The sequence below is a fragment of the Aptenodytes patagonicus genome, chromosome 3, assembly GCF_965638725.1.
Source record: "Aptenodytes patagonicus chromosome 3, bAptPat1.pri.cur, whole genome shotgun sequence".
Lineage (NCBI taxonomy): Eukaryota > Metazoa > Chordata > Aves > Sphenisciformes > Spheniscidae > Aptenodytes > Aptenodytes patagonicus.
Genome location: NC_134951.1, coordinates 75,814,151 through 76,102,508, shown reverse-complemented (window position 1 = coordinate 76,102,508; position 288,358 = coordinate 75,814,151). Strand labels below are relative to the sequence as shown.

General features: G+C 42.3%; 1 protein-coding gene across 6 annotated transcripts; it reads left to right on the top strand.

Moving 5' to 3' along the window:
* Positions 1-72,016: 72,016 nt before the first annotated feature.
* Positions 72,017-266,925, top strand: SASH1 (SAM and SH3 domain containing 1). 6 transcript variants are annotated; one of them, XM_076333888.1, is made up of 20 exons: positions 72,017-72,139; positions 169,666-169,794; positions 203,145-203,195; positions 203,317-203,366; positions 214,373-214,413; positions 215,970-216,056; positions 217,411-217,523; positions 219,217-219,318; positions 234,033-234,165; positions 238,229-239,064; positions 242,996-243,067; positions 245,497-245,640; positions 247,807-247,942; positions 248,972-249,141; positions 250,263-250,472; positions 251,206-251,356; positions 253,569-253,682; positions 260,079-261,217; positions 261,785-261,916; positions 263,090-266,925. In XM_076333888.1, exons 1-20 carry the CDS (start codon positions 72,095-72,097, stop codon positions 263,360-263,362), a joined length of 4,128 nt encoding a protein of 1,375 aa, XP_076190003.1. In that variant the 5' UTR covers positions 72,017-72,094; the 3' UTR covers positions 263,363-266,925. The 6 variants fall into 6 exon arrangements, with proteins under 6 accessions (XP_076190003.1, XP_076190002.1, XP_076190004.1 ...); XM_076333887.1 differs by lacking the exon at positions 72,017-72,139 and adding an exon at positions 144,673-144,771 and having other exon boundaries at positions 215,979-216,056; XM_076333889.1 differs by lacking the exon at positions 72,017-72,139 and adding an exon at positions 144,673-144,771 and having other exon boundaries at positions 238,229-238,575.
* The last annotated feature ends 21,433 nt before the right edge of the window (positions 266,926-288,358 follow it).

Genomic DNA, 288,358 nt, shown 5'->3' with positions numbered 1-288,358 from the left:
CCATCATGTACCATCCACCTTGCTTAAGCGCAAGAATGTACCATTCATCCCCTATCCAGGTACAGAAACAATGCTTTTTTTGTGTCCCTCTCTGCTTGACTATATGCTTGAAATCTGATCATCAGCTAAGCAAGTGATGGGACTTTGAAAGACACTTGCTTTTTGAGTAAAACAGATTGCATTGCCAGAATGAAGTATCAGAGGAACTGCTTATTGCATGATCGCAGATCTGGTATTAACAGAATGCTTTGTCAATGGTTGGAAAAATCCTAAGTAGGCATTGACTTCTCCTGCCAATATCAAGATTTATTGGCATGAGAGGTATTGACTTCAGCAAATCCATGACATTATTATATCTCAAAGATTAATAAATCTTGTTACCAGCCGAAACCATAAGTCAATATAATTATGCTTGATGATGCATGTTTTCCCTAAAGATTTCAGCTTCATATTATACTTCCAAGAATTATCACAATATTGAGAAAAAACAACTAAGGAAGAAGTCAGTGTAAATAGCCACATTAACATTGTCATAGGTCTTGTAGTCTCTGGGTCTTCGTGAAAGGCACTTGCCTGTTTCTGTGCTATTTCATATGCTTTTTGCAATGGGTTGTTTTCTCTTGAAACATTGGACTCCTTTTCAGCAATAAGACTCAATTTTTATTATTGAAAAATAACCAGATGACACATACATGTGTCCATAGGAACTTCTGAATTCACAGATAGTCGTTTGCAAATTACATTGTAAACTACATAGGCCTAATGGGCTGCATAGGATTGTGGTCTGTTGAAGAGACCGTGTTTTATAACGCTCGAAGGAAAACAGTGGTCCAGTGTGCAACGTAGGTAAAAAATCAAAAACATGCTCCTTAATAACCTGATTTATTTTGAGCCCATTTATTGTTTTGTGGAAAAAGTAATTTTTATTTCAAAAAGACCCTCTGCCATTGATTATACCTAGGGTTTCTTTTCGTCGGGTTTTTGTCTTGGATTGTGTTCTTCAAAGCAGAAGGAAGGTGGGGGAAGCCCAGGAAGGCTCCTGTGGCCGAGCACAGGGTCGCTCACTTGCTGTGTCCCTCTGCCTGCGGTGGGAGAGAGCCCACCTTGCCATCCCCCCTGGGGATGGCATGGGGCCCAGCTGAGATCTGGCACGTGGATGCTTCCTGTGTTGGGGGGTGGACAGCAGAACTACTCAAGATTCGCAGTTTCTGCAGTGAATAGTTCAACATAGAAACAGCATCACTTTGGGACTGCGTTTGTGGTTGTACAGTAATTTCTGGTTCTCTGTGAAGCGTACAGTGTGTAACTAATGGTGCAGAAGCAGGGAACAGTCATGAAAATGCCTTTGCACTGGATTAGTTTTGACTTCTTTCTGGATTTATAAATTATTTTACACATCTGAAGAAGATTCTGTCTGAAAATTTATAAGCACTTTTTTTTTATTTTCCAAACTATTGCATGATTTCAGATAGTTCTTTTAAATGATCCTCTTGCAGAGCTCATCTTTGTTTTCCTCTCTCGACCATGGCATTTTCTTTACCTGTTGACATTATCAGCATTAATAGCTTTTCTTTCTGATTTACAAAGTAAGCAGCAATCTTCTTATTGTGGAAGTTTTGGTTTAATCTGTTGACTTGGAAAAATATATAACATTAAATTTATAAGCTAGTAAATTTCTGAAGAAAAATAGGAAGGTTCAAAATATGTAGCCATACATTAAATTACATATTTGTATTTTTTCGAAGAGGATATTAAAAAAAAGAAAGATGTGAAGACCTACAATCACACAGCAGTGGAGGTAACAGCTCTGCACGAGAGCTGAATTCAAGTTTGTGACAAACCAGTTACTGAAAATGCATTTTAACAAAATGGAGATACTGATGGGGTTAAGGAAGAAGATAAGTTTTAAGTTTGTCCTTTCTTCTCAACTGCTTTAATTTCAAATTTGTCACTAATTTGAGGTGAGAGGGCTTTAATAAAATAACAGAAGGTCACCTTTTTTCTGAGAAGTCTAAGCCATTTATCAAAGGAGGAGGACAGCGTTAAGAACAGGTGCTTTGTCATATCTGATATAGTTGGGGTTGCAAAACAGTTTCCATGTGATGTGAGGGGATGTAAAGTATTAATGGCTCCATAAAATCAGGCAGCAAAATCCCTTCCCATAATCTTCCTTTTGCTTCCACAAATTAGTTGGAAGATTGCTTTACTTCAGAACAAATAAGAATTGTCAAGCGCTTCTCAAAAGCACAGATTAGATCAGGGAGGTTTATCATGTTACCGGATCATATCAGTTGGTATTTTAATTTATTTTTTCTATACATGATGTGGTTTATATGTTATTCAAAAGTTGAGATAGTTGGTCTTACAGGATTTGAAGCAATTATAGAGATTAGGTTTGCAGCATAAAAGAATAACAAGAAGCTAAAAGTAAAAAAAGCTGCATACAAATGCTTATAGAATTACAACAGCTTTTTAAACCCTGTTTGTCCTGTGCTACTCGTGAGGTTTCAAGGTGGCACCCCTCCTAGAACTCAGGTCTTCTGCTAGCAGAGACAGTACGAGCGCTGCAGGAAGAAAACAGTTGCCACTTCATCTGTAGACTCAAACAACATGTTTTTTCATGTGAATTAGTATATGTTCTCCAAACCAAATTTTGTTGGATATACCCTTTTTTAAGTATTCAAAATATTGTACTTCATATTTTAAAGGCAGTTTCACAAATGTAGTTTCCCCCTTAATGTGGTATATTCATCACAGCACAGAGCATAGCACAGGCGGTGGTATCAAAAAAGAAGAGGTAACAGAACCCATGGTAAATGAGTGTAAAGTCTAACTTGACCACTTTCTGTTTTGATAGTCTTCCTCCCTTTCCCTTTTGACTTGACGCACACTCATCTTTTTTTTAGCTGGTGATTCTCTGTGGCCTCTACAGTCCTTTGGTAGAGATTGCATCTACAAGTCTGCACACTGATTTGGGGGGAATTTGTGGCAGTATCACACAATCACATTGTGGTTGAGTGGACCGTCGCGTATTGGGGACATGTGAACACATGGTTAGATTAACTGTTGTCTTCTCAGAAGGTCCTAGGAGTGCAAAGGAACGTGAAACTTAGGAGGAGAGGGGGAAGCAACATCTATGGGAAAGGCATTGAGGGGACCTGTGCCAGAAAAAGGGAAAAAGCACTATAATAAGTACAGATACAGTCAAAAAGTCATTCCTTTTTTGTGAAGGTACTGGGGATTAAAAAAACCAAAACCGTACAATGAGTGGGTTCCATGAAAATTAAAGACAAATGTTTATCCATCTGGGGTGATAACAGGGAATTGTTTTCTCTGAGACTGCTTTGGCTTCTTTGCACGGCTCTGGAGTGTGTCTCTCTGATGTAACCAAGGTGGAACTGTGACTCACTGAGGTACACGTGACACGTAAGAGTTTCAGCCTTTTACAAAGCAGGGAGTTCAACCCTCTGACCTAGTAAAACTTTAATGCAAAGTCTCTAAACTGCTGAAATCTGGAGCTAGGCAGCATGTCTACAAGGAAATAATTTTTCATATTTCTAGTAGTGGTTTATAGCAAACTTCACCAAGTCTTTTTAATTTTCCATTTCAAGTTGGTTATAATAAGGATAGCATGGGATGGCTGAGACACTGTTATAATATTACATTATCTTAATTTTACTGACATATATTCCCTTTTCCAAGGTGAAACACAAGATTTCTCAGTAGATTATAAAGGCGAAAGCAAATATGGCACCTGCCGTTCTTTAAAGGCCTTAGAGTAGCACGGCTGGAGCCAGTTTATACTGCAAATACCAAACCATGTGCTATGAATTTCCTGATGAATTAGTGACTTGTCATCTTGCTTATGCCGTATGGATAGACCCGAAATACAAAATTCTGTACAATTTCCCTAATCTACTGATCAAATCATTTTGTTTATGAGCAATATAAGATAATGGTATGTTGTACTGTGTGCGTAACTGAGCCATAAACCTTTGCTGTCTGCTCTGGTAGGGGTTCAATTTGTAATCTTTGATTCAAACCATTTCTCATTCTTTTTATGTTCTTCCCCCTCGGTTGGCTGAGTCCCAACACAGTTTGTTCTTTAAGCAAGCACTGGGAGCAATAACCATTAACCTTTTTAAAGTGGCTTTTTAGCATGTCATGAGTTTAGATGTCTTGCTTCTTTTCACCATTAACCTTTCTGATGGGACAGTGCGCTGTGTTTTGCTTACTTCAGCATGTCATGCACATTTTCACCCCTTGCCCATTTGCAGGCGCTGTATTTCATTACAAGAAGGATGGGGGAACATGGTGGGGAAAGGACAAAGGCAGTGCATGCCATACCTTTTCCCTAGGCACATGAGCAGCTAGCGTGACCCTAGTTAAGAAAAATAGCCCATTAAAGAAGTATCCTTGTTCAGGTGCAGAAGCAGTTCCTCTAACACTATCACTGGCGCTTGCTACAAGCCCTTAATTGTCAACCACGATAAGGCATTGCAGCCAAAGCCCTCAAAACAAAAGCTGTTCATCTAAGGCCACCATCAGTGAAAGGTTCAGTTATTCTTGCTTTACTGAGCATGAAATGGAATTGAAAGGCAATATTAAATGGGTTATTAAACTTAAGACATGGTGTCTTGTGATCTTCTCTTAAAATTGCCCTTACCACATGCATATATAATGTGTGGAATATTCTCTATAGGGCTAGTCATTTGTCTGGCCTTTAAGTTTCAAGAAATGTTAGCATTGCAATTATTCAGTCATTTTATGATAAAGTAAAAATATGGTTCCTTTGGAAACTAAATGTCTGTTCTCTGGTTATTTTCATCCTCTCTATATACAGGCAGGTATCTACCACAAAGAATGATTAAGAAGTGGAAAGAATATACTTATTTCTAGCACAATTTCCCTCCCTCTCAAAAATTCTTAAAGTGAGAAAGATGTGCTTTTGTTTCTCTTCAACATAAACACTAGTCTCTCAAGTTTTTGGTTTATTTTACATAGCATTATGACTTCCCTCATGTCCCATTGAAATGGTTCTAGGACAATTGATGTATGTTTCCTGAAAACAAACCAGGCGTTTACAAATGAATGCCATTGTCTACTAGGGTTTTGATCAGAACCTTTTCTCAGGTGAGCACTGAACAGTTGTTTCCACGGACTTTAGCTGGCTTGAGGGCAGGCCCAAGGGAATTGCATGAAAGCACATTTCTAGTGCTGGATTCAGTGTTTGTTCAGCTTGCCTAGAAACCAGAAAGGGCTGGAACATTAAACAAAAGGAATTGATGTAAAGGGCATTTGCCAATTAAACCCAACAGCTAGTTAAGGTGCCTGGTAACATAGCGTTTCCACTGTTTGCTCAAAAACTACAACCAAACTGAACTAGGAAGCTCCATTGTAACTCTTTGTCATTTGCCTGGCAACAGAAGTATTTTCTGGATATCAGCTATCTCCGTAACTAATTGAAAGGCTTATCCAGATTGGTTAATTATCGTCAGTCAGGACCATTCAGTATCGCATCGGTAGCATGAAGTAGAAGTTGGAGGAACCGACACTGCGCCTAACTGGCAATTAAGCAGAAGACAGAGCATCAGTTCATTTTGCTAACTGAAGTTTAGCTGATATCCAATTTGTGTTTAACCTTATACCTGGGAGTTCTTGCTAAAGAATTGCAAAATTTAGAAGAAGGGGAAAAATAATTACTCCTTGTGAAATGAAAGAAATGTTAGAAGATAATTCCCAAAAGCTATTGCCGGAAATGTAATCACTTCCACTACGATTTGTCTGTCTTATTTTGACAGTTTGTATTGAAAACAGCAACTTGACTTAGGAGGGGCTGAGAATCATGGTATAAATGGGTAATCTGTGTTAGAATTTCTTAGTGCCTATAGCTGCAAGGTATGAATCTGTTTCTAAAACAGTAGTAAAGAAATTCACCTTTTTCTTTAATGATTCTGAAAATATTTTTAATTATTATTTCTTTAATAATTCACCTAACTCTGGAAGATCTGTCAAACAGCAAAAGAAAAAGAAGTGGTGATACAGTCAAAACACTCACAAATAACCTTAGAGCAAGAAAAAAATTGAATGGAATTAAAGATGCCACTGGGGAGGATTTTGGTTTAATCTAATGACTTGGTTTGGTTTGTGTCTGCTGACAGACAGGTCAACTGCCACAGCTTCATTTTAACCCTTTACAAAATCATCTTCCAAATTGCTAGAAGCACGAAGAACATTTAAAGGCAACTTTCACCTGAAGATAAATTTCTGTATCAGAAGAATACAGAAGAAAAGTAAGGCTAAAATTAAATGCTTCAGCAGATTAGGTTTGAGTTGCTTGGACCAATACAGATGCTGTAGTGTTATTCTAAAGATGCTCTGAAATTAGGGTTCCATCTTACTCAGAACTAAAACTATTTAGTTTCAGGTATTCAAGGTGCTACCAAATTTTGGTGCGTTTTATGCCTGGGATTTTGGCTTATCCTAATGGTCTTTCACAAGAACTATAGAATATGACTTCTGATTGTGGGGCCACCTCAGCCTGTTTCTAAATCCTAGATGCGCTATTCATAAATCACTTTTTGGTCATAGTATTTTATGGCTACACATGGGAAAAACAAGGATTTGTGCCAATGATTTTATGTATTTTCTTCTTTTTGTTTACAGTTATGAAATTCAAAGTTGTATTTTTTCCACACCCGGCATTTCCTACCCCTGCCATTAAATCTTCCATTGTTCTTTGGCACAACCCCTGGAGTCCAGGGAAATGTACAGAAGTGTGTTTTATTTCAAACACTAACATTACTGATCCTATTTTCTGTGTTAAGGAAATGAGTAAATCCGTCCTTCCTGCATGGCTCAATCAATTTCCTTTTGAAAGGGAAAACCTGTGCTTCTTTTACCTTCACAGAATATGTCAGTATTTCTACAATGATATATAGGCAATGGATTTAGAGGGATTTTCTTCCCATAAACCAACTAGACCCACACAGACTGTTTGCTCTGAAGTTCATGTTTGAGGTATGCATACCTCAATTAATCCTTCAAGGACTGGTTTTAGCATTGCAGTTTGTGCTTCTGCCTATGTGAGGTTGGTTGTTCTTGCTACTTCTGCTCTCTTATTTCATAGTGATTCAAGGACCTGCCATATAGTTTCACACCAGTTGTGCAGTGCTCTATGCAACCGATGATACTTGGTGTGTTCTGTCTTCTAGTGACTGTGCTGATGCAGTAAAGAGCAGGTTTTGAGTGCTCTCCATAGTAATGCCAGTGGTCTCTGTGTCTGAGCTGCATGTCATTCACGTTTAGCTTGCTGAGGTCCAGTGAAAAAGCAGTGGTGCAATACACAAAGATGTTGAAGTGCATTGTGATTTTGTACAACAATCTTTTGCAGTCTTATTAAGACATGAGATCTTAGAGGTTCTCTCTAAAACTGTCAGAAAAACCAAGTTTCTAGTTTGTGGGAAACTTCAGTTTGGATCTAAAATTTGCATTAATTTTAGGTCAGGCTTCAAATCCACTCTTTAGCTTCTCTGTAAAACATCAAATTACTATAGCAGGTGCAGGAAGCTCCAGCATCTTTCTCCCCACCCAGCCCAGGGAAACCTATAAGGAAGCAAGGCACACTTTCCTTAAACAGCCTTGTGTTCAAGAAACCCAAAACAAACAAACAAACAAAAATCTAAACAGACAAACAAAACCAAAACCCTACAAAAAACCCAATAAATGGACTATAAAGATTGATTTTTTTTAAATTTCATTTTTAAAAGATAAGTTGTGCTTCCCTGAAAAATCTTCAGGCCAGTGCTGCTTGATGTGAATTGCAGCTCTCTGACACTGGCAAGGGCAGGGCCACAAAGAGGTGGAAGTGTTGTCTTCATTATATGCAGAAACTTTAGGGTGACATCTAAGAAGTGAACACAGGCTTTTATTTTATTTTTTTAGCTCCTACATATTATACTTTATTTATCTGGTTTTCCTTTTATATTTTACAAAACATATCTATCAATCACACCAATAAAAGATGAATAATTTGTTCTTAGTCTAAATACACACTGTTTTAAGAGAACCTCAGTCTGGCGTTTGAAAACCTCCACTGAAGTAAAAGTACAAGTTCATGTTGGTTTTCAGGTCTAGGACAGTATTCCAAAGAATATGGGAGAGTATGGAAGAGAATATAAACCAGAGTATGGCTGTCAATCCATCCTACCCCTCTCTGGGTTCCCTTGGTAGAACAGTGGCTTCTGTAGCATGTTAACGTATTCGGAGGCAGCTTAAGCTCAGCAGCTTTAAAAAGATTAGAAATGGGTTTGTGGTTTTGGGGGGGTGGTGTCCATTTTTTTGAGGTACTTCTAAATCGCACTGATGTCTGCTCTTACGTGCAACAGGGATTCTTTTTAACTCTGAGGCAATGCCTGAGGCTCTAACCCATGTCTCCAGGTGACCTGCAGTTAAGGCTTGTCAGAATAATTACATCTTGCTGTGGATGGGCATAAGCATTCTTTGTCTTTTTTAAGATTCTTCCCTGTAAACTACCTGACCTGAGCTGACTACCCTTCACAATGGGGGAGAGGAGCGTAAAGTAAAATTAGCTATGCATGTCCTGCTGTCAGCCTCAGATCTCCATCATTGACTTCTGTCAACCTCCTTGGCAGGAAAACAACCTATTCTGCCTGTGCTTTGCTTTATGAAAACAATGCATGCTCATTAAAATAAGAAAAAAGAAACAAAGCAAAACAAAACCCTCCATCATATATTCGTTTACATGAAATTGTCCCAGAAACCAAACCCCACGTGTTTATTAAGATGTGTGTCCCTGTTGCCGTGACCACCTAGCATTGCCTTGAACTGCAAAGAACAGACAAGGAGTGACTGAGCGTGGATTTTTCCTCTTTATGTATTATACTTGTGTTTAGTCTCAGTCTGGCTCCTAAATAGAATAATCAATGCCATTATCTCTTCCTCCCTTATCTAAATCACATCAGGAGATCAATAGCTACAACAAAGACCGCCAGTGCTTTCTTTCCACTGGGACTCATTACTTTGCTGCCCAAGATGGGGGTATAGATATTCTCAGGAAGGTTATCTGGTGTTCCCTGGTAGTTAACAACAACTGTCAGTTATTAATGGTGCTCTGTAGCCTCACCTTTACAGTGCTGTGACTGATAACAGGACATGTTTATAACAAAATGAATCTCTTCCGCCTTTTCTCCTTGCCCTCCCGATTCTTGTTCGTTCTGTAGTTTCCTTTCTCCCCTCCTGTCTGCTGTTGCAATCTGAGCCAGCATGTCTGAGAATATCAAATGTTGGGGGACTTCTCATTGAGATTCCTCACAAGTGCAGGTTTGCTTTTATACAGGCTAACATCTGCTGCAGTATTACAAAGACTAATTAAAATAAATTCAGATCCTAAATTAGTCTTTTCAGTAACATTTATTACACAAGGCACTGGGTAATAAAGTGTATAATACGGTTAAGCTGAAGCAAAAGTCGTATTTTGATTGGGTTTCCTGGCCAGTCAGGAGCAATCTCCCCAAAGAAGTTTGCATTTGCAATACAGTACTTTCCACTAGACTAATAATGAAGTCTACCACAATCTTCTCCTCATGTTTATTTATACACATCAACTAAATGTAAAAAATGATGCTTAAAAAAAAAAGAAAAATACACTTCTCCTGTCAGTTTGGACTACACTCCCAGTTTTTCTTGTCAAAAACAGACAGCCAGTTTGCAAATCCTAGGTGAACGGTATGACAGACAATTCACACATCAAGTCATCAAATCCTCAAAGGGGTAGTTAGCCACTAATTTAATGGCTTCACTTTCTGCAGTGGCACGGCCTCAGTCTAAGTGCGGATCCCACCCTACACCGTAATCCTGCCTTGGGGGGGCTGGGCATGGAGCTTGAGTAACCCCAAATTGATGAGCAAAGAGAAGCAAAGCAATGGTACCTGAAGTACATTTTGTATATATCAAAAGTGTTTACAGCAGTTAGAAATGCATGGATGACCAGGATTGTATTTATTCCTTATTACGTGCTTCCGAGAAGCAGAACAGGGTGCCCAAACAACATTGTCACTTTTCTGGCCTGCAAGGCTGTACATGAATGAAAATGAGGGGAGAGCAGTTGTGAAGCTGTGCCCTCCAGACACACTAAGCTAAAGAGCCAAAATGTAAAGCAGTTGCGCTGCATCTTTTTTCTAATACAACATCAGGATTTGCTTGTCAAATCTTATGGGCCTTGCCTTATGCCAAGTGAAAATAAGGGGAGTTTAGTGGTTGGATTCGGGTAGGAACAAGAGTCACTTTTCTCTGCAGGAAAACGAAGGGTTTTCTGATGCATGGAGGAGAAGAGAATGTGTGATGTTTCAGGCCTTCAGACCATCAATGAACACCACCATGATGTGAAATATGTAGCCATAAAAAGGCTCATCTTAATAAAGAACTGAATTACTCATATTTCCAGTCATTTCTGCCACTTACTAAGAGACGTTATTATGGTGGGGTTTTTTTGTGGCTCTATGTTAATAATTCCTTTTGGACTCCTTGTTGACTACTTTTATTGGTAGTCACTCCTCATTTTACATGAAATAGACTAAGAAAGAGCAGAAAACATTTTTACTTCTGTTTCGATTGTCTCTTAATGTACCTAAGAAAATATTCAGGAATGTGGAGTGTGGGAGTATTGCTTTCCTTTGCCTGTACAGCGTTTCAAGTGCAAGACACCTTGGCCTGGACCATTCCCGCTTTTATTTCTTTATGCATTTTCAGTACTTTTTTTGGTCATCTTTTTCTTTAAAGATTTTGAGGCCTTTTTTAATTAATAACTTGTTACCTGTCCTGCTACTCAAAGACTTCGTGCGCCTTCCAGTGGATGGGAAATAAGTTAGTTGGAAAGAGCCTGCATTTCTTTGTGTATGAGAGAGAGAGCACGCCCTTCCATATACTGTTTGCTTTGATAGTTTTTATTCAGGGCTAAAACATAACTTGAAGATTTATTTTCCAGTAGCTCTCCCTTAGCTACTTCATTTTTCTTACACGAAACAGCAAAGTAGTGCAGGACTTAATAAAAGACAGGTCTGTAAAAAGGGCATGATACATTACAGACAACTCAGCACCGATATTTATGTTTTCTTTTACTCTGTCAGTCCCTAGATTAGAATATACAGATTGAGTATTTCCAAGGACACCACAGGGAAACTTGCAGAGAAATCAAAATGGGCTCTGGTAGGGCATAATCAAAACAAACAAAAACTCTCCAAAAAATACCCTTGAAAATAACCAAGCTTCAGAGCAAGATAATCTCAGCAAAACACTTAAAAGGAACATAATGAATTGAAGAGATGAGCAGCAGAAGTGACGAAGCTGTCTTAAATTAGAAAAACACAAAGGAAATTGAGTTGTCTGTGTCTGGATTTCTGGATGTAAAGTTCCTTTTTCTCTGATAGTCTCTTTTTGTGGTGTAAATAAAATAACGTGTATCTAGTTTACTGCCTAAAATCAGTCTAGGAGAAAACGTGAACTGCTAGTTAAATTCTGGATTGGCTGATACCAACTTCTTACCTCTTTGTTACCTGGGTGACGTTGTATCTTCATCTCACATGATGGTGAAAGGTTTATATCTGTTAGAGTACACTGTTCCTTTCTTCATCTGGCAAAGTTTTTGAGCTTTTCTCCACTGGTTTGGGGGCTTTCTATGCGCTAGTAGCCATCCACCATTGTCTCTGCATTACTATTGCTGTCATTATTGTTCAAGACTAAGAAGAGATTAAAGCAAACGACTTATGTCTTTAAATCAAAGTGTGATCGTTAACTAACATGAACACATATCTCTGCTGTGTAAAACTGGGAAGCTACGTTAATGCACACCTTCATCTTCTCCATGCTGAAAAGCGAGTGGTGCTGGAATTCGGATTCAGTCTCGCAGGAGTTCCTAAAATAGTGAAAGTTTAGTCATACAGTTCACAGCATAATGTTTGGCTACAGTTCAGCAAAAAGATGAGAAGGGAGGAGCGAGGCAGCAAGGCAGGCACACCACGCGGGAGTGCTGATGCTGATGAGATGTTTCACTAAGATGATTAATGCCCATTTACAAAATTGGGCTATTTACAAAATTGAGCATGTAACTTAAAGACTGCCTGGGTTAAAAGGAAGTGTCCCTGCCCGCTGACACCGCTTTTATCCTGCACTGTTCTCTCTGTCCCATTGTGCCGTAATTACAGCTGAGCCTTGTGCAGTGGCCTGTCTCAGGTGGCATTAGTCCAGGTCCTGCTCGCTGCAACTGCTCCTGTCTCTCCCGGTGTGTTGTGCCAGGCTGAGGGAGCAAGGGGACAAGGGAGCACTTAATGGAAGGCGAGAGGTTTCCATTTATGGCTGTTATTCCACTCTGATTCTGGGGTAAGAGCCATTATAAGGGTGTTTCAGAGCACAACAGGAAAAAACTACCATAACTAGGAGTAATGGGATAAGATTGAGCCAAGGCAAATGGAGGCCATTTCCTGACAGTGAGATCTATTAGACTGTGGAAAGATAAGTCTCCCAAGGGAAGTGGTAGAAGTCCAAGCACTTGAGTCATTTAAAACTACAGGGACAAAGAGCTCAGGAGTATGTAATAGGGAATAATCTACCAGTGGCCACAGAATGAAAGACTGACATAATATGTCCTTCCATCCTTGAATATGTACAGACCGATTGAAGCTTTCCAGCTTGTAGTTTCCTGCTAAACGCTTTTTAGAAAGTCCAGTTTCTAAAGGAAGAGTAGTAGCTGCAGATGTCTCTTAAAGAAACTACTGCTTGTTTTATAATGCTGTTCCACAACCCTTTCTGTAGATGTCTCCTGCAGGTGACAAGTTTCAGGCTTTTGCAGTTGAGTGAAGTCCAGCTCAGGGGACAGCTTCCCTTTCAGAAACACCATTTTCCCTCCACCCTTGTTGTTCATCACACCCTGTACCCAAATATGCATAGCGTTATTAACATTAGTTTCAGGCTCTTGGATGCCTTGTACCTCTTTTAACCATTTATATAAGTAACCTAAAACATAGAAATAAGGTTTCATCTTAGTGCTAGTCATCTCCTTCACCTTACAGCCATACATTGGCATGATGGAGTGGGCCTCGCAGGAAGAGAAGTCTGTGGTCCTACAGTTAAACTCAGGAAAGGCACCTCATACATGAGGGACAGTAAAGATGTGAAGCACAAAGTACATATGAGAAGCACAGCAAAGTCTAGAATTACTAAAAGAAGAAGAGATGGGGAATGATGTGGTGCCAGAGGAGAGCAGTCAAGGTAGGAACAGCAGAGTTTTTAAGTGTACTTGAGCATGAACATGATGCAGAGGGATAGTGATGTGAGCAATGCAGTGCGCTAGAGCAATAGACCTGAGATGCCAAGTTTTGATAACTTGAAGGCAAAATTAAAGGTGTTGAACAGGAGTCACTGGGGAGGGCAGAGAAACATGTTAAATACTTCTGGTTTTGTAAATTACACTGCCTCTGGTAGACAACATTGATCTTATGATGTGTTGAGTTAAAAGCTGCATCTAACGTAGCTTTGTCCTTCTTTCACTGTTGCATGTATAACGTAACCTTAGATTAAACCACAGATAGCAGAATTCACGAGCAGGTTGTGCAACGTACCCGTGACTCACTCCTCCTCTCAAGCTATACCTCTTAGTAGATATTGGCAGAACAATACTACTAGAATAAGAGTTGGCTTGATCTAATCTGTAGTGGTGTTTGTGGTAGAAAATGGAGAAGAGAATAGTTATTAAAATGGATTATGTTCAAGAAGCCCTAAGGGTGGGCTAATATACTAAGAAATCTTTAGCACCCTGTAATGATTTGCTGTCTTCAAGAGGTTGGTTTCTTTTTTTCTGTGACACGTATTTCTTTTAATGTTGCAAGATTCATTTTTAAGAAATCTGATCTGAACATTGTATTGTTCGCTCTGTATTTTTTACCTCCTTTCCCTGTTTTCTTTTTAACATTTATAGGTATCATGTTTGCCATTTACATCTAAGCACACATGCTTTGCTAACTCAAGATTCTCTAGTTAAAAGCCTTAGCTGAGAACTGAAACACACACATTAACCCACTCTGAACTACGTACATATCACATTAAGCCTTTTTTCTGTTGGGCTGTGTAAATGCATGGATCTTTGCCTTGTGCCTGGATGGTGATCAGATTTTTTTTTTTTTTTTTTTTAATTTTAACTAGCTATGATGGCTGATTCCAAAAGTTTGACCTCTCACTAAGATGTTCATTTGGTCAGCACTTCCATATTTCCATTTCACTGATGTGGATGGTCAAGATATTGAAGACAACGTATTGTGGTGCAACTTGGCGTGTCAAAAGAAATGACAAAATTGTTTATTGGTCTTTTTCTAATTCAAAAACTCTATTTTGCGCGATGTGACATCTCCAAATAACAATAGCAGCATAAGACAATTTTATGTGTTTTCAGTTTTCTATACTAAGCAGACAGATCTTCTGTTTCTTGCTATTCTGTTTTTTGCAGAGCAAATCCATAAACGTTCTGTCTCAGAATTGATTTGTATAGGATAATAATAAAACTTAGGTATCAAAGTTGTACCAGAATAGCTGCTACTTTACATATATTTTATATTTATAATACTCTTCTATATTTAAAATAATAAAGAAACGCTAAAGGAGGAGCAAAATTCCAGTGACTATACCAGTATTTATCTACTAAATGAACACCTTTATTGTATCATTTAGGTAAAAGATAGGTATATTAAAAAACGTGTTATGGTAGGATACAGAGCGTGTATGCATACTAGATACTGCAGTCCAGTAGAAAGCTTTGCTGAAACATGTAAATGGATGAACACAGCATATGTAACCATAGTCTCGCTATATATATTTCCATATTATTTCTTGTAAAGCATTTTCCAAGAGGAAAAAATTAAGAGCATGTGAATGGAATACTGATTCCACTGGTGGTAATGGCATCTGATCTACAGAGACGGCTAGTAGATTCAAATCATTGTCAGCTCCTGCCTTCTAGGCAGCAATCTTTCAATGCAGGATTTACCATAAAGATCAGAAAAACAGCTGGCAACTAGCAACTTGTTACATAAAAGACCTTTAAATGTCTTCTGCTATCTAGCTGTGATGTAGTGTGATTTACTTAAAAATGTAGCTATTGAATGCACAAAATTATTCAAGACCCAGAACTCCAATTAGCTGGTAAAATCCAGTTATGGCTTTAATTGTTTTAAGGTTTCTGTGGGGATATGAGTCTGTGAAGAGCTGAAAGGGGGCAGGGATGGACTGTGTTCTGGAAATTCAGTTTCCTAACTGTGGCAGGAATGTTTCACTAGACACATTTGCACTGTCGTTAGTGAGCGGAAAGCCACATGGCAAATATTAAAGAAAGATAAGATACAGCAAACTGCAGAAAAATATAGTTGAAAGGAAAAAAAATAAATTTTGGGGCTGAAGGACATGTTGGACATTTAAAGCAGGGGAATAACTGAGATAATGATTTTCCCTGTCACTGAATTAGAGCACCAGTGCAGGTGTACAGTCCATACAAACCCATGCTCACTCTACACTGATGGTGGGAATGACGTGTCTGCACCGCAGTCACTACTGAGAGAATTGGATTGGGATGATTTTGAAGGTGGATTTTCAAGGCATTTTCTTTCCAAAGCAGAAAGCTATGAGAAAATGTAGTTGCCATCAGTAGGATTTTTATTTCTATTTCTTTTGTAAGGTGCGAACTTGTTCTTCAGTCATCCATACTCCCCCCCCCCCCCCTTTTTTTTTTTCTTCTTCTCCCCCTCCATGATTCCTGGAGCTCTCTCTCTATTACCAAGTATCTAATTCAGCTTTCATATCTGTTTTAGCTATCTATCTCTCTGTTACAGCTACTATAGCTATATTTCAACAAGCTATCCTGCTAAAATATCCTGTCTGAAAACTCAGACCGACAGCTTAGAGAGTGAGTTTGGATGGATGGATAGATAAACGGTTATCCAGAATAGCTCTTAGAGCTGTCTATTTTAGCGAACTATTTAAGCTGTCAGCCTTTGTGTATTTATAGCCTACTTATCACACTAGTATCTGAACACCTATCAATTTAGCATTAGAAATCCAGTCCAAGTCTCAATCCAATTGTGGAGACTCACTGGCTGTTCCCTACTTGCCCTAGATGAGCAGAATAAAAGATGTGATATCCAGCCATGCTTTACTTTTTCCTTCCTAGTCTATTATCTGAAAGCTTGATCTAGGGCTTCCTAAACTGTCAAGAGAGGCTCTTTTTGGTGTTTCCTTATAAAAGGTAGTTTGTATCTGTTCAGAGCTCTTCCCTAAAAAATGTTTACCTCTTTCTGAAAAGGAATTTTCATTAAAAAGTCTTGCAAAATTTCCAAACTAAAATTTTAATTTCCATTTTTCCCAAACTTTTCCTCCTTTTTTAGTATTTTACCCTTTTCCATGTCTTTTCTTCTATCCATGAAGTTGTTTTTGTTTTTCACATAGTTGCGCAATATGCTAAAGAGAGAAAGTGAAGATTTTTTTTTTCACATTAAAAACAATGGATAACACTTTGTTGAATGTATCACCAAGTGGTAGAGATATTCACTTGGCAGTTGGAAATCCTAAGCTTTGAAAGTGAAGCAGTTCTCCCGTATGCTGAGCTGAGAGTCATCTAGAGAGAGGAAAAAGGAAACGTGAAACAAAATTGAAAGTTTCACACCTGATAACTTGGCTTCTTTTTTTCTTTTTTCTTTTTTTTTTTTTTTAAGAGAGAGAAAATATTTATGAAAAAGAAGCTAACAGTTTTCAGAGCTATGTTCCCAAGCATGAGAAGGACATCATGAACACGTGGTGGGCTGCTCTTGGGGTTTATGCTGATCACAAAACTGCGTCCCACACGTATCAAAGCAGGCATCTACATCTTGTCTTTAGAAATGGTCAACATTATAGACGGCGTAAAAGAAAAAATGATTTTCATTACTCCCTAGGTTAAAAGGCAGAATAGAGTCAGGGTATGATGAAATACAGTATGATAGCACAATACAGCTCTTTGTGCAACCTGTGATACTGACTGTTAATGCAGCCATATGTCATTAGTAGAGCTCAGTCCATTTGTACTCATGGTAAGAGCCTCGCAAAGGCCCTTCTGCACCACTGGGAGGTTCTCGTGTTACCCCAGATGCTCTGAGGAAGCACTGACAAAAGGAACCAGGTCGGCATGGCCACAAGTTACCCACGTGCATACAGATGTAAGTTCATACCTCCATTATTGCTCAGGTCAGACAATTTTCTGGTCATACCTCTTACGAATAAGCAAAGAGGAAGACCAGATGTGTGCAGCCAGAGGGATGCCTGCTTTTGTTCAAGAAAGCGCTTGTTTCTCTTCAGGGGGAAAAAGCTTCCTCATATGGTGGTCTCAAGGAGCAGGGGATTTCTTTTTTTTTGCCCTTGCTCAGACATAGCTCTGAGGCATTTGAGACAGCAATCAGTCTGTGGTATATCAGAATCCATCCCATGGCCAAAGGGAAGTGGCATTTGTGGCCGAGTTCAGAGTTTGCAGTTTCTTAGCCTTTGTTGCCAAATCACACATGGCCCATTTCTTCGTGTCAATGTTTCCATCCTGTTTCCACCAGGGAAGGTCAAAAAGGAAAAAGCTTGGATTACACTGTTTCCCTTTCACTGAATTTGAAGTTCTGGTGCAGATAGGTGATTAATTCCCTGATTAATTCAGTATGGAACTGAACTGGAAGAGTATTGATGTATTTGGCTCTTCAGTTAAATGGGAGAGATCACGGGGCAATGTACTAGATGTTTTTGTAGACTCACTCAGCAGGCTGCTTTTTGATGCAGTCAGGAGCATGCATATTCTTCTCCTTTCTTTTTTGTTAATTTTTTTTTTTTTTTTCATATTAAACTAAAATGAGATGGGTTTGAAACACTAAAGCACACTGGTTTTCAGGAAAACAAAACAACCCAAAACATTAAACTGGTTGGAAAAATCCAAGTTAGAATTGGGAAAACATAGCAGAGAGTTGTCTGGATATCTGTTCTCCTGAAAAAGCTGAGGATGCTGCAGGATGGGTACTGGTACTTTGTACTGGGTCTGGTTGGGATGGAGTTAATTTTCTTCAGAGCAGCCTGTATGGTGCTGTGCTTTAGATTTGTGGCCAAAACAATGTGGATAACACACCAATGTTTTAGCTATTGCTGAGCAGAGCTCGCACAGCTTCAAGGCCTTCTCTGTTTCTCGCTCTGCTGCCCCAGTGAGTAGGCTGGGGGTGGGCAAGAGACTCAGGGGGGAGGCAGCCGGGACAGCTGACCTGAACTGAGCAAAGAGATATTGCAGCCTATATAACATCATGCACAGCAATAATATGGGGGGGGGGGGTAGTTTTTCCAAAGTAGACGTTGCTCGGAGGCTGGCCGGGCATCAGTCTGCTGGTGGGAGGTGGTGAGTGATTGCCTTCGTATCCCATGGGGTTTTTTGCTTTCTTCTTTTTTTCTTCAATTATTAGACTGTCTTTATCTCAACCCACAAGAGTGAGAGCAAGTTTTTCTAGCTCTTGCCCTTCCGATTCTCTCCCCCATCTCACTGCGGGGGAGTGAGTGAGCGGACTGGGTGGGGACTTAGCTGCCAGACAGCGTGAACCCACCCCAGTCTGTGATGACCTAACTTTGGAAACAGTGAAAAAAACCAAGTCTCTCCTTTTGGAGATAAGAACTTGGTTATCAGCGCGTCCCTGCTATGCAGCTATATTTACTACTAACATACTTGTTGTATTCATAGGTTGTTTGCAACAAAAATATAACGGGGAGAAAAGGACATGCATATAAATATAAATCTCTAGAGGTGTTAGTGACAAGTTGCTCTCAAAGGAAACAGCTGATCAATGTATAGGAAAGATGAAAGGGTGTGATCATGATCAGACAACAAGGTTAGCAATATCAGCCAGGTCTCCTAAAATAGATGGAAGAGTTGCAATTTCATGTCTTCAGCTACAACCTGGCCTTGTTTGCTGGTTTCAAATATAAAATAGCAATAAAGCATCCATCTACCTGACATCCTTTTATGTTCCCTTTCAATCATGGGCCACAAAATGTTTCTTTTCAGGTTTACTCTGGTTTGGCAGCCCTGTTATTGCCTATCACTTTAAGGAGTTGAAAGGCTGAGGATTGATTTCATTTTCTTTTAGCTTCCAAGCTTTTTTATGTGGAATCTGTTTCTGACTTGGTTTGCATTTCATCTAGGATAATGCTAGCTATCATTGCTTGACTAATAATTGAACTGAAGCAAGCCGTTCAGCCTAAGGTCTCAGGGAATCATAGAATAGAATCATAGAATAGTTTGGGTTGGAAGGGACCTCTAAAGGTCATCTAGTCCAACCCCCCTGCCCTGGGCAGGGACATCTTCAACTAGATCAGGTTGCTCAGAGCCCCGGCCAACCTGACCTTGAATGTTTCCAGGCATGGGGCATCCACCACCTCTCCGGGAAACCTGTGCCAGTGCTTCACCACCCTCAGCGCAAAAAATTTCTCCCTTATATCTAGTCTCAATCTACCCCCCTTTAGTTTAAAGTCATTCCCCCTTGTCCTGTCACAACAGGCCCTGCTAAGAAGTTTGCCCCCATCTTTTTTAGAAGCCCCCTTTAAGTACTGAGAGGCTGCAATAGGGTCTCCCCGAAGCCTTCTCTTCTCTAGGCTGAACAACCCCAACTCTCTCAGCCATTCTTTGTAGGAGAGGTGTTCCATCCCCCTGATCATTTTCGTGGCCCTCCTCTGGACCTGCTCCAACAGGTCTGTGTCTTTCTTATGCTGAGGGCTCCAGAGCTGGACGCAGCACTCCAGGTGGGGTCTCACCAGAGCACAGTAGAGGGGCAGAATCACCTCCCTCGACCTGCTGGCCACGCTGCTTTGGATGCAGCCCAGGATACGATTGGCCTTCTGGGCTGCGAGCGCACATTGCTGGCTCATGGCCAGCTTTTCACCCACCAGCACCCCCAAGTCCTTCTCGGCAGGGCTGCTCTCAATCCCTTCATCCCCCAGCCTGTATTGATGCTGGGGGTTGCCCTGACCCAGGTGCAGGACCTTGCACTTGGCCTTGTTAAACCTCATGAGGTTCACACAGGCCCACTTCTCCAGCTTGTCCAGGTCCCTCTGGATGGCATCCCATCCCTCTGGCGTGTCGACTGCACCACTCAGCTTGGTGTCATCTGCAAACTTGCTGAGGGTGCACTCGATCCCACTGTCTATGTCATTGATGAAGATATTAAACAGTACTGGTCCCAATACGGACCCCTGTGGGACGCCACTCATCACCAATCTCCATCTGGACATTTAACCGTTGACCACTACCCTCTGGATGCGACCATCCAACCAATTCCTCACCCACCGGACAGTCCACCCATCAAATCCATACCTCTCCAGTTTAGAGAGAAGGATGTTGTGGGGGACCGTGTCAAAGGCCTTACAGAGGTCCAGAGAGGCGACATCTGTAGCCCTTCCCATGTCCACCGGTGTAGTCACTCCATCATAGAAGGCCACTAGGTTAGTCAGGCAGGACTTGCCCTTGGTGAAGCCATGCTGGCTGTCTCGAATCACCTCCCTGTCCTCCATGTGCCTTAGCATAGCTTCCAGGAGGATCTGTTCCATGATCTTCCCAGGCACAGAGGTGAGACTGACTGGCCTGTGGTTCCCCGGGTCTTCCTTTTTCCCTCTTTAAAAATGGGGGTTATGGTTCCCCTTTTCTAGTCAGTGGGAACTTCACCGGACTGCCACGACTTCTCAAATACGATGGATAGTGGCTTAGCAACTTCATCCGCCAGTTCCTTCAGGGCCTGCGGACGGATCTCATCAGGTCCCATGGACTTGTGCACCCTCAGGTGCCTTAGATGGTCTCAAACCTGATCTTCTCCCACAGTGGGCAGCTCTTTGTTCTCCCAGTCCCCGCCTTTGCCTTCTGCGGCTTGGGCAGTGAGGCTCGAGCACTTGCCGGTGAAGACCAAGGCAAAAAAGTCATTGAGTACCTCTGCCTTCTCCGTGTCCCGGGTAACCAGGTCTCACGTTTCATTCCGGAGAGGGCCCACATTTTCCCTTGTCTTCCTTTTATCCCTGACGTACCTATAGAATCTTTTCTTGTTGCCCTTGACGTCCCTGGCCAGATTTAATTCTATCAGGGCTTTAGCTTTCCTAACCTGATCCCTGGCTGCTCGGACAATTTCTCTGTATTCCTCCCAGGCTACCTGTCCTTGCTTCCACCCTCTGTAGGCTTCCTTTGCATGTTTGAGTTTGTCCAGGAGCTCCTTGTTCATCCATGCAGGCCTCCTGGTGTTTTTGCCTGACTTCCTCTTTTCTTGGGATGCATCGCTCCTGAGCTTCAAGGAGGTGATCCTTGAGTATTACCCAGCTTTCTTGGGCCCCTCTTCCCTCCAGGGCTTTGTCCCATGGCACGCTACCAAGCAGATCCCTGAAGAGGCCAAAGTCTGCTCTCCTGCCGTCCAGGGTAGTGAGCTTGCTGTGCGCCCTCCTCGGTGCCCTCAGGATCTTGAACTCCACCATTTAGTGGTTGCTGCAGCCCAGGCTGCCCCTTGAGCTTCACATTCCCCACCAGCCCCTTGTTGTTGGTGAGAACAAGGTCCAGCGTGGCACCTCTCCGCGTTGGCTCCTCTACCACTTGGAGAAGGAAGTTATCATCGACGCACTCCCGGATTGCTTATGCCCTGCCGTAAGGGTATAAGCTGGGAAAGCTGTGTATGTTGTGTGTGGGTACTTCAAAAGAATTTAACAATCAAAAATTAAATTGGACGTAAACACAAAGGTAGGGAAAATTTGTGCAGCTCTGGCTACGCAGCTACGCCACTGCCTTCAGTAGTTCCTCACTGTACCTGAGAGCTAGCCCTTCATCTCCTTTAACCATTTTCATCAGTGGTATGTAGTAAAGTGTTAACAGCACTGAGAGTGGAAAATAACATACTGGCAATTTTGAAACATGGATGAGCCGTGTGGAATTGTTTCTCCCGACCCTTCATATGTTTAGCTTCTGTTGAATGGGCCTTTAATGGTTACCCTACTTGAAATTGCACTTTTATTTAGATACAATTAGTGCTGCTAAAACATAGGTGCTGGTTGTAGCTTTTGTAATTATGTTGCTACACCTTTAGTTTACAGTAATGCTATACCATTATTGCTCTACCACCTGTAATCTCTGCTAATAAGAATTTGAAATTGTGACTCAACTGGCAGGAAAAGCAAGCTTATTTTACAGTATCAGTCGCTTATTTTACAGTATCAGTCTGTAAATGGATTGGTGATTATGCTGTTTGTAGATTCCTTATATTGAATGCCATTGTTTGACACATCCTACTTGGATTTGGCAGATGTTGGTAGTTGGAGATAAATGGTCTGGGGTTGCAGTCTGGGCTCACCTGTAGTGAGTGATGGTAAGCACCACGTACTCGGCAAGCTCCTTCTGTCTGCAACAGGCTTGGGCGGTGACTTGGGGGCAGGGTTTTAGTTGGGGGTTGAGGAGCAGAAAATTGTTCACTTCATGAAACTTAACAGACATCTACAAAACTACAGAACGTTTTATCTTTCTTTCATTAGATTGCTGTTTGAATCATTCTAATCCTCTTTATAGTCTCCTATATAAACCATTTTTTCTTCAAGTTGGGGGAGAAATTCCATTAATGGTCCAAATAGTAACTGCATCTTGTAAGTCACAATCTGATGGCTTGGAAACATGGGTTAATTAAAACTTTACAGACTGTTTTAATCTTTGAAAAGCTTTAACCTTCTCCTGCCCTACTTAATCTAGACATGGCACTGAAACTTCACCAATATATAAGCACTTTTACATGTTTTACTAACTATTCATATGCATAGTTACTGTGCTGCCAGTTAGACAATGTGATTTCTCTGCTCTGGAGATGAGAGACAAGGAAGGATGTGTTAAATATTAAGAAAAGGTCTTTCTAAAGAAATTCTGCCATTTGCATAAAAGATGCTACAAGACACAAAAGTGTGAGTTAATCACAGAGGTTAAACTATAAAAGAAGAAGTCATGCTTAGAGAGAGAGACGTTCCTGTTGTAGCTATCTATGAATTTATGATACTGCTGATGGATATCTTTTAAACTTCAGAATTAACGAGCGCCCTGAGGACAATGAATGATAGTTGGTTAAAAAGGAATAGAAGAGTGAAGGGGCAGTATTGACTATAGGGTTTTTGCTCTGCGGGGGTAGGGCATGCTAAAATCCTTTCGCTGATAAATATAAAATCATATATGTTGGAAAAAAATGATGCTTCAGCCAAATAAGAAATTGCACAAACAAGTTACAGTATAACCCCTGCAGCTTAGTTCCCTTATAATGTAAAACAAGAGACAGCTAAATAGCATAACTTAAAACAAAAACCCAGCTTTTTCTTTACCTTTGAAACTTCAAGGAGAAATGCCAAGCTTTCAAATGTCAGATCACATCCAAACTGTTAGTGACTTCCCTGCCTTAGGACTGTATTTTGCTGTGTATGTAAAGTTAGGAGAGGAGTGTACACGTTTGAAACATCCCCTCCTGAGCAGGTGCCTGCACAATCCCATAGCATGTAGATTTGCAGTCTTTCTGAACTGTTAATACGTTGCAATTCAGTGTGAAGTACTTGGTTAGTATTTTCTTTCTTAGGTTTAAAGTGCTTCTCATCAGTTTTGAGCACTCCAAATCAGAGATGAGGTTTGCTACTTCTATTGCACTGCTCAGGCTGGTCAACATGATTTTGATGGATTGATTGAGAGTCAGATGGGCCTCAGACTGGCATCTCTTTTTTTTTGAGTGTCCTGGTACAAAGTAAGATTGGTCACACGTACAGCAAACCTCAAGAGGTATTCAGCGTTTCAAAAGGCTGCAAGCATTTGCATCTAGTGGCAGTGGATGGTCAGTGTCATGGTGGGTGTGTGGATTCAGCTTACCTCTCTTGTGGGTACACGCTTTATTACCAACCTTGTGCGGGTCTTTGGGTTGCACCTGGTCTCTCGCCTGGCTGTGCCAAACCAGTGGCCATAAATTTGTCAACAGCCCAGCAGTAAGTAATTCTTTAGGTTGTGAATCTGCCACCTGCATTATGGAGGGAAGGGAGCAGTGTATTTTACAGGTTTGTCTTAGTCTGATAGCATTGTGGTTTTTCTCCACACCGGATGCCTTCGTCTTTGCTCCGTTTGTAAAACATTTGGGCAATTCTCTGCAACTTGCAAGTTACATGGCATTTAATTGTGAAATTTCATGAGTTTTTCCTTGCCTCTAGAAAAAATTTTCCTTTATTCTTTAAACATCAGTTCAGGCATTTGTTGAAAAGCTCTGCATGGCTGACAAATTGCTTTTAATCCTACTTATCCCTCCATTTCTCTGTCTTGTCAGCCCTTTTCATGAGGAGCCCTCTTTCATGTGAGTGTTTTGTCCTTATCAGGGCAGAGAGAGTGCCTTGCTGTTTAATATAAAGCCCTGAGACTTCCCTGTATGACGGGGTTAGACAAGGTTAGACAAGTCATTTCACCCATCCTCATACTTTGTGTGTCTCAGACTGATCAGGCTTTTCGTTACCAAAACAAACTTTTTGATAGGTGACCAAACCGAGGAATATGTAACTGCAGTTAAGTAGGACAAAATCTTCCCTCCCCTTGCACAGGTGGAGTTCAAATGGTGAAAAGAAGGAACGTAAGCAGTCCTCCTCCATTTGGGGGATGTTATCTGGGGAAACAGCAGTTCTGCATCTGTTAATCACAGCAGATACTGGTTGAACTTTATTCCCCAAGGCAACAGTGAGGCTAATATGATCTACAATCTGTAGATACTTACCAACTTTAGATTTTGAACTTGGTGTGACTGCTGCTGGAGTACTGTGTCTAGTTCTGATGTCCCTGGTACAAGAAGGAAACCGGCAGGTTGGAGAGGTCTCAGGTGAGAGCCTTGCAGTGGCTGACTAAAGGATCTTAACTGGTTCAATTGGTCAAGAAAATGATTGAGAAAGAACTAAATTATTAGTTTAGTAGTACTTATACAGAGAACAGAAGTGTGATGTTAGAGGGCTTTGCAATCCAGCTGACAAATGTATCTAACAACTGGAAGCTAGACAAAATTGAGAGAAATATAGTGCCTGCTTTTAATAGTGATAAATAAACACTGGCAAAATATACCACAATCAAGGATGGATTTTCTAAACCACATCAGTGATGGAACATGACTCAGTGTTTTCAAGAGATGTTCTAACTCAAATAGACATTAGTTCCAGGAATATCAGAGGCATATCCAGGAATATTCTAACCTCACATGGAAGTCTTTTAAAAATTGTACATAATACACCCTCCACCTTTCTCTTTAATTCTGTTACGTGTATTCTTTATACTATGAAATAATGTCTTTCGCTGTATTTCCAGACTCTCCAGCAGCTTCTCCTTCTGCTAGACACAGTGTCTGTACTGTATATCAGGGACAGTGATGTGAAGATCCTGACTGGGTTTGGTCTGAGTGCAGAAATAGCAATATAAAATGTGAGAGCAATTATTTTATTTTCCTGGGCTTTGAAACTGCTGTCTTAGAGGACAAAGCAGAATAGAGGAACATGAGAGCATTTCTAATCTCTGGCCATCCTCATCCCTTTTTCAGAACTGTCACAGTTCCAACTTGATAAACAGGTCTATGCTAGTGTTAGGTTTGTAGTGTTAGCATTAGACTATCCTAGTAGTAACGTAAAGGTAGATACCTATGCATGGCCAGCGGGTCGAGGGAGGTGATTCTGCCCCTCTACTCTGCTCTGGTGAGACCCCACCTGCAGTGCTGCGTCCAGCTCTGGAGCCCTCAGCATAAGAAAGACACAGGCCTGTTGGAGCGGGTCCAGAGGAGGGCCACGAAAATGATCAGGGGGATGGAACACCTCTCCTCTGAAGAAAGGCTGAGAGAGTTGGGGTTGTTCAGCCTGGAGAAGAGAAGGCTTCGGGGAGACCTTATTGCAGCCTCTCAGTACTTAAAGGGGGCTTATAAGAAAGATGGGGGCAAACTTCTTAGCAGGGCCTGTTGTGACAGGACAAGGGGGAATGGCTTTAAACTAAAGGAGGGTAGATTGAGACTAGATATAAGGGAGAAAATTTTTACGCTGAGGGTGGTGAAATACTGGCACAGGTTTCCCAGAGAGGTGGTGGATGCCCCATCCCTGGAAACATTCAAGGTCAGGTTGGCCGGGGCTCTGAGCAAGCTGATCTAGTTGAAGATGTCCCTGCCCAGGGCAGGGGGGTTGGACTAGATGACCTTTAGAGGTCCCTTCCAACCCAAACTATTCTATGATTCTATAAATCCTTATGTTAAGCTTGCTACCTTAATTAAACATGGGTTTTTTTAGTAAACATTCCTGAAGCCTATTCGTTCACTCTACATTTCACTCAGATTCCTTGCATGGATCTCTTGAAAATGAGCCCTGGTTCTGCAGTCTCCTGAGCCTTCGCCAGGGCTGTGGATGGCAGCTATGCTGTGTGATTTTTTTTTTAATAAAGGTGGTTCAGTGCCTGCAGTACTTCATGCTCAGAATTGAGAAAATGGCAATGTGCTCCCAGCAAGCATCAGAATATTTAATCCCCAGGGCCACGAGGTGCAGTGTTTATATCTGTATTTTTTTCTCAAGTGGTTTTAATGTCTTGGGTTCCTTTTACAAAATAGGAATGCTTTCGCTTTTTTTTTTTTTTTTTGATGACAAGGGGAGTACAGACAAGACAATAATAACTTCCATTTTCATTAGCTACATCTCTGCCTGTCCTGACATTTTCTGATTAATACCCCCTAGAATTCCAGCAGCAGCAACAACAGCAAAAAATACTGACTGCACTTGAGGTTTATCAGCAGGTTGAGAGGGAAGAAAAAAGAATATTCCAAAAGTATATTGACTGTGGCAGAATTTGGGTCTGTTTCCAAGTGATTAATATAACCAAAAAAACACCTGAGAAATAAAAGAGTAGAAAATTATTTATATTCTCAGAGATACTCTCTCTTAAGCATATACTATATTTTTTCTCTCTCTCATTTTTTAAAAATACTTTTCTATGTAGTTAGTTTGTGTGTTCTCCCCATGAAACGTGACACTTCTGCGAATGAGAGCCACTGTATTTTTAAAGCGTCATCTGCTCCATGTGTAAATGGTATAGACCAGCTACAACTGGTACCATTTGTTTTAAACACCCCATTGAATGGAACTGTTTTATGGAGAGTTGGCTGACACAGTGGCTTCAAATAATGGCCATGGCCAGGAGGGCAGCTATGCCTACAACCTTCTCAGCAGTGCTGTCGCTATTTGGTCTGAGTCCTCAAAATAAGTATGAGCAATTCTTGCGGAAACTTAGTGGATAGACAAGCCTTTACCATTTAAAAAAAAGTATTTCCAAATTTGATCCACACAATTATATATCTGTCCCAGTGGTTCTGTCTCCAGCAGTGGAGAGTATTAGATCTCGGAGAAAAGTGCTAAAACTCCCACAGTGGACAATTATGGAATAAACTGCTCTAAGGGAAAGTTCCTTCCTAACCCCAGGATGCCTGGAAGTATTTCTGTTCCATCTAATGTAATTGTAGATCTTCATATTAGTCCTATAAATGCCAAATCCCTTTATTAATCCTTCTGCAAGATTAGTTCTTTTAAAAGTCAATTCTGCGCAGTGGCTGTTCAAAAGAAGTAGAAATTAATCTTAAAATAAAAAGAGATTCTTTCTGTTTTCAAAGCAGGACAAGATCTAACTGATAATTTATAAACATATTTCTCTTCATGACTAGCCTAATACATTCCGGTTGAAAGACAAGAATCCACCCTGGTTGTAAGCAACCGAATAAATGATGTTGCTGCTGGAATATTCTTGAGACTTCTTTTTAATGTTGTTATTTTTTATTTACCTGTTCCAGTTATTCCTATAATTCTTCATATAACACTCATTCCATAATCCTTTGAAACATACCTCAGATGGTCTTCAGAGCATCCTACACCTTTTTTTTTTTCTTCATGCAGGTTCATGATCTAAGTTTTAAACACATAATTCACTACTAATCTTTGTAAGAAATAGGATCATAAATTCAGGCATTAACGATAAATATTAGGTAAATTATAAGGCTAATGTGTTCCCAACTAAGCCATTTTCTGATAAGCATTGACATTTCTGGAAGACATTTAATTATTGATGTACAATATATCAGGAATGATTAATCAAAAGGGTATCATAAGTTCAAATGGATATAAATTATATGTTTTATAATGCTGACATTATTTAATTTACTAGGATTTTAGTTTAGTATAGTCATCTCGGATTAGACAATGTAGGGGCATGCTCCGGGAATGTTAATTTTTGTCTGACTTCCCACAGATTCTGAACCGGCAAGAAGTGGGCGCAGTTTCCAAGGCTAAATCCTATGTAGAATTTCAATATGAATGCATGCCTGAAAGACTGTTTAACTTGTATAATGGTGTCAAACACAAGCAATCTTTTAAAATAAAATTACATTGGCTTCACTTTTCTAGGACTGGGGTCGGGGGTGGTGTTTAACCTTTCAATGATCTTACGAGCGAGACCTATGTTGTACCATAAGGTGGTGAAAAATAGTCATCCGTTTTTATCTAAGATTTAATGTTCTAAGGTTACGCTGAGTAGTTTAGATGCTGTAGATTTGATTTTTCTTTCTAACACAAATTTTACTCTGATATGGTAGTGCAGGTATTGCTTTCCATGAATATGTAACAGCATAAGGAAAGAACTGGACAGTATATGTTCTATATTAAGAAATCTATTTTCTCTTTGTTATAAAACACAAATATGTTCCTAACAGAACTATCCATACTGTAAGTATGTTTAAATCAGCTGTTACACACTGGTCTTATGCAAAAATGCAGTTCTTTTATGTTCAGCTTCTGAACATGCTGTCTATTGTTCCGGCTGCGTGCTATCTGACAGATTCATTGCTAGTAAGATTGGGGTCTGTGGTGATAATTTCTCAGCCCTCCTGAAGGCTGTATAAAGTTTCTGGCCTTTCAACTTTGAAATGTGTTTCCTTTTCAAAGTCAAACTCATCTCTAAAATGCCTTTTCCAGCTGAACAATCAGCTTACCAAAAATCTCCTATGGTAACGCAGTATCAAAGTAATTGGAAATCTAAAGCTTTTTTAAATAAATAAATAAATAAATAAATTTAAAAAACCAAATGGAAACATTCTGGTGGCCTTCAGGCAAAATCATGTTTTCAGTGAAAATCTGGAAGCAGTTTTAACTAGAGAAATCTGTGTTGGGAAATGCGGGCAGATAAGAATGTTTGGTCAGTTTGCTCTTTTGTCTCAATCTGACTTGCTCAATCATTCAAAGCAGATAGAAAGTCCATTATTAGGGCCTTTGGTTATCAGGTCCCTTAAGTGTATTGGGGTGATACTGCTCTTCCCACAGCTTCTATGACAACTAAGGAATATTTAGAGGTTCAGTTCAGCAGCACGCGTCAGTGATAAATAGGAAAAAGACAATAGCTGTCTGACAGTAACCTCTCCGCTCTCAGTTACCCTGGAGAGCAAGCTCACGGAAGAAGAAAAAGAAATACCCTATCTCTGTTACAGGTAACAGCAGTCCCGGGTTTGCCTGTATCTTGCGCATGGAATTATAGGTGACTTCTTAGGCCTTTTGCTTTCCCAACATACTATCCAGCCATTACTGGAATTCATGCAGACACATAGCAATGTATTACTTTTTTGCTTTTTTCTTGAGAGAGGTGACAATATCAACTGTACAGCCAATACTTTATTAAAAAAGGAAAAATAAGATCATCTGCTCAGTATGGCAGACTTCAGCCCTTATGATGATGCCATTGCTGAAAATCCATGCAACTTCTTTTTTATTACTATAATATCTGCACAAGGACTGCGATAGTGTTTTTTGTTCAGTTTGGAAGAATTAAAGATCAAAGCATCTTAGGTAGAATTTGCTGAAAGGCTTTTAATGAGTTTTGCCTATGTGCTGATAGTTTTCAGTAAATTGTTTATAGTGGAGGGGTGAACACTGCAGTAAGTCAGCTGTTAATTACTGAAATAAAGGGATCTTGCTAGTTCTTTTTCTTTTTCTCATATATCTCCATTGAAGGGAGGAATATGTTTCAGGCATGGAGATCAGTGCAATTTTAAACAGTCGCATTAAATCACATTTTTAGAAGAGACAGAGTTCTGTGTCAAAAGAGAAATCGTCCAACAGCCTGAGTATTGAATCTGGCTATAAGTTATTTAATCAGCTGTAAGGTCATGACTGTGTAGGAAAACTTTCTGTTCTATAGCTATAGGCATGGTTTTTAAAAAAGATGTTTGGTTTCCACTACACTTTCTTCAGGCTCGTTGTGCCTTTGAAAACACCATGGTACAGTAATATCATTTTGAGCTGGCGAGTTCTGTACAAGTGCATGTACTTTAGAGACGTGTGAGGAAGATCACCCTTGTGATCTTCCTCACGCGTCTGCAGATGCCTTTACAGAGGTTCCCCATTGTCTGCTCTGACTCCTCCATGCTCAGCGAGTCTGCTCCTGATGTCTGAAGTTGAATGATTACCTTCACGAGTGGCCTTTTACTGTAGGCGTTACTTGATTTTTCTGGTCTGTGCGCTGTTTTCCAAATTGTGTGTTTGAGCTACTTTGGTGCAGGTCGGCATGACTGAGATTTTGTTCAGGATCTTAGCTTGATTTTAGATAAACAATGATTTTGTTGATAGCAAAGCAATAATGTAAGCAAATGCAATGGAGCTTTAAGTAAATGAACAAAGAATAGAGAAACATGATTCCCTCATGTGCATCATGTGGTTCACCTGGCTATTAAAGGGACGAATCCCAAGGAATCACTGAAGATCCAGGGTGAGGTGGTGCGTGTTGGGGGCATTTTGTGCTTAGTGTCACCCCAAAACAAGTTCTGATCCCTAGGGTTAAAGAATTCAACTGTCATGATTAACTTACGGCAAGGAAAGATTGGAAACAGCAAACAATAGTCGTTGGAATAAATCTTGAGGGCTGCATATATATAGAGTATATATGTGTATATATATACATATACATGTATATATATACATGTATAGAGTAATTTTAAAATTGCATATTTTAATGCATGAAATGCTAAGATCAGTTTGTAACTTCAGAAGACACTGCAGAAATTGTCACAAGTTTCTGTATTTTATAGAGTACATCTTCTCTTCTTTCCTCTTTATTAATTATAAGAACTTAGAAGCTTAAAAAAAAATACTTTCTTGGCTAATGAAATTGTTGTTCTGTGGGGAGTGAACCTTGGATGCCTAGAGCAAAAACCACAAGCTACACGTTGCATTTGGTCAAAGAGTTAACTAGGTTTTTGTTTAAGCTTCTCTCTGCAGGGGTCAGACAGCCACAGTATTCTGGAGTGGGTTGCATTTATCAAAAGGGGGTTTTGCTGTTTTCTTGTAAAAAGGCTTATGAGCGCTGAGTCTACAGCATGAATTTGGAATGGGGGAAAAAACAGAAAAGGAGGAGAAAAGTACGCATTTTGCATTTGAGAGATATTCATGTATTCAAGGATGGTCTTATTTACCAGTAGAGATTTTCTGCTTCCTTTCCTTTCCTCTTACACACCATGAATACGTAGCTTAATACTGTTGATCTATTGCGTCAGTTGTATGGTGGCTGGCTGCATGGTTAGGTGTAGGGGGCAGTGTGCCTATCTGAAGGCAATCCAGTAAAGACTCATTCTGCTGCTGCTGAGTTAAAATCAATCTGTTTAGGGAGAGAATTCATCTTGCCACTGTTCTTTAAACGGATGAGAAAAGGCCTCTTCTGCAAGGGTTAGAGGCTTTTCAATAGTCAGAGTTGTCAGCCGAGTGAGTGCTCTGTTGGCTTTCGCTCTGCGGGGGCCTGTGTGCAACGTGGAAATTCAAGGTTGAAATGGGATCTCTGCAATCATTTATGTGAAAGTTGTACAATGATGCCCCTAGATGAAAGAATACATAAAAATTCATAAGATACATGAGGAGCAAATTTCATTAATATTTATTGGCCTTTTCCTTTGTGGAATATACAGATGTTAGCTCATTGTTGCATTTAAATGCGGTATACTCAAGACAGGAAAGAAATAATGGGCAGTAAATTTCAGCAGCCTAATACTTCTGAGTATATCTGTACATGGCTACACAGCCAGAATGATAGTATCCCTGCTTTTAAAACAGCATTTTCAGCTACTCTTTTCCTCATGTGAGTTTGTGAAAATTAATCAACTTTATTAATATCTGAAATTAAGGACTGCATTAAGGCAATTTGGTTTTTAAAGGTCGGCCTTCAGACTATTGCCTACCATCACAACCCCAGCAATACTGGAAAATTAACTTCTGATGGTAAAACACCATTTCTCTTAACACAGATGGTTTTCAATCTCTTGCGCTCTTTCTGAGAGAGGACAAAAGTTCAACCTGTAGCTTATCGTTTAATGCTGCCCCAGAAGTGTAGCTGAGGTGGAGAGGGTTATTTGGAGTTACAAATGTGCTAAAGCATATCAAATTCTGCTGTGGCTACTCCTGTTCTTATGCTAGGGGATAATTACTTGGAACCAAGGTGCTTGGCAGATGTACTTTGCACCATACCAGAAAATCAGGCTGAGCAGTGCAGTGTAATAAGAAGCATTGAGTAACATGTTGTTCCAATTAGCTCATGCCAGGACCTATTAACAGCACTTTCTCCCATTTTTATATCCCAGCCAAACACAGCAGTAATACCACTGGAAAACACAAGAAAACAATTACAGTCAATCCATCAGTTCTAACTAAATGGCAATATATAATCAGTTACTGAGGGGTCCTGCACTGTTTTGTGTTGCCTGACGGGCCTACCCTGAAGTAAAACCAGAGTGTGAGTAGTTTTAACTGTGGTAATTCTGCTTGTGCCTCAAACTCAGCGGTTTCACCTGCTGTGGTTCTCACCTGAGACTTTCTCAAGCAAAACAGCATCCCGCTCTTCTGGGATGTGGGAAAGATACCACCACCTACTTCTGTATAAAAAGTGCCTATCTAGGTTGACAACTTCGTGTGATGCCACCTACTTCTTGTGATGTCCTGCTATCTGCGGTCATAGTTTCCCATCGTAGACGCTTGTTGTTTTCATGGCAGCCTCCAGGACCCACATAGTATTGGCTTTTGCCTTCTTTCTCTCCTTAGCTACTGCAAGTCCTGGCTGGGTCTGATGTTGGTTTCCAGCAGTGCATGCCTTCTCCTTGCAGTTTTTGGTTGAGCAAAATGCAATAGCTATTGAGAGAATTTCTCCTCAGCCCATGTTTTATATCAGATATTTGTGCAGATCCAAGATATACTGAAGTGCCAGAAACATCTGTGTGAATTTCTGCTAAGTGGGCCCTCCAGTTTCACACTGCATTACTGCGAGAGTCACCTGTCAGCTATAAGATAGCAGCTAGACCCATGCACATTCTCCAGGCTATTCAACAGACTTCAGAGAATTACAGCATTAGTCTCTGTGTCAAAAGTGGAAAAAAAAATTAAATAAAACAATCAAAATTGATGCAGTTCTCTCTGTGGTGGAGGCTGGCTCTAATGGACTGTCAGAGGCACACTCTGATGTGGAACTGCGTGTGTTGGACCTGGGCGATGCTCACCACACAACGGGCTATTACACAAATTCTACCAGAGGAGCAGTTTCAAACGGCCCTGAAAAAAAATCAATGATCTAGAAAAACAGAGTTGAAGAAATGATGATAGGACTGTAAGAGTCCTGAAGGAATTGAGGGCTCTGACCCTGAGAGGATTTTAACTAAATGGCTACTTAGTTGATTGGATTTACTTGGGGACAGAGGGGTGGAGGGGCAGGGAGGAAAAAGCTTAAATGAAGCTGGATGGAGAAAAGATTCTCTAATAGATCAGACTAAACAATAGTAAGAGCTTTATTACAGTCTTGTTAAAATTCCCCCAGCTGCACAGTTACTCAGTTATCGTGTTAAGATCCCACTATAACATGTTCCTAAGGGGTTTTTTCAGTCTCAAAGGCTGTATCCATGCCATAGTAGAAACAGGTCAGTAGTTCTCCAGCTTTTGTGCCAAGGGGAGACTGTGAACTCCCTCCTTGTGAGACATCAGCAAAGCTCCACAGAGCTCATCAGCCCAGCGTGAGCCAGGTACAGACCATTAAATCAGACTTCTGCATCTGCCTTTTCATCCAGGCCATAGAGTGTGTCTTTAATTTCTTGCTCTTGCCTACGTACAGCCAATTTGCTTCTTTTTTCTGCTATTGAAATGTCGCTCCTTGGTTTTCCTTCACTGAATGGCATGTGTCTGTGAGTCCTCTCAGCAACTCTTGGATCTTGTTTTTTAAATCTACTACTAAGAACTACTGTTTTAGAATCATAGAATATGATTCAATTAATGCTGTTTTGTATTATTCTGCATATATTCCACTGCTCCAAACATCAGTCTCCCTCCTCCCCCCTCGTCTTCTAAACACTTCACTTCGGCTGTAGCTCAAGATAATTCTGATCTTACAGTAGGGCACTTCAGCTCAAGTGATGGCTCTCCAGCTTCAATGACCTTTTGCTTTCTCCAGCCAGGAAAATATGTGGTAGAATCCCAAGAGTATGTGATTGACTTCACATGCACCAAGGCATGTGTACTAAAGGAGTACTTATTGCCGTTCTTCATTGCATACAGGCAGATTCGTGAAATTGTCATACTGGGGCTAGCAGGGGGATGGTTAGATGTTTCTAACCATCTTTGCAAATGCAAAGATGAAATGTAGTGCAAAGGACAGTGTCAGATGAAAATGTGTCAGCAGATGGCAAGCTGCTGCTACTAGTACTACTGGTTTATTTGTTTCCATAGCAAAAAGTGTGTAGGAAAAAATATCCTCGGTCAACTAACTGAGCACGCAGCAAACCTTGGGGGGAAAAAAAAAGCCTTCATCACTGATTTGCAGGAAAGATCATTTCTATCATGCAATTTCTGATATCACAGATTTGATCAAACTGTTCTTCATGGAAGAGGCTGCTAGGTCGGACCAAGTCCTTAGCTTGGTGTTGCAGGAATGGTGTTAGAGGACACATCTGTTTGGGACTTTCTCCTCCTGAGAACTGATTCCAGTGGCCCAGCTGTCTGAGAATTAGTAGTGACCCCTCAGACCAATAAAATGAGTCTTCCTCCAGAATGCAATATGGATTCTTTGGGGCAACTTTTTACCTCTTTAGAAGTGTCGTAATGGCTGAACTTGTCATGCGATATCAGCAGAGGGTTTCTGTTCATCCCCACCTTTTTGTGAAGAAGGAAGACTCAGGTAAGCATAGATTATTTAGAAAGCAAAGAATCATGATCAAAGTTCATGAACATAATGCTTTTCTTTGTAGTGTACTTTTCCTTGGGAGTCTAGCTTGTTCAGAAAGACAGGTCCCTGTTTTTGCTTCAAGCTCAGATAGTAACTTTTATTTTAAGCGAGTAAAACAGGATCCAAATGTAAAACATCTCTGATCCATGTATTATCCTGCTGTCATAGAGTGTCATGCTCAGCACTGCAGAGCGATTCCCAGCAGATCCTGCTCACGGTTCTGTTCTGAGTGACCTCTACCCATGGACACCAGTTGTCAAGGGCAATGCCAGCCTGCTGCTTAGCAGGAACCCATTTAAATTGCTTTGTAAATACGGAAATTAATTATGACTTCATATAGAATTTTCACTTAAAAAAAAAAATTAGTCCCTAATCTTGTTGGGATTGTTTTTAGTCCTTGGGGTTTTTCAAAAGCTGGATTCATGATGTATTTTCATACAGAGTTTGACTGACAGAGGTGCAACCCGAGCGTGCCTGCTTATGAGCAGTATTTGCACCTTGCCTCAGTACTCCTGCTTGTTACTGACCCACTGCATCTTACATTATTTAAAAGCCTTGATTTTGCAGACATTTATGTATGCTCTTAATTTACTCACATAAGTAGTCTGTCCTTAGAAAGGTGTTGTCTTATGCTTAAAAAAAAAGCTTTTAAAGGCTAATCTTAGATAGGTTCCTAAATAAGTAGCAGGATCCTTTTTCAGTGTAGGAGTATGCCATGCATTTAGTAAAAGCTGCTGAATATTTCACGTTTGAAAGGAACGCCTTTATTTTATTAGCATAAAAAGGTTGTCTTGTATGAGTTGATAGTTTTCTTCAAAATTTTGGACACATTTGCTAGATGAGGACATAACACTGGAAGCTTGGGGGGGGGTGGTGTTTTGGACGGGGTAGAATGAGTAAACCTGCAAGGACATCTTTGTGTCCCACAGACATGGAGGAATGAAAATTCTGGGGTCAGAAAGAGACCATATGGCAGAAAACATGAAAAATGTTTCTACATTAAGGATGCATTGAAACAGGCTGATGTTAACCCATGATGAATTACAGCAGTATTAAATGTTGCAACCAACTGAGTGCTGAAAGAGAGTGATGGCATAAACGTTCAATCAGCAAATAATAGGAAACAGAAATCAGTTACAGATTGTTATGACAGGTGTTATCTCAACTCTGTCTCAATAACACAACTACATTTTATTTATTAATCAGGAGGAATACAGAAGTTTTACAAAGAGGATGAAAGTTGAGGATTTTGTACAAACTTCCGTTGTGTTGCATTTTGATTTCTATCTCAACCTGCAGTTTGCGTGGGACTTGGGTGAACGGTATGAACCGGTGCTCCGGGCGGGATTACATGCACGGAAAGGGTTTCGGTCTCCACAGAAGCCCTGCCTGTATCTCACCCAGGGCTAAGGCATCTTGAATCAGATCATCAGCAGGCTCTAATGTGATTTTTGCTGTGTTTCTTAGGTGTGACCTGCAGGGTGTATTGGCCTCCCGTCTCTCACAAAGGCAGGGTAGGCTTAATGTTAGCTTGGGGAAGAGAGAGGTATCCATCATCATGAGAGAGGTATCACGCAGAAGGGAGCGGGGGGGCAATAATGCAAAAGAATGGACGGTTGCAAAGGCAAGGACCAGCAGGAGGAAGAGACTTCCGCTGAAGCCTGAGGTGCCCTTGCAGAACTGCTTCACTGCTCTGCAGGCCCATGAGGAAAGTCCTGTCACACCAGCAGAAGCGCTGGAGCTGAGTAATACAGCCCGGCCTGCCCCCTGTATAACAACCAGCGCAACTAAGAAAAGGCGACGGGTGATAGTAGTAGGCGACTCTCTTCTGAGAGGTACAGAGGCACCCATTTGCTGACCTGACGCACTCTCTAGAGAGGTGTGCTGCTTACCGGGGGCTCACATCAGGGATGTCACCGAGAGGCTACCAAGCCTCGTACAGTCCACTGACTATTATCCGCTGCTGCTGTTTTATGTGGGCACCAGTGACACAGCCAGGAGCAGTCTGAGGACTATCGAGAAGGACTACAGAGCCCTGGGAGCGGCAGTAAGGGACTTGGGAGCGCAGGTAGTTTTTTCATCAATCCTGCTGGTAAAAGGGAAGGTGTTTGAAAGGGTCAGTCAAATCTGGTGAGTCAACAAATGGTTACGGGATTGGTGCCACAGCCAGGGGTTCGGCTTAGACCATGGGGCTCGCTTTGAGAAACCTGGTCTACTGGGGGCTGACGGGGTCCATCTGTCAGAGAAGGGGAAGAGCATCTTCAGTCATAGGCTTGCCAAGCTGGTGAAGAGGGCTTTAAACTAGAGATGCCGGGCAAGGGGAACCTCAATCCATCCCACTCCTACCAGTTTGATGCCAGGGCCAGCAATAGATGCCCAGAGCCTGGAGAAGGAACGCAGGTCAGCAGGAGAGCGCCTGAAGAGCAGCACAAAGGAACTCCAGCCAGTAAGACAGCTTCATCGGGGGCACAACTTAAATTCCTCTATGCAAACGCACGTAGCATGGGGAATAAACAAGAGGAGTTAGAGACGTGCGCACACCTGCAGGGCTACAACCTTATTGGCATCACAGAGACGTGGTGGGATGGCTCCTATGATTGGAGTGTTGGGATGGAGGGATACAGGCTCTTTAGGAGGGACAGGCAGGGGAGACGAGGAGGGGGTGTCGCCCTCTATGTCAATGACCAGCTGGAGTGCATGGAGCTCTGCCTGGGGATGGATGAGGAGCCAACTGAGAGCTTATGGGTCAGAATTAAAGGGAAGGCAGGGACAGGTGACATTACAGTGGGGGTCTACTACAGGCCACCTGACCAGGAAGACCGAGCGGATGAGGCCCTCTATAGACAGATAGGAGCAGCCTCACGCTCACAAGCCCTGGTCCTCATGGGGGACTTCAACCACCCCAACATTTGTTGGAGGGACAACAGAGCAGGGCATAAGCAGTCTGGGAGGTTCCTGGAATGCGTCGATGATAACTTCCTTCTCCAAGTGGTAGAGGAGCCAACGCGGAGAGGTGCCACGCTGGACCTTGTTCTCACCAACAACAAGGGGCTGGTGGGGAATGTGAAGCTCAAGGGCAGCCTGGGCTGCAGCAACCACTAAATGGTGGAGTTCAAGATCCTGAGGGCACCGAGGAGGGCGCACAGCAAGCTCACTACCCTGGACTTCAGGAGAGCAGACTTTGGCCTCTTCAGGGATCTGCTTGGTAGCGTGCCATGGGACAAAGCCCTGGAGGGAAGAGGGGCCCAAGAAAGCTGGGTAATACTCAAGGATCACCTCCTTGAAGCTCAGGAGCGATGCATCCCAAGAAAAGAGGAAGTCAGGCAAAAACACCAGGAGGCCTGCATGGATGAACAAGGAGCTCCTGGACAAACTCAAACATGCAAAGGAAGCCTACAGAGGGTGGAAGCAAGGACAGGTAGCCTGGGAGGAATACAGAGAAATTGTCCGAGCAGCCAGGGATCAGGTTAGGAAAGCTAAAGCCCTGATAGAATTAAATCTGGCCAGGGACGTCAAGGGCAACAAGAAAAGATTCTATAGGTACATTGGGGATAAAAGGAAGACAAGGGAAAATGTGGGCCCTCTCCGGAATGAAACGGGAGACCTGGTTACCCGGGACACGGAGAAGGCGGAGGTACTCAATGACTTTTTTGCCTGGGTCTTCACCGGCAAGTGCTCGAGCCTCACCGCCCAAGCCGCAGAAGGCAAAGGCGGGGACTGGGAGAATGAAGAGCTGCCCACTGTGGGAGAAGATCAGGTTTGAGACCATCTAAAGCACCTGAGGGTGCACAAGTCCATGGGACCTGATGAGATCCATCCGCAGGCCCTGAAGGAACTGGCGGATGAAGTTGCTAAGCCACTATCCATCGTATTTGAGAAGTCGTGGCAGTCCGGTGAAGTTCCCGCTGACTGGAAAAGGGGAACCATAACCCCCATTTTTAAAGAGGGAAAAAAGGAAGACCCGGGGAACCACAGGCCAGTCAGTCTCACCTCTGTGCCTGGGAAGATCATGGAACAGATCCTCCTGGAAGCTATGCTAAGGCACATGGAGGACAGGGAGGTGATTCGAGACAGCCAGCATGGCTTCACCAAGGGCAAGTCCTGCCTGACTAACCTAGTGGCTTTCTATGATGGAGTGACTACACTGGTGGACATGGGAAGGGCTACAGATGTCGCCTCTCTGGACCTCTGTAAGGCCTTTGACACGGTCCCCCACAACATCCTTCTCTCTAAACTGGAGAGGTATGGATTTGATGGGTGGACTGTCCGGTGGGTGAGGAATTGGTTGGATGGTCGCATCCAGAGGGTAGTGGTCAACAGCTCAATGTCCAGATGGAGATTGGTGATGAGTGGCGTCCCACAGGGGTCCGTATTGGGACCAGTACTGTTTAATATCTTCATCAATGACATAGACAGTGGGATCGAGTGCACCCTCAGCAAGTTTGCAGATGACACCAAGCTGAGTGGTGCAGTCGACACGCCAGAGGGATGGGATGCCATCCAGAGGGACCTGGACAAGCTGGAGAAGTGGGCCTGTGTGAACCTCATGAGGTTTAACAAGGCCAAGTGCAAGGTCCTGCACCTGGGTCAGGGCAACCCCCGGTATCAATACAGGCTGGAGGATGAAGGGATTGAGAGCAGCCCTGCCGAGAAGGACTTGGGGGTGCTGGTGGGTGAAAAGCTGGGCATGAGCCAGCAATGTGCGCTCGCAGCCCAGAAGGTCTGTGGCTGCATCCAAAGCAGTGTGGCCAGCAGGTCGAGGGAGGTGATTCTGCCCCTCTACTCTGCTCTGGTGAGACCCCACCTGGAGTGCTGCGTCCAGCTCTGGAGCCCTCAGCATAAGAAAGACATGGACCTGTTGGAGCAGGTCCAGAGGAGGGCCACGAAAATGATCAGGGGGATGGAACACCTCTCCTCTGAAGAAAGGCTGAGAGAGTTGGGGTTGTTCAGCCTAGAGAAGAGAAGGCTTCAGGGAGACCTTATTGCAGCCTCTCAGTACTTAAAGGGGGCTTATAAGAAAGATGGGGGCAAACTTCTTAGCAGGGCCTGTTGTGACAGGACAAGGGGGAATGGCTTTAAACTAAAGGGGGGTAGTTATAGACTAGATATAGGAAGAAATTTTTTGCGCTGAGGGTGGTGAAGCACTGGCACAGGTTTCCCAGAGAGGTGGTGGATGCCCCATGCCTGGAAACATTCAAGGTCAGGTTGGCCAGGGCTCTGAGCAAGCTGACCTCGTTGAAGATGTCCCTGCTTATTGCAGGGGGGTTGGACTAGATGACCTTTAGAGGTCCCTTCCAACCCAAACTATTCTATGGTTCTATGATCTTCCACTGAGTTCCTGCTGATGTTACAAATGCCTACGACTTTGGGGAAAAAAATAATCATCTTTAAAACAAAAGGGGAGGGACATAAAAAGACAGGAGGACGAATACCTCAGCATTATGAACAGCTATGATAGCGTTAGAGAGCTCATGGAATGATTTGCCATTTACATAGATGGAAACAATTAAAAAATTATGTGGTTTTAATAATAAAATCCTCCATTTTAGAGGATCCACTGGAGGTATAGCTAAGTGTGCTTAGTGACTTGGAACTTTTCTCAATTACATATTTATCTACTGTAGATTAGTTATTTAAATAATTACACATCGAGTAATGTTTGTGAGTTCAGAGAGGTAGCAGAATATGCTGCCTGCAAGTAAATCGCCTTTGTGTGTTTGGAAAGTGAAGGATTGAAAGACGAGCCTTTTCTCAATGAAAATACGATTGGAATTTCTGACTGTACTGCTGCTCAGCCTACACCTTGATAAAGGGTGGGTTTGCTGTGCTGCTGTTGGTGTGTAAAATCCCTAGAAGATGTTCTGGGTTTAGACAGCTTGCTTTGAATATTCATTCACTGACTATTCATTCACTGAATATAAATTCAGATGATGGTTGTCACACTAGAAAACAGACTGGAAAATTATTTCCATAGTTCTAGTAATGGTTGACCTTCAGCAGAAGAACAGTAGAGGGACCAATGGAATTATAGTGCATTTTTTAGATTTTCCATATTTTTACTGTGCCTTGTAGTTTATTAAATATAGGTACTTCTTACCTTGTAATATATAGGGAGTGTTATACTTAATAGTTGGTCTTTTACCCAGTTTGAAGTTACTGAGCAATTTTTAGAGCTTATTCTGCTCAATAAAGGACACCGGCACAAATGATATCCTCCTTTTCATGACTTTTAAAAAAATAAAATCAGCATGACTAAAGTGCTGGTTATAAACTGAAATGCAGAATTTTGAGAAGAATCCAGAAGTTCTTGAATTGTTGGTATGAAAAGAAGTATCAATCTGCCTTCCTAGGGGCAAAAAAGAAGTTTCTTTCTATTGGCTATTTTTCAGTGTTTAAAATATTTGTGAGGATTGTGTGTTTAAATATTGTGGAAAAGTTTGGAAAAATATTTGAGTTATCCTTTTATCACAGACAAGTTGAATTTTGGCGCATTTAATTTTGATCCTGGCTATAATCACTTTGACTAAAGACTCTTAGTAAAGCTTCTTCTGCAACATTATCTATTTCAAGTAATTTCTGGTTATTTTTTCTTTTAATATAGATTTATCAAAATGTATCTCAACAATTATCAGTGACATTTATACAAATTATTTTCTTGTATAATGTTAGCAGCAGCAGCAGTGCTATGAAATTTTTAATTTCTTTTTAAAATATATCACATTTATAAACTTCTTATTCTTAAAATCACTAGTAGAAAGTTTTCTGTGTTTGCTTTAGTGTTTTGTTGAATGCATATGGACCATTATATTGAGAATTAGTTTACAAGACTTGTAAATATAGGGGTGAAGTCTGTGAATTTAAATACTGATATAGGAATTAAGCTTTCCTTCAACAAAGACAATTTATGAGAGTTCTTTTGGAAATGCTGCAGTCTGTTAAAGCTGAAATGACATATAAAATATACATATTAAATATGTATTAGATAAATCTTAAGCCTGAAATATGCAAATGTTGGCGCCTGTATTTGCATTTTTTGTTTTTACTGATGTGTCTATTGATTTTTTTTTGATGACACCAAATTTTCCTCTTCTGATCTTTTAACAAAAAAAAAAAACAACCAACCCAGCCGTACCAGGGTTAGTTGCATTATTGTCAAATCCGCAGTGGATTGCTCTGTTGAACTAGTGACTCACCTCACCTTCAGTGTTTATAAAGTACATTTGGTACGTCTTAGATATTAGGAGAAGTAAATAGCTATATAAAACCAATTTCCAGTCAAATGCCATTTGAGAATTTGGAGTAAATATTGCATTATTGTATGCACTATCATTTATTATTTACATGGAATAAAAATAAGACTTTGACCTTCAGTGATTCAGTTGTTTTCTAGGATACAATGAAGGTTTTACTAAATGTAATTTAATGTTCTGGAACGTGGGTAAAAAGATGTGCAGATACAGACTGTAAGGAAAATGTTAATTATCTTAAATTTAATTACAGAAAAAGATCATGATGAGAATACATAAAAACACTTGAAATGCAGCCAAAACATTTTCCAAAGGACATTAAAAATGGTTGCTGTTTACTAATCACGGATGATGTAGACACAAAGTGGCGGTGAGAAAGATGTTTAAATTCCACCTATGTGGGTAGCAGTAGAGAATTGGGGCCAGATGTAAAGTAAACTGGAACCTTAGTCTTATAAAAGAGTAATTTGTCTAAGGCTGAAGCAGAGCCTTCCCCGTTACCTCCGAACCGTGCCAGCCGGACAGGTCAGCAGCCTCCATAAATGACAAATGTCTCCACACGGACTTCCTCATCCCTAAGTACCGATGCACACCAATTGCATCATCTTTGTGAGGACTCTTGCAGCTTTCAATGGTCTGCTTTTGTGTTTAATGTAAAGTCTGAAGATTACAGGTAGGAAAGAAGTAAATGGTACCTGACAGCAGCATTACCTACTTGATAATTGCGGGTGTTTAAGGATTGCTGTCTCTTACATGCAGCTGGGAGCTTCCTTCATTGTGGCAAAGATGGAAAGTTTCACAATCCTGCACTTTCAGACAAGAAATGTGTGTTAGCCAGTGATGAAGCAGAAAAATCTGCTTATTGGAAGAATTGCTTGTGAATATTGATTTTCATCTGAGCACTCTGACTCGCAGTTCCTTTGGAAGTACTGCTGATTTCTGTAAAGACTCATTTTTATGTTGTTTTATGCCAAGCTGAATGCTGCCTGTTCAGCCAAGCTGAATCCCAGAAAGCTAATATTTGTTCCTATTAAATGTAATACTTGAGATTTAGATAAGTCACTAAATTCAAATGAGCATTAGAACATGCAAAACTGTTGTTTCCTTTCAGAATTGTTTGAGCTTTTTCCAGTTTTGCTTAGACTGCTCCCTTCCCCCCCCTTCCTCCAAGAAAACAGCGTGTAGGCAATTGGGCTGGCCATTTGCCTGGCTGGCTTCCAATTCTCCTCCTTAGTTTGAGGTGAATAAGCAGAAAAGACAACAACTAAAAATATCCAGAGAGACATGCATGCACAGAAAATGGATCGGACTTCTCACTCCTCCTTAATATCCAGGTGGTTTGTGTGAACCTTTATATTCCACAGAATACTACCGTTTCTCAGACTGCTAGGAAATCTGAACTTAAACCTCCCAAATCTGAAGGTAAGACAAGTGCAAATTTTGAGGTAGGGCAAAGGATAAATCTTCAGGTAATACAAGGACAATCCTGAGATAAGGGTTCATCTTCCTGATGGTCTGTAGCATAGTACTTGAAAGTATCAACTCCCTCATCCTGCCCCCATCCTTTTTTATCGCCTTGATAAATGAATTAATTACTCCAGTGCCAATTAGTCTTAAAGTGAGAAGAGGAAAGAGGCCTGAGATACCGCAGGAGAGAAGGGAAGGACTGAAAGGAAACAGAAGGGACCAGGAGTGGTGCAGAGCGCGGGGTGAATGAGAACGCAGAGCGGTGCAGGTGAGCCTTGGCCCCGACTCCTGCACGTGCTTTCTGCTAAGAGCGAGATCTGGCCTGTCGCTAACCTACCCCCTGAAATCTGTTGAAAAAACAAATTGGAGAGTAACGAGTGGTCTGAAACATCACTCTCTGTCCCACAGACCACACTTAGAAACCTCATGCAGCCTTGGCTGTGGATTTGGCACGCGTTTGCAAGCCGTTTTCGGGGAGGTTTTGTTGTGACCTCTCAGGCAGCGAGCGCCATGAGCTGGCGTGGGGCTGGCCCCCGTGCCTGGGTGGGAACAAAGGGAGCTAGGGGAGCAAAACAAGCACCCGGCAGAACCCCGGGAAGGCTGCTGGGGCCTGGTGTGCCTGGGGAGAAAGGATTCATTATATTTTAGGCAAATCAGAAAACACTGTGGCTCATAGACCTTACAGGCTGTGCAACAGATGGTGTTGTTTTGGCTGGCGCAGGAGGCAGGTGTTAAAGCAACTTCCAGAGATAATGGAGCTGCAACCGGCAGAGTTGAAAAGAGTACAGAGAGTTATAGGGCATAACATATTTACATGGAGAATAGGAGAAGAGGGGCTTTGAAACTGAACTCGGATTTTGCAGGCAGCTACCTGACTTGTTCGCTGCTCCTAGAAGGAAAGGAGATACGATGGCATGAGCTGCTTTGGGCTCCCACGGGAACGGTGTGAATTGCTGAAAATACGTAACCTTGTCAGGGCTGAGACATTGTGGTTATCATCTTTTATTGCTGATGTTTTCCATCCCCATATATCACTGAAAGAAGAGATGTGCTGTCTGGGAGAAGTAAAAGTTGTGAAAAATGAGTATAGATGGTCCCTGAGCATGGTAGTGTTTATCCTCCAGAGAAGTCTGAGAGGAGAAAAAGCGTTGAGCCAGGGAAAGGATCTTCAGGCTGCAGAGGGTCTCGTCTTCAGCAATGAATCCCAACCTGTTGATTTCTGGGTTTTGTTTCTGTAGCTGAATTTCAGATTCAGAAGATAAGCCCTTGCTGGGCACACCTCTGCCAAGCCACAGGTCCTGCTCTGATGGTGGGCCTGGCCCGACCTCTCTGGTGTCTGCACTGCAGCCTCATCCCTCCGCTGGGGTGGGTCGCAGACCTGCTAGGCTGTGAGCCCTGAGGGCAGGTGCCCGCACGGGGGCCAGGCAGCGCCTGGGGAGTCTGCTCAGGGACACGTGCCGGTTAGACCGTGCTCAGGCATTTGCTGCTGTGGCCACGTAGTGCTGGCTAGTGAATCCTACTGGCTTCCTGATTTAGTTAATGCTCGCTTGACTACAACTACTTGTACTGCCACCTGGGTGGACATACCTCGTATTCAAGTGAAATTCCAGAGGCTTGTGGTACTGGCTTAATAACAGGGCAATATTAAACCTTATTAACTCTCTGTTGCCCCTTGGCAAAGACCTGCTACCAGTCTGCACAGTTTATTTTGTGACTCAGGCATAATTTCCCATAAAGGGACGCTTGAAATTAAAAAGAAAGGCTATCACACTGGCTGTGCCAGAGCAAAGAAATGCAGGATGCACCCGCACAGTTTTCTTGCAGGTCAAGTACAGATATTGCTGCAACCTCATCAGGTCAAGCAAATCTTAAAAGTGCAGAGACCAGCAAGTGTGATGCACATACTGCCGTTGGTGTGCATCCAGCTTCAGAGCCCCTGACTGGGAGAATGACTTTTTAGGTATTGACTTTTTAGGTATTTCTTTCAAGCTGTAATTGCAAGGGTTATTTCCTGTTTTTCTTCTCTATCTTATTTTAGCTAATTTTATTTCCATTTTATTGTGACATATTTCATCATTGTTACCATGAAAGTAAATAGTAGCACAGTTGCTATAATAGTTACTGTATACAGATGATTAAAATAGAAAAATACTATTCTACTCGTTTCCTTTCAGTAACTTAATGAAGAGTCATTGAATGTCTCAAATGCCACTTACTGTTTAAGATATACTTCCTGATGGTGTTAGCTGCTCACTTGGCAGATAGTATAAAGAAATACAAGCTGTGTGTCCCAGTTAGAAAACTGTATTAATACCTGGGTTATTGTGTCATGGGGATCCTTTTCAACTAAGGATTGGTGTAAATAGGTTTTGCAAAATATTTTAGATTTCTAAATCCATAGAACTTTTTTTAAGGATTTGTCAATCACTTGATCTGTTCTTGAAAGTATGTATGGATTATAACTGGTGTATACAGATGAATAGAATATAAAATAGTCTTCTTGGAAATAAAATCTCTCGGTTTTCTAATTTAGACTGCCGAGGTTAGTACTGAGTGTTAGTTATGAACTGCCAGGAAGATTGATGCTCAAATTGTCTGAATAGGCAGCTGGAAGTCTCCCTTTACAAAGGGAGCCACAAAGCTGCTCATTTTCCAGTGACTGAATGCTACAAATATGTATTATTCTTGAAGTACAGTTCTAGATTTTAAGTGATTTAGGGACTTAGCTTGCAATAGGACATTATGTCTAAATAGAGCAGTGTTGTGTTATCATCCATGTTAAAATAGGGGCAGTAAAAATTACCTCTTAGGCATGTCTGTGGGACAGTGAGCGATATAATACTTGAACTATCTCTGATCTGTGCATATTGTTCTTGGCTGTATGCTGCCTGGTAGTCTCAAACCCATAACTTTCAACATTTGAGGTTGACTTACGAAATGACAAAACAAACTCAACACCCACCCCGCAAAAAAAAAAAAATATCTTGCATAGAAACATAAGGTGAAGAATATTTTAAATCTTTTGTGGGGCAAAATGCTTACAGATTTTTTGATTTTTTTAAAAAGTGTCAGGCTGTATAAAAGCATAGGCTTTTATACTTTATCACTGTCTAGTCAAGCAGATTTTCCCCTCTTTCAATTTGCATTTAATATAATGGGTGTTTTGAGAAACCTACTGTAATTTAATTTGACATGTGGTTTGTATGTGCTGCACAAATTTATAATATGTGGCACTTAAAACACACGAAAGGTCTCAATCTTACTCAGTTTTGCTAGGCAAAGAAAGATGAATAAAATAATCTCATCATGAGTCTTTGGAAAAGTCAATATGCATTCGTCCTTGCAAGTAGTGCATTTGTCTCGCCTGTTGGCCTAAGTTATCCATGTTCTCAATAAAACGTGAGATTTCTCATGGCAGTTGGTGTGAAGTTAGCAAGGTGCCTAATTTCTTGGCGAGTATCATCAACAAGAGATTTGAATATAAAATTATACAGTTATTTTCAATAGTTTAGAAAATTTGGATTTTTTTTTAATATTCAGGAATAGATTGGTCTCATTTTCCTTTATTGCAGTTTGAACATATCACAGCATAGTTCAGGTTTGAAGAAAGATCGGGAGGCATCTGCTCCAACCTCCTGCTCAAAGTAGGGTGAGCTATGAGATCAGATGAGGTGGCTCAGGGTTTTGTCCAGTTGGTCTTGAAAACCTCCAAGGACAGAGACTGCGCAGCCTCTCTGGGCAATCTATTCCACTGCTTCACTGTCCAAACAGTGAAAAAAACCTTTGTCCGATATCCAATCTGGACTTCTCATTTCAACTTATGCCCATTGTCTCCCATTCTCCTGCCACGCACCACTGTGAAGAGCCTGGCTCCATCTTCTCAGTAACTTTGTTGTAGGTACCAGGAGCTGCTGTCAGGTCTCACCAAAGCTGTCTCTTCTCCAGGCTGAACAATCCCCAGCTCCCTTAATCTCTCTTCATGAGGCAAGTGCTCCAGGCCCTGACCTGGGGGTCTCTTCTGAAATTGCTTCATTTTTTCATTGTCTTTTGTATATTGGAGGGCCTAAAACTGTGGTCTAGGAAGTGCTGAGTAGAGGGGAGCTGTGGCCGTGGGGCTCCTGTTCACGCAGCCCTGGGTGCTGCTGGCTGTCTTTGATGCCAGGACCACTGCTGGCTTCTGCTCAGCTTGTGCCTGCTCACACCCACAGGGCAATGTCCTCAGAGCTGATCCCCAGCCAGTATTGTTGTAGGGGTTATTCCTCCCCAAGTGCAGGATTTTGCATTTGTCCTTGTTGAGTTTCATAAGGCTTCTCCTTCAGCTTGTCTAGGTCCCCCTTAAGGGCAGCTCTGCTCCCAAGCGTACTGATGGCTCCCACCGTTTCAGAGTGAGGTGCAAACCTGATGACAGTGAGCTCCACCGCCTCCTCTGGGTCACTGACAAAGATGTTAACCAGTACAGCTCCCAGGACAGACCCCTGCAGTGCTCCGCTTGTAACCAGCCTCCGGGCAGAGCACGACCCATTGACCATCACGCTCTGAGCCCAACTAGCCAGTCAATTTTGTACCCACATAGACTGTAACATCCTAACACGGATTCAAGAATATTGTGGGAGATGTGTTGAAAGCCTCCCTGAAGTCAAATGTGTCCACTTTTTCCTTGTTTGGCCTTTTACTTCTGAGGTATCCATATTATTTCCCTCATTTTAAGTGCTTTTTGCTGACACTCTTTATCCCTGTTCTTTGGAAATTTTTGAAGCAGCTCTTTTGACTGACTGGACCATAATCTCTTCTTTTAACAAGTGGCTTTTCGCTTTTGTTTTATTGAGTAAAAATCAGAATGAGTGATATTTGCCATTTAATAAAAGAGGTAGCAGAGACCATTAAGGAAGGGAATACTAAAACTTCATAGTTTGTTCAATAAGTAATAATTTGCTGTGCCAGACTCTCTTTTAGGCTTTTTAAAAATGTGTATCTGTAGTGGAAATGATTTCTATTAATTATAAAGGCAACTTATAATACAGTCTAGTCAAAAGCTTTGTTTTCATAGCAGTATCTTTCAAAAAGGTCATCCTTCAGCCTCAGAAATGGCCTTCAGGCAGACTCTGTTTAGGTTGATTTTTAAATGCGTTCGTAGAGATATCCTGCCCAGGCAAGTCCTATTAGAATGCAAAAGTTCATTTCTAAGTAGTTGTAGTCCCTAAACTATCACAGTTTAGGGATCCGAATGTAATTTTTGCAGTTAAGAAACTCCGCTGTGTCTGTATGTGCATGCACAAAACCTTGCGTCTTTGACACCAAAATACTGGAGAACCTGAATTCCATTTCCCAATATGGCAGGTGGTGTTTCTAAAGCCACCTAGGTACCAAAGGATTTACGCAAGCAGTGGGACTGTTAAAAGCATCTGGGTATCTATCTTCATCATACTTTACCTGTCTCAACTTTAGTGATCTTAAGCATGTGGCCAAAGAGAGTATCCTAGATTCCCCCAACCATCAGTAGAGAGAGGCAGATCCACCACACAGGGAATTCTTCAATGCGATCCACAAACGGCCTGGACTGCTTGCGCCCTGTACAATCTTAGATTGTATAGTGCTGCCGTGATTAAATACATGTTTATATTTGGGCCTAAATAGCATGATTGTATCTACTTAACAATTTCATATGTAGGGCCTGAAGAATCCAATTCTTGAAAGGATTTATAAAATGGCATTTAAGAATTTTTCAGCCCTGATTTTTATTGTCCATATTTAGTACAAAGCCTACAAGGCTGGTCTTTAAGTCTGAAAGACTTCTCAGACTCCTTTTTGCATGTAAAAGCAAAATGGAAAAATGAAAAGCATTCAGAAATTATGTTAAAACATACTTCTGTGTATTCTGGGGGGGGGGGGTGTCTTCCTTCTGTAGTACTTACACGGCGGTCTTCATGAAGATAGCTGTCTAGCTGTCCTCTGCTGTGTACACAAGGAAACAGAGGCTTGGGGACTTTTCACTTCAGTGGTGGAAATGAAAACAGAATATATGCACAAACTGCAGAACAGTTGCCCTGGCCAAAGCCCACTCTGTTTCATCAGTTCAGTTTCATTTTTCTTCATACGTTCAGATAATAAGAAAACAATGTATTCTAATTTCTTCAGCCTGTTAAAAAATAAATATGTACGAAGCAAAGACTAAGACTTTATTAATATTAAGGAAAAAAGTGTGCTTAGACAGTTCGGAGGTAGTAAATTGGAAATACTCTGGAGAAATAGTTCGTATTATATGGAAATCTTTATGCATATAGTAAAAGACTGCATAAACAGTCTCCGCTTTATTCCAGGTGGTAAATGGTAGTGAGTTTCTTGTGGAAAGGTGTCTACCAGAAGCTGTGGGACAGAATTAATTCAAGTCCCTTGTTTGGGATTTGAGCTCATCAAAATAACCAGACTGTGGGCTCTCGGTCTGCAGCCATTTTTCAGGGCACAGCACCGAAGGCTAGAAGGTAAACGGGAACCGCCTGTGTCAGCGTGCAGGCTGACAGGGAGGCAGGCGAGTACCCGGGTACCTTCGCTGTGAGCCGAGTTTGAAGCAGCAGCCCTGGCCAGGAGGGTAAGAGAGAAGGGGAGCGAGGTGGGGCCGCGCTAATGGGTACCTGGAGGCGTGCTGCCATTGGGGTGATCAGCCACTTCTCGGGCTCCTCGGCTCTGCCACCCTTCAGCTCAAGAAGCTCTGGGAAAGAGGTAAGTCAGTCAGTCAAACACAATAATTATATTCCTTCAAAAGCAAGTGAAAGTGGCGCATGTTCAACACGGATCTCCTCCCCCCGCTTCCTGATCATGACAGAAGATTTGGGCGGATTTCCTATTCGGAGGCAATCAGTGAGTGTGGAGAGCGAGGGATGCAGGATGCCCTGGCTGACCTTCAGAAGAGTTATTGTTTCCTTCGCTCGTGGTTTCTCCCCCCATCGTCCCTTGTACAAGGCTTGGGAGCTACAGAAGCTTTCTATTTAAAAACAGGTGCATAAGTGGAGCTGTCTGCTGCGGGGGTGTAATTGATTCAGGACAACAGTGCCCCTAATCAGACAGCTGCTTTTGTCGTCTTGCCCTTTTGTGTGAGGGAATAGGAAAATAGCTATCACTATGCATTTTAGTCAGGAAATATTCAGCAAATATTTGTCAAGTAACGTGTGTTTAGAATATTGCTTGAAATTATACATATATTTAACACTTTCCCCTCCTTTACTGCTTAAAACTGTCAGGCTTTAAAGGATACAATTTAATTAGCAATGGCATTTTAATACAGTTACTGGCACTGGCTGTGCTGTATGCAAATAATTTATTTCAGGGAAATTGTGTTGGGATTGAAAATGTTTTTTCTTTCCCAAGAAGTATTATAATTCCTAATTGACTGAAGCTTTGCTGATTTAGAAATGCGTTCAAAGAAACCAAGACGCAAGTCAAGGGTATAGGGGGATTAAAGTTACTGTCACTCTTATGCAAATGTCTGTCACCCCGCACAAAGCTCACAAATTAAAATTGAAGTGCCGGTTTGCTGCCGCAGTCATGCTTTCAGAATAATCAGTGATGAATTCAACAGACATACCACAACTGTTTCCTAAAACCAGAGCATCATTCTTGTATAACACAGCACATTTATATTCTTAGAGAAGATTTATACCAATTTCATTCTGCATTCAGATTTTTGAAAGTTGCTAGATATGAAGCAAGTGCACTTGCTTGCCCTGAGGATGAGTTTTCCACGTGCAGCACCATGCTTGTCATTACAAATTAGTGCATCATTTAGAGGGAAAAGGGGTAGATAGAATAGATAAAATATTTTGCATATGCATAATCAACACAATTGCAAATAAAGGCAAAAGTCTTGGGAGGCAAAACACAGCTGTAATGATAATGCTGAGTGAATAATTTGCTTGATGAATTTAGCCTCTGTGTCTGCTCACCAAATGTCCTCAAACATATTGTAATTTCTGAAAATTTGGTTATTCTTTAGAATTGCAGCACTGTTTGGGGGTTTTTTGTTTTATTTTTTACTCTTCGGATTGCATGCAATTTGTGGTTATAGAATATTTGATATTCAGCCCGCAGGCTTTATTAGCTAGTAGTCATCGATCATATGAACATATACCTTATTTCTATCTACTGGTTGGATTGGTGTAATTCCCTTAGGAATACCATCTGCAAACGGTTGGCCCATAGCAAAGTGTTAGAACTTTATTTGTGGTTTATTATGGTATGTCCTAGAATTAGTTGCTTTCTGTATGTAAGGGAAAATTTTCAAATGTACGTAGTTGAAGTCTTTGAAGGAAGGGCAAAAGATAAAATGATGGTATGTTTCCCATGGGACATACATTCTTTTCTCACTACGTTTTCATCTATTTGTCTGGTTGGACTTTTTCTTGCTATTTTTTTGTGGAAGGGAACGTTGATTTGCTTTTTTGTCTAATGTTTATTATTTCATTTATAATTTCATTTATAAGCAAATTAATAATGATTACAAGCGTTTTGAGAGAGGATCTGTAAGAATTTTCTATCTGAAAAGAAATAGAACCTCTTTCTGGTACACTATAAACAACTTACTAGCAAGGAATAAGGGAACAAGCGTTGTTTCAGAACAGTTATTGTCCTTCCTAGAGCGATTAGACGATTGCTTTACATTTTGTGGAAGGAAATATTTACTTTAGTGGAAGTAAGTTTTATTTCACTTTCTTATTCTAGTTATTGGAAACTGCTGCAGTGAATCCAATTAGGCAGTTCAGTCTTGTCATATACTATATACACAGGCTGCCCAGTGTTTCGGGAATATTCTCTGTGGTCATGTTCTAATGGGTAGCAGACAAGTTATATCAAGAGCCATTACAGAAAGTATAAAGCTATAAACCTTCTGAAGTATTTTCATACAGAAATAAAATCTTGTGTTTTCAAAAACAGTAAATCAAGAATATAAATGTCTTTACAACCTGGAGGGGGGGACACGTTAAACGGACTTATTTTAGTTCATGCAATTTAAAACTACTTAGACGTACAAGCACCAAACAACAGGCTGCTGCTTCCAGTAGCGTCTGTATTCTTGCATTTGCTTTTCCATAAATTCATTAGTCAGGCACCACTCTTCAACAGCCTCTCTATTGGGTTTTTCAAAGCATTACATTCAGTTATTCTAAAATCAGCAAGTTATATATACCAGAAAAAAATCACAAAGACTGCATTTGTCAGTGGCTCTGTACCAGTGGTAGGGTTGCAATCAAACTCCTATACATACGATATTGTTAATGGTTCTGAGTGCGTAATTGTCACTCTCATAATACAGGAGAATGAGTGATTGACCACAGCAAAACAGTGTTTGCAAAGAGCTCACTGTATGCCATTTTCTTTCATGATATGTTTGATGACCAAGTACAAAACCTTGCTAACTCCATAGCTATTATTCAGGAACATGATTTATTTCGATGTGGGGAAGGAAGGTCAAATTCATTTAACAACACTGCATTTCCCCGGCCTGTGTTTTTACTATGTTTAGTGTCTAGATGTTAACTATCAAATTATGTTTCTCAAGGTCTTATTTGAGAAAATTACCTGGATGCAGTTTTTATGTCTGTGACGGGCACTGCGTTTTCAGGAATTATTAGATCAACCGGATGGATCCCTTTAGCACCTGTAATTTTTATTCTCCATTTTGCGGCTTGCTGTCACCCCTACCCACAAGCATTCATCCCCAGTGAGGCACGCACTATTGCTGTTGGTCCAGTGGCTGTCTGAGGGCTTTGCTCGGTGTTAAAGCTGTTCCCTTATAGGTCCTAACTTTGCAATCTGTTAAAGCAGTACACCTCAGTGAGCCATATTGGCTATTGCTGTCCTTCCACATCATGAAGCAACAATTTACAAACTGGAACTACCTTTTCTGTGTCCCTCTGAAAGTAATTATTACCTACAAAATGGTAATAAATCAGAGCACTTAAAGATGGCCCAAGGGAGCTTTTATGTTCGTAAAACCTGGTCGGTCAGGGTTTGGTTTTGCAAAAACTCCAAGGAAAGTTCCTTGTTTTGTTTTTATTTGAACTTTCAGAGCAATGAAGTTGAGAAGGTTTGGATTAAAGGTTCTCATTGGGCTTTTTTTTTTGTTGTTTTTATACTGTTATTAATATTAATTCAGATATTAGATATAGTAAATCAGTTGTCTCCCAGACTGCAAAACATTTAAGCTGGGATGAAGAAAAGATATAAATTTTTATATTTTTCACAGATCTACCTATGTCGAGCCAGACCATTTAATTGCTTACATTACTCTGTATTTGAGCATGGTTTGCCTTGAGCGGTGAGATAGCTTGCAGAAAAGGACACATCGTGCTCCCGGCAGTGCTGGAGAGCTAATGCCAGGCTAAGCCAGAGCACTGGCGCCGGTGGTGTTAGAAGGAGCTGGGAGCTGCGGACATTTTATGTGCTTGCAGAGGTTACGGCAAATGCAGGCACCTCAAGTCCTTGCTTTACAGTGACAACTTTATTTTACATACTGCAGATGTATTTTGCCTTGTGCACAATGTTATTGAAAGTGCCTTGATGTACTTCTGGTAGAGGATACAAAATATCTCATAAGATGGGGGGTTGGCCTAGATGATCTTTAATAGTCGCTTCCAAACCAAACCATTCTATGATGATATGATGAGCTGGAAGAAATCTCTTGAAAGAGAAGTTAGTTCCAATATTGCCAAAGACGGTGCTGTTACAGTGATTTGGGCAAAGAAATATGGCAACTCTGCTCCTGCAAACACTGAAAACTAAAATGATTTCTAAAACTATTCTAAGTACTGAGCCTTTAGCTTTATCTCAGTAAAATGGATTTCTTCTCTTAATAGAAAAGTCGTTCCTTTTTTACAGTGAATTAAGTCAGAGTTTCCAGAGCTGATATATATGCTCTTTTAACACACTGAATGGGACTAACTTAATGGCAGTTTTTGGTAGGGCAGACAAGGTTAAAAGCATTAGTGGAGAGAGCAGAGACATAGGCTGTCTAGAGAATATCTGTTGGAATAGTTGAGGTGGTTTTAGCAAGGAGAGTGTAGTTACAAACCATTTTCTGTTTACTGTCTTTCTTTCAGACGGTAAATCTACTAACCAGTTAGTACTTCTAATGCAAAGAAATTGGGGGGGTGGGGGGAGAAGTGCTGATGCACTCATGAAGCTATATTGGGAATATCAGAGGTGTAAAGATGAAATGGCGCAACTGTGGAAGAAAGAGCACGGCCCTACAGCGTGGTTCAGGTGGGCACGGGCTGGAGCTGTTGATTTCTCATGTTTTAAGTCTTTCCTGTCTGTTGTCCCTCTGCTCCACTGCAGCAAAGATAAAGAGGTCACAGGAAAAAAAGTTACCTTCCAATGATGTATATTGTAAGCAACTTTTTGTAGATTCCCTAATCTAGGAATGAAGCTGTTACTGTAATTCTTACTGTATTTGTGGAGTAGCTGCAGGCCTGATTAAAAACCAAACAAACAAATGGAAAAAAAAAAACCCAAACCCCAAAAAAGTGTCTTAAACGGGTGGGGACTGTTAAACTGCTGGACGGGTGGTTAGATGTATTTGAGAAATGCAAATGTTACTTTAGGTAACAGTCTAGACCAGGGCATGGTGACAATGCATCGATATGCAGGGCCAGCTATCTAAAAGCACTAGACCCCCATTAAAACAGACACTTTTTTATTATTATTAAAAAGTCATTGAAGTATGAAATGCAATCTTAGAAGAACAATGAAAAAGGAAAATTAAAGAACTGCAAATAATTCTTCCATTTCAAACACTCTCCAATTAAATGCCTGTCTAATCTCTGCTAGTCGTTAACTGAGATCAGCTAATGAAGAATGCGCAAAACAGTTGGGCTGTAGCACTGCTGTACAATCAGTCCTATGAATGAAATTGTTACCCAATAGTAATGAAGTGTTATTGAAGCTGATTGATAGTCCAGCTGACTTTGATGGGGAAAGAGAGGAGCCAGGATCTCACTCTCCATCTTTAGCTAATGGAGAGACTTTTAACATCATTGAAAAGGGAAAGGAATTCTGCTTCAACTTTTCACTGAAACACCTCCCATAAATAGGATTATACATTTGTAAGCTCTTCTGATCTAAAATAAACTCGGCAGACTAACAAGTGCCTGCTCAAACAACTGAGTGGTCTAATTGCAGAGGGTGAACCGTAACTCTGAAATGAAGGCAAATGACAGGAATCTTCTCTGCTTCTAACATGTTAAAATCTATGCATGAAATAAGACTGTGGGTGAAAAGGAGCAAACATAAAAGTGACACTGGATGAAAAGGTGAAACACTGAAGAACTAAACCAAGATGTTACTTTGGTCTTACAGTCCCTATGAGCAGCGAGAAGCACGAGCTCCTTTTTGATACTCCACAAAACTTCAGTACCTTGAGGAGTTTTTCTGGGTTTTTGTTGGGGTTCCCCCCCCCCCCCCCCCCCCCCCGCTTAAAGCTTCAAGCTCTCTTGGAGATGTCACTCCTTCCCCCCAATAAAGATTTACGAGTCATGCACATATTAACTGCAGGCTCGGCAATCCTAATTTATAGGCTTTGTAGCTGCATGTAAAAATGCAGCAGAGCTCCCAGCTGGCAGGCTGTCCAGCTGCCCTCTGGGACAGCCCCTTGGACTGCGCTCATGCTGGGCTCTTTCCAGCAGCTTTAGTCACCCTTGCTAAACCTGCTAACAAGGATCTGTTGCCCATCTTTGTGTGGTGGGTGTAGTGGCAGCAGCAACAGCTTGTTGCCTTTTTGGCAACTCCTTCCCCAATTCAAAGCGGCATCTGAGAGGTCGTAGTTGCAGCCCTTCTGCTTCCCTTCCCCGCTGCAGGCATGTGCATTCTCTGTTCACCTTGCTGTAAGAAGGTGAATCTTTTAATCTTCCAATTCAAAGCCAAAACCAGCGGAAGGGTGTTCAAAAGCAATAATTACCTTGCATTCCTCTATGATGTCATCATCTTGAAAATTATATTCATCGGTGAACCTCTGTGAGAAAGTCAAGAACATCTGGTCCTGGAAAGACAAATATTAGGTGAATGTCTAGTTTGACCATTGTTCAGCATGAAAAATTACTTTCCATCATAAGATGATGATATTTACTTGGCATTGCTTTATATCCATAAATCTCAGCTCCTTTTACTCTTGCCAAAATAATTTTTATTCTGAAGAGAAAATGTCAGAGAGTTGAGAACTTTAAGACTTTTCTCTGAAGTTGTTGCTGTTATATGGAAGATGCATGAAAGTTATAATGATGGGGAGAAATGTAAAAACCTTAAAATAAACTTTTTTTGGAACTGGAATGATCCAATGAAATGAGTAGAATTACTGTAGTATAAATCATGGTTTGGCCCAAAGTCTGAGTATTTCTGCAGTTTTTGGTAATTCCATGTAAGGCCCTTGTAATTTTGTCAGCGTACAGCGTGTGCCATCGGTGTTGCCATTTCTTTCAGGTTAGCCCTAGTCACGCTTGTTTCCGTTATTTTCTAAATGTGCTTTTAGGGCTGAGTGGTGGCAGGTTTTTTCTTCACCTGTGAAGAAACACAGACACAGGGAAAAGGATCCCATAATGCTTCCTTAAACCGGACTGTCAACAAACCCTAACTAGTTTCCAGAGAAAGCAAATATTCACTTATGTTTCCATAGCACAGAAACCATCATCTCAAACCAGGAATACTGCCAGCAAACTCTGATCCCTGAATAAGCAGTTTACTTGCTTGAACTCTTAGGCTGTATGGGAATCGGCGCTTTTCTCCCCCACAAATACCTCTGTTACTTGAGATAAGTAGTCCAAGTGTTGCACATACTCATGATCAAGGGTTCATACTTTGAATTTCAGTTGAGAGAGTTACTGCATGTAAAACCTGATACCTTCCCTTCACTCAGCCTTTACTAGCTATTTAGAGTTGGTTAATAACAAGCTGCAACTATAGGAGCAAGTGATTTTTTCACGTTTGTATGGGATTAGATGGGATCTAATCTGATGGGATTGGATCAAATTTGCTCTTTGATACATTCGATGTGCCTAATTTGGGAAGTTGAAGTTTTTGGGCAGGCCCAGCACTGCTTGAAAGCTGCTGACTGGGGAGCTGTCAAAACCTAGGTCATAACCTAAACGCTAGTGTTGGTACGACATCCAGCGTTAAGTTTCTTCAGGTCTAGCTTGGGCTGCTTCTAAAATCGTGAAGTAAGATGCTGAACAGCCTCAGGCACAAGGTCTGGGGGTATGTTGTTTGGGCTCTTGCCTCCAAAGCAGCAGGAACAAGTGGAAGCGTCAGGAGGTCACCTGGCTGAGACCTTGTAATGAGCTTGTGGCACAGCTTGGCACATGCTGTTGCAGTTGAGTCTGCTTTGGACCAGTGCCAGGCTGGAAGAGAAGAAGACGGGGGTGCGTTTCATCAAGTGTGCTGTTAATAAGCTGCGTGCACGCTCCTCGTTGGTACTGTGAGGTTTCTTTTTTTTTTTCTTTTGTCCAAGCCTTTATTGGCTTCCTGAAATTCTCCAAGGAGAACTGAAAAGCTTTAATAGGTAATAAAATTAAGCCTTTTACAACAACAATAGTGAAAAAATGGCATTAATTTCTCAAACTGTGGTGCTGGGGGTTTTATGTAGTATTTGGGGGTGTGTGTCTTTTTATTTCTCTTAATATTTTTTATTATTATTTCTTAAGCAATATCAGCATTCTGAGAGATACAGAATACTTATCGCAGAAGTGGGAGCACAGGCAACTCGGGTATTCTGAACCAAAATCACAGGAACTGGAAAGTCCAGGGTTGCAGGTTATTACTGCTGCAGGTGAAGGCACTGTAAGCAGTCACAGAGTTCGCAAAGGTGCAGAGACATCCAGGGTTATTTTCTCCTGGAAAAGAGTCAGAATTAGCTCTCTTAGTGCTTGTCTGCAGGGAAAATTTGCCAGTGTAATTAAACTGCTGTAGTTACACAGGTATAACTCCTTCTTCGGTCACTCTTGTTTCAGGAGGAGTGCCGGGGCAGGGAGTTTATACCAGAGTAACCACAGCGATGTGCTGCCATACAAGTACAGCGAGGCCATTTGCCAGCTGGTGCGTGCCAGGTGGTTGCCATCTGAGATGCTCAGGACAGCATTGCTGATGGTGAAAAAAAATGCTGAGCTGTGCCAGGGCCTTAGGCAGGACACACATTCTCATCAACGCCCTGAAAATAAACATTTTAAGTCGTAAGTCCAATCATTTCCCTATGTATGTAAGCTCCAGCTGCCTTTGAAAGCCTCCTATCACAGCTTTCTTTCACAGTTCCATTTGACAAAAAGATGAGTTTAACTGTTAATATTCAGCAGGCTTCTGATGTTTGATCCTTAACTCAGTTTCTCGCCACCCCACTTTCCTACCGCCCCTCTTTTTCTCCACCCTGCCTGTGGCTGCAGAGTGATTCCTGACTGAGGGAAAGGCTGGGAAAGGGATGAGGTGACCAGCTGGAAGCGTGGGTGACCTGGCTCCAAGTCCTTGCTCTGCTGCAGACTTTGTATGGTCTTGGGTAAGACAATCCCTCTGCAGTTTGATTTGTGCCCTGTGAAGGTGAGGAGCAGCACGTCTGCGACTCTGGGAAGAGTTGCGAGTTGTGATAACCACGTCAGAGAAGATGAGTTGCGCAGGTTGTGCAGGCTGAGAGGTCGGGTCAGTATCTCAGCTGCGTTGCATTTCCTGGGAGATAGGGACTGAAAAGTTGTTCGTTCCCCAGCCAGGCTGCTTTTCTGGAGCAAATCCACTTTGCCCTCCCTCCTTTTCCCTTACTGAGCAGTCTTCCAGAGCCTTAACTGCCCAAAGCAGGTTTCTGTTTGTATTAGTGCACTAAAAAGTATCTTTCTGAAAAGGGATAAATCCCCTTGAAAACCCTTGTGACCTCTGATGATTACAACCTGAAGAAATAATTGATTTTAAAGCGGGAAGGTTCACGACACTTCTCAGGTCATTTGTCTTATGAAGATTTGGCTGGAGAAGGACAAACCTCATTCAGAGAGAGATGTTCTAAAGAAGTTGACTTTTCAATATACAAGATATAACAGTTCATTATGGGACAGGCTCTGCTGTTACTGTCAGTGCTTGCTAACAACAGGTTCAGAAAAATTGGCAGCACTGGATGTTAATGCTGGATACTGAAAAAGAAAAAAAGGGGGGGGCGAGGGGAGGAACCGTTAAATCTGAGCTAAAGCTAGATTGCTCTTCAGCTCTTCATCATCCACGTGTAGCCTCCCATGTTTGGCCTTGTCTGGACTGGAGTTACTTGATTAGTGGTTTTTGCTGGGTGTTCCTGAACTGCTGAATATTTTGTGTGTGTTCATCAGCTTGCGTAATTTGCTCTTACTTCTCTCACACCAATCTCGGTCTGAGGGGGGAAAAAAGCGCATATCTTATGTGGGAACTCTATTATTAGTTGCCGACTGGGGTTAAACCACGACAACAGGTGTTAAAAGCAGCTGTTTGAATCCTACTATTCAATCTTTTCTTTACTTCATTTCAAATGGGACAATTCAGATTGCAAGTTTAGCTCAAGGATATACAATGAGGGTAATCAAATGGCTTTATATAGCCTCAAATTTGTGTCATAAAGAACTGCAAAAAAGGCATCCAAACGCAACATTGAAAGTTAGATGGCAATTTATTTCTACAGTGTAATCTGGCAGTCATTTCCCTGGCCTACAACAGGCTTGGAAGTGCTCTGCTGTGGTTGTACACTCTAGAAAGAAAGAGACCCACACGAATGTAAATACACGCTGATGTTAAACGTACCTTCTGTGTTTCAGAATTTGCGTTTACTCGTGTCACTGTAGGCATACAATATCCCTGACATAAAAACGAAGGGATAGGCTAATATTTTATCTACAGTCATCTGTGTCCCCTCTTCCAGCCATACTACTTTTTCAGCGTTAGATGTCTGGCGACGGGAGAGACAAGCCGTAGCTTTTTAACAGTAAATGGATTGTGCTACCTGTCTGGTCTGGTCCTTGGTCAGAGTACTGGACGGGGTGATGGAGATGCACTCAGTGGGTAGGAACTGCTGGGTCCAGTCCCTTTCCTTATCCAGGCTGTGGCCAACTTTCCCTCGCTCCCCAGGTTAGCGAGCAACTCGGGGGGGGGCACTCGGCTGAAATTCACCCACTTGGGTTTTCTCTTAAAAGCTGTCTCTGGTTGAGCATCCCTTTCATTTTTCTTATTCTTACTCTGCAGAGAATTATTTTCAGCAGGAATGGTTCATTCTTGTTTCTTTTGACATGCAAAGCAAAACAGTGCTGTGTCCTTTCAGATCACTGACGGATCTTTGTTGCTTTTTTGTGAGGAGGCAACCAGGGTGGCAAAGTCACACCGGGCCTCCAATCCAATAGGCACTATTCAACTGTGCATAAAATCCGAGATGCTTTTGCAGTCGTAGCTATTTAGGGGAAAGCGCACAATACGTTCAATGCTTCATAGGATTTGTCTCTCTGCAATTTCATCGGTGATGGAGCTCGCTTGCTTGGTCTCTGTGTTGGCCTAAACAGCGACGGTGGGGACGTTTTGTTCCAAACTCGCTTTGCTAAATTAAATTACAACCCAAACCACACGCGGTATTTCTACAGCCATATCGGGTATCAGTAATTGTCTTTGAGACCACTGGTAAGTTTTGTAGCAAGTTTTATCCGAACGTGTCCTCTGCCGAAATGACCACGTCTACTCAATCTACCGTACCGGTGAGTTTGGGGCGGAGTGTATCCCGTAGCGACCGCCCGAAAACGTCCTTCCTGGCCAGCGCCCCGGGCAGCGCCCGGCAGCCCGGCCGCGCTCGGCAGCGGGGCGGCCGCCCGCCCCCCTCACCGCCGTGCGCCGGGCGGCTTAACGAGCGCGGGCTGCCACCTAGCGGCCGCCGGGCCGGGGCCGGGGCCGGGGCCGGGGCCGGGTCGGGAGCGGGGGGCGACCCGGCGCTGGGCGAGGTGCCCGCCACGGGGTCGGGCGCCCGCTGGGTTTTGCTCTGCCGGGGCCGGGGTGTCCGTACCTCTGGCGGTTGTAGCACGCCTCGTCAGTTCGATAAATAAAAATAAAAAAAAATAAAAACCACCCAAAAAACCCCCCAAACCTCCCCCCCCCCAAAAAAAAAAAAAAAAAAAAGAAAAGAGAAGAAAACCTACGCAGTGTCCCTTGGGTTTATACGGTAGGGCTTTGGGGCTGTGATTGGGTTGGGGGTCTTTGTTATTAATTGCCTGGGGAGGGGAAAGCCCTCCACCTGCACGTGTGGGTGCTTGCCTGGGCTCGGCACAGCCCGCCTTGCAGCTCTCGGCTGTGGGTGCGGTGGGGAGAGGTGTGGGGCTGTGCCCTCTGGGCCGCCCAGAGCAGCCGGCTGCCCGCTGTGGGGAGGGATCAGGGGCTTTTGGGGGCCCCCGCAACACCAGTAACAGGGGAGGAATCGGCATTATCATTTGCTTTTGTATTTCAAAAGAAGGAAATGTTTGCTGAAGCAATACCTCGTGTCTGCTGAAAAAGTCCGTGCCAAATAGCCCCCCCCCCCCCAACCCCCAACAAAATGAATGAAAAAGGAAGAAAACCATAGGACAACTTAACTTAAACAGGCCAAAGAAGAAGGGAAAGCATGATTTCCTTATCTACAAGATCGCAATTTAAACACTGTATAGAGGAAAGAGCTGATATTTTGTCCTGACTTAATAATCATAATTTTACTTGCTTTTTTTTTTCCAAAAATGAAATACTTCTGATAAGGATGATGATGTGGCTTAAACACTTTAGCCATCCAAACTGTTCTTTTGAATTATCTGGCATCTATTCATTGAAATGAATTTATGCCTTTGGCTTTTTTTCAAGGCCCGGATTTGAAACTACAGATTTATTTACTATTTACAGCCACTTCATATCCAAAATCTCTACTGTAAGGTTGCTAGCATTTACACTGTATTTTGGTATTAACCATTGCAAGATCAGTAGTCTGTTTATAGCAGAGAAAAGTTGTTTCATTGTGTGCTTTCCTGCTATGCCACACTACCTTTCTGAAATCACTAGAACCGAGCATGTTGGAAGAGAGAGGAAATTTGGGATTGTTCATGATATTCTGGATGGGAATAGATGAGGCAACTGAGTCCATTGTGTTTTATGATAGAGAACTGTGGATATAAGCAAAATGCTAAAGGATTCGATTGGTGCTAAGAGATTTTGTTTCCCCCATTGATAATGCCAGACATTTTAAAAAACAGTTTTCTTTACCTTATTATGTTTATATCTTTTAGGCATCAGACTTTATGTCCCTTCTCAGTGACCCTGAGTACTTAAAACATCATGATATTCTTCATGAAATCTGAGCTTCTCATAAATAACATGATTCCATAAGCTGAAGCTTTAAAAAGAAAGCTATGGTTATATACCTTTGAGAAAGCTCCAAGTTATGAAGATTATGTTAATTAATTGACAGTAATTGGGGGGTTTGGGGTTTTATGTGCCGTTTTTAGTTATCAAAGCATCTGTGGATATTACATGTAGATAATCAGGAATGAGGCTGACCAAAAATACTGCTAAATATTGTTCTATTAAAGCTATAGGCTGGGGAGGGATGGGGAGGCAACCACCTCTTTTGCTAAGAGCCAGGTTGGGACTATACTGACTTCTAGCCTTGGGCATTTTTTTTCCCATCAACTCTCAAAGCCTGACTTATCCTCCATATAGTGCTGTCAAGGAGTTTGATAAATATCTTGCTGATTATTTATATACTTTATATAATTCTGGCTTATTTTTGACAGGTAATCGTATCAGTCTTTGCTGCAATCTAGCTTGTGCTGTAAATGTTTTTCCCATGCTGTTGGGTTGCTACGTTAAGTTGAACATAGGGACTGTCTGCCACAGATGGAGAGAAAATGGTGCTGCGTGAGAAAATGATGCTTAAAAATCTCTGTTTGCAAGTCTAAACAGGAGAGAGGAAGAGTGTTGTTTACTGTTGTTTACTGGGGGACTTTTATGCTGGTTTTGGCTGGGGTAGAGTTAATTTTCCTCATAGTAGCTAGTATGGGGCTGTGTTTTGGATTTGTGCTGGAAACAGTGTTGATAACACGGAGATGTTGTCGTTACTGCTGAGCAGTGCTTACACAGAGCCAAGGCCTTTTCTGCTTCTCACCCCACCCCACCAGCGAGGAGGCTGGGGGTGCACAAGAAGTTGGGAGGGGACACAGCCGGGACAGCTGACCCCAACTGACCAAAGGGATATTCCACACCATATGACGTCATGCTCAGCATATAACGCTGGGGGAAGAAGAAGGAAGGGGGGGACGTTCAGAGTGATGGCGTTTGTCTTCCCAAGTAACCGTTAGGTGTGATGGAGCCCTGCTTTGCTGGAGATGGCTGAACACCTGCCTGCCGGTGGGAAGTAGTGAATGAATTCCTTGTTTTGCTTTGCTTGCGTGCGCAGCTTTTGCTTTCCCTATTAAACTGTCTTTATCTCAACCCAGGAGTTTTCTCACTTTTACCCTTCCGATTCTCTCCCCCATCCCAGCGGGGGGGGAGTGAGGGAGCGGCTGTGTGGTGCTTAGTTTCCGGCTGGGGTTAAACCACAACAACTTTATACAAGAACAAATCAGCTTCTTGTTTCCAGTCAAGACCTGTTGACTGAAAACTACTTTAGTTTCTAGGATTTAGGATAGTAACTCTAATAATCGGTAGCAGCCTCCTATTAATGGGTAAGAAAGTTGTGTGGGAAGCCAGCAACATGAACAATAGTGTCATTTACAGAGCCACTGGAAAGTTGAGAGTAAGATGACTTTTTCCTGTCTCTTTCTGTCTTTTTTGGTAAATGAGATGGTAACTTTTTAAAAATCAGTGTCAACTTTCACTGTGTTGTTTCCAAAAAACACATAATGTTCATGTCTGGATAGGCCTGACTGAACAAAGAGCATCAGTGCCTTTGTGTCCTACCTTCCAGCATGGGCAAATTGTAGGATAATGTGCCATGTAAGAAATTCATGTAAGCACAAACCCACTTTTCACAGAGATTGCTGGCATCGTTCCTGCAGAGGTAGCAGAGCTGCCTAATGGTTTTCTCTTCCCCCCTCCGGAGTGGCAGTGCTCTGTGTACATTGTCTGCAACATACAGCACAGCGTATATGGTCAACAACCTAAGTACACAAACCCTAGGTCAGATGAAAGTAAGGCAGTGAGCAGACATCAAATATTTTCAAGAGGAGATGGGGTTGTTTTGTTTTGATTTGGTTTGGTCTTTAACTAAGCTTAAATTTCCTGTTGTCAGTTTGTCCAAGCTGGTGAACGCTGCTAAGGAAGAAATACTGAGCCACTTCCTTGGAAAGTAGCTAAAAATGCATTTTTAAAACAGTGAATATTTTATTGTGCACTCCTTCATTGCATGCAAACCCTTGCTTTGCTTGTGTTAGTGTCCAAGTGTCATGATCTGTGCACAGATAAACAGGGATGTGTGTGCACAGATAAATGTCTTGAGTTAGACTGGCTCCAGATGGAGAGCAACACCATCTGCTACCTCTAACTCGCAGCCCCAAAGACCGTAGATCTGATCCAGGGGAATGCCTTTGTGCTCCTCTGCTTGCAATATTTCTTAAAAGTTTCTCACACCTCCCATAGGAGTTGATCTTGATGTCCCAGCTTCGTTTCAGCAGTGGAAGGACACCTGCTACTGCAAACTTTTATTCATACCAGGGTTTTCTGCTACAGGATCTATAAAGAGGAAGAGAGCAATGGGAACTCTTCCTGTCAGCACCCTGATTTCAAAAGGCAGCATTGTTCCTGCAAGGAGGAGGAAGGAGAGGGAAAAAAAAGCATAAATAGTTAGAAAACTAAAAGCAGCATTTCCTTGTTCCTCCATTTTGGCAAAAGTATCTGGGAACGTGACAAACTTTTGGTACTTGCTGATGCTGAAGACCTGTGTAGGGGTTCCCAGAGGGTGAAGATGCTAACCTCTGCTTTGAATTCCCAAACCTGCCGTGAACTTTACTGTCCTCACTTAGTGTCCCAACCCCTCTGAAGTCTCCATGCTCTTCCAGTGTTTTAAATGGATGAAAATGAGGACTGAAGAAAATACAGTAAAGGGGTGATAAAGTTTTTCCTAGCCAAATTTTGTCCTGATCCTTACAAATTGATCCTTACAAATCTTTGTAGCATGACAAGCCACTAGGTCTAACAAGCCATTAGGGTCTAGAGCACAAGTCTTACAAGGAGCGGCTGAGGGAACTGGGACTGTTTAGCCTGGAGAAAAGGAGGCTGAGGGGAGACCTCATCGCTCTCTACAACTACCTGAAAGGAGGTTGTAGCGAGGTGGGTGTCGGTCTCTTCTCCCAAGTAACAAGCGATAGGACAAGCGGAATCGGCCTCAAGTTGCACCAGGGGAGGTTTAGCTTGGATGTGAGGAAAAATTTCTTTACTGAAAGAGTAGTGAAACATTGGAAGAGGCTGCCCAGGGAAGTGGTTGAGTCCCCATCCCTGGAAGTATTTAAAAGACGAGTAGATGAGGCACTTAGGGACATGGTTTAGTGGGTGGTGGTGTTGGGTTAACGGTTGGACTTGATGATCTTAGAGGTCTTTCCCAACCTAAACGATTCTATGATTCTAAGCAAAGTCAAATGGTAAAATTTAAGGTTCCCTTAGCACAGCTGTGTCCAGATTTACTAATTTACTACATAGTTTGCATTTGGAGTCACTGTTAGAGATGTTAGAGACCTTTCTGCCCCATTTCCTCTTTATCAGTTATCAGAGTCCTTTCTGTTGTATCCTCATGTACTGCTCTGTAATAAACAGGAAAAAGAATTCCTCTCACTCCTCAGACTTTGTAGTTAGAACTGTTACCATTTCATGTAATGAGAATCTCCACTGTAAAATTGAGTCCAGTATGGAGAGTTTACTTAGAGTCCAGAACTGCAGGATTTTATGATCAAAACTCTCTTGGTATTTCATGACCCAAAGGGTATTTTGGAGTGTCAAAAGGAGATCATGTGCACAGATAACAGTGCAGGTAGTTGTGTAAGTTGCATAGTAAGGTTGTGTTTGACCACTTACCTTTGTCACAGACAATCCAAAACAACTATTTTCAAGGGTCTTCTACCATGGTACATAGTGAGCATACAGTAATATTTAATATCCAAGGTCTAGAACCACCATTGCTGCTTATGCCTCTACCACACTTCTAGCTCCTCTCTTATATTTTAACTTGATGAATCTGATCCAAATTCCATTGGCATTAATGAAGAACACTCATTGACTTCAATGATCTTTGAATTGCATCTAGTATCAACTACATTAGCATAATCAAGTGAGAGGCAATTGTTATGGATGCATTATTTAGCACTGATTGAGGAGGTACCGTCAGCTCCCAGTGTCAGCTGGTGTTAGATGTTATTTTATAAGGGCTTGTTTATTAAATTACTATTGCAGGTTATGAATCTTTCCATTGTGCTTTCACTTCTTACCGTGCAATATTCTGTATTTATGTTATATTTCCCCTAAAGTGTACGTTGGAAGGGTTCAGCCACTTTATATAGTTTCCAAATCTGTAATCTCTTCTTCTACAAAGTGGCATTTCTTATAAACCTGAGTGAAGTGACGGCCACAATGTGCCTCATGTTCCTCTCTGCATCACGTAGTGAGATGCATCCTGCATTGCTGCAGATAAGGCTTTGACCTGACAGCACCCATTTGTGCATGAAGTGGGAGGAGGAGTGTGCCAGTTTTCTGATGCTGCTAATTTGAGGCAGCTGAAGTTGCTGAAGGCCATTAAGACAAGGAATATCAAACTCCCAATGCCACATCCTGGAATATAACTTCACCAAGCGCTGCTCAAGGGGTATGGTCAGCAGTCATAAAATAGACAGTTGCAAGTAGGAAGCAAGATGCTGGCAGGTCGCACGCGTATGGCAAAGCTCTCGTCCAGCTGTTTTTAGTGACAGTGTTAGGTGTTGCCCTGTCCACTTTGCCTGTGCCCAGGATGTGAGTGTGGTTGGGTTGGTACGTGCAATAACATGTGATTTTAAGTGTTTTTAAATCGGTATTCAGCTTGACTGAATCTAGAAATATTCGTGGTGCCAGTTGCCACCAGTTTAAAAGCCATACTTGGTCATAGCTTGAGTGAGCAAGTTCAGGGGCCACAGTGGTGTAGGAAAAGGAGACAGGATATTTTCTACAGTAGTAATCTCAGTTTTGTTAATAGTTGCGGAGCAGTTAAAAATAGTTTTGTTGGTGATCAGGGTTTTTTTTCCAAAGAGCTGCAGGGGACATAGACCTCTGCTGCAAGTTAGCTGCTTGCCTTCCAAGAGCATGTAATTTGCTTTTAAGTGAAGTCCAAAATGATTGACTGTCGTATTAGCCAATGCATATACTTGTGTCAGCGGTTAGAAGAATTTCACTTTAGATCCTAACATTCAGGCTGATGGACTTCTGTGCCAGTGTAAGACTTCATTAGTCAGTAAAAGTTGATCTGCAACCTTATTTCATGCTGCAAAAGCCAGACCTCACCCAGTAAACCTGAAGTGAAATCTTTCTCTGCCTTGTCAGATTGGAGTGAAGATGCTGGAGAATAGTGTGCTTTAAATTTGGCGACAAAGGCACATGTGCATGTCGTGTTTGGCACAGTAATGACACAGGCCTTACCCACAGGATAAGGGAAATCTGCAGTGTTACATCAGGACATAAAGACGACCCCTCGCTGGGGTGAATTGCTGCACTTCCACAGCTGAGAGAGAAGAGGTGGCCCATTAGAATGTGACTGTGGTACCGAGGTCTGCTTCAGAAATAGGTCATAAAAAGCAGAATCTACTTGCGATTGCTACGGAAACCAAACCTTGGAAATCTTTCTCACAAATCAAATCAGGTAAAGTGTGCTGAAGCGCTAAGGAATACTATTTATAAGTCATTAGTACAAGTGCATGATTTTAACATGGAGCTATTTCCATAGGTATTGAAATTAAAATACAGAGTTGGGTGGAGGTCTGCCTGGTACAGGCAGAAGCATGGAGCTAGATGACGGGCATGTTCAGAACATGTTTTCTGGGGGGATCAATATAAAAGAATTTCAGGAAGGGTACATAAAGGTGATTTACTTTTCACCTTTTTCTGGCTTACTGCAGAAAAATGTAATTGAACTTCAACTGGTCTCTGAATTATTTGGCCTTCTGTTAAAGTAGCAGAGAAAGATCTTTGATAGATGTTTATTATGATCCTGATGGAAGAGTTTATGCTGTGTAGCACAAGAATCAAGGGAGAAAAAAGAAAAAAATAGGCTTTTAAAGTTGGTTTCTACTGTGTGCCATTTCACCTCTGTGGTTTCCCTTGCCATCTCTATCCTGAGTTCCTGCCTATCGGATCCAGTAATGCACAAGCTGCCATCACTCGCCCTTTGCTCTTCTTTTTCACCCTCCCCCTCCGAATATTAGTTTGAAACCAAGAAGTTAGTCACTTAGAGTTTTCACTGCAGTTTTTCACCACAATATTTCTGTCAAAATTGTTTTCTAGTTTTCAAAATAACTAATCTAAGATGAGGTAATTTTCCGTGTAAATTAAATTTCGTAACACAAATTCAAATGCTCCTCAAAATAAAATGCCTAAGTAAAATAAAGTAACATTATCATGGTAAAGTAATGGATCTACAAAAATTCCGTAGAGCTTACAGTGGAGCTCAGCAACAGGACGTATTTCCAACCCACTGGGTTCAACGTACGTGGTTCAAAACAACAGATGAAGTATTGGAGACATCCTGGTTGTAACTGGAAAGCCCACAGGGTTAAGGATCCTTTGCAATAGGACAAAGATATCTGTGTTCCACAAAATGCCAGAAGAATTATATTCCTTTGCCAAGTTGCAGGATTCACAGAATAAAGCAGGAAAAACATACATGCCGATAAGGAACAGTTTGCTAGTTTGCTAGCTCTCAATCAAAGAGCTTGAAAAGCACTATTAATAGATTTATTGCCAAACAACATCCTTTGTAATTATTTATTTCTGGACAGATACAGGATGACCGGCATCCTGTTCTATTTCATTTTGTTTGTATAAGTAGAACACTGAAGTGATTGACTGGGGAAAAGCGCTAATTAAAGGTGCATCTAAATTTATGCCACGTTGTTTAGGGATGGCATAGACTCGGGAAATCTGAAATCAGATCATTGGATTGTAAGTGTTGATCGGCGTGTTAAATAGCGCAAGTACATCGCAGGCCAAAGCGTGCAGTCAGAGCCCGGTAGGGATGTTTTACTAGCCTGGGCGACTCTGTTGGGTGAAGACGTGGCATTTTTATTCCCCTTTTCATTTTGTCCCACTGGTCTAATTAAATGCTGTCTGAAAGCGCGTAAGTGGTTCAGGCTAGAACAGCGTGGATATTACGCTGCTGTATGTATATTGTATTATTAGATATTACATATACAGGTAGAATTTCCTAAGCTGTAAGAAGGTGGAAGGCTTTCCCTACGTTCTAAATGATTTCACGGGGTGGTGGCGTTCCTACTGCCTTACCCAGCGGAAAACCACCGGGTAGGTGTTTCGCCGGGTCCCACCCGGCTGTTGAGGGGTCACTCCGGCCGTGAGCGCGAACCGCCCCCCCGACGGGCTGGCCCGGCCGCCTCCCGCCGCTCCGGCGGCCCGGCCCCGGCAGAGGGTGCTCGGGCTCCCCCGGGAGCCGCTCCCGCTTCCATCCACGTTCTCGCTCGGCTCGGCCTGTCCGCTTCTCGCAGTTACAAGAAGAGCCGGCCAGCACGGCAAGGGCGTCAGAGGGAGATGTTAAAGATAGGAGCTTGGCAGAAAACGTAAGCTTTTAAATGTTGAAACTTGGAGCTGCGGGCAACGCTTGTCTAGCTTGCCTCAGCCATTTCCAAGCCGCAGCACCTGCAGTGGTCCCAGCTCATTAGGAAACGTCAAGAGGTGTAGAGTGAATACTACCTCAGACTTCAGCGTGTCGGAAAAGGCAAAAGCTTGCAAAGAAAGAAAAGTTATCTGGCGGATCTGGTGAGGGCTTTGATGGTCAATGTAAAGGTCTGCGACAGCATTTATTTGCTTGGAGTGGTATTTTTAGTCCGGGAGTTGAAAGATTTTGAACCTTCACAAGGTTTACCTGTGAAGGTAGCTGACCGAAAGCTTTAAAGATAGGCAGATGAAATAAATGGCAAACCTCTCACTGGAGTCTCCCAACTAGCAGGCGGTCATTAGGTTGTTACGTATTTCCTCCCTTTTCAATTTACTGCAGAGAGTTGTTACTAAACTCCTCAGCCTCTCTTCTCGGGGCACAAACAGGTCTGTGTGTCTGTGGAAAAGGAGACGCAGCATTTAAATTGTCCCTGGATCTTGTTATCCCCATTTCTCAAGAAATGCACTGCAAATTCTTCTGTTTTTTTCTTTGAGTCTGGGGGGTGTGGTGTGTAGCTGTTAAAAGTGGCAATTATAAGCACATTTAAATAAGGTTTTGTAACTTCTTCCTATCGCAGTGGTTTTGTGCATTAATCCAGTAATGCCTTGTGGCAGACTAGATGTTTTTAACGTGTGGTTTATGATGAACTTTATGATATTTATATACAGAGCAAGCAGGAATCCACAGTTACGTTCCATACACAGAATGTAACTTCATACACCTTAGGGACTTAACTTCAGAGACTTTTAAATACAAGCCTCTGGCTTGAAGCTATCTTTCTCTTGGCTGCACATAGCACCCAGTAAAAGTTTGTATCTGGCACGTCATTTTTGAGGTGTGGCAGAGTTATAGATGGTAATACGAGTTGAAGTTTTACAAACTATTATGTTGGAGACATGTATGAATCCTTGAGTTCCTTTATTATACGTTGTGCAAGCATTCAGTTAGCTGAGGCATACTTCACTTTTGAATCATAAGGAAAATGCCACTACCCAGCTTGCTTGCAAACTCGTTTGCTTAGAAGTCTCATTGCATCAGCAAAAACAACAGTGCACGTTTAGAGTGCTCTGTGGAGCACAATGTTTCCTTTCCTTCGTTCAGTAATTTAAATGATTGGAGTGATACTTTTGACAAGGAAGAAATCATTTCATTGTTATGGATCATTTTTCAAGTGAAACTGAGTTTTGGAATAAAGTGATGGTGAGTAAACCATGTGAGTGGGGAAGGAGGGATTATTTTTGTTCTGCGTTTTATTCAGCAGTTTCTGAAAACTAAGATGGAAGTGATTTTGGTATTCTGACTGCAGGGTTATATGTTTTTTTATTAAGTGGAAAACGTAACATAACAATTAAAGAAGGGGTGAGACAGTAACAGGCACGCTTGCTGTCGTGTTCCATGGGAAAGTGGATGTGATTTCTCTTTTAATATCGAGATACAAATCTGATTCACAGTTAGTTCATCTGACTTCTGAAAGGGAAACATGTCAGCTCATTAAATAGATGCATTTTGTCTAAGCAGCTGCTTTTAACATAAAAGTAACCTAGATTTTCAAAATCATTTGTGGTATTGCTATCTAGATATTTAAAGAGGGTTGGGTTTTTTTTACTTTAAAAAAAGGAAAAATAAAATCAAAACCTAACTTTATTTCAGATGGGGGAAAACTTTTTAAATGAATAACTATGATTTTTCTCTTTCTGGGAACTGTATTCTCTGTATTAACTGTATTCTGCATGTTCTGTAAGTAGCCATTTTCTTTTGTTTCTTTTTTCTTTTTTTTTTTGCCATCAAAATACAAATAATACTTCAGTCATTGAATTATCGATTTCATCCAAAGAGAGAGGGTGGGGTTTTTTAAGTCCAAGTTTTGCCCGTAAGAGTAAAAAGGCCAGACAGAACAATGCTGCTTAAGTATAGGGAGGTAACCATATGCATAGCTGCAGGTTAGGACAAGTAAACGTTATTGTGCCTTCTCTTGTTGCTGATGGCAATCAGGACATTCATATTAGCCTGATGAAAAGAAAAAATCAACCGGAGGTATTCTAAAGTAACTTCAGGAACACTTTTTTTTCTGAGGGAGAGAGGCAGCGTGATCTAGCTGGTAAAGCGTATAATCAGTGTGTCTGCCTTATCGTCTCAGGCACTGCCACAGGCAGCCTTAGATGAGTTTGAGGAAGCCACCGTACAACCAATTTTACTACGCTTGCTTACAAAGTGAATTGTATACCTTACTACTTTATTCACGTAGTAAGGTACCCCCACAAAATCTTTCGGTTTCCATATTTTTAAAATATCAGTAATTTTGGTCTCCTTCACAGGGCTGCTATGATTCTTACTCCATTGGTGTATTTAGTCTTTGATGACACCGTGTCAGCCATCTCTAGGTCTCTCCTCCATAGGCAGCACTGCAGTTGGGAGAGAGTGATTAATATAAAACTTGTTCAAATTTGCAAGGACTGATTTGTATTTCCTGTAGAAGGCAACTAAAGTAACCGTTTGGCTGTCCAACTGCTGAAAATACAGGAGTACATAAACAACCTGCATTTTAGAGATGTATGGGTTAAGCTAATCTTTAGTTAGTTGTATGAGTTAAGCTAATAATTTAGTTCAAGTTTGCAAGCTATGAAGCTCTTCATTTTGCGATCTTGTGTATATGATTTGTACAAACATCATTAGCTCATGACAGCAGGTTTGCAAGTGGAAACGATCGTCCTGCTGAACCTTTAGGCCATGATCATGCAATCTGGTTGTAAACCAAGAGTTTTGTGGGCAAAGACAGCCCCTGTGGTTGTTTGAACGTATATATTGAGTGGGTTCCTATGCGTGGAAGTTATCGTTGCAATTTAGTTATTTCAGGTGAACTTGTGTCCAGTGACAGCTTTGGGAATGCGTCTCCTTCATGATTTGCTAACTGGTTTAAATATTTCTTAAAAAATAAAACTGAGAGCGCCGCTCAGTTTGTTCTTTTTTTGCAGTGACTGGGTTTTTTTACTGCCTTTCTCCCAGAATAGTAGCACTTCCATCTTCACCTGACTGTACTCTCTTCTCGGGTGAGCTCTCTCTGCCAAGAGCAGAGCCCTGCGCTCAGAGCGGAGCTTTATAAACACTACATGAAGAAGATGCAATGAAAACTTCTGTCTATGGGATTTCCTATCTCTTGAAATCAAATTTTCAAATAAGCGTCCATGTGTCCTAATGTTTTGCTGTCACAGAGCGTTGCTTGTAAGACTATGCAATTTTCTTCATTGTTATTTGCACTTGAACACAGCTTAATAATTTAAAACGTCCAAAGGAGCAAAAATTATTTTTGAAAAGTTGGGCTATGGTTGTGTGAACATTGTAATTTTCAGGAAGTATTTTAAAAGCAAGGTGCCTGGAAATATTGGTTGTAATTTCAATATAAACCAGCAAATGCATTGCATTCCTGTGGAAGAAGCCAGCCGATTGTCACAAAGAACATATGCCAGTGTCCGCATTGTTAGTGAGGTTTGCGGTAACACTGCTGTGCCGAGCTGAGATCGGGAGGGGGTTCTCAAGTTGCTCTGCAGAGTATCTCAACGCAGGAAGCTGGCGAGCTGGTTCCCCATGTGTCCTGAGGATGGGGTTATCCAGCCAGCTTGGTGAGAGTGAGTCAGGATAGCTGGTGCGTATTAGGTCATTGGACTGAGCCACGTCCCCTGTCAAAGGTAAAAAGAAGAAAACACTTTGAGGCATGCTAATGCTTCAACGACAGTAGTGGACTCGTTCTCCTGATCGCAGGCATTTTGCTGACCTCAGTTCCAGTTTTGAGTTTTGGTAAAGAAATACATGTTAACCGGAATGTGGCTAATGATGTCAGAATAGAAAGTGTAACAGTGGTAGAAAAGTGTTTAATCCTATAGTCATCTTACATTGAAAACGGTGGAGTGGGAGGGAGGTCGTTAGAGCAAAATGGCTGTTTGATGAAGGGCAACCAAATCCTGTGGAAAGATTGGGTTTTTTTTCCTCAGTTCCTGTTAGACGCTGATTTGCTGCCTCTTTTTGTATCTATGGGTCAGGTTTGAACTGTGACTCTCAACAAGGGCTGATGAATGTGGAAGGTCTCTTGACTTCCCTTCGTGGCTGCTGGCATCCTGAGCCCAGGCATCACTCTTGCAGGCTCAGGAGTGCCCTGCCGTCCTTATCGTCTGCTGGATCATTTCATTTGGGGTACAGCTAGTCACCAACAAAATCTCTTAGTGAAGGGGGGTTTCTTCGTGTAAATTCAGAACTGCTGTGGTGTGCCAGTTGGTGTCAATGCAGTGTTTGAAACAGGCTGAGAAAAGGAGAGTATAACAGAAGAACTGTTAATTGCCAGGTCACGGGCTCATGGGGTCTGTCTAACCATAGGAACAGGATGTGCCAGTGTTTGCTATTGGCAAGTGCAGTGTCACTCTGCTAAGATTTTTGGGATGTAGTTCAGAAACTTGGCTCTGCAAAACTGTAAGTTAACTCTGTGTGTTGCCAGCTTCACCATACAATGGAAAGAGTGATCACACTTCCCTTTAATTAAAGTGCTTAAAATAAAAAGATAAGATAAAAAGTGCTTTAGTGATAACATGAATAAAAGCACTAGTAGTTTTTAAACCTAAACACTGAAGAAATCATGGTTTAAAAAGAAATCAACCCTTCTTCTGAACTCAACAGGTCTTCTGCAGTCTCAGGTGTAGAGGGGCGAAAGCCTGATTTGTAAGCTTGGGTGCAGCAAGGGAGTGGGCTGCATCTTCTCCTTGTTCCAAGCTCTGGAAGCGCTGACTGTAGCCAGCTTCCCTTGCCTAGCAAAGGTCCCACCATTTTTGAGAGGCCTGCTCTTGTCTGCATACAATCCACCAACATCTGAAATGCTTTACCCATCACTGACCAGGTGGAGAGTTCAAATTCACATGCATGAAGAAACTGCTGATCCATTTGCATGATATGCCACAGTCCTGCTGTTTTTTATGTAGTTAGGTAGTAGATAGAAAAAGATGCTGAAATATATTTTTCTGTAGTAGTTGCATACAGAATGTCTTTTTTCTCCCTTCCTCCTAATTTTCACTCCCATTTTATTACCTCGATTTATATTTTGCATTTCTTTTTCATCCCATCTATGGAACTGAAAGCACTGTATCTACTGCACACCTGCATTTGTTTTCTGTCAAGTCATCCAAATTCTAAAAATCCAAACCCAATATTTACTGGTAATCTGCTCATCTGGAAGCCGGTAAATTTTTTAGAATCAGGTTGAAGGCTATATGCTTCCCCAGAGAAAAGACACATATATTGATGTGTTTATGCTTTGCAATAATAATATTTGTCCATGTGAGAAAGTGTGAAGTTTTTTTCTTCTGCCACACCATATGGCTTATGACTATTTACAATCCAAACAATAACAGCTGTTGCTGCGTAAGAGAATCCATTCCTCTGAGCCGGAGATGCGCTGAGTAGCGAATGACAAAGTATATGTCCACAGATGTATTCCAAATATCCTCATTTACCACTCAACATCCTGTCTATCATTCTTCTCTTGGAAACTGTTGGAGCTTTTTTCTTTTATGCTTAGCTAATGGGGAGAGCTTTGACAGCTTCGTTTGGGAGTTTGGGAGGAGATAGAGAAGCTGTGTCCGATGACGGCTATCCAAATGGGAGAAGGGAAGGACATTCTGGTTGGGTACTCAGCAGAATGAAAATGTAAATCATGCTCTTAACCCCTTTCAAAGAAAAATCAGTCAACTCTCTTAATCAATAAATTAGAAGTTTCTAGTTGGAAGAATAAACCATGTAGGTTTTAGACCTTTAAAATGTGGGTCACTTCATGCCCTTCATTGATGGAATGCGTAAAGTTTGGAATTCCATATTACAAAGATACATTTTGCATTTCTCAGCTAGTATCAGTCATTTTGAGCTCCTATCAGTTGCCTGTTTGAGCCTCTTTTTTTCTGCAGTTTTCTGCTGGCCGTTTTGATAATTCCTGAATTTTTGTATCAGGCGTTGTAAGAGGTGACTTACCATTGTCAGTCATTCCTGTTAACAGCAAGAGGACAATTTCCAGATATTATACAGTTGGGCTACATGCCTAGCCTTTACCTATAGTGCTCTGATTGGAAATGGCATTTAAACCATGTCCATGCCTGTCAGCAGGTTCTCTCATATTTGCACTGAGTTGTTCGTGTACCTGCTCTTTCCCAATAGGTTAGACAATTGGCACATTATATTTATTATGACTTATCTCACAAAAGCATATTCCAGGGAGGATGAAATGTTCAGGGGGGGTATTCCTCGGGCATATTCTTCCTGTCACACAATAATCTAACAATGCTCATTAGCAAAAAAGAATTGCAGGTTTCTTGCAGTTGATGCTTTATCTGCCATGAAGCTTTGCTGGTAAATAAAACCCACTGGATTTCATCTGACTTCGGAGTGCATTGAAAGGTGGCTATGAATAGAAGTGATCACACTTTCTAACAGCATTTACTGTTACAGTGGAGCCTTCTCATTGAAAAGCCTTAAAATTAAGCTAGATTAATTCTTTGACAGCATATAATGTTTTCTATCGTTTACATTTTATTTTTTTAAATATATCTATAGTACTCCTGTGCCTGGGAATTTTTCATGTCAGGGCTACAGCTACCGTAGAAACAAAAGGACTGAGAGGAACCTTCTGAGCCTTACTGGTAGTTAGGCTGGCAGCCCCGAACCTCACTGCTTCAACAACCCTTTAATTTAAATGCCCTTGCGGTCATCTTACAGAGAGATGCTTTTAACTTAAATAGTTTTCTTCCCTCTGCTTGGAGTGAGCAGGTCTCCATCTCAGACTGCGCTTTACTAAGGTCAACAGCGTCTGCTCCTCTTCTCACGTACGATAGATGCTCTGTTGCCATGATTACCCTGGCTGCTTACAATTTCTCTTTCATGACTGTGCAGTGACCAGAAGGGTTTTGAAGAAGGGACCCCACAGAAATGAATAGGCACTTGTGACCACTGAGAATGACCTGCAGGGCACATCCCATGTGCCAGATCAGCAAATAAAGTGGGGCTCCAGGTAGATAGAGGTCAAATCCCTTTATTGCAGAGCCCAAGCAATGCTGCTTATAGTTAATGAAAAATCTCCTTTATAAATCTAAGGGCTGTGATATGGCACTGCATAGTTGTGATTCCATAATTCATGTGCTGAGTCAGCTCATTCCCATGTGAAGGAAGGAGTTACTTGAGAACATGCTCCTCGGTGTGAATTTCATCTCGCTTGCCAGAGATAAAATGGAATTACCAGAAATATTTGTATGAAAAGCCATAAGTGTAGGCTTAATCTACATCACTGTTATGGGAAAGAGCTTCTAACATATTCCTACCAGAAAAACGGTGATAGGTACCGTCTCCTGCCCCATTTCTGCTTCGCTAGAAGAGACAAATTACCTCAGCTCTCCTGGATCAATGCAGCTGTGCCCGGGTTAAACTTGGAACTGCATGGAGAGAAATCAATATAAAACAACTGACAACAAAAATGGCAGATGGGAAAAATTGCTCTGTATAAACTAAGGCTACATTTTGTCATGGCCTTTGCCTGCCAAAGCTGTTCTGTGAGCAGTAACAATGGGTTGCGTAAACAAATTTAGGGGATTGATGGAATTTGATTTCATGCTTTGTTCTTGCTAGCTGTCTGCTATGTTAAGCAGAGAATCCATTTCAATACCCGCTATGCAAAATTCTAGAAACAGCTGTGAGTATTTACTTCTAGGGTGCTGCCTTGGGATAGCTGGGCTTCTTGGCATCTCTGTGTTACAGCAATCAGTGTCAAGAAATCACCTAGAGAATAAAATTGTTTTGCTGACCTGTGACACGATTTGATGCCATTAATACCAGATGTGGAAGCCTCTGCTCCTCCTCCAGTCCTGCTCTTAGTTCATACAACACTGAGATGAGAATTTGCTATTGAAAAGCTGTCTCTGCTTCCTAAGCAGGGAACCCATGAGCTTCGTCTGTAGAGGAAAGCCGCTGTATTGGCTTAACTAAGGGAACATCCATGCGGACTGTTGACTTCATAAAAACAAAAAGCATATTGTCACACTGTCCAAATGCGGAGACTAAATTTACACCCATTCCTTTCTGCTGCCCCATGGCTTTGGAAGCACTGTAGAAATAAATCGCAGAGGCTCTGTGCTTTGCTATCAGCTTTGCAAGCTGGTGAAATTGAGCCTCTCCTGCACAGAGGCAGCCTTGCGTACTAAAATTGCTTAGCTTTGGGACTTCATAGGTGTTGTCTGCATTTTGGCTTCAGACCAACAAGCTAGAATCTAAGAGAGTAATCTCTCACATCCCATACACTTGCTTTAGCGTAGCAAGTTAGAGCAAGAAGCTGTGTTTGGACAGCATCCCAGTGAGACAGCACGGAAAGTATGGAACCAATTAATGTCAGAAACCTGTACCTTGATGTGAATCCTAGTGTCCTGGTGTTGCTGAAGCACACCTCTCAGAAGTTTCCTCCTGGAAGTTAGACTCGTTGATTTGCCCAGAGACCTTTGCCAGGATCCAAGTGAGCGATCTGAATGCGCTTACGCAATAACCTTGCGAAAGTGCGCCCATTAGCATCAGGCAAGCACCTCCAACAGCGATTGTTGTATGGTTTTTACCTGGCGTGCCAGAAAAGGTTGAGCAAGGGATGAGGTAAGAGGGAATTTGGGGAGGTCTTCTCTCCATCCTACTCAAAAGTAAAGAAGAAAGTCCTGTTCCTTCTATCTCCTGTCTGTAAGGGATCTTCTTTCCCATGTTTCCACAGGCTGATGATATGAGGGCTTGTTTTGTTGGAAAATACAAGGTAGGGATAACAAGACAATGCAACAGCAGAATCTTACAAGAGAAGAATTAAAGTGCAAATTCTGTGTCTTCCTCCTTTCCCCTCCAGAAATGCCCCATTTCTTAGCTTTGCCAAAGAGCAGGGATGCCGGCAGCAGAGAAAGCTCAGCAACACTGGGACTCCAAGATCCTCAGGGGAGCTTCAGGCCACACTGTACCGTAGGAAAAGCATTTTGGGCCATTCCCCCCAGCATGGCTGTCACTCCATATCTCAAGAGTGCGGAACAGTTGTCAGTGCCCCAAGCGAGGCTCTGACAGTCTGGGAGCTGTGCATGGGCAGAAGGGTTCACAAGGCTTCAAGCATCTGCATGATCTGCTTTAACGTGGGCTATTTTAGATTTAAAATGTGCTTGATCTATCATCCTAGACTAATTTCTGCAACATGAACTGCACTTTATAGTGCCAATGATCTCATTATTTCTGCAATTTCATTCCTTTTATTGTGAGTTTTATCTGGAAAAAAAAAAAAACCCAAACCCAAACAACTTACTGTTCACTACTTTCTGCTGTCAGAGGATGAACTTACTTTCCCCAATACCTTTACTAAACTGGTGGTGCAGATCCCCTGTGAAAAACCTGCAGCTGTTACAAGAATTTCTAACATATATCTTCAAAATCCATTTTTTGCCTCTTGATTTAATAGTCTTCTAAGCCAATATTTCAAAAGAGGATGTTGCCTATTTTTTATTTCTTGGGTTCAGTAGTTAGTGATAAATGAATCTCAAGAGAGAAAATAACTGAAGATGATGAATAGAAGAAAAATGTCCATTATTAGCTCAGGCAGAAAATGAATCCCTTTTCAGAAATTCAGGAAGTTCAGATAATAGTGGATTTTTTTTATATAGATGATTACCCTCATGACAAATCTATCACTTTGCCTTCTCAAACAAGTATGATATGTTTTGTCTTTTTTTCCTCTTGACAAGGGAATTTATGACATAATGTCACTCTGTTGGAAAATGTGTATGTTTCTGGTAATTACTGGAAAATGATGCTGTTCTTAATTTCCATATTATGCAGGGTGGTTGTGATTAAAAAGTTAGACATTGACATGCAAGAAAGTGCTGGGATAAATCAGTTAATTTCTCGTAGCTGCAGCAGACATTTCTCTGTAAGAAGACATATTACCACTTGTGTGTGCTTTTTTTAACTGTTTAACAGCAACCCCTGTACAAAACAGAGCTGTGATCCCACACAGATGCTGAATTTCTGTGCTATCTTCAGTGAAGGTACCCCATACCTCATGTAAATTTTTACCTCGTTAGGAACTCTGCGATACCTTTTATCATTGCAGCACAAAGTAAAAAAGAACAAACTGTCTTCTTATCCATTTCCAGGTCTATATGTCTTATTTTCAGAGATGCAGGGGTGAAACTACATATAGGCACCCATTCCCCTACAGCGATGTGCTGCATTTGAAACTCAAGCAGAGAAAAAGATGTCATGCTGTCCTTCTTATCTGTAAATCAAAATAGTATCTCTGCCTTCTTAGACATACCCTGCCTTTGGACTTCATTTAGTATTTCTCTCCAAATTGTACTGTTACACAGTCAAAGCCAAGGGTGACAGAACCACTCTGTTACCACACGTACTGGTCACTCCTCGCTGTCGGCTTAATGAGTGAAGTCACTGCTTGTATTAAATCTTGCCCAGCCTTTTATAACTCCTCAGCCGCATTTAACGTGTCACATCTGGCCACCCTTAGGTGTGGTTGGCATCTTTGTTCGAAAGATGTGACTGCACGCTTACCTAAAACGTTTGCCAAAGCAAAGGACCAAAGCAAAGCCAAGGCTTAGGCTTCCCTTGGGAAATAGAAAGAGAAGCTGGCAGTGTGGTCCCCGAGGGGTCCTTCCAAAAACCACTGGGAGAGAAGTACTCAGTGAAGAGGGGGAATCAGAAGAAGGGTTGATCCTCTTTCCTGTACCCCAAAATAAGGCAAGGTTTGCATTAATGGGTTGCTGCAACACAGGCAAACCCTTAGATCTTTCTGAACTTAGAAAAGGTTTTTTCTGACTGGTCACAGTAGAGAAGTAATCCTTTAATGCAGTGAGAATTTATAATAGGATGGAAAGCCTAAATCCTGGGAAGCATCATAAATTCACAAACTAAAAATAATTAAATAAAAAATGAATCGCAACATCTCTTTTTGTTTTCTGTCCCTTTTCCTCCCATTTTGCACCTTGTTTTCCCATTTTTTTGGGTCTAAAATTACTAATCCTTCAGAACAACAACAAAAAAATACAAAACAAATGCCACAGAAAATACCAACTTTTGCAATCAGTTTTGTTGTTGGCAAATTAAAATCTTGTATAAAGCTAGGATGTCTTTTTTTGAAAAAATTTGCAGTTGACTTGACTCTAGTCTTGAAAGTAGGCCCTTCAAATCCATGCAAAATGCAGATAAAATCCCGCTTAGTAGTCCCTTCCCCTGGACTATGGTTAAGGAGTCTGGGTCCCATGGGCTCAGGACACAAGGTGAAAACCTGTTACATTGGCTAGACTACAGTATAATCTGGGTTGAGCAATTGCATTGATTTATATAGCATGTGGCCCAAAGTCTTCTAAATTCCCTGTCTGAAGGGAAAGGCAGAGGGAAGAAACCTTGTGTTAAGTGCCTAGATTAAATTCCAATAATCTCACTGTGTTATAATTGAATGATTGATAAAGGAATAGCACACTACAAAATGAAGTGAAAAAGATGAATACCGTTCAACAAGATTAATATGCTAATAAAGGGGATTTTTTTCTCTGAACTAATTATAAAATCCGTCTCCTGCAAACAGCTGAATAGGCTCAAGTTGCTTCTTCCTAGCATTTCTTTGCTGTTGGTTATCTTTTAGCAATAAAGTTCATTATTTGCAATGTAATGGCATAATGAAAAATAAGAGAAGGAATTGTCATCAGTTCAAGAGGGTTTGGGGTTTTTTCATCTTTACAGGCTTTCTGGCAGTTTCATTTAGCTTTCAAACATCCAGAAAACTGTATTTAAATTTTAGACCTTGGATGCAGCGTACAAAAATTTCAAGCAGATGTTTTTAGCCTGAGCACCGGTCAAGCAGAGTGGAGCCCTGTACGTATGCTCTGGAAGCTGATGTGTGGTGTTCCCTGCCTGTGCTCCAGCGAGATGTGTGCTGGATCGCTTTGGCTTATTGGAAAGGTTTTGTCACGTGCGACTGACAAAAAAAGGGCCTTTCTGATATGATTCCTGTGAAGCTGTGGAGCACAGGGAGCTGTCAGGGTGGAGATGACGGAAACACAGGGTAGTTAAGCCAGAGGAAGACAAAGACCCTCCATCTACTCCTTTGCTATCAGTGCTAGGAGGTGATAGTAGGAAGCAGGTGGTTCTCCATAAACTGGACAGATGTGTGGCAACTCTCTCAAAAGATTTCTCTTTCTGCAAGGCCCTCATTTTCAAAGGCGCCTTGCTTTCGCACAGCTTTTGTCTCATCTCATCTCTCTCATCTAGCATCAGAGGCCGTTTGGTCCTACCAAAGGCTGCCTAAAACTTGTGCTGCCTGAAAGGAGCCCTCCTTTATCTTTCTGAAGCATCTGTTCACCATCTAATTTCAAAGCATAGCTAAAAATATGGTGGTTTTTTTTTTTCTTTTTCCCCCATGCCAGTGCTTTTAAATTTCTTAAGCACTTTGTTGTTGTTGTTTAATTTGTAAATTTTTAGATGTGGTCTGTTGGGGTTTTTTGAGAGCAAAAATACTGCCTCAGACTGCTGTATCACAACATATATCAGAAGTTTATTAGTTAATAATACTTTAAAAAAAAAAACCCACAACATTCTCATTCTGTTTAAATCAGTGTAATGATTTGGACCTGTTTTGTCTCACCAAACAAAAAAGTACAAGGGAGAAATCAGCTCTTTGACTGAGAAGATGAAATAGTTAACCTTGGTGGATTTTCACACATCAGTTTTGGTCAAGTTTTTATGTTTTTTTCCCCTAATACTATAAGTCCTCTGTCTGATGCTGGGATGCTTGCCATGGCAGTGTAATTCCTGACTTACAGAGATTGTATGTGCTCCTTGATGCATGCAAGAATAACTTCAGTTTTTCTTTCCCATCCCTTACTCCCCTCTCCCTCCCAGCTTTTTTTCTTCATCCATATTTATACCAGTAGCGATGAAAAAAAGGAGGGAGAGCTGCCTCCTACCATTTCCTTCAAGGCCTAAGAAATTGGGGTACATATCCAGCTGGGTTACGGTTTTCAGTTTATGTGGATTTTTTTATTCTCTCAATTTATAGACTGAAGTCAGGAAATGCCTTCCTCTTACAGCCAGCCACAATCTGAGGCTCTTGGAGAAGAAAGAGGAGGGAACCTGAGAACTTTTTCTTTCCCTTCCCTCTCCCCCCACCTCTTCCCCCTTGAAATCACTGGTCCAGACAGTCTCATCTCAGCCAAACACATCTTTTAAACTGCATGGATACATTGCTTTCAGATCTTTTAAAACTCATTTTCCAAAGAAAAGGAGTGGAAAATTCACAGTCCTTAGTGTGTGTGGGAAAAGCCTTGAGAAAGACGTATCCAAACACCCCATGCTGAGCTTATGACAGAGGCTCCTTCCCCTGAGCACCTTCTGAGCTGTGTTACTTGAGTATGCTTGATGAGAAAACATCACACTGGGCATTTTCACCACTGCAGCTTTGCTAAACATTTTGCCCTGTGGTTGGCCTGCATGCTGCACCGCTATGTATGTTTGAAATCTGAGACTTAGACAAGACAAAATCTTTTTTCACCAGAAAACTGAAAGTTGCATCTTACTGCTCCTTAAATAATATTTTGGTACGAAATATTTTTCTTCTCTTGCTAGGTATTTGGGGATAAAAACTCTTCTTAAGAAATGGTAGAAATTATGAAAATAACATTTAGGTTTTCATAGTTCTCTAAAATGTTTGAACTTTGGAAAATTCATCCTCCAAGAACAAGAAACACAGATGATGTGAGTCTAGAAAGTAATAGCAATTGTAGCTGTAAAGGTGTGAAAATCAAGAGGATCCACTAGAGGTATTAATTCAACATGATAGTTGCTATTCTTCCCTCTGTAATAGATGCCTATGGCTGAATACACAGGTTTGTATATATACACTCAGTTACTGTAAAACTGGTCCTACTGAATCCAGAAATCCCGAGAACTCAGTTGAGAGGTTTTGAAAAAATCCGTGAACGTTGAGTTACAGCTGTAGCAAATAAGAATTCTGCATCTATCATCAGTGCAATAGTTTGGCGGGGGGGAAATCTCATCTAAAAGCAGGTACAACGAGTATGATTTGCCTGAGTTTCTTCTTTGAACTTAGAGAAAAATGTTCTCCACCTAGGTGAGCAAGAGCCAGCAGCTGTCTTGCTTATACACGTACATGTCTGGTCCTGTAGAGTGGGCAGAAACTGAGCTGGTGCACTGAGCAAGTGTAATTTAAATAACAGGTTTAATTACAGTCCTAGAACTGGAGTGTCAAGTTTGTGACAAGCGTGTAGTAATTTCCACTGCACTTCATAGAGTCAGCAAATGTTGATCAAAAGGTACTGCTTACTCTGTCTTTCTGAAGTTTTGATTTAAAATAAGCGAGATCAAATCAGTTCTAAGAACAAGATATGCATGCATTGGATTCTTAAAGTTTATTCATCTTACCAGTTCAGGTTTTTTCGTGGTACATATTCTCAGTAGCAACAGACATTGCAGAACAACTGCTATGACAAGATAATATGGTTTTAAAAGCCAATACTGTTGAGTGCAGGAAAAAGAATTAGAGAAATTAGTAGCTTTTGTACAGACTTAGAATTTGTGTGCGGTGACAGTTGTTTTCCTGGATATCAGTGGTATATCAATAATCACATCCTATTCAGGGGATATGTCATCAAACCATTCTAAAGGCCACTAGACATTTTTCATTAAATCAGTCAGAGCTGTATTCCCACAGCGTTTGGAAAATCTTCCCTTACATCATCTTTTTAGTTTTAGAGTATCAGTGAAGCCCCTTTTATTAAAATTATTTTGCCTCTGGTTAACAGAGAATAGTGTTGTTAATGCAAAAAAAAAGTAGAAAATGGTGCACGAGCACTTTATTTTTAGAAGCCATTTTCTAAACATTTGTTTTATGTCCATTACCTGCACTAAAAATGAATGCCAAAGTGGGAATTATATTTTAGAAAGAAACCTTTTTTCCTCTTTAAAACATATTTTGTGCCTGTTTATGAGGCTCTCTGGAGAATGACAGCAAATAGTTGATTCTCAGGAGGACTTTCATTTGCTTAAAAGTGAGGATTTTTCATTTTTATTTTTTTACAGCAGGTGTTAGTTTAAAAGATGTTATTCAAGTTAAATGGGTTATTGGTTTCCTCTTTCTTTGTTTTTCCCAGTATTTTTTGCTTTTCCAGAAGACTCCCAATCACCACCTCCATATATTTGAATGTTTATCTGTTACTGTTAAATCAGTGTTAGGAATAAATAAATTACTCCAGAAGATATCTTTAAATTCAAAATCTATCTTTTTTTTTTTTTTTTGTCCCTTTTAATTCAGGCACGTCTATCCTGTTCCTATCAGGAATCTGGGCCCCTTCAATTTTTCTTCCCTCTCCTCCTCCCCTAAATCTTTTCAGCATTTTAGTCAAATACGTTGATGACTTAAGGATTTTTGTCTTGATTCTATGCTCCAATATTTGAATTCAAGAAATAGGTTCCATCTAATCTGTTCAATTTTGATGCTTCTGATGTCAAAACCCAAATGGGATGCACTGAACACCACCTTGGTCTCTCCATGATGAGAAGCCAATTTTATGTTGTCTTATATCTGCCCCTGTGTTTTCCATAATGCATAATTAATAGAAAACAAAAGGGCTAGTCCCCTGTAATTTTAAATTGATCAGTTCTGTTTTCAAAAAGCATTTGCTGAACAAAAATTTTTACAATTTGTTAACTCTCTGCTCTTTTTCTTTGGCAAATTTTAGACCACCTTGCCAATTTCAGCCATTCTTGAAAAATAGTATTTTGGTTTTATTTTTCCAGTTATAGAATCATAGAATCATTTAGGTTGGAAAAGGCCCTTAAGATCATCGAGTCCAACCGTTAACCTAACGCTACCAAGTCCCCCACTAAACCATGTCCTTAAGCGCCACATTTACACATCTTTTAAATACCTCCAGGGAGGTATTGTCAAGACCTATGAAATAACTGAATAGAAAACATGTGCCATTTATATGTGAGCAGATTTTTGCTTTCCTATTTACAACATGAGAATAAGCAATTCCATTAATCAGCTGTTAAATACAGGGCCAGATAGTGAGACAGATAATGGGAGCTCCATGAACCCTTCTGGATGTGAGCCATTCTAGGTGATGGCGGTGAAAGAGCTGTGGGTCCTATTATGCAATCCCCCAGCCGGTCCCCTTATCTTTATACCTTTCCACCTGAAAATTCCCATCCTCAGAAAGTGTCTTGGCATCCCTAACTGACAAAATTGTGCACTATCTTGCAGTGCATTGGTTCCAACCATCCCCTACTCCAGCCTCCTGAAGGGACCACCCTAAGAAGATTTATGTAAATTCTGCCCTAGAGTATCCTGTGTGAAAATGATACTTGAACTTTTCCCCATGCATAAAATGTTGTGAACATGTCCAAGACTTGACTTGACCATTGCTGTTCCTTAGTGTGATATGACACCTTGACTCCATGAACAAGGGCCCCCTCAAGTCCTCCTCAGGTTGCCTCCAGAAAGAGAAGTTGCAGTTCATGTCACTCCACCACAGGGAGAAGGGAACGATGCACATTCCCTCCAGGCTTTCTGCTTCTCCTTAAGGCATTAATCAAAAAGCTGCCTTGGAACCAGAAGATTTGGGGGATGATGCTGTAGAGGTGTTCATGACTTCTTGTTGCAAAGTGGAGGAAAGATCTTCAAGAAGGAGTCACAGCAGAACTATCCGTGCTGGTTTTGCACTCTAATAATATTCATGTTCCTCCTCAAGTGCTGATGAAAGCAGTAACTCCATTAGATACCAGTGGTCTCTTTCTGTTGTTTCTATCAATCCTATTAGGTGCTATTGTTCATCCAGAAGCAATCCAAAGAAAGGCAGGCTGGTTGAGAAAGAGACAGTTGTCTGGTGTTATAAATACTGGCCCGTGGCTTTGCCCTTAGTGGCCTAAAAGGTACCGTAGATTGAATTTTTATTAGCAGTGCTTCCCTAATAAAGCTATTTTCCCTCAAACATCACATATTAAATTGATTATGAACCATGTCATTTTAAAAATATGCAGTTGCTGTTTGATTTATATGGTCAGACTGCCTGCCAACTCAGCAATTTCTATCCCAAAATAACAGATCCAAAAAAACCCCAAGCCCTGCAGTCGGCTGCTTTATGTTGTAATGAGTCAGCTGCAGATCTGTGCAACCACTAATTTCAGCCCATTTGTCCAAAGGGACGAGGAAAAACATGCAATTTTCTGGCAATTACAATCAGTAAAGAACTCTACGTGGAAATGGTCAGCAGAAATATCAAGAGAAGAATTTTGACCAGGAAGCATTTTCTGCTGTTTTCTGCACTCGCTCGCTCTTTCTCTATACATATATATGTTTCCAGTAAACAATTAAATGGCGATCACAGACCTTGTTGGCCAGTTCTAGGAAAAGAAAAAGAAGGGGGGAAAAACAATCGAAAACCAAACAAAAACCCCAAAACTTGTTGAAGTCAATGAAGTTGCTAGATGTTTGCAACTAAGCGTGTACTTAAGTGAATGGATGCTGGCAAGGCGGTGCAAGCTTTAATTATGTCTCTTAATGCCATAATTAAATGAATGAAAAATTTTATTGGCAGCTCTTCTATGTGTGGTTATTTCAAATGTAAACCAGACAGGCCCGCGTGTGTCATGTATGTGCTACGCTGTCATTGCACAGCACAGAGACCAACAGAGAGCAGTAGTAGGTATGGAGAGTACAAATGTACGGTCATATCTAAAAGCAAGAAAAAATAGGGAGGCAGCCCACAAAGCTAAATAATGCTGGTACACTCTTCATGTGTATAATATGCATCTTGGTATTAATTAGGAAGGAGTAAGAGAAGAAATGAGTCTATTCTTACTTCTAGCCGTTCAAAATATAGAGCTTGCTGATCTCTTCAGGATATTGTGATAGAGATGCCTTGTGTTGACCACTTAAACCCCACTGCACCACAGTGCTACAGTCCTTTTGTGACTAGAACATAAAAAGCTGTAGGGTAAATTCAGGGTAAGAAATGGCATTCTCCGAGTTCTCTGGTGGTAGCAGGAAACAAACAAAAAAATTCAACCCATGCAGTACGGCATCTGGGAAACAGGGAGCCCATCTCTGTTATCTTCCCTTTTGGCACTACAAAGGCCACCAGGAATTCAGACATCCTTTCTGATATGAAAGAGCCAACGAGCATCTGACAATCACTGCAGATGCCAGCTTTTATCAGTCCAATCACTTATGACCGTAATCATGTGTGACTTCGTTGTTTTAAGGTGATCTATAGAGCCTCGTACTTAACTTGTATACTGTTTCTGTTAATGATGCATAGCTAAGCCCAGAGCAATAATGTAATGAGACGAATCCAATAGAGTTCATTTGTGGGGCCTGTGAAAGGAACATCTTTAACAGACCTTGCATTTAATGAGAATATGGTATTGATTAAATTAGATCCACAATGGCATAAACAATAACACTGAATTTCCAAAGTGTGCTCTGATTGAGCTACTATTTCAGATTTAGGCTCTAGGGTTAGAAATGGGGTGAATGCATACCCATAAATAGTGTTTGCACGGCATCGGTACTAATTAGTATAATTATATCCCAATGTCATTTGCTTAATTTATGAGTTGGCAGCATGGCTGAAAGTAGGGGGGGGTTCTTGCCTTTTCTGTTTAGAATTTGGTTATTAGGATGAGGTCGTTAGTTTACAATTAAGTCACTGTATTTCCTCTAGCGCTAATATTAACGGAACACTTCATCACTGGAGCCCATATCTTGCCTTTCTGGTAAATAGAGGGAGGAACTCCTGTGGGGTTTAGCTTCCCACTCCATCATTAAAGCTGCAGGAGGAATTTCTTACATGTGTTATATGAGACAATGAGGCAATTTCTTATGAAGTCATTTTTGTACACACATTCCCATCTTCGTGCCTCCAGTGGGCTCTTTGGATCCTCCCCCCATCCCTCTGCCAGCACAATCCATCAGTTCAGATGTGGAAGAGGGCTTTGCTTTGCAGGGGGAAAAAAATGTGAAACCTAGCTTTAGTTACAGAGTTTTACCAACCCAAATCAGCCCTAAACATTCAATTCTAGGATTTGTGTCTGGCAGCAGTTGACATCAGATTCCTCTGATGAAGGCTTTTTCTCCTTGGTGTGGAAGGGGGATAAGGGAGGAGACCTGTTCCTTGGTCCACTCTAGGCTATCAGTGTGCCACATAAATAAAACCCCATTGTTATCACCATGCGATGCTTAAAAACAAAAAAAAGAACATCAAAAGGAACAAAAAGGTAGAAGATATTCCTTTTTTCCCACCTGTATTAAAAAAAAAAAAAAAAGAAAAGAAAAACTGGCTCGGGGCTTTTTATTATTTGTCACAGCATGATCTGTTTTAACAATCCGTCTCTCTCTCTTTATACCGTTCCCCTCTAGCGGTGGATCAGAGGAGGAGTGCTGCTGCGTACCCGCAGAAGCTGCTGCAGAGCAGAGCGAGCTCCTTGCTTGTGGAACTGGGCAGCAAATGTTTGAGTTACATTTTAGGATGCAAGTTTATAAACAGTTGTTCCTGTTTGTTTAAATACTGTATTTGCCAGTCATGTAGTCATATCCTTTCATAGGTTTTCTTTTTTTCCCCTGAAACTAAATGACCTACAGCTACATACCATTGCCATAAAGCACATACTTCCCTTTTACGGCCCTCTTTGCCAACAGTATCCGCTCAGAGCGGGAGGCATGCTGTTATAATAAAACACTGTATTTTAATCCCAATTCACGAGTTGTGTCTTTTAACCTTCTAAGTCGTTCTAGATACATTTTAAAATAATCCCAAATCTAAATGCATCTGAGAATGTGTGCTGTGGCCTTTTAACAGTGTAGCTGTGTTTCACATACACACAGGGATACATGTCCCTGCATATAAACTATAGGTCTGAACCTTCTGAATTGGGTATCTTGAGTTCATTGAAAAAATCCCCTCTGCGTTTTCTAATGGAAGCCTTGGGTGGTTGCTTTGCAGTGGGTGACCGTGTGAGGATGTGTCAGAGCAGGGCTCTTGCCAAGGCTGGCCGCCTCCTACCCTCTGTGTTTGCCCATCGGCCTCTGGAGGAAGGTGCGCACTGAAGAGCTCTGCCCCTTGACAGGAGGATTAACTGTATTCCCAATTTGCTGTGCCGGGGGTGGGGGGGTGCAGAAGGGCCGAGGCTGAGCAGCTGGCAGGGCTGTGAAAGCTGTTAAAAGGAGAGCTGGGGGTATTGCCTGAGAGTGGAAGTCTTGTCCTGGCGCCCTTTCATCCATCCTACATTCCAGCCTCCTGCATTCATCTCAGATGTCTTCCAGAAACCTTCCCAGGAGAAACAGCTGCCTCATGCTTAAGAGAGGAAATGCTGAAAGCTCCTGAGGTTTTAAATCTGGGGGATTGATGCAATTTCTCCCCTTTGGCAACACAAACGGCATTTAACTCATCTCTTGCCACAGTCGGGACTGAAGAACTACCCTAGAATTTTTTGTTTGCTTGAGTAAAGGATGCTACCTTGTGCAGGCTCTCAGTGGTCTTAAGAGTGGACGGCTCTTTGGTATTAAATCATATAGCTTAACAGGATTTGAAAAGCTATACTGAGAAAAGGATGGAAGTGATGTGATATTGGCACATGGGCTCAGATTTTCAAATCTAAGATAGAATCATAGAATCATAGAATCATTGAGGTTGGAAAAGACCTCTAAGATCATCGAGTCCAACCGTCAACCCAACACCCCAGGCCCACTAAACCATGTCCCTAAGCACCGCATCTACACATCTTTTAAATACCTCCAGGGATGGGGACTCGACCACTTCCCTGGGCAGACTGTTCCAATGTTTAGAATCATAGAATAGAATCATAGAATCATTGAGGTTGGAAAAGACCTCTAAGAGGTACCTTAAGCTTGTTCACCTAAACGTGGCTATTTAGTGGGGTTTTTGGAAGTGTCCACCAATAGTTGGGAGAATAGATAGATCATTTAGCAAATCTCATTTGTTTGCCCCTTTGAGACCCTAAATAGCGATAAAAATAGGAAGTATGGGGTTTTCTCTACTACAATGGCTGACGTTCTTGCTATAATGCCTTTGGAAGGGACAGTCAAAAATTAGCCTGGTATAGGGCTGACTCCTAGTGATTACTCACAGACAGAGGCAGCAGCCTTGTAGGAGTCTGACAGAATGGCTGAAGTCTGAATGTCCACACGCATGGATATGTTCATGCATGTATTGATGTAAACAGGCAACTTCTGAGTTGGACTTGCATTAGATTAATGTTAATTGTTCAATAAACTGTTGGGTAGGTATTTTGAGTCATAGACATATTCTCCTATTCCTGTAAGAGTATGGTTCAGCTTGTGTTAATACTTGCAGTGCTGTAAATCCAGAGTAACTCCCTTGAGACAGTGGCTTTAGCGTAGATTTCACCAGAGTGTAAAGGGGAACAGGTACCTGAAGAAGGGCGGTTAAGACATGGAAGAGAAATTAATTGCTGTGATACATGCAGTAAATTTGCTAGATAAACAGAGGAGGTAGAGATGACATTCAGAAAAAGAAACAGCAATTCTTCATAAAAATAGAAGCCAAAGTTCCTGTAACTAAATGCATATGAAGTACTTTTTCTTCTATTCATTTCTTCCAACTTGCTTGCTTCACACATTTGGCAGCATTTTGAGGAAAGCTGTGTTTGCTGTATCCCCTAGCGTATCATTTAATCAGTTTTCAGCGTTGTGCCCAGGTCGCTGCTGTTAAGTGTTTGCAGGAGTGCCAGCTGTATGCTTGGCACTGTCTAAGCACTTGAGGATGGCAGCTTGGACAACTGGCAAGGCAAAAAGAAATAATGTTACTCGGTGCAGCTTAAAAATCAATGTATTTTCATAAGCAGCATGTCGCAAGTGGATCTGCCAGGTTCAGGTAAAGCAGGGCTTTTGGGGAAATTTGAACAGAAGAGGTGATATGGGGCAAAAGACAAGGAAACTCTGAAAACCTAGCAGCAAGGAGGGCTGGGAGGAAAGGGGCAGGAGGTAAGAAATTAAGATAAAACTTAACAAGGGGAAGATAAATTAAAAGGACCCAGAATTACATTGAGCTTGGAAGGTGCTGACATCTGTTATGATTTTGGAGGGAAGCCAACAGTGAAGCTGAGAAAGGGATAGGGGAGAGGAAGGAAAAGAGGTGATCAAACTTCCAGGCAAGAAACACATGTTTATTTGGCAGCACTTTGATTTGTATGCCTTTGTGCACACGGGAAGCCAGAAAGGAGGGATGGAGGCTGCAGTAATCAAAATGGGATACGTGTGAGAGATGCAGCAAGGGATTGCACTCTAAGGATGGAGATGAAAGGGTGGATTTTGAAGATGCTGAAGAGATAAGTGTTGTGACTTGGAGATGGTTTGGATGTGGCTAAGGGGGAAGGAATCAAACACAACCCCCAAATGTGGGCCGGAGTAATAGAAAGAGGAGTGGTATTGTCAACAGCACTAGAAAAGTTTTGTGAGGAAAGGTAATTTTTTTTGGCCATAATCCATCAAAAATGGCAAATAATTATGGATTTTCTTGGATAGCTAATTCATACTTAATGATTTTTTTCATGGAATTAATATGGTGTTAATTCCTAGCAACTGAAACAGTTGCCAGCTAATTTAAACCACTCTTCCATAGATCTGTAAAAGGCCTCACGTTTCATGACATAGATCTCTTGAAATGGTTGTTAGTTCTTGAATTATATAGGTCTTTCAGATAACAGTGGGGTAGGAGAAATACATGCGTTTTTAAGGGAAAGTGAAATTGGAAGATCCCAGAAGTTGGCAAGGAAATGTAAGGCAAAATGTTAGTACCTTAAGTAGGTAGTCTGTATGTGGATATGCCTGTGCTCCCTTTTTGGGTGGCTACATTTCATGACAGCCGTATCTCTTGAATTTCCACGGATGTCAGTCTTTCTCTCTGTCTTGCTCTTTTTTATTTCACTAGCACAAACAAATGTAGATCAGCTTGTAACTAATCAAATATGATGGCTAGTATTACTCTTGATGCCTTCCTGGACCACAGTTCAGGAAAAAGCTGTTTCTCAGCCACTATTGATACAGCTACACAGAGCTGTTCCAAGAATCTTTACAGTAACGTGAAAGTTACCGGTTTTAGTCTACACAGCTGAAAGTCATGGCTGTTTCTTTCAGGACTGACAACAAAGTTTGTTTCTCTGGCAGCTGTCAGGTCCAGGGCACCCATGAGAAGTCGTCTCCTAATGAACCATTATGGACTACCGAAGTGGGAGAGCCTGACAGTTGTTTGACAGACACGCATCAATATTGTGGCAGCATCAAGACTCAGCTGGTAGATAGCATCGAAACTAGGAGTTGCCGATATTATTGTGGCGTTCACAAAACTAAAAAATCAGCGAATTACGCATTTCTCCACCTCTCTGTGCCACCTCTTCTTTTGCTGTCCTCTGCTCCCAAAGTGGGATGGCACTACCAATGCCAACCTGGCTGTTCCTTGTGGGAAGGTGAGGGCAGCCCCTTCTCCTGGGGGAGGCTTGAGGGCAGCCACACTTACCTTCCATGCCCTCCGTCCAGGGGCACCCCTTTCTGTGCCTAGTAAAATGCCGGAGCACACCCGCATCAGTGAGGTTAAGCGGCACAGAAGCTGCAGAGGGGTGAAAGAGGAGGCTCCAGCATCATTTTGCATTTCAGGCCCCATGCGGAGTGAAGTCCTCCAGGAACACACCTGGGCTCCCAGCAAAAGCACATCGTTTAAGAAGCAGAGGAGTTAGCACAGGAAAGAGATTCCTGATGCCAGTGGGATACTCTTAGGAACCAGTCTACTGTGTGACAGTATAGATCTAAATTCTTGAGCAATGTGGTGTCTTTTGTCTTTTTTAACATACAGATGAACATACTGCTTCTTTTCAATGTCATGGTGCAAAAGAGAGGCTGTAGTGCAGTTGAGTTTAAAATGCTAAAATGTATTTATAAACCTAATGCTTCCTCCAGCTGGGAGCTGGAGCAATTCCTGTAGTTTCTTGTTAGCTACCCAAGGACAGGTGTGGCTGGTCTGTGATAAGAGAAAATGATATTCATGTCATCTGTCTGGAATACAGACTGCATCCTTTATTTTTAAACTGTTAGAGGAAGATGTGCACATGAAAGATGGAAGGAAATAAAAATGTAGAAGTTTCAGCAAAGTCAGCCCACCTCCTGCCCCTCCCCTCAGCAAATGTTTCCTCGTGCAACATCGGGAGTTTTGCTTTCCTTGACGTTACTATGTGCTATCATCATCTTACAGCGTTCATTATTATTACTGAAGAAAATTGAGCCAGAAAGGCCCCATTTTTAACCTGAGCGTTGTTTGCTGATCAAGCTATTATATTTCATTTAAGGCAATCACAGTCTAATTTCCTGCTAAGCAATCTATTATATTGGGGGGGAGGGAGCTGTAACTGCTGCTACTGTTGTTTTAAAGTGCTTGTCTGCCTTTGCTATACATAAAGTTTGGTGTTGCCTGTTTCATATATATGTAATAATTAGGGGAAAGGAGCTTCAGCAAGTTTTGACGACTTTCCTCCTGAACCAGACTGTGGTGTCGCACCCCTCGCTGGCCACCTCCTGGGACACTGCGCAGGATTTGTGGCAGTCAAAAGACCGGAGAGCAAAGAAAAGTGGCAGCTGTGGAGAAGCGCCAGCAGTGAAGGTCTGCCCTTGTCACTTCAGCCCCAGGTTGAAAGTTACTCAGACCACGATAGCTGAACATTTCCTTTATAGCAATTACTCCCAACATAAGCTTCCTCTAGGACATAATTGGGTCACTTGCAGTGGGTTTTGCTATCTGTCTGCTATGAAGTCTTGCTTGAAATGTATAAATGGGTCAAGAACGTTAAAGTCTTGTGGGGAACTGTTTTCAGGGTTAGATCAGGATTTGTGTGTACATACTCGCAGAGGCAGGGCTTAAGGAATGTAGCCCTGCATACATAGACTGCCTGCTGGCAGAGGGGAGGTCTGTGCATACTAAGACAAATTGACTTCTTTCCACTTGGATGCTAACAAGAATACAGGAGCATGCTAGGGTAGCCAGAATAAATTGAAACTAGATTACTCTATACTTGCTGCTGAGAAATGCAGAACAAGAGCATCTCCATTCATATAACATTTCTCCACTTACGCATTTGACTAAGGAGACATGAGGGAGTGCAGCTTTACTCTTGCTAGACATCAAACAGCCCTAGCCCGCATCTCCTGATTTAAAAACAGTGCTCTGTGGCAGTATTGCTTCTGCTTGGCTGGAGCAATAGCTCCCGTTTTCTTTCCTTCCAGTTGTAGTATTGCTCGCCTAAATATAGCTTTGCTTATCACAGTCATCTAATCCTTTACAAGAGCAAGACTGGTATTTTTTAAGGAAAATAATTATCTAAAGCTGTTCTATTTCAAAGCTCAAACCATCAAACTCATCGATTTCTTCTCTTGCTGCGTTTCAAGGTTGACTTGTCGGATCACTTCCAAACACTGTGTTGGGGGATATTTGGGAACCAGAGCTTACTTTGCACCTGCAGTGTCCAGGCCCAGAGCTGAATGATCCAGTCATGTCTTAACCGCTACCTCTGTCTCTAGGGTACCTATCTCTACCTTTAGCTGTCACACCGCAGCCTGTGCTCTGCTTTGATTGCCTCCACTGTTCAGCTCTGTGTTGTCCGCTCATTGCAGTGACTCAGCTTCCAGCATGGTTCTAGAGCACAGATTTTAACGCCAGAGAATCACTGGTATCCGCTGCACAATTCAGTGCCAGGGGTTTCAGCAGGGAGACCATTCAACCTGTCATTTATGTTGGATCAATGCTAGAGATCCCAGATGCAGTCTGGTGGAGAGGGTTCATCTTTGTCTGTCCCTTAAGTTATGGAGGGATGGTTGTGAAACCATAAATAGCTTGACTTCAGCACTTTGATTGCATTGGTTAATAAAGTCTGAAGTGGACAAAGATGAAGAGGAAGGCTAGGGGTAAGGCAGCACATTCATCATCCTCCAGGCATGATCCATCAAGAATTACATTTAGGATGCCCAAGCAGTAGTGGCTGCCTTGGCCAGCTCTGTCTCTTTCCTGTGTGCGTGCACACGTATGTATATGTGTGCACATACACGAATGCATACACACAGCCTTTGATACAACAGAATTTGTAATGCTTGCTTGGCTCCTTTACCTACGTGTCAGTCCTTCCAGGTATAACATATGCTTCTGGGGAGCACGGTAACATCACTGTGCCAGCTGAGATCTGTGAGCAGTTGCCCTCCTCTGCTAAAGCAAACATGCTCTTTCTTCCGATGAGATGCCTTTTCTCATTTACATCAGCACTGTTGCAGTACTGCATCCCTCAGGCTGGGGTCCTGGGAAGGCAAAGGAAGAAGGATGGCTTCAGCAGAGGTTATGGCGCATTTCAGATTGGCTTCTGAATGCCCAGGTGTTATCTCAGTAGAAATGTAACCCATTCTAGTATCCACGTCTGGCAGTATAGATCCCATTACTCAGGATGTGCCTGAAAATTTTGTGTATACTTACTATAAAAGCAAGAGATGCTTTAAAAAAACAGAAAAGAAATGTGACTTGCTTGTGTGATTTGTATAGTGAAGTAAGTCAACATGAGCACTAATGAGCAAAGTGTGAAGCATGGCTTGGAAAGCGTGCAAATCCAGTGAAAAGTATGTCAGATTTCAGATGAGACAAGGAAGAGGGAGTGCAGATGTGAGAGAGAGTTTTCCCACAAGCCAATATTGTTACTGTGCTTGGTGAAAAGGAGGAACTGCTGTGAAATGCTGAAGCCATCCAGACCCAAAAGCGTTAATTCTAAGTTCAAAGACTATCACAAACCAATCCAGGGTTGGTGTTGTTTGGTTTTATTTTTTGTGATCCACCTGCACATCAGGGGTAAATCCTTCCTGCATTCTTAAAAGTTGCTCCTCCTCTCACTGGCGATGCCATGGAGAAGCAGAAGGCTGTGCTTGGGTTCACTGGGCTGGAACAGCATATTGATATAAACAGACCTGGGACCTGCTGAAAGGGATGCCCGCTTGGCAGTAACACCGCCCTGAGTTCAGACGGGATGTACATCTGTGCCTCATTGATAATGTAATAACCTTCATTACATTTTTGGCTGAGAGCACCTGTGCACAGCCCGAGATGTCAGCCCAGGGCAACCATTTTGATTGAGGTGATCTTAACAGCTCTCATTAAAACCGGTGACTATAGCAGTGCCCAATAGCACTGCTGTACTAAAGTGTCTGTCAGCATTTCTATTAGAGCGCTCTGTTTTCAGGAGTTAATAACTTGGCCCTAAATGTTTGCCTACCTCTGAGCTGAAACTTGAATAAAAAATATCATACTGGGGTGTCTTCAAAGCAACATAACTATTACAGGTCTAACTTTCACTTTTTTCTGAAGCTATCTTGGGCTTTGTTAACAGTGCAACGGCATTTTTCTGGCAATCGTAAGATGCCAAAGAAGTCATGTGTCTTCCTAGGCCGGAATGGGAGAGCTGGAAATGCCTGAAAAGTCTTGGGAATCCATTGGAGGAGGTGTCCTCCATCTGCCCTGAGAAGAACCGAAGCAGGCTATTAACCTTTAAAATTTGGCATCATTCTAAAATATAGTAATATGATTATCTTACTCATAATTGAACTTTGGCTTTTTTGCTTGAATTTCATGTATAGGCTGCACAGTCTGGATAATAATAATGTCTCAGTAATAATTAAGGAATAATTATTTCAGATAAAATATTCCTGGTTAACTTTCTACAGGTAGACATGCTTATTTCAAAGTAAGAATATCATCTTCATACTAATTTTTCATACTTTGGAGAGTGTGTTTAAGTAATTTCCAAAACTTAGGCATTCCAATTTTGGAATATAAATTTTTCTACTGAGTTATTCCTGAATAATGTTCAATTTCAATATACTTGCCAGTGGGGACAGGCCCTAAAAGATGCTTAGATTCATTTAAACATGTAAAGCTAATGCATAAATACAGACCCTGAAAATGTCATCTTTCCCATGCTTAACTTTACTGGCAAGTAACTTTAATGTGCTTGAAGGGTTTAAATCACAATATTTAATTATACAATTCCTTACAGACACAAAATGACCAGCTAAATCAGTGGGACCGCAAGACTGCAAATACATGTCAGCAAAGAAGAATGTGGATAAACAGCAATTATGACACAGATCTGACAAGTAAAAAATCCAGCTGAGCTCTAGAAGTTTATATTTTGGCATCTGGCTCTTTGCCAACACCAGTGTTTCATACTTGACACCTTACATGGACAGTGTGTACTTTTGAGAATGTTCTTAGACAATTATGTGCATCTTGGCGAGCTGATGTCCCACTTAGGGAAAGGAGGGTGTGGGAGGGAGAGAGAAAGGAGAGAACAAATAATGGGAACATTAATGATGCCTCTTATTAGTCATAAATTATAGAATCACATAATAATTTAAGTTGAAAGAGGTTTATGGAGACCATCCAGTCCCAACCACTTGCTTGAAGCAGGGCTAACTTCAAAGGTAGATCAGGTCCTGTCAACTCTTGACTGTCTTCAGGGATGCTGATTCTGCTAACTCCTCGGGCGCCCCTTCCAATGCTGAACTGTTCTCGCTGTGAAGAATTTTGTCCTTGTTTCTAATTAGAATTTCTCTTGTTGCAATTTGTGACTGTTGGCTCTTTTCCTGTTGTCATGCATCTCTGAGAAGAGTTTGGCTCTATCGTCTCTACAACCCTGCTTTTGGTAGGTGAAGGCTATGGTTAGTTGCCCTTCTGCCTTCTCTTTGCCAGGGTAAGCAAATGTGGCAGTGTTTGGGTTGGGTCCAGCCTCACAACTCTTTGGCCTCTGCTGCATTTCTCTCTGATTTATCAGTATTTCTCTTGTGCTGGGGGGCAAATTGACCGCAGTGCTTTGGATATGGTTTCAGGTGCTGGAGAAAAGAGCAGAAACTTTTCCCTGTCTTGCTCATGCAACCTGGTATACAGCTAGTCTCCATCACTGCAAGGGTGCATCACTGGCCCACATTCAACTTGATGTCCAACAGGAGCTCCCAGTGCTTTTCTGCAAGGCTGCTACCTAGCCGGGCAGGTCAGGCTGTGTCAGTGCCTTCTTTGGTCTCTCAGTATATTGATGGGTGATTTTTTAGTTTTGGTTTTGGTTTTGTTTTTTTTTTTAATGAAAAATTCTGAGATTTCCGTGTACTTTTATTTAAGAAGCAATGGAGAACGTAAGGATAGACAGGAAAATTAGTTCCTGTAGTCTATGGAATTAGTGCAATCAATGGAAGAAGGTAACCTCACCTTGTAAGTCGTATTCATTGTCTGTATAACTGTTTAACACATATGTATAAAGTTTCATCATCCATAAAACTTGTCTTTTATACAGATGAGTAAAACATGCTAAGCATCCTTTCCATGTATGTTATCTAAAGCACAGCACAGGGGTATGCTAATTAAACATTCCACCAAATATTTCAGCAGAGTAGGGGGCTAAACATTACGACCACCATATAGGCGATAGGAAAACTGAGACACAATAGTTCAGCTTTTTCCAGAGGTCCATGCAGTAAGTCATTAAGTGAGCCAAAAGAAAACCTTTCCAATCCTTCTTCTTAGAGGTGTAGCCATCTCAGTTACCTAACATATGCTATATGTGTATTTTAAGTCTAATGTCTTTATACTTTTACTAAAAATTATTGGAAGACGGTTTGAGGAATGCATGAGTGGTTTGCATATTTAAGTTATGAGTTAACCAAATGGTTCCTATTTCTGCCTGAAAAAAACGTTCAGGACAGGATATACCTATAAATTGCCAGAAAATCAGAAAACGTTTTCCATTTCCACAAATGAAAGTAGGATTTGGCTCTCAGTGTTAGAATGACTACAATTTACAGGAACAAAAAAAAAATCAAAAGTATATTAAAAAAAACCAAACAGCAGTAGAATGAGCAGTAAAGCTAAAGTTAAAAGACAGAGAAAGCGGCTGTGATTTGAGGAATGTGGTCCTCAGAATGCAAAGACACATCCTTAAATCTTCACTTTCTGGAGGAATAGATCTAAATAATGCCTTTGTGATCAGTCCTTCCCAGAGCAAGGCTATGCTCAGTGTATTGAGTGTTTTAGATTAATTCACATGGGGTCTACCAGCCAAACCGGAGAGGTGGGAAAGCAGATCAGTTGTTTGGCACTCCTCTGCGGCTGAACTCGGCCAACAAGCTGTTCGTGATGGCAGCAGATGTTCCAGCCTTTGCCTTATGCCAAAGTTCACCATATGGACTTAGTTCGTTGGCCATTCTTCCCAGCTGCAAATTCCAGTGCAGGCAAAAGCCTTTCAAAGTAGAAAAATTGGATGCTGGGGCATCAAGACCTGGCACTAGTCAGTGTTTTCATAAAGGTGAATGATAGAATTACAGTAATCTGCAATGTAACAATGTGGATATCGGAACTGCTTTCTTTTCCAGTCTTTGGCCCAGTGCCATTCTCTTTTGTTTCAGTGCACAAACACTGGGGTTTTCGTGGCCGGACCACATTAAAATTGGCACTTCGCAAAGTCTATGTTTCCTTTGATGTAGGCCATGAATGTCTGGGGACAAGGTTCCTCAAGGCCATGATCCAGCCCTGTGGAACAAATGCTAGCATGGATTTGCACAAGCAAATAATAATATAAGAAGATTTTTTTAGTTATACTTCTTTATCCAGAGAAATCCTGGTTTCGCTAATGAAGGGCTTCATGAATAGCAAATTTAAGACTAAGGCCAGCTCTGGCGCAGAGGAGACTACCTCAAGAAGGAAACAAACTTTGTCACGTGCATCAGTGAGGTGTAAGATACAAGTGCAAACTCTTTCCTTCTGGAAGCTCTGCATCCCCTCTGAACCTCTGAAAAACGAGCACGTATTGAAGCCATCTGGCGAGTGCGCGTGGAGCCTGCTCCTGCCCTCGATGGGGAGCGAGGCTGCGCTGGCTGCAGCAGGGCTCCACCCAGAGAGACGTGACTCAGGCTGCGGGGCCGAAGCCTGCGCTCCAGAGGGAACGGGGCTTCAGGAATCACAGTCGTAAATAAAGAGAGCAGAATTCCTGTTTAATGTGGGGGTTTGGGGGGATTTGAGGTGTTTGGTTTTTTAAGAAAAAGAACTGGGTGGCACATTGCTCATAATTTTAGAAGAAATAGGTCACTTTTTCAATTACTCATGTAATCTTGCTCTAATAAATGCATTCGTTTTATTTTTAAACACGGAAAGTCAGTTAAATGGCTAGTTTTATAATGCTGACTTTTTACATATTAAAGAAAGATAAATGGACCCATCTTCAATTTTATATTCCTTTTTATGTCTTTTATCAGTGCATACCAGTTATTAGTAATATGTCTATTTTGCTTTTAAAAAATCAGAAAGAATTGTGCAACATTGCAGAAATTCTGATCATTTTTCACAAAACTTTCTTTTTTGCACATATTTTACTGTGAGACGTGCTGACTAGTCCTATACAGGAGGAAGGCAGAAAGCATACATGGATGCTCTTGTAGAAGTATGATGTCAGTATTTCTATATTTATTACTGCAAGGGCATTTTAAAATATATAATGCTTTTCAGTTTTCATAAATGGGAATTTTGGAGTCATTGGCTGTTATTCAAGCTGGAGAGAAACCTAAGAGCGGTTATACTGCTGAACAGGATTTCAGTGCCTTTGGAGCTCCGTTCCTGGTTTTCAAAACTCAAGCAGTTAATGTTTAAATCAATATTGAAAATGGGACTTGGGTTGCAAGACCGTATAACTGCATCTGAAATGTGTTGCCTTTCAACCACAGTACAACTGAATCACAGCATTTGGTTAGAACACGTTTAAAATGTACAGCGTGGCTGGCACCTAATGCGGCAGAGCTTAACATTTTGTTTATTCCTTAAGAGGATACATTGCAAAACCCATCTTTTTTCTTTAAAATCGGTTAGTTATGTGAGCCTTAATTTTTCCGCATGCTTACTGACAGTTTGATGGAATCCTAAGTAAGCCTCGGGAATCAATTCCTCTGTTTTATACACCATGCTAAGAGTGATTTGATTATCCCTGTGGCTGCAAAAAAATAGCCTGCATCTGTCCTGAATTGAAAACAGATCCGCATTAAAGAGCATTACATCAGTATTGCTGATACGCTAGAAATGAGTCAGTTGGGAAGTACATTTTCAAATAAAATATGATGGAATTACAGGCAATTAACTTCTTCCTTGGAGTAACAGAGATATACAAGATGTGCGTTCTGTTCTTTAAAAATACCTCCCACTGTTAGTTAGAGAATAAGATAGGAATAACGTGCTTCAAGGGTGGGCTACACAAGTAGCAAGGAAATACGTGCTGCACAGCATCAGGGACTGTTCGCTTCAGCCGTACCCACGTAAGTGGTAGCTGTTCAGTCAGTTACATGGTCATCACTGCTTCCTCCTTCAGCTGAAAATGTGGTCTAACATCTCTAATCATGCTGGTGCCTCGTTAGCCTCGTATCAGGCTCTAATATGTGTTTTAGATTTGCTCTTACTGTGCAAGAGACTACAACTCTGTGGACCCAACACATATTTGTAATCATACAGTACAGTTCTTACTCAGATTGATCTGTCTTTGGTACAAACTGAAAAATTACTTACATCATGGGCATTTTTACCTCTCTCAGGTAACAAGGAGAACACAGTAGTCAGTACTGCTTCTTGGTAACCATCAAAATGTATTTAAAAAATCCAGTAGCAAGGTAGGTTTTTCATAGCCCTTTCTCATTTTAAGCATATGTGTGATTGATCTAAATTTTTTTCATGAAAGGAAACCTCATTTTAGCAAATTAAAATGCAATATGTCAGCATCTGAAAATTTAAAAACTATATAAAGCATACTATAATTATTATCGAAGTCCTTTGGCTTTTCTACTTCTTCATTTATTTTGCTTCTCAGCAGTTTGATGTATTTAAGGACCAGCTTATGCCAGAGGTGACTGAGCAAACCATGGAGCATTTTGCTGTAGCTAGTCATTTACTTTGAAGCTGCCCTTGACTATTTCACCTCCCTTAAAAAAGTTAATGAATAAAGTTATACTGCTTTGCTATTTTAGTTCATTGTTTTGGCATTTGCATGTAAAATGAAGTCTCTTATTCGCATCTGGGACAACAGTGACAAAAATTAAAATTGAATCATCTAGAGATATGTTAAGTTCAAGTAGCAGTTAGCACGAAGAGAGATGGGACGACCGCTTTGTTGATTGCTTTTGGACTGTCTGCTTGGGATGGGACAAGACCATGGGAGGCAATAGACACAATTTTTAAGGAAATGAGGCTGAGAATCAAAGATCGATCCCTGCAAGGGGTATGAGTTACATCCAGTGACTAAAACCACATGAAATAGCTGACAAAAGTGGAAAGAAGGATTTTTGTTGATTCATTGTAAGAGAAATAATGAAAGCTAAGAAGATTTTTGAAAGCTGGGGGAAGAGTCACTGGGAAACTTCCTTCCTTTCCTTCTTTCTTTCCTTCAGAGCTGTCAGAAAAGTGGGAGCAAAATCTGATCTAGTCAGCTACCACTTTGTCTTTTCTAAGTTCATTGATCATAAATATTGTGATGCTGTTGAGAAAGTTTATATTACACAAGATTCCCGTAACTGAAGTAACGATATATTGGCCAGGAGGTGATCTTTTCTTTAGAGGATCCAAAATTTTGTCACGTTTTGAGAACTTGCCAGCACCCTTTAAATGACTTCAGATTTTCATGTATGCCAAAAATGACTGCAGACTGCCGTGGGACCATCTTCACCTTATGATCAGCCAGATATTTTTTCTTTTTTTTTTTTGTGGCTTATTTGTGTTCACCTAACACTGAAGGACAAAAAAGTTTATTAGTAGAATTAACAGATTGCCAATAGCTCAAACCATTTGAGTAATGGATCACTGAGAGTCAGTTAAGGAAGTAGATTAGTGGATAGCTCTTCCACCTCTGAAAATCCAGATCAATAGGAATGGAAAGTTATCTTTTGGTGGTTGTATTCATCTTATCCTTGAATTCATTTTTGATCAAAGTTAAGAACCCGCCCCTTGTTTTTGACTCACTGGCACTGCTGCTGACAATCTTGTCGTGGAAGAGGAGCGCAAAGAACAGAGAGATAGCGCTGTCTCAGGAGTGAGATAGGGACGTGCTGTTTGCGCTCGCATAAGTCTTTCTGCGTTACTTATGTAAAAGGAAGAAAACTGTTACTTGAATGTTTTACCACTGCACAAGCTGGGTTTTTTAAGAAAATCCACTGCACCGTTGTTATTCATTTAGGCTTATGTGTATGCTATTACTGAAGAAGCATGACAACATTTGTGAGAAAAAAATTAACTAACCTCTCTACAGTTATTTTGTTTGTTTTCTCTCTACAGTTAACTTGTGTGTGTATGTAAGATTACCTGGTATTCACAGAATTTGACTTAAAATATTTGAAAAATCCCCAAAATTTCACAAGTTATCCTGGCCTTGCATGCTTTGCCGATTGTCATCAGGCATTAGTCATCTCTATTCCGTAGTCAGAGAGCAGGAGAAATCGTCAGCAGACAAATAGCCAAAAGTGTAAGCATTATTTTAATAAATTATTCAGGTACGAATTATTAACATGAAATATATCCTCATTAACAGACCAAATGAAGGTGATTAGTGGAGGAAGAAAGAACAATGCAACAATGTGGGTGCTGTGCCGTCACGTGAACCAGTGTTACTGGGTATCTGTAAGATCAGGGAAGGGCACTGTCTCCTTAGCTTCTCCCTGAGAAATCTACGTTTGTCATCTATTAGATTAGATAATTAAGCTTTTGTGTGGAAAAATACATCAGCTTTTACAGAATTTTTGCTTAGTGGTAGTCAGCTGGCTGCACTGGCTGTGCCCAGGGCACAGCGGTGAACGGCCTGTTGCAAGCCCTGATACATTGCTCGGGGATGCTAGCGGCTGGTTTGCTCAGAAACAGTGTTACACCACGTACTCAAGTGACTCTTATTTCCTGTTCTAACATAACTAGAGCACAGTCTTGCAAGATACGGCATTTAAGCATGAGTTTAATTGTAAGCACATAAATAGCTGAATTGAGATGACCCACATTTTTATTCTTAAATATGTGTATAATTGTCCTGTTGGACTGATACCACAACACTTTCCAGCATCTTGTCAGAACAAGGTGTTGTTTTATTATTTGGCAAAATGAAGTAACATAAACCATGTATGGGTATGTCTATGCTACACCTGTAACCATATCGGGACATCCAGCTATAAGACTACTGGTTTTGTCCACCATTATGGGGCTTTTATTTCTTATTTGGTTGGTTGGCTGGTTGAAGGAATTTTTGTTTCATGCATGTTGAACCACCATTACAGTGGCTGAGGAATATCCCTGATGTTTAATTCTGTTTGTAACCATTCTAGAATCATAGAATAGTTAGGGTTGGAAGGGACCTCGAAAGGTCATCTAGTCCAACCCCCCTGCCCTGGGCAGGGACATCTTCAACTAGATCAGCTTGCTCAGAGCCCCGGCCAACCTGACCTTGAATGTTTCCAGGCATGGGGCATCCACCACCTCTCTGGGAAACCTGTGCCAGTGCTTCACCACCCTCAGCATAAAAAATTTCTTCCTATATCTAGTCTATATCTACCCCCCTTTAGTTTAAAGCCATTCCCCCTTGTCCTGTCGCAACAGGCCCTGCTAAGAAGTTTGCCCCCATCTTTCTTATAAGCCCCCTTTAAGTACTGAGAGGCTGCAATAAGGTCTCCCCAAAGCCTTCTCTTCTCCAGGCTGAACAACCCCAACCCTCTCAGCCTTTCTTCACAGGAGAGGTGTTCCATCCCCCTGATCATTTTCGTGGCCCTCCTCTGGACCTGCTCCAACAGGTCTGTGTCTTTCTTATGCTGAGGGCTCCAGAGCTGGATGCAGCACTCCAGGTGGGGTCTCACCAGAGCAGAGTAGAGGGGCAGAATCACCTCCCTCGACCTGCTGGCCACGCTGCTTTGGATGCAGCCCAGGATGCGATTGGCCTTCTGGGCTGCGAGCGCACATTGCTGGCTCATGCCCAGCTTTTCACCCACCGGCACCCCCAAGTCCTTCTCGGCAGGGCTGCTCTCAATCCCTTCATCCCCCAGCCTGTATTGATGCTGGGGGTTGCCCTGACCCAGGTGCAGGACCTTGCACTTGGCCTTGTTAAACCTCATGAGGTTCACACGGGCCCACTTCTCCAGCTTGTCCAGGTCCCTCTGGATGGCATCCCGTCCCTCTGGCGTGTTGACCACACCACTCAGCTTGGTGGCATCTGCAAAGTTGCTGAGGGTGCACTCGATCCCACTGTCTATATCATTGATGAAGATATTAAACAGTACCGGTCCCAGTACGGACTGCCGCGGGATGCCACTCATCACCAGTCTCCATCTGGACATTGAGCTGTTGACCACTACCCTCTGGATGCAACCATCTAACCAATTCCTCACCCACCGGACAGTCCACCCATCAAATCCATACCTCTCCAGTTTAGAGAGAAGGATGTTGTGGGCGACCGTGTCAAAGGCCTTACAGAGGTCCAGAGAGGCGACATCTGTAGCCCTTCCCATGTCCACTGGTGTAGTCACTCCATCATAGAAGGCCACTAGGTTAGTCAGGCAGGACTTGCCCTTGGTGAAGCCATGCTGGCTGTCTCGAATCACCTCCCTGTCCTCCATGTGCCTTAGCACAGCTTCCAGGAGGATCTGTTCCATGATCTTCCCAGGCACAGAGGTGAGACTGACTGGCCTGTGGTTCCCCGGGTCTTCCTTTTTTCCCTCTTTAAAAATGGGGGTTATGGTTCCCCTTTTCCAGTCAGTGGGAACTTCACTGCCTGTCCCTCCTAAAGAGCATGTATCCCTCCATCCCAACACTCCAGTCATAGGAGCCATCCCACTACATCTCTGTGATGCCATCCTCAACGATGGGGTTCTTTCCACAGCCACAGGTAACACTGCCAGTACTAACAATGTACATTCTCTCAACTTTTCAAAAAGTTGATACTCAAAAAAGAGTAGCTTTCTAGTTTTGACTGGGGAATGTAACGTAGAAGAACAAGGATAATAAACCAGATCATGACTTTTTATTGACCATATCATCAAAACTTTCTGTATCCTGTATATCAATGTATATCCATATCTTGAATACTGATTTTATTATTGAAATTTTTTCTGAAAAAATAAGATCCTCATTTTCAATGGGAAATATTTGTTTTCTATGAATACATATGGTCTGTGTGCTTATTTTTCATGCATTAACTTCAGGAATAGGCATTTATTTTATTTATAATTTTTGAAGGATTTCTATCATCTCAGCATTTCTGAAGGGAAATGGATGATGTGTATTGATAAATATTCTATCTGGTTGTATTAGCAGCTATGCCAAAAGATTTGCAAGCAAGTTAGTACCTTAGAGGCAGCTGTCGAAAAGGTTTTCTTCATTTATAGACCATATGACATAAAGGAGAAATAAGTGTCAAGAACTCAGGTCTAAATTATACACTATTGTATTCTGTAATGCTTTAAGAGTCTCATATTTTAAACCTCTGCTTGCTTGGCAATACACCAGTTTTTTAAAGTTCAGAAGGTATGTACATTTAGGCATGCACGTAGATGATAAGAAGTTACATTTATTCTCTCTCTTACCATTATAGTGAGCATCATTGCAATTACCGCTTTGTCAAAACCAAAAATTCTCTGGTCTGCAAGAGATGTAATGTTTTTCAGACTATCAAACCCAAGGGGAATTTAAATTTGAGAGCTTTCAAAGGAATTACTGTTGACATTTTAAAGTTTATGACAGAAAGACAGATAATAAAGCGCTGTCTAAAGGGAAGGCACCAAAATGAGGTGCTGTGTTTGCCTTTTCACAGTCTCTGGAACGCCGGCCTCCAGCGGCAGCGCTAACAACGTCGAGATCGCTTCAGACAATTCTCTGGCATCCTTAGGGTAAATTTCAACCTGAACTAGCCTGTTTGAAAACAGGCAATTTATCTAAGTAGTCTGTAACCTCTTGTTTTTCCTAATCTGACCTGAATTCTCACCCCTTTGTCACTCATCTTAATGGCATTAGACACCTGATAACGGTTAACATGGTTAGTGAAACAGAAACAACAAAATCTTTAAATGCGTTAGCGGTCTCTGTAGTGCCCGTTTGCTTTGCATTCCTCTTGAACTGTAGATCAAAGCATTTCCTCGTCCTTACAGTTAATCTGCTGTACTTTCTTGTTAGGCCTCCAAACACAGGAATTTTACAGCTCAGGTTGCACTTTGATTCAAGTATAAGATAGGTAAGTACAGGGAAGGTATTTGCCCAGTCTTAAGCCAGTAATTATTCCATAGAGTAATTTACATTTTGACTGATGCGTCTCTGAATCTTACTTAAAAAAAAAAAATACAGCTTTTCACTTCTGCCTGAAGTACATGATTATTTATTGTTGTTCTTCACATGTCAGAGTTCATCTGGCAAGATAATTTTATAAAGGTATTCTGTAAGGAATCCAGGAGAAAGCATGGTTTCTTTCTGAAAAGGTTGATACTTCGCTTTATTCTTACGGGACTGGAAATTACATCCCTAAGAAAAAAAAATCCCCTTTTGAACAGTTGTTCCTACCTGTTGTGCAAAAATGCAGTGGACTAACTTGGCTACTGCAGTAGTTTTTTAAGCCAGCAGATCTTCTGTCAGTCACGTAAGGTTGTGCAAGCACTCAGAGCAAACCTCACTGGAGAAGCACTGCCCCACACTGTCAGGAAAATATTGCTGAATTCCATTATATGAAAAGTTAAGTGTTCTTCACGCATGAAGACCTCTTTGCAAATGTTTTCCATTATCTAAACTGTTGGCCCACATCCACTGGCAAGAGCAATAGTGGGAGTGTAGAACAAGTGGTGAATATTGTTGTCTCTTTTTGTTTTATTACATTTCTCATGATATTTGGTATTTTTGCTAATCCCTAGTTACTGAATATAGTGATTACATGAGAAAGACAGCTTCCATTAAAATAAATAAATGAGAAGTTACATCAGTGGTAAAATTCAGCCCTTGCTGTTGCAAAGACTTTGAAAACATACAGTCCGGAGGTACAAAATTCTGAATGGAAAAAGAGCCCTGAAATCTGCCTCTCACACGTGAGTTTAAGCCGCTGTAGGACATTAGGGGAGTGCAAGCTACCGAATTTGAGAGTGGGATGTCCGCAATTTAGGGTACCAGTTGTTCCTTGCTAGCTGCTGAGAGTAGCACATAAAACAGTAGTAGCCAACTCGCCACGTCTATGCAAAACCTCTTTTGCCCAGTGAGGCGGGAACAGATGAAGTCACTAAGGGACCAGGCACTTCCAGGTAACACCAGCTACATGTTAAAAGTGATATGCAGTATCCTCCCACTATTTTAAAATAGCTTTGAAAATCAGAAGGTGTTGTTTTCACAAATGGAAGAATTCAAACCTCTAAATGTTAAGCTGGTACGATTTGGATGGGAAGATAATGTAGTTGAGGTCAAATCTGTTTGCATTGCTAGGACCAAAACAAGACCAAAAAATGTATCTTAAAATGCAGGCTCAATGCAGTGAGTGGTGTGGGTCAGCAGGGCCAGTTTGTTGAGCAAGGCAATTTCAAAAATCCTGCTGTATTCTTCAAGAAATGGTGTTGATCTGAACTGGAGCAGGAATTACCAGCCCGCCGCAGGGAGCAGGAATCCCCCTGGGAAGCGATATTCCTCTGTCCCAATTCTGAACCCGTGCTCCAGGGGGCCCTGCACGGCCAAAAGTGATGCTCCCTCCCACTCACCGTCTGCAAGCAGGGGGTTGCGCTGCTGCAAGCACTGTGAAACCACGCTCTGCTGCCCCACATTAAATAAAGTATCCAAGGGGCAGCTACCTCCTGCCCAAGTCCTGCACACTTCCAAGCGGTCGCTGCTTGCTTTTACCTCCATGCTTATCGGGGCTGGCGTGATGCTGCTCCAGCTGGAAAAGAGTTGCTGCATTCCGCCCCGGTGAGGATTAGGTTTCAGTGCTGAATTCAGTGGTCTTACTTTATCATATATAAATGTCAGTTTATGCGTAATATTTAAACTCCTTCAGAAGTCCTTAAATGCTTCAACACATCTAAGATTATTGTAGGAGTGATGGTTTATTTAGAGAGAAGTATTTTATTTCTAAACAGGAAGAGAGCCAACACATGAAGAGCAATGAATTTTGTGTGTTGTGTTTGCATGCTTGTGATTGTTTCCGGACTAAAAAAAAATCAAGTTAAAAATGACCCAGCAGGAGCTTGCAGTGCTTGTAAATTGTTTTCTGTTTGTGAACTGTGGTAGGAGGAGGAAAGTGAGTACTTAGTTCTTTGGGTTTATATGGTCTGGTTGTTTAACAGGTTTCAAAACAGTTGTAATGCACTTCTTGGAGGACTCCTGATCTGTCACATTATGGTGCATATCTCTGCTGCTCTCCTCTTCCCATAGCCTTCCAGGTCCCATCTGCAAAACTGATACACGTTGCAAAGGGTGAGAGGAGCTGATTCAGTTAGCTGTAAAACGTTTGGACTGTCCAACACCTCTTGCTTCCTTTAAATAAAGTGTGTTTCCATATCACAAATGAACGGAAATTTGGACTTCCACCTTTTCTTTTTGTTGCTTAGGTTTCAGCTGTACTTTGTCATGTGGCCTCTGAAATTATACAAGAAAAGCACCCCGTCCTTTTAACAGTTCCTGTCATTGAGACAGCCCTTCTTTGAGGAGATACTGGGAAGTTTTAGCTTGCAGTATTCCCCACGGCGAGTGAAGAGGCTTGAAACAAAGCTTCTTGGAGCTTGGTTAACCTCGGGAGTCACAGGCAGCCTTATTCTTGATAAGCTTTAGTTATTTCAAAAAACAGTGATTTGGAAGTTGAGGTTTTAGAGTTGGGGGTAAAGGTTTTTTCTTTCTTCGGCAATCTCTAGTTTTTGTGTATGTAACAGTAGACACAAGACAGTTTTCTGGAGTAAAGGGAGGGAATGCAGTGCATCAAGCTTAGCTGTTACATGTAGTTGGTTTTGTGTATTAAGATTAATAGTAACTGTGATAGGTCACGGAGCAAGCCTCAACTTCCTCAGTTTCCTGCAGATTTATATAAAATGCTTACCTAGTTTTGTCTTGTTGATGGCTGAAGTTTAAAAGATATAAAACTGCCTAGTCTTAACAACAGTGATCATTCTTGCTTCAAAGCCCTTTAAAAGTATCAGTGTGACAGACTTGGGACACCGCTTAAAGATGCAGTTAGAAACTGCCACGGTTGTAATCATGGCCTGTTTCCACAGGGCACTATTACCAAGCTTATAAAAACGGTGCCTAGCTTTATTTAGCTTTAGAAGGCTTCAACTTTATTCTAGCAGAACCGCATGAGCCTGTTTCCCCCCACACCCCGTGAGAAGGAGGGAAGGTTTAAAAAGGGGGCCCAGCCATTACTAATGAATGCCTGAACTGTGCACACAAATCCCACTTTTGGGGGACGTAGAAGACTGCTTTGGCTGTGGCTCCACATCCAGGAGCAGCGCTGTCTGAATAACACCTCCCATAAAGCAGCTTGCCCTCTTCCCTCTCTCCCACCCCAGGCTATGCCAACAAAAGCGTTCATGTGGCTTCCTGATGTACCTGATCACAGAAGTAATCTGGCTGGAAAAATAGCCTAGAATTTTATCTCAGGTTTCTTTTCTCCCTGCCCAGATCAGCTCCTTGATACATTTCACCACACAGCTGCATAAATAGTTGGCTTTGGCAGAGCACAGGGAGAGGAGTGGGGTGGGTACCAATGTCCAAAGAAGAAGGGGAGCCAGGGCTGTTTAAACTGTCCTTGCCATCAGAGAAATGCTCCAAGAACCACAGTCCCAGCTGCATGAAATGCAAAAGCACAGACTTTCGGTGTGCATGAAGAACCTCTACAAAATTGGGAAGCCATTGCATACAAATATAAGACTCACCGTGATCTGATTCTTTTGTGCGGGCTGTTATCAGTGTGCCATTGCTATGAACCATGCCGGTTATGGTTGTTCGACATTATGTTGTTGGACACCATGCAGAAGTAGCTTCATGCCTCTAAAAATGCAACCTCCAGATGTAAATAAGTGACCATCGGAATGGGTTGGACTAGCACCGTGATCCCACAGACATCCATCCTGCTTACCTTGCCATTAAGATCAGGTCTGTGCAATACCAGATCCAGATCAACTGGCAACATAGATGTGTCCCGAATCAGACTTGGGCACATGGTTACTCAATTAGCCCAAGCCTGCAAAACAGCATGTCTTTCAGACTTCTGTTTATGCTAGATTCAGAGGACAGACAGTTCGTAGTCGGGAGTAACGCCTGCCAAAACAAAAGTTATCCTTCAGAAATACTTTAAAACAAATTAGAACCAGAAATGTAGGTTTGGGCAGGTTCAGTGTTTTATGTCAAATAGCTAGGTTTTATTTTATTTGGTACTCTGCGCCCTAGAACCAGAGCTACCACCTCACATTGCAACAACCTGATATTCTGCGCAAGAGCTACGAAAGGAATAAAATAAAAAAAATAATAGAATCTCCTCAGCTAAATCCAGCTAACAAACTCTAAACTACCAGTAGCTCATGAAGTCTAGCGTGCAGTTTTCTCTACTTTTTAAATGCCTCAGACTTGCAAAACTGTTCTGAGGCAGCTGAATGAAAAGTACTAGAGTTTCTCGTCTCATTTTCATGGTGGTCCTCTTTTATGGAGGGGGAGGAGGTTAATTTTAGTAGCTATAGAAACTGAGAGCAGCATCCCTATATCTTAATGCATCGGTGGGGTTGTGTATTTTTTAGGTACCCAAGAAAAAGCTTTTTATGCAAGGGGTTAAGCTGTTTGCAGCTTGAGGTTTTTGAAGCCATTTATGGAGGTGCTTGTATTGCAGTCTGTGTGGACATATTACTGGACTGAATACCTGCCAGGTAGCTGCATCCGACTGAACAGGGTGTTTTGCAGAATCCTCCTGGAAGAAAAACTGGCTACAGAGGTCCGTTTGAACACTTGGGATGATGGCAGAAAGGAACAGACTAAATTTTTATGGAGTACCGTCCTACAGGTCACAGAAAGCAATTTGCAAACGTTGAAGAAATGTCAGGGAAAAGAGAGGCAACAAAGTCCATCCAGCTCCGAAAGCATCTGTGAAAAATTACATAGCCTAGATGGCTGAAATGGTTTTCACATTCATTGCACATGTAGTCTGGTTTTAGCTATCTCCAGTGCAGTCATTCTGCTGATCTATGGTAGTTATTCTCCCCTCAGTGCATGAGCATGTTTCCCATTCACATAAATAAGAGTTATGTCTTTGTATCCAGAGAGAGGGGATTTTATTTGTCTAGTGCTGAAACAGCTTCTCACAGGACTGTTTTCGTCCCACACTCTCGGTTTTGTTCAGCTCTCCTGACCTGTGTTTTCTTTGTTTTGAACTGTTTGGACTTTCATATTTTAGGTAATAAATATCAGTAAACTATTGGAGAAGGTGAAATGGCTAGAAATGGAGTCCTTAGTGGGCTCAGCCATCTAAGTAATGCAACCTAAAATATGAGAGGTAGCAAGAAAGAAAGAAAAAAATCTTGAAAGTTTTGCACCGTAGAAGTAATTTCATTTTATGTGATGATATCACCACATTTTTCCCTCTCCTTTCTCCCAGTACCTATCAGTGAGAGTCTTGCTTTGCTGTATGTGGGAAAGCTTACCCTTATTTACAGGGCTTTTGTGTTATTTAGCTACTTTTTGTCAATTGCTTTTAAAATCTCTGTCACAAGGTCCTATTCAAGCAGTGCAGGTGATGACTATGGCTATCACTGCTTAAAAGCTTCTAAGCCATGGAGTGTGGGTTTCTTTTGTATATGAGTTTAGGTTGTTTAATTAATAGAGTGTGATACTGATGACTAGGGTACCTCGGGCCATACAGACACTGGTGCTGTACTAGCAACCACAGGGTCTCCTTTGACACCTCCCGTTTATTGTCCAAGGCTGTTGCTGGGAAGGTGGAGCCGGTGATGTTCAGTCAACGTTAGGTTTGATGTAGCAGGGTTCTCTGGAGCAAAGGTTCATCAAGTTGGAATAGTAGATTTTTGCCATTTGTTCTCCCCCCTGTGCAGTTCACTTGGTTACAGCCATGCTGTGACAAGGAGGTTAGGTGCACTCTCCTCCTGTGAGCTTTTGGAAGGGTTGCTGATGTGTCTGCTTTTCTCCCCGTCATTTTTTTGAGCGGGAGAGGGGGGGGATGGGAGAAGAGAGGTGGCAACAAAGTTTTATTTTTTTTTATTTTGTTTTTAAATTTTTTAAATTTCTTTTCATTCTTCTGCCACTGTTATGGACCAGGCCCTCTGCCCACTCCAACCTTTGTCTCCTTTTGTATGACAAAAGCTGTCATGCAACTTCCTGATGATGTCATTTCTCTTTACTTTTTGTCTCTTCTCCTTGCAGTCCACAATTTTCCTACCCTGCTCGCTGCCTGGTTAATCAAACAAATTGGCATGCAGCCACCTTGGGAAACAATTGTATAACTGAAGATACCAGGGAGAAGGCAGGGAAGGTTTCAGCAGCGTAAAGTCAGTAGCGATGCGGGAGGAAGGAGTTCCTGGATAGCACTGCATGCCCGCTAGCGTCCCCTTTGCTGGCTCCTGCCTAAGTTGGAGTCAGGTAAAAACCACTGGGGGGGGGTGTACTTGTACTTTAAGCGAATGCAGCGCAGGGTGCTCGCTCACCGTAGCTCTGGGATAACTTTGCATCGGGCTATGGATAGATCCTGCTCTTTTGCATCCTCCGCGCTGGTGAAAGGCGGTTTTGCCTCAGCTCCTCGTGGTGGTGGCCGAGCGCGCTGTTTGGCCGGCTGCTCCCTGGGTTATCAGGGGCTGCAGGAGCAGCAGATTAGGGCCATTCACACCGGCAGTTTCCTTAGTGCCTTTGCGAGACTGATAACTTCTGGCGGAGAGGCAGTGACGCCAGCGGGCAGTAATCTTTTCCCCCGGGAGAGCTGCCTGCCCTGTGTGTGTGTTTATCCCCACAGGTGTGGCTCCTGGAAACCCTCTCTCCTTCTAGCTTTTGGCGCCTGCAAATAGTATCCCAGGCCGGTCACCGCAGCTTGTCCAGCTCCAGCAGTCCTCCCCGGGGAGCCGCTTCTGGACGCGATCTTGGGGAAGAGTTGCTCAACAGCAGCCTCGTCCTTCGCAGGTGCCGTTATGGCCCTGCCGAGGGGGTATGTGCTGAGCCAGCCTGGCTGCGGCCCATCATGGCCTTCACCCCTATTTCCTCCCTGCTGCTTGGCAGCGCGTGGGGAAAGGTGTCAGCTTGCGAAAACAAGATGGGCTAGGTGAGGAAACAAGAAGAGGCATGAGAATAGCTCGGTTTAATTCCAGGCCTTTGCGTTTCAGTGCTGCCAGTCAAAAGGCAGGGCGCAGCCTGAACGGCCCGGGATGGGCGGCAGGGGAGCGTGCCCACCCCAGGTGTGCGGCCAGCATGCAACATGCTGCCACAAGAATGTGCTGCGAGCACAACCGCGGTCGCACGAGGTAAACGCCTTCTGAGCAACAGCACGGTACGGCGGGCTGCTGGCCCAAATTGTTGCACCTCGCTGAGTCCCTTTACACAAAGGCAGCGCTAAGTACAGGCATGCTCTTAATCTTATCCTCACCTTCGGGGGAGTTACGAAAGCAAGGTCCTACTGTGTTTGAGGATTTTTAAACAGGGCTGTGAATGTATATTAGCTTGCTTGGCCCAGGATATAGTGAGCTACTGAGAGGGAGTGTTTACTGAAGTGTACCCTGGCATCCTTATCCTTCCTCTGCAGCTGCTATTTACCAGACAGCATTTGTGGTGAATGTAGCTGGCAGGAAACATCGTCTAGGAATGAACTGGATGAGTTAAAGAAATTTTCACACTAACATCGTCACAGGCATTTGAAAATACTTCACATGAAGGCATATTTATGTAACACCGAATTAAAATAGAATTGCATGAAGCTGGCTCAACTAAATCGAATTTACCGTCAAAATGTTTGGTGTTTTTGTTTTGGGTCCCTGCCTTGTTTACAGCTCCGCTGTGTTGCGCTCTGTGTTGCAGAGAGCATCTCCATCCACTCTATTGATGCATTGTTTCACAAACGTGGCAGCAGCACAGCGAATTCATCAGCGCTGGGGGGTGAGACTTAGACTTTTTCTTGGCAATTAAAGAAACTGATTATGAAAATGCACTTATTCCTGTTTTAGTCAAAAAGGCCTGCTGTGACACTATTTCTTTAAGAAGCTCAGATTGCTTAACTAGAATGAGAACGTCTTCTTTAAAAATTATCAGAATAAAGTAGCAGGATTGTTTCTTCCATAGGCTGTTCTGAGATTCAGAAATTGCTTTCTCCATTCTGGGGTTTAACTTGCCAGTCAGATGTAATTATTATTCTTGTAGTTTTGTAGCCCATGACTGGAACTGGTTTTTTTTTTAATCATCATTCCAGAAACTGAGAAAACTGCTTAAAAATAGTTTTTAGAAGAGATCAGAACCCACAAAAAGACACAGCCATTAATATGCATGTCAGTCCACTGTGCTGATTCTTTCTTTGTAGGTTGTGCAATCTACCCCTTCCTTTACCCGTTGTCTTTGTTTTCTTATTTAGATCCTTGTTTAGATTCCTTGTAGGACTGTAACTCTCTATTTTGTTTAGAAAGTTCCTAGCAGATTGTGGTTGCTATAGCTATATGGGAACGGACTATTTTTATTCAGTTATTTATTTGAATTGGGACTCTCTAAAACACCCTCCTTGTCATCAATCTAACAGAGACGTTCCGACAATGTATTAGTCGCTACTGGGGTGACATGAAGCAGAGTATAGTGTTTGGAGATGCCCTTCCAGTGAAAGACACTGAGATTTAAGCCTCCTCACAGATGTGCAGAGCTGTACTAGCCATGCCTAACTCCCTTGCATGCTTAATAGGCTTTTTGCCTATAAATCCCCATGTGCCATTGAGAGATTGGATCTTCGTAGAAGGGCTGGATTTAATGGGAAGCCTGGATGTCTCCAATTTATCTCACAGCTCCTGTCCCCAGCATTGCTCATGGGGATGGGTGGAGTGTGCTGCTCCGACACCGACTTCTGTTGCCACCCGGGTAAAAGCAGCAGAGGGGGAAGATCTCCCTGCCCAGCACCCAGAAGCAGGCTCAGAGCTGGGGCTTTGTCTCCAGAGCTCTGACAGCAGCATGGCTGTGAAACAGCTGAAGTAAACAAACCAACAATACAGGCATTTTTGTACAGAATAGATCCATTATTCTTCCTGACAGCATGACTTGGATTTTGAGTTCTCATTCTTTGTATTGTTCCTTATTTAAAAAGAAAGAGAAAGCAGAACAAGGAATAATACAAATGAGACAGCCTAGGGCTTGTGCTTGCCTGTAGGATACTATTAAGGTCCTGTCGGTGCTACAAATTGGAACCATTTTGTAACCAGGTCCCTTAACCCAGCTGTATTTTTAAAGCAGTTGGGGCCCTAAAGTCTTACGTGCTTGCGTGATCAATTTGCCTAGGACTTTTACTCAGAGGGCAGACTAATAACCAAGAGGCAATAAGCAATCACTTACAGAGACCAGTTCATTGATCATTCAACACGCAGTCAAAAGAGTTTTTCTTAGCCAGACAACGGGGCTCACACAGTCATATAAAGTAGCACATGTGCGTGCGTGCGTGCGTGCATTTACTGCCCTCTCCATCTCAGCCCTAGGTGGGATTTAGGCCGGAGAATGCTCGGTGGGCTGCAGCAGGGATGCACACCACTGTGCCTGGGCATGCTGAGTGGTGAGCCCCATCTGTGGCAGGCTGCCAGGCTGGTTTCTGCCCCAGCCACCCCTGCCAGGCAGGGGGGCCTGGAGGGAGCCCGTGGCCAGAGGGCTGCTGGAAGGGTGCACGAAGCTGTCAGGGCTTTCAGACAGTAGTTTGTTCCAAGGCTCACACTCAGTAAGTCTTCAAAAAGTTTGCATTGTATAAATTTTGAGCCCTTTCTGGTCATTTGGACTGGAAGTCCATACTGTCTGCTGGACACAGAAAAGCCAGCATGGATTCTGGGAAACAACCTTTTTTTTTCCTTACTGCAGCAGAGGCTGGCTGTGCCTGATAAACAGCCCTTGAGCTTGCTGAAGCATCAAGGGTGGAGACATTTCCCACCTACATCAAGAGAATCTGGATTCCCACACTCCCAAAAGCACATGAACTCCCCACCGAGGGGTAATGAGTCTGTCTGGTCTGTGTGGTAACCTCCTCGCCTGGCCGAGGACGACTTCTGGGGCGCTCCTCCGGCTGGAGGAGGTATGGCTGCGGGGAAGCCCTGCCTGTGGGAGAGCTGAGGGAGGGTCTGTTGAAACCCTCGTGCTCTCCTCGCACTGCCGTTTTCCAATCTGGGCAGCCAAAGCAACGGACGAGCAATAAAGCCGTCATCGCTGAAATGAGATACACTGTTATCGTAATCAGATTAGCTCTCCGGAGCCCGCTCCTAGAAAAAGCACATCAAGAACATTAGGTAGAAAATTGCTGTATGTTTAAAAATTGTTAAAGTTACTGATTGTGTGTGTTAGAGACATAATTTCTTGGGTTGTTCCATGCCATTTTTGTTTCAATTTCTGCACTTGTGATTTTTCAGGGAGGGACATGGAGTAAATCCTTATTCCACTTTGAAGACTGTGTGTAAACCTCATTTTAACTGGGTGATCTGGAAGATCTTTCATTCAACTAGATGCCATTTCTGTTTACACATCTGCAGCATTTAAACATTGCAGGACTGTTTAAACGCAACATTTAAATGCATTTAACATTTAATGCATTTATGTTTATGTTTAAATGCATAAACAATGCATAAATTTATGTTTAAATGCATAAACTTTGCGTGACCACCTCAGTTCATGATCTTAAACATAAATGATTGGGGGTTTTGGCCTGAAGCAAGCAAATTGACAGCAGAGGAATTAAAGAAAACCATAGAACATCTCTCCATTATTGACAGATAATAGATAACAGAATAACTTTATTGACAGATAAATAAATAAATAAGTGGCTGAGAGTCATATCCATTAACGGCAACCAGCAAACCAGCTTCCCCACTCCCGATACAGTTTGAGAAGCTGATGCCCGGACACTCGGGAGTGCTGTTCTCTTGCAGTGGGAGGTGGGAAAATGGAGAGGACAAGCAGCGGGGAGGACAGGGTGCAGGAGGGAAGGAGGAGGCATGAGGAACTCTAGTAGGCAAGTCAGATGCATTAAAAAATCTTTGGCCGAGAGACGTGGAAAAATGTGGAAGAGGGAGCTGACAGGCATCTAGCAAGAGAGGTAAATGGGAAGAGATGGAGGTCCTGGTACAGGAGGGCATTAAAGCGTCCTGGTCAGGAGACATGGAGGGGGAAGGTGAGGGGACGCAAATGTTATATCTGGAGCAGGCTGTGGCATCCAGTGAGGATCAAGGGATGGAGGGACAACAGAGGGAAAGGGGTCACACATGGGTTAATGTCCACGCTTACTTGAAGGACCCAGGTACCTGGGACTCAGGGACCTGGGTGGTCTGGAGGGATTAGAGAAGCCCACACTGGGAGGACATGGGGTACATGCAGAATTGCTGGCACGGGGACACTATGGTCAGCTGCAGGAACGTCCTTTGTGGCCCTGGGAGAAGTTCAGGCCCTTTCTCCCCACACCTTTATTGTTCAACGCATAGCTGAGACAGCATATGCAGTGAGACTGTCCTCAGCAGTGCACTTCACAGGACTGACAGCAATAAAATTTCCTCAGGAAATACATTGTGCATCTGTTATTTTCAATGGGTGTAAGGTGGGAGAAACAGCCAAAGGTAATTCACTGGCTTACTTCCCACTCATACTTTAAATTTCAAAGCTTAAGCCTTTTTTTTTTTGGCACTGCGGCTGTTCAGCAGAGGTCATAAAGCTCTACTTTCAGTGGGGAAACTGATCAACTTGAAAACCAAAAATTCTCTCTGTCTGACACTGTCTTACAAATTCTGTAGTTTATACTGTCCTTTTGTCCTTTTTCTGCTTTTGATTTCTTAGCGCGGGGTAGTTGTGCCATGTTTTTGAATGCGTGCATATGTCTTATTGGACATTTGTCATTAAACATATATAAAATTCACACACACACACACACACACACACACATTAAGCATATGGAAGTCCTGTTAAGAAGGATTTATTCCCTCTGTGGCCATACACAAACATTTGAAATACTTGAATCAGACTGAATCATGAGGTTCAAAATAGATCGGTAAAGTCTTCGTATTTACTTTCTAAATTTTAAACCCTGCGGAGGCGTAAGGAAGCATTTAAAGTTTTCTCACTTTAATCTTTTCTCTGGTACCAGAAGGAGTAAACAGGGGGGTTTCTTTCCTTTTCTTTTAATGAAAACAGGAGACTCTCAAGACTTGAAATGAAATCCTGAGAATAGGCGACAGCATGTTTCCTGCTTCCTTCCCGTGTTGTTCCTGCCAGGGATCCTCAGCTGTTGTGCACAGCCCCCGACCCTCCTGCACCCCCCTTCAGCCGACCCTCTGTCCTTTCCCTCGGTACTTCTGCCTCTCACCCCCCGTGGACATTCGGTGGTGTGCTCGGATGGGCTAAGGCTGGTCCCGCTCACTTTGGCCCCAAGGCCACGGCCACTGGGTATAAATGTGGGTGTAAATCCCTGTCCCAGAGCCTGAGGACAGTGGCTGCTTGTTATATGGATCTCGCTTAATCTCAGCCCTTGTTCCTCTTCGCACAGCAGCAGGGATGGTCGGTGGGGTCGGGATGGTGTGCCGTTCTAGCCCACACTCTTTGTCCCCGTAATACTGAGGTCAGGCCCTGTTTCTCCTCATGGGAGCACAGGAGAACCAGACCCTCCAGGAATTGCCCGATTTAACAGCTGCGGATGGAAATGCCACCTATAGTGGCTGCAAAGAGCAGCTGCTGCTGCTGCCAGAGCACCACTTTGCTTTGCAAATGCAGGAATTGCTGAGCTGCAAAGGTGAGCTAATGAAAGTAACGGAGTGTGGGGAAATTATGTAAAATCACCACAATCACTATCATCTGTAGAAAATTGTTTTCTGCTCTTCCAGTCCTCCAAAACAGCAATGCTCATATGAGAAAGAAATCAAGACGTTTTTAACCTGAAAAGGGAAAGTCTAAGAACATCAGTGACTTACAACAGTGTGGAGGGACTTGATGCGTGGCACTCCATCTCAGAATAATTTTACCCCTTTTGAACTCGTAGTGATCTATGTCTTTGATAGAGTATTTTGGTTTTTAATTTGCTTCCAAATAGAACCTGAAAGGTATTCTAGAAAATTATATGCAGGGACCTTTCTAAAGGCCTAATGTTTAAAATCTTCCATGAGTGTGTGAGTGCGTATGTCTAAGAGAAATTTGTGTGTGTATGTATACAAGGGAAGGAGTCACAATTTTCAGCGCATTTGCTTGCTTTCTGCACTCCAAGTTCCCTTTCATTTGCGCAGTTATAAAGCTTTTGCTGTATTTAGTCCTAGATAAGATTCAGAGGGCCACAACAAATTGGCGGTACAATCCTTATCAGCAGTTTTCATAACCGGCAGGACTCGGGTTGGTCCAGGCTGGAGGGGAAGCTGAGAATGGACCAGCCTGGGCTGGGCACCGGGGCCAAGACCACAACCTCTGGGTGAGGGGCACCCTCGGGGTGATGCTGGAGCGATGCTGGGGAGCGGGGCTGGCCGCACCCCTCGCAAGCCAGAGACCCCTTGCGTTCCGGGTGCAGCCCCGCCGCCCCGGTGTTTTGGCAGTCGGCGTTAGCGGGTAGCCGGCGTGCAGTGGTGGAAATGACACACGTCTAGCAGAAAGGGAAAAAGGTGTTTGTCAAAGGAAGGCCAGCAGCTGGACAACTGCAGCTGGGCGGCTCTGCCTTTGTGTGAAACGTAGTGCCGGGGAGTCAGCAAGGCCTTCGGCTCAGCTCCTCTGAGCCTTTGTGTCTACCTGTCAATATCCTTTTTCTTATTTTAGGGAGTGGTTGCCCAGCGTTTTTAGAGGCATGGCTCTTCTTCAGGAATGGGACTGTTTGGCTTGCTGATGCTTTTCATTCAGAGTATGAAGTGCTGTTTTGATGGCTGATGGGGTTTTTCCCCTTGCTGGGTCTGGAAGTTGTTGGAGAAGTGAGTGGCACAGATGTTTTGGAGAATAGTCTAGGCTGTAAAGAAGAATTGACTTAATGATCCCTATTGAGGCAGTTGCTATTCATTGGTGTCAGATGGTAAGTCATTTAGATCACTCCATCCTCATATATTTCTATAGCTATTTACCTGTATTTCCAAACTACATTCAGATTACATTGATGCTTTTTACAAAGCTATCATATGGTTAATTATAGCTGAATTTAATAGTTACTGGCATTGCATATTCAATTGAAAATAAATAGTTACTTTCAAACTGGTTTTACCCTGAGAAATAGAAGCATTACTTCTGATATTATTGTTTGTGAACAGTTCTGCTGCTTGCTCTCTTCCTATCACAAAGGTAAGAAATTAAATTAGACAGTTATAATTATAGGTAAGATTTTAGTGTTAGTTTATATTTTTAATTTCTGCCTTTAAATAAAATTTGTGGATAAATATGAAGGCAAGGAATGTTTAAATTGAAAGGAAAGAGACCAATAAATACAAATGTGGAACAGCAGGATGTGGATAAAGGTTAGTCGTGGTTTTTTTTTTTCCTCTCTCTGCTTTAAATACTAGTGAAAACTTGCTTCTTGAATTTAGCTTGAATTCAGTTTGTTTCTCACTTACTACATCTCCTAATTACTCATCTATTCACATTGGTTTAGAGCCAACAGAAACTGAATGTTGCTCCTATGTATTCACTTGGTCTAGATATAATTTTCTGTTCAGGGTACCCGTATCGGAGAACATAAAACTTCAGTGATTTATGGGGTGACTGAAGCTGTTTGTACTCCCCAGGGATGGCACAAGAAATGAAATCTCAATTAAGAGTGACTTTCCCTTACAAAGTAAAGGCTTTGAATCAGAGCATACCTCTGAGCCTTTTGTCTGTCAAATGGGTGGGGGTAATTCAGTTGAGAAAATGCAGTCAAGATGTGAAAAAAAAGTGCCTGGTGGCATGCAAGGCCTGTTTCAAATGATGCACGGATGTTAGCAGCATGCTGAGCTGTAAGATCCCAGAGCACAATAAGGCAAAATATTCCCTTCTCACTCTCTGGGAATTAAATTAGGCGTCAAACCAAAGGGCTTTAGGAAAATAAAATCAGAAAATGTTTGGTTTTCAGTTGGAACTTTTACATGACTTACAAATGTTCTGTCTGTGAAAGCTTGCAAAAATATGGTTCTTTGTTGGCACTGAAATGAGGAGTCGTCACTTTTGTAGTGTCAGTGCCTTTTATATAAGCGAGTTGTAACTTTAACTCAGAAGCTGTTCAATTATATGCCTAGTTTCCAAAAAAATCGCAGAGTAACTTCAGCAAAATGAATTCTAAAAATTTTAAAACTATTAAGTATACTTTATAGTATATAGTACTTTACAGTTGTTGTGGTTTAACAGGGCAACAGTATATACACTTTATAGTAGATATAAAATGGAGCTTAAGATTCTTAATTCCTAGAATTGTGTGTAGAACTGAACCAAGTTATTTTAAAAGTTCCGGTAGAGACTCTTGTTCCAACTAAATAAGCAGGTTTCCACAAGTGTAATCATCTCGCATATTGTGGTATTATAATAGTACATAAAAATTTAAAATGAAAGAAAAAAAAATCTGGACTGTTCAGTTTCACTGTTCCTTCAGTGGTGAGAAATACGGAATGCATCCCCGTCGAGAAGTACTGTAAATATATTTTCAAAGTCCCTGCACTTTCAGAAGACTCATTAGGGAAAACGATTTTGACAAAAATAGGACTTGAGTCATTCTGGTTGGTGAAGACTTGGCTCTTTGCATCCCTCCCTGTATCAGTGGGAACTGCTGCACCCTAAAGGGACTGAAGCTAAAAGTGTATTTCCCTGAACAGAGAAAGTAGACAAAGTAAATAAAAAGGAAATACAATGTAGTGGCGCTCTACATTTGGTTTAAATTTGAAAGATAACACTTGAAGATTTTATGAAGATATCACTATGGAGGGAGGATTATATATCTCTAAGTGCAGTTTGTCTATTTTAAGAGAAAATAATAAAAAATTAAAGAAACTGGGCTTTATTCTCTTTCTTCATAAAATATGAAGAACATCTTTTTTTTTAATACTTTCAATTTTCTTGCTCTTATAGTCTGTTGTAAATAGGTAGTATTCTTGACCTCAGCTGCTCAAGCTTAGGTTAGGCTTCCTGAATAATGAGAATTCTTCTTTAAGCAATTCTCCCCAATACATTTTTCGTATCTTTTTATGCCAGGTGGGGTTTTTTCAGTATTTAAGATATGCTGAAATTGTATTTTCATGCACTGTAAAATCAAGAGCGTCAAAAATCCCTGCTTTCTTCTCTTCCATTTCCATTAAAAAAAAGTTGTATCCACATAACTTCATGTATTTGTAGAGGGGCAAGGAAATGCCAGCTGTCATAAATTATTAGGTTGAAGATCTTCCAACTGAGCTAGGACTAACTCCCAGGCAGTTGTTTTTTTTTTTTTTGAAGGACATGTTTTGTAGACCTAATAACTAGGCCTCTAGGTTACTTAAGGTGTTATCCTCTGGACTCTTCTTAATTGATTCAGATCTTTTTTGAAGTGCAGTGTCAGCAATGAGGCTCGTAGCCCAGCTGATGGAGGTCTTGCAATGCTGAGGAAAGCAGAAGATTTATTTTACGTGCCGTCTGTTAGTAAATCTTTGTATAATGGTTGCTTTTCTATGACAGCAAGAAAGAAGTTGACTCTTGCTGCAGCCTGCAGATCCTTTTGTGAGAACTGCTGCAGGGCCAGCTGTCTCCCATCTCCTGCTCATCCTCGTAACTTATTTCTTCCCAAGTGAAGTATTTGCAACAATATGTCCTTTTTTGCATACTGCCTCCTGTTTGTCTTAGCCCATTTCTCCAGTTTCCATATCCATCCGTGTATCTAATCACGCCCTCTGATATGCCTGCAGCTCCTTCTAGCTTTGTGCATTCTGAAAACTCAGTAATCAGGTTGCATCATCCCCATCAGTGGCTAGCCTATGACATGGTCCTCTCTTACTCACTCATGATTTTCAGTGCTTTCTGTTGGCCTCTGCAGGCTTAGGCACTTATTGCAGGTTGCTGCTGAGCAATGTGGGCTGGAGAGGACTGTTACTGGCCCTGGAAGAGCCTCAAAATGGACGTCTTGGTCACAACTCTCAAAATGTGAGAGTCTGTTCTAAAAATATCGAATAGTGCCAAAATGTCTTGACACATCTTTCCAATTTGATGAGGAATCATTGATAAATACTCTTTGATACGGTTTCCTTGTGATGCACTGACATGCACTGATAATTTCATATAGACCCATTTTCTTTGTGAATATGCCACGTGAAGCAGCAACAGGAACCTTATGAAAATTGAGATATATCTCATCTGCTTCCTTCTTATTTGTAAGGTGTATATCATTGTACTTTTGAACAAAAATTAGCTTTATTTGACAATAATTTACATTGTTTCTCACAAAGGCACGTGACCTTGAAATGTTTACGTGCTTACAAATAGCACGTGTGATTCTTTGTTCCTGAGCATTTTTTCCTATAAATTTAGGTCAGACTGAAATGTCAGCGGGGCCCCTGTGAAAGCTACTTTCAGCCCACAAAGATGAGCATTTACTTGCCCGTTTTTTGTCTCCTGCAACATTAACCATCTGTATCACTGTGCCTGGATCTGTGCTATTGGCCTCGCCAGACCTGCGCCAGGAAGAATTCGGGGTCCCTGGCTGAGGCAGCCGGAGGGCAGAGGTGGTGTGGGGCAGCCCAGCGAGGGGCCGGCAGGCCTGCAGGGACCCAGACCACTCAGGTGATCTCTCTGGGGGTGGGTAGGACTCAGTTTCTCTCCCTGTTTCACGCCCAGGCTGTATCTGCCATGACCACCTCTAGCCACTTTCTCTCACTTACGTACCAAAGATACGCTTAGTGGCCTGTGGGGTTTGTGCCTCAGCGGCATTTGGGTAGTGAGGTCTTTCTGCTTACTAGCAGGTTCTGCTTTGTGTGATACTATGCAGAAGTAATCCTTATTCACCCTGCTTTATACCTGATTTAGTCATCTATAGTAGCTGTTCAACAGTGCCAGACCTTTTGTTATTTTTCTGTCTTACTAATGCCCCAAAACTCTCAACAGGGCTTCCTGCTCTGTCTTTTCAGAGTTTGGGACAAGCGTAGGTTACCTTTGAAATACAAACGCAGGCCTCTCCCTTGCCTATCATTCCCAAACAAGCTGTACCTTTTCTATATTAATATTTCAGTTGTGTCAATTCTCAGCAAGTTTCTGTTACACCAGTTAAATCTCATACTTTATTACGCATTAAGACTTCCAGTTCCTCCCGGTTTATTCCTCATAGCTCTTTTATTAGCACACGGGCTTTAATACGTTCGCCTGACTGAGCTGCTATTTGTTCCAGTCCTTCTTGTGACCTTACAGTGAACCCCAGTATCTCTTTTCCCCTCTTCCCCTCTTCAGAGTTTGTGCTCTTTTTTTTCCCTCCTTTCCATCACTTCCCTGGGTTTTGGCCGTTGTCTGCATTGTTTTGGTTGAGAGGGGAGAATTTAGTTCACTTTGTTGTTTTCTGTCTTTCTTCACTAGATGGATAACAGCAGAATAGCAGGGAATCTGTTGTGGAGCCATTATCCTGTGATCAAAGAAGTCGAAGCACTCTTGGCAGTATCCTGTGCACAGCCTCTGCATCCAGCCCCAACGTGTGTGTCTGTGTGCATGTATGCATGCATGTCCATGTGTGCCCGTCTCCTCTGCCTGGTCTTTTATGCTAGTTTGGTAGGGTCTAAGGTGATGCTTAGGGAGCCCCCGTGCTTTCTCCCTTATGCCCGATTATTGTCTAAATTTGTCCCGCTTTCCCTAGGAATCCATGGTTTTGTTTCTGCACATTTCCTCCTCTGTTTTTTGAAGTAAGAGAAGCTTCTTGCCCCTCCTGAAAGAGGCCAGAACTATGGATGAAGGGAAGTCACTAAGGTGCCTAAACACCTGGAGAGGAGCGGGAGCGCTTCCCACTCGGGCTGGGGATGCCTGGGCTCCTGATAAATTGAAGGCCAACAACAGGCAAGGGAAGAGGCTCAAGACTCTAACAAAGGGAAACAAACTTCTAAATAGTTTTTTTAAAAAAACTTGGACGAAAAATCCTGCATACCTAAGGGCTTAGACGTCTTAAAAGAGAGTTTGTCATTTCCTTGAAATAGCCGCCTCCTTCTTTTGATCGCTTCTTCCTCCTTCCTGTAAAGACCGTGCAGTCTAGTGCAGTGTATGTATATTTGGGGGCCTCTATGCTACTTAGTCACCTAACTGCTAGGACTTTGCCATGTTGAACCGACTACTGAACTGCCCCAGAATAACTAATTATCCCACATACATACTTTTTGCTTGCAACAGTTCCTATACGTTAGCTGTGGCTTCCATTAACACATACCATAATTTAATGGTATATTCTGCATGTTTAACCATTGATCAGGTATTGTAACTTGCCTAGGTAGTTTCAGACTCTGGTTGAAACTCAGCAAAAGTGATTTGCAACCTTTCTGCATTCCTACAGATGTCTAGGCGTAGATGCAAATCGGTGTGGTGAATTTAACGCTATTAAAAACTAAGAAATTTTCTTAATTACTTTATAAGGACTTCATTAAGATACTTAGTAAGGCCTCAGGAGTCCATGAACCACAAGCTGAAAACCACAGCTTCAGAAACAATATATTAGGAATTCATGGTGAATTCACAGTGTTTGTTACCTGCATTGCTGCTAGTAAATAAGAGGAAGGCATCTGCTATCTATTTCAGCAGTGAAGATTAGCCGTAGAGGTTTCAAAAGCAATTTGTTTACTCCACTGATACCGATATGGAAGGGACTTCAGGAGCTAGATTATTCTAAATGTCTCATTTCTCTTTCTGCCCTTTCACCATATTGGCATATAGTTTTCAATATGGGGAGGTGACATGAAATCCAGAAAGTTGTGAGAGTCTGAAATGAAGAGAGATAAAACTCCATGGCTATGATTCTTATACACCTATATTAGTGCGGCTGTAGTTGAACACTCCGTGGTTCTTCATCTTTAGTACTGTGTCAGCAAATGATGACCATGGATCACTATGATATAGCATCCGCTACTTCTATAATTATCATTACTATAATTTTACATGGAAAATAGAATTGAAATATGACTGCCTGTCACTGTGCTCCCTTCCAGAAAGATCATGGTGCTGATAAAGTTCTCCAGTTGACTACAATGCTTTTAGTTCTAAGATACCAAGTTTCCTTGCAAAAAGACTTTACTTTAAAAATATTTGATATTTCAGTTCAGTTTCTTGTGAAACTCTGCATTTTGCATGCACTTTGTAGTACAGAAGTATTACTTTCCAGCAAACACTCCCACGTCTTCACATGGTTTGGGACTTTATTACAGAGCATTTCCTCTTCCCAGTTACAAGAGTAAGTCTCTGCTTACAGCTGTGTATTTTCCGTGGCTGTTGCTGTAATGTTTTTAACAGGTTTATTTCTGTTATGCTTCATTGTATAAAACGTGTCCAGCAAAACAGATCATTTCCTAAGATATCTTTGCTTTCTTAGAGTCACGGGGCATGTGATGTGCAGCCTGGACTGGTGCGTGGTTATTTACAGCATGAGGAGTACGGCGTGGTCCAGTCAGCAGAGCCCTGGGCTGCAACTCGGGAAGACCCTGATTTCCTTTTTGGCTCTGCTACTTATTTGCTGTGTTTCCCAGTGCAAATAACTTCATCTTTGTGCATCTTCACCCACTACTTCTGACCCAGATGTAGAGTGAAAATTCCGTTAATCTATATGCAGTGTTCAGTACAATAAGAAAGATCTTGTTCTTTAGGTGAGGTGTCCAGATGCTTCTGTAATAAACACTAAATACATGCTAAATAATATTTGAAGAAGTAACAAAACATTCAGAAACTGGAACAACATAAAAGATCTATTTGGGCAAACACTTGTCAGGAAAATTTTCATCATGATCCCACTACCTGTCATGTCTGGGTCCTGAATTTATTCCTGCATTATTCATTTCTAGACTTTCCAGAACCTTATGCATAGACAAAAGCTCCCATTTTACTTCATATGTTCCTCTGAGTGTGGTAACTCTAACCTTGGTAATATTGTCACTCATTATTACTGCAAGAATTATAATCTCTCTTGAACTGTGGATGGTTGGCATTGAGGCAGTTGAGGCAGCAAGAGCAACTTGCTTAGGAAAGAGGGAGCTCCCTTTCACAGTTGCCAAGGTAATTGTCAGCTGTGATAAAGTCAAAGCACTGATGATTTAAGATTGAGTTTGTTTGTTTTTTAACACAGAAAATAGTCATACCAAGGAGAAAAAAACCCCGTCTTTTCAGAAGCTGTGGTTATTGCTTTATATCCATGTCAACATTCATTTTCTGGGTTTTGTGCAAATTGGATTAGTTTTCAGACATTTTAAATCAAGCATAAGTGGCTAATGCAGAGAGGCTGCACGAAGGGAGCACTGGGATTTCAGGGGAGACCTTGCCTCTGTTCAGTGCAACAGGGAAAACGGCCTGGCTCTCCCTGGTCCTGCCTGGATTATGAGGGAGAAAGGAAACTTCTTGCTGCTCTGTTGTCCTCTCCAGAAACTGCTCATGTTGCAGGGAAAGTGAGTGGGAGATTAACTGTTGGCATTGTACCTTTTGCAATGTGCAAACCTAGAATTTACTAGGAACGGGTTTAGACCCTTCTGGCAGGGAAATGAGATACTTAAAGTGTATGTTGCCAACTTCATTCCTCTTTCAACGTTTGTATTTGAGGGGAGGGAGTGCTTTCCTACCAGTGGAGTCTTTAGCTACCGCTATTGCACTTTCAAAGTTACAACAAAACTCACTCTGACTTTTGTGGTAAGGCATTTAGTGTGGAAAGGGTATGTAAATATTTTCTCTTTTTCCACCCTCTGATATAAAATACTGCTGCAAAAAAAATTCCAAACTTTTCCAAAGGACTTTTGCTGCGGAAAGCACTAGTACAAAGAGTCCTTTGTTTCACAGGAATATCCAAACCTGTGGTAAACTCTTGCTCATTTTTTTTCCCCCAGACAGGTGCCATGAAGCTCTTTGACATTTGTAGAGCAGATGGGATGCCATTTTACTGTTGCATCTAATTGACACAACCTTACTAACTCTCCGTGTGTCCTGCCTCGGAAAGTGTGGGCCGTGGAGTCTTGGAGAGCACTTTTTCCTCATCAGCAACTTGCTTAACTCACTTACTGCCAGGTGAAGAGTGAGAGCGATAACTTGCTAACTGGCCTGTGAAGCCTCTTGGGAATTCATAACCCAGGGAAATGATTTCTTCCTGCTGAATTTGCCTTTTTGGCTGGTTGGTCACTTGCTGTTGACTTGGCTACCATACGTTGTATTATGCCTATGTGCAGCCACAGATGCTATTGTGGGCATATATTTTAATGTAAATAGCAGTGTTGTCTGTCTATGCAATCACGTAAGGACATACGTAATTGAATATGTGTAGAATACATGAAGATGTCTGTGAAATGCTGTCTCTGGGGATGTGTGAATGCACACGTCTCTCCATGTCTCCTCCCCCTCTCAGGCTCCCAAAAGAGGGATTTTGTGAACGTCCGGTTTTGGGATTCCAGACACGGTGAGGGTCTAGTTTCCAAAAGGCTGGTGCCTGTGAAGTTCTCAGAGAAGAACGTAGCTGTCCCAATCATTTCTGCAAACCTTGGCATGCCACTATCATGCTCAGTTCCTGCACATACTTACGTCTCTCATGAAAAACACAGAATAACTGTTTTGAGTGTAACTTCTGCTAAAGGTTGTACACTCCTTTGCAGGTCTGGTTTACACAAGAAAACCACATTTGCAATGTGCTTCCAGCATTTAAATCCCGATAGGCACATATGCTTCCCCAGAAATTGCTTCTTTGAAGAAAGCAGGCAATGATTTCACTTTTGGAAGGGTAGCTAGACTGTATTTTATGGTGATTGTCATTGGATATGACCAAGAGGGGTAGGAATACCCAAAGAAATATTTAATGCATTTCAGTTGGAGTATAAATGAACTAACAAACCCCTTGCCCTTGAGCAGCTGTAATTTTTAGGATTATTCTTATGAAGCGTATTGGGTTGAAGATTCTTGGCTTCCTTGTGGAGCAGCCTGTCCCTCTGGCAACTGTCATCCTCAGTCATATCAGTTACATGCTGCCACAGCCACTCAAACATCTTGTGCAAATGTTAATATTAAAAGCGGGCCAGGTGGTAGCAAACTCCGGGACAGATCTTCAGGTCACTATCAAAATCACAGGATTTACAAATAACCTGTATAAAATTTCTCCAGTTCTCCAGGTGTCAGTAGTTGTTTCTGTGGCACTGGCATACAAAGCATTTCAAGACCTTTGTGGTATCCTTGATACCCATAGGCTCTAATTCTAACTTGTGGCATTGTATGTTGGCTTTTTGGCATGAATGCCATTTAGTTATCTTTGTGAATAAATGCTGGCTGCTGTACATAGGGCTTTCACAGAATTAAAACACAAAAAAGTATTAAAAGAAAAAAAGACTGGAAAGAATCTTAAGAGTTTATTTAGCCAGCCCCAAGCCCCAGAGCAGAATCAGCTGTACCAAAATAATGGGATGTTGGGAGGCTCACAAGAACAGGTTAGACAGTGATGAAGGCTCCACACTGACCCCAGGCAATCAATTCCACTTCTACGAACTTTGCAGTTAGAAAGCTTTTTCTAGTGTTTAACCTGACGTCACCCCTGCTGCAATTAAACCTGTTTATTCTTGCCCTATCCTCAGTAGGTAGAGAAGTTGATTCTTCTTAGTGAAGCAAAGCTTTTACATATTTGAAAATGATTATCCTATTCTCTGGCAATCTTCTTTTGTCTTGGATAAAGCATCCTCGTCCTTTCAATCTCTGCTCATAAGCACCTCATTCGTGTAGTTGTCTTCTACATTTTCTCCCATTAGTCCATGCCTGTCTTGAGGTCTAGGGCATGCTGGGTCAAAACATGACCCAGTACTCCAGCTGAGGGCTTGGTGAGCAGCGTATAGATTGCTACACGTCTTGCATGTGGTTGTGTAACCTACTGGCTGCACTGGGTATGTCCTACTATGAAACTTGTTGCTCTGCAACAAGATGATTTGTTTGATTCATGTTCAGCAGTTATTTTCAAGCTCTCTGAGCTTTCTGTCATCCGTAAATTTAGTGACCGTATTCTCTATTCTACCAGCCAAGCTGTTAATTAAAATATTGAAGAACAGATCCCTGCAAAACCCCACTCAATATATTCTTTCACTTTGGCTGCCAACCACTGAAAACTAATCTCTGAAAGTGTTTTTTTCAACCGCTTGTGTACCACTTTATAATGGTATCAGCTGACTGTGTTGAATAAGGTAGGAACCTTATTAAATTCAATATGTATTCCATCTGCTGCTACTTCTTATCCATTACCAATTATCCTCCAAGGAAGGAAATTAGATTGATTTGACACAATTAATTCTTGACAAATCCATTTGGCTGTTTTAAACTCCTACAGGATAATAGGGTGGAAAAAGAAACATTATCTAACTCGTCCGTGTATCTTTCCAGCCCCGTGCTTGCCCTCCCTTAGCCTTCTTGAACTATCCTCTTCATCAGTCCTCATTTGTAATTACCGTGGTGCAGGACTGAGAACAAGAGGTGGAGGCAGCAGTCATTATTATTGCCAAAATCTTTGTATCTTAAAGCCAAGCCTGGGCATTCTTGGATGAATGTGAACAGGTTAAGCTTATTTGAAACCACCAGGCACACTAAGTAGCCTCTAATACTGTTTAGCTCTTTGAACTGACATGAATCGTCTGTCATATGTGGAGCCTGTTACAGTCATTTCTCATACATCCATATAAAAACAATTCAGCTATTTAACCTTTGTTACCTATACATATACACACTTCTGTGGGGAATAATAGGTGCTAAAATATTTTAAAACTCTTTCTCCCTTGCCAAAATCTTTGGATGCATTTGAACTTGTTACAGTTCAGGATAATATTGTGCATGTTTGGGGGTGCTGTGAATAACTAGGTCCTTTGAATTCCTTTCTGGTTGCAGACAAACACGAACAATAGCTGGGCAAGTACAGGCAATAGAAAGCATAAGTTTAAATCATGTTTGATACACTGAAAGCTTTAAGTAACTACCCAAGAGAACAATTGTATTTCCTTTCTAACGTAAGAAGTCCCTGTCCGTTAGTATGTTACCTGGAAAATAGTAGGAGATAAAAAGGTATCACGACATTTGGAGAATGCTTTTAGGAGGTAAGGAATTTGTCTTTTTGACAAGTCAAAATGCAGTCTTCTCTTAGCTCTGTCTGCTCATGCAGTTTATATATACAAATATAATAAATAAATAATAATAAACAATAAATATAATAATGATTTTTATCTCCAGGAGTTTTAAATTTCTATGTAAAAACCGGAAAGCTGGTGAGTAATGAAAATTGCCTAAATGAGGCCCAATATCTTGCTGGCATCTTACCACATGCTTATGTATTCCCTAAATGCCACGTGTGTAATCATGGGGAACCTAAGAGCCACATAGGCTTTTCAGACTTCTTTGGCAATTGCCCAGGTAGCATACCCCTTAGAATTATCCAGTAAAAACACCCAAAATAATTCATGTAGCTGCAAGCCATGTGAAATTAAGTCATGGATTGTATCTAGCCCAGAGCCTTTCAGGCTCACCACCTGCCCCTGCTGCTGCCTCCTCAGTGGTGGAGATGGCAGATAATATAAAGTGACTCCAGAAGGTCACCTGGCTTGCCCCCAAGATACAGAGTTGCTGCTGCTGTTTCTCGTATTCCCCTCACCAATATAGCAAATTTCTTTCATTCCTTTTAGTCCACTTTCACATATTTTTTTCCTCAATGACAAATAGTGATGACTTCTGAAATGACCAGAGCTTCTTTTGTATACACAAATAATGTCATCGTTTTAGGAGCCAATATTTCAGGGCTTAAAAACACATACATTTACCTCATTGCCCCAAGTTACACCCTCTTGAGCTTTCTTCAGCAATCTGACTTTCCCCTTGGTGTTTACACACCCTTCATGCTTTCAGATAATCACTGCATCCTTTCCAGTCCCTTTAACCTTCATCTAGGCAAGCAACAGTTGTTTGTTTAAATTTATTCTCATAAATCACATCTTCCCACAGAAGTCAAAAGGAACATATGATGCACTTCTGGGATCAAGTGTATTAGTAAATTTCAAAACCCCAAATCTCAATTACTTTTTGTTAGGCATATATTGCTACAGGATACACATTGTACTGAAGAAGCGTATTTGGCCATCTTCAAACAGAATTGCCTAATTATTAAATCCTTGGAAATGAAGATTCATTTTTCGGAGAACTAGAGATACCAGGCTACTCTACATGTACTTAAACAAAATTACTTCCTTCTAAAACTTCATCAACATGGAGCCAATGCAGTTAGCTCATTGCCCTCGAGGGCTGTTGTGTCATCATCGATGCAGTTGGTTGAGTTGTGGAGGGTAAATTCCTCCTACTCACGCCACCACAGTCACAATAATCCTTCTGTTCACAAACTTCCCAAAATATTTATTGAGAGAATAGCTCGGAGGTATGTTTTCAGCAATGCTTAAGCCTGTTTTCACTTGCCTCTCTTGCTTGCCTTTTTTTTTTTTTAATTACATTTTGGGAATGGGTTGGCCAGTGCTTAAAAGCTGGAGTTTCAGATAGACAGCTTCTCCTTGCTTTAATTAGTTTGACAGGCACCTCTGCTTTCCAGCTGAGTTGCCCTAACTGGAAGCAGCTGCTCTTTGGAATTACTCCCCCTCCTTGCTGTGTTACAGAAGTAGTAAGTCTCTCATGCCCCTCCAATGAATTTATGGACATAAAATGCACAGTTCCAGGGCTTCAGGTGTGCCTGGCTGCGGAGACATGTTTCTCTCCTTTCTCTTATTACTTGATGAAATTTTAGGAAGTGAAACATGTCATTAACAATATAGGGAAAATGAAATGTACAGATCAGATATGATTCTCTGCTTCCTTGTTAACTCTTGTTAGTGAGCGTAGAACAGGTTTTAATATATTTTTCCATGGCAATTTGAAACTCTGATTTGAGAGAGAGAGGCTTGAATGACGGTACAGCTTGCAAGGTAGTGAAGAGTAAGGCTTCTCCAGAAGAGCACAGGCTCTGTGAATCAAGTTCATGCCTGTGTTTACAGCCACAGCTGAAATGAATACTTATCATCTTGACTACATTGTCACAGTCTTGTGAATGCTCCTGATTTCATCACTAGCTTGATTATTTAGTTAACATCCTACCACCTGGAGCCAAGTGATGTAAAAACCTCAACTTGCTGCTGTTCTTTTAATAATGGAAATGTAAATTCTGGCTTTTATTTTCCGACAGAAGTATGAAAATGTGACCTAAGTGCACCCTGATGACTCAGACAATTGAAGCTGAAGCACTCCAAAAGTCTCACTTTAAAAATTCCATTATATTTAAATGAAAGTGTAATTTTCAGGTGCCTGACATCTGTGAGTTTTGAACACTTATCATTACAACAGAAATTGCAACACCACAATTGTATAACATAGTTGTATAACACAACTGCTTGCCTACTGCTTGCTAGTCAACTGCTGTTTATTTTTCCATAAATTATCTCTTAATGTACATGTCTGGGCTTGCTGGGTGGTGCACAGGTCAGCTAACCCAGGGGCACAACTCTGACATGGGGAGGACACCCGTGTTTTGGTCTGATCTGGTGCTCCAGGGAATGGGCAGGAAGCATTTAAAATGAAAGGTAAGGCAGCTGTTTAGAAAGTGAGAGAAAATTGGGTGCTCTACATCCATCAGAGCCTGCTCATGAGAGCTGTTTCCAGGGATGGAGGCAAGAGGAGAAGCTCTGGCGATGGAGCAGGAGTTATCCTAGCAGAAAGTGATCTGAAAGAAGAGGCTGAAGCCTGTATGTTCTTCTTAGTGGCAGCAGTAGGGAGAATTGACCCTAGGCTGACGTGATCTGCAAGCAAACATCAAATAATCGAATCTGGTCACTGGTCTATTTTCTTCACCTGTGGCTAGCTGAGATCATCAGGCAGGTTTTTTTTGTTTGGTTGGCGTCTGCATTAAGTGGGCCCACCTACACCCTCACTAATAATACATCTATGTGACTTGGGACATAGGCTTAAAAAGTGCAAAGTCTGAGCTCAGTACTGAATCCTTGTGGGACTGAAAGTCAGCCTTTGGGAGGGTCCGTTTGCTGCTTGTTCAGAATGGTGGTGTACTAATTTTCAAAGAAGCAGTTGTGGAAATCCTTTGTGCTCTGTTATGTTTTGGGGCAATATTTAATTGGTAAATTGGGGAGTGGGTGCTAGGTAGAGTGTGGAGGAGGTGACTTTTGGGTGGAACTGGTCTGTTCTGGAAGAGAAGCTAAGCACCTCTTCCTGTTTTGTTTTCTTCCAGGTCTCTACCATTGGCAAGTTTGTGTTACATGTACTTTGCTGTAATATTTTGCCAAGGGCAGCTCTGTAAATTTTTCTCTCTCCCTTGAAAGCAGATAACTTTTTTTTTTTAAAGATCTACATTTGCATTTCATAATTGGCTGCTTTTGCAAAGATACAACTAATGAAAGTTCTTGGATTTCTTTTTCCAGAAAGTATTACTTTTAGGAAAGATATTTTTCCCTTTCAAAGGGAGGTGCAATAAACATCTTCTCTGAGGTGTATCCATTCTTGTTTTAAAAATTTGAGCTGGTCATGGAGTGACTAGTAATAAAACAGTTACTGTGTGAGGTTGGCCGTCTCTCTGGTGCTCCTCCCACCTCACTACAGCCAGCTTGGCATGATATTTACGTCCGTGCTGAGCATCTCTGAAATATATGGCTATCACATGCTAGTAAGTTGTACCTTATTCTTGGCTAGTTTTATGATGCGCTTTGGGATGAGATCATCAGACTCCTTTTCATTAGTAATTTACTAAGAGCTTCAACAAAGGGATCAAAGGACATCGTGTTTGGGAAAAGGAGAGGCCGAAGTCCTAGTCCCAGTTCTGAGGTGTACTTTTCTCCTTTTTCACTTCCCCAGTTCTAAAATTATTTGGGATAAGAGCAGCCAAAGGACACTGAGCTAAATAGTTCTGTCTCTGTGGATTTTGTAAGTCTTTTACAAAAAATATTTGTATGTATCCTTTCTAGCAGATGCTTACAAAAAGAATGTAAGAAGTTGAGCAAGCTCCTGTGACCAACAGTGTAAAGACTACCCCCAGACATCCCAAAGGATGCTGAAGTTCTGTCTGAAAAAATAATTAAGGCTTATACAACATTTTGTAAAAAGTGCTGCGGAAAACCAATAGAAAATGAATGCGAACTATTTAAATGTTGACAGGAAATAACAAAGCTTCAAAGATGGCTTTGCCGTGTAGCTAGAGAAGGGGGGATGCTGAGTTGGGGTGGAGAAGGCAGAAGTAAATAACATGAAGAAGCAAGAGTCTTAGTATATTTTGGAAGTTGTTTAGACAGTGCCTGACATCATGGGAGGTGAATAGAGTCCTGATTTGCGGGCGGTTTTGGAGTGGCGCGCTGTGCACCTAAGTGGGATCGTGGCTCTGCTGTCCCCGAGGATGTGTGCTCCTCGCCAGTCACACCCCAGCTCCTGGAGCTCCTCCGCTGGCTGAGCTACTGCTGCTGCCTCCCAGTTAAGAAATGTGGTGCTGTGCTCCGTGGGGGGGGGGGGGGGTGTGTGGAACTGGGCAGGATATGAGAGGCCTTTGTGGAGCACATCTGCGAGCAGGAAGGGAGGATACGAACCTTTCCTTTCTCCTTACGAGTTAAAAGGTATCCTTCCAGAAGGGCTGTCGTACTTGCTGTGTGCTGTGTTTAGATTTCTTTTCCTTATATGATTTGCCATGCAAAGTTACAGCCACCCTATTTTAACTGAAGCCTGCTAAGCTTAGCAGTATTTGTATGTCTACTGAGCATGGTGCTAGCCTGAAGCGTTAAGACTACTGGAATGATTTTCCTGGGCATGTGTCTCTCCCTCCTCCTTATTTTTTAATCTAGCAGGGTACTGATATCTAGGGGAATGATGGATCGGGTGTAATGTGGAGAGTTCAGACTTTTATCAGAATAAAGCAATTCTTGTTCCTAACTGCTTTCTACTGATCGAATTAAACAGACTTAACTCCATCTGGTTCGTGTTGGGCATATTAGTGTACTGCTCTCGCTGTGATGTGATACTCTGTAGTCATGAGGCTGTCAATAAGACTGGGAACTGACAGCTAAGCCTCTAAAAGAATAAATAATGATTTCTGACTGTACAGCAAAGAGTATATGGTCTAAATACTGTCTATTTTAAAGCCACTGGATAAGTATTGTCTGCACCGCTTTTAAAGTCGGGAATATTTTCTGTAGTTATCTAACTGGCAGAGGATGCTGAAACTTGATAATTTCAGGAATATATAGCAGTCTGATGTGCAAATGCACGTGATAGATCTAGTGCTCTCTCATAATTTATGCCTGTATGTACTGAGAGTGTCTGAGATGCAGCGACAGCCTGTTTGGCAGAACGGCTGATGGGTTGGGTGCGGGGGTCCCCGACCTGCCTCACACCAGAGGCTTTCTGGAGCGGCTGCTGGCAGGTCTGCTTTCTGCTGGAGAGCAGCTGCCGGCTCCTTTGGCCGATACAGGTGATGCAGAGAACCCCACTCTGAGGGACCCCGCTACCAGAAATAATCATCATACTTAAATAATTCTTAAGGAGAATACTTTAAAAACAAAGTAACAGGTGAGAATTAAAAGAAATGATGTTTTAGAAGGACTTTCAAAAAAATGTAGCGAGGACAATGACATAAAATTGTTCCAAGATGGATCGTGATAAGTTGATGGGATGGAGCCTGCAACCGGTAAGGATTGCAGTTCCAATCAAATGCTGTGATGTGAAACTCTGCACGTTTCAATTTGATGACCTCCACCAAGGGGAAAGAGGGAGAGAGCTGAAAGGAGATACAATCACTACTAATAGTGTGTTGCATTGTAATTTGCTTGTGTTAAAAGTTTTAGGGCTTTTGTGGGTCACCTGTAGTGGCTAGCTGGAATTTTTAGTTCTCCCTTCCCCTGCACCTATACTCTGTGCATACAATGGCTTGCTTATTTGTTTCTCTGAAGCTTTGATGTTCCGATTTAGACTTGATATACTGGGCAGGGTGTCGTTAGTGATGTTGAGAAACCTCATGTGTTTTGTTCATGCACTCAGAGTTAATTGCCAGGCCTCTGGGCAGGAAGACATTTCCCTCGGGTCATCTATGAGGAACCCATGAAGTTTGGTGTCCATTACACTGTGGGGCATGATCTACTTTCCAAGGCAGCCTGATCTCTCCCGGCCTCTCGCATGTAGTTTAAAATTGATATCAAAGTGCTCGGGGCTGTTTGTGGTATAGATTTCTTGGATTAAATGCCTTTTACGTGGTTGCCAGCAGTTGTGATAGTCCGGTTCTGATAGCGCACGTCAGCTGTTCCAGTTCATTTTGATGCATATTTCAATTTTTCACTATTAAATGCTTTGTTGAAACCATTGTGTCACTTTTGTGTGACATTGTGCTGAGATGATACACACTACTTTGGGACAGAAAGATTGTCATCCTTTGTCTTAATGACTCAGAGGTTTGCGTTTGAGGTTTGTGCTTGTGAAGAAGTATTCACAGAGAAAGAGTTTGGCCCAGTGAAAGGCAATCTCCCTAAACCCTCTGTAAAGAAAGGAGAAAGGTGAGCTTCTCTACAGCCACCTTAACCTGGAGCTAGGATCCTGCTCCAAGTAGCCCTCTGAAGAAAGTCCGTCCCTCTGTAATACAGAAGAGTGCTCTCCAAGTTGGTTAATCCTGCCGGGTGTGTAGATGTGGGAAACTCTTATTAACTGCACAGCCACACGTAGCTGATGGTGTGATAGGAGGATACACTCACATGCACAGTGTGTCTGCCACAACTGGGCGAAACTAGATTCACTGTATAGGTGTTGGTTGTTTCCATCTCCTGTGTAGAGATTTGCAGGAGAACAACCGCGGGGAGCTTCGTAGCTGCTCTGTGGAGGGACTTTCCGTCCAGAGTGTGCTGGAGTGTATGTGAGAGCAACCATGAGCCCGTGCACTGCGAGTCCGACACACTGGGGAATCGTATCAGGATCGCTGCCCTGCTGCCTAGTGCTGCCCTGTAGGTGCACAGTGATCATTTTCCAAGATTCGCAGATGTTAAGCGCCTGGCCAGAGCTCCTGTGAGATGTCCAGAAAATCTCAGAAGATTGACCTGATTTATTTCTTCCCAGTAGCGTACAGAGGTCCAGTACAACATGCTTCTAGAATGCGGTCTTTTGTGGATGCTTGAGTTATCATCTCGACAACTACAGATAAAAATGCAAACAAAAACTGTATTGTAACATGCTAAATTGCAATTAATTTGCAATTCTGTAGTAGCAGTTGTAACACAAACCAAATACTGCAGTCATAGCTGGGCTTCAAAACCCTTCTAAGATCTGAGTTTCTGCTTGTTCTAAAACTCTAATACTCTTGTTGCAGCTGTCTTTTGTAAAACGCCCCTGGGATTTATTACTGCAGGACATCGGCATCACTAACATAGAGGAACCCTGTGATATCTAGAAGGAGGGGGGTCTATCTGAGGGAAGGAGAGCAGGGAATATTTTAGCATGTCATAGTCATTGAATGTCTTGGAAAAATGGCATCTTGTGAATGTCTGAAGATGAATAGATACTATAATTGCAAGACCATGGAAGATGGTAGCTATTGTAAACTGCCATGGATTTGTTGCGGTTTTCTCATGTCAATTTGTTTTTTAAAGCAACTGCTCCTGGAGTCAAATGATTTTGCAAGATCTTTTTTTCCTTGTCTCCCTTTCTTAAAATCAAAGGCTCTGTGTCTCAGATAAATTAAAGTCAACTGGCTGAGGGGAAGACTGCCGCAGCCATGCGTCATGCTCCTCTGATGAAAGTTGCTGCCTCTACAAAAGGGATGACATCATGGCTCAGGAAGCAGCTCTTGGACCACCACAATTTATAATTTAGTTTCTGTTACCTGTACTGCAAGGCTGAAAAGTGCGGATATTCAGGACCTGCTTCTGTAAGTAGTGTAGTCATTGCTGCACAGGAGCAATGACCTCCGTCGGCAGGGAGGGGCAAGGCAAGTGGGAGTGCTGCCCCTTGCACCTATTTGATGTTAATCTATTGCTGCCTGAGGAAGAACAATGAGGGTTTTTTAGACTTTGTGCTGCAGAATTGTTTTTTGGGTTTTTTTAAATATGCCTCCAAAGTATAAAAAAGACAATGTACGTAAAACAGTATCTACAAGAGGAGCCCAGCATATTTAAATCCTGACATCAACAGTGTGCCTTGTTCAGATATTTTGAAAGTAGATTGACATTACTATTGTAAGTGGTTCAACATGGATTTCAGAGGGTCACTAAGTAAATTACCCCTGACTAATTAAACCAGTTTTGAGTTACGCAAGCCATCTCAGAGTACAGAGAGGCTTCGCTGGCACGCCTTTATCCTCATACTTCATAGGCTTATTGTTGCATACAATTTAAAGGTCAATTAGTAGAGATTTTATACCTGGTTTGGGCCTTTCATTATTTTTCATTACCAGTCAATAATATGATGAATTACATAGTGTATCCTACATGTGCATCCTAAAGGGTCAAGAAAAATATGCGTGTTTCTACCACATCAGGGGTTTCTTTACCACTTTCAGCATAATTCTCCTAGTTTTTTCTACCTGTGCCCCCCACCTCCTTTTGTCTGTTCTGCATGTGCCATTCACCACTACAGCAATAGCTGTAGCAACACAGCGCTTTGGAAATTTTCGTTCCGTTCTTTGCATACCAGTTGCTGAGAAAGGAAGCGTTTTGATCAGCTTTTCTCTCTGGTGCTAGCCTACGAAGTTAAATAAGCCATCTTAGCTTTGAGGACAGAAAAAGAACATTGCAGGGAATGTGGGGAGAAGATGAGGAGCACGCAGTCACCTCACTTCTGCTTTATGCCTTCTCCAGAAACTATTTTTAGCCCTGTTAGCAAATAGTGTCATTCGTTGCTCCAGTCCTCCCAGGCTGCCGGCGCTGCGCAATCGGTGCGAGCCTTGTCAGCCGCGGGGCCGACTGTGTGGCTGGGGGGAGGCTGGGGCTGAACAGGGAGCGCAGAGGGGGAGCCCAGGTACCAGGCCAGGGCCTGGGTTGCGTTTGGGTGGTGCAGGGCACGCAATATCCAGCCCGGCAGCAAGGAGGGCTGGTGGGATGCGGGAGAAACTACTAACTGCTCAAAGATGTGAGCTCTTAAAATGCTTGGCCAGTGCATGACAGCTGCGTATCCATTAAATACATCACCTTTCCTTCCGCCCTGCACAGGCAGGTGCTTCCAATAAACAACAGCTTGAAACAGTAGCTTTTCAAGATGCATCTAACCATTTCAAAGCTTAGGGATGAGCACTGTGAGTAAAGGATTTCCTTGCTGCTAGTCCCAGCAGAAGCTGGGTGTGAGGTGGTGGGCAGGCCAGGAGAAGCACCGCATCCCTTGGGCTCATCCTTTCGCCCTGGCCCCTGCTGACCTCTCCCGCCCCTTCCATCCCACAGGCAGTGGGGTTTGGCTGCCGTTGCTTAATATACCTCCCCAACAAGCGTGCTCCAGTGTGTGTGCATGGGCACTCACCTGTTTCCTAGGAGGGATGCAGGAGCATCCCTACTGCTGCCTGTAATTAGTGATTATTTAATTTCATTATAATATGGGGGGGAGGGGAAGTACTAGGAAGCAGGAGGCATAGATGGAGGTAGCGTTTCCACAGTGCTTCCCCAAGGAGAGCTTTGCCTTTTATGATGCGATCGGTGACGGATCTCTCCTCTCCTCCGGAGAACGATGCGGTCCCGGTACTTAAACTGAAAATCCGTGCTAACTGGGCGCCTCTCCCTTGCCGGCCATGTAACGAGCGCGCCTGACACCAGTTCCCGGCTAATCTTTCCGCGGTGTTAAGAAAACGCTGTTGGCTTTGCTGCCGGAGCTCCTGGCAGTCAGGTGAGGCGCCGGCACGGGGGGAGCCCGGTCAGCAACAAGCCCTGCCCCGGCGACCACGCGGGCCCGGCTCTCAGGTTTTGGGGTGGGGGAAGCCCCCGCGGGGCGGGCCGGGCCGGGACCCCGCCGGGGCGGCGCTGGGGCCCTTTGTTGCCGCCCCGGGGCGGCCACGTGCGCCGGGCGAGCCCACGGGCAGGCGGGGGGTGCGGCGGTGAGGGGAGGAGGAGGAGGAGGAGGAGGGGCGGCGGCTTTGCCGCCGCCGGGTGGGCGCCCCCGCCGCGCCGCAGAGGCAGCGCCGCGCCGCCGGCCGGCCCGTCGCTGCGCCGAAAGTTTGAGGGGCGGCGGCCCGCGGTGTCCCGGGGCGGGCTGGGCCGGGAGCGGGGCGGGGGAGGCATGGCGGGGCGGGGCGGCGGCGGCGGCGAGCCGGCGCTGGTCCGGCGGCCGGGCCGGGGCATGGAGGGGGAGCGGGCGGACGGCCCCGCCGCCCCGGCGGAGAGCGGCACGTCGGAGGCGTTTGCCCAGCTGTGGGCCGACGTGATGGGCATCCTGGTGAGTGCGGCCGGGCCGGGGGCCGGGGCGGCATCGGGCTCGGGGGGAGCCCGCCGTGGGACGCGGTGGGCTGCAGAGCGCCGCTTCCCCCGTCGCGGGGGCGAAGCCGTCGCCGGGACGCCGGGTCCCCCCGGCACCTGCTGCGGAGTTTGCCCGAGTTGGAGAGTGTCCTCGTCGTGCGGGCTCGCACATCGCAGAGAAAGTTCTTCCGTGGGCAAAAGGGAGCAGTGTATCAGCGACCGCTTTAATCACAGTTTTGGAGTGAAGTTTTTTTCGGCCGTCGCTGTGGGAGGGACGGAACGACAGCGCTGAGCGCCGCTGAGGAGCGGGGTTTGGGTTTGGGGTTGTTTACCGGAGCAGACCGGACCCCGCATCTGTTTACACGCCCAGAAGCGCTCGTTTAGGCTGATCAATGGGCGCATTGTTTCCTGTTGCTCCGGCATGCTGGCGGATTCGGTTAAATTTGGGCGGAAGGCTGGTTTGTTGCCGCCTTTGCATTCCACGCACGTGTTTCGGCGCCCCCGCGCCAGGCTCGGGGGAAGCCTCGCGCGTGGGGGGCGCTGCCGCGGGGCACCGCCTGCCCACGGCCCGGGGGCCCCTCGTGCCCGGGGGCCCCGTCCGGCGGCGCCGCCCGGCGCCCTGCCGCGCTCCCCGCTGCCGGTTTTGGAGCCCTTCCTCCCGGTAGTTTTCTGTGGAAACGAGCTGCTCGGTTACGGCCCGTGGAGTTTCTGCGCTGGTGACCCGCTGAGGGGGGAGTAATCCTCCGAATTCACCGGCTGCAAACAAAAGAGACGGCCCCAGTAGCAAGGGCTCAAGGAATTACGTTTAGTGGGCACGTAGCCTACCGACAGGGCGGACTGGATGGCAAACAGTGAAAATACAGGAAGAGTCAATTCTTTATTTTTGCTTGCAGTGAGAGAATAATACTGGCTTTAGGTGCAAGACGGTAATCGCCACAGAGGACTGCCGCTCAGCAAAAAACCAAATGCTAATGTTACATACGTCCTGGAGCTGGCAGTTTTCCAGTGATACAGGAATGTGGTAATCAACAGTGGAGTGCCTGTTTATTCATTTTAAAAGCAAATGAATAGGCTTGACGCGTATTAATTTTTGTTGTTAACATTTAACCAACAGACATTAAAGAACATTATGAGAAGTACCTTTTGGAAAACTGCTGTGGAATGTAACGAATGGTAAACCAGTAGGATCTAATTCAGAAGTGTTATACAATTGAACAGAGAATTTAATTAGCATTTTATGCTGTAATTTTTTTTCCGTGTGGACTTTATTGTTAATATTCAAAGTAAGATTAAAAAACCCGCTTCGTTCCTTTTCTTCGTAGAAGTTCTCCGTTGACATGGCATGCAGTTTAATAGCACTCTGCTGCGTACGCTCTTTCACTGTTAATGGTTTTAATCTAAGAATGCAAGCAGAGTCAGTTCTGCCAGTTTGTAGGGAGCACACAGTTGGTACTTTATGAACAGTCTCTTTCTCTCTCTCTGGCAGGTTTCAGTACTGCATTTAGTAAGAGCAAAGCGCTATTGGATGCCCTGGAAGGAGTGTTTGAGGAGGCCAAACCAACAGCCTAGCATGCTGGAGCTCAGAGCAGAAAAAGATCCGATTCTCACACAACTAATAATTTGAATAGGTTTCTTCTGGCTGTACAGGCTAGTTTCCTTCCTGGGAAAACAGAGCTATTTAATTATTATTTGTCTTTAGTAAAACTAAGCTAAAATAATTTGTTTTAGAGTTGGTCTGCTTTACAGGAAGGCATCATCTTGTAACTATGAAGTTGCTGGTTTGTATCGGTTGCGAACATCACCCAGCGCTCTTACCTTTTCTTGCTGCAGTGTTTTGTGTTGCAACACAATTACGGATATGAAAAGATACCCTTGTGTTGCGTCTCAAATAATAACTTACCTGAGAAGACAGAAGCTCTTCTCACAGCAAGCGGTCAGCTTTCTTCAGATTTAGGTTTTTAAAGAGTTTCTAGTCTTTGTGGCTGCGAAATATGTCTTAATATGAACTGAGTATAAACTTATTTAGTGCTTTGTCCTTGTCTGAAGGCAAGGAAGAGGTAGCTCCAGTGCCTTTTTCACCACTCGTCTTTGCAGTACATAGAGCTTTGTCCCTTTCAAACCTGTGCTGCGAAAGGCAAACGGTGAACTAGATTTGTGGCTTCCAAACGGAAGTCTGTAGATGGTTGGTCATGGCCCATGAGGCCACAACAGTGGCCTGCATAGCTGGCTTGCTTCTTTCGCGTTGTCAATTAAGTGAGAGTATGGGTTTTAAATTCCTGGGATTTACAGTAGTTCATGATCCAAAATGTTTAGGGAGCACAGAGGTAGACAATGGAGTGATTCACTGGGAAGGGCTCTATGAACCATGAAGTTGGTGTGGTGATAGGCTGGCTAGGTTGGCCCTGCAACAGCTTGAAAGCTACCAAAGGAATGCACTAGCGGGGGGAAGAGACAGGAGAGAAGAGCCAGCATCTTGGGAGGGGAAAACTAGAATGAAATGAAGGAAGAAGTTGATCATCAAAAGTTTGTTGATCGAATGAGAGAGAGAAAATTGCGTTCTTAAGCAGTGATCGTAGGATGATGCAGGTTAGAAAGGACCTCAGGCGGCATCTAGCCCGACCTCGAGCTGAAGCAGGGAGAGCTCTGAGGCCAGGTGTGGTTGCCTGGGGCTTTATCCAGTCGGGTCTTGAGAACCTCCAGGGACAGAAACTGCACAACCTCTCTGTGCAGCCTGTTCCACCACTTTGCTGTCCTTACGGTGAAAAAGATGTTCTTCATAAAAATGATGAAATGCCTGATTCTGTCCTCCTCATACTGAGGAGTTACAGCAGTGGGGAGGAGGAGGGGAAGGTGTCGCCTTCCTCCCAGTGGTCCTGCTAGAAGCCTTGTGGGACATGGTGGTGGCCGTGGTGGTGTCCCCTCTAGGTGTGGGTTTAGGAGGAGGGGCCATGGAATTCAGCCCAGCTGGTATTCGGTACTGCAGTTACTTAAAATATAAATGGAGCCCCTCACTCAGTGGATAAATGTATTTCATTGTTTGTGTACATTTAGTTAGGTTCCTCAAAATAGGACCTCATTAGCAGGAACCTGTGATGGCAGATCCCAGGTCCGGAGGGAAAGCAAATACTTTTCAAGTGCTGCTTGTAAGCAGCATATTTTATGGACTTTGAAGTTACATAATAACTCTCTCTGTACTTGACAAATATTGAGTGTCCTTGCAGCTGTACTGGGATTTTGCTGAAGTAAATGTGACTTTTTCCTTTTGCACTTATTCTAATGAAATATTCCATAGGTGCAGCTGTGGTAAAAGCACCTCAAAGCTATTTGTGCTGTTAATGGAGCTCACTAGATAACATAATTATACTTAAAAGCTTTTGCTCAGTCTGTAGTAAGCACATGTTGGAATGTACCGGCTAATTATAATTTGTAGCGTCTCAAAGCAGCAATGGATGGTGGAAGCGTATTAAGGTTTTAGAGAGAGATTGCAGTAGGTGGATCATGAGTAGTAATATAGAAATTCTCTGCATCCTCAAAACTCAACACCATAAAAAGGGATACTTTTGGCATAGAATTGTGTGTTAACGTGGTGATAGCAAGCTCTTTGTTGCTCAGAGTCTGAAGGTTTGTCTGGGATCAGATCTGAGAACAAATCGTAATACGAAGTGAAAATCATGAATATTCTTCTTTTAAAGATGTGCTTTCAAAACATGGGCTATTGACCTTAGTACAGGGAAGACACTTCAGTGTCTGTCTTGTTTATGGGATGTTCTTCCTTCTCGCATAGCATAGCTGGAACAGGTATCTGGGTCAAATCTTGACATTAATGAAATCACGGGCAAAACTCTGATCGATTTTGATAGAGCAGGGATTTCACTGAAGAAAACGTCTATTTGTGTGAGGAGCTTTTGTCTTCAGTGGCCAAGTTGCAAAAGATACAGAGGAACTTGCAAGAGATGCAATGAAATTAGAAGTCTTTCCAGCTTTTTATTTCAAAGTGACAGATAGTTTGTTTCAAACTATTGAATCAATTACAAGAGCTGAAAAAAAAGAAAATTCTTTATTTTTCGATAACATTTTGCAGTTATGCTAAGAGAAAACCAGTGCTTTTCTCAGCATCTGCTGTTAGCTAAAGAGAACAGAGTATTTTGAGGACAATAAAGCTCACTTGGGTTTGTACTGGGAGCCCTAATATTTACATATATAATCTGTCTTGCTCTCTGTGTTTCAGTGACTATTTGAATTTCTTATCAAAGTAATAAAGAAACAAACCGAAAGAGAGAAGGATGCCAGCCGATAATACTACTGTGATAACATGTAATTACATACTGGCTAACATACTTGGGGGAGAGGAATTTGATATTAAGCCAGGGACCCTGGATATCTGGAGAGATTGGGGAAGTAGATCCCTGATCGATAAAAGCAGTCGGAGGACTGTCAGGAGGAGTTGTGGCAGCTCACACCAGCTGCAGATTTCTCCCAGGATTGCTCTTCCTTAAACCATCATTAGTCCACCATGACCTCCCGTGGAAGTCTCTCTACTCCATTGCTCTCCCAGTCTCTCGTTCGGGTGGCTCTGTTTCTCTGATGTCTGCTTGGCACCAAGAGGCCACTCCAGCTGAAGCCATCAGTGCTCAGCACAGCTCTGGAGAAGTGCAGGCAACCGAGTAGCTGCTCCAGGTAGAACCATAGAATCATTAAGGTTGGAAAAGACCTCTAAGATCATCGAGTCCAAACGTCAACCCAACACCACCATGCCCACTAAACCATGTCCCTAAGTGCTGCATCTACACGTCTTTTAAATACCTCCAGGGATGGGGACTCCACCACTTCCCTGGGCAGCCTGTTCCAATGTTTAACCACTCTTTCAGTAAAGAAATTTTTCCTCATGTCCAAACGTGCTTTTGAAAATGCAACATACTCGTGTTTTCTGATCTTTATTGACATGTTGGCAAAATGGCTGTGGCACTGTGTAATTAGCTCAAAAAGCATTTTGGGACATTCTGATTCAAAATGTTTTTGTTCCGACTTCTACTTTGGATTGCATTTTTAGAGCATATCCCAGTTGCCACAGTAAGGATAAACCCAGAAGGCCTGGCCTCTGCTTTTCAAACTAGCAGGTATTGTTTTTTCTGTTGTACAAAACCGTGGAGTATATTTTACTTTCAAATAAAGAAATCAAAATGGAGAGTGACCGACTATCAGTTTAGGCGTTGGATTCGATTTTATATTTTAAACTTAACCTGTTGCATCTCCTTTCCCTCTCATCTCCATGCAATGTTATACCTAGCAACGCTAATCCCTTTATGAAGAAAGACAACTCATAGAGATAACCTTTGGTCTAGGCTTTTTCTTGCATGTCAGGTCACATAAGACAGATGTCTTCATCAGAGAGTTTAGTCCCCGCAAGACCCTACAACAGTCAGGAATGATGAGAGGTTTTGGTTCTGGTGCCCTCTTCGTTCTTTCTTGAAAACAAACTCCGGGTTTCCCTGGCCTTTAAATTGCAGAGGAAAAAGTAGGGAAGATTTTTATATACCTGTTCTTTATCTGCTATGAACTGCTGTTTACTAGAGAATAACTATAAATTTAAGGTAAACTTGAATCTTGGTGATAAAATTTTATTTTCCAGTGTGTTGCTGGTTTGCTGTGAATACCGGCTCCGTTATCAATATTTGGAAATACTCTTTTTCCTCATATTTTTTCACATTTTGAAGGTCAGTCCACCGAGCTCGCTCTGTCTCTTAAGGGCAGTGGAATACCAGATTGCCAGAACTTGCCTGTAATGATGCCTCCTTCCTTTTGTGGCTATGAAAAAATGGCAGTCTCTAAACAGAAAGAAAATGTGAAAATTGGTGTGGAAAATGAAAAAGCGTTGCACATGCAGGACAATGAGCGCTTAAAGGAATTTTATTACGTGGAATGCAATGTATTATGCTACACATGCTGGTTACCATTTTCTATAGTCAGGTGAAAACCTCTTATTTTTAGTGTATCTCAGAGCAAATGACATTTTACAGAACTAGATAATGATTAATCTAACTTACTGTGATGCTGTCTAGAAATCAACGTAAATTAGCACTGATTGCATGAGATGCTGTGCAAACAGAGGAGCAGAGAGGTTAAGCCGTGTGAGCTGAGCAGAGGGACCGGGGCGCAGCAGAGCAGGGTCACTGCTGGTCGTGGCACAGGGCTGACGGACGGACAAAACAGGCAGTGCCCAGGGCAAGGGAGTTTGAGTCAGAAGGAAGAAAGGACTTCCCTCTCCTTCCAGACCCTGGTTGAACTGCTCCAGCTTTGGCCCTGGGCTTGGCTCCTTTCAGGACTTTTCTTCCTCCAGAGGTGGTGTGGTGGAGGAGAGCATGCTGGTGCGCCCAGCCCTGCTGCCTGTGCCTTCCCGCATTTCCCTCCATCATTTGGAGTCTCTGGTTGTAGCTTTTCCTTCATGCAGCAGCACAGGCTTTCTCCTTTTCCACTTACCTCGTTGTCACGGTATTAATGATTGTAGAGCACGTGTTGTGCTCGGACTTTAGGAGGTTCAGTAACACAGGATGAATAAGATTTACTTTGTAATGACCCAGCAAAGTGATTGGTCACAATACCTGTTTTAACATAAAATGCTGCTGCTAATTTTCCTCTTTGTGATTGCGTGACACAGGTGATGACTAATGAACCTGCCGCTTTGCCTGTTGCCATTATTGGTGGTGGGAGGAGGAGGGTGGTGGTGGTTGTGACTGCAGGAATGCTGAGGTGGCTTTGCAAGAATTTGGATTCCATGTTTTTCATGAGGAAATTAACAGAAAGAAGGAACTGGGTTTAATATGCGCAAGTCTGTAAAAATTAAGTTTCTATCGTAAAACCATATTCTCCATTAAAGGAGTAGGTAGACATGTGTTGTGTGATTAGATAAAGAAATATGAAGGGCTTTTATTTCTCGCTGTCATCAAGAGACTTAACTGTCCCATCGGCAGGAAAAAGTTATGACACGGTTCACTTGAAACACATTCAAACCCAGGAGTTCACAACACAGATTTCCATTATGGAAAATAACTGCTCTAAAAATAAAAGGAGCTGCCCCCACTGCAGTGCAGTAGCTGTGGTGTGGGTCAGGTGTGGGCACTCTGGCTCTGCTTTGATCTTCTTGAGGTGAGGGGAACATTTTTCCTGGTTTACGGTAATAGCAGACCTTTCTTGTCTACTGCTGTGTTTTGAAGCACAAAGTTATAATGTACTGTTTTTATTTGAACTAAGATTTGTATAATAAAATACTTAATGGTTTAACTTTTAATGACACCTGGATAAGCGTTTTTGAGCTATGTACTAGTTTTAGAGGCACATTTCCTGTGAAGGGTTTGAAATTGAGAGTGGGCATTGTATAACCTATCTGGAAAACGGTTTTAAGCAGGGTATAACTGGAAAATTAGATGGACAAGCTTAAGAATATAATACGACAATGATTTATAAATCACAGTTTCAGGCTTTTTTATGGAATGTCATACGATAAATTGGAGAACTGGTTCTCCAATCCGTGTCACGATCTGAGTGTGATCTGGTTGGAGCGCTGTTGCAGGTCTGCTCTGCAGCCCATTAGATTTTGCTGATTTGACTTCCCTGTGGCCCTGCATGAGGGCGGGGATATGCTATTGAGATCAGTTTACATGATCAGGCCTCCAGATGGAAAAAATATGGTTGTTCTTATGTGCATGGGTAAACACACACATTGAAGTTTACAAGCATGGTAATATAATTATCAGGAATATAAATACATCCTTTTCTGTTTCATTATTGTCACTGTATTTACGATGATATACAGTGCTTTTTGCTCTTTGGTAACTGCATACTAAAATTTTGTATCGCAGCGCTCTCCACCTTCAGTATATTCTCTGTGTGTGGGAGCGTGTGTGTAAAGGAGATTAGGTAACTGTTTAATACAATAATAAAAGCAATACTTTGAAAGCTTTGCAGCGAGCATGACGAGAGTCAATAGATGGTAGTGAAAACATACCATGCTTGTTACAATATTAAATCGAGAGAACATGAGCAATCTTTTGATTGCGGGACGCTCCTAACCCTCTCGCTTGCAACTGAAGATGCTTTGTGCAGTGCTGATGGGTATGATGGAAACAAAAGATGAAGAGAAGAACAAAAGGTAAAGGGTCTAATTTCTGCCCTGTTTACATAAAAGCTTCATGAGCCTAAGGCACAAAGTTTGTTTATACTGGAGCAGTGTGTGGCCCGTAGGTTTTCAGCAAGAAAGGAAAAAGCAACTTCTGTCATTCCTTCACAAGTTCAGATGTGTTGAGCCTCCTGGTCCTTTCAATGCCAGCACCAAGTCAACCCTGCTGTGCAGAGCTCGCTCTCTGTTCAACTGTAACCCCAGTCTAACTCGATGGAGGAAAAAATGGGTTTGAGAGCACTTATCATGAGAGCTCATTGCACCGTGGTGGCACTGTTAAAAGTTCTTTCAGTGAGTGTACATCCACAGCTGGAGCTTGGGTGAAAACAGGTGCTACGGCTGATTGCGTAGCATTACATTGCACTTCAGGAAAAAGGCATTTTAGGCTTTTAAGGTGTTTTGCTTGCCAGAATATCATCTTACCGGTCATAATATATACCTCTAGATATGTCATTGCTGTAGAATCTGTGGGTTTTATGCATTTACAACTGGGGAGATGTTTGAATGTTTGTGTTCTGACTGTGTTTATAAATCTCTGTTTATCTGTATCTGTTACAGTTCTGAAACGCGTTCATCCTCTTCGGATTTTGTGCTTTCAGTCTTCCAGCAGGAGCTTCCCGCATATTCCAATGCAGCTGAAAGGGTTTTTTACACCAGAAGTTTCTAGTGCAGTCCTAGGGATGGAGTGCAAATTGAAGATAGTTATTTTCTACTGCTAAATTGAGGCTAATCTCTTTTCAACATCCCTGTTAGACATATTTCATATTGTTATCAATATGACTGCATAGACTTAAATGTAGCCTTCAGTTATACAGAATAATTTTTAATACCTGTTAGAGTTTTGGAGCTTTCAGTGGCTGGCCAGCTTAGTGTAGCAGCTCTGAAAGCTGATGATAAATGCTTTGCGTTTAAACTGAAACGTATACTCTGTGAGGATGAAAATAAGAAAAATCCTGGTTTATACATAAGTGTATTTGTATTCATACGTAATATGCACCACAACTTGGAGGTTGTGATTTCCACTCCATTATTAGGCTTCTTTCCCACCTTAGAATTCATAAATAACCATTGTAAAACGGGAAAAGGCGGGGGCAGACTGCACGGTTTATGTCAGTCGTGGTTTCTGTCTTCAAGTTTCCATCTTCAAGATGACTATATGTTTATGCTTCGAAAAGTCCATGCTTCCGAGTGTGTTGTGGGAATATATCATGTTTTATACAGATGTGGGGGAGAACAGATTTCCGTGTGCAACATTTTATCAGAGGACTAATAAAGATACTGTATTTCAAAACCAAAAAAACTGGTAAGGTGAGGAAATTCCTAGCTGAGCAAAGAATCAAAAGGTCATGGTCAACTGTCGCGCTGGGGATACCACGACACACAGCAGTTGATGGGCAGTGGAACAGGGATGTTAGTGCCCGTGGCACTAAGCCATGTCGGCCGGTTTCTGACCTGTTCTTCATTGGATTTACATGATGCTTCATGTCAGACTGAGGACTGATTAGGCTCAGAACAGGTATTTGCTTTTTGATGTATCTCTGGCATGTAAATGTTGGGGTTTTTTTTTTTCAGCATAGCAAACACAGTGGGGGATCCTCACCACAGAAGCTTGTTTGTGTTCCTGCTTTCCCTGAGGTCACTTGCGATTTGCCACTGATTTTGGTGGAAGCAAGAGCAGGCTGCGCGCAGGCTGCTTATACCCCTTGAAAAATGTTGGCAGCAGAGGTAGCTCCGGGTACCACAGTGAAGGTACCGGCTGGAGCACTGGTGTGGCTGCAACAGCAGGCATCTCTCTCTTCCCCCACTGGATGCGTTTCCTTAGGTCTGTCTGTTTTCATTTCACTGGAGAAAAAGGGCTGAGTAAAGGCAGATTTCCTGCTGGCGGAGCATGTTGTGAGTCTTCATACATTGCAAATTCTTTGGACGTTTTTCTCTGTGTTTTTACATACCATACTTCTCTAAAGTTTCTCTGAGGTCATGTTTTCCTTATGGAGGAAAGTGGCAAATTCCTGGTGTCCGTTCTTAATTATCCAAATTTCTCTGTCAGTGTTCCAGCTTGTATGTGGAAGTTCCCACCTTGCTTGCTGTGCACTGTACAAATAAAAATTGAAAGATGCCTATTTTTCATTGTATTTTATTTTGTGATGATGTGTCCCGTTCATTGTTTGGAGAGGTTTGGGGGAGGGTCTGTTTTATGTCTTCTTTCATCAGTGGAGTCTGCTTAGTTGTAGGTAGTGCAAAATGGTTGTCGGTCCTTAAAAATTCTGTTTGCCTCTTTAATTATGGAGTCCTTTATTCTGAGTGTTTTGCAATGAGGCACGAAATGGAGTCTAATCCTGTGTCATCCCTCTCCACTGTGGTGGTGAGTTCTGTTGTGTACCGAATTGAAGGGATACTGGGATGTGTCAGGTCAGTGAGGTATATTGTTTCTTGCTTAGCCCAGATACAGCAATGTATTGTTTAGATTTTGTGTCCGGGAGTGAGTATATACATGCAGATGGATAAACTTTGTAAAACCTAAGCTTTGCATGATAGCTATCTAAACTCAGGAAGTTAACAGAGAACATAAGGTCAAGGACTTAATCAAAATATTGGCATGACGATGAAGAATAGCTTCATACCACATATGGTGTGTGTTCGTGCATAAATGAGAAGGGAAAGGGATGCTTCTGTATATCCTTGTTACAGACCTAGTCATGATGAGTCTCACTGGGTTTGGTCAGTGTGGAGGTTGAGTTCCTAATGGCCAAAATTGAGAGGAAGGAAAGAGGTGGATGTTCTCAATGTTGCTTTTTCTCTCTGATAGAACGGTACTTTCTTCAAGTAGTCTTTGCCAAGTTACTTGTGGTTTTTAATCCTCGTCTCAAATGTACTTAGAATACAAAAGATTGTACAAATTTTCATTTTTCAGCTGCCAAACCTAATTACAACTACTGCAAAATGCTTACAGATAGTTATTTGTTTTGTAAACTGCCATGAAAAAGAGAGGGGAGGGGGTTAAAAAGGTATTGTTAGCTGCTCTCTGGCCCTTCTGCCTTAGGTAGATCTGTTGCTGTGCGGGTTTGAGCAGTTTAAAAAAAAAAAAAAAGCAATGAGTTGTTTTTTCTCCATACTCATGCCTCTCTCAGGAAAATACCTCTCATATAAAGAGGAAATGGAAGATGACAAGGGATGGAGGTGCAGTGACTCTGTATCCAGAATTGTTTTTCTGTGGCTAGAAAAGTGAAAAGAGTCCCAGCTGAGAAGAATGACTTGCAATTGTTAGGAAGAGGGATTTTAGGAGGATCATGTGAAAGGAAGAATTGCTGCCTTCATGGCAGGAAATGGCTGGAGCACGCACCAGGACCTTGGCAGGGGAAGGTCAGCACGCAGGCTGGCTTCGGGGAGGCCCAGAGGAGGTGGCTGAACAGCGTGGACAGGCAGGGAGCACGTGGGAAGTAAATAATGGAGGTTTAAGCCTGGTTCAGAAATGGGAGGGCTCGCTTCAGGCACTGAGTAGGGATATCAGAGGGCAAAGTAAGCCTTCCTTCGTTGGTTGCACCTTGGTTTGTTTGGTTTTTGCTTAAAGACAAATACAGACTGTAGGTGGGTAACTGTTAATGTGCATGAGTCATGTGAAATTAGACCATTCAGGTATTGCCAGTAGATGCTTCGAATGGGTAATTTGTAGCAGAGGGCTGGTTAGCTAAAACAGGCCAAGGATGAGAGCGCAATTTACTGTTTTGCTAGAGAGAGTCTGATGCCCTGATTCCCTGTTCACACATAACTCATTCTGAACCAGCCTTTGGGTTTCGGGTTGTACCTCTCAAGCTTTGAAGAGATCTCCACATCTGAAAACATGTGATTCTCCTTTGTCCTTGAGAGAGTCATACAGCAAAATCTTTGTTTCCCTTCAAGTCCTGATTCTTTATGCATGAGGCAGCTTATTTACTGTAATAATTTGATTTGAAACTGATAACGGTGCATACTGTGAAAAGTGGTGTAACATCTTCCTTTTGCTCAGGGAGCTCCCTGCTGTTTTTGTGGCACTTCAGATGCATCCTGGTATGTACGTTGTCCTGCCGTTCTTGCTGGGTTCATGGTTTTGTGTTCCCTGAGACCGTAGTCTCTTCTTTCATCTTAGAAGCAGAGTCTGTGAGGAGACTCCTTCCATCTGAGACTTCCTTCTCGTATTACAGTCACTTTTACAGCTAGGTGAGATGTTTTTCTTTGGCGTGACAAATGGTTAGTTAGCGGGATGCTCTCCTTCTGATATTCAAGTTGCTATGCATTGAGAAGTTGCTCAAGTGAGAACTTAGCTTACCTTCCAAGTCCAAGTGTCTTTACCTACAGTTGTTGTCTTTCAACCTGTGGTTCGGGGCCTTGGGTCGGTCAGAACCAGCTATTGGGTTTTGAAGAGACACACAATTTTTTGCGAGCTTTATTGACACTGGGGTTCTGCCAGCTCCTGCTTTTTGTGATCTCTTTACCCCCGTGGGCCTCTTTAAATTGTTTCATGCTTCAGCTCGAGGTGCATCTCTGTGATGTGCAACACTTGAGTAATGCATTCAGTCTACAGTAAAAGCAACATCTATTATCGGTGGGCAGAGCCACTGGACTGACAGCACCCACAGGCTTAAGCACTTCCTTGAAACAAGCTCGTAGCATCCTGCTTACTGGGGAGCTCCTGTAAGTAATAAATTGCATGTTGCCCCTTCAGAGAAATACGTGCTTGAAACACTTGGGAGATACGGCAACCACACAGTTGTTCAAGCCCAGACTCTGTAGGATTTGCTCTGTAGGTAAGCAGAAATATTTCTCTTTTATTTGGGTAAGAGGCCTATTTAGCCTAATTGGGAAGAGCTTTGGCAATGATGAAGCAATATGAGCACACAGGAACGCAAAAAGCCCATCTTCACTGTACACAGATAAAGGGAAATGAGCAAATAAAATATGAGATCCCAGAGCAGAAAGGATTATAAACTGGCAAGAGATGGAGTTCTTATTGCTAGGTTGATATCCCTAATTGATATAAACATGAAGCCCTGTGCAGTCTGTGGTAGTTAAAAGATACGCATCTAAATAATATTTAAATGGATTCTTGCATTTTTAAGACCCACTAGAGTGTAATTGTATTCAACTTAATTAAATGAACTGAAACCCCCTGATAACTGTGCATTACTGCTCCTAAATAAAACACTCTCCAAACAGACTTCAAGATGCTTAGTTAAGGCGATAAAACCCCTGAGCCCAGCACCGTGAATTTTTGCATGAGCAGCTTTATTTTTAGTTAATCTGTATGCTACCTGCAGTGGTTGAGAGTGTGTGTTTACAGGGCCATACCTCTGCTAAAGTCAAAAGCTGAGGCTTCACTGAAGTGCTTCAGGGCAGAGTCAGTCTTTCTGGTTTTACATTATTTGTATGAATGTGGGATGTCTACTTAAGCTAGCTTATTAATGCCACCAAAGAGCGGGAACCCCTCTGTGCCTGTGCCAGCGGTGGGCACCTGGCCCCTGCAGAAGCAAGGGTTTCTGGGGGGAGCATGGGCAGACGGGTTGGGGGGGCCTGGGTGAGGGGGGGCCTGGGCGCAGCTTGCTTATGTGAGCTACAGGAAACCATTTCTTCTGCTGCTAAGATTACATGGGGAAAGATGGATTGCTGCCATGCTCAATTACGGTTGTTTCCTTTCCTGGTAAAAGACGGCCCGTCAGGAAGCGGTAAGAGTGAAGGCGAGGTTAGTCCCTGGGTACGCAGAAGTGTTGGGTGTATCCTCCAGGCTGCAAGCTGCTGAATTTCTAGCAGGAAAAAAAATGAAAGAATAGCAGAGTTTGAGAAAGCAGTTTAAATGTCGACGTTCTGGTTTTCCACAGCTGACAGCTACGCTGCCCTCTGTGCTTGCAGCCGTAAATCAAGGGCTGCGTCTCTGGGGCACACAGTACCCTGTACCGCTGGGCACAGCAACCAGGATAACTAATTTCTGTATCTACTCCCAAAACAGAGAAGAGACCCTATTGCACCTTGGTGTGCAGAGCAGTATTTTTTCAGGCTTTGTAAAACTGGATTTTGGGGTGAAGGCAGATACTCCAAGATTCCCTTTCCAAAACCTTCACATGGACAGCAGGAGAGTGCCTCTCTCTTGGAAGTAAGCCTCTTAAATGGCACTTGGAGGAATAAGTAATGGTGCTTACTGTCATACCCAACTTCGTAGTAGTGTAGTAGCATTTCTAAATGTCGGGATGCTCATTGCTGAGCTTGGTGCTGCATGAATAAAGGCGCAGTGCTGCCCCATACATAGCTCTTGCCATGTAAGTGCAGATGAGGCGATAGGCTCGTCCAGCCAGAAGAAACCTGGGGTGACTGTGTCCCCCCCGGGCTTTCCTGGGCGCTGGCTTCCCTGCAGAGCGGGAGAGGGCTGTGCTCTCTCCTCCGCTCTCTGGTAATGGTAGCTGGGGGGGAAGGTCCCTGTGCACGATTCAGCTGCTGAGGTGGTGAGAAATTAGGGAAGGCATGGAGAGCTCTCCTCCTTTATCGGTGCATTCCCGAAGCCAGTACCACCAGATTTCAGTGGGCTGGGGGAAGCTGCAGTCCTTCGGGAAGGCCAGGCAGGAGACCTGTTCAGGATCTCAGGCCTGGCTCTCGAAAAGGGTGGGGGGAAAAACCCCAAACCCAGAGAAGTAGAAATAAAGGGGTGAGGGGAGCACAGTGGTACACTGAAGAAGCAGGGGAAAGGGGCAGGGGGAACAGAGAAAGAAGGGTAAGAAGTTTCTTGGAGTGAACTTTCCTTTTCCTGGGCAAGGTATGTCCTGCTTGTGCCAAACTGTCCTGGTGAAAAGCATAGCAAAGTTTAAGATAAAGATGGTTATTCTTACTACTGGGATGCTTGGAAAAATATATGAGTAGGGAGGAACAAAGGTCAGAGTAGGTACTTGTCGCTGTCAGTTTCTATACAGCACCTAGCACAAGGCAGAATGAAATACCATTTCTTCCACAAAAAAATTACAGATTGTAAGAGCTTCTTAGTGTCGGGGGGGAAAAAGAAAAATAAACACTTCATAGGCCAAAACAAATTTAGTGCATTTTATTTGGAGAAACTATTTAGGGACCACCAAATTGGATAAAGAATTATTTTACTAAACAAGCAATTGTTTTGCCTTGAGTATTGTGGTGACAGTTATGTATATGCCCCTTATGCATATACCTGTTAGGAACCGATGTATATTGTGTCTCAGGCAAGAATTAACTTGCGCAGTAAATATGTAGGGTATAAGGTGCTATAAAGGTTTTGCTGCCATGTGTTGATGCAATAGAGATTCACAAATCCAAAGTTCAGTAAGTGCTTTCCTTACTGTTTTATGGTGTTGATAAGGTACTCCATTTAAAGGATAAAAGGATTAGGTTAGAATAAAATCCCATCTAGGAGCAGAATGTTAGTGTACCAGTAGATGGTATTAATATTTTGGATATCGTTCATGTATGGAGGTTGACTTATAGACAAATAGAGTTGCAAAACCAGTAGAAAAATAATTGCCTATTCCTAAAATAAAATCAGCCTTTGAATACTTCTCAGCATACTCCTAAGAGTATGTTCACAGTGAAACCCTTATTTTACAGTAGTTTCTAACTTTTTTTCCCCTCAGTTGAAAACGAAACCAGAATTTCATACAGCGGAATCATTGTTAAATAGGATTTCAGTGCCTTTTGGTTCATTGACTTAGATTAGTGCATTTTATTGTGTTTCACCAATATGTCCATCTATGAGGGAATGCTCCTTAGCGATTACTGCTATAAAGTAGAAATTGGTTTTGAATGTGCTTTTTGTAGTAAAACTTGGACATAAACATGACCAAAGTTTGCATTCTCTGAATCTACCATGCAACTTCAGCACCTTGGGAAATACTGTAACCCCCACTTGCTGAGCTTACGCAGTTGTCCTGAGATACTGTTGTCTTCTCCATTTGTTTTGTCTTTAAATATCCAATTTTTTTTTTTTCTTTACATGTTTTCTGTTTGTTTTTTCCAGGCTACTATTTTAATGAGTTGCTCCCACCTCAGTTATGTAGACCCAAACAGTCATAGAAGACTTGTTTTTGTCATATTGTATTACTACTATATATAAAGAAAAGATATGAATTTTAGTGAGACCTCTGTCACTATTACAGTTGATATGGCCAGCTCACTGAGATAAAGATTTATTTCATCATCTACTCAAGATGTTTGGCTTTTGCATATCTATTTCCTTAGACTTGTAACTTAACTCAAACAGGAAGCCACCCCATAACATATGCTAAACTTCCCGATTCTGAAACAAGAAATTCATCTCCATCTCCTTAATGGTGCTTTAATCACATATATGTTCATTTCTTAACTCTTGCCATTCTTCTGTTTACCATTTGTTTCTGCTCCAGCTGTCAGGATAGAAGCCCACTGCAGCTGGCGTCCATGAAGAGACACATTTCTACTCAATTTGAGAAAAAGTCTCAGAAAACACAGCATGCAAAAGGAGGAGGCAGTGAGAGCAAGGGAAACAAAAACTAATGAGAGGTGATGTCAGGTGCAGCTATTACATGGTTTAAGGAGTTGTTAACTCACTCTGCTTTACAAGCTGGCAATGATAACCTGTGCCTGACTGCTGACCAGCCTGGAGGGTAGTGGTGGCCTGGCAGGTATCAGAGCAGACAAGAGTTTTGAGTTACATTTTGATGAGCTTGGTGCAGATCACCTTGGGGAAAGAAGGATAGAAGATAATATACACTTATTAGGGAAGCTGGACATTAAGGGTGCTTTGAACTAACTTTTCATGAATAAAATTTGCATGCAATCTTGTCTGTCAAGATAATGAGCATGTGAAAGAGCTGGTTCTACTTGTGATAAATACCCACTTTTTAAGTATGTTGGAATGTACATTTGCATAGATAGAACTTTTTCGTTAGCATGCATATATATACACACACACACATATTTTTATTTTTTACATGGAGGACTTCCTTGGTTGCATGCCAGAGAGAGGGATCCCAGTAGTGTGCTTTCAAATTGATTTTAATTTACAAAGGGAAAAACATAAATCACATTCAGAGTGCTTTTCCAGACACGCTTTGTTACACGTTCTTGACAAAGACTTCAAGGCTTTACAGTGAAAAGTGAGGGGGGAAAAATGATGGTGCTGATGGTGAAGGAAGCACTTTATTTGCAGAATTTTGGAAAGGGGGAGAGTTCGTTTTGATGTAAAGGTAGGGCAAGGTTACATATGTATTAGAAAAAGGTTACATATCCGTGTGGTTTAATACAAGGTTTCTGGGTCTAGAGTGAAGGCTCTGAACTCAGTGAGCTGTATTTCAGATAACTGCTGCAAAAGCTTTTCTATCATTGTGCATTCTGCTTATTGTACAGAATCTAGAACTGTTTTAACCATGCTGCAGAGAGCTTGACACAGTTTTATTAGATCTATTTTTGTGACTCTGTAACGTCGCATAGCTTAATGACTCAACCCTCAGATGCCATAAAAATTAATGGAAAGTCTTCCATTGAATTGGTCTGATCTGTATGTTCTCTTTGTTCTCGCAGTGTCCAGCTATAGAGAGGTCAAGGGAACCATGACAACCCTTCAGCATCCTCTAAAATAGCTGTTCTCAATATAAAAATGTCATGACTTCTGCACTGAGTATTTTATGCCTTCCGCTGAATATCAAGGCAAGCGCTGGGTTGCCTGGCCTCGCGCTTCTGTCTCATTCACATTTCTGACCCTGCTGACTGTCAAGACAGACTTTGAACCTGTCACTTCATGGATAGTGTAATTGTTACTTCTGCTGAATGGAAGATTGTCCTTTCCGAGCCCTAGGAAAAGAAGGGAACATTTCTCTAGCAGCTTGTTGGGTTTATTTTTAATGGCAACCATTTTGAAGCTGAGCCAGAAGGCAAAACATCAGCCTTATTCCTGGCAGAAATACATTGCTAGCAAGGGACAGGTAAGAGGGTCGGAAATGTGTTACAGATACAATTATCTTGAAGCTCTGCAGGTTTTCCTACGGATGGCTGTCCTCATCGTGCGAGTCTGTATTGCTGTAGCAAGTTGAGACGTAAGCCCTAGCCAGAGAGGTACACGCAGATTGAACTCTTCTGTTTTGAAAAGGTTTGGATCTGATTTAAAACTGCCTCCTTAGAAAGAACTGTGGAAGAACATGAAATACAGTGTGTCTCTCAGATTAATCACCTGAAGCCTGAATTCATGTATTAGTATATTTTGCAGTGCAGGAAGGTAGGTTGCCAGCCCGAGGTTGCCTAGGGAAGGATGCACAAGTTTCTCGAGCTTCCATGAGCCCGCATTGGGGAAAATATCTAAAAAGGACTCGTATCTTTCTTAAAGTTGTCCCATGAAAATCTGAGCATCCCTTGCTTTCTAGGTAAGGTAGTTCTGCTTAACTTTAAACATCTTGTAGGGTGTTTGCTATGTAGATGAAGTCCTGTTGAAAACAGTGTATTTATTAGGCACAAACGTGTTTCCCTTCAGCAGATGTTCTCATTTCACCACTTTTTTGGTCCCTCCTCCCTCTTACCCCTCTCCTCTCCCCTCCCCAAACAAGCCTGTTTGCTCTGGCCCACGTTCTGGCTTTCGTTTATGTACTTCTTACAGCTATCCAAACCAAAGGTATTATTGAAATGCAGGGTCGTGTTCCGCAAATTTTTGGTAGGCGTCCCTGTTAAGATCCAACTGCCAGAAGTAAGCTGCTAATGTTTACAGTGACTCTCCACACAGTAGTCCTGTGTTTCAGGCACGGAAATGGATTTTTTTCTCATCTTGGGCTGTGAAGGTCAAAAACATGCCTTTGCCAGGGCATGATTGCAAAGCGTTGTGAAAGAGCATCTTCCCTTTGCCTGTGCTCTTTCCACATACATTTATACTTTAACAGTAAAAAGTCAGATTCCCCCCCCAGTTTCTGACCTGTTCCCAACCTCCCAGTTTATGCACGTGCTGTGGCCATAGCTGGAGTGGTTTTTAAGTTAGGAACTTGTATAGCTGCACTGTGTGCTGTAATCTGCATTGCCATGTGCAGATGGAGACCCATCTGTCTTGCTGACCAAACGGGCTTGTAGCGTGCGCATCTTTTTTTATGTTTCTGAGATTCATGCAGTTAAATGAATTTCACTCAGTGGCTTGGAGAGTGAGCACATATATCTGATAATCAAGTCCTCTTTCCTGACATTCCTAACATCTGCTGGAATAGGAGGAGGATATGCTGGAATACGCAGTTTTGTAATAGATTTTTCAGAGTCTGAGGTAGAAAAGTACACGCTCCAATGGTTGTATTTTTGGTAGCTTTTTCTAAAACTCTTATTCTGCATGGAAATTTATGCAGAAAGTATGTATGCTGTGCCAGTGCCTAGCGTTTAGGTCCATATGCAGGTTCAGGAAATGTGTATGTTACTTAGCAAAGTCCATTATTCCTCCTTAGCTAATAGTGTTCTTATTTTATTACTATTATTAAAATATGGATGTATTTTTACTTAATTTTACTGCCAGCAGAGCTCTCTGACAAAACATTTTTCTCCTTTACACTTTCAGATGTCAAATACAAAGGATTCTGCCAGCGTGTTAAACTAACTGATGTGCAGTGACCGATAAATCCTAACTTTATAATAAGTGTCAAATTATTCCAACTTTTCTTTGTAGTCACTCCATTAACAGGAATCCCGACGGATTCCTTCGGTATTCACATGCATATCAGAACTAATTCTCTGGGAATTCCAGGGCAATTCATCATTTACTCTGTGTTTTATGATGACAAAAAATGTTGCATGCATACATTATAAGATGGAAATTTAGCAACACGCTTGACAACTGAAAATAGAAATCTGAGATAACTTCTGTTTTCGTTAAAATATTTTATTAAATCTTCATTTTAGGGTTAACCCTTTAAAACTAGTGGGTTGTTTACTTTTCTGGCTATCAGACTATTTTATGGGAAGGTCTCAGGCAGTAGTAAAGTCTTAGGAGAAACATGTTGTAACTTTTTATGGATACAGTAAAGCATTTCAGGAATGGTATTTCTGCTCAATATTTGTGTTGCTTACGAATTTTTTCCACCAGAGAAGATCTGTGGGTTTATGTAGCTGGAACATTACAATTTGTATGGCAATAAACACAACTGGTGCAAAGCAGTCTTCATGGTAAGGCTTTGCTTAACTGTTAAATTTGTAACAAAATGAGAGAGAGTTTATTATGAGGTCTTGGTTTTAAAAATATTACTGACCTAAAGCAGTTAAGAGCACATCAGTGGCTACTGTATTACAGCTATCTCAGTAAGAATAAATTCGAAAGCTGTGTCTTTTTTCATTACTCACATAAGCTGTTTCAAATATGGGACCCGTCTACATCAAAATGGGACACAGTGGCACATAACTGAAGGCTTATTATAAATTGCATTGTCTTACTATTTTTGGTATCAAACAACTGTATGCTTTTTCCTACCTGTGAAACTAAAATGGCAGTCCACGTTTGTTTAGACCCTGTTGTATTAGTATGGGAATCAAACCCACAATGTAGGGCTATTAATAAGGAAGAGAGGAATGAACAAGCTGATGGGTTTAGACTTTTATTTCTATTATCTTACAAATCTGCTAGGTTTTGGCTTGCATATGAAAGCAAGAAAGTAAAAGGAACTTATAAAAATTAACATTGGCTCTTATTCTTTATGCATCAGAGTGAAGTATTTTTAAAATATTATTACTTATGAATGCTTTTATTGTTCTATTTTATTAATAAAATGCTAGGGTTTTTTTAAAACATTTTGGACAATTCCTTTGACTCTGTGCTTTGTAAGGGAATGAATGACTTCTCAAGCTGGAGCTAAAGTTTTGCATATGAATATTTTTAAAATACTCAACTTGAAAACAAAATAGAAATACAAAGCACACTGGTGGTGATTTTATGTGAAACAGTTTAGAACTGTTTGGAGAAGTTGGGGGGTCAATTTAATGAATAGATAGACAAAATGCCATAGTACAAAATTCATCTTTTGATTAGTTGTACTTGTGGTTTGATGATATCTAAAGTAGGTCCTCTAGGCCATTATCAGTGCAGTAGAAAAATGAAGCATCTTCTTTTTTTTTTTTTTTTTTTTTTAGTTTTGCCATGTTTTTAATAGTACTTGAAGAATAAAAGAGGAGGATGGAGATAACTATATGTAGGGATAAAATTTGAGGTAATATAAATCAGATATATGATCCTTTGTTAAGTTATGACATTGTTTCCTTATATATAACATGGGTGTGAAATACTTGCATCTTTGGCTTGGGTTGATTTGCGTATCTGTGTTTCTTTTTTGACAAAAGCAGTGCTTTCTGGATACCCGCACGCATAAACTCATAAAAGAAGCTCTTTGCCCCAGAGACAAATGGTTCAAACGTCATCTTCCACTACAACTTCCTGGCAAGCTGAGATGTAAATGCAAATGTTTGTATTTTTGTTCATTTTTTGAAGCTTGAGACTTCAAACCCCAAAGCTGTCCGCATCTAGTTGGGAGGTTGCTTACCGCTTTTGTGGAGCGGTTAACTTGTAAAGCTAGCTGCCCTCAGTCTGGTAACCCAGTAAAAGCAGGGTTGCAAGGAGTATGTGTTTCGGTTATCAATTCTCATCTCTAAGATCTTGTGGTGTTTCTGTTCCTTCATCTTTTTTTGGATGTTAAGCTTGCTTTCACACAGGACTGGTCTTCCCTGGAGAGCTGGCATGAGCTGTATTTGGAGCATAGCCCCTAATTTGAGTCCCAAGCATTGACAACAATCCCTTCTGTCAGTCAGTCAGGCTGGTGCCTGCAGCTCAACTTCTCTGGACGTTGCGGCACTGGCGGACTGGGTCGCTTGTGAATAGGCCTTTCTTTGCAGCCACGTGCTCGCTGGCGGTGGGGCCACCCGCGTTCTGCAGGCTTTAACTGGGGGGCTGCAATCGAGCTAATTTTGCTCTAGGGACAGTCACAAGCCTTCAGCCTTGTAGAGGCCACCTTTAAAAAAAAAAGTGCAGGGAACTGCACGCCAACATAAGTGAAAAATGAGCATTTGTTCAGCTTGGTTTGATCTGTTGTGCAGTACCATTGCTATCCTGCGAGCAGCCCGTGACCACGGACCTGAGGAGTGTGGGTGTGGGAAGGTCCGTGGAGGAGTGCTGGAGCATGCTGCGATCCTCACCTCGGCTCTGCCTGGCTCTCAGCTGCGCTGAAATTCACATGATGTGTTTGGGTTTGGAATATATCACTCAGTTTCAGAGTCATGACTTTACCTTCACAAGTTGCACCTATTTCTGAGCAGGTTTACTACATGAAATTTAACGGTTTCCAGAATTGAGAAAATATCTGATAAAGTAAATAGGCAGATTTCATATTGTTCTAATAAAATGATGTTTTGCCATCTTGCCCTTCTATCGGTACTGTTTCCAGCTTCTATACTCTTAACTGGCAAAGCTTATCAAGGAATAAACAGACTCTGTCTGGAGAAGACAGTTCAAAGTGGGAATTTTTGGTAACCTGTAGAGAGGGATGTTTGTTAGGACAGAGTGGCTGGGCTTCAGATGTCACGTTGTCTCTTTGGAAGTCATACAGGTTTTCTTATTGCCTGCAACAGCGAGCAAATGAAGGTTAAGTTTTGGGGTTGCTTTTTCTGTTTGGGGTTCATTTTCCTCCCCAGCACTGCCACACTAGTTATCCCTGCTGAGTGTGCAAACCTTGTGAAAGCAGCTCGTTGTGCGCATGGGATCAGCAAGCACGCCCTCAGCCACTGGAAGAGTGTCTAGTTGCGCAAGCAGATGTGTGGAGCTTCTTCCCCAGCTTGTTGGGAAGTGATGGATGGCAAGGAGGTGGCTGGAGGAAGACGTATGCTCGCTGCCCGCTGAGCAGGTAGCGCTGCTGCTCCGGTAGAAAGGCAGGGTAGCACTGTCGCGCTCTCAAAGATGCCATTGTTTTGTCCTCGTAAACTACGCACTTGCTTAGTGGTGTGGAAAGTTGTTTGTCCGAAGCTCTGGAAAGCCTGAAGTTCCCAGAAGTGTATTTGCACTGAGGAGCCCGATCTTTGAGCGTTTGAAGCACCTTCCATTTGAGATCTTTGGCAGGTTGAGAGACAGGAAATACAGTTAAAAAATACATAGGTATGTATGGAGGAGGGTGTGGGTATTGATATATATTTAGTGTAGTTATTTTGCTTCTGCTGCTCCAACAAGTGACATGCGAGTTGTTTTCCACCAGTACTGTACACAGTAGTTTTAAGAAACTGTAAGCTGTTCTGAATTTTGGGAACGTGAACTCTACAGAATTTCCTGGGGAATTTGAGATACCTGTTGCGCATGTGGAATTGCACTTTAAAAAAGTAGAGAGTGTGTTTCACAGAGTCTGAGGTTTAATAGGCTTTCACTTTGATTTAAACTGAAATGTTTTTTCCAATTCTCTGGAAGTAACACTTCATGAAAATGGATCTGCCTCTTCAGCATAGTCAAGAACCCTGAGAGCAGGACCACATACTTACTTCCAAATGGCAACAGCTTCACTAAGGTGTGGTTTCTAATTAAAAGGTTTCCTCCTAGCTCGTATGCTAAAACTCGGCATTGCAACTTATGTATATTATTACCATAATTATTTTAAAATGATTTCTCAATTGCTTAGTTTTTTCTTAATAGTCAAGACATAATTTTATGTTTATATGCGTTGCATCTATTAACAGCAACAATGAAATAACACTCTGCAGTGTATTCTTGTTCTTCTCTCAGAACAAGCACAGTGTAGATTGTTACCTTTTAAAGAATGTATACAATAACATAAATGCTCTTTCATAAATTAGACAAATAGAGAAACAAAATTACTGTATCCCATCTTTTGGACCTATTTTAAGTGTGTGCATACTGTACCAAAAAAATCATTAATTCACCGTACCCATCCCCTCGCCCGGCCCTCCTATGGCATACGTATCTGAAGTTTAGAAGGATTTCTCATGCCACTTAAAATCCGGCTTGTTTTTTGTTTTCTTTTGTTTTCCTTATTTATCCATCATTTAAAAAGTATGAATTTTGACTGTAATTAACAGATGATTACAATTAGATTCCTGGCTATAGCCATGTTATTAACAGGGTAGCAATCCTGCCTAGCAAAGCAGATGTTTGGGACTGAGCAAACCATGTTTCCGCCTCCAGTGTGTCTTAAAAGACCAACTGGCAGAGTGTCTTTGTGGGTGGCATAAACTCGCCTGTTAAAGTCATTTGGCTGGAATTGTTTGCAGTCTGGCTGATTGTGCTTATAAGCAAGAAGTTTAGTGTTTTGAATTGTTGTTAGTCATTGTCAAGGAAAGCAGGGCTACACCGAAGTAAGTAAGGTCAGTGAAACATATGTAATGACTGGTTATTGGATGAGTGGGCAGCTGCTTGGGAGAACCAGATGGAATATGTATATATGTGGGTGGGAGGGAATTGAGGCAGATAGTGCCTGTTCCTCTGCTGTGCATTGCTGTCCCTGCCTTCTCTCTCTGTGTAGGAATTAGCAAGGACCCACCTGTTTCTGAAGAGCTACTGTGGTACTGCAGTTCCCAACTGTTCTTGCGTGTTCAGGGCTAAGGATTAAGGGGATGACCCAAGAGCTGTGTGCTGGACGTGCTGCAGGGAGAGGGACTCCCTCAAAATTGTGGTGTTTCCTTTAAATTAGAATTCTAAAATTGATTAATGTCTTTTCTTTCTCTTTTTCTTTGTGTCCACCATAGGATGGGTCACTGGGAAATATTGATGATCTGGCACAGCAGTATGCAGACTACTATAACACCTGCTTCACAGATGTGTGTGAGAGGATGGAAGAGCTGCGCAAACGGAGGGTTTCCCAAGACCTTGACATGGTATGTAGAGAAGTTATGACTTTATTAACAAATGATTGCCATTCATGCCCCAGATGAAGAATCAATATTTCAGCTTGAAGAGTTCTACCCAGGGAAATAACTATATGTGATTGTGTTCACACACACAAACGTTTCAGCCAACTCAATTAAACACTTGGAAATGAGCAGGATTAGTTTTTTCTAGGTATTTGTTATGATTCATTAAGCCTTGGAGTCTGCATTTCTTAGTTGTTCTTTAATTAGAGTACTTTTTTGCTTGCACACATTTGCTTGCAAACCTCAACTCTTGGAGGCAAGATAGCGTCTGACGAAAGCATCGTTTCCTTGCTTCAAGATGCTCCCAGTGTGAACACAATGAAACTGTGTGCTGTTTTTCAGTTGCACTGTACAAACCGTTAAAGTATTGCTTCTCAGAACTCCAAGGTGGAAATACTCATTTCAGGCTCCCAAATGTAAGCAATCTTCATTTTTGTGAACCTTTTTCCATTATTACACGTTACAGAACCTGTAGCGGGAGACGTTGAGTCACCGAGTCCTTCAGGCTGGAAGGGACCTCAGGAGGTCTCTAATCCAACCTTCGGCTCAAAGCAGTGTCAGCACTGAGTTCAAACCATGTTGCTCAGGACTTTATCTGATTGGGTTTGAAGACCTCCAAGGATGAAGGCTTTGCAGCCTGTCTGAGCAACCTGTTGTACTGCTTCACTGTCTTCATAGTGAACTTTTCTTTCTTCCTGATACTCTATGAGATACCCCCCATGGCAATTTATACCTGTTGTCTCTCATTCTCATGCCATGCACCACTGTGAAGAACCAGGCTCCATCTTTTTGATAACCTCCCCATAGGTACCAGCAGGTTGCCAGTAGGTCTCCTCGAAGCTGTCTTTTCTCCAAGCTGAATCTCCCAGCTCTTCTTGCAGGGCAAGGGCTCAAGTCCTTGAGCACCTTGGTGCCCCTCCCCTGGAGTTACTCAAGTTTATCAACGCCTGCCTAGCACACAGGACTGCAGAGCCAGAGGTGGTGGTCCAAGCATGGCCTGACAGGTGCCAGGGAAAGGGAAAGAATTTCTTCCCTCTATCTCCTGGCTACACTGCTGTTGACACAGTGTGGAATGCTGCTGGCTGTCATTGCTGCCCGGGCACGCTGCTGGCTCATGCTAAGCCTGCTGTCCCCCAGGCCTTTACTGCAGAGTAGGCTGGCCCAGCCAGTCAGTCCCCAGCCTGTGCTGGTGCATGGGCTCACTCTTCCTCAGGAGCAGGACTTTGCATTTGTCCAAGTTGAATTTCATGAGGTTCCTGCCAGGCCACTCTGAATGGCAGCCCTGCCTTCAAGCGTATTGACTGCAGCCCGAGGTGGGCATCATCCATTACCTTGACAGGGGTACCCTCAATTTCCTCCTCGGGTATCTAACAGGATAGGCCCCGGCACTACTCTGCTTGTAACTGGCCTCCAAGTATGGCACATTAAGCACTACTCTTAAAGCCCAGCTAGCCAGTTTTTTGCCCATTCAGTTGTGTAGACTCCCTGGGGAGTCCCACTTTAGCCAAAACTGATCTATATGCAGATCATCCCCATATCTCATTTTTGTTAGGTTTAAGAAGGAACATTTTAGGAGGCCTGTCACAAAAACATCATGTATTTTTCGCTTGTTGGACAATTTCCTTAGTCTGTAACATTAGTAAATGTTTGTCACTACTTAGGGTATGTATGTATGTATTACTGATTGCTGTGCTTTTTTTCATTGTAAACTTCTTCATTAGTTTTCATAACATTCATAAAGATCATCTGTGACAGAGAAAAAAGTTTTTAGGTCTTTTTGTTAGGTCTTCAGTGTTAAGTTTGTGTTTCCCAACAGTATCGTATGTTTTTACATACAGACTTACAGATATTTCCTTCAAGTCTTTTCTTGCAGAAAATGGGTTACTGGAGGAATTATTTTTTTGTCACTTATGGTTTTGCTGTGGTGGCTTTTGTGTAACGTATACAGAAACTCATAACCAAAGTATGGTTAATACCTCTACTGAGGCACAGCGCTGTGGCAGAGCCAGCATGGGATCTGATCATAGTTCTGCAGTTCCTCTACAAGATCAAATCCTTTAAGATGAATTCGGGAGCTGAAGTTGTGTAATTTTGTCTTCTACCTTTGCTTTCCCAGATCCTAATGCTGACTAGCAGCAAGGAGTGGTTTGTGTCCTTTCTCTAGCAGCTGTACCTGATGACATGGATTACTTAAGGTTACTTTCTTTCTTCTTGTGATTCCAATTTAGCAACTGAGAGGCTTCCAGAGCTTGTACAGACTACAAACTTCAGTTGCACAATGAACAGCTGCAGGATCAAGGCAGAGAGAGTCATCTCCTCCGCCCCACTGAAGTTTGCTAGTTCCTTCTTTATTTTTAAATGAAAAAAAAAAAAAATCAAATGTATTTTGCAGATCTATTGCTGCCAAGAAGTTCCAAGTGTTAAACAAAAGGTTATTGCAGGAAATCCCTTTGTAGACAGACCCTTGAGGCTTCTGTGCAAAGAAGCTGGTGGCACAGAATTGTGGTTCCTGTGAAAACCTCCACGCTCAGCATACCTGGTATTCTGGGTAGATGGTGGCAGCAATGAAAACCCCCTTTCCTGGCACTCTTGGAAGGCAGCTCCTGTGCTGGGTAATGAAGCGTGTCTTATGGCGGGGGAGGACTGCCTTCCATTTAGACAGATGGGCCTAATTTGGCTCCCTTCACTTCCGAAGCTGCAGAAGCCAGGCTGGGGAAAGCCATGTGAGCTTAATTAACTTGCATCAAAGGTGCAGAGCTTCACACTGGTTTAAATAGATGTGAGCTAACCCAAGACAGACCAGTGAGTGATTCACTAGCTCATTCTGCTCAAGAGAAGCTACAGTCAGAGAAAGCGGCTGTGTGAAAAAACATCCTGGAGATTCCTCTTCAGTGGCTCTCATATTGGGTTTGCTCACTCTAGTTAGTCCAGTGATGACTTCTTGAACTGTCAGGTCAGAGAGAAGATATTGCAATTGAAAATGAAATTAGTGCTCAATTTTTGCTACGTCCATCACCACTATAATATGGTTTCTGGACATCAGATAGCCGTTCTGCTGATAACACATGAGACTATAGATATTAGCTCGCTTCCACAACAACAGCATCCAAACAGCGCTGACTGCAGCTGAAACTTGCTCGCATTAATAAGTAGGCAGGCTTGACTTAGGTACACGGGAAATGGCCATGTTGACTAGAATGCATTTTCAGTGTGATAGAGTAGTATGCCTGTTTATAATCTGCTGGAGAAACAAGTTGGTTTAAACAGCAGAATTGCTAAAGAGACTGCAAAAGTACTAATGTGAAAGATAGAACAGAAGAGCGACTCATTTGTTGTGATGTTTTTCCTCTCTTTACAGCTTGAGGAAAGGTAGTATATTTGCAGAGGTTTTGGAATAGCGAATGGGGAGTAACGCTGGGGGAAATGCCAGCTTCATAGCATATCCCAGATGTGCTATGACAGCAAAATATATGCACCAGATAGCAAATATATGCAGCCCCAAAATTATTATGCACCAATATTATTGGGCTGTTAGTCTAGCCTGGCTTTGCTCTGCTGTACGTTGCTCTCCTAGCAGGGGTGAGGAGGGACAGGGCTGTCTATATATCCTCTCTTCTCAGCAGTGGGGTCATGCCAGAGCTGGAGGTGGGCAGTTCTTCAGCTCTCCCACCCCCTGCCTCTGCCGATGGTCTTCTCCCTCTCTTTAGCAAAGTGCTAGAACAGAGCAGAGCTCGTATGTATGCAGTGCTAGTGCAAATTTCCAGGGTTTTGCTGGAGTGAAGGTTACTGAATCATGAGAGGGGGTGTACCATAGGATAAACCCAACCCCTGTGCTGAGATCAGGTCTACATGAGGAATAAGGGGGCGAGGGGGAGAGTCTCTGTTGACAGCTATCTCAAAGCTACAGATCTCATGTGCAAAAAATTTCATAAAGCAAAAGGTATTGGGATACATCTTTAGATTTTATAACCATGAAGGATCAGGCAATCAGCAGCTGTGATAGAGCTGGGAGACTGCAACTTGATTTTTGGATGGTGGTTCTGATGTCTTCCTCTGAAATGCAGTATGAGTGATAAATAATACGTAGCAGAAACATGAAAGGCCAAAGATAGGTTTGGAGCTGCTTTTACTGAATGCTCTGAACAAAGAGAAAGAGTGGGTCACCCCAGGGGTCGAAGCGTCCTCTAAAAGTTGCACAGAGGGGCTGTGTCAGGAGGGGCAGTGTACTAACAAAGAAGTGCCTGGGCTGGCAGAGCTTTGCCAGGAACATGTATTTAACGCGGGCTCGCTCACATTGCCCTTTGTAGTGTTTCCACTGGAAGGACAGAAATATGAACTGTTTATTGCTGCTTCTGTACACTGTGAAATAATTTTAAGCTGTTTGGGAGCAAGTGTTGATACCTCGATTGTATTTTGTACTTTCTAATCAGCTCTCCAACCTTTCCTATCAGACCATGGCCATTTCAGTCTGGATATCCTGCTCTGGAGTTGAATTTTTAAAGAAATCAGTTGGTAAAATTGTTTGGGAGAGCAGCATATCTTGTAAGAAAACAGTAGCTGCAGATGGAGCAGAACACAGAGTATTTTTCCAAATGGTAGTGCCGTCAAGGATTGTTAGTTGTCCCTAACCACGTTAACTGCTTTTTGCATTTGGAATTTTGCCTCTGTTTTTGTAATGGAGAATGTGCTTGGGTTTGGACATTAACGTTTGCGAACAGCATGGGAGTTGCCCACATTTCCTAGCATTTGGCCTATTGCTGTGCACCATGTGGCTTTTTGGCTGAGGAAGAACTGCAGTCGGAGTAGATATAGTGGGTTTTCAGGCTGATAATGGATGTATCACTGGTAATATTGAGCTGGACATCTGCTAAAATGCAGTTACGGCCAGAAAAGTGACTCTGTGAGGATGGCACCTTGTTACTGCGCGTATCTGCTTCCTTTGTGTCTTTGGGATCATATCTGCCTGGCTCGCTGACAAACCCAGGTTCGCCTTGCCTGTCAGCAGGGCAGGACAGCATTGATATAGCTGTGAAAGAGCAAACTGCATTCTGTTGTCACATCCGTCACTGACAGCAGCCAGCTAACTGCTGCTGCCAAGGTCTGTATTGTAGCTGATGATCTTGAAGTCAAAGAACAGCTTGAGGTTTTCTGATGAACTCTGACAGCTATGGTTGTGGCACTGAGAAGTTGCACTAATCTTTTGACTTGTAAATTACATAAATTTAAAATGAATGCCACTGGAAAGCTATAAGGCACACAAGTATACCCTTTTTTTTTTCCCCCTCCATCCATTTAATTAATTTCAATGTGTAAAAGGGGAAGTGTTCAGAATCTCTCTATATACATGGTGGTAAAGTACAGTGCATGTTTTTGACAAATTGACTTGCCTAATCCCATGTGTTTTTACAGTACCTGCACATGTACAGATGTGAAGTCAGAAAATAGAAACGAACACGAAACCAACATAAGTTTCTTGCCTTGCTGCCCGACATGCGTGTAGTCCTTATAGGTCTTGGCTGTGCATGGTTTTGAAAGGTGCTCAGCAGCCAGTTGTTTGGTCACAAATGGAGTTGACCATCTAGACAATGTCATCACACATAAATGGTATGTGTCCAGCAAGGCAGAGTGGAGGAAAAGTGGCACAAGTAGAGTAATTAGTAATTTGAGTGATAGAGTAATTAAGCTTTAGCCTTTTTAGAGGTGTATTTGGCTGATACTGTACTGCTGGCTGGCGATATCGTAAAACTACTTGAGAAACTAGCCAACCTGCACTACAGGACACTAAAATACCCAGAACCGTTGCAGTCAGTGATTGATGTGTATTTAAGAAATCTCCGTGGGAGTTAGCCACCGAAGCTGGAGTTGTGATGCTGAACATCTTTGTGGGATCTGCCTGTGCCTGCACTATAGCTGGCTCTAGCCATGTCCGCTATTCTTTGCATCTTACATACATTAAAATCTCAGAATCCTAAAATAGACTGCTTATTCCCTGACATGAAACGATCAGCTGTGCTTTGCAAATGCAATACTGGCTGCTTTTACCTTTGTCCTGAGAGGACACTTCTATATCTTGCTGGAACAGGATCCCACTGTTTTGTTTTGTCTTGCTGGCTGCGAGGGGCCCTCCAAAGTATAAACAACATCTGAGTTGGATTAAAAAGGTATCTACAGCGCAAAAAAAGAGCTGGAGAACACACAGATAAGACTTCCTAAATTTTGGAGAGTTTCCAGGCCTTATCAGGCAGACACACAAAAGAAAGTAGCAGTAAAAGACATGGACTTTCAAGCATTATTTTTTTTTTCTCCAGTATAGCTTGAAATGGAGGGGGTTTTGCCTGAATATGAGGTGCATAAAGTAGATGTACATAGAACATATGTAATAGAGATTTACTATGTGTGCAGTCTCAGTCTCTCAACATTTTAGGCTTTATCTCCATAAGTTAAATTCATACTAATTTTTTCACCATTAATGGAGCTTTTCAAAGGTAGACACAATGGACATTCTGGAACAGACGGGCTATCTTTAGTGTCTCATGTATCACACACCAAGACAGCAAAGGCATTTAAATACAGAGCTAGCATTAAGTAGGAAAATAAAGCAAGGCTTGTTCCATACACAGCAAAGTGAATACTGTTCTTAAAACAGTTCTTAGTCCTCTTAGTACTAGCAGACTAAGTAAAAATCTCTTAACTTTCTGTAAGCTAATGATCTCCTGCAGTCTCACCATTGTTTTTGTTGGAAGCCTGTTTATGAATAATCCCTTGAGCAAAATCTGTTTATAGGCTGGAGACTCAGCAGACTGCACAGCTATGGTGGTTTGGGTGACCTTATCTTCCTTTCATACGTTTGGAGGGTCCTTGCTTTTTGGAACAGGATCTTCAGTTTAACACTTCTGGTCTTCTGAAAATGTTTGTGTTTTTGGCAACGTCAGTGTTATGGGAAGAACAGGTTGTCAAAGGTAATTGTTATTTTTTCTGAACTGGTAATACTGTTATGAATAAAATAATATGTTATAAATAGAAAAGATAACTCGCTTTTGGTAGTCTGACTGGTAATTGTGGAGCGGAGAAATTCTTAGTGTTATAAATCTTTTTCTAGCCATTCTTAATCTTTTAGCATCATCTGTAGTTATTTTCTTGTCCCTTTACATTCAGCAGGACTCTTACTTTGAACCTAAGATCTGTTGAATGTATTCTTACTGTGCTGTTCTTTTATCCTAGGAGCAGTGTGTATCTGCTGGAACTGACAGACTAGATTTGTATTAACTCTGTGATTTAATCTCATCGGAGCCTGAGGACTTTGGGGGGAGGGGGGAATTGGTTGACTAACTTCAGCTCCCTTTGTGTATTCTTTTTTTTCCTTTCTCCCCTCTGAGTTTAAAAGTGACAGCAAAAATGGAAATGTAAAGCATCACGCTATCTGGACCATTAGGTAAATTTCATTACAAAGGATACGATTGTTAAAAAAGAAAGCAAATTAAATTGTCATTTAAGAAGGTGCATCTCTGAGGGGAAAAAACGCAACAGAAAAAAACCAACCAAACAAAACCCAAAACACCCAAAGTCTGTGGTGAACAGTTTCTGTGGCGTGCAGCCCAGCTTGCCATTCACATATTACTAGAAGAATTCCAAAATACCCAGCTGAGTGGCATTACTCTGGGAAGGACAGCAATGTGTATTGGCTGGGTCAGAGGAGTGTCAGACTTTTGTAATGCGGTAGCAGCTAAACCAACAGAAGAATGAACCTAGAAGGTGTAATGTCTTGTATTCAGATTACTCCTCTTTGTCCTTGTATAGCTTCAGCCTGACTCCCCAGGCAGCCTCTATGTACCCTCCTTCCGTTCCTCAACCACCGCTATCCAGTCCATCTATGGGTACTGAAGATGGCTGACGGCAACTTCAGATGTCAAGTAATTGTTGCACTAGCTTGCACTTCTAAGTCCTTGGGTAGAGGAACACCACCCTGGGTCCTCAAGGAATGGTAAGGATATTGCTCAAGACAGAAGTCTTGAAGTTAGTGAGGTATTCAAAAACTGCACTTCTAAGATCCGTAACAGCCTTGCAGGTCATCTGGGAAAACAAACAGGTCTTAATCAAGAATAAATTAAGAGCATGTTGTGATGAGAATGAGAAACACATCATAAGTATTTGTGCACATCTGGATGTGCTTTGGAACGTCTGTTTCTCCGCAGCAGAAGGACGCTCCTCCAACAAAGATGCCCAGAGGAAGGCAGGCTTCCATCTGCGAATTCAAAGGGGTTGGTTTCTCTCTCTCTTTTTTTTTTCTTTTTTTTTTTTGCCAGCCTGGCCCTGCTCTTCATGATGTAGGTTCTGATGTTGCACAGCTACTCTCCTTTGATCTCTCCATGCTCTATCTTCCCTGTGTTGTGTAGGTTTCCTGTTTCAGCAGGGTTGCCTGAAGCACACAGAGAAATGCTCCGTTTCAAAGAAGATGGTCTGTGAATTTTGTGTTTGAAGGAGAACTCAAGCAGTTTGAAGAGATGTGATTTCTTTGGTGATTGATCAACCTGTTTTCCACAAAATAATAAAAAGGAATGGCTATCAGCTGGAACCCCCTCCTCCTGACTCCCATATGTCATATCCCTCTTGATTTATATTTGTAAGTTTTCCCCAACAGTTTAGATTGCAGCTATATCTTAAATAAGGAAATGAAGTAATTTGGGATTACTACATCCACGTTTTCCCTTCCTTTTTGGCTCTGCAAGCAAATTGAGTCGGGGAAGGCAATAAGCCTATAAAAATGTACGTATGAAAATGAATGGGTAATATTTTGCAAAAGGATTCAATTTCAGTACCTCATCAGAGGGATGAATTTCTTGTGTTGCTGGACATGATGAACAAAATCAGTCATGGATTAGAAACTAATTAAAGAAGAAAGACTTGAAATGATTAGCAAAATTTGGAATTCATGAGTTCCTTACAAAACACATACTGGTAACTTTTTGGTTTACGTCTGTGTCTTTTGCTTGTTGCTGTTGAAGTTCCTGATAAGACCACAGTTACAATCATTTGGTTTAGGCTCCATGTGAAAATAGTGGCAGTATGGTTGTGTACCCAGGCTCATTTAAGGATGTAATGAAGGCAGTGTTTGCAGGAGTAATCTCTTATTAAATCAATGGATATAGCTGTGGAAAAATAGACAAGCTTTTAATCGTATAAGGCTTTATTCACAAGCCATCCAGATAAATGAGGAAGATAAAAAAGCCAGCAAAAGAAAAATCAGATTTCGGAAGCTTCCTTTAAGACAAACTAGGCTGATAAATTAAACAGTATTTGAAAGAAGTCCATCTCCCCTTCACCTCCAAGGGGCACGCATTTCAGGCGTCAGTCAGCTTTCTGTCTTAGCGCATCCACAGACCTGCTCAGGTTTCTCCTCATTCTGGTATCCCAGCAAAGGTTAAGCCATAGTTCAAGTCCATTTTGACAGAAGAGAGAGCTTTTAAAGTTTTGCAGCATGTGGGAGGTGCTGAAAGTCATGCAAATGAGAAGTAAGAAGGAAGTCACTCATCAGAGTCGCTTTATTATGTTCACGTGGTTAACTATTGAAAGCCACGTAATTGGAGCCTTCAGTTGCTAGCCTACGCAGAAGCTCACAAAATAGTTTTATTTCTCCTTTGTATAGCACGTTCCACCCTCAAAGTTCTTTAAAAACATTAATTAGCCTTTGTTGCATCCTTTGAGGTTGGTAGTTCGAGTGCCATTATCCCTATTTAGGCCTTGCCTCCCTGAGATTCAGCTGCTGATGAAGATTTACCAATGTAATTCCCTAATTCCTCCTCTGTAACTAAGTTTGCAACAGAGTAGCACGAAATTTATAGTGAGTTCAGAACAACTTAGTAACAGACAATGGCATTAGTCCGGGTCTACCCCCAGTGTAGCTGTAAACAAATACTGGCCACAAGCGCTAATTGAGCAGTGCATGGGCAGTGAGTGACAGATAATCTAGGTGAGCTGTGGCTGAAGCCTAAAGTCCAGATCGCTATCCCACACTTTAAAAAAACCAGAAGTCAGATGTATCTTAAAATTGTGCCAGACTATTACAGCATCCCTGGTCTTCTGTCTTTTGGAGAACTGTCCTATTTTCCTCTGCAGTGTGGAGGTCTGGTGAAGAGTCTAGCTCTACCGGTCAATAGCTCACTGCCAGCCATCTCTTCTGTCACCCTGCCTGTACTTTAAATGACTGTCTGACGTATGGCAGGGATGATGTTAATGTAAACGCAGAGGCAGAGAGCTGTGGTACTTCACTATGGAGCAGGCTTACATTTCTTCAGCAATGCATTAGTTTCAGTGGAATAACGTTAGCTGGTAGTGGCTGAAAAAAATGCTATTTCATTAAGCTCCAAACGAAGTACTTCATTTTGAACACCTGTGGGAAAGTATGAGAAATGAAGGGCACGGTGTGCAAAGTAGTAGGAGGTGGTGGTTTGATCCAGCAGTGTAGAAAATCAAAGTTTGGTTCTCTCCTCTGCCTGAGGAAACTTGAATTCTTATCTCCTATCTTGAAGCAGAGTGCTCTGCAATTTAATATTCTGTAGTCTTCTTAACCGTACCTGTTTATCAGCCCTGTTCACATACATAAACAGTTCCTGGTGTAGCAATGGGCATACCAGCGTCTCATCTTCCAGGCAGGCATCTTCTCTACAAAGCTAGTGAATCTTTTCTTCTTCACTTGCAGGTTAAATAATTTAAATATTTTAAACAGGGTTCAGCAGCTTTATTAGGAACGGAGTAGGAATATGAATCTCAGCCTAATGGTTTTTGGCTCCTTTTTTATTATTTTACGTGTTTTGGTTACTTCACATCGGAATGATAGTCTAAAAAGGAGCCAAGCTGCTGTGACCCTCTAGCAAAATTCAAGTTTATTTTTCTTGATTGCTGTTTTTGACTCCATAACTAGTTTGGGTAACTTTTTGTTTGTAGGATAGACAATAGCAGGCAAGTTATCTCCCTTGATCTCTTTGTTTGTAAGTAGCGTCCCAAGTTAACAGCAAGACTAGAATTTAGCTTAATGCTAGGCTGGATTAGCATTTCAGGGGATTTGGTAACTTTATTTGTTTTTCTTCCTTTGAACTGAGTTATGTTTAGCATTAGTGGATTAGTTTTATTGTGGCTATTGAATTGCAGGTGGTACCTCTAAACTTACACCTTTGCTCTTGAAATATACAGATGTCTTGTAGCAGTATCCTGATATTCTAAGAAATGTTAATATTCTTCAAAATTTCTTTAAACAATGGAAATGGAAAAACACCATGATTTGCATCAACTCTTAGACTTGTCTTTGGTAACGTGGAAACATGAAGTATCTCAGGAAGCTTTCCATGACTGAATGACAAGGGGTAGTTAGACAGGGAACACATGTTGTTAGAAACATGTAGAAAAACAAATGAAATATATTCTTTTCAGTGTGTTACAGTTTGTCTAAGGTAAACAGTTATTACAGAAGCTAAGTAGCCATGAATTTTTCTCACCGACTTTTTGGTCCAAAGGGAGTAAAGGAGGTTAGGAGGAGAGAAAGGTGAACATAAATTCTGGAGATTGGACATTGCTCTTTGGAGCTTCCTGCTCAATTTTTCCAGTCTTGTAGGTTTTGTTGGGATACTTAGACTTTTCAGGTACAGGAGGTGACGAGCGCTGACGAAAAGAGCCTCAGCTTTGGCCAAGTGAGAGCAGAATAAGGAATCCAAGAGAGTCTGGAGCAGGTGCCCCAGGAGCTGGGACCTCTCGCTGTGTTTGTCAGGCGGAAGAAGAGGAGAGAAGGGAATTTGGTCATTGTTTGCTCACAAGGGTGAGGAGTGAAATGCTAGAAGGTTCAGTGAGTAGGTCACTAGAAAACTAAGCTGGGGTAAAGAAAAACAGGGGATGCACTCTGATGGCTGCAGGGGAAAAAACTGCCACAGAGCAGCGAGCTATTTTTGCTTATGTGAGCCCTGAACTGGCTGCATTGATCAGGATACCGTAACAGTAGAACGTATGTTAAAGTATGATAATAAGTAGTAACCAAAAAAACACAGTAACACAGCACAACTTGGTTATTTTAAGGCACTTTTAAAAAACGTTTCAACTCTGTTATGAGTTAGAGCTAGAATGGATGCCATGGCTTGCCAGTAACTTCATCACTCAGCGGCGCATTTCTTCTGTGAATCTGTCATGGTCACTGGCCATAATGCAGGCTCAATTTGATGAGGCATGAGGCCAAAGGAAGAGATTTTGAATAGCAGTTTTGACCTTTTCGTTGTAGGTACTGCAGGAGAAGCGGTGAGCCACAGTCAAGGCTCTGATTCCCACTACGGTAGGTTGCTCTGAAACTTTGTGAGCTCCAAGATGAAATGAATGAGAAAAGAGAAATGAAAGGATTGAAAGAGAGAGTCATGGAAAGGTTGAACAGTTTCTTCATAGAGTGTTTTATACACTTCAAAGCACCTGGGAGGAAAAAAACCCAAAATTTAAGTTAGCCATATCTTGGTCCAGCTTCACAAAATGACAGCAGGACTTTAACTTTTAAGAATAAACTGCACAAGTTCGGTGAAAACTTGAGAAAATCCTGGAATACAAAAGGTATTTATTGCATTATAGCCTCATTTGGAGCAATGGCAGGGCATGAATATCCCTAGGGTTTGCACCTTTAATGCATTTCTTCTACTCTTAGAAATTACAAAAATAGAAATGTCTTCCTGACCATAGTTCAGGCACCGAATGCAGAAGAAAGCAGGAAGACATTTTAGCTGAGTGAGTGATATTGAAAATCTAAGGTCTGTAATGAAGTTTAAGGAGATGGGCCTTTTGCCAGAAGTCACTTTCATGGGAAGCATGGCAAAGTATAGTAGGAAACACTCTTTGTGTTTTCTTCTATGTCCATGCTACATGGAACAGGAAATACTTATTGTTTTCTCTAAATAGTGCAAATACAATTGATCTTTTCTTCTTAGTAGTGATGCATTGAGATTCTTCTGACTGAAATGATTCAGATTTCTAAAACAAGAATTACTCAATAGTGGCCTTTGTTGACAGTAAAAGTATAGCTGGGGCAAGACATCACAACTGGCTCTCAAGATAATTTGGCTTATAGCAAATTACCTGTTGTTCCCTTTCAGCCTTGACATAAATGGCTTCTTTAATTCTTCTCTGTTGAATCTTGGGGTCCTCCTAGCACTGAACAATGTTTTATCATTATCTTTGAGATAGTTTGAGGTGATTCCTTTGAAAGGGTATTTCTAGTTGCACAGTAGCAGCTCTTGAACTGTGCTTCAAGTATGAAAGCTTTCATTAGAGGTGATTATAGCATTTTTCAAATCTCTACCTATAAGCTTATGGACTGTCTTAAAAAGCTAGCGTTCTTGAAATTTTTTTTCATGATCTCTGAGGTGTGGGGGGTTTTTTACACACATTTCCCTTTATCATTTTATGACCACATTTATCATTTTATGTCCTTTTTCACCCTCTAGCGGACTTGAAAACAGGAGTATAGTATTTTCTGTATGAGATCACAACAGTTTGCCGGGACCTGAGGCCTAACAATTTCCTTCTTTAAAAAAAAAAAATCTGAATTTAATCTTACACATAAGACAGGGCCATTCTGTTTCTTACTGCTAATGCAATTCCCTCTGGTTGATCTCTGTTACCTGAGGGACACCTCAAAAGCTATCAGCTTCATTTACTTGCAGGGAGAGACACTTTGTCAATGAGTAAAACCTAAAAATTTGGTGGCAACGTTCATGTAATTCCTTTTCTATATGAACACGTATTCTATCGTGGCAATGCTTTAGGTAATGTAACACTTGTAACACAGAAATGCTGACCCCGTAGCATGTAGAATCTTGCATTATTCATACCCCAAACCCACCCAAAATGGAATGATACAAGATGAGCTGCGTCTTGTCTCGCCTCTTTAACTGGAGGGAAATGGCACATTTCACTTAACAGCTGATAGAAACACCAAGGGAGGTATGGAAAGCTAAAAGGGTGTCTTACATAAATTGGTCTTTCAGCTGTCTGAAAAGTAGAACGAAAATGAAATTGAGGCTTCTTGTGAACAAGTGTGACTCATGAGTATTTAATGTAATTTTAATAGCTCTTTTAATAAAAAGTGGCCTATTAGAAGTTTTTAAGGAACCTATTGACTGTCCATGTCTCCAGCATCTCAACCGCACCAGATTATCACACAGCAGGTGTTTCAACCTTAAAGTTGCCTGTTACTGCAAATGGAGGAGTGGGAATTCTCTTTGTAGTTGTGTGTGAAATGTATAAACCAGAAGTGAAACACTTCTAGCAAGATCTGAATTTTTTTTTTTTTGTGGTTGAAGATGGGTTACTAAACTTTATTCTTTTTAAGTTTTCTGCTGCCTCAGTTTCTGTTTTTTAATACTGTTGTACAACATGGAATTTTCCTTGGCTTCATCTTATAATTTTGAGAAATCACCTGGTGCATCCTTTGCCCCAAGACAGATTCAGGTCTGCTTATCATTCGTGAGAGATGTTGCTCTGACCTGTCTTTAAAACTGTCCTAACATGTTAATTCCACCATCTCCCTAGGCAAACTATTCTAGTGTGCATAGTCCTTGCCACTGAGTGGTTTTATCAGTGTCTTACAGACATTCCTCTTTAACTTTTGCTGTCTTCCATGGATGCCAAAAATGTTCTTCTTTACAGCAACTTTTTTTATATTTATGACGGCCATTATGTTCTCCCCCCCCCCCCCCCCCTTTTTTCCTCATTTTTTTTCCTCCTCACAGGTTAAACAATGCTAATTTCCAACACCACCTTTTTTTCGACCATTGATACATACCGCTGTTCCTTTTTCTGGACTCTGATAATTTGCTGCCTCTTTTTTGAACAACAGTACCAAAAACTGAGCACGTGATTGCATCTGAGGTCTTAGCAGGACTGACTAGAGCAGAAGGGTTGGTAGCACACCATTATCTTCTTTATATTTGTAATACAATGGTGGTTCTTTACGCAACACCATGACACTAAGACTCATGCTTAGCTTATGATTCACGGTAATCCCTACATCCTTTTCTGCCAACCTGTTAGCTATCCAGATGTTCCCCACCCTGGATCTCTCTGTCTGGGTAATTCTGTTTAAATGCAATGCCTTTCAGTTCTCCATATTGAATAGCATCTAATTTCCAAACATTAGGCCAGAATAACCTGCTTTTTCATCAGTTATTTCCCTAGCAGTGGTGGTGGATTGACATGTTTGTTTTTCTAGAATGGAGCCTTATATGAAAACAACCTTTGTCTGTGTAATGGGTAACGACAGTACCTTCCAGCTCTTTGCTCCTTGGTTTTGTCTCAAGCTGTTTCTCCCCCCAGGGAGCACCATCTCCTGAAGTAGTCTGCTGTGTGTTTGGGCTTTGCACCGTGTTCTCTTCTGACCATCACATGATGCTCTTCCCAATTTTGCTTATGGAGCTGCTGATCCTGCTCTTCAGCAGTACGAATGAAAGAGTTCAAAGCGGTATGCCAGACGTGAACCCAGTGGCTGTCCTAGTGGGAGGTGTAGTCTCAAGGTTGAGTAGGTTTTGGTTTAGTTTTAGGGATTAGCAGTGCATTGTGTGTTTCATGGTCACCACATAAATCAGTTCTCTAAGTGTGTAGCTGTGGAAAAATCCCTTGGGAGCAGGTCCCACAGAGACTAGGACAGTGTATAGTAAAACCAGCTCTAAAAAGCCAGTATTTCGCTTGAGGCAGTACAAAGTGCAAAATACGCAGAAGGAAACTCTGGAGGAGAGTCCAGAGTTTTTTCCTCTTTGAAGACTTTTACATCCCCTTTCCCTGGTGTGGAGTACGTAAAAGTGTATGTCTTGCAGTACGCCCGGAATTAGAGAGATGGGAGACGCAGCTGGAAAGAGGCAAACAGGCTCAAGTTAGCCTTGCATGCCAGCCTCTAAAACTGCAGTGGTCTTCTTTCTGTAACTCCTCCTGTTTTACATGGACTGCTAATCAAAGCAGTTTCATTATTTTCGAGCTTGTTGAAACTAATGATTACAAGCACATTTATAGCTACCAAGAAACTGATTTTCAAGATATTAAAGAAAACAGATCATTCCTTTTTCATTCTGACCAGCTAACGTTTTTATTTTTTCAGTAAACTGCAAAATGTCTTTTTGTCCTCTAACACTGAGACTTGAAGTGATAGAAAGGGATGGTATAAAAGACGAGCATTTGCCAGTGCTAGAGAAGCCAAGGACGTGCAAAGAAAACAGATTAATTTAGTAGCAAATAGGCAAAGGCCATGAAGAACAGTTTTTTACAGCAGATATCTTGCATAGCCAGCAAAGGGACTGGAGTGGGAGTGATCTACTGAGATAACCTCACGTTTTAGTACCTAAACAACAGTAGCAGCATTTTGAATCTTTGCAGGCACTTCAAGGCCTCGTCGAGGGGGGCAGCTGCAGAAGAGTTGTGAGAATCCATTCAGTACACGCCTTCTGAGATGAGCAGTGCTGTGGTGTTAAAAGTTGTTTCTTAATTAGATCTGAAGGGTACTGAAGGAGTGAGCAAACAAAACTGTTAATATAAAAGGCTAATAATTTATCTTATGTAATTAACAGTGTCTAATTCAAGCTGGCAGCTGGGAGGCAATTTAGTGATTTTTTTAAAAAGTGTAAAGATAAAGATAATGTCAAATCAATGCTCTCACCTTATTTAAGCTTAAATTTTGGCATTTTAAAGTTCTGGCGAGCTACATGTGATTTGAAAACAGGCCTCTGTTTCAGTACATACATTTGCCATGCATTTTTTACAAGGAGCTAGGATTGGGTACTTGTTGAGGACAGGGAAACGTAAAAAAGAAATTAAATCAGTTATGAATACAAGTGTAACTTACCTGGTCTAGTGTCATCATGTACTTTGGAAAAAGTTAACAGCAAACAGTCGGTGGATTGATTTTCAGGGCTTGCTTTCTTCTCTGTTTGAAGCATTGCTTCAAATCAGAAATGAATCTGGTTTTGGCATTGCAATTTTGTCAAGATTTGGAGCTTGTTTTCAGAAGTGCAGAGTCCAGTAGGTCTCTGACGTCTAAGGAATTCTGTTACATCTGCCTTTGCAATTTAGCAGTCATAGGAGCCCTCACAGAATTTCAATGTGTGAGGAGCATACCTGGCTGTGAGGATTTGCATGCATTTATGAGGAATGGTGAATAATGAAACTGGCTTCAGGTAATCTCCCTGTCCTTGCTGCAGTCCCCACTCTTTCCTAGCGCTGACCAGTTTCCACCCTCTTACCTTCTTTCCTCGTGTGATCTGATGAACTGACAAAGAGCAGCCTCTGGATATGCTTGGACAGTGAGTGATTTAGTCTTTTTGCAGCTTTAAAAAGATCTGTCTATCCTCTAAAGGCTTGGTTAGTTGTGTAGAAACTGCAGCTTATGCATTGTGAAACATGAAAGCTGCAGTTTCTACAGGAACTGCAATCCCATGCAATGAAAAATGAAGGTATCCTGTATTATTTACTAACTTCTCTTACTGCTTGTACCCTGTCCTGTGGGATCAGGACTCCATCCAGTAAAGCATGCAAAAACATGCCGAAGTTTAGACATGAGAGTATTGTTGTCGGGCATGTGCTTCAATACTTTGTTGTCCTAACCCCTCAATTTCTCTGAAAGATGATATTAAAATAATTTATATATTAGAATGATCATAGATTAAGCTAAATGAAGAGCAGACTAGAAAGGGAAGATAACTTGGTGCTGATGAACTGCACTGTGTGTCTGTCTCTGGTTTGAAAGCCAATGGAAGTACATAAACCCATAGTTTCTTCATAGAAGTAAGTAGCACCCTGAGCACATTGCAATATACTTGATCTAATTTGTATAGCGGGACCTGTTGGTATCTGTGAAAGCCTAGTGTAGCATATGAGAGATTGTTCTGTAGTTTCAGCTACTAATGTACTGTTTTTATTTCACTTGTTTTTAACAAAATCTTGCGTAATTGAAAACCCATTCTGTATCCATTGGCATGCACTTACTCAAAGAGTGCACGTAACCTTGAATAAGAGACAAAAAATATTACTGAGGAGCAGTTTGTGTTAGAACTGGATCTGAAACAAGAAAAACTTCTAAAGAAATGGTGTATGCACTGATGAGAGCCTCAAGCTGTTGTAACTAAACCCTGTTAGGGCCATAACCTGGAAAAAAAACGAAGGTACAAAGGGGAGTCTGAGCAGAAAAGAAATGAAGCTTTCGGTCAAGACATTTTGTTGCTGTCGTGATTAGAGCAGACTTGTTTCCAAGAAGCCAGGGCAGCTTTCCCTTCTGAAGACAGTTGAGCAGAGGAATTTGTACCACGGACACTCCCAAAACAGTGGCAGCACCTGCCCAAACAAGCAGGTCTTGGCTGCAAAAACCCAGGCATTTAGAAACTCTTGCAGGTGTTTGTACAGCTTAAATTTTACTTTGCTCAGATTTTCCTTGCCACAGTAAATTAATTTAGTTGGAGGGCCTACCAGCAAACTGAGTCATAAAGCTTACACAAAGACATTTGCAAAGACAGGGTGTTTGGTCATTTGTTCACCGGGTTTTGCATGCGTAATTTATATTTGCTGGAGGGAAGAGGAGACAAGACACAGCACGCTCCCTTCCTGCAGCAAATCCTTTGCTTGTTGCAGGCAGGCAGCTTGCAGTGCGCTTGCTCCATGGGCTTGCCAGCAATGACAAAGCAGCACTGAAAGCACTTGGCAGCAAATTATTAACTGAAATTATTTGACTTTACAATAGATTTTTCCCAGTCTAAAGCTTTTGACTGCCATTTGGTTTAGATTGAAATTGAGAGTTGTTATCACTCATAGCAATAATGCAATGTCATTAAGAGGCGCCAGGGTCTCTGGACTTGTAGGTCTGATTTACTAGATGTTTGTGAGTTTTATGTTTCTTTTGTACCTTTGCTACTGCCTTTCTCTTTGAGGGGTTTGTGCAATTGGTTGGGGTTCTTTAATGGTTTTGCTGATGATTCTTTATTCCAGATATTTTATCTGTCTCCAGGATGAGGTTTGGCTCAACACTTCTTACCTTGAGGATTGCAGCGTACAGTCTGCTTTGCTCTTTTGCTTACTACACATGCATCCCAGCTGTCAACATTTTCTTTGTTGCTTCTAGTGTTGTTATTTCATTGCCCATAGTATTTCGTTTATCCCCTGGGTTTTTGTTTGGTTGGTTTTGGTCTGTTTCCATTCAGTGTGCACACCTGTTTAGAAGATGATTGGGAAGGCTTAGTTATATGAAGTAGAAGTCACGGTGAAGCCCCAAATTTCTGCAGCAAGATGGTAAAAGATGGCCTTAAGTCAACTGGGCTTGATGTGGAGCATGCTTGCTCTAGCTGGCCTCCAGGGTTACAAAGGCATTTCTTGCATTTACAGTTGTAAGTGACCTCCTTCCAATTATTTAGTTTTACAGTTCTGCTAAGGCATGTGGAGGGCTGAACCTCCTCTGCAGCAGTACAGATGAGGCATACTCACTTAATTCCCTAGTTTTACCTAGTTCATCATGGCATCCCCCTAACTTACAGCCCACTCTTGTGCTGCTGCGTAGTCTGTGTAAGCACACTGTTTGGTGCTTTTAGCAAAGAGGCTGGGTTTTGAACGGACCTCTGAACAGAAGTAGTTACTGGTTGCTGAGGGCTCTGTTTCACTTTATGTTTGGAAGACAAGTTATAAAAATTCAAAGCAATGCATGCCAGCATTTTTAATGCCATAATTTGATTAACTGTGACTGCAGTACTCCTTTAATAGTAAAATATGGCGCTGAGTGGATAAGGTGAATAAGAAGGTGCATGAGGGAGTGCAAAGCTGTACAGGCTGCTGGAATGAAGTGTATGTGCTACTTGTACACACTGCGTCACTGAAAAACTGTGGGTGGCTCTTGGAGTGCAAGTCTGCTCTGCACTTGTGCTTTATTTGTTTCTGCATTGCTAATTCTGTGCGTCCTTCTTAAAGTCAAGTGTGGCCCACAGTCCGGTGGAGAGAAAGGCTGAAGTTGCAAGTGGAACTTGGGAAGAAGCTCATTGTAGTTGCTACTTCAGGAATAAAACGGTCTAAGCAGCTGAATTGTGAGTATGTAGTCTAACTGGGCAAGGAGAAAATGTTACGCGAGAGAATCATTTGTAAGTCTTTACTGGAGCACTCCTAATTCTCCGGTGACTAGCTGTGGATGATGATTGCAGATGATTTGCTTGGAGCAGCGGTGGCAGCTTTCTCTGCAGATTCCTCAGGTCTGAGTTCTCTGATTACTGAAGGACGGCTGTTTGCTGAGGTTCAAACGCTTTGTCTGTACACAGCGCGTAACTGTCACAATTATTTTTTCTCTGCAGACATTCTTGGTACTAGGTTTGTTCATAGTTCAGCAGTTGGCCTTTTGTTTGGAAAAGACCCTGACGCAGTCTGTGATGGGATAACTGCATGTTGCGTAGAAACACAATGAGGCAAAGCAAAATTGTGCATCCCTGTCCTGCGCTAGCCTGAAAGTGGTGCGATGCCCCTGGGCTGGAGGGAGCGGGAGTTAGCCCCAGGGATCACACAAGCATGATCTCACCAGGAGGCTGCTGTGGCCCTGGGGAGAGGGTTCTGGTCCCTGTTGTCCTCTCCTGGGGAAAATCTCTAGTCCCCTGCTTTGAACAAAGGAAAGGGTGAGCGTTTTACAGCTATTTGACAGATCCTCAGAATTCGGATTTGTTGCCCTTTAAATTTAAGAATCACTGAAACCTGTATTAACCACTTTTTTGCTGTCTGGCTGGTGTGCCTGAGCAAAACCCACCTTCTATCCCAAGTGCTGGTTACGTGGCAGGAGCCCACTTGTGCCTTTTCAGCAGAACAGCTGAGCTTTGCAGCTGGGCTGGAGCCCAGCCCAGCAGCAGGAGCTGTTAATAGTGTGATTGAAGCCTTTAATTTAACCCCTTACCGGCATTGTGCTGATTCATATTGGAGCTGTCAGATGTCACTGTCACACCATTACCCTTCAAAGCAAAACTTGCTGCAGCAGTAATCCCATAAAGCACGGCTTCATTTGCTGCACCACCACTTGGGGCCGTTACTGTTAACTACTCCATTTACAGCGTAAGAGTTTCTAGTCCAGTCTTACTTCAAATGTAAATAGAAAATGAAGAATATTTTTATCAATAGTTCTGTAGATGCAGATTTCTATCATGAATGTGTAGATGGCAATAATTACTACTTAATATTATAAAACAAGGATGCTGTGTATCTTCTTTGTAAATATACAGAATTGTGCCAAATGGTATAATGACCTTCAATAATAATTTTTCCCTCTGATGGGAACAATCTTCCATGTCATTTTTGGGCCTAAAAAATACAATACAATGCATCAGAGTTGATTTGAACTTCAGTTTGATAATCATCATCATGTGATGGCCAGTGATGAAGACTTAAATAAGTAAGGATCTGGCCCAAAGCATCCATCAAATATAGGCTTCAATTTCAAAGGTAAGGAGAGTGGCTAATTTAAAAGTCTCTTTATCGAAGGCAGTTTTTATAGCAGGGAGGATGTATAAATACAGACTAGCAATTTGTGGGCTAGTTCTTTTTTGCATTAATATGGTTAATTTGTTTTCAGTTCTTTTGTTCAAGAAATTAATTTCTCCTTCACTTTCTAGGAGACTTTGAAGTTAGCATCCAACTATCCACCTTTGTCGGTCTTCCCTCACCCTCTCACATTCCTGGAGTGCGTATGTGCAGGTTGAGAGCAAGCAGTTCATTGCCTAGCTCTAGGGAATGAATTCGTATTATCCATCTTAATTTTCAGGTGTTCAGTTTCCCATACATACATAGTAAACAAAACCAGCTTGATTTCAAGTTAAACATTGATTCTGCTTTTTAAATGGTTATAAAAGTCAGATTTAAAAATAAATACAAAAACTTTTCCCAGTATGACCAGTTTCTTTCTTGCTTCAAGTGTGTTTTCTTAAAAAGGATCCTGAAAGAAACTGCTTCTTCAAAATGAGTTTATTGTAATCAAAAATGTTAGCAGTCAGTTCCCCATACGCTGACACAAGTTTGTCTGATAGAAAGTTTTTTCAAAACCTTTTCCCATCTGTATTCCTGCTGTTTACACTGTCACACCAGCCCTCCATGTTTAAGTGATGAAATACACAGCATATCTCATGTCGTTATAGCTTGTCGACTAGGGTCTTCTCATGAAATAATGAGCATAGGAGTCACTAGGGGGGAACTAAACTGGATTAAAAATATTAAACTGAAACTGCAAACCAGCAGAAGAGGCCTACCGAGTCTAAAACGCTGCAAATGGATGGATTGAAAGCTGGGGCTGCAAGGCTTTCTGCCGATGAAGACCTGAGTTCAGGATGTCTACATTTTTGAGCTTGCAGCTGTTGACGTTTTTAACCTCTGAAAGAGGAAAATGGAGGTACAGTTTTACTGTCAGTTGGAAAGCAAGAATTCATTTGCCCAAATGTTTTAAAGTTTTGACATAATTCTTTTTGCATGAAAGGATGCAATAGGAGGCTGTTTGAAGTTCTTTGTGGAAAGATGAGAAAACCAGTAAATGTGTGTGTAGGCATAGCCTCATGATAAGACTGCTTGTTGAGGCTGTGGGATAATGTGGCTTAGGTCCCGGCTCAGCTTAACTCTCTGTTATACGGTTCTATTGCCTCTTTCTCCTGTTTTCTACTGGATTCTTTCAATTCTCTAAAAATTAAAAAGAAAAATCCATTTCCTGAGCAGTAGCACTAAAACTTTCAGAAATTCTGTGCTGGGTGTGAGAAAGTCTTAAATCTGGTAGATTTTCTTTAATTAAATAAAGGTTTTAGTCCTGTTCTGAAAGGTTCGATTTCATGTTTAGAAGAAAACACAGAGAAGGTGTATGCACCTCTATACATACAGACTTTTTAAAATTGGAAACTTAGATATAAGTACAGATTTTCCTGGAGGCGTGTGAAGTCAAGAGGAGGTCATGAGCTCTAAAAAGCATGGCCCGATAGCAGCAAGAGGCAGCCCAAAGGGTAGCAGTTGTAGAAACAAGGCTGGTGCCAGGTTTCTCATGAATTGGTGCTTTTATTCTGCTGCCCACAATGATGTTGAGTTCTGAATTTTGGTTTTGCCCACCACAGCTGAAGGATCCAACAGGAGACGCATGTCTTTCATATGTAATGATGGAAGTTTCTGACACAAAATGCAATGCAGGTTATCAGCTTGACATAAATTAGAAAAAAAAAAAAATTAAAAAGTGGGGGGAAAGTTCCACTAGATAACTTCTGTAACTTTTTTTTCTGTCCATTTTTTAACAAAGTAAAACAGGTCACTGCTTTCCCAGAAGGAAATCATTGCAAAGGATTTTTTGGGGTGGGTTCCCCCCCCCCTCCCCCCCCCGTGAACTGAGGGACTTTGTTGCTGGTACTCCATGCATCTGTGGTAATACAAAAAAAACCTTCTTTGTGGATTTCTTAATGGCTAGTACTTTCTTCTGATTTACCTACTTCTGAATTTCACCAGGGCCTTAGTAACTTAGTAACTCAAAGTCAACTGTAGTTTGTGTTTTCTGCTATAGATCTTCTGAATAATTCATTGGTAGCTTATTGTTTGTCACAACGTAAAGTGAAAACAACATAGAGTTTTTAAATGTTAGCTAGCATGATAAATGATGATGTGAAAGGGAGTATACTTGTAAAAATTCATCAGTATTACAGTAATAACCCATTTCACAAGAATCCCTGAGCCTTGAGTGTATTGATTGATTCAGTGCGAAAGCTTCTATTCATTTGCAGTATAGATAAACCGAAATTTCCTGTGCTAACCGAAATTTCCTGTGCTGGAGGCATGATATTGGCCTGTAGGTGCACAAATACAGTATCAATACAAATACAACATGCAGTGAACCTGTGTTGTTAGCCTGTGTTTCCACGGTATGTCTGTTTGAAAGGATTTACAGCACAGTTGTAGAAGTTTCCTGGAAGTATTGGTCTTAGCCTGGGCTTCCCCTTCTCCTTCCTTGCCAGTTTTCAAAAAGAAAGTATATCTTCTGTTGAGCTTGAAAGTATGGAAGAGAAATTGAGAAAATGGCAAATAAGCTTAATACAAATGTAGTACAGCTTTGTGTACATGAAAATGAAAAATGGGTAAGATCTGAAAAGGGTTTCACAGAGGGAAATGGAGAACATCACTGACCCTGAGGAATGGGTATCCTGAATTTGAAGGGCACATAAAAATGGATCAGGACTGTCGATATTCAGAAAGAAGCTTGGCATATTCTGCCATGGTGTTCAAGGCGAAGAGCTCCTTGTGATTATTTTCATCTTATCGGTGATGCTGTGAGTGCTTCACTTCAAAACCACTCTAAATTTCTGGCCCCGCACTTACAGGAAAGCAAGGTACAGGGTGGTGGCGGGGATATGTTGTTCACAGAGATGCTGACTTCCTAATTGTTTGAGGGTATTGGTTCAGGTGGTAACTGAGGTAGAGATACCTGCACGCTCCCATAGCCATCCTCACCAGAGGGCCAGCGGCTGGGCAAGGAGTCTGTCCTTGGCTGACCAGACTGTTCCTACCCCGAAGTACAGTGTAACAAACTGTTGTTTGTTTGTTTGTTTATTAATTTATTTTCTCCCTTCCTTGTGTCATTTTCCCACATGCCTAAACCCTCTCCCTGGGGGAGGTGGCAGCTCTTCCCCGGGCCCCTTGTCAGCTCCTGCAGAAGAAGGGCCCCTTGCTTTGGGCAGTGTCCAGCTGGGCTTTGCCTTTGCAGTGACCACAAAATGGTGGAGTTCAAGATCCTGAGGGCACTGAGGAGGGCGCACAGCAAGCTCACTACCCTGGACTTCAGGAGAGCAGACTTTGGCCTCTTCAGGGATCTGCTTGGTAGCATGCCATGGGACAAAGCCCTGGAGGGAAGAGGGGCCCAAGAAAGCTGGGTAATACTCAAGGATCACCTCCTTGAAGCTCAGGAGCGATGCATCCCAAGAAAAGAGGAAGTCAGGCAAAAACACCAGGAGGCCTGTGTGGATGAACAAGGAGCTCCTGGACAAACTCAAACATGCAAAGGAAGCCTACAGAGGGTGGAAGCAAGGACAGGTAGCCTGGGAGGAATACAGAGAAATTGTCCGAGCAGCCAGGGATCAGGTTAGGAAAGCTAAAGCCCTGATAGAATTAAATCTGGCCAGGGACATCAAGGGCAACAAGAAAAGATTAAGTACGTTGGGGATAAAAGGAAGACAAGGGAAAATGTGGGCCCTCTCCAAAACGAAATGGGAGACCTGGTTACCTGGGACACGGAGAAGGCGGAGGTACTCAATGACTTTTTTGCCTGGGTCTTCACTGGTAAGTGCTCGAGCCTCACCGCCCAAGCTGCAGAAGGCAAAGGCGGGGACTGGGAGAATGAAGAGCTGCCCACTGTGGGAGAAGATCAGGTTTGAGACCATCTAAGGCACCTGAAGGTGCACAAGTCCATGGGACCTGATGAGATCCATCTGCAGGCCCTGAAGGAACTGGCGGATGAAGTTGCTAAGCCACTATCCATCGTATTTGAGAAGTCGTGGCAGTCCGGTGAAGTTCCCACTGACTGGAAAAGGGGAACCATAACCCCCATTTTTAAAGAGGGGGAAAAAAGGAAGACCCGGGGAACCACAGGCCAGTCAGTCTCACCTCTGTGCCTGGGAAGATCATGGAACAGATCCTCCTGGAAGCTATGCTAAGGCACATGGAGGACAGGGAGGTGATTCGAGACAGCCAGCATGGCTTCACCAAGGGCAAGTCCTGCCTGACTAACCTAGTGGCCTTCTATGATGGAGTGACTACACCGGTGGACATGGGAAGGGCTACAGATGTCGCCTCTCTGGACCTCTGTAAGGCCTTTGACACGGTCCCCCACAACATCCTTCTCTCTAAACTGGAGAGGTATGGATTTGATGGGTGGACTGTCCAGTGGGTGAGGAATTGGTTGGATGGTCGCATCCAGAGGGTAGTGGTCAATGTCCAGATGGAGACTGGTGATGAGTGGCATCCTGTGGGGGTCCGTACTGGGACCAGTACTGTTTAATATCTTCATCAATGACATAGACAGTGGGATCGAGTGCACCCTCAGGAAGTCTGCAGATGCCACCAAGCTGAGTGGTGCGGTCGACACGCCAGGGGGACGGGATGCCATCCAGAGGGACCTGGACAAGCTGGAGAAGTGGGCCTGTGTGAACCTCATGAGGTTTAACAAGGCCAAGTGCAAGGTCCTGCACCTGGGTCAGGGCAACCCCCAGTATCAATACAGGCTGGAGGATGAAGGGATTGAGAGCAGCCCTGCCGAGAAGGACTTGGGGGTACTGGTGGGTGAAAAGCTGGGCATGAGCCAGCAACGTGCGCTCGCAGCCCAGAAGGCCAATCGTATCCTGGGCTGCATCCAAAGCAGCGTGGCCAGCAGGTCGAGGGAGGTGATTCTGCCCCTCTGCTCTGCTCTGGTGAGACCCCACCTGGAGTGCTGCATCCAGCTCTGGAGCCCTCAGCATAAGAAAGACACAGACCTGTTGGAACAGGTCCAGAGGAGGGCCACGAAAATGATCAGGGGGATGGAACACCTCTCCTGTGAAGAAAGGCTGAGAGAGTTGGGGTTGTTCAGCCTGGAGAAGAGAAGGCTTCGGGGAGACCCTATTGCAGCCTCTCAGTACTTAAAGGGAGCTTATAAAAAAGATGGGGGCAAACTTTTTAGCAGGGCCTGTTGCAACAGGACAAGGGGGAATGGCTTTAAACTAAAGGGGGGTAGATATAGACTAGATACAAGGAAGAAATTTTTTATGCTGAGGGTGGTGAAACACTGGCACAGGTTTCCCAGAGAGGTGGTGGATGCCCCATGCCTGGAAACATTCAAGATCAGGTTGGCCGGGGCTCTGAGCAACCTGATCTAGTTGAAGATGTCCCTGCCCAGGGCAGGGGGGTTGGACTAGATGACCTTTCGAGGTCCCTTCCAACCCAAACTATTCTATGATTCTCATGCCTCCCTTGCCTGCACCATGTCTTGATCCCTCTCTGTCTTCACATTTAACCATTCTTGATGTGGTTTGGGTTTTTGTTTGTTTTTTTTTCATCCCCCCGAAACATTACAGCTTTTCTCGATGCCACGAACACGCCCGCTATCTTAAAGTCCTCCCTGGAAACCCACGTCTTTTGCTGTTTTTTCCATCATTATTTCTCCTTGCAGAAGTTCTTTTTGGCCTTACCTGTACAATAAAAGTCAATGCTGACCGACCTGAGGAGTTTTAGGCAAAGATGCCAGGTCTTACTCATCCTGTTTATACCAGCAAAAGCTCTAGTATAGATGCAGTTATGGCAGCACAAAAGTGCTTTACTATTTTACCATTCAGGTAGTAGGTGTAAAATACATCAATCAGAGAGAGACCTGCTGTATCCCAATCACGTATATACGCCTTTATATTAATACGTTTTTAGCACAGAGACAGCTACCATAGTTCTGGGCTTGCTTCATCTTGTTTGGAAAATTGATCAGAATGTATTTGATTTCCCTGCTGCAGAATGCTGTGTTCTCCTATCGACTCTTCTTTCTCTGAAGCCCGTTGCTGGTGGTTTTTTATCTTTGTTCCATAATTTCGCTGGATTCAGCCTCCATTTGTTACAAGTGGATTTATGAGCTAACACTGCCTTGCTTTTCATTGTTACAGAGCTTTACAAAAGCTGCAGTTTCTTTGTAATTGCTAATGAATTATGTTTTTCAAAATCATCGTGGAATGTTTTACAGCCCCTGTGGCTTTCAGCCTTAGTGTTGAATGCAATGTATTTGAGATGGACAAAAAAAACCCTTCTGTTTTTATTGTTGGCAGAGGGGATGGTGTCAAACGCTTCCCCCCGTGACGTGTTGTGTTCAGTAGATTCCAGCATTTGCGTCAAGCCAACAGGCATGATTTTTCTTCCGTACCTAATACTAAAAGCAGGCATGTGAGTGCCATAGCAGCATGTTCTCTCTGAAGCTGCATTTCATCAGTAGTTAAGCTAAGTGTTTACCTATGTCTGCACTGCTGTATGAGGCACTGAGATGCTTGGACTGTTATTTCATGTGTAGAAGTATTTATTGTTTGAAATCCCATTTTTTTTTAACCATTCCTCCAGCACAGCTCATTTCCTTGATTCAGAGTTTTGCTGCTGCTGCAGGATGTTATCGTTTAGCATGTGTCAGCTCTGGCTCTAACGTGCAAGAGTAATGGAGCAGAAAGCCTTCACTCTTCGCTGAAACGGCTAAGGAGATGGTCCAGAGTTTGCGGTTTGAGACTCAAAATGGGACTTTTACTAATCTGTACCACTGGAAACTCACTGAGCTGGTTAATTCCTTCAAACGCTTGCTGAGGGAGCTGCCACAGGGATAGGTATTTTCTATTTCTTTATTCTGACCTGTGGCCTATAGCTAGTGTCTTGTAGGCAATTTCCATTACACACCTACATACCTGCGCTGTCTCTGCACAGGGGCTTCCCTTCACCTTTTCCAGAAGCTCTGCAGAGGCTGAAATACGGTATGTGGTGGAGGACGCCGGGCAGAACGGTTGCTTTCAAAGTAAAACAAACTCTTAGAGACCTTCAGTGCTCTGGCTGTCTTTCAGATGTAGCTTTGTTTAATCATTTCGGAAACTAGACTGGAACATTCAGTGCGTGTTCAGAGCACACAGGGAAAATGTTTGGGGAAAGAGACTGTCAGAATTTTCTCATAGAAGTTTTCTGCTGTAGGTGCCTTATTTACACCTGCTGAAATGGTTTCATAAAATTATTTATAATTTTTTTTTTCCACTGGTTATGTCACTGAATTTTCCCAGCACTCAGCTGGGTCTCACTTTGCACAGTTGCTGTCTGCACAGTGAGATTAATCCTGTCTTGAGATCTGCAGAGGAGTGTTTTAAATTTATAATTCAAATGGATACAGCTCCTGTGGCAGAAACTGTGACAAGGTTCATGAATTTCTATTAATTCAATGAATGTAATTTCCTAAACTGAGTTGTGGTGTGGAGCATAGATGAAGCTTAATGTTTAGGTAATTAAAATATGCACATTCCCCCTAGAACATGTGATCCCTACCATAGGTGCCCAGGTTTCCTTTTGGATGCTCTTCTCTACCATGCTTGTGTATTTCAGGAGCAGAACAGCATCGCCTTTAAACAGGCAGAGATGTCCCTTATCTATTATGTTACATATAGAACAACTGAACTGAAGTTATCACAGGAGGAAAAGCCCCTCATGAATTCAAAACCCGCCATTCCAGTCGGGAAATGTGTTTCCACCTTCTTCCCCGTGTATTTTGTCTTCGTACTTTCTTCCCGTATGTGTTTTTCAGGCTTAGCTCATAAATGATTGTAAAACTGTTTTCAAGATTTTTACGAGGAAGGTAGTGTATAAAACCAAAATCACAATATTTAGAAGCCTGTAATAATTTGAAAAAAAAAAAAAGTATCCAAATGATCACATAAATCACACAGTGTACAAAGTAAGCAGAAAAGCTACCTGCGAAGGAAGCTTCTTTCTTGAGCTCTGAGGTGAACAACTTAAGGCTTGAAGCATAAGCCACGAATCCTGCTTGTTAAGCTTACAACTCATGTTTTCTTTCAAAATGAGAGATTTGTGAGAAGCACTTTGGCGATTCGCACTTCTGCGCCAGAGCTCCCAAGCCTTATCAGTTCGGCTCCGCAGCCGCTTTCTGCAGCGCCCACAGTGCGGAAGGGTTGGTGATACCAGGCAGTACCTGGGCAGCGCGACGCCTGCGGACCTTCACTTCCTCTAGCTGCTGGATCACAGCTTCAGCCAGGACCTCGGGGCCTTGTCCTGCAGCCATCCTCTGATGGCATCGGCTTTGTGTGAAGGAGGAGACAGGAAGGAAATAGGACTGATAAGAATATGGCTTTAAAGCTGGGAGAACAAAACGTTTCTGCAAGTTGAGATTGTTTTAAATCGGCTGTAGGTGACTTGGTGGAGGAATCCCTAGTTTAAATTCAGTGGGCTTCACTCTACAGGATATTAGCATTACTAATTTTTAACAGCTCCCTCTGGCTTTATTATCGGTATTTGAGATTCTGTGCTGCGCTAACTTTGGACCTCGAGGGGGGCTGGACAAGCTGGTGCTAAGCCACCATTTGCCCTCCCTCTTATGTGTTCCCTGGGGGTTGGATACAATTTATGAATATCTCAATTTCTCCAGAATCTTCAGCTCTTAGTTGCTGTGATTTAACAGTGTATCAGGCGCGTGCAATATGCACCGACAGTGTCTGGGAACAGGACAGGTGACTCAGGCAGGGCCCCTTAAATCCAGAAGCCATGCAAGTAAATCAGACACTTTTGGGAAACACTGGATTTCATCACGTAGCTTAAGGACTCTGCACTTGATCGGGTACTTTCTCAGATCATTGGGTTTCTTGCACCAACACTGCATAGTGTGTAGGTGGCGTGAATGTCTGGTACACCTCAGACAAGCTTTATGGGCACACGTGGAGGGCAGTTATCTGGGGCAGCGGACTGCTAGGACAGAAAATACCTATCGCTTTGACGCCTGCTTTGCCTAGACTAGAGTCCTGGAAATGCAGGCTAGGGATGTCTGTTACTGCAGTGGCTGTTTCTATAAACCCAGGCTCTCCTCTATTTAATTTTTAAGATTTGGTTTAGAAGGGTGAAAGATGTACTTTCATGAAACTAATCTTTGAAAATATTTTTTGAAAAGATGCTATAGCATGTCTGAGAGCATGCCAATGATACAATATTTGCTCAACCTTCTAGAATTAGCCCTTGGTATAAAAAAGTCCCTGATCCTGCTGGATTGAATTCAACACAACCTGTGGAGTTTAATGTGAGGTTTAATGTGAGGTTTAATGGATTTTAACCTAAATAAATAGAATTGCTCGAGGGTGATAAAAGTTCTGTGGTCTGTGTTACAGATCTATGCCAGAAGTTCAGTTGAGAGTAGTATTTTCCTAAATATTTTCCTTTGGTTTCTTGTCTAATAGCAATAGGAAAAATATCATTCTGCTGGAAAGGCAGGTAGGTATATTAATCACAGCAGTACAGGACTATCAGGTGGTTTGCATTCCAGCATTGCAAAGTAGAGCTTTAGAGGAGGGAAGGGAGAGTTGTCCTTACTTCTGTCCTCCACAGTCATCTTGATCCTATAAAACTGCTCCTGTTCTAACAGGGTGGGCTTGACAGTAAATGCAAAAAAAGAAAGCAAATACAGTCAGCTTTTTTAGGATTTTGTTACACAGGATGTAGCTGGCTACTCAGCTGAATAGTTTTAGGCTGAAAGTAGTAACTTCCCATCTAATTGCAATCTCAGACTGCAACTTCACGAGCAACTGCTCAAGCAAAAGACTTCTATAAAGCCTTGGGAACCCAGATAGCATCTTGTAAATGATAGTTTACAAAAACTAGCATATTTTTTAAAAAAACACTTGCAGCAAGTAGCTTTCTAAGGCAACAGATAAATCGTCAGAAAGTTGGGATCTAAAGGCGTGTTGGGGACACAGTGGATTCTCTTGACTGGCTACGTGAAACTTTAAGATGGGATAGCTGATAAAATGCTGCCTTTCTCACCTGTGCAGCAGTGTGTGGACAAATGAGGTGCTCATGAATGGGAGGAGTGTAGAGCATGGGGCTTGTCTTTCCCTCCCTCCTTGTGGACTGCTAGGCGGGGGTGGGAGAGTGCCCGAGGAGGATTCGCAGCACTGTGTCTGCAGACTTTTCCAGATGCAAAACTTATTCGGATTCCATTTTGACAGAGCTAATGGAGAAAGGGAGGGATGCCTGGTACCAAGTAGCTATTTTTACTTTCCTGAGCTGTGAACATCTGTGGAATTTCCCTGGGCTCGGTCCAGCTTCTGCTTGACTAGAGGAGTCCTGTTGGATCTGTCCGTAAGTGAACGTGGTCGCCTTTTCATGCTGACTTCCACCCAAAGACTTCAGTTCCCTTTTCGTGCTGCAAAATCGGCAAAAGCAGATGCGCAGACTATGCATGGTCAGGCAAAATCCCCCAGTTGGGCAATGACCCTGTGTCAGCCTTGTTTACTAGCAAGCATATGGCCGTCAGCCACCCTGTGCCCTCCTGGCTGCCATGGCCAGCAGTGCAAGCCGACTCAGTTGTGTGACAGCAGAGTAGGCTCCTCTCTACTCTAGATCTTGCAAACTTTCTGGGCGGGCTAATCCAACACCGCTTCGTGGCAGTCAGTGGTAATTTCCTGTTTAGTGTTAAAAGGCTGCATTTCCAGAAAATTGTGTCTGGCTTTTTTTGTATTAAATCTTAAGAACGTTTTGTCACCCTTTCTGTAAACAATGGGCATAGGAAGTACAATTTCACAGAGATAAGAGATGTACATGTAGGCTGAGGAATGCATGAACAAAAAGACCTCCAATATTGAGAAATAAATCCACATCCTTTTTTTATTTTTTGGAGCGTGTATACTACTGTGGTTGCTTACTCAGCTATGATGGCCTTTTGGTTACAGTACTCACTTTGCAATAACTTCACTAGGGGTAGGACTGCCTGAGAATAAAATAGCCATAAGTAGGTTTCCCCATGGTTTCACACGCAGATCAGCCAGCAAAGTGTAGTTCTCACTACTGACAACGGTAATTTCTTGCTCCATTCTAATTGGAGTTTTCCCACTGACTTCAGCTAGACTCATCGTTAATAGCACACGCCTTTTAGGCAGCTGGCTTGCAATCTTAGATTAGATACCACCAGTGGGACTCGCCTCATCTAACTTGAGGCAGCTGAAACCTGTCGGGTGAGTTGTTCTGTAAGAGTTCCTGACTCTCTCCATCCACTGCAAAGGGAGCCTAGATGACCGACTCCTGGAGTAGATGGTTATATCCTAGATGTTTGAAGGAAGGTGATTTGAATTACGTCCTGTTGACAAATTTCTGTGTGAGGAACAGGCCTTGCTGAAATGTATCTAAATCCTCTCAGTATTTTTAGCTCAGAGAATGCTCTTTTAATGCCAGATTTTCCCTGTGTATTCTTCCTGAAGGTAAATTTGGGGAAATTGCACTTGAACTTAGCTTAACAAATTGTGTGATGATCTAGTGAAAATAACACATTCCTCTTTCTATTTTGTTTTGAATCAATTCTGTCTGGCAATTTTACCTTCTTCTATATTCTCCAGTGATAAGGATGGAATTAGCTGTTTTACTGGAGTATTTCAGAATTTATCCTGAAAGTGGTTCCTTCTGGAGAGGTTAATGTTTCCCATTTGAATGGGTTTGCGTTAGTCCTAGGTTCTGTTACCCTGTTTCTTCTTCCCTTTTTCTCCCCTTCAGATTTCTTCTTTCTATCTTTTGGATAGTTCATTAACCTGCCATCTGTTCTGTTGTAGGAGAAACCTGATGCCAGCCCCACATCTCTACAGCTGCGATCCCAGATTGAGGTTAGCACTTTGATTTTGATCATCCATTTTCGTTTGTTTGTTCTTTGATTTGATATTCTGCATAAATTGGGCAAAGGCTGCTCTCATGTCTGCTCTCACTGCTATGTGTCTTCTCTTGCAGGAGTCACTTGGTCTCAGCAGCACCGCGTCAACACCTGACACTGAAAGAAAGTAAGTGAAGGTACAGGAGGTGAGAAAAGAGGGAGGGGGAATTTGGTGTGTTTCCTTTTTTCTTGGGGTAAATTCATTTTAGATTGTATTGGTGTTTCAAGATTGCAGATTCAGCCACTATTAATGAAACCTGTTTTGGAACCTGTTCTTTCTCTCGTTCTCTTTTGGCCTTTTATTTTTTTTGTTTTTTAGATCAAGGGAGGGTTATCTTTTTCTCTTCTCTGTGAGCACTTGGGGTGTGCGTACACCAATACGACTGGTAGTCATTTTTGAGGAACATCACTGATTTCACATTCTCTGCAAATCAAACCTGTTTAAAAAATAACTTTCTGTGACTAGACCTAAATGCAGCCAAAAAGAGACAGGAGAGGGGAAGGGAGAGTTACAAACTTAAACCACTTTCCTTTTCCTGTGGGCTCCTGGGTTTGTAACTGTGCTTTTGAAGAAGGTGCCAAGGGAATGAAGTATTTAAAACCAAGTTAAAAGGAGCTTTAATTTTAGCAGTCCGTAATAAAAACCTCTCTGTAAGGACTGAGAGGGTTTCTGTTTACTGTCACCTCCTGCTGCAATGCGTGTGCTTGTTTCTGCGCCTCCTTCCTTTGATCTCAAGATCTTGGATCCCTACTGCTAAGGGTAACGTGCAGCAGTGCATGAAGACAACTGACACTGTATTTCCAATTGCCTGCGCTTCGTGGGGCAGTGCCAGCTGGACTGGTTCAGAGGGAGTACATGGAATCCAGTTGTGATGTGACGCACTTTCGTAAGGTTTTACAGTCCCACATTTGAATATCTTCTAGTGATTCAGCACTGGACTGTAGTAGGAAGGTTGTAAGAAATTGCTGCCCTTGCTCTTGCTAGTTCAGTAGAAGGCGTGTCAGTCCCAGAGGGAGCTGTGGTGGATGCGGGGTGTGGGACTCGCCTGAGCGCCGGCCACGTTAAAGTCAGGTATATGGTAGGGAACAGCTGCTTAGGGGCTTCCTGTGGGATTGTCTGAAAGCTGATTCATGCTAAAGATCTTGGAAAGTGATAAATTATCTTTTAGAGATGCCTTGTCTCCCTTAATCGCTCACAGAGAAAGCAGTAATGGTTTGCTTGAGGTAGATGCTCGTTTTCAAAACAGCTTAAGACAGATAAGGTGAATTTTACCTTGAGTACCATCACTGCCCCTATGTTACATGCTGTTAACAGAGAGAGCCTAGAAGGCTTAGAGTATAAAAGTGGTGCTTCCGATATTGAAACATGGAAAAGTTTTCTTCAAGGATACCTCCCTGTCTAACATGATAATGAAACCAGAAGTGCCAAGTGGATGGGAACATTATGAGAACTATAATCTGGGAAGTAAGCCTCCAAGGTTATCCTATAATCATAATACTTTTCTCTCAGACTCAAAGCACTTTCCCCGTGGGTAAGTATCATCATCCCACCTCAGGTAATAATGAGATAAAGATCTCGCAGGAGGGCAGCACACAACTGGGAATAAACTCCTTTTACAAGTTCTAGCCAGTTTCCTAAAATGTGTCTCTGTGTAGGTGTTGTACCAGAAATAACTGAGTGAGAAGACAGTATCTACAAAAACATCTTCTGAGTGACTGTATTCCAAGAGAGCCCATTTACCTCACTGAAAGGCAATTAACCTCATTATCTTAGTTCAGATGGAAGGGACCTGTGATTTTTTTGTGGACCTTTCAAGAATGGAAGTGTCCTGTTTGAGAATTTGTCTGTCAGCTGAAGGGCGTACGTGATTAGCCTGATCAGATATATGAAACTGGCACAGGGCAGGTTGTGTCAAATATTTATGCAGTAAGAAACAAGGCAATGTGATGCATGCTAATTGAGCAAGGTGTTGACAATAATAAATGATATCTACTCAATACCATACAAATTATTCAAAACCAAAATTATACAGGCCTATGCCTATTAGTGACAGCTTGCCGCATCAGTGCTGGTTTCATCCCTCTAGCTTGGAGGGCTGAATTGTCACAAGAATGCCTCTTCCAGGGAGGCAGAGTTTATAAAATTGATCTGCAGGAAAATGACCACTTCAAGTCCATCCGATATGTCTGTACTTGCTACTAACGTGTTGAATTTGGTGGTTTTCAGGGGAGGACAGCATGTTGGCTCTAGAGGGTTTTTTGGGGTTCAGTGTTTAGTTTATGGCTTTCATCTGAATTTGGAGAGAGCAAGCGGCTGGCTGGAACATGGTTGCTCTCGGTAGCTCCCTCGCTCAGCGCTGCTGCCTGCACACCCTGCAGCTTAACGCTACCAAGGTCTAAAGTTTTAAAATAACACACCTGGATGGTTGTTTGATTTGCCAGAGTTGAGAGATTCCAGACAGGAAGAGGCTTTGAGGGAGCCTGGAAGAAGCTATGTTTGTTTTAACCTGGTTTGGTTTTCCTTTTCTGTGGTGCTCAAGTGAAGAGAGAGCCTGACAGGCTCTACTGTACACCACACTGAAAACAGATTAGCCTTGGTGCTCCATGGTAGGAAAAAATCCTGTTTGTGTGGACAAGCAGTGTATGTTCAGTCTTGCCTCAAGTCTTACTAACCCTGCTGCCCAGTCTGTTTAAAGCCAGCGTGAAATTAGTCAGTGCCCTCAGTCCAGCAAGTTGCTCATCTGTCTAGTGGGTGATGTGCTGTTACACAGAAGAGCAGCCGTAGTGCCTGGAGGGAGGCAAAAGGGGTTAAACAAGCCTGAAGACAGAGTTGCTTGTCACTTCAAGTCATGGTCCCTCCAAAAGGCATTTGGGGCAATACTCCTTCCTCTGTTGCTGACAACTCTGTTCCTGTTAATTAGATGAAGCTACAAAAAAGACTGCACATATGAACCTGCTCTGTGCATTATAAATGCCCTACCAAAGATGAGTTTTGTTCAATTGATTCTGATAAAGAGAGAAAAATCTTCGCTGTAGCAAAGGCCTCTAAGATTTATATGAATAACAGCAAGGGTACTGATGTGGCCTGAAAAGCTATCTGTAAACAACAGAAAACAAAGTCATGTTTGTTCAAGCTTCACCTCACAATTGCTCTGATTTTTTGGCCATACTGGAGTTCCTTCTGTAAATTGAAACAGTTGGATGGGCTTCAGAATCATAAAATATTCAGCAAATAACGCAAAGCATGGAATGAGATGTTTGTAGGTTTCTTCTCTTAATAATAAATTTCATTTCCCCCTGCTCTTTCCAAGATTCCCATCTTTTAAACTGCAGTCTTGCTGTCAGTTGTGGTGCTAGCGTAACTTTGCAGATTCTCAGTGTGCCTTCAGCAAAGTGGCAACAGCATCTTTAACAGTGATACTATTCATTTTAAACAACAATCTCCCCATAACTGCAGGTGCTCCTATATAGGCACACTGACTTCTGCTTTTGCTAGAAGAATCATCAATGTAACAAATGTGCAGTGAATGTGTTCTTAGCAGCTACTGTTGCTTCTTTGTCCCCATACCATGTAGATCTGGGGATGTATTGTATATACAATCCCTATTATTTCCAAGTGATGGCAACACCCCAAGGATGTTTACTTAGGCAGGGGACTGAGCAGGGTTTTCTCATAATTGTAAACAGCATTTAAAACAATGTAATCCAACTTTTAGCCTGTTCCCGGTTTGGAGTATTCAAGTCTACATGACAGACTGATGAGCTCTGCATGTTTGCCAGGAAATCCAGGTTAAACCCAGTCCCCTGAACTCGGGCTTCTGCATCCTGACTCTCATCCTGTTTTTAGAAGAACTGGGGATGTTGCAGAGGGGAAGTTGTGCGTTTTCCCTCTTGGGAAATAGATTTGTTTGCTGTCACTGTTCGCTCCAGCGGCCTCTGGGCAAGTTTCAAATGTGGTGTATCAGAGAGCTGCCAGGAAAGAGAAGGAAGTGGGTGAGAGACCCAAGAGCACTGCATACAGATGGGATGAGGTACAGTCACTCCTATATACTCTTTTTTTTTTTTTTTTTTTTTCTTTGCAGCTGCTAGAGAAAGGAAGGACAAAAAACACCTCATGGGGCAGCAGTTGTGGCTGTATCTGGCATTTCGCAGGCCTTCCCACCGCCTTCCGTGGCAGTAGTGGGTGTTACGAATTGTCACCTCCTACATGAGTCACCTGCTGTTTCTTGAACTGTACCAATCAAACACACTCCTGACCAAGTAAATGGTCATACTTCATATTAAGCGCCACAATTCATCCTACTGTACTCCTCAGCCTGCGGCACAGTACAGTTTAAGCATTCTCAACCCGGTGATCCTCAGGACCTAAATCCCAGACTCTGCCAGAGCAGAGAGCTGAGCAGAAACAGACTTGTCTAGCAGAAGGTACTGGAGAAAAGCATGCACGTGTGGGGTGCAGGCAGCACAGGGCAGCATTGCTCGGGGGCTTTGCATTCCCCCGACGTGGGGGAGCTGCTGTGCCTCCAGCAGCTGTGTCTTCAACTGCCTGCTTCAGCTGCTCCCGAGAGTGAATGTCTTTGTCATCCTCTCTGCGTGTGCAGGACGTATGTCTTAAACTGAGCCCCTCACACGTTGAGTTCATACAGTTTGACCAGATCCCTGATGGCTTGTTGGGAATGTCAGAGGAGGAGTTGTAGGCTGCTCGGGCATTACAGCTTTCTCTGAGGTTGTTAGCAGGCAGCCAGTGAGGCCACAACACAAGTGGCTGCTGTCTGCATGCTATTGTCTCTGCAGGAGAAAGTATTGACTGAATCTGTTTTAAGGATTTTCTGCAATGGATGTACCATAGTAAAGCCAGTTACCATCCTGTGGCATAAACTTGAACTCCAAATTAGCCTAAGGCTGGGAGAGTGCCTGCAGTTCGGTGTTCCCATCTTCCACAGTGATTCTCAGTGAAAGCAGCAGTCTCTTTAAAAACGGCTTTCATTTTGCAAAAGGGTTCATGCAAGCCTCAATTCTGCCTCCTTTGGTACACTAATCTACTGGCCTTTGCCAGTAGTTTTTAACACTAGATTTCCTAATCCTCTTCCCCTGCAGCATCCAAACTGCAGGTCAAGCTTTGAATGCAGAAGGTCATTAAATCATCCCTCCAGGTCATGGATGGGGGGGCTTAAATTCCATCACGTATGATTCTGGCAACTTCTCAAGGTGTCCACGTTAACTTTGGCAGGTATTTGTAAGCTCATCTGCAAAGAAACAGGAACGCGGCTCTGACAGAGGATGCGAGGCAGAGAGAGGGCAGAAACTGAGAAGAACAAAGCAGAAAACAAACAAATCCCCCAAACCAAGGATGCTAAAGGCTGCACTTAATAATTAACAGAATAAATTGTTCCTTTTGTGTAGTTTAAAAGTGGAAAGGAATATTGGAAGAAAAAAGAAGTAAGAGCTTGCTGTACTTGAGATGTCTGCATTTAAGATACTTTTTTTTTTTTTATACCCCATGCTTGCAGGAATCGAAAAGAATCAGTGAATGTGTACGGCCCTGTTTTCATTTGTTTGAGGCCTGATTTAGCCAAAGCCAAATTATTCATGCTGCCTTTAAACAGCCTTCTCAAGAGAAGTAGGGCAGGAAACTCCCACAATAACCCGTACAATGGGAGCGAGAGGCTAGCCAAACGCCGACTGGGACACGTGAGGAGGGAAACCAGTGCGCCTTTGAGCAGCTGGAAGAAGGTTTCAAGCCTGGTAATGTTGTATGAGGAAGCATGAAGGGCGCCTTTCACGAGAAAGCCCGACTTGTCGCAGCTAGTTGACACAGCACAGAGTGAGCAATGCACGCAGGACGGGGTGCATTGCATGCAGTACGTTGGGCCCTGCTCTTTGCTATCAAAGAGTTTTTAGCTGACAATTATCTCCTCCTGGCTGGGAACCACCGGTCGGTTATTAAATACGTGACGTAGCCTCATCTACCCGCTGCCAGTCACTGGACCGAGCCCGTGGGACCAATGTGGTGGCTTCTGTGCTGGTGGTGGCAGAAAATACACATACGCACGCACGGCCCACAAGCAGCTCAGTGTTTGTTTCCACTGAGAAAGTTTTGACCTGCTTAAAGAGCCATTGCTATGGAAACCTAATGAGAAGATAATTGAATGAAACGTCTTTGCTTTCCATCCCTTTCTCACACTGGTGCCAGCAAGGTCAGAACCTTGCAGGCCTGCTTTCTCTTCAGGTTCATGCAAATTTGATAAAAATACCAAAGGCCCATTTTCTTCCCTGTGCCAGCTCCAGTTAGATAAATTTATCTTGTATTCAGTCAGGAGCAGTTACAAGTCTGTCAGTTCTTCATGCTAATTATGTGACTGGGCCATTTCTAATGTACGCGGATAACCAAATGGCTTTGCAGCAGAGCCAGCGTGCACTTCTGCATTGGTTTATTCACCGCTATGAATGTGCATAATATTTGTAGATTGAAAATCCCATCCAAAGCATTTTCCTCAATGAGCTATAAATAGTCATTGGGAGGGAAAAAGAGGGCCACTATCAGTTTATTGAAGATCATAACAGTAGTGGTTTCATTATCAGATGGTGCTATGCACCTGTGGATTTTATGGTCCATAAATGAGATGCGGCAATGTGTTAAAGCACATCTGCATATAAAATACTTAGTTGAAACAAAAACCCATCAGAAATCCTGTCATTCTCGGTTCCCATGTTTGTTCTGTTTCGAGAATGATGAGCTTTCAAAAATCAACAGGCGCATTCATGAAAGCAGCACATGGTGTCATTTGTTTCCTTTCCCAGTTCTGCGGTGTACCAGCATATTCACATCGTGGGGCACGTGTGACTGTGTCTCTTGTAATATCAACTGCTCTGTATGCGAGATAAGCCCCGGTGTTTTTCTGTCTGAGATCAGAATCAGTCCAGAGTTAACAAGGAAAGCTGTAGCCTAGTAGCTCGATACAGCCTAGTTAAAACTCGTCTCAATAATCAGATACAGTCTCACTTGGCTTGTGACACAAATGTGTGCATTTTTTCTTCCTTGCACGCCAAGTTTTGGAGCCCACCTCCAGGATTCAAGGGTTAATTTATAAAAGAGAGGGATTGCTTAGGTATAGCAAGGTCACCCCCACTGCAGCTCTTTTATGGAAAGATAGATTCAAAGACCGTTTTGGATGCCTGGCTTTGCCATTGTTCACACAAAAGCCACAGGCTGCAAAAGAAGAACCAGAAGTGCCCTCCAGAGGCAGTCCTCATGTTCAGATCTTTGTTGTCAAAGATGTCTGGTCTGGTCTCTATCTTTCAAGCATCCTCTGAAAAGCAGTTAGTTAGTCTTTAAAGCTGCCCTCCCTTTCTCTACCTGCTGTTAGGAGTTTGTCCAAATAGTTAGGAAATGTTAACTCCTCTTTTCTAATTTCTTTCCAGCTTATGTCTACTTGTTCCTGTGCCTGATTTATTAATAGGCAGTAAATTAATCTTCTTGCAGCTTTCAATTTTGACAGACGGAACAGGCAAAACTTTTCTAGCTTTCTCTCGTAAGATAAGCTGTCCGGTTTCCTGACTATTCTAACAGCTTTTCTCTTTTCCGCTTCTGGTTTGACTTCATCTTTCTTGAGCATGAGTAATGATGGTTGTACAGCTATTCCCATATATATTCATTCTTTGTACTGCCATTGGAGTTTCCCATCCTTACGCCTTTTAGAATTAACGTGCTGGTTTTTTCTCGGTCATCCTTTTTAGCTGGTATCCCCAGGTACTCTGTAATTTGCAAACCTCCAGCATTTGAAAGGCTGACTTTTGTGTCAGTCCTGTTTGCGTACTTGCACATTTTAGCATTGAATGTAAACTGATTTCTGTTAAGCTAGTCTTTCTAATCAGCTAGATCCTGGTCCAGGTTCTCCACTCTGGCTGTTGGTTACTGCATTTTGTGTCACTGATCACTGAGTGGTCTGATGTAATTTACTGAACTCCACTGAAACTCATCATCTCTCTAAGGCAGTAATATTTGGTTACTCCCAAAAGTAGCTCTATTTTTAGATTATCTATTGTGCTGCCTTTTTTTCCCCCCTCATTTCTTTATTTCAGCAGTTTGGCTCCAGGAGACCCGAAGTATCGGCCTAGAGATGGTTTTGAATTTGTGAGATTAATGGATTAAAGTTTTGACCCCTTCTGCAGCTCGCTTCCAGAGATTATGAATTGATAAGAAAGTGCTCCTTACCTCTGGCCATAAATCTTTTTTTCTTCCTTCTTGTCTGAACGTATACCCATACATTTCTTCTGCTATATGCTGTGACAGAGTACATTTCATGTGAAAGCTTGCTAATGAAGTTGTACATCAGACCACAACAAAAATGAAGGCCTCCACGGTGGAGTAATGGCATTTGGCTCCCTTTCAGACACGCAGTGCTGAAACTTCTGCCAAGTGTCGCTGCATCATTAACTTTCAGTACAAGTTATCAGTCTATGAATGGAGGAACACAAATCACTTTCAGTGCACGTTCACAGAGGAGCTGCAGATTTAACAGAGTAAGGGAGTGTAATTGGCAAATCAAACATACAGCGACTCTGAGGTACTCTGGAATTTTTCACCAGACATCTAGGAAGTAAAACGCTTGATTGATTTCACTGAGGATTTTTAAGCGTCAGAGTTGTCTGGTGGAACTAAAAAGCAAGTGCCTTATCAGGCTCTATGTTGTAGGTTTTGTTGGCATTTTCATCTCTTCAGACCAGCTGTTACCATTTTCAAGGTCAGCCCAGGCATGGAAGATTTCCTCTTTAGGGAATGCATGGAATGATAATTGGAATTTGTATCCTCTGATGAAACTCAGCATAGTTCTTAAATCAGTTATAAATGAGAAGGTGGTCTGCTTGCTGTGAATCCTACTCTTCTCACCCCCTGTAGCTCAGGCGTGTCAGAAGTTTGCTCCTACTGCTCTTCGCCTTCTTTGGAGGCCAGTGTGCGACGAGTTGGTGGCCTCAGGCTAATTCCCAGTGAACAGATGTCCATATCACAAACATTGCCGCTACACCTGCTACTTACTCGCGTCGTCGTTGGCAACTGCGCAAGAGAAGGATTAAAATGGATTTGGAGGCTGAAGAGCACAAGGGACTGCCTCTCCACTTGGAGGCTGATTTCACTAGTGAGGCAAAGTTCTGATCATTAACAGATTTCATTTTCGAAGGACGGTGATTTGGTGCATTTCATGGGTACTAAATTAATTTAAGATAAATAGAATAACTGCTTGACGGGGTGAGGTCTGTGCTCGGGTGCAAAGCACGTAGTGGATTAATTCTGTCAGTTCCAACAGAACTTGGCTTTCTTTTTACTTGGTTGTCTCCATATACAAGTCCACATACTTTTTACCTGATTTACCTTTATTTAGAAAAATACTTTTAAGTGTCTGGATGAAATCCTGGCCCTGTTGAAAGCCTTTACATTTTAACACTGGCTTTTCTGGAGTTTTCACCCAGAAAGTGTGGGGTTTGTATTTTTCTCCTGCATTTGTTATTCACGCTTCTTAAAAACTAAGCATTTGGCGGCTTATCACCTATATCGTTAACTTTTACCCTTCAAGGGTAAACTTTATCAGCAGTGAGAACACTAAATGTCTCCCTCTGCCTGGTGCGCTACAAATCTGAAATTTGGTTGCTTCAATTGGTTTGCAGTTTGTGCTGGATTAAATTTCTAATCAGTCTGAGGTTGAAGGAGGTTACATTTCAGAGCTCTGCTGTGCCAAACTCTCCTTGTCTAGATGAATTACTAAATCAAACTGAAACTTCATACTGTCTCATTTCCCCTTTAATGATGTCTTTGCAAGTTGATGAGCATGTTTTTCATGCTTACAAAACGTTGGCCAGTAATTGCTTACATCTTCTAAACCCTGAACTGGCTTGAACTAAAATTTTCCTTCAAGTGGTTTACTGAATTATTCAAAAACTCTTCATTGCCCTCTTCTGGGGGTCTTAAGAAAACGCAAGGAGCCTGCGCAAACACTGTGGATAGCAACTACAGTATGGCATGCATGTATTATTATATGGCCTCATTCAAGGAACGATTTGGCTTGAGGTCGTCTTGGTATGCTGGGGTACGCATGTTTCCGTTCTGCATGGCTGCAGTACAGTCACCGCACAACAGGGCATTGTCATGTCATGGGGCCGAGCGCTCAGCAAAGACACTGCAGTAATGCTTTGCACTTGGAGCCTCCAGCAAAGCCATTGAAGCTGGCAGAAGTCATTTCACTGGCTTGGCGCAGCTTGGTTAAATAGTGATTCCCATCGGAAGGCTTCAAAGAATTGCACAAGATTTAGTAATTTCTATTAGCTCCATTTATACAAACAGAAAAAAAGGCAAGGAAGGGGGGCAATGTCTCATCAGAGATCCCACAATGAACCGTTGGCACTGAGTTGGAATCCATTATGGAAAACTAGTTTAATGAACATAAAGACTGAGAACAAAAGATTTACTTACTACTTTTGTTTGTAAAATCCATGTTCTGTTAAAATAAGTCTCTCCAGCTAGCTTTTGAGGAGGGGAGTATACACTGGTGGAAAAGCACACAGAAGGGACTCAGAAGAAAGAAGCTGTCACCTCCAGTCGTCTGTGGTTGCATTTCATAGGGTCTGGACAAGCTTTCTTCACCTTGTCTTTAAAAGAATCTCTACTCCTCTCTTCCACACAGTGGTTTCTGAAAGTTTAATGAATGCATATTTATAAAGCATTTTCAGATAAAATCCAAATAGGCTGAAAACTGTTATACAGCTAAACTAATACAGCATCCCATTGCTACAGTTTCTAAGGCAGCCAAAATACTGTTTTACACAAATGGAAAGGGGGAAAGTATGTGGAAAAAGTGTTTTTCTGGGGGATCCCTAGACTCCTTTGCCTTAACCATAGGTTTCTGTCAGTATGTATTTCTCTATGCTGGTCACAAAAGACATGTTTAAGAGGAGAACTCAGTTACTGTGGTCAGACCAGTGGGTTCAATTTTTGTTTCCAGCTTGCTGTGTTGGGAAGAAAAGGGAAGAGAAAACAGCTCATGATACATTGTTTGGAAACTGTAATTTACTGTAATCAGACAGCTCCTATGAAATGTGAGAAGCCTACATCAATAAGTCCATTTCTCTTTTTTGTCCTAGGCTCTCCATTCATAAATCAAGTTTGGAAGAAGGCTCTGTAGGTCAGTATATTTCATTTTATTTGATACTCCTATGGAATTCTTAAACAGGTTTTGAGTTTTGCTTGTGCTGGGATGTTGAAGAGCTGAGTAAACACAGTGCTGGCAGAAGTCAGCAGCATGTTGTGTGGGGACTGGGGAGGTGAGTCTTAGCAGCTTTAAAAGTTAGATGCTGGGTGTCTCAGTGATCAGAGAGACTGCCCAACCAGCATTGTCATGTGATAAATACTCATCTTTTGACTTGTTATATCAAATTTAAAATGTCTGCATGTTAGATCACTGTTAGCCTATCCGTCTGTACTCTGAAAATTACCACCGCCAGTGAATAACTGGGGTTTCTGTTATTTTTGTTCATGTCATGCCAGAGTCTCTTCCTTTGTTTCTGAAATATTTTGCATTCTTAAATATGTATTTGTTTTCCATTGTCTTTCACTTTGTCTTTTTTTTTTCCCTAACTTACCGTAATTAGTTCATATTGCTATCTTAACTTATTAGCTGAGACGATACAATTTTGGAAAAATTTTATTTTGCTCATTGGAGAGGAAAAGGAAAACTGGGAGGTTGGTTTGTTTCTTTCTTTTTAATTTTTTTCTAGGGACGTTCCACACAGTCTAAACTTAAGCTGTGTTTCAGAGAGTCAGTAAACCCAGCTCTAGGGCTTCTAGGGTGAGATCCAAAATACTGTAGTCACATGCTGAAACTCAGTGGCACGGTATAAGCTGTGTTCATTTGAATTTTTCAAACGCAGAGGGATGAAGTAGCTCTGTATCAGTAGCATTTCTGCCAGATCAGGCACAGTGTGTTCTTTTGCAGATGGCATAAACTTTACAGCATATGCCCTGGTTAATCCAGTGGAACACAGTTACGTGCCTGACCTTGAGCCAGATTCCGTTCTTTTTTAGAACAAATTATTTACTTCTGGATCATCAAGCTATATGCAGATCTGATTAATGGACACGGAGACCCAGCCTTGTACAGTCCAGGCATACAGAGAGCAAGAGTCAGATGTAGCTGATGGTCTCACAAAATTTCTCATGCCAAGTAGCAGGATGTGCATGTGTGTTTGTGTGTATGTGTGTGCATTTATATATATATGTAAAGTATTTCTCTTCTGTATAGATATGCACACGCATACTAGAAAATTACTTATCTAAGTTATGGCTTAGGCTGCATAATTGTGGTTCAGTTAAAGAGAATAAACCAACAAAATACTTCAAAAACACATCCAGACTTGACATTAACAACTCAACAGATACCAAAATGAATGTAAAATATTTTCTGTTTATAAATCAAAATATGTAAGTTGCTGGTTTATCTCAGTCCGCTATAGCACTGGCAATTATAAAAGAACATGCATTTCCCTGAAATAGCTACATCAGCATAGTTCTAGTGCGGAATAAATCAAGAAAAACAGAAAATTTCAGATTTTTTTATTCTTGTTTTTGACTCAGAAAATATAACTTAATGCTTGAAAGCTTCTCTAGCGTTTACTAACTGATTTTTCTTTCTGAAATTCTTTTTCCCTTTCCCCTCACCCTCCCTCCCCACTTTCCTTTTAGGGAAAGCAGACTGGAAAAAGAAAAACAAGTTTTTTTGGCAGAATTTCCGAAAGAACCAGAAAGGACTAATGAGGCAGACTTCAAAAGGTAAATCTTTTTCAAGGACATGCAACCTATCCATATAAAATAGAAGCCCAGCATCACAAAGGAGTAAAATTCATTTGCAACTGTGTGGCAGCTGGGGGGCTGTGGATCTGGAAGTATCTCAGGTTTGGTTCATCGTGACAGAGCTCAGAAAGACAACTCGTATTCTGTGAGACTGCATCTGCATGCAGCTGGGACACGTTCGGTCCTGACTGTCAGTGGATGCACATGCACAAAGTGATGCGGTTAATATATATTTATAAGTAATATCTGTAAATGAGCAAGATGCTTTTTTTTCTGATCCTGACTTGATGAGAAAAATGCTGATCTGTTTTAATTAGAAAGTTGTTTCTCCTTTCTTTGGCACTTGGTTACTTTGACCTGTTTGCTTTAGGCTTGAATCCAGCCTCTCATTGTAGGAGAAGACACTACAAGAAGGAGTAGTAAAAGTGCATCTGGTGACTAGTGCAAATGTAGGATCAATTCCATTTAAACTGTCAGGTGTCTTTCTCTAGTTCTTCTCCAAAAGATGCAGCTGTGCATTGCTTTAAGTATTTCTCTTCACACAGAAAATTTCTGTTTCCCCATGTGTATCTGCTAGATCCTTCTGTTGCAAACAGATGCTTCCCTACGTCACTATGTCTGTGTTCAGATGGATTGTGAAAGATGACAGGAGCCCACTTACGAGGTCAGAAAGGGGCATGTTTGCACTCTCAGTTAAGCATGGGTCCTTGCTGGCTCTCAAGGCAAGTTCTAACTGTCCGTTCTGACACACCAAACTCATACCAAAAAGAGAGGTCCTGGAGTTGAGAGCCCGATACATCCAGCACCACGTGCCAGCTCAGTGGCCGATTAGATAGCCTGGATAGATCGGGGGACATGGCCAGTCCGCAGCAGAAAGCGGTGAGGGCCCAGCATGCCATTCCTGGAAGGGCTTCCCATCCGTTCTGGCAGCTGACTACGTTCTCAGGGCTACATTCTCAGGGTATTCCTCAGGGCTGAGTGCAGGACTTTTCTGGCATTAGCACTTTCTCTTTTGATTCTTGTCTTTCAGGGTCAGTAACTGTGTGATGACAGTCACATTTTATTTCTCCTTGTCATGCTCTCCTGCTTTCAGTGTCAGAGTAGACTTAGTTTTCTAGGCCTAATTTACTTCCTTTTCTTGCTCAGTTACTTCCAAATCATTCAGTCCTTTCAAATCATACTGTGAGACTGCTCTGGGGAAGGTCTGTTTCTGGCCAGCCAGATCCACACGGCAACCAGATTTCAGAGCACTGGGTAAAGTCCAGTTTCAGTATATCCCACTCTGTGCATGACCTCTTACACATGCTTGTTATCTCTGTGCCTTTTCCTGCAGGAGAGGATGTAGGGTACGTGGCCAGTGAGATCACGATGAGTGATGAGGAACGGATCCAGCTGATGATGATGGTCAAAGAGAAGATGATCACCATTGAGGAAGCACTTGCTAGGGTATGATATGTACACACTTCAGTTTCCCGGAGAAACATGTTTTAGGACGTAGGATATACCTATTTGGAGTTTTCATTTGCTCAGAAAACATAGGAGAAGGGGAGAAAGCTTGCCTGTTTGTCCCATTGCATTAGGTAGCATAAATTAGATAGCAATTCCTTTGTTTATGAGAAGAAGTGAGATTTAGCTCAACCAAAAATAGTTGTCTAAGGTATGGCAAATTAGTAGAGTCCTAAAAGCATTTGCTTCTCTCCATTGGCAATAAAGGGTGCCAATCAGAGAAAAGCTCAAGTGTATACATTTTCATTGCAGCTGTCTAAAGGTAAGGAAGACGAATCCCACCTGTACTAGTCCTTATTTGTCATGCACATTCATAGGTTTGTTTAAGTACTAAAAGAAATGCTTCAAGTTTTGCTGAGCTTGCCTTATTTGTTTCAGAACACATATTTCTTACTATTTTCCTGCTGCTAATGGCTGAAGGGCAGTTTGATTGAAGGCTTCCATTTTCAGCAATTAAAACTTTTAGAAATACTAACGTTTAAGCTGAAAATTCTTCTGCTTGTTTCTTAGCCAAAAAGGTGGTGTTTTGTTTTAATAGCCTTCAAATTCAGCCGTTTTTGGTATTTGACATTAAAATCAACACGGATCTATTTTTTGATAAGTACAGTGGCTGTCACAAATGTTTCTTCACAAAATCTGAATGTTAATAAGCCACAAGAAATATAAGTGTAAGGAGTTGTATTTGTGCAGCAGTAGGGCTGAGATTTTAATTGCTCAGGAGCAAAAAGGTCAGTGTTAAAGTTTCCACACCACTTTTGATTTTGTACCCTTGTGCAAAATACTGTGATGGAACACAGGGTATTCTGTATGGGCTCCATTAGAGGTGCAGAAAACATGACTTAGATCGCGAATTGGCACTCAGAAAAATTTCTATACTGACATACTACATCTTGAAATAGACTATCCTAGAATAGAAAGTTATGTTGTTATCTGAAGAAAACACTGCTTTGCTGGGAATTGTATCATGAAAAAAAAGGAAAATTTTAAAAATCACCAGGTGGTAATATTGGGAATTCTTTTACTTCTCTGTTGTTAAAAACTTTTGGGGGGAGGGTTGTACCTAGTCTGTATGGTTAATATATGTACTCGTACTGTTTCCCTCTAGTGGTCTGAGCTACTAGCAGCAACTTTTTTTTTTTTTATATCATCAGTTCTTGATGATGCTCTCAACAGTTTGACTCCAGTAGATTGGTTTTATGTCTTAAGCCTTTTATTGGAAAATGGGAAAGATGGTCTTTGGTTTTAAAATTATAAAAGATAGTTCCTAGTCTTTACTGCAGATCATTTTCTTTATGAAGGAAATTGGAAGGCTATTGCGATTTAGTCTGTCTGGTGGAAACTTTGCCTCTGAGTTGGGGATGTATACCTTATATTTTACCAATGACAATTAATCAAAATTCAGTGTTTACAGATCACTTCCTTTTAAAAAAAAAATCTCATGATTAAAACTTCTGATTCTAAAGCAAATAAATTTATTTTGAACAAGTGAGACATACAGTGCAAAAGTTCTGATTTTCCCAGTTCCACAATGATATGGGGGGAAAAAAACCTGAAAGGACATTAACTCTTGCTATTTTAATGAAGATTGATAGCTTCTTCTCACTGGAAAATATTCTCTCTTTTCAAATTTCAGCTGAAAGAGTATGAAGCCCAGCACAGGCAATCAAGCACTGTAGATGCTACAGAATGGCCTGATGGTTCTTACTCAACATTTGAAGGGTCTTCCAATTGTAATGTAAGTATCTGTCATTTTGATATAGCTCCCCAGCATCATTTAATATTTAAAGTCTTTTATTGCAGTACAGAGATATCCTGATTTACCTGGTGATTTCCTTAATAGCAAATGTATCATTTGACCTTGTGATGCTATGTTCTGTCTGCAGAAAATCTTTAATGTGGATTTTAAATCTTCAAGGTCTGTTGTTGTAGACTTTAACAGTCTTATTGTATAATCTCTCTTTTTTTTTTTTTTTTTAATCTGGGCCTTTGTCACTGAGCTTTTGAAGCACAAGTGATCCCAGGCACAAATGCCCATGTTCCAAAATGCACAGAAAAGGTTTTTTGGGTTGTTTAGAGGGAACTGTTTCACTTTACTTCTCAGTTACTGTGAATCAGCAGAGTTTCTCAGGCCTTCGTAGTCCTTGTTGATACATCCTAGCTGAGGGTCTGGCTAGGTCCTAGCTGCCTGCTGCTTTCACACAGTTCTATCTCTGCATTTGCTAACTCTCAGCTGAGAGAGTTTGCAGCTTTTGCCAGACCCGTAAGCAGTCAGGCGGCTTTCCTCCCTCGTTTTTACTTCTGAGCTCTGTAGCTTCTGTTGTTTTTATGGGCACCAGATAGTCCTTGTGTCATGCCATGCTGAATTAATTAATTTTTCCTTCCAAATATCTTCATTTTCACTGAGTAGTTTATTCCACTTCATTTCTCTAATTGAAAGTTCGCAGATAAATCTTAGAGAAGAACCCATTTGGCTGTCAAATCCAAGCTCTTTGTAACCCATATAATTGAATCTCATAGGCTTTTGAGACCATTGATTGATTTATTTGTTTTATTGTCAATGGAATTTCCTGCTAACAGCAGCAGACATTAGCTTCTCCTCCCTAAATGAAAAGAGGAATGCTATATCATTTTATGAGATGTTTAAAATATTTTGTGGTGGAGAAAGAGTTTCTTGTTTCTATTAAAAAAAAAAATGCCCATCTTCAGTTAGATGGGAGCAGAGGGGGTCTGATGTTGCCGTATACTCCGCTCTGATGTATCAGAAATGTGCAAAGAATAGAGAAGGAAGGATCCTGACTCTTCTGCACTGATTAATTAGCTGGCTGAAAGATGTCTTGATGTTTTCCTCATTAGTATTTATGGCCTGAACTTTCCCCTCTTAAGGCCTTTGGCTAAGGTACCTATAGCATAAAAACCTCAAAACTCTCATTTACTGTGGTCAAATCTCAGAAGGATACTGAGTTTCTCTCTTAAATCTTCTGATATAGTGGTTTATGCTTGTGTTGAAGTTACTGAAAGCTGTGTATACCTCTGAGGACCGAACATGACGGTATTTGCTCCCTAATGGAAAGACTTGGCACCTTTTCTCTAAAATTATTTTCCTAAGCCAACTTTGCACTTTGCGTCAAGAGCTCAGTTGCCTCTCTCTGCTGCTCCGATAGGTTTTGAACCATCTTCTGCTAACTTTGATGGGGGATCTCTATTCCGTCGTTGTAGATACCTCTCAAGATTTTTGCCCTTGCTCCTAATTTTTATCCTGGTTACATTTAACAGAAGCTGTGAAACTGTTTGCCTTCAAGGGAAAATCAGATCATCTGCAGAAATGAAACTTTATGTTAGAACAAAAGTCAGCTTGGCTTCCTTTTTTGTGGACAAGAAAGAAACTAGGGTTAAGTGGGGTGAAAAACTTTGGGCTATAATTGACATGCAAGAGGGGAAAATAAACAGTGCAAAGTATCAGATATGTCTAAAGATAGGGCGTGTGTTCACCCAGACTGTTTTGCCAAAGGACATCTCTGTTAATTGAAAATGACCAGCTTTTGAGAGGTGCAAAGATGATTCTGTTTTCAAGCCCTTTCTTTGCCAAATGGTTCGACTTTCAGTGCCATTTGTGTGATTTGTACTTTGTGAATTTGGAGTCTCAACTTAAAACTACCCACTCATTTTATAGAGACCATGAAGCAAAGATGTTTTTCCATCTATTAAAAACATTTTGTTAGATAGCCCACTGCCTTCTAACCTCAGAAAGTAATTGAAAATATGAGTCACTGAAATTGAAGTTTCTGGGTTGAATTAAAACTCCTTGGGCAATGGCTCTTCTGGCTCTGTTGGCATTTTTTCCGATTTCTTTATTTTCAGTCTCATGGCCAAATTGTTACTAGGCAGTTTTTAATGGAACGTTGTGATCATACTTGATCATTTTGTAAACATTTTATACACAAAAATGATAAAATCAAATTGCAGGATAATTGCAGATTGAGGGCATTTAGGAAAATAATATTTTTTTTATTTTACTTGCTATACATTTGTTTGGTAACCTTGGGGATTTAAGAGATACCAAGACACTAGTATAATGGCTTTTTTTCCCCTTCACGTTTTATCTTCCCAGGCAGAGACACCTGCTAGTAGTTAGGAGGACTTGGGAGGATGGGTCACTAGTTTTCTGTGGCGAGTCTTGGTCTAGCTTTGCCCAATGACTATATTTCAGGAAGGAAAAAAAAAAAAGGTAGAATCGAAGCATTTGGAGAATCTAAAAATGGAGGCAGAATGTCTGGAGTGTTCTAAGGTTTTAAGTACTCAATACTTTCAAGTATTGCTTTGCCCACAACATAAGAACAGCCACCTGCAAAATAACATCTAGAGGGCAAATATCAGTTGTTGTTGTTTTCCTTTTTAGGAAAAAAAAAAAGACCACTTTTTTTTTTTATTAGCTTGTATAACTATCATATGTTTATGACTAACATCACTGGTTTGATCCTAAACTCATTTTAAAGATTGATTTAAGGATTCTTTTTCCCAGCTCCTCCTCTTTTAAATTACTGTACCAGGAAATGGAAACTTGCATTTCATACCCTTACAAAACTAAACCCTAAAGATGAACCACAAAGGGTTGAAGGGTCATCATCTCAGCACCCGAAGGGAGGCAGCCCGGTGTCATTGCTGTGCTGTTAATTGTACGTCTTGTTTGTTTGCTCTTAAGAAACAAACAAACAAACAAAGGCCTTGCCAAGCCAGTAGGTGACTTGGTTCTCTGCCACTTGAGAGCAGTTTGTAGCTTTCAGTCTCACTACTGTGGTCCCTTTGTTTCACAACAAAGTATGCCTGTTATTTATTTGCTAATGTGGGAATGCAGTTGAAACTGTTTTTCTTTTTAGTCAGATGTATCAACAGTCTAAAACGCCTCATCATTTTTTATAAATTTATTTCTGAATATTTATGTTTTGTCTCTGTTGGAATGAAGGCTGCTCACAGTAACTCTAGACAAGCTTTCATTGCCTTGTGCCAAGTGTTGGGATGTAAAGCAGGTGCAGATTACAAATGGACCACTTTCTGGATTTTAGATAAGGGCCTGTTTGTCCTCAGGAGTCAGAAAGTCAAGGAAAGAGAGGTTTCAAAATTGTATCGCATTCTTCCTTTATACTGAGGTGCCTTTTATGCTTCTTAAAGATAGAAGCCTGTTTGATAACTTTTGGGGGCTGAAATTCTCAGTTCATCTAAAACAGGGCTGCTTCATCCCCAGAGTCCCACTGGTACGGCTCCAGCCCAGCTTGGAGGACCAGCATTAGGAGAAACCAGTACAAATCCTCTCCTGTGCCCTCTGCTGAAAGACTACTAATTGGTACCCATCGCTGTGTTTGATGCGGGAGTGGGGGAAAGGAGAGAAGCAGGAGGGAGGTTGTGACAGAAGTGTGTATCATACGCATGCTGCCACTCAAACAAACCACTAATTAACTCTGCTGACAGTTTCTGTAGATGCAAGTTAAATGAAGTTGTAATTATCCCTGGACTGAACTGTTTTGTTGGTCTCGTCAGGCTTCTGTGTTTTAGTTTTGATCAGCGGATAATGGTCAGCTATCCAGAGTTCATTAACGCGAGCTTCCAGGTAGCGTAGCCAGCCTTTGTTTGAAGAGTGCCGCAGTGAGCTGTGCCGTGCTCCCCCGAGACCTCCCCACCTGCCACGTGTGGCCTTAGCAGCCTCAGGAGAGAGGCCATAAAATTTATGAGTGGGGAGAACAAAACCAGCATCTCCCTCCAACAGTATGGCCCGCGGGTGGGTGGCAGGAAGCCCGCAGTGCTTCCTGCCCTCCCAACACTCTTTACCCAGGCCTGTCGGCATGGCACTGTTACCAGTAGGAAACTGGCACCCCATTTGTTTTCGCTGGGGAGAGTGGCAGCAGTTGTGCAGACCTGGAGGTGTGCCGTGCACATCTGCATCTGCCGTGAGGCCGACGCTGGGGAAAACTCCCCCTTGCACTGCCGCTCTTTTCAGTCTTCTATCAATCCGCTTCGTAACAGGCGGCAGCAAATTGAGTCCACACAGCGACAGATGTAGCTGGAGTGAGATAATCTTTGTTGCTCCTGTTCTTCATATTATTCCCTGAGGACGTTTTCATTTACCAAATCATAGAACGGGGCTAAAAGTTGAAAGGGTGTGCGGTATTTGGTTTGTGTCTGCTGCCATTGTCAAAGGCAGAACAACAATCGAGAATGGACTTTGGGTTGTATTAATTTCAATCCGAGAGATGCTGAAGCTGTTGAATCAGGATTGTATTACCTATGGTACAAAGCTGATGCTGACAAAAGACGAAGTCTGATAGAATTCTCTCTGGCTCACGACAGTCATTACCGTGTTGTTTGGTAAGTGTGAAGAGTAGGAAGAAAAGAAATAATTACAGTGCAACTTCTGTAGCACCGTTTACCTCAAGAGTAAATCTAAGTGCAACTACAGCAAATCCACATTGTTCAGGGTTATACTGTATTTCAGTGATTCAGATTGTGGATGCTTTCTAAATACAGTAATTTTAAAATTGATTTTTATTCATATTACTGATGGATTCTTAAAATCTTTAACCATTTGTTGACATTATTATTGCTCATACTACAGGACTCTTACAGTAAACAAGAAAAAGCCCTTCTTTTGGTATAATCAGTTTAACTTGTTAGAACTAAACTCACAGGCGATGCGTATTGGGAACCAACGTTGGATATCAATGGAGACTAGGATATGATGAGTGTTTTTTAATTTAAACATTAGTGTTTAAACTGAAGCAACATGGATACTTTGAGCATTTTGAAAGCTATGCACTGTTAGCCTCGTTTTTGCTGTTATCACAGGACTTAACAGTTTTTGTAAGGTTTTTTTTTTTTTCCATGAAAGGCTAAAGGGTGGAAGAGGATGTTTCTATGTTTCAGTTCTTCTTGGAGAGCTTGTTGCCGCCTCCAGACCCTGCATGCTCTTTGAGGTAATGGAGGGGAGCTGATGCTGAGCATGGCTATGAATGAATGCAGAGCTTTCATCTTTGCTCCCAAGAGTCCAGTGACCCAATTTCTGTTAAGATTTCCTGAAAGGCACTGATGTGCCTCATTGTTTTGGACAGTATATTTATTATTACTGTTCAAATTTCCATAGTACTGTCAGTGCTTAGTAACAGTTATGATGAAGAAAGAGCCAATAATAAGACATGGCTTCAAAATGGTAGTGCTAAATTCCCATGCTATGTGCCTGCCCCAGGGACCTGTCCTGGGAGGTGCTGTCTGCCCTCCTTTTCCACTGATCTCAGGGACGGTGTCCAGCACCTCTCGGTAAAAGCTAGTAGCAAAAGAATTACAGCGTATTTTGTTACGATCTTTCCCCCCTCTCTCTCCATCCATAAGAGCAGGGTTTCCCATGGGTATGGTAATACAAAAACCTTCATGAGAGAAACACAAATCATCATTACAGTTCCCAGGACACAACACAAAGTTTTAAGTAAAGTCAGGGCTGTGGAGTGATGATAGCAGAGCGAGAGACCATCGATGTGTTTATATTCAGTTTTGTAGAACACTGTAAGGAGTTTTTTACCTGTTTGGTCTGAAATGTTCCAGAATGCTTTAGAATTTGTAGGAGAAACGCATTTATTTAGGAATAAAACTATATCACTTCTTTAAGTATTATTTACCATGCAAGATGATGTCATCGATACAACTTGGCTAGGCATGTGTCCCTGGTGGGACTAAACATTGTCGCCACAGGATTGTACTGAGCAGTTGGCAGTATTAGTAGCCCAAGTAAACCTCCTGCTCACTGCCAGTAGGAGTTGCTCCTGTGGATGTGAAGACTGGATGTAATTAGTCTGTCGTAAGGTCTCTCAGTAAAATCTTCCAGCTATCATGACTCAGAGAAAAGAGCTTACAGTAACGCGCGGGCAGTGACTGTAATTAAGCGTACTCATAACCACTTCTGTTTTGACTGCATTCAGACAAGCCCAATTGACTTACTTTACTGCAAAATGTTTGGCCACATATTGGGGAGGGTGGGAGGTGGGAAGGCAAATTAATTTAATACTTATTCTACACATTACTTGGCTTTTTTATACCTTTTTGCCCTTGGGCAGCTGCCTAATTTCTCTGCTTATTACCTAGAGGGTGGGGGATGGTGGTAGCAGCTTTTTCCTATTCTTCCTGCATGCATCAGCCAGCAGGAGATGCTGTAATCCATAATGTGGTTTCCCTGCCCCCATCTTTTCCGAGACCGAGCCTATTAAATTGGAACAAAGCCTTGCTCAGTTCAAGAATTAGGAATCTCAGAAGCCGTGTGTTTCACTGCCCTATTTGGCAGACCCAGGCTGAATAATCTTTACTTGTGGTACAATAGAAAATTTTAATTCCGCTCCTGTCGGTTACCACTTGACCCCCCTCCCTGCCACTGGTGTTTCCTTCCTTGGACTTAGGACGGTAACATTAATAGTTTGATTGTTTGAAAATACTATAAGAATGTAATTTAAACTACTACACCCTTCACTAAAGGACTCATTCTCTTCTTTTTTTTCTCTGATATGAGTTTCACTGTATTTCATGTTCCACCCTTGGTTTTCCGAAATGCGGGGTGGTTGGTTTCCAGCGCCAGTGGTGTACTCCATTCGTTAATAGTACAGCCTACACCAAGAATAGGGATTCTCCCCAGGCCCTCTTAGCCTTGCCAAAACACAAAATGCAGTTGAGAGCGCCTTGTTAGAGAATCTCGTTTCCATGCGTAGAGGAGTCTGCAGGAGAATTGGGAAGGAATGCGGTATTGTAACAGATACGAAATAATGTAATGCAGAGCTTCATTCTGCCACATATACCTATGACAAGTAGTACATGAGTACAGTTGTAATGTCATTAAAATTAATTATGCTAATCAGTGAGAGAAACACTTTGCCATGAGAAAATGAGTCTGGCTTGCAGATGCAAACATCGGCAATGTGCTTCTCAAAATTATTTAACTAAAACCTGGAAACAGTTAACATCTAGGAATTTGCCTAAGCAGCTATTCTAGTATCAAGACAGACCTCCTGGGAGAATGAAATTTTTGTGCTCTCGTTACTTACGACAAATATTTCCCACTAATTTCAGCGAGCAGTATCGTCACCAGCTAATGTGTAATATCTTTCACCAAAGTAGCTGTTGGATGCTCCTTTGATTGCCTTGTAAGTAATCACAGCTCAAATCCAGACATGGGATTGCTATTTCCTTCAGCTTACCTGGGGGTGCTGACACTACCACTGCAAATTTTAGACTTACACGGCCTTTGTAATTCATACTTTTGCAGTCAATTATGTGAAGTGGCAAAAACATTTATGACCGCTCTTAATTTTCTTAAAAATTTTGGAGGCCTTTATTTGTAACCTCAGGATATGATGCAGATTAGCACATCTGAGCTTCACACAGTTTTCTATGAACAGCCTCTGCAAGGATTAGAGGTTTGCGAAACATTCTTAATGAAACCCAAAACCTTCAAAACTTAAGTTGCAAAGCCCCAAACTTAGATCAGTTTCACTCATGGCCATGAACTTTTAAGGGAATCTGGGATACATTTCAAGGAAGTCGCTGTCATGTTTCACTTGATGTGGGCTGGTATGTTATTGAAATTGGAGAACACTAGCTGGTTTTTATCTGAAGCTTAGAATTTTCCATAGGGATTTACATCAGAGTTTTGGGGCTGAAGTAATTCAAGGGTAAAAACCCAGCTACAACACACCAGTAAATCTAGTTTACGTGACCGCTAGGGAGTAGATAAGCTGTGTACGGTCACTAGTACAAAGATGGAGAAATCGAAAAAGGATATTTGGCTAGGTGGCTCATTAAAATAAGCCAGTCATCAAAGGAAGTAGATGTTTAGTCCTGCTGTGATTTCACTGGGTGATTGATCTGCAGCGAATCCAGATTAACTGGCCATTGACGGTATGGTCCTGAGCAAGGGGAATCTTTTCTTGGCTTAAAGAGGGTGCTGTTGTGGTATACCTTTGCTACTGCTTTCCACCACTGGATAGCAGTGCTCCTAATTAGTAGAGGTTTTGCTCCTTGTTTTCTTGTGCTCTGAGAAGAATTGTCCAAATTCTGGATTTGTCCCAAGGTTTGGGATTAGGTATGGTTGACTGTAAGAGGAGTGCCAGTTTACTTGAGCATCTCAGAGTGGTCAGAGAGGTCTGAGCCCAGCCTAGCAGAAGTTGGAAGTCATGCTACAATGCTTCGTAAAGGCACAATGTGGCTAATTCTAGACCAGTCTGAGATTTCTGAATTAAAGATCATTTGCCTTTCCAGTTCTTAGTGATGTTCTTTTTTATAGCACTGAAACCAAGGGAAAAGAAAAAAAAAGTATCTAAGTTCACTAATTTAAAAAACATTTAAGCAAGGTTTATTTTTCTGTCAAATTAGCTCTTTATAAAGGGAAATTCTCAGGGGGGGCTTTTTGTCAAAAGAATTAAAAAGTGAAAATAAAAAGAGCCTGGTAAAGGGCTTAAGTTATATTTCCTATAGGCACAGCCTCCACTCTGGCGGTCGTGTTTGAGGGTCAGTCTTCGTCCTGGCTTTGCAGAGATTCTCTGTATTTTTTTTCTTTCACTGAAATTCCATAGACAGTAATTAAGGAACTGGAGGCCAGCAAGAGGTCAGCAAGCCTTCGTCAGTGAAAACAGGGATTGTTTGCCATGTACAACACTCCCTTTTTTCCTTGTGGTGAATAGAAGATTTGCTTAGAGCTGATGACTTATGCCTTTCTTGCAAGTTATGCAGCTAGCGAGTAACTGGGGGAATCAATCAGTGAGCAGAAAACAGCTAATTGAGTCCAGCATCACGCTTTTTTCTTCTTTACATATTCAGCGCTGGAATCGGAGCCAGTCTGGTGTCTGATAATGTAACTCCAGAGAAGAGGCATTTTGTGCGCAGGATTCGGAGCGAATACAATACTTAAGAAGAAGGGTCTGATCCTAAATTTTAGGGTTACGAAGCTGACAGCAGTTGAGGACTCAGGGGGAATTACTCGAAACTGAGCTTCAGGCCTATAAATGCCGAAGCTGGTAAGTCACTGAGCATGTAGCGTGATGTGGAGAGGATGTGCCTCCTGTTTCAGAGAGGGAGAAAGAGAAGAGGCTTTTGTGGTTATCCTTAGGCACAGCACAGCATGCGTAGCTTTTCTCAGTTCTCCTTGTCCTTTCCTTGGGCTTTTAAGTTCTTTTCTGTTCTATTTTCCTGTCTCTGACTTTATCCAGGCATCTTTAATAAAACTTTAAAAAAAGTTAGAATGGTTGGGGTTTTTGGCGGATGTAAAGCTTGTTAGAGAGAAAGAAGAAAGGACACGTGTAGCCACGTCGCCTAAAGGGAACAGCAAAATCTCTTTGCATTTACTATAGAGCTTGTAGTTCTGAAGTGAGCTAGCCAGGGCTGGGGGATGTGATGTGATATGCCCATGAGTCTGAATGTATATTTTTTCCCCGCTTTGCTGAACACAATTGTCTGATAACCAAAAATAATTGCAGCTTGGGCTTAATCAAATATTAAGAGATTTCCTGGTTTCTTAGATGGGAGGTTTCCTAGAGATTTCCGTTTGGGTCTGAACTATTACTGGGCATAAAGCGAATTGTAAAATTTTAACATCTCTTTAAATGGCTTCACACAGCTCACGTAAAAGTCACGTATGTTTTTGTTTATGGAGCTGAAACAGATTAATCAGTTATGATAGCTTTAACTGGATATTGTCTTAGCGTTTCTTAAACGTTTTTATTAGGGCCTGGCTATCAGACTTTGTTTTTTAACAAAGTGTTTTTATCTTGTGTTTTTTAAGGGCTGCTGCTACAACCCTGAAGTGTTTCCAAACATAGTCCTGCCGAAAGCTAGCTACTTACTTCTGGTTTACATTTTGCCAATTAATTCCAAGTACCCTAATAAATGTTAGTTTTCTCTGTGTGTGTCTGTGCGTGTGTGAAGCACTAATTCAAAGGGAGAGGTTAGGATTGTTGTTTCTATGGCATGTGAAATGGGCTGGATGTTAGAGAGCGGCAGAGCAAGGCGTGTGCCTTGCCTCCAGAGCAGGCAGCAGCAAAGAGCCTGCGTGAGAAAAGTGGGAGAGAAAGCAAAGAGGGCGCTGGAAGCAGAACTATAGAGAGCTCCTTGAATATCAAAGTACACGTGCTAATTTCCTATTTGTTCCTGAACGTAAGGCTTTTTGCTTTGATCTTACGTACGAGATGATGCAAAGCATGGCCTTTAGAGGTGTGCGAGTAGGAAAAGTATTCCAAGCAGAAGAGATGCTAGCGGTGGCAGAGGGAATTGATCTCTCCTGGATTTGATAGCATCTTCATAGGTTTGTGGCCACGTTTGTTAGCAGCAAAGAGCTGGGTGGTGGGGATGGGCCTTGGCCTCTCCATAGTTTTCTAGCCATGTGGTACGTGGTGGCTGCAGTCCTCTGCATGCAGTCCTTGGTATTTCCAGATGCTGTTAATTTAGTCCCTGTTTCCCTGTAGTCCTTCACGCATTTGTGCAGCCGAGGTCTCCAAGCTGGCGGGTTTCCGCACCGTGAGAGCATTGCAGATGTGTCGGGGATGCACTTGCTCCAAGCTGTGCGGGGAAAGGCGGCTCCGCCCGGCCAGCCCCGCCAAGGGGGCCCCACAGGCTTCACCGGCTCCCCGGCAGCCCGGCCGAGCCCTGCGCTCTCTCTTTAAAGCAAGCGCGATTTTTGTGCATCGGCTTGGCCAATTTGTTATGGTTTAAGGCTGTGGAGCCAGCTGTCTGCAATCTGATGTAATGTTGCCCTGGAAACCAGAAATGAAACACTTAAGCATTCACCACAGAATTACTACATACAGCATTAGCCAAAATAATTAAAAGTTGAGCCATATGGGCTTTCGGATGGAAAAATTTGGAGCGGAGGAGATGGAAGTTAAGTTGTTCCTATTTACAGTACTGCAAATCCGCTTGTTTTCCCCTTGGAGTGCGGGGAGAGGCCTGCTCTGGTGGCGCGCGGGGGGACGGGGAGATGGAGGGGCCCCAGCTGTTTTACCGGCGCATTAGTGACGCCAAGGCTTGGCCTAACGGACGGCCAGGAACCGGGGGCCAGGAGGCGTTGGCGGAGGGGGGTGCAGCATGGCCTTCTCCCGTGCCGGGGAGCCTCCGGCCTAGCCTCTTGCAGGCACATCGTTCCCTCTTTAACAGGCTATTTCTACCCTTTCGCAGTGCTGCAGGACACTGAAACACTCATGAAGGGGGGAGAGGGCGAGAGGGGGGCTGGCAGCCAGCCATGCTGAAGCCCCGTGCCAAGGCCTGGCCGCTAGAGCTGTCCATGAAGCCATTTGCCCTGCCCGCCACGCGTTGGGGAGATTGGGGTGATTTTCCCATCTGAAGTCAGGGACAGCCACCAAAAAAACCAATTCGGTCACCGTGGAAGCGGGGAGGGTAGAGTGGGTCGGGGAAGTCAAAGCGTCGAAGTTCAATGATTTCCAAATATGTCGCTTATAGCCTGAATGCTTTACATTTCTGTTTTCTGTTTAATATTAGCTGTAAAAGAGAGCATTGCTTGAGCTGGAAAATTAAGCTCTGTTTCCCATGTGCCAAAATGGAAACTTTTGATAATTTCAATGCCTTTTTTAAAAAAATTGTTTCAAAAACAGGAAGCAAATCAAAAGTAACCCTTTTTCAAAACAGTTTCATTTTCAAGGAATCAGCATTATTTGACAATAAAGTTTCCTGAGCGGCACCACTGGCATAGTCACTGACGTTTTTAGGCCTTCTTGCATAAACTTACTAGCCATCCTTTTCCTTTACAGAAGATTATCTGTGCCACGTGCTACCCGATACGATAGGAAATAGGCTGCTGGAGAGAGACTGACTTTGGTTTTGGTCAACCCATTATCTGGTGGCTCCTGTTCTTAAGCACAAACTGTTCTCGCCTCTCTCGGCCAAGCACCGGCACTAGGAAGGGTCTGTCGCTGCCTGCGGAGGACCCCGGCTCAAAGAGTGCCGGTAGTCCTGAATTGGTGGGGAAAACCAGCTGGCACTTGATTACGATGGGACTTTATTTTTTTTGAAGTGTGGGGGCGACCCCCTGTACCACCCACTCAGGTTTGATGTCAGTACCTTGCACTGAGGCTATTTTGGCGTTCGCTTTCGCAGTGGTAGTTGTGAATGCGAATGTCAGACATTGTAAAAGCTTTTGTTGTAATTGTTGAGTCTTCATAACCCTGAGGGGACAGTTCTTTATTGGATACCAGTGCTGCAAAAGTAAGACTAGTTGTTTATTCTTTGATGAAATCCTAGACAGGAGGACCAGGTATGAGCCGTTCTCTAAGTCTTACAGAGCTCACAGTTTTACAAACAGTAGTCTTGCAAACCAAGGGTGTACAAAAAGTAATGAAGGAAAGCAATGACTTAGAGTAATTGCATTTAAAATAAACATATCTCAAGTGCAGAGCATGCATGATGGTTGCTTGCCAGGATGCGCTTAATGGTCTAAGAAGTCTTGACTGAACTTCTTGATTACGGTCAATAATCCATTCGTCATCTTATCTAAATGTCTGTCTTGTTGTTTGACATGTCACTAAGTTGTCCCAGCCATAATCTCTGAATTAATGCTCATCCCGCTGCTTAATTTGTCTTGATATAAACAAGTCTGGTACTCCTCTTTCCAGCCCTGTTTTTCCCGAAGAAAGATTGTTAATTACGTAGCCAGCCTGTACCCATAATAAACACATTCCTGTGGCTCTCAGATGGCAGAATGGCAATTCCTAGTGCCATATGTGGTCCATTTGGTATTCCTTCTTGTTTTGGAGTAACATGAAGTTTGTGGGAAATCGGTAATTGACAGTGCCCTTGCAGAAAGTGGCTGAAGTTTGCTCTGTTGTGGTTCTGCTAGCCTTGTGAGGTGTGTGCCTGCGAGGTAGGCTTTCAGAGCTGCCCCAGCTCCTTCAGGCACTGTTTGTGCCTTTGAAAGTGTACCCATGCAACTGCTAATTGGCGTCCTGCCCCATGGCATCTACCGTTATTACCACATCCTGATATTTAAATGTATTAGAAGAGCAGAAAGCTTTTTTAGATTTGGCCTGTCTTTTATTCAGCCTCCGGATAAACAGACAGCATTTTTCCTGGGAAGAGGAGAGGATGGCTTTTTTTTTTTTTTTTTTTTTTTGGCTTGCGTTTGTTGGGGATTTTTCTTTTTTTAAAAGTTTTATTAAGGAGAAGGAGAAAGAAGGATGAGCGCGCTGTGGAAACCCAGATAGCTGTGCCGACAGGAAGTTGCTTGAGGGTTTTTTAGAACCGACCATTAGGAATGCGGCGAATTGGCTGGGACCGCGGGTGAAAACAAAGTAAGGTATACGATCCATACCGCGCTCCAGCTGGAGCCCGCACTGCGCGCAGGAATGTGCAGCAGCGCACGGTGCCAAGGCTGTCCTGGCCGAGCTGGAGAGCCCTGCCGGCCTCCTCTCCTCTCCCCTTCCCTTCCCCCTGCCGCCTTCCACATTCTGAACTGATTAAAACAGAGGAAGTAGCACATTGAACGTTGGATCTGGCTTGAAAATCGAAGTCGTCTTCTCGTTCACAAGGAATGGATTGTTTCAGCTTGTTGTGTCACTGCTGCTGGAGAGAGGGGAATTTTTTTTTGTCTCTGTAATGTTTGATACTTGAGGGAAAACAGCTGGAACTGAGCATACTGGATCAGATGCAAAACGAAACGGGATGCTGGGGAATATGGACTGCACTGTATATCTGAAAAGGTCAGAGTTTTCCCTTGGTCAGTGCTGGAGGAATGCTGTGTCCATCTTAATTCCAGCCTTGAGAGCCTTCAGGAGGAGTGTAGGGAGCAGGGATGAGGAAAGGAATATTTTGTAGCTGTGGCAGTTCGTGAGCGAGGCAGATGAGGTCTCCTCCTTCCTTTTGCTTCCCGTCCCTTTCTTGTGCTGCTGTTTTTGATTTTCTGGGAAGACTCCGGGGGGGGGGGGAGTGGGGGGGAGAAGTCATCAATGACAGAGCTTCAGTTTGGAGAAGCTGTTTATAACCAGGTTTGAACAGCAAGTTCTGAGATGCCAGACAGACCAGTGACTGACCCAAACCACAGGAGCATAACTGGTATGGTAAGAAGAGCCCTGGGAAAGAGCCCTGCCTGAAACGTACTGAGAGGACGTGGAAGTAGTTATTACACAATGCATGGGAAGAAAGACAAGGGCAGGAATGCATTTCAATGCCTAGGATCTTGCGTTGCACAGATTTAGAAATCAAAATGGTATGTCACGCTTTCAGAAAAAGAAAAAGAAAAAAGAAAAAAAAAAGAAAAAAAGAAAACCCTCAGTAATTTAAATGTTTCTGTCTGACCTGGGCTGAAAATATAACACCAGTTACAGAGCTGCATTGACACAGCGCAGCAGATGAGCTGGGTTAACTTGACTTGAAGGAGCAAGCCGTGGAACTACTACTTTATTAATATTCCCTTTGTTTCTTTGCCAGTCAAGAGAACAATCCGATGATGAAACAGAGGAGTCGGTGAAGTTTAAGAGGTTGCACAAGCTGGTGAATTCTACCCGCAGAGTCAGGAAGAAACTCATAAGAGTGGAAGAAATGAAAAAACCCAGCACAGAAGGTAAAAAGCAACGTGCATATGGTTAAAACTGCGTGTATGAATACATGTGTCTGTTGAGAGGGGACAGAAAGTGGAGGGCTGGGGGAGGGAGGGGTGGAGTGTTCTTAAGGGATGGTAGGAAAGACTGCCTTGTCTATGGTGCATGCCTTACCCAAGTAATTGCATTTTGAGACTGTAGAAGGAGGAAAGTGGCAGCCTAAGATGTGGTTGCTGATGATCTCCTGGTATTCCCAGAGCAGCACTGGAGAGCCCCTCATTAAGAGATTACATCTTGGTTTATGTTTTATGCCCCATGCTGGGGAGGGAATGAGACTAGGAACAATCCCAGCCGGCTGCCCCACAAGCTCAGCAAGGAGGTAAGCAGAGCCCACCACCATGTTGCTCCCTCCTCCGAGGCCTGGGACAGCACACAGGTGAAGCTCTCACCAGTTTTAGGAGGGTAGCGGCTGGTTGGTGGTGCAGTTGCGCCGTATGGTATCATCCTGTGGCAAAAGTACATAAACTCTATCAGACATTCTTGTGGGATAGCGACTGCCTTGTGTAATATTAACTCCTACTTCTTGGGGAGCCTGCTTGCAGTTTGGCTCCTGAATGAGCCCTGCTGCCAAGAGAGAGGGGGAGAGAAGGGAGGAGGAGGAGGGTGGGGAAACAGGAAGCAGAGTTCAGCCCCTGGGAACGCCATGCTGCAGAATTAACTCTGGATGACCTGTATCCATGTGTGAGCACTCAGATTGATGGAGCCTGAGCCTCAGGAGCCTCTCTGCACAGCCCTGCTTGAGTCCTCACTGGAATTGTGGGCACCCCTCTATGTTAGTGGCCTTCCCAGGATCGTATGCCAGTTCCCCATAGCTTTGCAGTGAGCTGAGCCTTATTATGATTCCTGCTTAGTGCATTTAAGGAGAACGTGTGCATCTTCTTGGGTGCGTGGCAGGAAGCTGTTGGCAGATTCATGATCTAGCCTGCCTCTCTCCTGGTGATGATGGTATTACTGGCTGGCGTGAAAGGCACGGCCAGTCTAGAGCTCTGGCCTGGGCAGAGCTCTGGTCTTGGTCTGAAAAGGTTTTGTCACCTTGGAAGCAAAAACATGGTTTATGAGACAGGGCAAACAAAACAGGGCTATTTTTCCCCTGCTCTGGGGAAAGAAGGACCTCAGAGAGGCATGTCCTACCCCCTCCCTTCCTGGGGGCCTGGGAAAAGCTGCAGGGAGCAATCAGCCAGAGGCTCCAGGGGTGGGAGCAGCTGCAGGAGCTGGCAGTCCAGGGGCCGCTGTGCGTGCAGACGCCTCCCTGCAGTTTGACCAGCCTTTCTCTTCAGCATGTTAACTGTCTGGTTTGCTCTCTATTCCCTCTCTTACAGCACTTCACCTCCTTATTTCCTTTTCTCCTTCAGTCTTTCACTTAAGTGTCCCTGTTCCTTCCAGGTTTTTTTTTTACCACAGTTTACCACCCCTGTCCCCAAAGAAAAATCACTGAATTAACAGTTGTCTCCAAAAAAAATTTGCTCTGCTTCCTTCTTTCTCCATCTCCTTCCTGTCTTCTCTGTTTTAATTCCAGGCTTTTCTGAATAAATTATCTATAACTCTGAGTTTGTACTTTTTCTAGAACTCTGGAGTTCCTTTGTAGATTGGCTCTTGGGAAGCTCTGTAGCAAAAACAATTCTTGCTGAATAACAACATGAATTACTTCTGCATAACTTCTAAATAAGTAGAAGGCCCCTTAACTAGCCAAGTCTACATAAGGAGTAGATACCTATCACTTTACTTTCAGTAAATTCTCCCCACACCCAAGTTTTCATGTGGCAAATTAAAAGTGCTTCATAAATGCTGTCCATCCCCATATCTCACAATGTAGGTCTGTATTCCCCTTTGGATATATCAGAGGGCTCTGCAAGATGACAAAAAATACTGTGGTCAGATTTGGGAATTGCTCTCTGGCCTTCCAAGTTACCTGTGGTTGACTGGATCGGTTCTTGAGCTGTTTGCTGCTGTTATTTGAATCTGTGTTATAAATGTGAAGTAATGTGAAATCCTAGATGGCTAGGTTTTGGGGAGTTGGCTATAAAATTTGATTGAGTAACATCAGTAAAATTTCAATAAATTCATCGGTGTTCAACAGCCTTTAACAAAGTATGAGAGTAGGCTTGGTTTGAAAACTGACGTGCAGTTCCCCAGAATAAAGATTCCTCATAAACCTCCTCAAAAATTTCTTCACAAAGAACAAGTTTGCCAGATTTCCCTTAGACATTCCTGTAGTTTTTTAAAGAAAAGTACACTAGTCCCATATTCTTCTCCCACATTTCTACTATTGACTCTGTTATCACACTACATATATATCTGGGTGATCTGACACTCACTAGAATGTGCCAATATCTGAATCCATGTGTATTTTGTGTTAGTCTGCTCCTAGTGAGCTAAATAACTGAAGCTTCCTAATTCCTGGGCACCATTCTTACATAGCATTTAAAAACAAATCACATCTACATCTGTGTCGTTATGGCTTTGTGTCATGGACTCACTCCAAATAACATCTGTTACAGTGTTGACACACACTGCATATTTTATAAGCTGTTTAAAAACATATTTACTCAGTGGACTAAAATTGTTCATCAGCACATATTCAGTCCCAGGAGAATGTCTATTTTCTGTTCAAATTGAGAACTAGAGGGGAAAAAGAGCAAGTTGGACAGTCCAGTGAAAATGGCGTCAAAATCAGACTCCAGTCTACAGACCTACCCCAGAAGAGTTCTCAAGAGTGAAAGTTGTGTGTCAGATGTGATCCGCTATCCCTTCACTGTCACAGCGAGTTTTATCTTGGTAAAATAGCATCTTAGGTTTCAGCAAATACATGTCAAATATGTTTTGCCAACAGAGTGAACTGAAGGTGAGACAGGAAGCCTGTACAGGGCAACTAATCTTCTTTCATCTTGAAATGGGTCCCCTGTTATTGAATGAGCAAGTTTAGTAAATTATAGGTATTTTGGTAATGGTTCAAATTTAGCTCTGCTGTAAGACTGTGGAAGCAATCAAAGATGAAGGCAAAGTTGGGTCAGGCAAGAAATTCATTTTGGCAAGAAGTAAATACAGTCACATTTCTACGTGTGTTTCTGATACATACCCATGAATGCTGTGAAATTCGTCAGGCAGGACTGAGGAGGATGTGTGCTCTTGTTTGACTCTCCTTGTTACTGCATCTGATACCTGAGCCTATACTTTGCTCAGAAGAAAACACCAGAGAAAAGTTTCTTAAATGATAATTTTGAAAAGGAATTGCAATTTCACGTCCTTTATTCCCTTCTCTCCACTCCAAAAAGGAGACCTGGATGTTTGCCCATCTCCAGAACTTGCGTTGCAAAAAGTTGTCTTCCCTTTCTGTGAAATATGTATTTGGTGAAAACCAAGTGTTTCTGTTGTTACCAGAACACTGTTGAAATGGGCACACCCGCAATTTGACCTACTTTTTTTTCTTTGCATCTGTTTAAGTAAATTCTGTCTGATTAAAATTGGTGCCTCTTCCCCCACTGAAAACCCAAAACTTTTAATTTCATCCTGGAGCTCAGCTCCATAACTTTCTGGGAAAAATACTGCTTTCTGCAGCAGCAGCACTGGGTATTGGAAAACTGGACCTGAGAGGTGCTTGTTTAGTTTTTAATACCTGGGGATACTTCTGACCTATTGTAATCTCACTAGAGCTGAGATTCATATGCAAGTATCAGAATAAAAACATGAGAAACAGATCCCAGTTCCAGCTTTTAAGGGGTTCTTAGTGAGAGCATCTATGGTCTTACTTAGCTGCAGATGAAAGAGAGAAGCTTAAAATCATGATGAGTTTACTTACGGGTTGCTGTCATCTGTCTACTGTTAACTCATCCCAGAACTCTCACTTGACAAATGGAAGGAACCACTTCAGATTTATCCACTCGCAAATACCTTCTGGGCTGCTTATATCAGGAAGAGTTTTGTTCCATTTTAAGTGGGTGATACCTTAAATAAATACAATAAGGCTCTACAGGGAAACAGAGAATTATGAAACGATGACATGTGTTGTGCTGCATTTGTCCCCTGTAGGTGTGGAAGAGCACTCACTTGACAACTCTCCTATACTGGATGACAGATCGGCACTTTACTCTGGAGTTCACAAGAAGCAATTCTACTTTGACAGCTCCTGCGAAAAGCAGCCAGAGGACGACTCGGACTCGCTTACTACTTCTCCCTCATCCAGCAGTCTTGATACGTGGGGAGCTAACCGGAAGCTGGTGAAGACCTTCAGCAAAACTGATAGCCGTGGCCTTATCAAGCCTCCAAAGAAACTCGGGACATTTTTCTCTTACCCAGAAGAGGAGAAGACCCAGAAAGTTTGCCGCTCCTTGACAGATGGGGAAATGAAGAAGAGCCTCGGCTCGCTGAGCCATGGGGTAAGTACAGAAAGCATTTGCTTTTATGACAGCAACAGGCACAAGCACCATCTTCTGGTGTCCCTGGAGGAGATTCAGAGTGTAAGGAAGCAGATCCGATTGAAGAAAATGGATACTAACTATTCCTGTTCCAGAGCTTTTCTTTGCCAGCGCCCTGCTAGGAAAGGAGCATCTCCCGCAACTTGTGATCTACAATTACTCCGGCACAAAACGAAAGGGGTTGGAGGTTGTGGCTTCCCAAACAGAAGGCTACGAGGGCGCGCTTCTGTCAGCGAGTTCAATATTACCTATGTGGTGGAGAGAAGCCTGTACAGTCACCTCAACCTCTCACAGCTGGTGCGTCCCGTTACTGACAGGACCCTGAGCAAGGCCGACAAGCAGGACCTGAGGAGATGCCTGCTGGAGGAGGATGAGGAGGCCAAGAGGAAGTGGGCTGCCACAGTGGATCGCTGTACTAAAAGGGTTCTCTTGAGAATCCACCAAAAGTCTGTGAGTCAAAGAGTTGCCATGAAGGTGGTCTTCCAGTTTCTGTGAGGTTGCAGTCAACACTTTCTGCTTTATACTTCTAACTAAAATTCAGTGCTTCTGCTTTCCTTGCCCTTAGAAACTCTTAAGCACTGTAATTCAGCTGTAAGGGAAGAGTTTGATACAATCCCGTCAGAGAAGAGTTTTGCTGAGTCTGCATTTTCTATGAGTATAGAATAACTCAATGAGAGAGAGCAAATATGACAAAATGCTGCTTTTTAAATCCACCTAGTGCAGAAATTGAGATCACTGATGAACAGAGGAGCTTTGAGATGCTATAAACACAGTCTTCGTGATGCTTTGGGAGTCAGTATTCTCTTAAAGGGATACCGAGAGATGAACAAAATTTTCAGAGGATTAGAGCATCCTTAGTCAACTGTGCTCTATTTCTCTCCTGCTGTCATTGCCTCTATTGGCCCTCCCCTTCTCAGTTTGCATCTCATCAATTCACCCACCCAGCTCTGTATTCTCCGTTACGTACACAGCTGCAGAAAGACGGGGAGTTTTACATTATGTAGACACTACCCTCCCGCTTGCTGCTCACCAGCACCAGAAGTGCCCCTTCTGCTCTGTCCCTGGCCACTGCTCCTTCTTCCTAGGATGGGGTGAAGGTGGCACCTTCGCCCAGAGCATTGTGGAAAGGGAACAAGGGGTGGCCAAAAAAGGAAATTGTGCGGTACAATGGGAAATTAAGTGATTTGAGCACTACAGAGACATCCAAAGCTGTTTCCTGATTATATGACTCAGTTTTGACAGTTCCCTTAACCACGATGCTGAGTTTCCTAGGAACTCGCCTTTGGGGCCAGCCAGATCTCCAAAGCTGAACCAGCTAGTCTGTTGTCTAGTTGACAATGTAGGTATGTTCCCTATTTCAGTGGGTGGAAACAGCAGTGCACCCATAACGTTAAGCAAGATATTCCAGTGAACAATACAGTAGAAACAGCTTTTCCTCTTGAACTACAGATTTTATTTTGAGAGGTCTCTGCTTCATTTCTTCAGGTGTGAGGTATTCTCGATATAAGAGTCACAGCCTTGGTCTCCTTGAATAACCTGTGGGAGGTGACCAAGCCTTCATGGTTCACTTTTTGCTCTTTGGCCACAAAATAGGTAGCTTTTTTCTACCCAATACCATAAACATTCTCTCTTGGCAGCTTCACTATTTCTTCTGCATTGACTGCTTGCCCTGTTTATTTTCACAGACATTGTACTCAAAAGACATTGTTTTCCCATAAGGCTATTACAATGATAAGAGAAACCTTACTCGTCCTTCTGTGAGTTGAACAATAGGGGTATCTCAGGCAAAAGAGCATGCTCGTATGTGCTAGAGATGCCCCATAATTGAAAATACCCTCTAAAACTGTAAATACAGATGACAGAAATAGGCTTTTCAGTTCTTCTAATAAGTAGTCTCGCTATAGTAATTTCATTATGAAAACCATCTGGACTGACTTTTGCTAATTCAGAGATACGAACGGAGAAGAAATGGGTAGCGTTTTGTTGTTGTTGAGGAACTCCTCAGTCAATTGCTCCTCCAGCCTCGTTTGAATGGGATAAATGGTGGAGACACGCTGCTCTTACTACCTTTTTCAACACGCTTCTTCCTGAAACCGCAAAAAGCTGGCAAACTTCAACTAATGCCACTCCTTCTTCCTAGAAACTTAATGTTTGTTTGCTGCAACCTCAGGGAAATTGCAATGCCTATGTATTCAGTGGAATTGGTCACTCTGTCTTGCCTTGCCATTCATTTTTGTCATTTATATTTGTTTCAGTGACCTGGACATGCATGAAATTTTCAAATTGCATCAGTTTTTCTTTTCTCCCAAAACGACAATACTTTTGATTGCATGGCCATTCCATTGAATATCCCTCTCATCCACAGACCTTTTGTTTGGTACAGTATTGCCAGGGTCGCTACTGGGGTCTGAAGATGGAAGTTAAATGTTAAATGTATGGGGAGGTCCATAATGAAACAATAAGCATCCTTAATATGGTACATTTATTCAGAAGCTTTTAACCAACAGACGTTTTGCTCTCTGAGAAGACTGCTTTAGGAGGAGCTCTGGCTGGTTTGACAGACAAGTTTGCTCAGAGCAGTTCCAGATGCCCTCTCTTTGTTGCTGGGATTACTGTACACTGTAGGATTAGTTGGAATGGACTCTTCACAGGACGACATTACTCATAGCTAAACGTGCTGTGCTTACTTGTGGTTGGTCTCAAATGCTTTCCAAAAGCAATTTTTAAAGCTATGCCATAGTCACGTTGCCTTCTGGAAAAAAAACACTTAAAAAAATTCTACATCACAGCACTCTTTTTAATGTGTGTGGGGCCTAGACAAAGCTGGCTTTGAGTTCTAGTAGAGTTGTGGTGGGGTACAAAAACCGTCATCCAAGCACTGTAGGTACCCAGCACCCAACATAAAAGCTAGAAAAGAAAGCATTTTAAAAGCTATTAATATCTATGCTGATTAGCAGTGTACAGGGCAAGACAAATGTTTACTTTAATAGAACTCATTGATACAATTGTTTATTAAGTGGCACAGTTTATAGAGTTTGCTTCTTCCTAATAGAATGTCGAAGCAGACTGGTAGTTCTCAGGTGGTGGGTCTTCACTGACTCCCAAGTACACACTCACCGTACTGATTGGGCAATCGTTTGTAGGTCTGATCTGATGCTTAGCTGAGTCTTAAGGTGTCTCTGAAGTTACTCTGTTGGGTAGTTCAGGCCCTAAGAACTCACAGTTCGCAAGTGGTTGATCTTCTGCCTCCTGTTTGTCTCAACTCTAACTTTGAAGAGAATACTTCCAATAGACATCTGCCTGTCTCACAACCCTCACTCGGAGCCCAGAGTTGAAGTTGTGCAAGTAAATTGTAACTGCCATACCTTCATTTCCCTGGATTGCCCTGTGAGACTTCTGGCAGGGCCAGGTACTTGAGTACTGTGGAGCTGGTTGTTCAGTGGCCAAATAAAAAGTCAAAGCTTTTACCTTTTGGACTGCAAAGAAAAAGCTGGATTTTCTCTGAGCCCCCTAAGTGTCTGGTCTTTTTTCAAGTGATGCCAAAGCTTTAGCAGAGACTCATCTGCCACAGTTAAACAATGGTTGGCTGTGGAAATGCAACTGTACTGAGTTTGGTTGCCCTCTGCTCTTGGGAGGGAAGCAGCGTCATAGTGCTGATTTTCTTTTTTTTATTCAGGATGATTATGATAAACTGCATCTGTGCATTGAGCCAAAACTGAGTCACTCCAATAGGTGCTTGTGACACTGTAAACATAGCGTACTTTCTCCCAGAAGTAGCAGAGCTGCCGCATATCACCACAGGTGTGATGGTAAATACCTAATCTGGAATCAGGGCTTGCTGAGTCTCTGGGGGCACAATGCTTATGCACAGCTGGGCTGGTTTTTCCCTTCTCTTACCAAGGGCTTGCCCTACAAGGCCTCTAGCGTTTCCCTGTATTTCAGCGGAAATGGAGTCTGTGCAGCTATTCCCAGAAGGTAGGTTATTCAATGCTTTAAAAGATTGGTGGTTCTCTGTTTCAGTGCTACTGTGGACTTATTTATGAAGGCAGATGGGAGTGCTGAGGGGGAGTTGCCAGCACCCTGGAAAACTTGATGCATAAGATCAACAGTTTCCTCAGACCAAAAAGTCTTTTAACTTTTTAAAAAGAAGAGTAGGCAATAGATGACTCAACAGCAGCAGACCTTAGGCCAAGGAGTTCTCTCTGGAAAAGACAAATGACTCAAAGTGCTTTATAACAGATTTCTTGATTTATAATCTCCCATCCTTTTGTTTGTTTCCATTTTTGCAGACATTTGTGTTTTCACTGATGTTCTCCAAATCTCAGATGTTTTGAGTGAGCTGATCATTGTGATAGAACTGTATCCATCCTTTTTTTTGCAGAGAACCTGTAGCTTTGGAGGATTTGACTTGACAAACCGTTCTCTTCATATTGGAAACAGTTCTGACCAAATGGTGAGTTTAAGACAAGAAGGCACAGACTTGAAATAGCATAAAATGAAATGCGCAATAGCGTTATAATAGACTGAAGTGTAATTTAGGTCTGTAATAGCAGTTTTGGGATCCAAGAAAGCAGAGTATCTTCGTTAACCTCAAACTTCTTTAGCTTTGAGAATAACATACCCACCCATATCCATGTGTGTATAAGTATTTATATACCATATGTGTGAAGAGGCAGGAACAACTGATCAAAGTGAAGATCTGGGGGCACATCTGTGGGCTATTCTTATGTATGACTTCCTCAGAGCATCACCCCAGGCAAAACATATGATTACTATACTGTCTTGGTAAAAATATTTACTATTTGGAATGAAGAGGCAAACTTTCATTTGCTGAAGATCTGCAAGTTATTTGGGTGGAAGTCATTATGTAAGAGATTTATCATTTGTTTTCTCATTGTATCTAAGAGCTCTGGAGTAGACCGGGATCCCATTGTGCTGGGTGCTGTGCAATTGATCTCCAAACTCTTTGTGTTAAAAAAAAAAAAACAACAAAAAAAACTCCCCTGAGAATTAATTCCATTTTATGTTACTCATGTTGATCCCAGTGTTACTGTTGGTCAGCCTGTGCCCAAAAATAACAGAATAGAAATGAGCCAGAACATTATATCAATGAAATTGCCAACACATTTTTTCCTTTTGCCCATATATGTTTTTCTTTTCTGTTTCAGCACTGGCTCTGGTAACTTCTCTGTTCGCTTAAGTCTAAATTGTGAAACATTTTATATGCCAGCACTATATTATTTTTTTATGTCAGCTGGTTTTTTGGGGGTTGGTTTTGTTTTTCTGATTTTTTTTTTAACATAATAAATTACCCCTAAATTGGCCAAAACTGTGGGTGGTTGTTTTATTCATCAATTTTCAACTCAGTAAAAAAGTTAACTTCCAAACTTACAGTGCTTATCTTTAAACATAGATACTTTGGCATATTTTGTTCAGATAGGTTTTGATATAGAAAAGTGTGAAATCTAGATGTTACATTTTTCCCTACTAGCATCAGTAGTGGGAGAGATGCAGTACACCAGAATAATGTATGCAGATCAAGGCTCTTTTCTTGAAAACATTGAAGTCCATGAAGCGGAAGGTTTTTTTCCAAAAAGATAAGGCAAAGAGCTGTCCTTAATTTCTGCTAAAAGACCAAAAGTTACCAAAGAAGCTGTAATCACAAAAAACTTGTAAAGGAGAAAATACAGAATTATCAGAAATTAAGTATCAACTGAATTTCAGAGACACTTTTTTGGGGAACATTAGTGAAGTAGCAAACATACATAAATTTAGAAAAAAAGATAAATCTTTTATGTAGAATGTACACTTATTTTAGGGTTTGTTGTCTTATGTACTTAAATTGTACTCAGAAGGATTATTGAACCAAGTCAGAGACCAAATTCAGTAGTCAACCTATTTGGCCAAACAGATTTTGGTCCTTTTTGCGTTGTGATTTTTGGTGCACCCTTGCCAATGGAGGGTGCTGGCAGTAGCTCTAATAGAGTTGTCTTGCTGTGGTTCCTGACATACTGTAGAACGAAAGTCCGTGTCTAACATGCTGCCTGGACAATCTGAATAAGGGCTGAGTCATACGAGTAAGTTTGGCAAAATGTCAACTGATCCATGTTAATTCTTTGTGTGTGCTTGTGGCATAAGTAAATGCTAGGTATCTTAAGCTGGTTTAGAAAAGGTTAAATGCATTCAAAGCAGCTGGCCTTTGTCATCCACTATATATGGACCAGCTAATTTAGTTTGGCAGTACCCTGTTGTGTCTCTTATGAATAGCTGTGCAAGTATAACCTTCTACCATGGTTGATGGATTTAGTACCTTTTTTTGTGGGTTTTTTTTTTATAAACAATCCACAGTAAAACCACGGAGACGGTCATCAAGAGAGGTTAACTGAATGCGTGTCTGAAAATAAAAAGTAAATTTGGGTAGCCAAATGTAGGTATCCATATATATATATATACACACACACACACGTATATATTTGGCTAGGATCTCAGAGGTACCTTTACTCCTGTTAAACTGTGTGTAGTATTGACCAACATGAGCCACAACTACTGTTGTATGTCCTGTCAGGAGGGCTTAGCCTGAAACTGTGGAGTTTTCTATCAGGTCAAATACTTACCTGAAACTCAAAGGGATAAAGGCATCCTAACAGACCCCAACACATCTACACACAGTACCTGCAGAAAAGGTTGCAAATCAGGCCTTAGGAGTAAGGTGCAGTGGACTGCTACACTGGTTTGCACAAGGTCTCAACAGTGAATTTAGAGCAGTAAACAGGACACCAAGGTGCCGTCCTGTGTCTGCCTGGATATGTCTGCAATGACTGCTGACTGAGGAAAAAAATGGTTCTTGTATTTTATAGGCTTAAACCCTGTTTTATTTTGCAGGGCAAAGAAGGAGACTTTGTTTATAAAGAAGTGATCAAATCACCCTCTGCCTCCCGTATATCTCTGGGCAAAAAGGTGAAGTCTGTAAAAGAAACCATGAAGAAAAGGATGTCTAAAAAATATAGCAGCTCTCTGTCTGAGCAGGTATGTAAGGTCTGCAATGGAATCCAGTTAATAGTGTAGAAGTGATAATCAATATCGACTCCCATGCTTCAAGGCATCTCTGAGGAAATTTCTAACAAGACTATGTGGTGTGGCTTATTCCTATGTTCTTAGAAAACCCCTCACTGTGAAATGGCTTCCTACAGATGCCAAAGCATGAAAATGCATTTTCAGATTTTCATTCAAGTTGCTCATCAGCAGAAGCCTGTGGTTGATGGCATTACACGTCTCGCTCTATATTTCCATTTCTTTATCTATCGTCATTATTTATTAAGGGAACCGGTCTGTGACACAGGGTCACAGTAATATATTTAATCTGCAATTTACACCTTAGTTTAAATTCCCAGCATAACTTCACATACACGGTTCCTCTCTGGTATTAGAGATCTTTTCTCCATCATACCTTGCCCTCTGCAGCAGCCCATTAAAACAGATGCACAATGTAGTCAGAAAGGGGCATCCCCCAGAAGATTTTCCTATTATTCTTTCATTACAGATTTCTATAGCTTATTCTTAAAGGCAAACCTGAAGTACATTAGTTGTAGATTAGGCTTTGAATTTCAGTGGCCTAGGAACAATTGCTGTCTTTTTCTCTTTTGGTATACTTTGGGTCCTTGCTTTGGTGGAGCGTCAGAAATTCTTCAGCGTTTGTTTAAATCCAGTCTCCCCACTTGAAACGTGTAAGTAATGGCTTAGAAAGCTGCCGGGAAAGCAGGGCGCTCTCTGGCTGACATCGCCCCCAAGTGGCCTCGTACTGGCCGCTGGATCGCCGGGGATGCTTGCAGCCACAGAGCAATGGAAGTGGGAAGGGAGTCACGCCCCACCAGATCTGCCTTTTGGTGCTAATGCAAAGCGTTACTGCCTGTAAAAGGAGCAATTCGTAAGATTCAAAATAACAACCCCAAACTGCAAAATCTGGAGACGGCATAGAGAGGCAGAAAAGTGACCAGTTTTATGCAATGCTTTGCAACATGAGAATCCCTTTCCTGTAGGACTGTTAGCCATACTTATTCATAACCAGGAGCAGTGCTGCAGTTATGGTTATTTAATTTAAATTTACAGTTAAAGCATTTTAAGGTCTAACATGATTTGATATTGCTAAGAACGTGCTTTGGTGTCTGACTGGCCTTACAGTGCCTCTCTGCAGTGTCTGCCAAAGAAAGGGATACTTTGAGAAATGGGTTTACAGTGAGTTAGCAATACTTCTGCTCTCTAGCTCTCTCCAAGATTGACTTGACCTCTGAAGTCATATGCTGGGATGACTTTTTTTCCTGGTGATTCTGCAGCATGCAAATAATAGCTTTCGTCTAAAAGTTTTATGACCACGCATCTCCACAAAAACTCTTCTTGTATGCAAGCTGCAGTTCTTTTGTTTTCAAACTTTTTGGCACAGTCCTTTTAGAATATTTGTACCTTTCTGGCATCATGACTCAAACTATGTGCCAGTATCTCTTTCTGCATTCAAAAAAACAAGCAAAAGCTGTTCTGGCCACAAATATCTGCTGCTTTGCTTTAACTGTGCTTCACAGAGGCTGACAGAATTTCAGTTTAGGAAAGACCCCTTTTGATTTCCTGTAATGCTTGACTGAGTGAAAAGAGAAATTGCCTCACCTATTGCACATGTAGCAATATCTTTATATTTATGCATTTATGTTTGTGAGTATTTATACTATGCACAGGCTGCATTTTCTGGTTAATTCTCTTTTTTTCTTCAAGGTAAATGAGCAAAGATAACAACGATTCACTGCAAAAAAAAATGTACATTGCTGTGTGTCTCACTTGCATTGTCTGATTTGTTTGTATTCATCTTTGTACAAAATTCTGATTCAGAAAGCTGAATTTGGCGTTAGCTGTTTTGCAAATACTGCTGGCAAAAATATCATGTGTCATTAAAACGTTTGAATTGGGAGTTTTGTGTAATGTTTCTTTGTACTTACAGTGCTTTTTCAGACTGGACTGTTTGCCCCTGTCCCTGCTATCATGCCTAATAAAGTGGGGTTTCTGCCACAGCTGAGTACCACGAAATAAGTAGATAAACATAGAAGATTTAGAGCAGGAAAACAGAATCTCTTTCCTTGGAGATGAACAAGCAGCTCGTGTCAGTGCCTATGTTCATTTACCAAATTGAAATGGTTCAATCCCTTTCAGGAGTCCAGCCCTGGGGTCATGCCGGGTTCTCCACAGTCACCGCCACCAGACACTGACTCCCTGGACAAACCCAAGCTGAAAGCCGGTGGCTCAGTAGAGAGCCTGAGGAGTTCCTTAAGCGGTCAGAGCTCAATGAGTAAGTTCGGTTGTAATTGCGTTGCTCCATTTCTGTGGCTTCAGGGAGCAGAGATCTCCACAGTAAGCAGAATCAGAGAAAGTCAAAGCAAAAGCAGTGGTTGAAAAGTAGAAAGGCTGATGGGTTAGTCATTAAGGGTTTACAAAGAACCGTAAGCTCTTTGGTGCAGAGACGATCTTTTTTGCTTTGTGTTTATACATAGCCCTGAAAAAGAAATCCTGCTTTTTGGTTGGGTCTGCTGGGTCCTGCTATTATAATATAAATGATTGGAGTGAGAATTACAGTCCTTGGCCAGTAGTAAACAGGCTCATCTTTACACTAGATTTCTCCTGGGCGCTCCTGATGGGCTTCCCACCGCCCCTCCAGAGAGACCTTGAGGTTCTCTCATTAACTAGTTAGAGGAGTATTATTTAAAACCTCTCTGGTTAAGATTGTCTCTGCAGAAAACAGAGTTTAAGTGAGACACAGATGGTGTGAACTTGCTTCTCTGTGGATTACTGACCAATAGAAACCAAGAACATATTGGGGGAAAAAAACTGAAGAGAAAGGTCCATTTTTAAATAACTGAAAGTGTGTTCTGAAAATCATCCAGTTTTGGGGGTTTTTTTGTTTGGGATTTTTTTTTTTTTGTAATATCAATATGAAGTGTTGCCATAAAACCAAATTTCTGGACATGAGGGGGATTCTGGAACCCTCATGCAGGATTCAGAGCTGATTTTCCTCACACCACTATGCTTTTTTGTAGGCAAAACTTCCTAGAAAGATGACATCTCCTGTGATGTACCATAGATGAGACACTAGTTAAACAGCTTCTCAGTTAAATATTGAGGAGCTGAATTTGGGAAAACAGGAGTGCGAAGTAGATTAGTTAACTCTCCCATCACGTGTATATAAGAAATAGCAGCATTTACAGACTTTTAACTTTGATTATCATGTTTTGTAGAAAGAAGACCCACCTTCTGTGTTGCCTCTGTTTCTGAACCTCCTTCACAAAGAGATTCTTTTTTGTGGACTATGTCTCTCATACAGGTGGTCAGACGGTGAGCACAACAGATTCCTCAACCAGCAACAGGGAGAGTGTGAAATCAGAAGATGGTGATGATGAAGAGCCTCCTTACAGAGGACCTTTTTGTGGAAGAGCCAGGGTTCACACTGATTTTACTCCAAGTCCTTATGATACAGACTCTCTGAAACTCAAGGTACCAGCTATATCTGTTTTTAAGGGGTCAAACATTTATTTTGGCAAAATTCTTAATTAAGAGTTCTTTGCAAGAACTACACAATTCTTAGTCTTTTAATGAGTTTACATGTGTTTTTTGAAGCCCTTTAACCTATCTTATTCTGTTACATTTGAGATTTGCTTGAATTATAGCAAAATGTTATAGGACATAAGTAAGTATTAGTATTTCTCCACATCCAGGGAAAGACACTTGCGTCTTTCATTTCTGGAAAAATAAAAATGTGCCACAAATTAATTTCCATTTTGCAAGGATTTTGTTTGAAAGATTGGAAAAATACTTTTGCGTCCCACAATGAATTAATCCATCAATGGAAAAATTTTCAAAATCCTCGGAAGAAGTGTGGATGCACCTACACATAGTGCCTCTTAAAGGCATTTCGGTTAATATAACTTGTTTTGAGCTAATATTGAATTACTTTGCTGATTGTTAGTTGTCACCCCCCCTTTAATTTTTCTGGATATCAGCTTTTATTATTTTTAGTTTCAATCAAATACAGCACAACTATCTCTTACATTCATTACTTAAAATTCCGAGGGCAGCTAATTCCTATTAAAGCAGATGTACGTAAGGTAATCTCTTTAAGGATACAAAAACAGTTGTGCGTCCACTTCTTTGTTACAGTCAGGAGCACATTAGGAAAAGCCACAGTGTTGCACGGTTCCTTCTGCATACGCCTCCTTTCCCCGCGAGATCTGATGTGAGATTGTGCCCATATACACTGATCATGTTCTTATTTGCACCAATTTCAGATAGTTGCACAGATTAGAGACATTTGTACGAAACAGCAGTGATGTACTACTGGGGTGTAAGCAGGTTTGTGAATCTGGACAGTTGGGGTCCATTCCGGGTTCTTTTGTTGACTTGCTTTGTGGTCTTAGGCATGTCACTTAATTCCCTTTTGTTCCATTTGTAAAACAAGTATAATCAGACATTTTTGCAAGAACTGTGGTTAACCTTTTGAAAACTAAAGAGTGTTGTCCATTCTGCATACGTGAAAATCTGAGAGAAAGTGGGTGTGTTTGCTTGAATATCCATCAGAAAGCATGTCTAAATGGCTTTCCTGCTTCTTTGGTCTGCAGAAGGGTGACATCATTGATATAATCAGCAAACCCCCCATGGGCACTTGGATGGGCCTGTTGAACAACAAAGTTGGCACTTTCAAGTTTATCTATGTGGATGTGTTAAATGAAGAGGAGGAGAAACCGAAGCGGCCCACCAGGAGACGCCGGAAAAGCAGACCACCCCAGCCCAAGTCAGTTGAGGATCTCTTGGATCGCATCAACTTAAAGGTCCAAATTCTCTCTTTCTGTTTACCCTTCAGTTTTGCTTGTGGGAAGGGGGCCACACCTTTGGAGTTGTCAGTTTTGAAAGCTGCACACCAGATTCATAATCCTAAGGATAGTGACACCACTTAGCAGAATCGGGTCTTAGCCGCAGAATGAAAATCACTGAGGCCAGGCAGAACTGCCTGTCAGGCTTGATGAAGTGCTGCAGGCTGCAGTTGTATGTGCTCGGAGACTGTAAATCATTGCATAGTATGGCTACTAGCTAACACACTTCAAAAGCAAGCAAAAAGTGTAAAATAACAATAGTTACCCTGCCTTTAAAGAGGAAGGTTTTTTCCACATTTCTGTTCAGAAGAGCTAGGGATAAACTGGTGCGGCTGTCATTCACCCTTTGTACTTCTCCCTTCATACAGAGCTGTGCCATATCGTGCGTCCAGGTAGCATGCTGCCCAGGCCATTTAATACAGTGCATTCCAAATACAAAAATATGTGCAGCATTCTAGTTCTGGCACAGCTACCTCCCTGAACTCTGAGCAATGTTTATACAAGCTATAATCCTATAATTTTGCTGTTATACAGTGGCTTGCATTTGCTAAACTAATGCTTTTTTTGCTGGTTGTGGAAATCTCTTCTAGTGTCTTTATTGCCAAAACAAGTTGAATAAATATGTTGTCTTACAGCTCTTCTTCTTTCTTTTTTTTTTTTCTTTTTTTCTTTTTTTTTCCCTTTTATGCAGGAGCACATGCCCACTTTTCTGTTCAATGGTTATGAAGATCTGGATACCTTTAAGCTTTTAGAAGAAGAAGATTTGGATGAACTGAACATCCGAGATCCTGAGCACAGAGCTGTTCTTCTCACAGCGGTGGAACTTCTACAGGAGTATGATAGTACGTGGGATGTTTGAGGTTTTCAGTTTTACTAGACCTCTGCCAGGAACTTTGTGAACCCCTTAAAGCAGAAAACTGGTTCCAGGATTTTGATCTTTTTTTTTCCTAATCTAGTTATTTTCAGGGTAATCCTGTGTAACAACATGCAAATTTTTGAGGAGTGACTTAAGACTTGCATTTGTTCTGCCAGATTTCTTTTCTTCATGTAAGCCCTGCTACCCAGCTTATTCAAGTGAAGTCAAGTGTACAACACATACCCTTTAGAATACTGATGTTCAGGAATAAATCCTGAGATAACCTACTCAAAATAAGAAGCTGAGGCATGGAGAATAGGAAAGAAGAAACTTCTAGACTAGAGGGAAGAGATTGAGGTTATCAAGGATAAGAAAAAGATCAAAGCCCAGAGGGCTGTGGAGAAGGGTAATGTGAATTAAACTTTCTCTTATTTTACCTGCACGTGCATATGATTCTTGGACTGTGAATTGCAGGATTGTACAGGTAGCTTCAGGCTGTACACATGACAAGACAGCAATTTTCAAAGGGAGAACATGTATCAGTCAAGTGCAAAGAGTGAAAGACAGTGACGCCACTATCTAGGGTGCAGCAGCGCAATTCTGTCTGTTGTACAGATGGTCTCAGATGGCCCGTTGTAAGTGGTTGCAAAGATGAGGGAAAGATGGCAGTCAAATTCGATGGTGTCTTTACCACGCAGGAGGAAGCGGGGCTGTACCATGCACACAGTAGTCATGGTAGGGTAGAATCATTTGAAAAGCAAGTGTAGCTTGAGACAGGAATTTAGATGCGCTCAATACCTAGTTGCAGCAACCTAAGACAGTACTGAATTTCCCCTTCATCCCTAAGTGTTTTCAGAAGTTTAGTACCCCACCGAGCAGAGTCAGTGGAATAGATTGTGTGAGGGTTTTCTCGGCTGTTTCTGTGCAAAAATCCTATGTTTTAGCTTAAACTGCCATAGCAGCAATTTAAACAGCTGCTTATTAAGTGGGCAGTGCTTAATTCTGTTATAGAGACATGTGTGGTTAGTATCTCTAGACAGTGCTGTGTGGCCTGAGCTTTCACTGACATGTAGCTTTCTTGTTCATTTCATTTCATTTCCCAAAGAGGCATCCACATTTTCTCCGCCCTCCTCTACCCCCAATAAAACTACAGTTGCAGATTTAGATTCTTTTCACTTGTATTAGAGTAGCTTTTCGTCACCTAATATGAGCTTCTCTTCATTATTTGTGGACCTATTTAGAATGCTCACTTCCCTGAAGTAACAATTTTTTTTAGGGCCCTTCAATTTTGGTTTGAAAACTTGAAGAACTACGTGATGTGGTGGTTGGAAAGTATAAATTCCAGCTCCAAGTCAGGGTGATGAGGAGAAAGAGAAGTGGGGACCAGACAGCTGGAACCTGGGAGGGGCAGCAGCACTTAGTTCCACCCCGTAATTACCTTTCCTGTGCTGGGAATAGGAATTGGAATAGCCATTTCTGACATTTTATTGCAGGGGAAAAAAAACACAGCATAAACTGTATCCTTGCATCATGAAGGTGGTTTTCTATATCTTCAGCTCCGGATTTCGTTTCTTTACAAAATATGAATTCTGACCAAGCATTCTGGGTAAATTCCTGGAATCCAGCCTGTGCAGCCTGGATGGACCACACTTGAGTGTTGGCTCTTTGCACAGACCAAGGAAGAAAGGAATTTTTACCACTAGTCTCTCCCTTGTCCCTTCCCCCTTCATTAGGGGACAGTATCTAACTTTGCCAGATCCACTCCTGATCCTTCCTCGTTGTCTCTTCTGGAAAGTAGGTCAGGGTTAGGATTTTATTCTTTTCAGTGCTTTTTGCTTTTGTTTTGGGTGATGGGGGTTTTTTAAGTCTTGGAAAGAATTTTGACACCATCATTTTAAATAAATCTCCATGGTTGTAAGTTGCAGGACTTGGCCCCAAGGCAGCTGAGGTGCACAGGCGATCCATTCTGCTTTTGTTATGTACCACACTGCTCCCTCACACTCATGCTGAGGTTGTTGCTTAATCCTTTACCAAATGGGATGAATGTTTCCAACGTTTGTGATGGATGTTCCTAATGCTCACTCTTTTCTAAAACAGTGATCTGATACAATTAATACAACAGGGAAGATAATGGTGTTGGAAATGGAAGGTTGAGAAGTTCAGCCGGATTTTCTGTTTGCCTGTTTTTCATCCTCTAGGTAACAGCGACCAGTCAGGATCTCAGGAGAAACTTCTCATTGAAGGCCAAGGCCTAACCGGATGCTCTCCTCGGGATTCTGGCTGCTATGAAAGCAGTGAAAACCTGGAGAATGGTAATGGTGACAGCGATGAGCCTTATAATCCCTGCAGCCTTTTTTCAGTAGATAATTTCATATACTCTGCTCCTGTTCCTAGCTAACACAAGCTACTTCATACTTGACTTTCTCCTTTGCTCTGACTGCCTCTTTCCCTCTTGGCTTGAGCCACTGGTTTTCATTGCTACTGTTTCTAATTTATTTATTTGCATTGGTAGGAAACAGAACACATTTCACAAATCATCTTTCTTTCGTGATCCTAAGGCAACAGGCACTCTCACTGCCATTCCCTGCCTTCTCCGCTCCCTGTCATATTCTTGTGCGACCATGCCTCGTGAGGCTTACACTCTGACAGACCATGCCAGTGCTCTAAGGGACCACTGGCAATGGAGAAGTCACTGAACTCCACTGAGATTAGGAGGATTTCTTCTAAATTCATACAAAAACTGTTTAGAAAATATGTTCTCTGTTTTAGGCCATATTTTTGTGTTTGCTTAGGTTGCATGTTGCAGTCTCCTCTGATCAGAAGCCAACTGCAGAGATTTAGGACTTTTTGGTGTATGAACACTAGCAAGTTAAATTAATTGAGAAGTTGGCAAGGAAATAAGCTATGAAAAAAAAAATGCTTATGATATCAATTCCCATTACCTTGTCTTGCATCAGTGAAAGGTGATGCACTGAAGAATTACCAAGACAGACGATAATGGAGGTTACTCTCTCTGTTCTGAAGAAATCAGGTGGTTGTGCTGATTGAGCATGCTTTACTTGAGGGATGGTGTAAACTTGTCATTAGGGATGAAATATTAAAATAGATTAAATTGGTTTGAGTTTGGCATTACCGCTCCAAGCATTTGAGCCCTGGCTTGGCCTCAGGCTGCCTGGTTTCATCGCTAACACCCAGCGTAAACAGGATGCCAAGAACAGAATAAATAAAGATACTGTACGCCCCTTGTAGTGACCGTTTTTCCAATTTAAAATATGAGCTAAAGATCTTTTTCTTAGTTTGTGCATTTTCTGTCAGTCTGCCACTCAGAAATAACCATTTATTGAAGAAAATTGCAATTTGCTTTGAAGCTGAATGCCTGAAATCGACAATGTATTAAATTCCTGAAAGCAGAGACAATTTTTTTCTTGAATATGAATCCCCATACAGTAGGCATGCTGGAATATAGTCATAGCTAAATATATGGCATATGTGACAATTTTCTTCCCTTTTTATCTCTAAGTGCCATTGTAATGATAGCTGTAGCACTAAAGTTAAATTGCTGCCTGTACATTTTCCTTATTTTAACAATATAAGAGAATCTTGAGAAAGCAATTGTCATTGCTTGTCTGCTTAGACACTTACTATTACATTTAAACTAATATTTCTATCTGAGTTTTGCAGAATGTGAAATACCACTGATGATTTTTATATTGCTTTTCATGTGTAGCTTGCTGCATTTCTGCATCATTTTTGCTCACAAATGCATTTAGTACTTGTTTTGAAAACCATTATGAAAAGAACATTTGGTATGGGATTCATTCAGAGATTTTGTCAAGGCTGGTTAATCTGAAATGTGCTCCACCTTCTTTGCAAAGTTCATGGATCATAGTTGTTTATATGCATATTGTTTTCAAAATACATTGGATTCTCATCTGTCAAAATAAGGATAATCATTTGTCTAGTATAAACATCATAATGTGCAGATCGGCAATAATAAACCGCACTTCAAAAAGGGGAAATGCATTCTGAGAAGAAATTTGTCTTCAGATTTTCTGGGGAAAGGTTATAGATAATATTTTGATGACTAGTATAGTGTCCTGTTTTGGGCTGATTTTGGACCTTTTGGCATCAGTTCAAGATTTCAGAGCTGCTCTTGCATTTTGGCTAGAAAATGGTTTGCTATGTACTATGGCAGTGGTACAGATGTATCTTTTTCAGGTACTTCTCTGGGTCCCACTGCAGAAATATTTGGGTATTCTCATAGGTATCCACAGTGTACTTACAGCAGCATTGTGATTTTATTCTAATTTACAGAGAGCAAGGAACATACAGTTTGTGACCTATTCAGTGTTAGACAGGAAGAACATAAGAGCAGAAAGCAACCATTCATGATCAGACCATTAGTCCGTATAGTCCAGTCCTTGGTTTGAAACAAGGCAGAGAGAGCAAGCTCTCCTTTAGACTTCTGACAACAGTGCAGTTATTGGCCATGTTTTGCGGGCAAGCGTCGTCTGTCTGAGACGCATTTGGAAACCGTATTGGAAGTCTAGTTCTCACAGGACTGGCCAAAAGCAGATAGCTAGAGAACAGTATAGGAACAGAGCAAGCGTATTTGGTGCTTCCCAGGGAACTCTTGGGGAATTAATCATTTAAGGACTTAAGGGCTTCGAAAATTGGGTACTGTTTCCTGGCATTCATCCGTTTTCCTGAAACTGTTTCTCTTTATGAACATCCCTGGTCTTCCTTACAACCTCCATACCTAACAGTGTGTGTGTGTAGACCTCTGTCATACTTCTTCCCAAGTCATCTTTTTTCTAGTCTGAGAAGGCCTGTTAATTATTCCTTATAGGTCATTTATGTCCCTGATCATGCCTGGCTTCTTTGAACCTTTTCTTGTTGTGCTGTATAGCCTTTTTAAGGAGAGAGGGGATGAGAAGAGATCAGAATTGCACATGCAATGCGCAGAGCTGAAGAGGCAGACAAAACCATGGCTTTATCAGGTGGGATAAGGGTGTTCTCTGATTTGTTCAGAAACTGAGGCCCAGTTTTCCATAGTACCAAGTGGGCATCCTAAGCATTTAAGCATTGAGTGCTAATTAGTCAGAAAAGGAGGCAACAGAACAGGTGGCCACATTGCCATTTCTACTAGTAGTGTGCATTTCTACTAGTTTGTAATCATTTAAAAAAGCGATGAGGTTAGGATTGTCTACCATGCCATCGTCTTTGTTGTGTTAACAGAGCTGTTTGAAATACACGCAAAATATAGCCACAGAAGACAAGGCCAAAATGAAGTTAATAAAATTCGGGATCTGGACAGGCCACTGAATGCATTCTGTGTCTGATTTGGAGTACTTAAATTTCTGAGGGCGATCTTCCATACAGAAAAAAGTACTAAGAGAAACACTGAAAATTTGTTCCTGTAGCTCTGGTACGTCTGGAAATACTCCCCAAGATAACCTCCTTTCTTCTGAGGCAGATGAAGACAGAGAATTGGGAAGTTCCTTCTCTATTCTAATAACAAGAAATACCATGAGGGGTGGACGGTGCTTTGTCTAACAAAAACTGCACCACAACATGAAACGCAAGAGTTGAAGTATACCTGTAGCTTGAACTGAACCTGCAAACAATATAAACTTTCCATTCATTTTGTGTAAGGACCACCTTTGTTACCTTAGTTTTCACCCAGACACCTGTGTCCTTCTGCACCCATTTAGATCAGAAATGCTACTGTGGTTGACAGCACTATGAAAGGCATTAGACTGCTTAAGCGTACCAGGGAATTGTAAGACTGAATTATTATCAAAAATGCTAACATTAAAAACGTGTTTTAAACCTTACTAGCTATACACTTTAACCCTTGTAGGTTTTTTTCAGTTTTTTTCTGAGATAGGGAGGGAATGTTGCATTTGTCGACATTGTTTATATAGCTCTCCACTTTATGAAAACAACTTGAAAACGTATTTAAAAGTCTAATTTCAGGAAATATTACCTTCCTTTCTTAATGTCTCAGAAGCGTAATGAAATTACACCTGGCAGTCAGGAGGAGGGAAGGAATAGCTAGAGAAATCACAGCTGCCCTCCTGCTATTGCTCTTGACTTGAATCTATGTAAGAGAAATTACATTCTGAACCCCTGTCCTTTGTACAAAACAGTAGCATTGAACCCAGCACTTTTTTTAAACCGTTTTGAAGCAGAGAGCTTAAAGATTGCATGTTCAGTTATATATTTATAAAGAAAATGTTTTGAACTTCCTTCCATTCTCTCCGCCTTTGTATTTTTATGCAAAACAGGGCTGGAATGAACTAAAGATTTGATTTTACTTTCCCAAAACTTTTCTCCCCTTGTTTTTCTTGGGTTTTTTTTTCTTCTTTGTTTTCCTATTCCCCCTTTCTTCTTTTTTCCATTCCCAGGCTACTGGCTTTACACAGACATATCCCATTGCTAAAGAAATGAAATGTCGCTTACTAGATACCCTTATGGCCTCAGTAAGAGCTTATATTGCACAGTAGTAGCATTTCTCCCAACTTTTCTTTCAGTGTTGAGGTTCCTGAGTGTGCTTTCCTAAAACCAGTATAACTCCTGATCAGTATTTCAGATTGAAAAGAAGGTACATGGATTTTGTTATGTGAGCTGTGACAGCAAGCACCAGACAATATGGCGAATTACTGCACAAGTCAGGCATGTACTAGCAAATATGAATAATGAAAAGAGAAGACTCCGTTCCATACTCATTACATATTGATGTTAGTGCCTGAAGGCACTAAAAAATGAATGTAATGTTTCTTACATGTCTTTTTGATGTGGTTGTAAGTTATTTTCAGAACGCGGTGGCCTAGCTCCGTGGAAAGGTGCAGGCAGAGAAGTTTTTCTGCTACTTCTCTGAGCTATCTGAACTCAAGGTAGTAGCAAGGGAGCCAACTTAATGTGTGATGTGTCTTTATTAGCATTTTGGGGAAATGGTAGTATTTAGCTTGAGTTGAACTGTGAACCATACAGCTTCTGAGAAAGCAGTTCCTGTATGCTTGCAGTCATCCTTGTAGGTGCACCTTGATTTTAGATAGAATAACCTTGCTGGCATAACAGTAAATGCAGCCAGCTTTTGTTGAGGGGAGTGTTTTCCTTATTTCTCTTTAAATGTAACCTCCATTTTCTTTGCTAGTTTTCTGGATACTTTGTTTTTTAAACTCCTTGAGCAGACAAAGCGGCAAGACAAAGAGAGAAAGCAAGCTATTTCTCTTTTAGGTTAAACTGGTTCTTTCATTCATATTCAAAACGAGCAGTGTCTATTATTCAAAAGCCAAGCATTGAGCTTCTTTCAGGATAAAGCTTTGAAGGCAAGCTGTATGAGAAGAAAGCATCCATTGCTTAAAAGTACACCAGATTAATTTAGTTCCGATGAAGTTAGCAAAACTTCTCAGATCTCTAAAAGTAACTGGTCCTTTAGTTGGCAGCTATTGATTGCCTGTTATTACAGATTTGATACCATTTAGTCAAACCTGTTGTTTTGGGTTTTTTGGTTTGTTTTGGGTTTTTTTTCTATTGGAAAGAGACATTTCAAGCTTTATCTCTCTATCCTGATTTTAGAAAGTGTACTATACGTGGGGAAAAGTATCCCTGTCACCCAGAAAACAGTAACTGTTCAGGATGTGCTGTCATTCTGGGAGGTCACCTGCTTTGAGACAAATTTGCTGCTGTCTTGCTAAAAAGAAAATAAAAATCTATGCAGTGTTTGAGAAATGACCTTGTATTTCATACTATAATGAATACTCTAATGAGCTCAGTCCCTTTGACCGGAATTTTTCTGTCAAGCAGATTTGATGGACTTCACTGTTTAAAATCAGTGGCGCATACCTCATAAAAATATAAAGTAAAGCTTACAAAGAACATGTGGTTCATATTGATCCATGTCATCTCGTCTTCAGTGGTTATAATAAAACACCACATCTCTAATACCTTCTACTTCAATAAAATACTATGACATGAGAATAACACTAAGGTTAGTCATACTTGAAACTCCCTTTTGAAACACTTCTCCATTTCATAGTATAAGACCTTTTTCCATAAAACACTGCTGTCCCTAAAAGTAACTTTACAAGGGGACTGGTGCAACACCAGACTTCCAGCGCTTTTTTGCTGTCTGGTTTGCCATTGCAAATGGTTTGCTGCTCATTTAAAAGATGAAATAACACTATTGGCACATTTTGTAATTAAAATGAATAAACAGGATCTTTTTTTTAAAAAAAAGCTTTCCTGAGCAATCTAATAAACTTCATTAGAAGGTGAATGTAATTATTGATATCCTAAACAAATTAGAAAAGTAGAAAAAAATGGTAGGCCTTTTGAGTTATTTCTGTGTGGGGTCAAACCAGTTCATATAATGGGTACAGGGTATCAGTTCTAACTGTAGGATATTTCTACACTGAAAAAGGTTTACATGAGCTAAACCGCAAATCTCTGCAAATTGGGGAGTAGGAATGATATTAAGTATTTTAAATGTATTTTCCTTATATGGTTACATTTACCAGTTCTTCAGTAATAAAGCTGAAGCTTACAAATTCATATGCTTAAAATGGCACTGAGTTCTTGTACATTTAGAGTTAAAAAAAGAGCAAATCATTTTGTTTCAAAGGCATTTAGAAGTGATCCATTATTTACACTGCAGATTTTTACTTTTTTTTAATGGAGAATTGTGATTTATTTGCTTCTAGGTAAAACTCGAAGGACGTGTCTTCTGCCCTCAAAATCAGCAAGTGAGCATAGCTTTAAGGACTTCAGCAGAAACCAGCTATCAAATTATCCTACGCTTCCACTGACCAAGTCTATAGAAACTCTACAGCAAGGGGAAAAAGAAGGCCGGCTGAGTTGTACGCATCGTGCTCTCAAGAGCTCTGTCAAACCTCCAGCAGTTACGGGTCTGAAGAAGAACCGTAGAAGTTTACCGGTTGCCGTCTGTCGAAGCTATGAAACTCTGGATGGCCCCCAGGGTGTAGATATGTGGCCAAGATCTCACTCGCTGGATGATCTCCAGGGAGAATCCAATACTAACCTACAGGACGCTAGCAAGAAAGTAGGTTCTTTTCCTCAGGATTCACTGGATGTAGCAAAAAAGGCAACTGGCTCTGCCCTGCCGCCTCAGTCTTATGGAGGCAGCTGTATGGTAGATGACTTGATGCCTAAGCAGGGTAAAGGAGCTGCTAGTTCTCAGAAGGGAAGAGCTAAGGAATTGGACTGCTCTGTAATGGAAACTGCAGGTGGAAAGCCTGCTCCGTTCCCCCTGAAAAACTGTGAAGCTCAGCCTGCCTTAGTGACACATCTTGCAACAAGGACGCCTCTGGAAATACAAAGTAAAGGCTTTCATGACCTTGCACGGGCTGATTATGCTCCAGTCCTCAAGGGAGGTCTAGAAGCTGAGCAAAAAGGCACAAATGAGGCAAGAATGCAACCAAAAAATCCTTCTCAGCCACCACCTGTCCCTGCCAAAAAATGCCGAGAACGCCTTTCTAATGGATTATATCATCTTCCCATGACCGCAAGTGGGAACCACTCAAGTCTAGAAGCACCGTGTTTGCCAGTAAAAAAGACCAGCTCATCCACCCCCATTGATTGTCACGGAGTACCTGTCCATAGGACATCTTCTGAACAGGAGCCCAGTACCCCTCCTAGCTCACTGCCACCCTGGCTGTCGGAGCTCCCAGAGACTGCTAGTGTTCAGCAGCACGTGATAAAGCTAGGCCCTGCTTCAGCAAGGAAAGTCTCTTGTAGCAGGGGAATGGATCTGGAAATGGTAATAGAAAACAAGTTGCAGTCTGAAGACATTGATCTTACTGAAGAACCATACTCTGACAAGGTAAGTGGAGGACATTGCTCCAACGTTTTTATTCTGCTAGCATTCCAAGGCACAGCCTTTCATTTATTGTATCTGTTGTATTTTTGTAAGTAACCAGCCTCGATAAATCATTGGGACATTAGACGTTCCGTAACTATGTTTGTCTTTACTATCAGGCCTTACGCCTAAAGTAATTCTTGTGTTGTGGGGGGACTGAGAAATTCCAGACTTATTCTGAACCTTCATCTTTTCAGGCCACTAGTACCTTGGTGGCGCTGGGCATGGAAATGGCTCTTTCTCTGGTAGTGTGGGGAAGTAGAACTGAAAAAGGAAGTCACGATTAGATTTTATGCTTCCAAGAAAATCTGAATTGATAGCATAGTGATTAGGACGTGTTTTGGGGACGGAAGGAGTCCTAAGGTCTAGGCCTTCCTTTAGGTGTTGCTTTTTCAGTTTTCATGGAATCTCGAGGAAAGCTGCTTCTTGCTCCCATCCTGCACTTCTCTTTATGTTTGCATTGATTGGTATTGTATTGATACACTTCTTTCATCTGTCCTCTCTCCTTTGTGTCTGGCTGGGAACATTCAGCACGGTCGCTGTGGCATTCCTGAGGCTTTGGTACAGAGGTACTCTGAAGACTTAGACCAGCCTGAAAAGGATGTTGCCACAAACATGGACCAAATCCGGGTAAAGCAGCTGAGGAAGCAGCATCGCATGGCGGTGAGTATTTCCATAAACCCAGTTTTCTTGTTTATGAGCAGACTTTCAAAAAGGACTGACTACTAGTAAAGGGAGATACCTGCGAAGTCCTGGTACAAAAGTGCTCCCTGTGTGTGGGGATTAACGGCACGGACTCTGGCAGGCAGCAACCAAAGACCTTTATTGCTCTTTGTTAGTGTTCTTTATAGCAAACAGAGGTGTTCACGCGACATCTGCAGCTTGCAGATAGGTTATAGCCTTGTGTTCACGTGCATCTATGCTCTAGCGGATTGGCTGTTTCTTCCTGATCATGCGACATGCCTTCATGGCCTTTATCTTGTTTATTCCTTTTCAGTAGCTCATTCCTTCCTCCTTTATCTTCTGCTTACGTGCCTTCTCGTGCCTCAAGGGTACAGTGCTTGCTCATCAAAATCAAACTCAGTAATGTCCGTCGTTAAAGTTCCCATCCCCACACCTGTGTTCACCCAGCAGGTCCAACATAGGTAGGGGTACTACAGGGGCGGGAGGTACCTCCCCCATCCCAAAGGAGGACAGTTAGCAGTTGAAAGGAGAGCAGATAGCCCTCTCTCTTGACTGAATAATAGTCTTGAAAGTCTAAGCAGACTGCAAGCAGTGGTAACAGAGACTTGCTCCCTGCGGGTGGCATGTATTAACCTCTTCTGTATTGAAGTCTGAAAGGTTTTACGCTCCTTTTTCATTTCTTAAACTATACTATTGTCCACTCCTCCTTAGCAAAACCAGGAGGGGGAAACCATCAAAAGCTTTCCTGGCTTTTTATAAGAGAACTTGGTCTGTCTGAGGAGGTAATAGACAAAATTGGTATTCTCTTGCCTTACTGAGAAATTAAATGGATCACCCTGGAAAGTCTTGTCACGAGGTGTTTTTTACTATCTCAGACTAATTCAGAAGGTCACATGACTGTTGCCCAAGCAGCTGGATACTGCCCACTGCATCTGGACTGCCAAAATTGTTGCTGCTGCTCCTGTGCCAAGTGATCTTAGCCTTTCAACCCACACCACTCTCATACTGACAAATGTGTCATGAGAGAAGTTGAAACATCTGTTATGAAATTCTATCAGTTTGGAAGAAAAAACAAAAGAAGACTTGCTGTAAAACAAGCAGTTATGTTTAACATTAAGGGTTGTTTTCTTGGTTTTTTTCTTTACTGCCCAGATTCCAAGTGGAGGGCTCACTGAAATTTGCCGAAAACCTGTATCCCCAGGACTTATCACCTCTGTATCTGACTGGCTGATTTCCATTGGTCTACCTATGTATTCCAGCCTGCTCACAGAAGCAGGATTCAACACACTGAGCAAAGTGCCTTCTCTGTCACAAACTTGCCTTCAAGAAGCTGGCATCACAGAGGAAAGGCACATAAGCAAGCTCCTGGCAGCGGCAAGACTCTTCAAACCTCTTGATCCAGAGGCAATTGAACATGGTCCATAGTGTGGCACTGCCTGGTCAAGAATCCACTGCTTCTTCCTGCACCAATATTGCTCTAATTACTTCACGTAGCTAAAGGGATCAAGGAGGTGGCTCCCAAGGACAGGCAGATATCTTCTTCAAAGGATATGAAATGTTTCTATTGCTGTCTTTGGCAACTGAAGGAGAAGAGAAGCAACCACCAGGTAACATAGATGTGGTACTTCCCTCCCCCCTCACTCACCTGTAAAGTATTCTTATTTCATAAAGTGCACAGGGTTGGCCTGAGAATCAGACAGCTTCACAGAATTAAGGGTCCCTTGCACATTTTCCTCAAGTTTGTGAAAGTAATACTAGTAATAGGCCCTGTTTCTATGGAGAGCTCCTTAGGTTGGGCGTCTGCTCTACATCTAGGTCGCAGGTACCTGGAGTCAGTCCTAAATACCAGGTACAAGCCAAGGTGCAAATTCCAGCAGAAGCTGTTTGGCAAATGCCTTTTGTTTATTTTAGCAGTCTAGAGCTAAACACAAACCCCCTGGTCATCTTCGCTGTTGCTTGGTATAGGTCCCAATACGCCACAAAGCCTTTAGCTAGGCCAAAGTTAATGGACTGGAATTAGTTTTCAGTATGGTCCATCTCTGTCACTCCAATGCAACTAACCCGCGGAGAGTCAGAAAGCTTCTTTTTATTTGTACAGAGCTGAGGTCATTTTTATAACTGCTTTCTAGCAATCAGCTTTTTATTTGCCTTAAAATAAGCTTTTAAGCAGTTACCTAGTGTTCACTTACCTGTGTTCATGTTTCCCAAGCCTTGTTTCAACCTGTCACCCTTAAGCTGCACTTAGGGTGATTGCCAGCTGAAGTAGCTTCTATAAAATGCCTCATCATAACACCTTCTGTGTTGTAGAGATGCTTTTACAAATGCAGGGTTATGCTAGGTTTCGGTTGTCAGGCTAACTTCTTGTTCACTACAGTCTGCATTTACTGTTGTTACTAAACTGTTCCAAGATATACTGCCTTGTATATATGTAACTGCTTTTCATTTTAATCGTATTCTGTGTACTGTGTTATATTGTCAATCATTATGCTGCAGCTTTGACTTGGTATCCTGACCATATCGATTCCAAACAGTGGGTTTCTGCAAATGAAAAATCACTTGTGGGAGATAAAATGCATCAACAAAGCAAATTGTGTTCCATAGAAATCATCAGATCCGGTAACTCCATTGCATGGATGAAAAAAATCCTATATAGTCTCATGAATTGCACTGTGATTTTACAGCAGTTGACAGCCCTCATGACTGTGTGTTAATGTTACCTCTCACTGGAGGAGAGCATTGTTCTGGCACATGTGGTGATGTAATGATATTTTTCTGCCTAAATCCATGTAAAACGTTCCATTCGCGTATGTGGCTAATGACAGATTTTATTTTTCTATATGGGTACACATTTTATATACCAAATACAGATTATCATGAACAGCACATAACTAGTTTTTTCTTCGGGGTCTATATATGGTGTGTCCTTCAGCTTCTTGTAGCACAGACGCTCCATGGAAGACAGAGCAAGCTTACTCTGGCAGGTAAAGGGAGACAGTATAGAAATGTGGGCACAGGCCAGGACGTGTGGCTGTTTCCAATATCAGTTCTGGCATCAACTTACTGTAAAAAACCAGACAAGGCACTTCACTATTTGGTGCCTCAGTTAGCCCAGCCTCATACTGAGCTAACGACACTTTTCCTGATAAAATGCTCTCAGATTGATGAATGAGAAATTGCGGTTACTCCGTGATTCCTTACTACATACGGTCCTTTCACGGTCGTGTTTTAAGTCAGTTGAACTATGCATTTTACTACAGATGATAATTAATTTGGCTCCTGGTAGAATTGATAGGTGTCAGGTTTACTTTCCTCGTTTCATGTTTCACCACTGTCTACTGCACACCATCATGTGAAGGCAACTAATTCACTGATGTAACTTGAAATTGTTCTCAAGCAAAGCTCCTCCGGATCTGTTTCTGTAATGGTCTCCTTGGTGTGTGGATAATCAGCATGTTCTAATATGACAGCATCAAGAAACATACAGCGTAGGTGTTTTGCACAGCTGGTGAAAATCTAAAAAAAGAAAAAAAATGTAAAAAAGAAAAAATTAAGTGTGTTTTTAATGAAGATGATTTGCGTGTTGTTCCTCTCTGAGGCTTACATGGCGACTATCAGTAAGCAGGAGACGGAAAGAGTATTGAGACTTCCTGGGGTTGCTGGCAGGGGCCAGAACTGAGTAGAAGTAAGTAGACAGCAGATACATTGGAGCAAGGGAAAAGTCCAAGCTGGCTATATGCCATAAAAAAGGAAACAAATTTCCTCGTGTTGCAGGGAAGGCAAGTCACATAATAAAGCTCTCCCGTATTAATTACTTTCCCCTCTTTTAATAACAGAAGGAGAATTACGGGAATAAGCTGAACCTGTGTGCCAAACGCTCTTTGTAAATCCATGATTTTTAAATGATTACGTAGCCCAGGGAAACCAAATCACACCCATCAGGACTAGAGTGAGCAGTCTGAGATTTGTGAGTTTTAATAGTTGCTTTCTTTTTCTTTTTAAGACTGTGCTCTGTGGTCTTACTTGAATTACAATTTTAGTTTCTATTTTAATCTAAAAAAGCCTTAAGCTTCTCAGTGTTTGAGCTTCCCTGCTGTGGTTTCAGTGACCCGTGGCGTTCCCCGAGCAGGTGAGGCGGTGCGGTATGAGAGCCATACCCTCTTACATTTCCTCGCAACCGTTCAGCGCTCTAAGCAGAAGTTCACTCGTTGACTCTTGGGAAGCACGAAAGAAACCTGCTGCTGGAATCCTAATCTGCTCTGCTCAGGCTAACGATGTTAAGTATCTATCCATTGTACCGTTGTAACTCAAACAGCTATTTAACAATAGAAGCAGCAAGCCCAAAATATTACCAAACGCCATCATAACCGTAAGCTTCGATCGATAACCCTGTGTTACTACCCAGGTGGCAATGACGCCCGTAGTTCCCTGTGCTCTCTTGTGAGCCTGGCTTTGGATGCAAACTGGGAGCATGATCAGAAGCATTAAACATTGCGTTGTTCAAACAGGTCATCATCTCTAAGAGCAGCAATAGTGGTCGATTCACCAAGTCACAGCTGTGCAGTTGTACTGTATTATTTTTAGAATAAATAATACTTTTGGTCCAAGATACTTTTATCTTTAATTGACACCCTCTGGGGAATCAAAACTGTCAAGCAAGTTATGTAACAACTAACAAAGTTGCACTTTCTGTATATGAAATCAATATTTAAATAACTTATTTTTCTCCATTTGCTGTTCTTAAATGATGTAAGTAGCTGTAATATACCAGTACTCAGTATGTCCCGCAGTTTGCTTCAACCCAAGAAAGCTGTGTATTGTAAAGAAAAAAAAAGAAAAAACAAAATATGAATGTGTAAAGATTATTGTGCTGTTTCATTTAGCAAAAAAAATGGTTGACAAAAGGGTTTTCCTGTGTATCAAAACTTGTCTATAATTATATGTCATACTGTTCATAGATAAAAAGTAAATAAATTTCCTTGGTCTCTCTCTTTTTTTGGTTGTTTTTAATTTAGCTAACGGATCTTCTATTTACTGGCCTGGTAGCAGTGTCCAGCTATTTAATTTCTTTGCTTGTATCCCAGGACCTCTCCCCCCAGCTTACCAAGCCTGTAGTTCCTCACCTTGTAAGCACTCGCAACACATACCTACAGCAGGAGAAAAAGGTTAAAAAAAAAAAATAATTAAAAGCCCTGATAATCCATGCCTAGAAGCAGCCCTCAAAATGCGATTGCGTGGGATGTGGATCATCGCTGCCCAAACTTTGTCTCTCGTATCCCATGAACGTCCAGCTGCTGGGCTGAGCAGTGTGTGCGAGAGGTCTCCCCCTGGGAGCTTTTCCACTTCGCAATGGAATAATTAGAAAATGGTGGAACCAGAGAAAGAGTATTTGAGTGTAATGCTCTGAAGTTGTACTTACAGCTCTTGCCTGAAAGAAGAGATTTCAAATGCAGCTCGGCTTCGCTGGGCTGGCGAGGTGCCTCATTCTGGAGAGGGCGGCTGTGACTCCTGAGCAGTCAGGTAATCTCTGCAGTCTGTAATAAGATGCCGATGTCCAGGTTTTAGGGCAAAGGAGCCTTAGGACATGGCTTTTGGCACTTCCTCCTAGCTCACTTGAGTGACTTCTTGCTTAGTGTGTTGCATTTGTTGGTCTAGTTAAATTTGCTGTGTAATTAAATGGGTATGCTTAGCTACCTAACAGAGTGCTGGCAGGTCCGCACGGCAACAGCGCGCCGTAGCTGGAAGTTAATCCTTTGTGAATTTAGCCCTAAGTAACAGGGGTGGACTGTGCCTGCAATCGTTGTCGTTAACCAGAAGCTTAACTCTGGAAATGACATAAAGAGAAAACAAACCAAAAAATCTACCGTTAGGGTTGGATCCAGACAGCTGAATCTTCGGTTCCCCTCAGGCAACGCTCCCATCAGGACTGTACAACGTGGCAAACATTTCGTGGGAATGAGGTAGCGTGTCAGATGTGAACTTTTAATTTTTCTCCTCAATTACATCTTTCGGTTCAGCTGAGGACCGGGCCACTGCTGTGCTTGTGCACCAGAGGGCACTGCTCTGCTGGCTGGAGGAGAGCGTTCGGCCAGCCTCTAGGGACTGCAGCTGGCTCAAATACAGGCCGTTTCCAAGAGTCTCTCAAGTAACAAAACAGAAATAAAAACAAAACAAACACTGCACAACATGAAAAGCCAGAGCGCTTGCCATTTCTGCAGCTGGAAGGAGTATTGCTTCCCTTCCAAGACTGCTGTGGTCCAGGATTGCTTTGGGAGCAGCTGAAACACAAAGCCCCTATCTATTGCTCTCAGAGTTTTGCTAGTGTTTGATCCAAATGTGTGCTAACCACCGTAGCCACTGCCAAAACCAAACACCACCACCCCCCGACACAGGCATACCTACCCTTATTCTAAAAGTTCTCTCTCCACAAGGAAGTGTTTGCACCAGAAAAAGAGACGTGGGAGAAACGTGTTAAAATTCTTGCTACTAATGCTTATAAAAAGAAACTTTACGCCTGAGCAGAAGGTTCACACGTAAGCCCATGGAGACTTGAAGGCTGTGAGTGTAATGTTACATGTACCGCCAGAGCTACCTCATGAGACCACTAAAGGTTAACCATTTAACATTCAGGAAGTAATAGAAAGCAAAAGTCTTATTAGCTCTTAAGCTCGCCCTTTTGCAGGTACTGCAGTCTTTCATTGCATGAATGGACATAATTATTTTTTTCCTTCAATTCTGCAACACTGTTAGTTTATGCTGAACTTATGCCTGCGTGACTGTGCTTACAGGTGTAAATGTACTGGTGATGTTCAAGCCCTGACCCCAAAGCTCTGATATTACTGAGATTCTATCACTTCCAGTGGGTTTGGGCCTGTCTCCATGCAGAAGAAAAATTTTTATACACATAAATGAACTTAGAATATTCTACACCAAAAAAAACCCAACCTCTTTAAAACTTTTCAGGGCATTTATGGTGGAATTAGTATGCTTCCAAGAAGAGTCAGACTAGAACAAAGCCATAGGTCTTATTTCAAGGGAACCTTTTTGCTTAGGCTGCTGTGGTTGGAGTTCATAAAAGCTCTAGGTGCCTAAGGTCAAACAGAAAGACACCTGGTGGGATTAGTTGCTTCCAAGACTAGACAGGTTTGAGTAGGAGAGAAAGGTGAGTTGGGATTACAGTTTTGCACTTCAAACAGCTTTGTTGTTTATTGAATCCAGCCTTTTAACTTCACCATCTCCAAGGTGAGTCCTGCGTAGGCCTGGAGGTTCTAGGCTTGGCTCTTCCAAGGCGGATCCCATCCCAGGTAGGCAGAGCGCTTTGTGTCCCTGACAAGTTCTACATTCGTTATATTGTCAGAGGCTCTTCTGAAAGTCCCACGAGTTGTATTTCTCCATTTAGCCATGAAAAGCACATACAGCTGTGCACGTTTATGGAAATAAGACCCGTATTTATGTCCACAAATCCTGCCTTAAGGGGACACACTTGAGAATTAGACTATCAGTCTGCTGCTATTTCTTTTGCTCTTTGGCTCCACTGGCTCCTCTGACACTGAATATATACTCGCCAGGTACTAAAAATGAAAGTTACAATTTTTTATGTTTTACCAAAGCATGGGTAAGCTGTTGTCTAATACTACCATTCACTTTTACAGTTCTGATTTAAGTGGCTCATTTGCAGGTAGCCAAACAAAAACCCCACCACCTATGAGCAGTTCTCTGCCTCAGAGAGTGAAACTGAATTGCCTCTCTTGCAAGTTCGATGTTGATTAAAAACAAAATACAATGCCACCTCAACTATGTGGTGAGCCTTTCCTGTACAGTACTAGCAGTGTTAGAATAATCTGTCTTTCACTCTGATGTCCGTATTCCAGTAGTCCCCACTGGAACTAGCTCCAGGTCTTAAGCAATTCTACAAAGCCAGAGAAAGAAAAGAAAAAATGGCAATATTGTGGAACATCTAATATACCCTGAGCTGCGAGTCATTTTAGAAGTTACAGTGGCTATCTGAAAGCAAGGTTAGTGGTGCTGCTGAGCACACTAAAACCATAGGCAAACACTGTACACCTTTTTGTTTTCTTTTAGCAGCACCGAATTACCTGCCATCCACAGGAGCTGCTGCATGAGGAAAACCGTATTTGCCGATAGTGACAAGCAGGACCGCTCCCCTCCCGCCTCCCACCGTGATGCCTGCTCACCACTTCAGGCCTGCTGCTGTTACGGAGCGCGCAGGCTGCACTTGCTTATGAGCATCAAAACATAAGCATCGTAGAGGTGCTTTGGATTTGGAGCAGTGCGGTTTCTGAAGAGCAGAAGAATGGCTTAGGTGAATTCAATTACACAAATAAGCACTTAGGTGCTTAATAAAGTCATCTAATGAAATGAGATGAGAGGCTCTCTCAATTCATTAAGCCTCTTCCCTTTGAGAGAGACTCCCAGCCCTCAAGGGCTGGATTTAGCACATTCCTTGGGACCAATTGCTTCCTTCTGAGTTTTCTCCTCCACAATCTGATGACAAAGCAGGAGAGGGTTTCAGGCTGCTTCCTAATATACGTGCAAGTGTGAGTCAAAATTTGCCTTTTGGCACATCGGAAAAACCTCTGGAATGAGTCCAAAGTGCTCAAAAGCTTTACTTTTTTTTTCTTTTGCGTGTATTTTAGTAATTCAGTCAGTTGCGTCTTGCTTCAGGAATATGGGAGGCTTCTACCTGCGTCTATGAGGGTTCGTGCAAGCTAACGTCAAAAGCAATGGCCCGAGCTCCCATGCGATACCTGTCAGTGTGTAGATACGCCTCCCCTGGAGCAGACGAGCGTCTGCAACACACAGTGTTTAACCTTGCAGGCAAAGCTTCCCAACCATAGATGTTTCATGCCCAGGACATATAAAAGAAACACCTTTGTCTGTGCTTGTCCGCGTAGATTCAGCCTCGCTCCTCACACCTTTGCAAGCTGCATCCTACCACATCCTACTGTCATGTTAGTTGTCGGGTGTGTGAGAAGACCAAAGCCAAGGTTTTGTCAAGTTCTGATCTCCAGCTCATTGTTTGGTGCTCACTTAGGTGTGTGCACGAACAAAAGCGGCTCTGTGATCCCTCGTGCAAGCAGCACCAGAGGTGTAAAGTGTCACGAGGAAAATGCAGCTAACATGACACAGATTTGGTGAATACATCAGGGCCTCACAAAAATCCCATATTCAAATGGGAAACAGAGGTGAGAAAACAAACAAAACAGCCAGAGGCCCTCCAAGCTGGTAATTATTTCTGCTGGTTTTTCCAGGTGTATCTACTTTGCTGAGCACTTGTGTAAACTTCTGTGAAGTCAAGATGCTATTTGGAGAAGAGAAATTCAGTTCAATTGGGTGAGTGAGACAAGCATCCAGGCCAGGTGCACTCTTTAATTCTAAGTAACGTTGCTTTTACCAGGAGCGTTGGGTCCTGAGGCACAAGCAACGAGAGGCCCAGGAGAGCCAGAAGGTACAGTGGACAACAGCGAGATCCCACAGACGCTGTCTTCTTGTGTATTCTTCATAAGTGAAGTAAATCTAGATAAAACCTATTTAGAGCAAACTGCAAAGATCTGTCAGGTTGCACGCTGAGGCTTGTGCAAGGTTTGCACAGTGCCAGAGTAGGAAACATTTGATTTCTGTTATTTGTTGTCTGTTATTTCCAATATCATCCCCAATAGAGGGGATGGAACAGAGGTTCCTTACCTCTGTTTTCAGTTCTGCGTGTGCTGTGGGAATAACACTTACGGGCTGTGCCTCTCTCCTTCCTTCACGCCCTCTCAAGGTGTGCCTGAGCCGCCCGAGCACGGCAGTCCCTCTGAGCAGCCCAGGTGAAAAACCGGCTCCAGAGTATTCCTGGCATGTGTTTGCTCTGGCTGCGTTAGGGGCACAGGAGGAAGGAAAACGGATCAACCAGCCCATGGAACAGCTGAGGTGGTAGTGAGGATTACTGGGAGAGAGAGGAGGGAAAGAAGGAAGGGCTGGATGAAGAAACTAGTGGAAAGCTGATGACTGTCATAAAAATGAGAGCAGCATTTCTACCTTCTGGGAACACAGAGGTCTCGCGTTCTCAGGTGTATATTCGGTGTGTATTAGACAAGGCTGTGCCGTGCATTTAATGACTTAGGTTAAGAAGATGTTTTTCAAAGAGGAACTACCTAAAAATATATAAAGAATTGAAGGAAAAGAAGAAAGTTCTCGTTTATTTCTAAACACTAGCGGGAACGAGGTGCTGTTATCCCCCAGAACAGGCATCTCGTGGCTCAGGACAATTACTGCTGGACAAGGTGACACCAGGCTCTCAGCATGGACCGCAGTTCTCTGTTTCAGTGTTGTTCTGAGCAGGCTGTCGCTAGCTCCGAATCACAACAGCGTCTGAGTCATCCTTTCTCACACACAGCAGTGGGAACGTGAAATAGATTGTTAGTTTTCCCAGACACATAGTTTCTCCTCAACCAGCTTGACTTACAAAGAAAGTAGCAGCTACAAGGTTTGCCATCACCATTGCATTAACTGCCTCTAAAACCCAAGGGCTTTTTAAAAACCAACCAAACAAAATCCAAACGTTGAGAGCACACCAAATCAGCAACCCCACACTTGTTGCTAATGAGCCAATTAGCCAAAAAACAGTGTGAGCATCTCTGAACCACATTCGCAGAGAAACTCTGCCACTTGGTGCCATTATCTGCATCCCATGCAAATCTACAGTTTGCTTCCATCTCCTCTTCGATCCAAAGTGGAATGCAAACAGTAATTGATGTTGGTACAAGGCTCTGAAAATGTAGACTGTTCTGCAAGTGCTGCTGCTTTCATCTCTGTTATGGAAGGATCAAATATTTGACAAAAGGCCATTTTTGCCTCTATCAATCCATGCTTTCAGAAATCACAAAGCTTCAAAACAAATATATAAATGAAACGATGAAGAAAACCTGTGAGGACTTAGAGATGGGAAAGGTTATTTAATATTAGGAAAATACACTTGAATCTCTATTGAGTAGCTGCCTTCCCTTCACTTTATTGCTTACTGACTTGTCACCCTTTTTCACAGAAGGACGTGTCCTACCTCTCTTCAGGTAACCTAGCTGGACTACGGATGTCCCTGCCTGTGCAGCCCTGAGCCGGAACACAGCTGTGGGATGATGAGGAGCACTTCAGCCATCACTGTGTCACGCAACGCACAGCTGGCGCCAAACCCCCCGATCTCCCTTCTGCTGCCCCTAAATCCATACCTCCCCCAGCTCCCTGCTCTGGAGGGAAATACCACCACTCTCACCCACCCCAAACTCTGCTGAAGGCTCTGGTGACCTGGGCAGGTGGGATAGGTGAATAGCTAGGCTATCAGCTGAGGCAGGGTCCACGCCAAATCTGACATGTTCTGGGGGTTTGATCTTACAGCGGCAATCCCAGAAACGCCCCTGGAGCAATGTAAACAAGCAGAAGAGGCACAGACACTCATACGACACACAGCCACGGTCTGAAGAGAAGGGAGAGGATTTGGGGAGTTCTGTGCAATTTTTTCTTAAATGCAAGACATGGATTTACACCACTCCAAGAGCAAGTAAAATTCCAAATGAGTAGACACCAAAATTTACATTTTTACCTCCCAAGTCTTCTAAAAACATCAGTGTAAGAGACTGTCATCACTAAAACAACCAGCAGCTTTAAAGACATTAAAATCTTCCCCTTTGCTGAAAGGCACTGCCATTTCCACACATGCTTCTCAAGTCTTACTTGTTCTGGCTTTGTCTCATGCTGGCCAGCAATATAATAAAACACCAGTCAAATGATTCACTTGGATAATGTTTGCGGTCCGAAGTTGCATTAGAATATATAACTAAAGCCCCCACGGACTTGTATACAGAGAAGTCTCTTCACATGATTGTTTTATTGGCCAAGTACTGGATTGCCATCTACTGGAGAGTAAAGAAATAAAAGCCAATAAACAGTGCATAGTAGGGGAACTATGTTGCCTGTGCATTTTTGGCTTTAACTTTCCCTGCATCTATACAATTCAGCCAAGTCTGTGATGGCCTATAAAATTGTTTCTCTGCTATGGTAAACAACTCCTGGTCTTCACGATCTTCAAAGTCAGACCACATAAATATTACTTTCAGAGTGAGGCACTTCAAAAATTTTTAAAAAATGTTTCTTCAAAATGAGCATATATGGTCCATTTAGAGCTGGAATTACTAGATAAACAGCCAGAAAAAAATGTTGCTAAAGATTAAAGCTTTCTTAGTCCTGAACTTCTGTATTTGTGTGACCTTTGTGGTCTAACAGTTGTAAGAATGGCTACTGGATAGCTAAATAGTATTACTGCTGAGAGATAAAATTACTACTAGCAGTATTTATGCCAAAGGCAAATTAAAACAAAATATCTAAAGCTTTCTCCCTCCGTCCATTTCCTTTTGCCTGTGTAATCTGTGAATCTGTGTATTTAAGCCTGTTAATGTATAGTAATCTCTTGCTGCCTTCCAATTATTTTTTTTTTAAAGACTATAAAGTCAAATGTTCTTAGAAGATAGGAAGTAGAAGTATTAAAATGGGTGGTACAGCCTCAATTCACCCTACCAAGTGCTCTACAACTGCCTTTGATGAGCTGAGCGTGTTTCCTACAGCATGCTCCTCTCAATCGCTGCAGAACCTGACTCTGCATCAAGAGACTGTCCAGGTGGCAGACTTAAAAGAAGGGGGAAAAAAAAATGTATAGGACTGTGGACTGCATTACTGAGGCAGTTTGGGGCAGATATCAAATGAGGCAGATATGGACAGTAGCAGAAAGAATGGTTTCATGGCTGTGTCAGTTGAGGCTGGTTTGAGTCATGCCTATAACATAGAAAATATGAAAACAACAGATACTTTGCTTAAAAAGGCAGATGAAGGGTATTGAAGGGTTGGCTGTGTTTCAAGAAGAACGTGCTCCAGCCACCACAGCTCTTCTGAATCCTTCTGCCCACCTGCACCCCTGCCTCCTCCCCATCTTTCGTTACGTCTGTCCTGTGCCAGTCCCATATTTTCACTCCCCCTTTTCTCCTCATCACCTCTCCTCGCTTACTTTGTCATTAGATCATCTATTGAGGTGCTTCTTCCAGCCTATTCCTCTCTGCTGAATACCACAGCCATGAGTATTCCACTCAAGGCAACTTTTTCACCCGTTGCTGCCGAGGCTCAGCTGGTGCAGCAGGAGAAAGGCATTTCAGGGAACATCCCGTTCAGAACCTGCAGCTTACGGCAAATCTGCTGAACAGATTCGCATGGTGCACAGTGGCTGCGGCCAGCATTAAGACTCGCTTTAAGCTGGACCATTTTCAGTGCAAAATAAAAAAAAAAATCTTCTCATCATTTAACTGTTACATTTTAGCAAGTAAACAGAAATCACAGAAGTGATGAGACCCAGACTTTGCCAATAGCTGTGATCCTAAAGCAATGAGGCAGCAAGTGCTCAATGGCAAAAGAGGAATAAGTACAGTTGAGGGGTTATTGTTGTTATTGTTGTTGTTATTATATCATTTTCCTTAATTTTTTTTCTTAAATGGTTGAATGATTTTTTTTTAGGGGAGAAAACAGATCAGTCTGCAGCATAACCAGGGGAGTCCAGCCTCCCAGGGCTGGACACTAATACTTATTAGAATAGTGTTTATCACATTAATTTGGGGGTTTCCTTTTCAGGAGAAAGTACATTTCTGCTAATCTCCTTTCCTGGAAAACAAAGAACATCATTGGTTTTATGCTCTGCCTCTCATACAGGGTGTGCTGTGCCTCTTTGAAGAAAATCTACCACACCATCTGACTTTGATGGTATTCCGCTTTGTAGCAACCCTTAAGACAGAGGCAAATCTCAGTGCTAAGCAATGTATGACTGGAAGGGAAAAAAAAAAAACACTTTGCTATTGGTACAGTTATCCTCCAGGCTCCAAGTCAGGAGATCAGTCTATTGGTTCAATTTTCTGTGCAGCAGTTTGGATATTTTTCCATTTTGATGAGACTGTATTTCTTAAAAACAAAGAGAAAAAGCCAAACAGGGTGGGGAGCTGGGGAAGTTTCCAAGCAGAGCTCTGAGAGACGGTGTGCAAGAGAGAGAAACTTCAGAAATAATAGGATATTTATTTTGTCCAATAAATTTTCTGAGTGGCATCAAAAGAAAAAAGCTCTGCAATTTGCTGTCATTCAACATCATTTCATTTAGCTCTGTGCCATGCCCTTTTATTTGCTTCTTGTATCTCCTACAAGAACCAATACCACATGTTAGCCAGCCATGCGCCCCCGCAGTCCCACCGCCTGTGCCACCTGGGTGCCATCGCGACCCCCTCGAAGCCGGGTGTCCTGGCGAGGGGTGTGCCACAGCTGGCAGGTCTCCCCCTGCCCACCGGTGTTCGTGGCTCAGCCAGAGCCCAGTAAGCCGGCAGGTTTGACGTGCAGATGCAAAACTGGGGAAAGCCCCATGTCTGCTTGAACACTTCCCCATCCTCGGATCTAGAAATTTGGGCTTAACAGCAAATTATCACTGTCTTGATTTTGTGCCTTGCTGCCAGTGGCTACTTTATATTTGTCTGAAAATAAGTGTTCATGTTCCCGTTGCCTCACCCTGAGTCGGCTCATACGTCCACCTGCGGTATACAGAGCAAAGCAATTAGCTTGGATAGCCAGCTATGTCTTGTAGAAGCTGAAGTCTTTTGCAGAGGGAGTGGGAGGATGAGAAGTCTGTGAACTATTTTTTGCAAAACCTTTTAATAATCTTATTCAGAGACCACAGCCAAGCTTACATGTTATTTCTTTAAGTTCTGTTACTTTCTCTTTACAACAACAAAACATCGTGATACTCTGCAATAAACTTCCATGGGCTGCTCTGAACTAAGGCACTTACTTCTGCCCATCTCGATTCATCAAAATGATAAACCAACCTATTGCTGGCCCTGGTGCCATAATGAAGTCTAGCATATAGCTTGATATAATTACTCAAGCATGGTTTTGTGTATTTATTTATTTATTCTGTGCATCCTTTGCCTCCAGTGGTGTGTCTTGAGGACAAAAAGACAGACTTTTCCTGCCCAAAATATGCATATTCAGCCTTCCTTATCCACAAACACGGTACTTCCCTATACATTGTCCTCATCTAATTCTTCCAGGGGCTCCAATGACCCTAGCCACTTTCTTTTCTGCTGTTATCATTACCCCCTCCCTCAGTACTTTCCCTTCATCATATTAACCCTATTTTAGCCTCCACTGTCTTAAAAATTGACCGCCCAAAGTTCCTACCCCTGATAACTGCCCCTCTTCTTCCCCCTCCGTAGCTCTAGTCCTACCAAGCAGGCTGCCCCTGCCTCTCTCGTGCCATCGGAGGGGCACCTCTTTAGGGTAGCACGTGTTTTGGGCAAACCTGGCTCTGTGCTAGGGCAAGTCTAGGAGTGCCTTGGCACAATCGGAAGAGTCCAAGAGGACACTTCTGGACTTGCTGTAAGGTGAATGTGGGTCCCAGCCAAGTGGGGGGTGGGCTCTGTTCTTTCAGTGCAGTTATCTGAGTTAGTTATATTTAATTGAATAACTTCCTTCCTAACTTAATAGCTGTGGAGTTTACGTGTTTATCTATATCTTACCTACTGGAGGTCACTGCTATCTCAGAAAATGATGTGTTAGAATTATATGCGGTACAGGATGAGGACAGGGATGTTCAGTGCGGCACAGCTTTCGTATGAAGAGAGACTAAATAGCTCTGAGGTCTGAAGGGAGAGACTGAGGCAAAATAAGATGAAGGCCAGTGAAATGATGATGGCCAGGGAAAATGTGGGTGGAGAACATTTGCTCAGGGCCTTCGCAACACAGTGAACCACTGACATTAAATCAGCAAGAGGAAATAATTGTTCATGACTGTGTAGTTAAATTGTGGCGTTCCTTACAGCAAGCTGCTTCAGAGGCCACGGGAATTAAGGAATCGGAGAGATTGTGGAATATATCTTCATTTATGGCTGTGAATGCAGGCTTTACAACAGGACACACTTAAACCACAGACAGCTGGGAGAGTGTACAGGGGGAAAGGTCACATACTCTCTCCACAAACATAGTTTAGGATGCATCTGAAGGAGAGATACCAAGACGAATAAATCCTTAGTCTGACCTAACACAACTATTCCTATGTTAACGCATTTGGGAGACTTACTGGTAGGCTGAAAGGTGCAGCTTGTGCTTTCCTCCTTGTATATAATTTTTTCCATAGTCCGGACTAGCGGTAACAGCATGGATTTAGCCACAGCGGTCAAATAGGAGATCCCTTTTCTTTTGGCTAAGAGGAATCTGCAGTACCTCAAACCCCAGTTTAATTGCCCAGAAGCCTGTGAGAATTCAAATGAAACAGGAAAGGGCCTTCCCATTAAAAACTGAGTAGCTCACTACTGTGTTACTCCATAGGACTTCTCAAACTGATGCCAACAGCAGCAGCAGAGGAATGATCTCTCCTGGCTGACGCTCCATTTCCGTATACTAATTATGGAGCTTAGTGTTAATATATGGCCTTAAACAGGTGCTGCTTTTCTCCTTCCATGTGATAATGAAGCTTGTGACAAAGCCAGGAGTACCTGATGAGAAGGAAAGGAAGCAGAAGTGTTTTCATTGCAAGGGTCACCACAGGGAGACTTTGGCGAATTAAGCAGCTGTGCAGTGGGTGACATAAGCGTGTTTCGGACGCTACCGTTGCCCTCTCGTCCTTTCCTTCCAGCTTTCCACTAATGCCTTGCAAAGTGGGAAGCAGAGAAACTATCTGTCCCATTTAGTCCAGACAAATTCCAGACATCTACTTTCTCACTGTTATTCCAATTACTAATTTTTCAGGGTCGAAGTGACCGCACAAACCAGAGAAGCAACCGGGGCAGCCACTGCCAGACCTCCAGCGCCTGTCACTGGGAGAGGCTGGGGGGTTGCTGCAGCTAGCAGGGGGGAGCCTGGCAGAGCATCCCCTGTGCCGGCAGCTGCCCCGCAGTGCTTACTGGCCTGCGCTCCAGCAAGTCCTCCCAGCACACGCTCCTCCAGGTTCTGCTTTACTGCCATTCTCGACAAATAAACAGCTCTTTGCGACCCATGTTCACCATCCGCAGCCTGCACATTGAAGTCTGCTCCCTGCCATTGTTTTTCTACAGGAAAGTGGCTAAAAATCCCTCCATCGGTGCCATGTTTTTCCACGAATAGGGCCTGTCGTGATTAAGTATGTGTGCATGAGGGAGCTTTCCAAGCTTGAGCAATCCATCTGGCAGCAGTACGCAACGCTATAAGATTTGTTTCTGCAGGACGGGACCGAGAGCTGATTTAGTTGCATTAGTCACCAAGCAGCAGTACCGCTGATCTTGGACCCAGAGGGCTGGCTGGCCAGCAAGTCTCATGGTTATTTTAACTTTGTTTGTTTGACCTTTTCAGTGGTCCAGACCCCTTGAGGAGCTGAAGAATGCTTCATCCCCCCGCTGACGCCTCTGCAACACAGAGTGGCTGGGGCCAAGCATTAGGCTAAGTATCAGGATGCACAGGCTGAGTAATGGTTCATCTTCACAGGGGAAGAGTCTGCCTCTTACCGACCGACTTAAAAGAACCGATTTTTAAATAGTGACCAAATTCAGTGGGAAAGAAGGAATTGGGGCTGGCTGCTGTTTATTGCTCTGAGGATCATCAAACATTTACTTCTTCATTTATTAGCTGTGAGATTTCTTTATAGACAAATAAATTAGTAAATCTGTAGAACAGAACCAAAACCTGACATTTAGACCCAGATTCAAGTTTTCCCAAAGTCTGCGGGTGTTTGACTCATGTTATGCACCAATTCAAGCGGGATAAAAAGAAAGCTGAAGAAGTTACGTCCTAATAGAAAGTTTTCAAAGTCCAGCAGGGCTTTCTCTTCGAAGTAGCTCATTTGAGGATACATATTGTGTATCTAATACAGTTACTTGCTTCAGTTCTTATTACTGTAGACAAAGTATTGCACAAGTTTACGTAGGTCTCCAGATAATATTTCTAAAAAGCTGTTTACTGCCAGAGTGTTATTTGTTTAACCTCTTGAGCCAAACTCTCTCAAACTGCACAGCATCTGGGGAGGAAATTAGTGCTCAAATTGCCAATGTCAGGACAGACGCCAGACAAACTTTGTTCCGTAGCAGTGATATCTCGTTCATTGCTGTCTGAACCACAAACTTGTGTATTGAAGTCCCGCACTCTTCAGCTTTCAGGAAAGCACTTGTCAAAGCTAAGCTGACGCAGGAATTTGTACATGAGGAACCATAGTCACAACTGCCTTCGACTCCTAATCATCAGCTGGATTACTCGTGCATGGCAGGTTCAGAAAGAAGAGAAAAGCTAGAAGGAATTTTGCACCAAATATTCTGTAAAACTAGGATACTAACAGACAAGCCATATAGAAATAAGGATGAAATATATAAAATTTATTGTATGATACCTGATATCATGGACTCCATACCCTATGGAGTTTGAAAGACCTCCAGAAAAACCATAAACTTGATAGCCCAAACCAGCTGAATCATAACAAGCTACCACAAGAATCAGATCTCTGTTTTCATAATCTTTATGTCACAATGTCACAATTGCTAAGATTTGACAATGTATTCTTTTTAAAAGATCCCCCACCACTGACTTTTGAGGATGACAAAGATGTTCTAAGTGTGCTAACGGGTCATTTATGCTCACTCCAACGCTGAGCTCACAGGTTGATGCTCCCAAACTCAGAATAGTTACCCCTCAGGGCAAGGCTGCTTTTAGCTGGAAATACTTTACTGTTTGAAACTTCCTGATTAACACTTCTTGGGAGTCTGTAAATAGCTGGGGAGGAAGACATCTGTGTCCAGATAAAAGATGTTCGTGGATTTGCTGTCAGAGACGTGCAGTTCCCAGAGCAGCATTACCAGCGATCCCCGTGAGACGAAGGAGATGATTGTGAAAACGATGCTTGTGGTAAGACAGAGAGTGAGAGGGACCAATGGACGGCCACACGCAGACGCTAGCTCTGGAGGTCAGTTAAGACTCCAGTAGATTATCCAGTGAAATTTTCAATAGGAAGAAAGATAACATTTAAATTCCTCCAGATTTATTTTTGCTTGGTTTTAGTCTGACCAGGGAGTCAGGGCAAGCAGCTGTGTTTTCAAAATTCACTTTTATGGTGTGAAATTGCTTTACAATCTAAAGGGAGGGGAGGGAGCTGAGGCTTGGGTTTAGCAGAAAGTTAACATCTCAGACTAAACTTCTTTTAGCTAACTAAAACATGATAACCTTTCTTCCTGTACTGCCACATAAACATATACGGTATGGCTCTGACCCAGCTTCTGAGGTTAAGAGCTCCAACTCCAGCTCTACTCTGAAAAGACACTCTGTAAAAAAAATACATCCATATTTATTGGTTCTCAGTCACTCAAACCTCAGATCTGCTCATTTAAAAATAAAAAAGATGTTTTTTCTAGCTGCCAGTGCTTAAACTGCACCTGGCTCACAAATCATCTCTCATAGACTTCAGCTGCACCTTAACTGCGCCTGCGAGGCATCTCGCTGGGCTGGGATTATGGATGAGGTGGTCGGTGCCAGGAAGAACACAGCTTGTCTTTCACAGCCCTGAGAGGGTGTGCGGGGCTGGCAGCCTTATAAAACATCTTTTTTTACTTATAAGCTGAACGCATTCAATCCACTGGTCAGCTGAAGCGTTCCAGAAATCACCTGAGGTTGTGCTGAATACCCCAAAAGCAGAGGTGAGAGGTGGTGCACGTTCATCATGTAGTTAATGGAAAAGGTCGCTATTCTTCTTTTTATGAGGTGGGCCAGCTTCCTCACAACATTTCTGGCTTTCTCTCCAACGCACTTCTCAGGAGGGACAGTGCAGTTACGTTACATGAACCGCAAAATCCTACTGGAGGGAAGAAATAGTCTGCATGGGTAATTTAAGTGACTCTATTTTTTTTTTAATGTGGTTTCATAAACTTATAATTGGAAGTCATCTCAGCAGACAAATTCCTCATAACTTTCTAAAGCACCAGGAAAATGGACGGCAGTGTGGCCCCCGGGGGAACTGCTGAGCCCGTGGCCGTGGGGAGGATGTGCTATCGAGGGAGCCACCAGCCCAGCCCCGAACGCTGCCAACCGCTGGGCCTATCTGCAGGAAATGCTCGGGCCCTGCAGCAGGAGAGGTTAGGGCTGGGGAGACGCTAAAGCATCCGTGGGGAATGCCAAGCCCGGCCTGGAAACAGGCAGGAGCATGGAGCAGCGAGGGTGAAGGCTGAAGTCCCAGGAGCCAAGCAGAGGGGCATGAGGGTAGCTGTACCTGTACCTAGCCTGGGCTCAGTTTAAAAAAAAAAAAAAAAAAAAAAAGGAAAGAAAAAGGAAAGAAATAAAAAGGGGGGTGGCTCATCTGATAATTGCTAATTAGCTCCTGCTTGCAGGGAACTTGGAGGCTCTGTCAGAAGTAGCGAGCCCTGAGCTGGTTTTGCCAAGGTAAGCTCTGCAGTCAAACCTGCAGTCTAACCTAGTGCAGAGGCTGTATAATGGGGGGGTCTCCATTTTGAGGCAGGGTGAGCGGTGTAAGGGGGGCAGGTATGTGATGTGACTCAAAAGCAGCTGGGTCTGGGCCATGCTAAATCTTCTTTCCCAAACCGAATGTTCCCGAGGTGTTCACCAACTGCCGCAGCCGCAGGAGCAATGGCTCTCCATGCTCAGTTGTATTTCTTGGGGAAACTTCTGTATTTTACCCTTGAAAAAATGAAATTGTGTTTTGTCAGGAAGCAAAGGGTGAGCCGAGGGAGTGTGTGGGCCACGGTTGTCTTATGAATTTGATGTAAGGTGTGCCGCAAGGGGTAATTGATTGCTGGCCCTCCTCCCCGTGGGCAAGTCCTCAACCTGCGTCTCCAGAAGGATCATTCCTTCCCTTTTTCTCCCTTTTTTATTTTTATATGTTTCCTTCCCACCCTGTCCTTTGACTCCTTAAGCTAATGGGTTATCATTCAGCTTTAAATTCTTTTAGCTTTAGCTAAAAGCTTTCATTGCAATTTAACTCCTTCTGGTTGTCCAAGCAGTAATGAAGAGCTCTTAGCATGTTTTCCTCTCCCTTTGCAACTTGTTTAATTTCTCTTGTGTAATTCTTTGAATGACATCTTCCTCTTGTCTGTGCTCTCTCCTACTAAGTTTTTACCTTCCAGATCTGCTTTTCCCCTTCAGTGGCAGTTTTTCTCTCATCTATATATGTGTGACTCTTCATATACTGATAACAGGGTTCAGTGCTTTGCAACGCAAGGTAATTTTCCTTGCACTACAAACATGCATAAATGTTCCTATTCTGAACGCGTTTGATCTGTACTCTCACTTAGTAGAATGATAAGAAACAGTTCTGCTGAGTAACTGCCCCTCTATTTTCAAGCAGTCCACGTAAAGAGGAAAAAAGTTGGCAGCTGTTTCATTTATTAAATCTATGTCAGTGCAGTTATGCTTTTAAATGGGTGAGGTCTTTTACTGGAGGGGGTGAAAGCTGCCTAGTATAGGCCATCAGAATGTTGTTACAAATTGTTTTTAAGTGGCAAAGCTGATGTAAAGAATCACTGTGTGACTAATAAACGTATTATCATCTTTAAGCTATCAAAACTAAACCATTCCCTCCTCCCTTAGGAAGGAAGGTATCATGTATCAACCACTACAGCTTCAGGGTGTGAGAGTTCAGGGGGGTTGGACGAGATGACCTTTAGAGGTCCCTTCCAACCCAAACTATTCTATGATTCTATGATGAGTCTAAGATGGTTTGTGGTGATGTAAGCACACTTTTTGCACAATGCTGAACCTGTAGGGAGTTATTTCATTTTTATTTTGAGGCTAAGAGGCAACTGAACCTTTATCATGGGTCTAAGGAATACACATATACATATATTGTTTCCAGTTCAGTTAAATCTCAGTAAACAGGGTTATGCTTACAACAATAAAAATAATTTTGGCAGCTATGGCAGAAGGCAAGAGAGACTAGGATAGTTCACACCACTAAGGAAATGATAATGCCTTCTAATTACGATAAAGCACGTGGGTGTGAGGTGTGGGGGACCAGCCTCTCATTTACCTTCCCAAATGGCACAAGGGGAGAAGTGGTTTAGATCCCACTGACTGCCAGTAGCTAATCCTCTCTGTGCTGTGGAAATGAAGGATTTTTTTTTTTCAGAGGAGACAGGGGAAATGAATGTCACAAAATGGATGAAGACTACGCTACTCGTTAGTTTTGTTTTATGGCTGTCGTGGCTCCAGGGAGCACAAGACCATTGACTTCAGCCTAACCTGAGCTATTGGTGGCTATAATTTCTACCATCCCTTATCTTAGGAAGATTTACCAGAGCATCATTTCTCTAAGTCACTGCACAGAAGTGACAGCACTTGTAAACAGATGATGATGAACTACCTGTGGGAATTATTCTTCCTACATATAGTGCTGTTGGAGGGTAATATCTGGCTGGTAGCAGATAGCTGTAGGAATCCAGTGAAAGCAGAGGGACTAGAGAGATTAATCTTGCCTGTTGGAAAAGGACCTGGGGGTGTTGGTCGACAGCCGGCTGAACATGAGCCGGCAGTGTGCCCAGGCAGCCAAGAAGGCCAATGGCATCCTGGCCTGTATCAGAAACGGTGTGGCCAGCAGGAGTAGGGAAGTGGTCGTGCCCATGTACTCGGCACTGGGGAGGCCACACCTCAAATACTGTGTTCAGTTTTGGGCCCCTCACTACAAGAAGGATGTTGAGGTGCTGGAGGGTGTCCAGAGAAGGGCAACGAGGCTGGTGAGGGGTCTGGAGAACAAGTCTTATGAGGAGCGGCTGAGGGAACTGGGAGTGTTTAGCCTGGAGAAAAGGAGGCTGAGGGGAGACCTCATCGCTCTCTACAACTACCTGAAAGGAGGTTGTAGTGAGGTGGGTGTTGGTCTCTTCTCCCAAGTAACAAGCGATAGGACGAGAGGAAATGGCCTCAAGTTGCGCCAGGGGAGGTTTAGATTGGACGTGAGGAAAAATTTCTTTACTGAAAGAGTGGTTAAACATTGGAAGAGGCTGCCCAGGGAAGTGGTTGAGTCCCCATCCCTGGAGGTATTTAAAAGACGTGTAGATGAGGCGCTTAGGGACATGGTTTAGTGGGCCTGGTGGTGTTGGGTTGATGGTTGGACTTGATGATCTTAGAGGTCTCTTCCAACCTTAATGATTCTATTCTATGATCTTCGTCCCACTGTTCCTGCCCTGCAACAACTTGACTTTTGGTGGGGCAGCTTTGGGGATAGTATAGTAAACGTGCTCTTTGCATTACCCATTCAGTGATATGATTAAACGCCACACTTGCTGAAACAAGAGGCTGGGATGCAAGAATGGAGTGAAAAGGGGGGGAACTGTAGCACTCTCCTACGCAGAAGTACCAGTGCCGCACGTTCACTCTGTTCCCCTCTGCAACACTGACTGTATTTCCAAAGCTCTCCAGTAAATACGCTCCTCCAATGCCGTCTACGTTTACCTTCTCGCAAGAACATCTATCAAGGTCTGATTAAAACTAGAATATGCTGCTTGACAAGACCTGGTCTAGGCTATCAAAGGATCAGTCCGGTAGAGCCAGAATGCTCTCTCAAGATGGGTGCAGTCCTCTGGGGATGGAGCTGCATCCAGCTTCAACTTCTGCCAGCACTCATAGATTCTATCCCCACCAGCAGTCAAACCTCACATATGCTGCCAACTGCCTGGATAGACAGCACTTCACCTGCCCCAGTGATACCCCCCTCTCATACAGTACGCCGCACCCCATCCTGCCTGCCAGCACTCTTTGGGACACGCTCAACAGCCTTAATGCTGGGAACCTATTTAACATGTTTTAAGAAGATAGTTCTTTAAAAATAGAAAGGAAAGCAGGCTTCCTTGTTTTTTTTTTTTTAAAAAAAAAAAAAAAGTCCCTTCTCCCATATGGGCATGTTGAGTAAAGTACTGTGTAAAAACGATGCTCTCTTCTCCCCTCACTTTCAACTTTAACAGACTTGTTCAGAATTTAATCTGGTCAGAAAAAGCCAAAAGTATCAAAGGTTTCTTTCCTACCTCAGGAAAGTGCAATCTTCTACTGGCAACCAACAAGATCATTCATCTGTCACTTATCATCATGTTTCATGAACTTTATGACATTTCAAGCACCTCTTTTTATGCAATGTGGAACAGACCTAGTGAATTTTCTATATCGCTCACCGAAGATTACACATGCACACACACAAAGCCAACACACAACAGCTTTCATTTAGTTATTTCTATGAAAGAATATTTTATTAATTTTCTGTATTGTGAAAAAATGCTTTCATAAGAACACAGAAGACATACAACATGCTTCTAGTATGTACATGTCTTGGCTTGGAGTTTATTGAACCTTACCATAGGACTGATGCTCGGTGGAGTTTTGGGGTTGTTTCTTTTTGTTTGTTTTTTTTTAAGTGCACGTTAGTAACAAAGGACATAACACTAAGGAGGACAGATTCTTGTAATAGCTAGGAGCTAGTCAGTATCCATTTGAATAATTAGGTGTTTTCTAGTGCACTTCATGGTTCTCTCCTTCCACCAGGGTCTGACAGAAAAATGCAAGACGCTGTGTTTGTGCACTGTTACATTATATGTTCTATGTCTAAGTGATTTCCGAACACAGCTACCTCTACCCCACACAGAGTAAGAGAGACTGGCATGATGAAAAAGCATGAATAATAGCGAGAGCGTTTTGCACAGGCAGGCATCCAGGAGGCTTTGTTAGGAGGATGGCTGGCACTGAACTGCAGGTGATGAGCCCTACAAGCAGGCACCCTGGTGCTTAGCCTGGCCCCATGGTTGGGGTGCAGGGCTGCTCAGGTTGCTCTATGCTGTGCGCGCCTGCTGGGGCACTCAGCATCCTACCCTGACAGGCTCCAGAGAGTCATGCCATGCTCTGCACTGCAGCGGGAGCCTCCCCAGAGCTGGAGAGCTGAGCAAAGCACAGCAAAGCTGTCCAGTCCCAGAGCACTGGGCAAGATTTTTGGATCTGGTCTGGCTCTGCACTGGGCGTAACAGCTCCTGGCTGAGTCCTGACCTGAGCTGCTGGGTTGCCTCTGTCATGCTCCCAAGTCTCTGTGTTGTGCTGGTAATGTTTTTGCCCAAGACTCTTACCCAGGGCCTCTCTGAAGCAGAGCAGTGCTGTGTTGGTGGGGCAGTTGGAGGGAGTGACACCATCCATAGCTTAGACACGGAGAACCACAGGAATTCAGTCTTCAGGGTGTTGACTGCTACTCTTTTAAAAGTGCAGAACTGTCTGTTACGTTCACACCAACTTTTCATCTCGATACAAGACTCGAGCCCCCTGAGAATTTATGAATTTTTGAATTTATAGATCAACATATATATTCACTGAATGGCGTTGTCATAACCTGTTGCCCAATTTTCATAGGGCAGAACTCAAGCTATGAAATGTCTGCACGTTACTCCATTTGCACATCTAATGCATGCTTTCTGTAATGCTTATAGTTGTGTGCTGGATATAATGAAGTTTGATGAACCACATTAACAATTTAACAACATATGCAAGATACCATACAGTATAGCAAACTGAATAAGGAAGATATTTAATCCATTAGCTCTATCATGTGGTATACGTGAGCACCTGAGTCTAAATTTAGAGACCGGAATGCTAATCGTGATATTTTCAGATTGACGTTTGCGAGTATCCACCTTTACCTTTCTTGACCACCAGTTCTACGTTGTAAATGCTGCAAGAATTCCCTTGGGGTTCCCACATGATCCAACATTTGCTGGAGGCTAGTCCTCTCTTCCCCTTACCTGAGTAAATCCTTTATACACTCTGTGAAAGAAGTAGTGCAGAAACAGACTCCCAGCTCAGGGAAAACCACATATTCAGGTCCCCTGGGAAGAGGTCCTCCATCCCCAGTACCACGGTATCTAGATAAAGAGATACTACGGAGCAATATTGCAGTGCAAATCCAGATCACCATGTCCAATATTTGAAAATGAACCTACTCAGATATATCGTTGTTTAAACATGCCCTGGTAAAAAGGCAAAAATCTGCAGAGTATGTCTCAGTTGGATCAGTTGAGGTGAATACCACTGAGGTTGCAGAGTTTTGTATGCTGAGTAGGAGTAAAGCCAGATTCAAAGCCAGGTTCAGGAAACCTTCAGTAAAATCAACACAAATTTTGATTGTTGAATTTGTTTTTCTCCCAGTGGAAAAGCAGATAAGGGTTCAGGATAGCTAGCAGCATGCTAGCTTTAAGGAAAATAATGCAGGAAAATCTATGGAGTAGGATGACAAATAGAGTTGCTGTGAGTACTACCTGTTGGCCTGGTTTACGTTTAGATACTTTTCTGAAAAGAATCTTTCTGTTTTATTGTGGCTGAGTGTTTCTCCCATCTCCATTTAAAACTTGAGACAGACCTTAAAAA

Excerpts from the sequence above, each read along its gene's own strand:
- SASH1 (XM_076333886.1), top strand. The coding sequence starts at position 144,676 with ATGGAGGGGGAGCGGGCGGACGGCCCCGCCGCCCCGGCGGAGAGCGGC. Across the intron at positions 214,414-215,969 it reads TTTGGAAGAAGGCTCTGTAG|GGAAAGCAGACTGGAAAAAG; the intron begins GTCAGTATATTT and ends CTTTCCTTTTAG. Across the intron at positions 243,068-245,496 it reads GAAACAGTTCTGACCAAATG|GGCAAAGAAGGAGACTTTGT; the intron begins GTGAGTTTAAGA and ends TTTATTTTGCAG.